General features: G+C 41.5%; 2 protein-coding genes across 2 annotated transcripts; both read left to right on the top strand.

The window, feature by feature from the left end:
- Window positions 1–22,397: 22,397 nt before the first annotated feature.
- Window positions 22,398–194,532, top strand: LOC131192086 (complement C3-like). The gene is made up of 40 exons (XM_058170905.1): window positions 22,398–22,468; window positions 28,788–28,986; window positions 36,398–36,560; window positions 48,522–48,592; window positions 49,236–49,315; window positions 53,384–53,466; window positions 59,863–59,953; window positions 61,541–61,643; window positions 70,917–71,037; window positions 78,344–78,459; window positions 78,852–78,998; window positions 80,957–81,166; window positions 81,290–81,484; window positions 81,708–81,869; window positions 81,971–82,100; window positions 83,206–83,280; window positions 94,310–94,510; window positions 95,186–95,297; window positions 96,427–96,512; window positions 96,617–96,756; window positions 100,275–100,487; window positions 106,422–106,485; window positions 106,794–106,880; window positions 108,656–108,859; window positions 117,754–117,829; window positions 133,167–133,329; window positions 134,489–134,584; window positions 139,257–139,407; window positions 144,850–145,013; window positions 149,836–149,994; window positions 156,183–156,333; window positions 170,563–170,617; window positions 173,254–173,341; window positions 176,322–176,411; window positions 178,465–178,570; window positions 181,528–181,617; window positions 183,714–183,797; window positions 187,130–187,213; window positions 190,846–190,981; window positions 194,294–194,532. Exons 1-40 carry the CDS (start codon window positions 22,398–22,400, stop codon window positions 194,433–194,435), a joined length of 4,959 nt encoding a protein of 1,652 aa, XP_058026888.1. The 3' UTR covers window positions 194,436–194,532.
- A 1,134-nt stretch (window positions 194,533–195,666) lies between these two features.
- LOC131190640 (A.superbus venom factor 1-like) lies at window positions 195,667–243,540 on the top strand. Its single transcript, XM_058167983.1, has 18 exons — window positions 195,667–195,895; window positions 196,623–196,740; window positions 202,549–202,741; window positions 204,239–204,317; window positions 209,015–209,109; window positions 211,158–211,308; window positions 214,717–214,880; window positions 216,289–216,447; window positions 220,393–220,403; window positions 221,404–221,491; window positions 221,943–222,017; window positions 234,938–235,026; window positions 235,846–235,862; window positions 236,669–236,758; window positions 239,513–239,596; window positions 240,400–240,483; window positions 242,034–242,166; window positions 243,399–243,540. The coding sequence occupies exons 1-18, from the start codon at window positions 195,667–195,669 to the stop codon at window positions 243,538–243,540; spliced, it is 2,001 nt and encodes a 666-aa protein (XP_058023966.1).
- Window positions 243,541–247,803: the final 4,263 nt, after the last annotated feature.

Below are 247,803 nucleotides of genomic sequence, written 5' to 3'. Positions count from 1 at the left end.
GGTGTGTCCTGTGACTGAGTGGGCATGGCCAACTCAATGTCACTCACCGCCATGCCCACTCAGTCACAACCCCCCCACCAAGCCACGCTCACAGAACCCAGTAGGGAGAAAAAAAATAATTTCTATTCTGCCTTTTCCCTTTCCCTCGCCACCTGTTCTCCCTTCACCTAGGCCACGGAGCCGCCACCTGCCGAAACAGGGTCGGGGAATGTACCATTCCCCAACTCTGGCCTTTCTCCGGAGCTGCCTCCCACTCACCGCCCGCTCGCTGCCTGCTCACCCTTCGCCTTTGGTCAGGGGCTGGGGCCCAGGGACGCCCCATTCCCTGAGGCCCCAGAGTCGCCCCCTGCTCGCCGCTTCCTCAACCGGGTCAGGGAATGCACCATTCCCCGACACCAGCCTTGTCCCGGAGCCGCCGCCCGCTCTTCCTTTGCCATGGAGCATATACTTACTTTCTTCCAGAGGCTGGCTGCCAGGAAAGGCAAACGTCCAAAAGATCCTGGAGTTGCTCTCCTTGAATATGCCACCTTGTTCCATGCGCTGGCTGCGCAAGCGCATACCCAACCTGCTGCTGATAAATAAATGAAATAAATGGTTTGCGCTCGCGCAGCCGGTGCATGGAACAAGCAGCAATGGCGGCGGCATATTCAAGGTGAGGAACTCCAGTAACTTTTGGACGCTTGCCTTTCCTGGCAGCCAGCCGCTGGAAGAAAGTAAGTATACTCTCCGTGGTGAAGGAAGAGCGGGTGGCGGCTCCGGGACAAGGCTGGTGTCGGGGAATGGTGCATTCCCCGACCTGGTTGAGACAGGCGGCGAGCAGGGGGTGGCTCCAGGGTCTCAGGGGAATGAGGTATCCCTGGGCCCTGACCAAAGGCGAAGGGCGAACAGGCGGCGAGCGGGTAGCAAGTGGGCGAAGGAAGAACGGGTGGTGGCTCCGGGGAAAGGACGGAGTCGGGGAATGGTGCATTCCCCGACCCGGTTGGGGAAGACGGCGGCTCCGAGGCCTCGGGGAATGGGCCCCGGCCCCTGACCTAAGGGCGAGCAGGTGGTGAGCTGCCTTCCTGGTGTCCTGGTGTCTAGCTTGCAAAGGCTGGACTGCGGGCCATGGAGTGGTTCGGGGGCATGGCCAGCCAGCGATTGCTACCAGATCGGCGAACCAGAACCAAACCCCGCTACCTACTTGCCCGATCCGGTCCGATCTGGTAGCATTTCATCCCTGGTTGAGGGAGAGAATTAGGTGGCACAGCTCAACACAATGCAGAATATAAATTTACTTACTTGTAATTTTATCCCAGTTACTAGAATAGATAGATCTCTGCATTTTGCTGAGTTTCCACCAAAGGCAATACTCAAAGTGCTTTTTCATTTTCTGCAAATTGCAAAGGCATGCACATATATAATTCTCCCATGCATAGTCCAGCACAATACTACTGAAAAAGAAAAAGAGCAAATCCAAGAAGAAACCAGCATGGTTGCACAAAGATCTCTCTGATAAGTTGAAAGACAAAAAGGACAAGTACAAAAAATGGAAAGAGGGACACTTAACTAAGGCAGAATATCAGCAGATAGCCAGAATCTGCAAAGTCAAAATCAGGAGAGCAAAGGCTCAGAATGAACAAAGGCTTGCAGCAAAAGTCAAAGATAATAAAGTTTCTTCTAACATATAAATAACAAGAAAAAAATCAAGGAAACAGTTGGTCCACTAAAGAAAGAAGGCAGCAAGGAAGCAACAGGCAGCAGAGAGAAAGCAGAGCTGCTTAGCTCATTCTTTCAATTGTTTTCACGCAAAACGAAACTATAGCCCAACCTACCAAAAACATGATCTTAAAAGACAGACTAGAAATAAAAAGTAAAATAAGCAAGAAAATGGTAAGAGAACATCTGTCTAATCTTGACAAATATAAATCACTGGGACCTGATGGATTACATCCCAATATTCTGAAAGAACTGACAGGTGTTATCGCAGAACCATTGTACCATAGTTTTCAAAAATCCTGGAGCATAGGGAAGTACTAGAGGACTGGAAAAGAGATGATGTGGTTCCCATCAATGATGTGATTCAAGTAATTTAAAAACCAGTTTTCCCTAATGACCGGCTGTGTAGGTGTTGTCAGGTTCCAAAAGAAAAAAAGAAAACAGAGAAAACAACCAAACAACCAAACAAACACAAACCTGATTTGTTACTGTCTGCTTTATTTCCCTTCTGGCATGCACTGACAATCACAAAAGGAATATCTTGTTAGGGTTATTTGCCCATGCTCCACCCACCTTTTAAACAATAAGCACTGCCCACTCACATACACGCACAACTCCCTCCCACATGATCCTGAAGTGAGAAGAAACCATCATCTGCCTGCTTTCAAGTCCAGCCTCCTTAGCCCTCAGTCCCAATGGAGTTCTTAAGGGAGGACTGGTCCTCAACGGAGTGGCTAGTCCTCAATGGAGATCCAGGACAGCCTGGGAGAGCGATGGCTGCCTCTCGAGTGCTGCCACACCGTCCTCGAGGACATCATCACCATGTGACCACCTCTCAGTTGTTCGGTGGCCGCACGGCCTCCTCCTGGCATGGCAGCCTCTTCTAGGTGTCTCTGCTGTAGCTCCGCTGCCCAGAAAGGTTAGATTCAGTATGGCGGTGGGGCTGGTGGCTTCCAATGGCTGGTTCTGGGGGGGCAGCTGGGCTGGCAGCTGGCTGGAGGCTTCAGGGCGGTGGCTCCCCACTGAATGGCAGCTTCAGGCCTGCCGGTACGCTGGAGCTGACAGATGTGGCTGGGGTGTGTGTGTCATATGACTGAGTGGGCATGGGAAACTCAACATCACACATGGCAAGGTTTGGCCTGCCTGCATCGCCCAACCTTGCCACAATGGAGCCATTACCTCACTCCAGCCAGTGAGGGCTGTGCTACTCCTTGCACCACTTCTTGTACTACCCTCCCAGAGCAAATCTCCATCCCCACCATCAGCCTTACCTTCTCGGACCAGGCAAGGCGTGGGGCCACCCAGTGGAGGGATCAGCCGTTTTGCCGAACTGCGTAAAAAGTTAACAATCACTTTGGCTGAACCGGTGCAAACCAGCTGAATCCCACCACTGGTTCCCATCTTCAAAAAAGGGGAAAAAACAGACCCTGGAAACTACAGACAAATCAGCCTAACGTCAATATCTGGGAAGATACTGGAAAAGATAATAAAAAAACAGATCTGCGAACATCTAGAATCTGTTTTTTTAAAACAGATCATGCCAAGCCAATCACATTTCATTCTTTGACAATATGACTAAAGTAGTAGAGCAGCAAAATTCTGTGGACATAATATGCTTAGATTTCAGTATAGCATTCAACAAAGTATTACAACCTACTTCTTCATAAACTAGAAAAATGTGGGATAGATAGCATCACCACCAAATGCATTTGTAACTGACTGATAAACCATACTCAACAAGTAGTCCTTAATGGTACTACATCTACATGGAGGGAGATAAGCAGTGGGGTACCACAAGGTTCTGTTTTAGGCTTCAATATCTTCATAGATGACTTAGATGAGGGAATAGAAGGGGAACTTATCAAATTTGCAGATGACACTAAGCTAGCAAGAATAGATAACACGCTAGAGGACAAGATCAGGATCCAAAAAGATCTTGACAGAGTTAAATAATGAGCCATATTCCTCATCCAAAAAAAGAAAGTTAATGTGGAGAAAAGCAAGGTTTACACTTAGACAACTCCCCCATCCCCAAAGTTACAAGTATAAATGAGGTAAAACCTGGCTCAAAAACAGTAACTGTGAGAGGGATCTTGGAGTGCTAGTTGACAATCACTTAAATATGAGCCAGCTGGTGACATTGTGCGACAGCAGCCAAAAAATTAATACAATCCTCGGTTATATAAACAGAGGTATAGAATCAAAATCACATAAGTATTAGAACCACTTTATAAAACCTTAGTTGGACCACACCTGGAATAATGCACCCAAATTTGTTCACTACTTTACAAACAAGTTAGCGAGACTTTAGAAAAAGTGCACTGAAGATCAGCTAGGATGATTAAAAGCCTAGAGATGAAAATATATAAAGAACGGTTGGAAGAACTGGGTATGCAGTGGTAAGATTCAGCAGGTTTGTATCGGTTCAGTAGAACTGGTAGCTAAATGTTTCTGGAGTTTGGCGAACTGGCTGAATAGCCTTCTTCCCCTGCCCCACCCCTCCCTATCTGCAACCCCCAAATTGCATCAATAAAGGGGGTTGGGTGGCTAAGTGAGGGGCAAGAAGCCCTGCCATGCCCGGCAAGGGGAGAAGAGACAGCAAGAGGAGCCCTGTCTTGCTCCACACGCCCCCAATGAAAGGCAGTGGTAGCCTGGCTGCTTCCCTTCCCCACTCTTTCCGGTGCTGGAAGCCAACTGTCAGCCATGTGTCCAGTCACCCATTCATCCCCCCATCTCTCTGTGTGTCTCTGGGCTCACCCAATGCCACAATTCACCATGCAGGTCGGGAGCTGCCCTGCCATCCTCCAGAGGTTTGAGATGCTGCTGAGGAAAGGTGCTGATGACCCCAATGGCCTCTCTCTCTTTCTCTCCTCCTTCCACTCTGGGAGAGTGAAGGCACAACTTGGGCAAAGGAGCGAGTCACTCTCTTACCCCAGCCTTGCCTTGCCTCCCACTTTCCCCTGCTCACATATGCACAGTCCTGGTGAGGGAGCCTGGGCATGGGAGGGGTACTCTGGAAAGAGGCAGAGTGGGCGGGTGGGTCAAACCAGAGGCCTTTAGGAGAAGCACACTGTTCGGGATTGGAAAAGAGTGGAAAAGGTGGGTGGGTGCTCTTGTGTTTCTTCTTCTTTCATTTTGTTGGGGCTGGAGGTGCTTGCTGCCTTGAGTCGCCCTCCTTGCTTTATCCAGTGACAGAGATGGCATCTTAGGGAGCCATGGTTCAATTACAGCATTCAGCACAGGATGGAATCCTCTTTCTTTGACCACCTTTCTTGGGGGAATCAAGAGCATCTGGGTGGTGGTGGGTAGGGCAAGCTCCGCAGTGTGGTGCTGGACTGGAGAAATGGGCAATGGAGCGGCCTGTACAAGGGAAGAAGGAGGTTGCTTTCCAGTGGTGGGATTCAAATAATTTAACAACCGGTTTGCCCAGGGTCAGGTTGGCCAACCCCATCCTCCAGTTCTGCTGCACATGCAGGATGAGCCTCCCGCAATGGCCAACCTGACCCTGGGCAAATTGGTTGTTAAATTATACCTCCCACCCCACTATCAGAGTGGATGCTAGGCACTGCAATAGGGAAATGGGAAATGGAGCGGCTGGCATGAGGGAAGGAGGAGGAGCAGGGAGAAGGAAGAGGGAAAGCGGCCTCCTCCTTCCCTCACGCCGATCACACTGGCCATGTGATTGCCCAAGGATCTGCTGATAGAGTTCTATAGCGGAATTATTGAGTTTGTCATTTATACCTCAGTAACTTCTGGCTTGCCACAGCAACCAAACAGGACAGGTACAACTTCAATGGATAGTTAGAATTGCAGAAAAAACAATTGCAACCAGCCTGCCTTGCATTGAGAAAGAGGGCTGAGAAAATATCTACAGACTTCTCACATCCTGGACCTGAACTGCTTCAACTTTTTCTTTTTGGACACTGCTATAGGGCATTGCATGCCAAAACAATTAGATACAAAGATAGTTTCCCCCTTCCTTCTCCCATGTCATCACTCTGCTAAACACATACCATATTTCTCGGAGTATAATATGTACTTCCCCCCAAAAAAGTGGGTGAAAATTTTGATACGTCTTATACAGCGAATGTTGCAGTAGGGGGAGGGGGAATGGTGCGGTGCTGATGAGCTGTTCTAGAATGGGCCACGTTGGCGGCAGCAAACAGTCCACAGCAGGCAGGCAACAGGTGGCAGAGAATGGGTTGCACCAAATAGGCCATGGCGGCAGGTGGTGGCAAACAGGCGGTGGCGAATGGGTAGCTGCAAATGGGCCACGGCATACAGGGCACATTGGCAGTGAACTGGCACCACCAAACAGGCTGCGCCAAACGGGCAGCGTTGGCAGTGAACGGTCATTAGCGAATGAGCATCAGCAAATGGCCATCAGTGAACCGGCTGTGCCAAACCAGCTGTGCTGAAGAGGCCATGACAATGGGTGGCTGCCACAGCAAACAGGCAGTGACAAACGGGCCACACCGAACAAGCAATGCTGAACAGACTGTGGTGGAGACAAACATGCTGCATTGAATCGGCTGCGCTGAACAGGTGGTGGTGTTGGCAAATGGGTCGTGCTGAACGGGTTGCAGCACTAAATGGGCTGTGGTGACAGCAAACCCTCTGTGGGGGCAGCAAATGGGCTGCACTGAACGGGCAGCGGTGGTGGCAAATGGGTCATGCCAAATGGGCCACAGCACCAAATGGGCTGCGGCAGCAGTGAACGGGCTGTGGGGGTGGCGGCAAATGTGTAGTGGTGAATGGGCCATGGTGGCGAATGGGTAGCAGTGAAGAATCTGTGTGAATGGGCCTAGCAATGGCAAACAGGCCATGGCAGTGGCGGTGAATGAGTGGTGGCAAACGGGCCAGATGAATACCGGATGGATGCTGGGAGACAGAGGCAAAAATTTTTTTCTTGTTTTCCTCCCCTAAAAAGATAGGTGCGGCAATTCCCACTACATTGTCTTACACCTAAAGATATTTACCCACGTAGTAGGCTGTATTGATATTATCCTTCTCATCTTGTCATCTTTCTCATCTTAAAAGTTGAGCTTGGCATTAAGGTTTGAATATCAGGGCAAACTTAAGTAAAGTGCAATGCATTGCCAAGGTAAAATGACAGAACATGGACTGTTGTTACATGAGCTTTTTAGCCATGAGAACTATGGGAATGGATTTTGTTGCTCAGATTGAACGTTAGAAATCTGAGCAGCAGCTTCCCAGTTTTTTCAGGTAATCAGTAGAGATTTCTCTAGAATTTCTGCAGAATTTTCTTATCATTTGATAAGTTCATGGTTCAAAGTCTTCTTGGCTTTAGAGTCCCATAGCAACTTGAAACTTTATTGCATTGATACAACACCACCTATGCAAATAACTACTCTGGCAATCAGTAAAAGTCAATAAAAGAAACTGGCTGGCTGTCAATTAATTTGCATAAAACTGTTAATTATCAAAGCATTTATTTATTTGTAATGATGATAGAACATGACAGAAGAAAAGTAAACATATGCACTCAATCCACGTAATTATATACAAAACTTCTACAAAGGTATGGCAGTGGCCTCATAACTGGATGTCCAATTCGGCTACCCAAGCGTGATTGCTTTGTGCGCTTTGTGTAGATCATCTAGGGAACCAGAGGATGCATGTTGTGGGCAATCTCGTACAATCTATTTAATTGCTTGCATATCAGCATCACAATAGCAACAAGGGGATATTAAAGCAAAAGGAAATGCCATTAATCTTGAAATCTGATCAAGCTTTGAAAATAGAATTAGTTTTTCCTCTAAAGTTCAGAGCCACATGCTCCTTTTTATTGTACATTCTTAGAGGAAAGGCTGTTGCCCACTGTCATGTCCCCAAAGTAAAGAGCAAAATGATCAAAGTTCTGTGCCTCTTAGTAACATTTATCAGCATGCCAAGTAAAGTGATCTTCTGCTCTGTGTCCACTTTGAGGTCACTCTTTCCCAATCTCAGTGAAGGTCAGAAAGGGGAGGTAAATGCTTAACACAATGTAAGCCGCCCTGAGTCTTCGGAGAAGGGCGGGACATAAATTCAAAATTAAAATTAAATTAAATTAAAATTAAAATGCTCCCAGAATGGTTCCCAGAATGGAGAGGAAAGGTGATGCTGTTGGTAGTGGAGTCTGTTGCAAGCTGGGTAAACAAGGCTGTCGTGTCCCACTCCTCCGCTGACGGCCGGGTCAGGGAAATCCGAATCAGGCTTGCCTCTGCAGCTCTGCCCAAAGTCCTAGCAAAGTCCTCAGAGCAGGCAGGAGACCAGAAAGTGACTTCAGCAAGATAAGTTCGACTTTGCCTGACTCAGAGACTGCCAGAAAGCAGATCCTTTATATAGGCCATGGGGTGTGGCTCCATGACTCAGCACTCATTAAGGCCTGCCCCTCCCTTCCTTCTGTTGCCTCCGCCTATCCAATCTTCTGATGCGAGGGTCACTCCAATCAGCTGTTGGTAATAAACCCTCCTCAGGCTCACATGCTGTGGAGGAGGGGGAGGGGTCTAGCTGCTCCGTTTGCCTGGGCATGTAGTCAGGGCTGGGGCCGGGAGGTGCTCCTTCTTCTGCAGTTTGTCTGGGCATGGAGCCAGGACTGGGGCCGGGAGGCATACATTCCTCCGTGTTCGGGAGCAGATAAGAAGGCCCCGGCTGCTCTGAGGGCGGGCAAGACACAACAAAGGCCAAGCCTTAACTCTCTCTTCATACACACTCCAGATGTGGCAGCCCTTTTTTTGAGGTGTGTGTGCACAAACGAAAGAGGCTAAACAGGTGATATTCTCTAGGATCTGCTGTTTTTGAGGACTTGGGAATGTTCAGATTTTTCAAAAGGACAGCAAAAACCTACAGACATCCATGAATCTCACTGAATGAGCATTTCTCATATATCACTGACTCTCATCCCATTCCAACTCATTGTGGAAATAAATAGGAGGGAAAAATCTGTCTGCTGACTTGTGTACATTGGAGCAAAAATAAAATAAGTATATTGAAGTAATATGCAGTCAGAGCAGAAGTGGCAGAGCAAGGGCCATTTTTTTGCCTTGCTCTGGTGTGGTCCGTAGAACGGCTGATCTATGGTCTCTGCTGATCCCATAGAAACACTCCTCCTATTTCCATATATCTGGGAAAGAAGAACGGACAATCCATTCCTTCCCTTGGGAAGAGGCTCCTCTGGGGGAAAAATGTTGCATCCTCCTGAAACACCCTTTGGCCAAAAGGGAAGCAGGGTTTTAGAGGCTGCCTGAGTTAGGGAATGATATCTGTTGGCAAAGGTATCCACATGAGGGGGGCAAGGGGGTCACATGCATCATGATATCAAGATGTAAACTCCACTCTACCTCTTCCATTGTCAGGTACAATATAAAAAAGGAATGTTTCTTTTGGTTCTTTAGCCAGGTGTAAAGGTAAAGCTTCCACCGCACATATGTGCTAGTCGTTCCCGACACTAGGGGGCGGTGCTCATCTCTGTTTCTAAGCCAAAGAGCCAGTGTTGTCTGGTCATGTGGCTGGCATGACTAAATGCCGAAGGCGCACTGTTACCTTCCCAGCAAAGGTGGTCCCTATTTTTCTACTTCCACTTTTTAGGTGCTTTTGAACTGCTAGGTTGGCAGAAGCTGGGACACGTAACGGGAGCTCACTCTGTTACTCAGCAGTATGGATTTGAACCGCTGAACTACTGACCTTCTGATCGACAAGCTCAGTGTCTTAGCCACTGAGCCACTGAGTACCCACCCAGTGTACCTCTGGCCAAAATAGCATCCAAGCCAGAAAACATCTTTGATTTATGCATAAGTAAAGGCTAAGTCTCCCATAGACATAAGGTGGAAAGACCCTTAGGAAGGGGAGAAATTTCTATTTAAATTCATCACTCAAAAAAAAAGATAGCGATGACCCGCATTCAGCTTCATATTTTCCAAGACTCTTATCTGCTTCTTCTCCTACTGTATCCTCACGACTCTTCTTCTGTTCAACCAACACAGGTGATATTTCTTTCCTCTTTAACCCTTTGGAGTCTTGCCCTCCAATAGCCCCTTTTTCTTCTTCTGAGATTGATGTTTCCACGTATGTTCCACCCATCTGAAGCCCGAAAGAAGTGCCCCGGGCATTGGCACGTCCCCTCTCCCCCATTCTCTTTATAGAGGCGAAACCGATGAGGATGTGGGGGAAGAAGATTGTTTGTACTTTATTGTTTGTTTTGTTTTTTGTTTTCTTATTGTTGTTTATATGGTAGTTTAATGTCGGGTGGTGGGGGCACAGAAAGGAAGATGCGGGATAGGATTAAAAATTTATATTTTAAATGGGAGTTATAAAATAATGTCATGGAATGTGAAGGTACAGGAATCAGATTAAAAGAAGAAGATTGGAGCTTAAGATTAAAAGGGATTTACCAGACATTTTATTTTTACAAGAAACTCATCAGAAATCTGAAGATTCAAATAGAATGTATATAAAAGGTATGCAAATATATGAAAAAGCATTTGGAACTTCAAAAGCTAGAGGAGTTGCAACACTGATATCAGATAGGGTGTACTTTGAAAAACATAAGGTAATTTTGGATGAAGATGGAAGATATGTAATAATTGTTGGAAATCTTAATGAGGAAAAAGTGACACTTGTTAATTTATATTTACGAATGAAAACAAAGAGAATTTCTTGAAAAATAACAAAATTTTGGAGAATGAAAGTGTAGGAAAGTAATTGTGGCTGGGGATTTTAATTTAATCAGAGATAAAATAGACAGTACTAATCCCACCCGCTGTGGAGGAGCAAATAAACTGGGGATTTTAAATATGTGGATGCTTCAAACGGCGTGGTTGATGTGTGAGAGAGGTTAAAGGAATTGAGAGAGTATACACTTTTTTCTAAGATATATAATACATATTCTAGAATTGATTATATTTTTCTTTCTAAAGATTTGTTGAATAATGTGGATAAGGTAGATGTGGGAATTTAAAGATTCTGATCATGCAGAAGTTATGGTGGACTTAGATTTTAATTTTGAGAAAAAGAAGCTATTGGAGATATGACGAAATTGTATAAAATGAAAAGGATAAAAATGGATACTTAAAAATTGGAGGAAAGTTGGAGATTAAATGATAACGGGAGGTTAAATTTGAAATTGTTTGGGATGCGATGAAAGCGGTGTTTAGAGGAGAGTATTAAATTATCAAGTAGGAAATATAAAAATTATAAAATTAAAATGGAAAGAGATAAAATAAGATTAAAGAATTGGAAAATCAATTTTGCTTACTAAAGAAAAAAAATTCTTCAGGAGCTTAATATGTTAAGAAATAAAATGATAGAAGAAGATACAGAGTTAGTAAAAGAAATTTGAGATTTTTAAATAGGAATTTTTGAATTTAGTAATAGAAATTCTAAATTATTGGCAAAGATGGCGAAAGATAAAAGAGAGAAGAGAGAAATTGGAGTTTTGATAGATGATAGAGGTATAAGATGTTATAAAAAATTAGAGAAATGTGAAGTGGTTAGAAACTTTTTTCAGAATCTATATTCAAAGAAACCAATTAATCGGGGAAAATTGCAGAGTTATTTAGAAAAGTATGTGGTGAAAATTGATCAAACATATAAGGAATTGATGGAAGAAGATATAACACAAGATGAGATTAATGGAATAATACAAAAATTAAAATTAGGGAAAGCTCCAGGTGAGGATGGATTACCTGTTGAGTTTTATAAAGAATTTAAAGAATTAATAATACCAAGACTGCAAAAATTATTCAATGGAATATTACATGGTGGGGAAGTACCTTCGTCATGGAATAGAACGGTGATATCCCTAATTCCTAAACCAGATAAAGATTTAGAAAGGATTGAGTCCTATCGGCCCATTTCTTTAATTAATCAGGATGCAAAGATATTTACTGCTATTATAAGTAATAGATTAAATAGATTTATAGATAGATATATAAGTTATAATCAAGTAGGCTTTGTGAAGGGTAGATACATGAGTGATATTGTTAGAAGAGTATTAAATATTATAGATGTAGCTGAATATAATGGTGATAAAATTGGTATAGTATCATTGGATATTTTAAAGCTTTTGATTCGGTTCAATGGGAAACAATTAAAGTAATTGTGGAGGCTTTAGGCTTTGGTAATAAGTTTATACATGTTATTTCAAAATTGTACCAAAAGAGCAGTGCAAGAGTGAAGGTGAATGGAATATTAACTGAAGAGATAAAATTAGAAGCTGGTACGAGACAAGGATGTCCCTGTCCCCAACATTATTTTTATTGGCTATGGAAATATTGACAAAATGATAGAAAAGATGAAGAATTAGAAGGATATAAGGGTATAAGATAAATTTGTATGGATGATACTTTAATTATTTTGAAAATGTAGAGAAAGATTTGAAAAGATATATAAGCATTTGATAGAATTTGAAGAAATGACAGGATTGAAAGTAAATTGGTCAAAGTCAGAACTATTGATGGATAGTAATGGTAATGAGTCTGGGAATATGCAAGAGCAATTTGGGATAAGGATTAAAACACATTGAAATATTTGGGTATAGTGCTTTCACTTAAGGTTAAAGAATTGAAAAACTTAATTATGATGTGGTGATTAACGAAATTGAGAAGAAGATAGATAAATATAAAATTTTAAAGTTGTCTTGGTTTGGTAGAATTGCAATGTGTAAGATGATGTTGCTGCCCAAGTTCAACTTTTATTCGAGATGCTACCACTAAATCTGACAGAGAAAGATATTGAAGGATATCAGAAAAACTGGATAAATTTTGCAATGGTGGCAAAAGACCCAGATTAGTGAAGAAAATGTGGTATCAAAATCAAAAGGAAGGTGGATTAGGAATCCCCAAATTATTTAATTATTATTGTGCGTATGGTATCCGGATAGTGGTAAAAATACTTAAAGGTGAAGATAATTATTGGAGAGATTTAGAGTTAAGGGATATAGAGAAATTTGGATCAAGGTGGTTTTTAGATAAAGCAAATTTAAAATGTGTAAGTAGAAGTTATTGGTTAAAGGGATTAAGTAAAATGTGGAACAAATTTGTTAAAATTTTAATTCCGGATATAATCTTTCTGGGGAGACAACTGAATTTGGCCGATTAAAAATAATATAAAACGAAGTGAAGTGATTAAAGAGGAAAATATAGAAATTATTAAAGATTGGATAAAAGTTATGGGAAATGAAAGGAGGAATAAAGAAATTATTGAAAAATTAGGGTTAAGTTGGTTTGAAAAAATACAGATAGAAAAATGGACAAAAAAACTAAAGGAAAATTATTCGATAAATAGATGTGAAACTGAATTTGAATATTTAGTATCTCGGATTATGAAAGATGAAATTGGGCTAAAGGGACTCGTTAGTAGGGTTTATAAGATTATAAATTCTGATGAAAAATTACAAAGAGTGATGAGGACAAATTGGGAAAAAGATCTTAATATTGAAATACCAGAATCAGATTGGAATGTGAATTGGAAGAGTAGAATTATGAGAACTTTATCTATAAGGATTAAAGAGCACAATTATAAAGTTGTTTGGAAATGGTATTTGACTCCAGTAAGATTGTCACAAATGGATAAAAACTAGTAAAAATGTTGGAGATGTGAGATGGAATTGGGGACTTATGAACATATGTGGTATAATTGTGATAAGGTTAAAAAGTTTTGGCAACAATTGGAGAAAATGATATTTGAAAGGATGGGGAAAGTAATAACATTGAGAGTGGAAACTATATTATTGTTGGTAATTAAGGAAATAGAATTAACAAAATATGAAAAAGAATTGATTAGAATTATGATTATAATAGGTAGAATTATAATAGCTAGATATTGGAAACTGGATGTGATTTTTAGAATAGAAGAGTGGAATTCTGAAATGTGGAAATTAGCTTTAAATGATAAAATGACATGTGATATTAAAATTAGAAGTGGTGTGTATAAAGAAGATATTTTCTGGAAGACTTGGAAACCATTTGTGGACTTTGCGCTTGGAACATTGGACGCTTCAGTACCTGTACCTCGAGAACGTGGATTTTGGCAATCATGAGGATATATCCGAAGACCCAAATCTTCCTTTTATGTATAGCACAAGGGTGTAATAATGTATTTTCTTTTTGTTTGTTTGTTGCAAAAAAAAAAAAAAAATTTAAAAAAAAAAAAAAAAAAGGAAGGGGAGAAATTTCTTTATATACAGTTCAAACATCTTGAGTTTGGAATGTTTTCTCTTATTGGCTGGCATAATTTGAGTAATAAGTTGTCTTAGAGAGCATGTTCATTAACTATGTATCCAGTGGTGGGTTACTACCGGTTCTCCCCAGTTCGGGTGATGCGGTAGTGGCAATGGAACTGGTTCCCTGCAACCGTCAACTGGACCCTCCCAACCACCCTTGCGCTATTCCTACCTATATTTGTTCATTTTAATTTTTAACCCAGCTGACAGGCGCAGCAGAGCGGATTGCTGTGCCTCGGCTGTTCTGACAATCAAAGTGCATGCACGAAGCGAACCTTTGGTAACACTGGTTGAAACCCAACACTGATGCTAACCATGTTAGCATGATCATTTAAATGAACTTCAAGTAATCTGGGGTCTGAGAATTTAGAAGTTAAGGAGAAAAATTTCATGAGGTTACTTAGAGTCCCTGAAGAGACAAACCAACTATCTATCAACACTAAAGTGTTCTCTATCTTATCAGAAGACAAACTAGGGACATCCTGCTAAGACAAACACACCCCTCTCCTCTCTTCAACTGGAGAGCAGAGAGTTTATCTTGCACTTCAGGAATATTACAAAGTATCAATGTATCCAACTGCAGTCACAGAATAACAGAATTGAAAGGGACTTTGGAGGTCTTCTAGTCCAATCACCTGCTCAGGGAGATGACCCTATACCATTCAAGACAAATGGCTGTCCAGTCTCTTCTTAAAAGCCTCCAGTGATGGAGTACCCACAACTTCTGAAGGAAAGCTGTACCACTGGTTGATTGTTCTACTGTCAGGAAATTTCTTCTTAGTTCTAGGTTGCTTCTCTCCTTGATTACTTTTCATCCATTGTTTCTTATTTTGTCTTCTGGTGTTTTGGAAAACAGGTTGACTCAGTGGTGAAATTCAAAAAATTTCCCTACCATGTGGCTTGGTGGGTGTGGTTTGGTGGTCATGTGATCGGATGGGCATGGCTTGGTGGTCATACGGCCAGGTGGGCGTGGCTGAACAACTTACTCATGCACAATGCAAAAACAGTTGGAGTTAACACAAAATGGCCCATGCAAAAGCAGGAGCCTCACAGACAATCATGCACAGCTGATTGTCTCACAGCTGGAAAAATGCTAAAAAAAAAACTAAAAAAAAAATTCCAACCATTGCCTGGCACAGCTGATTATTGCACAGTTGACAATCTGTGGAACTTTTTTTTTTACTTTTTTTACTTTTTTTTTTACCTTTTTACCTCTTTTTTTTACTTTTTTTTAACTTCAATTGGAACTTTTAAAAAAACTATTTAAAGCATTTTTTAGTACTGGTTTGGGCAAACAGGAAGTTAAAAATTGTTTAAAAAGTAAAAAAAGATCGCGCTGCACAGCTGATTGTCACACAGGCTGATTATCATTTGTTTTTACTTTTTAAAGCATTTTTTTTACTACTGAACCTGTAGCATTTCACCCTTGGATTGACCCCCTTTTCTTTATGGAAGCCCCTCAAATATTGGAACACTGCCATAATGTCACCCCTAGTCCTTCTTTCCACTAGACTAAACATACCCAATTCCTGCAACTGTTCTTCATATGTTTCAGTCTCCAGGCCCCTAATAATCTTTGTTGCTGTTCTCTGCACTCTTTCCTGAGTCTCTACATCTTTTTTATGGTAACCAAAACTGGATGCAGTATTTTTCAGAATATTCATGAACTGGCAGAGACATGTAACAAGGTCAGCCAATGAATAGACATAGCAACTGGATCAGCCAATGAGGTCTGTTTAGAAACAGAAACTTAAGCAAAAAGGCTGGGCTTGGCTCAGCTCTGAGTCTGTGCAAAATGCTGAAAATGAAACTAGTCTGGACTTGCCTGTCTGCTGAACTGAAACTAAGAACTTACTTACAATCTCTCCTCTCTACCATGTCGGAAGAATCAGCCATTGGTATTGTATATTTATTTTCATGTGTTCTACTGTATATAAAGAGAGGTTAATGAATCCTGCTGCATCAGTTATCTGTGTGTGCCTTCTGGATGTGATTTCTGCAACAAACTCTGACAGTATTGTCTTACTTACCGCTTTATAAAGTGGTACTAATACTTCATGTGACCATAATTCTATCCCTCTGTTAATACAACCTAGGATTGCATTGACTTTTTTGGCTGCTGCTGCACACTGCTGGCTCATATTTAAGCGATTATCCACTAGGGCTCCAAGATCCCGCTCATGGTTAGTACTATTGAGCCAGGTTTCATCTAAGCTGTATCTGTACATTTGGTTTTTCTTGCGAAAAGTTTGAAAGCCCATAAAAAAATGCAAGTAGAAAAATAGGGACCAATTTGGTGGGAAGGTAACAGTGCTCCACGCGCCTTCAGCATTTAGTCATGCTGGCCACATGATCACAGAGACGTCTTCGGACAGTACTGGCTCTTTGGCTTAGAAATGGAGATGAGTACCATCCACTAGAGCTGGAAATGACTGGCACGCATGTGAAGGGGAACCTTTACCTTTATTATCATATTTGGTGGACGTGTGTGAAAGCAAGAAAATATTGGACAAAAATATACACATGGCTGGAAAAGATGATTAAGCAGCATATAGATTTAAAGCCAGAAATATTTTTGTTAGGTATAATACCAGAAAGTTATGATTAAGGGGCTATATACTTAATGCTACATGTATTGACAGCAGCGAGAATTGTATTTGCACAATATTGGGAAATTGAGAACACCCCACCAGATAAAAATATAATTTGGAAAATATTGGACTGTGCAGAGATGGTTAGATTGACATTGAAAATAAAAGATAAAGGAGATACAGAGTACTATTCAATGTGGAATAGGTTTTATCAATAGTTAGAGATAAGAGGTAGATATTAGATGAAGAAAGATCATTGTTATGTGTAAGTAAAATATGAATATTGTCTATAAGTATGCTAGTATAATTAATATGATCATAAATAAGCTAATGTAATTATAATTATGGCTATAATTATTATATGTATAATCATTATCACTATCAGTATATCTGCTGCTTTTTCTTCTTCTGTAAAACAAAATGCATGGACAATACACTGTCTTCAAAATATTTATATATAAATAAAAAAACTTGACTTTAAAAAAAGAATATACTTTGCATCCAAATAAATGTTTGATTTCCCAGTTTTCTCTTCTCTCCAAGTCCAGTCTTTTCTTCCATTCACTTTTCCCCTCTGTGGGTGCAATTCTGTGCAAGTTTTGGGTGTTTTTTTAAAGGCTTTTAAATAGATTATTCAGGAGAGCCCCATTTCAGGAGAGCCCAATCTGGACTAGAGCCCCTGCATTTAGAGAGAGCGCTTACTCTTTTTCCTAGGCTGTAGAAGTGATGGAAACATTACTTTCAGATGGCATCATTTGGTTACTATGAAGTTTTATCCTTCAGGAAATAGACAGAATATAAGCTCAAGATCCATATGGATCTTGAGAGACTTGAACACAGCCCTATCTAACAAAATGAGATTCAACGTAGAGAAAAGTATGGTTTTCCCCTTAGGCAAGAAAAACCAAATGAACAAGCATAGATTAGGTGAAACCTGGCTGAATAGGAGTAACTGTGAGAGGGATCTCGGAGTTCTAGTAAACAATCACTTAAATATGAACCAACAGTGTGCTGCAGCAGCCAAAAAAAGCCAATGCAATCCTAGGCTGCATTAACAGAGGGATAGAATCAAAATCACATGATGTGTTACTACCATTTTATAACGTCTCGGGAAGGCCACACTTAGAATACTGCATCCAGCTTTGGTCACCACGGTATAAAATAGATGTAGAAACTCTGAAAAGAGTGCAATAAAAGAAGATGGGGTCAAATTATTTTCCAAAGTGCCAGAAGGCAAGACAAGAAGCAATGGATGGAAACTAATCCAGTAGAAAAACAACCTAGAACTAAGGAGAAATTTCCTGATAGTGAGAACAATCAACCTATGGAATGGCTTGCCTTCAGAGGTTGTGGGTGTTCCATCACTGGAGTCTTTTAAGAAGTGACTGGACATCCATTTGTCTGAAATGGAATAGAGTCTCCTGCTTGAGCAGGCTATTGGACTAAAATACCTCCAAGGTCCCTTCCAATTCTAATGATGATGATGGTGGTGGTGATGATATCTCTTTGGGGCCCAATACCTCCCCTTTTCCATTTCCTCACCTGCCTTTGCAGTTACACGCACATGTAGAGATCACAGAACACTTTCCATCCCTAAGCATATTTTTAGCAAGCTAGAGTAAACAGAGTAAATATGGTGCAATTGCTTTTCTTTGGAAATCCAGGCTCCAGTGTTGTCCATATATTCTGCCAAGAAGAGCTCTTACTGGAAACCACCTGATGAATTATATTCCCTGATTAACTCTTTACTGATGTGCAGTTTTAAATAAATAACATACAATAAAATGCTTCTTGACTGCAATAAGTGCAATTCATTTGACTTCCAATATAGGTTCTAATTAAACATATAATAAGACCATGCCAGAGAATACCTGCTTTTGTAACATGGGCATAATAATCCAGTGGTGAAATCCAAATTCTTTTACTACTGGTTCTGTGGGTGTGGCTTGGTGGGCATGGCAGGGGAAGGATACTGCAAAATCCCCATTCCCACCCCACTCTGGGGCCAGCCGGTATTTGCCAGTTCTCTGAACTAATCAAAATTTCCGCTACCGGTTCTCCAGAACCTGTCAGAACCTGGTGGATTTCACCCCTGGCATAATCCTACTGAGAACTGTATCATGTAAGACAAATATGTTTAAGGGGCTGAGGCATTTTTGGTAATTAGCACTGTTTTTTGTGTGGGAGGGTGGGCATGGATGTCCATGTGAGGGTTTACTTGGGAAAAATTCAAGACTATGCTTCACCTCACTATGACTTCACCTCACTATGAGGTGAAAAATGGGTTTGAACTATTGGATACTGCTGAGACGACGACTGATGAACTGTGGCAGGAAATTAAGTCAACCATTATTGGAACTGCAGAAAAATACATATCATGCAAGAAGCCGGAGAAAAGTGCAAGTGGCTCTCAGATGAAACTAGAAGAAGCAAGAAGATTGAATGCAGCTTTCCAGAAGACAGTAAGGAAGAACAATGAAGTTTACCGGATGAGCAATAAAAACAGCTTGAAGCAGACTATGAAGGGTCACACCAAGAATGCTTTTAGGCAAGTCAAAAAGATCAGAGGATCATTTATTGCTCAAAAAGGCATCATTAAAAACAAGTGAGAGAAAGAACTGTCTGACCAATAAGATATTGATAACAGATGACGAGAATATACAGAACCGCTGTATGCAGGTAGCAAAGGGGCCCAGTCTCAGGATGAGGAGGAAAGACAAGTAGAAATAGAACCGGCCATCCTTGAGGAAGAGATCATATGGACGATGAACCAACTCCCAAACAACAAGGCTCCAGGTGTTGACACTATCCCTGCAGAATTACTGAGACCTGTACCCCTGGAGTCATTAGAGACCTGTGTCAGAAAATCTGGGAAGCCAACACGTGGCCACAGGATTGGAAATGCCCGGTTTTCATCCCACTGCCAAAAAAAGGGTGACTCTCCCTTTGATTGCTGCAATTAACACACAATTGCTCTTGTTTCTCAAATCAGGAAGGTTCTGCTTGAAATATCTAGCATCAATCATTGAAAGGGTATTACTAGAGGTCCAAGCCAGCTTTTCAAGGAGCCGTGGTACCCAGGACCATATTGCAAATCTGCTCTGGATCATGGAAAATAACTTGGGAATATCAAAAAGTTCATTTTCATGTGTTTTACTGACTACAAGAAATCATTCAATTGATTCTTCTCAGTTGACCCTGAGAAGGTATGTAGAGTCCTACAAGACCTGGTAGCACATCAGGTCAAGTTGGTGCAATCACTGTATACAAATCAGGAAGCCAATATGCAAACACCATATGGAGACACCAATGTACAATGTAACAAGGTTGCATTCTCTCCCCTTTCTTATTCAAATTGTGTGCCAAAATGAACATGAGGAAACTAGATCTTGAAGGATAAAAAATTGGGGTAAAGATTGGAGGAAGAAACATCAACAATCTTTGATATGCTGACAACTGTCCTTTCAGAAACCAAAGAAGGCATGTAACTTCTGATAAAAAAAATCAAAGAAGAAAATAAGAATTTTGGTCTCTTCGTGAACATCAAATATACCAAGCTCATAACCACTGCAAGGAATGAAAATCTCAAAATAGAAATTGATGGTGAAGAGAAAGAATATGTGGAAAAATTGACTTTCCTAGGATCACAGACCACTCAAAGCAGTGAATGCAGCCCAGAAATAAAATGTTGGATTGCTGTTGTGTCTTGCTCGCTTTCCCCACAGCCGGGTCCCTCTTATCTCCTGCCGAACGCTGAGGAATGTCCTGGCATGCCTCCAGCCCCCAGCCCTGGCTCCATGCCTAGGCAAACGGAGCAACTAGACCCCTCCCCCTCCCCCACAGCATGTGAGCCTGAGGAATGTGAATTGCCAACAGCTGGAGCCTGGAGAGATCCTCACTTCAGGAGAATTGATATGCGGCGTCAGCAAAAGGAAGGGAGGGGCAGGCCTGGATAAGTGCTGAGTCATGGAGCCACACCCCATGGCCTATATAAAGGATCTGCTTTCTGGCATTCTCTGAGTCAGGCAAAGTCTACCTTGGATTGCTGAAGTCACTTCCTGGTCTCCTGCCTGCCTTGAGAACTCTGATAGGACTTTGGCAGAGCTGCAGAGGCATGCTTGATACGGACTTCCCCGTTCTGGCCGTCAGCGGAGGAGTGGGACACGACAATTGCACTGAGTCACATAGAAAAGATGAACATGAACCAAATATGGAAAAGCTAAGTCAGCCTGGCAACGAAATGTAGGTTAGTCCGCTCAATTGTGTTCCCTTTAGCTACCCATGCTTGGACCTCAAAAAAGCAAGACAGGTAGAAAATCAACTCATTTGAACTGTGGTGCTGGAGAAGGCTCCTGCATATTCCTTAGACAGCAAAGGTGACCAACAAGCAAGTACTGGAGAACATACCACCAGGCATGTCACTGCAAAGCAAAATCACAAAACCACATCTCACTTATTTTGGCCATGTTGCATGGAGGAATTTATTGGAGAAAGCAATTATGTTTTTAGAAAAGTTAGTGGTAAAAGGAAACCAGGCTGCCAAAGAACTTGGTGGCTGGACATCATCAAAGCTGACACCAGCTAGAGCAGGGGTGGGCAACTGTGGCCCTTTCGCAACCTGTGGACTTCAACTCCCAGAATTTCTGAGGCAGCCAAGCTGGCTCAGGAATTCTGGGAGTTGAAGTCCACAGGTCATACAGGGGCCATATTTGCCCACCCCTGAGCTAGAGCATAGAACAACTCAAAGATGTAGTACAAGATTGGAAGATGTGGAGAAACCTGGCTTATAGAATTGCCAAGAGTCGGACACAACAGATAGGATAACATTATCATCATTGTCACTCCTCTTTGTGTGGTGCCCTGCTAAAAGAACACTCTTCAAGGTATTGCTAGCCATAAAAGGGGTAAAAAGGTACTGTAGTAAAGTAGATTCTTTTATTGTTTGCTTGCTTATATTTATTTAGTCATTCATTCATTCATTCATTCATTCATACGTTTTTTTCACTTAGCATTGTCTGCTTCATGAAACACTCTAGGCTCTTTATATCTAAAAAAAAATTATTTCTAACATATTTGAACATATCATTAGAATCACATCAAAAATCATCATCAGAATCCCATATCACTAGCTTCCCAAGTAGATCACTTCCAAATATGTGTCATTTCCTGCTCCAAAAATTATGTGGAAATAACAGTAATGCCTTAATACAATTACTGTGATATGTTTAGGAACAGACATAGGGGCAAGAAGTTGTACCCCAAATTTGGATTACTTTAAAACCCCTTCCAAATATGTATATGACGGGGAAGGGGCAAAGTGAATTTGTGAATTCCAGATCACAAGATAAAGGAATATCAGTTACTTTTAACTGGGGTTACTATTTTATGAATTTTAAGGTTTTAAATTTAATTATTTTAAATTTTGGCCATTTATGGAATATGTTTTTTAAGTCTTTGTTTTAATTGTATATTGTACTGTTTTAATATTGGCTGTACACCGCCCTGAGTCCTTCGGGAGAAGGGCGGTATAAAAATCTAAATAAATAAATAAATAAATAAATAAATAAATAAATAAATAAATAAATAAATAAATAAATAAATAAATAAATAAATAAATAAATAAATAAATATTTGCAGATGTAATAGCAGAATATCTAAACTAAATTGCATAAAAACTGTTATTTAGCCATTGCATTGAAACCAGAGTGAGAAGACTATTAATCAAATGTGAGTTTTCGTTAATTTCCTCTGAAATGTCCTAGTTATTCAAGCTCCTCCTCCCCTTTGTGTACTGATTAAACATTCATCAATTGCAAAGGGGCTTGGCTTCAGAGCAGGCCCTCTGGATAAATACTGGAGCTGTCAGCACTTCTCTTGCCCCTCTGGACATGGAGTGGATGGCTCTCTATCTGGTGGCTGCTCTATTGATTGGTTTTCCAGGGTCTTCCCATGGGGGTCTGTAAGTATCATAGATATTTCAGCAGGGGGAATAAAGCAGTGCTGGGGAAGCCTTGTGGGCTTTCTCTTCCATGATGGTCTGTGCTAAACAGAACCATCACATCTAAGGCTGTGGTCCTTTGCAGGGTAATGAATTTCCTTGCAGGTGTTGCAAACACTTGTGGGCTTGACAATCTGTTCTAAGCAGAACTATCATGTCCAAAGTTATGGTGCTTTATAGAGTAATGAATTTACTTGCAGGTGTCTCCAAACACTTTGAAGCTTTTTCAGAAAGTCCAATATATCCCATGACAGGAGTAGAAGTATTATAATTATCTATAAGAGGAATAATTATCTATTATCTATAAGAGGAACTGACAGACCCTGAAGTTCTAAATTGAGGAATAACATTGCTTAACACAATGTAAGCCGCCCTGAGTCTTCGGAGAAGGGTGGGATATAAATTCAAATTAAAAAATTGTCCTTGGAGTAAAGATTCTCTGGACAAATATAAAGACCTCTTGTTCTCAATTATGGTTGGGGGCCCATCTAAATTATTACCATTGCTAAGCATACTATTTCTGAAGCATCAACAATTTCCAGAAAACAATAAAGTTGAATATCTAGAAAACGGTCATCCCACATTCTTCGTTTCTGATGTCTTCAACTAACCTTTTGCCATCATGGCTAAGACTTCAGTGACATAGAGACTGGCCTACCTGCTTGTTTTGAGAAAATATTTAATTTTTCTGTGCATATCTGTACTGGAAAACCAGATATGACTTTGCAGCAGGCATACAGTATGTGTATCTAAATGACATATGAGGGATAGCAGCAATGAGGCTGACTATATTTCTCTTGTCCCAGTATGGAGAATCAGCTACTGAAAAAGCAAAAGGCAGGAGAAGGAGGAGGCAGAGAAAGTGATTTGTCAGTATACATATAACAATGCTTATTGCAGAAAGAAAAGTAAATGTGCAATTCTGGTCCAGAAAGCAATGTTTAAGCCCTTTACCATAGGAGCCACTTCGTTTTCCCTTTAGGAAAGCAATTGGAAAGGCAGGATTTGTGTTGGAGGTATGTGTTCAAGTGGTATTGTAAATAGTGAGGTTTGTGATTTTGGACAAGCCCTCCTACCTTTCCCTTCAGAATGTGACCATTATGGGATAATTAAAACAATTAGTCCAGGGGTGAAATCTACTTACCTTCCCAACTGGTTCAGAAGTGCATGCGCCATGCATACGCATGTGCAGAGGGTAAAAAAGAGGTTACTTCCTGGTTAAAATCAGGAAGTAACGATGACTGGGCGGGTGGGTGGAGCCTCGTACCACCATTGCTACCGGTTTTCTGAACCATTGGCCACGATCGCTACCGGTTTGGCTGAACCGGTCCGAACCGGGAGCATTTCACCCCTGAATTAGTCCCTTTAATAATTTAAACAATACAACCAAAAGGTGAACAGAGGTAGATGCAAACATTTTATATTGACTCATCAGTATCTACATTACAATAACATAGTTAAACTCAGCCTCAAATATAACCTCTAGCAAGAGCACTAATTAAGCCTATAAAGTATGCAGGAAAGCAACCAATGACAAGCCTTATGCTCATGGGAGGTGTAGATTGACATAAAGCTGTTCCTGCATGCACAAGGAAGGCTTAATGGCAACCTCCTCAGCAAACTTCAGGAAACGAGAGTTCCTGTGGCACAGTACAACTTTAAACACAGAGTTTGAATCCACCTGGTGGCCAGTAGCTAGAAAGTGTCTTGCAATGGCTGAAGAAGGCATTTTATGGCCATGATTTGTTGTTGTTGTTGGATTACTCAAGACTGTCTGCACCCATTTCGGAAGATGTTCTTTTATTCTGAAAGCCAAACACCTATCATTTCTGCCAATGTAATTGTCTCCACAATTACAAACAAATTGGTAACACAATGAGTTTTGGCACTGATAGGTTGTGCTTGCTTATTTAGGGGCAGAGGTAGCCTCTGGGTTTGATGTAATATGTGAAGCTCAGCCATATTGAAAGTTGCTTCAATTTGTTCATAAAGTACAGATTACAGACTCAGCAATTTAACAATTGTACCAAAGTACAACTGTATCAACAGCTCCTGGTGCAGTCTGAACTTCCTAAATTGACATAGGAAGAACATTCTTTGTTTTGCCTTTGTAATGATGGTTCTAATGCTTGGTGTCCATTTCAAATCCTGGGAGATTATAGAACCCCAATCATGAAAGATTCTTCAGCTAATACTGGGCTCTCAAATATAGTAAGAGGCGTAGAATAGAAGGGCTCCTCCTAAAATCCCATCTCAACAGTTTTAAGCATGTTCAGCACCAGCTAGTTCTAGCTGCACTACAGGACCAGTTGTTCGAATTCCCATCTATATGTAGCCTCATCACTGTCTCAAATGAGACCATCGACTGTTGTTTCAACTGCAAACTTCAGTACAGGTAGCCAGTTCATTTAGTGACAGTTCAAAGTTACAACAACACTGAAAAAGTGACCTATGACCATTTTTCACACCTACAATCATTGTAGCAGATGGTTGAATTATAAATACACAGGAGTGTGTTTCATACAAACTTTCATATATTTTAGCTATACTGTGGTAGTGAATCTATGACACACGTGTAAAAGGGACACAGCACAACATTTTTGGGTCACACGCCAGCCTTCACCAACACCCAACAATTACTCTTCAAAGTGTTTTTCAGAGGTCAGTACTTGTGTGGGGAAGTCTCTGTCTCTCCATGCAAGAGGACCATGATCTCATACAGCCTCCGAAGCCTCAAAAATCACCGGACAAAGGGATGAGCTTTCAAAGAGTTTTGTGGGGCTGCAGAGGCTGCAGAAGAGCTTTCTCTGAAGCTGCCTCAAGAATGAAGGCCTCAGGCGACCCAGAGCAGCCTCAGGTAGGCCGCAGGGGTCTGTCAAAAGAAAGAGAAAGCTACCTGAAGAGAAGTGGCATGAGGCAGATCCTGGGGATCACATACATGATTGCACTGTAGTTGTTTAAAAAAGAAATATGTACATAAAGAATGGTTTCTTTTTAGTTGGGGACATGCATGTGTGTGCGTGTGTGTATGTCTGTGAGATAGAGAGATGTAAGAAGAGTCAAATTAGGCATTTCCTGAATTTTTCACATGGCAACAACAAAAGATTCACCACCATTGTCTAGCCAGGAAGGGGTGCTCTAGTTGCCCACATTTCACCAGAAAGGTCCCCCCGCCTTAACATGGCCTTTTCAGTAGCAGCTTCTTCACTTTAATACAGCTTGATCTTCAAGTTATTATTATTATTTTCTCTGTTGCCTTGCAAGTACAATGAGTGCTTCAGTACCAGAGATAAATTCTTTGTGTGTCTGTCTAATCACACTTGGCCAATAAAGTATTCAATTCAATTCAATTCAATTCAGCTCAACTCAATTAAAACACCTATCGTTCAGAAGGAAAGTGAAAACAATTGTTTCTTTTACAGCTTCTGGAATGGGGGCCCTTATTAGATGGTAATAATTTGCATGGATTTGAAAGGATTGATAAAGAAATACATAAATAAATGCAATTTCTAATACTGCTTGCATTAACCTCCCCACGCACTGGAGAATTATAATAGCAGGAGTCATGCACAAGTTTTTAATGCCAATTCCTGGCACACAGGCACAACATTTCTTTCTCAGAAATGAACCCAGCTTGAAATTGGCTGTGCCACTGTGGATTACTATCCTGCCTCTATTGCGTCTCTGCTCAATACCTTTACATCACCTGACTTTCCTATACCTGGGTATCATCTAAATAAGGCAACAGCCAATTCTGACAATGCACTCTGATATCATAGTGTAAGTGCAATCTTTATTATCTATTATGTCTATGTGGATATACATTCCTGCAAGAGTTATTCGTTACTGCAATCTCCATATACCCTATAGTTTGCAAAAGTAATCAGATAACTTTGAGAAGTCAATTAAATTACACTGCAGGCAATTTATATGAAACTGCACACTTAATCAGATTGCAAGGAGGAAACTCCAACAGGCCTCAGTTTCAAATTGGTCTGTTTAAATGTAAACAGAGCCAGAGCCAATAAAATGTGACTAAAGATAGCAAGATATGATAATAAAACATTTGTTAGCAATATATAATATTAGAGTGATTTGATTTACACAGCCTCAATCTCTCATTCACACAAGATAATGTGTTCATTAATCTGCCATCTAAAAATGGTTTTCTTTTCTCCATTGCTTTACTTTTGCTTTTGTAATAAATATGCCTTTGGTGTTAGTAACAAAACCTCCCATTTCTTTCCCTGCATGTTCTGTAAAGCCCTTCAATTGTTGACATTCCAGTATTACAAAATGGTATCACAATACCATTCTTTTTATGCAGCCATTACTTGGGGCTGACAAACTATACCATTTTTTTAGAACCAAAAGCTGCCCTTGGAAAATGCTGGATCAAGTGGGTAGGTATTGCTTTACCATCAGTTTGGCCAGTTTGCTTGGTGAGTAAAGTGCCAGCCTGGTAATCAGGAGACTATGAGTTCTAGCACTTCCTGAGGCAGGTAACTTTGGGCCAATCCCTTTCTCAGCCCAACTCACCTCACAGAGTGGGTTTTGTGGGAAAAACAGGAGGCAGCAAATTTATATATACTGCTCCTTTGAGTTGTACAAAACAAAGGCAGTGTCAGATCCCTGACGTGATACTGCCATTCACACGGAAAGCAACCTTTTTCCTGGCGCCTAAGCACCCTGCAATATTCTCACCGTTTGGAAATGAAATAAGGAGGAAGGGCCATATGGATTGTGTCAGTTGGTTGAAAGCGGAGGAAGACCATGGGAATGGATCCTTATCTGGCAGAATGGCCATTATAATAAACATCTTCACAGCTGTGGATTGGCTGAAATCCACATTCGAACTGGAGGGATAGATTCTAGAGCCATATTTCTAACTGTGCTATCAATAAAAAGTTCCTTTTGAAATACCATGTTTCAAGAGTCTATACTTTCTTGGGAAAAGAGGAGAGGCAGATTGTTACAGGTAGGATATAAATCTAATGATGATGAACCTGATGTAGGGTTCTCTGTGGAAGAGTGAATTGCAAACCCAAGTAAGCCCTCTATGTGCAGCAGCCAAAAACATATGAAGAAAACATATGAAGAACAGTTGCAGGATTTGGGTTTGGCTAGTTCAGAGCAGGGCTGTCAAACTCCCGGCCTGTAGGCTGGATGCATCACATGCTGGCCACACCCACACCTGGTTTAGCAAAAGGGGGAGAAGTCCAGATACATCATGTGATGCCACTGTGACAATGTGAATTTTACACCCCTGGTCTAGAGAAAAGAAGGACTAGGATAGCAGTATTCCAGTATCTGAGATGCTTCCACAAAGAGGAAGGGGTCAACTTATTTGCCAAAGCAACGGAGGGCAGGACAAAAAACAATGGATGGATACTAATCAAGGAGAGAAGCAATCTGGAATTAAGGAGAAACTTCCTAACAGTGAGAACAATTAACCAGTGGAACAGTTTGCCTTCAGAAGTTTTGTGTGCTTCATCACTGGAGGTTTTTAAGAAGAGACTGGACAATCACTTGTCTGGATTGATATAGGGTCTCCTGCTTGAGCCTGTGATTGGACTAGAAGACCTCTAAGGTCCCTTCCAGTTCTCTTCTGATTGATAGGGCTCTCTGTGGGAGAATGAACTGCAAACCCCTCTGTGTGCAGCAGCCCAGGCGCAGAAAACTACAAACCAGCTCTCAAAACAGTGTAAATTTCCACCTCGTTCTAGGCAAGGGTTGGAGGTTAAAGATGGGAATCACTAACTCCAAAAAGCAGGTTGATCTCACTTTGTCAAAATCTAGCCATTTTACAACCAAATTTCAGCAATGTAGTTTCAGGTGCCTGGATCTGCAGAGGGGGTTACTGGAGGACTGCATGCAGGCTACGGACTGCCTGATCTTGGATGAAGATATAATTCTATTTTTCAAATCTGAGGTCAAACTCTGTTCTTTCATAGAAAAGATTATCCTTTATGCTGCAAGGGGGCACTGCATTGTTCATTATAATGTGTTGGTTACATTACAATACCACACAGGTTACTGTTCCAGTAATGATCAGTCTCATTTTATAACTAAAAAAACCCAGCATCCCAAATATCTTTTAGGTGATATAAAGTTACAATAGATTTACTCGTTTTTCAACTGTGTTTGAAAGCTTTCTGGGTCACATCTTTAACCATTTATTTCTTCACTTTTCTAAAAGAAAAGATTATGAAGAAACTTCATCAAATTACACCCTTTTCCTAAGCAGACTAAAAGAAGATGTTCTTTTCTTCTTCTACAGCTACACCCTCATCACCCCTGATGTGTTGCGAACAGATACAGAAGAGCAAATTTTGGTGGAGGCCCATGGAGACAATTCTCCGAAACAGCTTAACATCTTGGTTCATGATTTTCCACGGAAGCAGAAAACCTTGTTCCAAAGAAGAGTAAATATGATTAGGAATCCAGCGGGAGGCATGCTTGTCACTCCAATTATAAAGGTGGGTGTACGGTGATGGTTGCAGTAGTGTTTATTGCAGTGTTGGCAAACCTTTTCAGCACTGAGTGTCAAAACAGGAGCACTGAAAACCAGAAGAGCAGTTCTGGTTTCCAGCGCTTCCCCACGCGTGAAGTCCAGCTGGCAGAAGAGCAACAGGCCACGGCTTGTGTGCCCGGAGAGATGGCTCTGCGTGCCACTTCCGGCATGCATGCCATAGGTTTGCCATCACGGGTCTATTGTATCCCTACAAAACAAAAAACAAACAAAAAAACCCCAACCCAAGCTAAAATACTGTCCAGTCTGGCTTGAGGGGAAGTCCTATGCACCTTAGTCAAACTTGACTAAATTGTCAGATATTGAGAGAAATTGAGCATATAATTTAAGGAGGAAAGCAAAATGAAATTTTGGGATAGATGTGTATTTATTTTACAGTTCTTATTGCCACAATTGCTGAAAGATTCTCCGCAGCATTTCACAGCAAACAAGTAAAATATAATAAATATTTAGGTCAAAATCAGTATCAAAACCAAAAATCAACCACTGGTCTGACTCTGCTAACTAATTGAGCCCAAAGAATGTCGAACAGCTGCTGGCATCTTTTCTCAGAAAACCTCTCAGAAAATTGAGGAAAAAATCTGTAAATTGGACCATAATCATACTAACGCAATTGCTAAATTTCTATACACAATGATTTCCATGAGTAAGCATATTAAATGTCCTAACCTTGCAGTGATGAAATTACAAATTTTTCTTGTTCTTGTTCCATTTTTATTTTATCTTGTTTTATTACATCTTGCTTAATTTCCTTTTTCCCCATTTTTGTATTAACTTTTAGTTTTATGTGATTGATACACTGCTTTTCATATATATTATTTGGTCATTGCTGCTATGTTTTTATCTTGCTGGTTAATGACTATATTTAAATAAATCTTATTTGATTTGACTGACTAGTTAAATAAGATTAGTGTATATTTTCATTTTTTTCCTGAATGAGTTTGCTTTTTTTCTGTTTTTCTGTTTTTTATTTTATTTTTATTTTAATACAAAACATTCCATCACTCATTAAACAGTGCGTCGTCTGGGTACAAATTTTTTGTGTCATAACAGTTAAAGCTTACTACCATATTCATTATTTATATCTACTCTTATTTTAATACTAGTACTTAATACTTAACATATCTATTATTATAACATTTCCCTTCTTAACTTATTTAACTTTATTATACATTACTTTCATATTTATTCTCTAACCATTGACAAAATAAATCCCATATATTATAATAATCAGTGTGTTAATCTATTCATTTTTGCACATTCCAATATTTTCTTAATCATGTTTTCATCTGCAGAAATTTCTTCACCTTTCCAATTCTGTGCAAATACAATTCTAGCCTCAGTTATTACATGAATAATCAAGTATACATTTTCTTTACTATATTTCCCTGGTAAAATCCTCAACAGGAATAGCTCAGGTTTTAAATCAATACGCTGTTGCATCATCTTCTCCAACCACATACAAATTCTTGTCCAGTATTCTTTTCCTTCTACACACATCCACCACATATGATAATATGATCTTGGTTTCTGATGGCATTTCCAACATTTAGTTGATTTATCTTTAAACATTTTTGCCAGTCTTTCAGGTGACAGATGCCATCTTTAAACATCTTATACAGATTCTCCTTGTATGCAGTAGACATGGTTAACTTATAATTTCTATCCCATAATTGCTGCCATTTATCTAATTCTATCGTATATCGTATAGCCCACGCTAGCATTGTTTCTTTAACTTGTTCTTCTTCTAGTTTAATACTCAATACATAACTATACAATTTTCTTATCACTCCCTCATCTGTTCCTGTAAATATCTTATCTAATTCTGTCAATTCCATATAAAAACCATATAATTTTGCATCTTTTTCGTATCTAGATTGTATTTGCAGTTGTGTATACCATACCATATCAATCCCCTGTTTTACCAAATCTTGTTTCATTTCAAGTTCTACCTTAAAACTTATAAAATAAACAGTGGTCTATGCATTTCAAAGTCACTGTCAGATCCCTAATGTGATATTGCCATTCAAATGGAGGGAGGGAGGAGCATGGGGATAAGCTGTATTTTTATAACCTTTTTCCTGGCGCCTAAGCGCCCTACAGTATTCTTGCCTTTCTTCGAATGTAATAAGGAGGTAGGGCCATGTGGATTGTTTCAGTTTGTTAAAAGCGGAAGAAGATTCTGGGAACAGCTCCTTATTTGTTTCTCAGGACGGCCATTACAATAACATCTTCACACCTGTGGATTGGCTGAATCCACATTTGGACTGGAGGGAGGAATTCTAAAGCTCTATTTCTAACTGTATAGTCTGGGAGGGAATTTAGAGCCTGCTTCACCTATCCTGCTATCACTTCTTCTCAATAAAAGGTTCCTTTTTTTTTTTTTTTGCAAATTTTTTTTTTATTTTTCCATAATAATTCCCACAATTTGACCAGTGTACAATACAATCACTTATCCAACAATCAGTCCTATACTCAAATTATACTCAATCAGGGCTGCTCGACTGCCACTCCCCCCTTTAATCCTTTCTTCCCTTCTCATCCTTCTTAAACTTCCCCCACCACCTTCTCCTCGCTTTCCTACTTCCCCTCCTCTTTCCCACTTCTCACTACCATCCTTTCTAACCCTCTATCTTCTCCTTCTTCTCCTCCTCCTATCCTTTCTTCTCCCTCCCTTCTTTCCTCCCTACCCTCCTACCTACCTACTTTCTTGCTTCTTTTCTCCTCTTTCCTTACGCTTTCCCTTCGGGAGTGTTTGCCGAGCAGTCCCGACATTACACCATTCCAACTTGTTTAATTCTACCATTATTCCTGTACAATGGCAACCAATCAATTTATAGTCTTCCCCTCCCCTCATTCCCCGAGACTTCCCAGAACAGAATACAGGGTATTGTAACTAACAAACATAACCTAAAATATAACATAAAACATATTCCATTTCACACCATCACACTATCAATTCCCTTCTTTCTTAAACTAATACATAATAATTCCTAACTTCACTCAAAAACTAATTGATATTTTTTAATCTGATACTTATTTTGAATATAATCAATCCACTTCCTCCATTCCAAAATATATTTTTCTTGTGTACAGTCTTTCAAGTAGGCAGAAATTTTTGCCATTTCTGCTAAATTTGATACTTTACTAATCCATTCTCCAATTGTAGGTAAGTCTTCTTTCTTCCAATATTGTGCAATCAATAATCTTGCAGCAGTTATTAAATTCAGAATCAGTTTTGTCTCTATAACAGTGCAATCTGAGATTATTCCTAATAAAGAGAACTGTGGAACAAACTTGATCTTCTTTTTCAAAATGTTCTGCATAATCCACCATATTTTAATCCAAAAGGCTTTAACTTTTTTGCAAGTCCACCATATATGATAATAGGTAGCATCCTCACAATCACATCTCCAACATTTTGCTTTCACATTTGGATACATACATGACAGTTTTTTAGGATCTAAATGCCATCTATAAAACATTTTATAAAATTTTCTCTTAAATTTTGTGCTTGTGAATTTAACATTCCTCACCCAAATTTTTCCCATGTTTCTAACATTATAGGTTGTTGAAAATTTTGTGCCCATTTTACCATACAATCTTTAACCAACTCCATTTCTGAATCAATTTCAACCAATACATTATATAATCTCTTTATATGCTGTTGACCTTGATCTTTTATTTGTTTTACCAGATTATCATCACTTTGCCTTATACCAATTTTCTGATCTATTTTCCATCTAGATTGCAATTGTCCATACTGGAACCATGTATAATTTCTTCCTTCATCCTCAATTTCTCCCTAGATTTTAACTGTAATTCCCCTTTTTCCATAGTCAAAAGCTCTTTGTAAGTGATAACTTCCATTTTTTGTAATATATTTATATTCTCTATCATATGTCTGGGGATGGTCCATATTGGTATCTTTCCATCTAACTTATATTGATATTTTTTCCAAATCCTCAACAACGCACTTCTGACCATATTATTCTTAAATGTCTTATCAATTTTCTTGTCATATATTACATATGCGCCATCCATATAACAAACCATAACCTTCTATATTCAAAATCCTTTCCTCTGTTAAATTAATCCAATCAGAAATTAAAGTTAAAACAACTGCATCATAGTACAATTTCAAGTTAGGCATTTTAAACCCCTCTTTCCCTAACGTCTTGCATTATTTTTAACTTTATCCTCGGTTTTTACCCTTCCATACAAATTTATTAATCCTTTTGCCATTCTTGTAAATTTGCATCTTTCTTCAAAATTGGAATCATTTGAAACAAAAATAAAAATCTAGGCAAAACATTCATTTTATAGCTGCCACTCTTCCCAACAATGATAATTGTAACTTCTTCCATTCTCCATTTCTTTAATTACTTTTCCCCACAATACCTCATAATTGTTTTATATAATTTTACATTCGATGCTGTAATGTATACTCCTAAGTATTTAACCTTTTAACTACTTCATATCCAGTTATTCTTTCTAATTCTTCCTCTGATGTGTATTCATATTTTTAATTATCATTTTGTCTTCTGTTGATTCACTTTAAACCCAGATACCTTACTATACTGATCAATTGTCTCCATCAAATATACAGCTGAATGTATTGGTTGAGATAAAGAAACAACCAAATCATCTGCAAACGCTCTTAATTTATAATCTTGATTTTTAATTCTAATTCCTTTTATTCGATCTAAACCACGTATCTTACTCAATAATATTTCCAAAGTTAGAATGAATAATAATGGTGACAAGGGACATCCTTGTCTAGTCCCTTTCTCAATCTTGAAAGATTCTGTTAATCCACCATTTACTATTATTTGAGCTGTTTGCTTTTGATATATAGCCTTAATTGCTTGAATAAAATAATCCCCAAATTGCATTTTTCCTATTACTTTAAACAAAAACTGCCAATCCAATCTATCAAAAGCTTTTTCGGCATCCAAAAAGAGGAATGCTGCTGAAACCTGGCTGTTTCCTTCCAAATATTCAAGTAAATTTACAATTTGTCTCATATTATATCTCATCTGTCTCCCCTTAATAAATCCTGATTGGTCATTATGAATTAATTGATTCATCAGTGGCATCAATCTATTCGCTAGTATCTTAGCAAATATCTTATAATCAGTATTTAAAAGCGATATTGGCCTATAATTCTCTGGTTTAACACCATCTCGATCTTTTTTAGGTATTAATGAGATAAAAGCTGTCCTCCTTCTCAATAAAAGGTTCCTTTTGAAATACTACATTTCAAGAGTCTTTACTTTCTTGGGAAAGGAGAAGAGGCAGGGCCTGACAGTCATTCTGTTTGGATTTTATGGTGGATTTTGCTGGCTAAATGATTTTGGTTGGTTATTGTAAGCTGTTTTCATGTAAACTTTAGATATTATACAATTATTATAATAAGGAGATATATTATTGGAATATATTAATGGAATATAATAGTTCATCTTGGTAAGTGTGTGTGTATGTGTGTGTGTGTATTTTGATAATTGAATAGTTGTCCAATGAAAAAGATTTGATGTGTTTGGATTTATGATCCTTCAGGAAGTGAGATGGTTGAACCAAGAAAGCTTATGTGGGGTAAACATTTCCTTCCTTTCCCTCCCACTTGTTTTGAGCTTGGAATTGGGTGATGTGTTTTCTTGGTGCATAAATTAGGAGGGAAAAGGCCAGAGAGAACAAGGTGGGGTTTGTGGGTGTACTGCAGTGGACAGATGTGGCTTATAACACAATGTAACAAGATGTGGCAAAGTGAGATCTCAGGGATATGTTCTGCATTCGTTTCTTTGATTGGGCTCCTTTAACTGGATGGTACATGGTCTTTCCATTGCCTTCTGCCAGGAAAAATCAGAATTTTTCTTAGTAGAAGCAAGCAGCAAGTTTTTCAGATTGAATACATCCAGGGGTTAAATCTAAATTTTTTTGCTACCTACTCTGTGGGTGTGGCTTGGTGGGTGGGTGTGTCCTGTGACTGAGTGGGCATGGCCAACTCAATGTCACTCACAGCCATGCCCACTCAGTCACAACCCCCCCACCAAGCCACGCCCACAGAACCCAGTAGGGAAAAAAAATAATTTCTATTCTGCCTTTTCCCTTTCCCTTGCCACCTGTTCTCCCTTCACCTAGGCCCTGGAGCCGCCACCTGCCTCAATGGGGTCGGGGAATGTACCATTCCCCAACTCCGGCCTTTCTCCGGAGCTGCCGCCCACTCACTGCCCGCTCGCCGCCTGCTTGCCCTTCGCCTTTGGTCAGGGGCCAGGGCCCAGGGACGCCCCATTCCCTGAGGCCCCAGAGTCGCCCCCTGCTCGCCGCTTCCTCAACCGAGTCAGGGAATGCACCATTCCCCGACACCAGCCTTGTCCCGGAGCCGCCGCCCGCTCTTCCTTTGCCATGGAGCATATACTTACTTTCTTCCAGTGGCTGGCTGCCAGGAAAGGCAAACGTCCAAAAGGTCCCGGAGTTGCTCTCCTTGAATATGCCGCCTTGTTCTATGCACTGGCTGCGCAAGCGCACACCCAACCTGCTGCTGATAAATAAATGAAATAAAGGGTGTGCGCTTGCGCAGCTGGTGCATGGAACAAGCAGCAATGGCGGTGGCATATTCAAGGTGAGGGACTCCAGTAACTTTTGGACGCTTTCCTTTCCTGGCAGCCAGCCGCTGGAAGAAAGTAAGTATGTGCTCCGTGGCGAAGGAAGAGCGGGTGGCAGCTCTGGGACAAGGCTGGTGTCGGGGAATGGTGCATTCCCCGACCCAGTTGAGGCAGGCAGCGAGCAGGGGGTGGCTCCGGGGTCTCAGGGGAATGAGGTATCCCTGGGCCCTGACCAAAGGCGAAGGGCAAACAGGTGGCGAGTGGGTAGCAAGTGGGCGAAGGAAGAGCGGGCAGTGACTCTGGGGAAAGGCTGGAGTCGGGGAATGGTGCATTCCCTGACCTGGTTGGGGAAGGCAGCGGCTCCGGGGCCTCGGGGAATGGGCCCCGGCCCCTGACCTAAGGGTGAGCAGGTGGAGCTGCCTTCCCGGTGTCCCGGTGTCCAGCTTGCGAAGGCTGGACTGCTGGCCGTGGAGTGGTTCGGGGGCATGGCCAGCCAGCGATTGCTACCGGATCGGCGAACCAGAACCAAACTCCGCTACCTACTTGCCCGATCCGGTCCGATCCGGTAGCATTTCACCCCTGAATACACCTATGTTTGGCATTCTGTGATCCACTTTTTCATTTTTGACTCAGTAGTCAAAATTTTTGGATCAATATTTTAGTGTTGTTGGCTAGGGCTAAGGAATGAGGCCTCAGGTGGCCCTTAGTGATTATTAAGTTTGAAGCTTCTGCTGTACTCATCTTCTCATCCAGATTCCTGCAAGAGAACTGAGTAAGGACTCCAGGCAAAATCATTACGTGGTTGTGCAAGTAACTGGTCCTGAAGTGAAACTGGAAAAGGTAGTTCTCCTTTCTTACCAGAGTGGCTTTGTGTTCATCCAGACAGATAAAGGCATCTATACACCAGGCTCTGCAGGTAAACTCTTTTTCTGCATCTATTTCTTCACTCCCCTGGGGTCCCACTGTAGTTATGTGATGAATAATGCTATAAACAAAACCATTCCTGGGGTTTGTCATTTATTCCAGATATTTCCAGAGAGTGGGGGAATGGAAGAATGTGTGTCTTGTGAGTGTTGGCATTGGTGATATTGAGAAATCAAGCTTAGATTTAAGGAACACATTGATAGATGATCCAGTGGAATGTAATCACAAATTAGGGCGGGAATGGAGAAGTCCAAGAAGATGTCACAGTGATTAATTGCAAGTTATAAAAAGGAGAAAGCCTTGAGGGTTATGTGAATTTAACTTTTAAAACAATATTCTTACTGTGTTTCTTTAAGAGAAGAAAACATGTAATCTTGAAAGTCTATTCTTTCCAGATAGGCTTTTTCTTTAGCTTTTCTTTGACGAACTAGGTCATGTTTTTGTCTAAGATCCAGGAGATCGAAACTGAAGTAATATAGAAACATTTATGCCATAATAAACCCATTAGCCTTTAAAGTGCCTGAGGATGCACTTTAGAAGGTTGGAAGAAATATCCATCTGGTTCAGTTCCAAGCCAGGAGAAAGGTACTGGAGACAAAATGGAGGCTGGAAGCTGCTTGGGAAAAGGGCCCATTTATTCATGGACCACATGGGTTATGGTTTTGGTGCACCTGACCACATGGAGTTGAGACTGGGTGGCTTTTATACCTTCAGTGGCTCCCAAAAGGACAGCTTTCAACCTATGAAGGTCTAGCAACCAGGGCAAAAGTGCTGGAAAGAAATTTACAGTATCCAATTTTCTATGCCAATTATTTTCAGATGTTTGATGTCACTTTCTGTGAGTTTGCAGTCAAGTCTGAAGCAAGCACAAGTGCCAAAATTCTTCACAGACATGGTTTTGCTTTAGTAAAAAACTACTGGCTGCCTATTTCCAAGGGTTGCTTCTTGAACCTGCCCTAGCTCTTAGTATAGTGCAGGGGTGTCAAACTTGATTTTATTGAGGGCTGCATCAAGGTTGCGTTTGACCACAGGGTGCCAGAGTGGGCATGGCCAGGCTGCGTGTGGCCAGCTCAATGTCATTCATGTTGGGGGCACCTGTGGTGGCCTGAGTGCTCTGCCAGTGAAAATAAGCTCCCAAGCTCCATTTTTGGCTGTGATGGCCTCCTGCAACCCTCTGCCAGTGAAAACAGAGCTCCGTTTTCACTGGCAGAGGCACCATGGGCCAATCCTTCACTGTTTCCAGGGTGGCCCCGCTGGCCAGATTTAAGCAGCCCATGGACCAGATTTGGCCCCCAGCCCTTGAGTTTGACACCCTTAGTTTAGTGCATCCAGGGTTTGTGAGGCCAAATTGAGGTTAGCCAGTGTGTCATCCAGGCTATTTAGTATTTTTCAAATTATACACAATGAGCCCCGGAATTCCTTCTAATAAGACCACCAGTGCAACTTACTCAGCCTTACTGGGCAACTGGGCAGCATCATTTGTGAGTCACAATCAGGGCTTGGGGTTTGGAGATCTCTTTTCTGCTACCTCTTCAGTGAAGGAATTGCCTGAGGGAGTATGCCCCCTCCCCCATCTAATTCAAAACTATTATGGGAGACTATATAATCAAGAGAAGATACCTGGTGGAAAGTTAAAACAATTTTTAGAGAAATTTGATTTACCTAAAATATCTGAACTATATAAAGAAAACTTAGAAGAAAGAATATCAATGATGGAATTTACAGAGGCAATTAAAAAACAAAAAAATGGGAAAACACCAGGCCCAGATGGACTACCAGCAGAACTATATAAATCATTCCAAGATGCGTTGAACAATGTAATCTTGGATTTATTCAATGAACTATTGGTGAAAAGGAAGATTCCAGACTCTTGAATGGAGGCTTATGTCACACTTATACCTAAAGAAGATACAGATTTACTCCAAGTCAAAAATAGACCGATCTCATTGCTGAATGTGGATTATAAGATTTTTGCTTCAATTATGGCGAACAGATAAAAAAACTTTTAAATGAAATGATTCATATGGACCAAAATGGGTTTTTACCTAAGATACAAATTAGAGACAATATGAGGATAATTTTGGAATACTTTGAAATATTATGAGAAAAAGAAATGGCGATGATGTTTCTAGATGCACAGAAAGCATTTGATAACATGAACTTGCAATTTATGATAGATCAATTACAGATGATGGAGTTTGGGAAGAGATTCATAAATATGATAAAAACAATTTATAAAAAGCAATCGGAAATAATAATAATAATAATAATAATAATAATAATAATAATAATAATAATAATATTTTGATGAACGGAGAGATGACAGAAAAAGTGAATATAAAGAAAGGCACAAGGCAAGCATGTCCATTCTCACCATTGTTATTTGTATTAACATTAGAAGTGTTAAATAGAAATATAAGAAGAAATGAAGAAATAAAAGGAATGAAAATTTATTTATTTATTTTATTTATTTTATTCAATTTCTATACCGCCCTTCTCCCGAAGGACTCAGGGCGGTGTACAGCCAAGTAAAAAATCACAATATCAATATTAAAAGAAATTAAAACAAGCATATTATAAAATGGCCAAATTTAAAACGAATTAAAATATTAAAATATAAATAACCCAATAAAATTTTAACCCAATAAAATTTTAAGCCAGTCCCGCTTGAATAAATAAGTGCGTTTTCAGCTCACGGCGAAAGGTCCGAAGATCAGGTACTTGACGTAAACCAGGGGGAAGCTCATTCCAGAGCGTGGGAGCTCCCACAGAGAAGGCCCTACTCCTGGGGGCCGCCAGCCGACATTGTTTGGCGGACGGCACCCTGAGAAGGCCCTCTCTGTGAGAGCGTACGGGTCGGTGGGAGGCAAACGGTAACAGCAGGCGGTCCCGTAAGTACCCGGGTCCTAAGCCATGGAGCGCTTTAAAGGTGGTGACCAAAATCTTAAAGCGCACCCGGAAGACCACAGGAAGCCAGTGCAGACTGCGAGGAGTGGTGTTACATGGGAGCAACGAGTTGCTCCCACTATTACCCGCAGCTGCATTCTGGACTAACTGCAGCCTCCGGTGCACTTCAAGGCAGCCCCATGTAGAGAGCATTGCAATAATCCAGGCGGAAGTTACGAGGGCATGAGTGACCGTGCATAAGGCATCCCGGTCAAGGAAGGCGCAACTGGCGCAAAGCGAACTTGGTGGAAGGCCCTCTTGGAGACGCCCGCCAAATGATCGTCAAACGACAGCCGCCCATCCAAGAGGACTCCCAAGTTGCGCACCCTCTCCGTTGGGGCCAATAACTGCTTCACAGCCAGCTGCAGCTGCAGCTGACTGAACAGTGCCGGCATCCACAGCCACTCCGTCTTGGAGGATTGAGCTTGAGTCTGTTTCTCCCCATCCAGACCCGTACGGCTTCCAAACACCGGGACAGCACTTCGACAGCTTCGTTGGGGTGGTCCGGGGTGGAAAAGTACAGCTGCGTATCGTCAGCGTACAGATGATAACTCACCCCAAAACCACTGATGACCTCGCCCAGCGGCTTCATATAGATGTTGAACAGGAGGGGCGATAGAATCGACCCCTGAGGCACCCCACAAGTGAGGCGCCTCGCGGTCGACCTCTGCCCCCCTGTCAACACCGTCTGCGACCGGTCGGAGAGATAGGAGGAGAACCACCGATAAACGGTGCCTCCCACTCCCAATCCCTCCAACCGGCGCAGCAGGATACCATGATCGATGGTATCGAAAGCCGCTGAGAGATCTAATAGGACCAAGGCAGAGGAACACCCCCTGTCCCTGGCCCTCCAGAGGTCATCCACCAACGCGACCAAAGCTGTCTCCGTGCTGTGACCGGACCGGAAGCCGGACTGGAACGGGTCTAGATAGACAGCTTCATCCAGGTACTGGGGAAGCTGCCACGCAACCACACTCTCTACAACCTTCGCCACAAAGCGAAGGTTGGAGACTGGACGATAGTTACCCAAAATAGCTGGGTCCAGGGAAGGCTTCTTGAGGAGGGGTCTCACCACCGCCTCTTTCAAGGCGGCAGGGAAAACCCCTTCCATCAACGAAGCATTTATAATTCCCTGGAGCCAGCCTCGTGTCACTTCCTGAGTAGCCAGCACCAGCCAGGAAGGACACGGGTCCAGTAAACATGTGGTCGCATGTAACCTTCCCAGCAACCTGTCCACGTCCTCGAGAGCCACAGACTCAAACTCATCCCAAACTACCTCAACAAGACGTGCCTCCTCCATCCCATCTGGACCATTGCAATTTTGGTCTAAACTATCCCGAAGCTGAACGATTTTATCGTATAGATAACCGTTAAACTCCTCAGCCCGTCCCTGCAGGGGGTCATCCCGCCCCTCCTGGCGAAGGAGGAACGGGTCACCGGAACAGGGCGGCTGGGCGATTATCTGCCGATGCAATGAGGAGGAAACGAGGAACGCCGTCTCCCTCATTGCCACTAGATAGGTCTTAGTAAAAGACCTCACTAGTGTCCGATCAGCCTCGGAACGGCTAGACCTCCAGGTGCTCTCTAGGCGTCTTCTCCGGCGTTTCATCTCCCTCAGCTCCTCAGAGAACCATGGAGCCAAGTGAGATCTACGCCGGGTCAGAGGCCGCAAAGGCACGACACGGTCCAAAGCCCCAGCCGCGGCCCGTTCCCAGGCCGCAACTAGTTCTTCAGTCGTGCCGTGGGCAAGATCCTCAGGAAACGGCCCAAGCTCCGTCTGGAACCTCTCCGGGTCCATCAGGCGCCTGGGACGGAACCAACGCATTGGAATTGCGTTTTCTTTCTTAAGAAAGAAGAATACAAATTACAAGCCTTTGCAGATGACTTAGTTTTTATATTGGAAGAACCTCAAATAACAGGCCCCAAACTTTTAGAACAAATAGAAGAATATGGAGAGGTTGCAGGACTAAAAATAAATAAAGACAAAGCAAAAATATTGGTTAAAAATATAACAGAAAAACAGAAAAGAGAATTGACGGAGAAACTAAATATTCAAATTGTGAACAAAATGAAATATTTAGAAATATATTTAACATGAAGTTGTGTAACAATAAAGGAAGATAACAAACTAAAGAAACAGATTTACAAACTAAAGAAACAGATTGAGGAAGATTTGGAGAAATGGAAAAATCTACAGTTATCATTAATGGGAAAGATAGCGAGAGTAAAGATGAACATATTGCACAATGCTATTGTGTCTATTTCAGACAATACTGATAAAAGTGGAAAAGACATATTTTGAACACCTTAAAAAAATAATAAAGAAATTTATATGGCAAGGGAAGAAAGCGAGAATCAACATACAAGATGCGAGAGTATGTGGAGGATTTTGGACTGCTGAATTGGGAACTATATGACCAGGCAGCAGCGTTGACTTGGATGAGAGAATGGATTAGATTAAGAAATACAAAACTCTTAACTTTGGAAGGACACAATTTACAATTGGGATGGCATGCCTTTTTATGGTATGGTAGAAGTAAGATGCATACTTATTTTCAAAGACATTATGTAAGAAATGCATTATTATTGGTGTGGGAGAAGGTCAGAGATAAATATTATTTGAAAATACCAACATGGTTATCAACAATGGAAGCTTTAATACATCCAGATATTATCAATATTAGAAATAATATTAGATATAAAGATATACTAACAGATAAGAAGGAATTGAAGGGAAAACAAGAAATAGAAGAACAAGGGATTGAGTTGGACTGGTATACTCATATGCAAATACGAACAAGGTGTGAAAAAGATGCTAAATTATATGGTTTTCATTTAGAAATGACAGCACTGGATAGGATACTCACAGGAATAGGTGATAAAATAATTTTAAAAATATATAATTACTTACTTAGCATTGATTTAGAAGAAGAAGAAGTAACAGAAACAATGATAGCTTGGGCAAAAAAATTTGGATATTCAATGGCAACAATTATGGGAAAGAAATTACAAATTAACAATGTCCACAGCATGTAAAGAGAATCAGTATAAAATGTTTTACAGGTGGCACATGCCATCTGAAAAACTGGCAAAAATGTTTAAAGATAAATCAGCTAAATGCTGGAAATGCCATCAGATACCAGGATCGTAATATCATATGTGGTGGACATGTCCAGAAGCAAAAAACTATTGGATTAAAATTAAAACATGGTTAGAAGAAATGATAGAACAACATATAGATTTAAAACCTGAACTGTTCCTATTGGGTATCCTACCAGAGAAATTTAGTAAAGAAAATATGTATTTGATTATACATATAATAACTGCAGCGAGGATAGTATTTACACAAAGATGGAAAGCAGAGAAAATCCCTACAGAGGGTGAAGCAATTAAGAAAATATTGGATTGTGCAGAACTGAATAGATTGACTTTGACAATCAAAGAAAGAGGAATCTGAATATTTTAAAATATGGGGACAATTTTACTATTGGTTAGAGAAGAACCAATTGCGGTGTGACAGCAGCCCTGCCCGAGCTGCTGGAGGTGATAGCCGGAGTGGCGGTTGATACCCCTAGACTTATGGTCATGGGGGATTTCAACCTGCCACCAACCGGCGAAGCATCTGTAGCAGCTCGGGAGTTCATGGTTTCCATGACAGCCTTGGACCTGACCCAATTAGTGGATGGGCCCACTCACATTGGGGGGAACACGCTGGACTTGATTTTCATCTCCAGACAATGGTTGAATGATCTGGAATTAGGGGACTTAGTTATTCAACCCTTAATAATAATAATAATAATAATGTTTTAATTTGTATACCGCCCTTCTCCCGAAGGACTCAGGGCGGTGAACAGGCAAATAAAATACAAACAGAAACATACACCATAATTAAAACAACCCTTAAAAAACTGATTCAAATTAGCCAGAAAATTTAAAATAACCTTACACCCCATAAAAATTACAGAATTTAAAACCCACAATTAAAATTTAAAATTTAGAATTTAAAATCAAGCCAGTCCAGCCAAATGGAATAAATAAGTTTTAAGTTTGCGGCGAAAAGTCTCGAGGCCAGGTAGTTGTCGAAGCCCGGGGGGGAAGCTCGTTCCACAGGGTAGGAGCCCCCACAGAGAAGGCCCTCCCCCTGGGGGCTGCCAGTTGACATTGTTTGGCTGACGGCACCCTGAGGTGTCCCTCTCTGTGGGAACGCACCGGACGCTGGGAGATAGAGGCCGGCAGTAGACGGTCCTGTAAGTAGCCCGGTCCTAAGCCATGGAGCGCTTTAAAGATGGTAACCAATACCTTGAAGCGCACCCGGAAAACAACAGGTAGCCAGTGCAGTCTGCGCAGGATAGGTGTTACGTGGGAGCTTCGAACCACTCCCTCAATAACCCGCGCAACCGCATTCTGGACTAGCTGAAGTCTCCGGGTGCTCTTCAAGGGGAGCCCCATGTAGAGAGCATTGCAGTAGTCCAGACGAGAGGTAACGAGAGCATGACTGACCGTGCATAGGGCATCCCGGTCCAGGAAGGGACGCAACTGGCGGATCAGGCAAACCTGATAAAAAGCTCTCCTGGAGACGGTCGTCAAATGATCTTCAAAGGACAACCGACCATCCAGGAGCACGCCCAAGTTGCGTACCTTCTCCATCGGGGCCAACGACTCGCCCCCGATAGACAGCCGCATCTGCAGCTGACTGTACCGAGGTGCCGGCATCCACAGCCACTCCGTCTTGGAGGGATTAAGTTTGAGCCTGTTCCTCCCCATCCAGACCTGTACGGCTTCCAAACACCGGGACAGCACTTCGACAGCTTCGCTGGGGTGGCCCGGGGTGGAAAAGTACAGCTGAGTATCATCAGCGTACAGTTGGTATCTCACCCCAAAGCCACTAATGATCTCACCCAGCGGCTTCATATAGATGTTGAACAGGAGGGGTGAGAGAATTGATCCCTGCGGCACCCCACACATGAGGCACCTCTGAGTCGATCTCTGCCCCCCTGTCAACACCGTCTGCGTCCGGTCAGCGAGGTAGGAGGAGAACCACCGATAAACGGTGCCTCCCACTCCCAAACCCTCCAACCGGCGCAGCAGGATACCATGGTCGATGGTATCAAAAGCCGCTGAGAAGTCTAATAGGACCAGGGCAGAGGAATAATCCTTATCCCTGGCCCTCCAGAGATCATCCACCAGCACGACCAAAGCTGTCTCCGTACTGTATCCGGGCTGGAAGCCGGACTGGAATGGGTCTAGATAGACAGCTTCATCCAGGTACTGGGGTAGCTGACATGCCACCACACTCTCTACAACCTTCGCCATAAAGCAAAGATTGGAGACTGGCCGATAATTCCCTAAAACAGCTGGGTCCAGGGAAGGCTTCTTGAGGAGAGGTCTCACCACCGCCTCTTGGTGAGCGGGAAAGACCCCCTCCCGCAAAGAAGCATTTGTAATCCTCCGGAGCCAGCCTCGTGTCACCTCCTGTGTAGCCAGTACCAACCAGGAGGGGCACAGATCCAGTAAACATGTGGTGGCATTCAGCCTACCCAACAACCTGTCCATGTCCTCGGGAGTCACAGGGTCAAAATCATCCCAAACCACCTCAACAAGACGGGTCTCGGAACTCTCGTCTGGATCTACCTTGTCATGGTCTGATCATTCTCTCCTTCGGCTGGATTTTCGAACCGCCAACCCACACCGCAGGGAGATCGAACCGATTTGGTGGTTCCGTCCCAGGCGCCTTATGGACCCAGAGAGTTTCTGATGGAGCTTGGGCCATTCCCTGAGGATCTGGCTCACGGCTCGGCTAAGGAACTTACCGCCGCCTGGGAACGGGCGGCGGTGGGGGCCTTAGATCGAGTCATGCCTTTGCGGCCTCTGACCCTGTGCCGATCTCGACCAGCCCCTTGGTACTCCGAGGGGCTGAGAGAGATGAAGCGCTGGAAAAGAGGCCTAGAGAGTAGTTGGAGAGCCAGCCGCTCCGAATCTGATCGAACACTAGTGAGGTCTCACATTCAGATCTATCTAGTGGCGATAAGAGCAGCGAAACGTGAATATTTTGCTGCCCTTATTGCATCAGCAGATAATTGCCCAGCCGCTCTATTTAGGGTGACCCGCTCCCTTCTTGTACAGGGAGCCGGGGAGGACCCCTTGCATGGACGTGCTGAGGACTTTGGATGTTATCTGCATGATAAAGTCGCTCAGATCCGGGACGGGCTGGACGCAGTATGGGTAGATCCGGACGGGCAGACGGAGGCAGATCTTGGAGATATCATCTGGGATGAGTTTGACACTGTGGCTCCTGAGGACATGGACAGGATACTGAGACGGCTGAACGCAATCACATGTTTATTGGACCTGTGTCCCTCCTGGTTGGTACTGGCCATGCAGGAGGTTACACGAGGTTGGCTCTGGGGAATTGTTAACGCTTCTTTGAGGGAGGGTGTCTTCCCCGCCACCTTGAAAGAGGCAGTGGTGAGGTCCCTTCTCAAGAAGCCTTCCCTGGACCCAACTGTTTTGGCAAACTACCATCCGATCGCCAACTTTTGCTTTGTGGCAAAGGTTGTTGAGAGTGTGGTGGCACATCAGCTTCCTCGGTACCTGGATGAAACTGTCTATCTGGACCCGTTCCAGTCCGGTTTCCAGCCTGGATACAGCACGGAGACGGCGTTGGTCGTGTTGGTGGATAATCTCTGGAGGGCCCGGGACAGGGGTTGTTCCTCTGCCCTGGTCCTATTAGACCTCTCAGCGGCTTTTGATACCATCGACCATGGTATCCTGCTGCGACGGCTGGAGGTGTTAGGAGTGGGGGACACCGTTTTTCGGTGGTTCTCCTCCTTCCTTTCTGACTGGATGCAGACGGTGTTGACGGGGGGGGGGGCAGAGATCGACCACGAGGCATCTCCTGTGTGGGGTGCTGCAGGGGTCGGTGCTCTCGCCTCTCCTGTTCAACATCTATATGAAGCCGCTGGGTGAGATCATCCGTGGTTTTGGGGTGAGTTGTCATCTGTACGCTGATGATATGCAGCTGTACATCTCCACCCCTAACCACCCCAACGAAGCCGTTGAAGTGATGTCCCAGTGCCTGGAGGCCGTGCGGGTCTGGATGGGGAAAAACAGGCTCCAACTCAACCCGTCCAAGACTGAGTGGCTGTGGATGCCGGCATCCCGGTATAATCAGTTGATTCCATCACTGACCATGGGGGGCGAGTTGTTGGCCCCCACGGGGAAGATCCGCAATCTTGGTGTCCTCCTGGATGCACGGCTGTTGTTAGAAGACCATATGACGGCCGTCACCAGAGGGGCTTTTTATCAGGTTCGCCTGATACGCCAGTTGCGTCCCTTCCTGGACCGGGATGCCCTGTGCACGGTCACTCATGCCCTCGTCACTTCCCGTCTGGACTACTGCAATGCTCTCTACATGGGACTCCCCTTGAAGGGTACCCGGAGGCTTCAACTGGTCCAGAATGTGGCTGCGCAGGTGATAGTGGGAGCAGCTCGAGGCTCCCATATAACACCTATCCTGCGCGGGCTGCACTGGCTTCCGGTTGTCTTCCAGGTGCAATTTAAGGTGTTAATGACCGTCTTTAAAGCGCTCCATGGCTCAGGACCGGGATACTTACGGGACCGCCTGCTGCCACCGGTGGCCTCCATTGACCAGTGCGCTCCCATAAAGAGGGTCTCCTCAGGGTGCTGTCGGCCAGACAATGTCGGCTGGCGACCCCCAGGGGGAGAGCTTTCTCTGTGGGGGCTCCTACCCTCTGGAATGAGCTTCCTCCGGGGTTATGATCACTCCCCGACCTCCGGACCTTCCGACGCGAGCTGAAGACTCTTTTATTTCATCGAGCAGGACTGGCCTAATAGTTTTTAATAGTTTTAATTAGTTTTTAATGGGTTTTAGCAAATTTTTACATTTTAGCCAATCTAAAATTAGTTTTTTAAAATTGCTCTTAACTTTTGTATTATTGCTTTTACTTGGCTGTAAGCTGCCCTGAGTCCTTCGGGAGAAGGGCGGTATAAAAGTTGAAATAATAAATAAATAAATAAAAGAAATATATATAGGGTAACATTGTAATGAAACATGGGAAGAAGAAAGAGGAGAGAGAAAATTGATAACTGTGTTAATAGTAAAGCAAGAAATGTGGGAGAAATGTTACAACAAATGAAATGTTGATATTATGAAAAGATTAACATTGGAGAACAAGAAGAAAACACAAAAGATGTACTCAGATGAAGCACTGAACAACTGATGATGTATTGTATGTTTGTTTGTTTATAAAATAAAACAAATTTAAAAAAAATTATTTCTCTTTTAGGAGAAATACTTTATCCTGCCTTTTTAAATATTTCTCAAAACATTTCATTCTTCTAGGAGGAGATTAGCTTCCCACAAGACTAATGAGCTGTTTTTCTAGAAACTGTCACATATCTGCTTTTTAGGATTTACACTATAGTGAGTCTGACAGACAACTGCTGTCATGGTTGAGATTTGGCTCACTTTGCAAATCCCGCTTACAACCAGACAAGAAGAATGAGGGGAGGGAACAGATTGGAATGCAGGGGAGGCATAATGTGGGGGGAAAGGAAGGCAAAGAGCACTGACTTGGAGCCTGAGAACCAAGGTCTTCTGCTGAGAAAGTCTGCTAGGCGGAGAGTCCATTAGCCAAATAAATTGAATTGAACTGACTGTACTGATTGGATGGAATAAAGGGGAACATTTAACTATGCTGTTTGTGCATGAAAACGTTAGTATTGGCTTTGCTACTTCTGTACCCATGTTGGCTCAGTAAATTATACTCTTGGTAATAAAAATGTTCCAGGAGTCTTTATTTGCTGCATGAATCATGTGAATGGTTGACAGCTACAAAATATCAGACAATTTATGACAATACTTTTTGTTGATGATGATGCAAGCACATCAATCAATCATTTTTTTATTATGGTCACAGACCAACATGATGCAAGCACATATCTTCTGAATACTGTCACAAATTACAGTTATTCTGTTTTTTCTTAGTGCTCTATCGTGTCTTTTCTATGGATCACAACATGCACAGGATGGACAAAACTGTGATTGTCGAGTTTCAGGTGAGAATCGTGCAATCCTGTGTAATTAGTATAGTCCCATGAACAAGGAGTGGTTGTTGATTCTTCTTTTCCATGTAATCATGGCAGGTAGACCCAACCACTTTACCAAGCTTTGGTTGGCCATCATTTTATATATGCATTTTTCCTAAAATGTTTAATTTTAAGCTCTGTGCTAAATAATAGTCTGTATCAAAGATTTGAAAAGTTTCACTATGAAACTGGAAAATAATGCCGAGGTTGAATGTATGTATTTGTGTGTGTGCATGTATATGGTGGGTATAGGAACTAGTTGTTTACTTCCTGTTTTGTCAGCAGTTTTCATCTGCACCATTATTATATTTACTTTGTATTTTTTATTTTTGCTAAAAAGGGCTTAGGGCGGCAAATGTTCTATTTTCAAAGCAACGTAGGCTGAACTATCGCTTCTGGGCTCTCAGTTGATGTCATCTTGGTGAAAATTCAAATAATAGTCTTCCACCTTATATCTCAGAACCCCACCTTCTGGGTTGCATTTGCTCTCTATATTGTATTATCATGTATAAAATCTAGTACTCCAGTTGGATTTTGATCATATATAATGCATAGGAAATACTGTGCAACATTTTGCATTCTTTCAACCCATATTTTATTTCCTTGCGCCCAGACTCCACAAGGCATTGTTGTCAGTTCTAATCCAGTTGACCCAAACTTGATCCGGCCGTATAATTTACCAGAGCTTGTAAGGTAATTTATTTATTTATTTATTTTGTCACAACAATATATATAAGCATCACAAAAAAAGATTATATAGTATATAAACATATATATGAGGTAATATAAGGAAGTATAAGCATATATATATAAGAAGAAAAAAGAAAAGAAAGAAACAAGCAAACAATACGACAGGAACAGTAGGCACGTTTGTGCGCTTATGCACGCCCCTTATAATCCTTTTAGGAATGGGGTGAGGTCAATAGTAGAAAGTTTTTGGTTAAAGCTTTTGGGATTATGGGAAGAGACCACAGAGTCAGGTAATGTGTTCCAAGCACTGATAACTCTGTTGCAGAAGTTATATTTTCTGCAATCTAGATTAAAGCGGTTAACATTAAGTTTGAATCTATTGGTTGCTCTTGTATTATTGCAATTGAAGCTGAAGTAGTCTTTAACAGGAAGGACATTACAATAGATGATTCTATGAGTTAAACTTAGGTCTTGTCGAACGTGACGGAGTTCTAAGTTTTCTAAGCCTAGGATTTCAAGTCTGGTGGGATAAGGTATTTTGTTGTTTTCAGAGGAGTGGAGAACTCTACTTGTAAAATATTTCTGGACACGTTCAATTGTATTGATGTCAGAAATGTGGTGTGGGTTCCAGACAGGTGAGTTGTATTCAAGAATTAGCCTAGCAAATGTTTTATATGCTCTGGTTAGTAGTTTAGTGTTTTTGGAAAAGAAGCTACGCAAAATTAGGTTTACAACTCTTAGAGCCTTTTTTGCTATGTAGTTGCAGTGGGCTTTAGCATTTAGGTCATTTGATATGAAAACTCCAAGGTCTTTGACGGGGTGGGGGTCATCTGTAAGGTAATGTCCATCAAGCATGTACTTAGTGTTTGGTAGATGTATTGTCGATGATGTTAAATAGTTTGACATCGTCAGCAAAGAGAATACAATTACTTGAGATATGGTCACAAAGATCATTTATGTATAGTATGAAGAGTGTTGGTCCAAGAACGCTACCTTGAGGAACGCCACTCTTGACAGGAACAGGATTTGATAAAGCATTGCCAATTTTAACCACTTGTTGTCTGTTAGACAGAAAAGCAGATATCCAATTGTGAAGGGGTCCTGAAATGCCATAGGATTTTAGTTTTAGGAGAAGTTTATCATGTACTACTGAGTCAAAAGCCTTGCAGAAGTCTATGTAGATTGCATCTATTGCTTTGCCTTGATCAAGATTTGTAGTCCATATGTTTTTACAGTGGAGAAGTTGTAAGTTACATGATAATTTTTTTCTGAAACCAAGTTGTTTATCAGAGAGTAGGTTGTTTATTTCTAAGTGGAAGGAAATGGATTGGTTGATGATTGATTCCATTACTTTGCAGGTGACGCAGCATAGAGAGATTGGTCTGTAATTTTCAACTAAGCTGGGGTCTCCTTTTTTGAAGATTGGAATGACTGTGGCTAGTGACCAAAGTTTGGGAAGGGAACTGGTCATGAAAGCTTTATCAAAGATTATGCTTAGGGGTTCTACTATATTAGTGGAAAGTTTTTTTAAGAAGTATGCACATAGTCCATCAGATCCAATGGATAGAGATGGTTTCAAGTTATGAAGAGCTTTTCCAACATTATCTTCTGTGAAATCTATATGCGTTAAGTCGTCATACTCATTGGTGGTACGATTTGGGAATGTCAGGTATGTGTCATCACTGTTAACAAAAACTGAGCCAAAGAATGTGTTAAAGAGGTTTGCTTTAACTGTTTCATCATTGCATTCATTGCCGTTAGAATCTTTTAGTGGTGGGATAGATCTTGAGTCTTTAAGTTTATTGTTCACAAAATTATAAAAGGCACGATTGGAATTTGTGCGCAGAAGGTCCTCTTCTTGCTTGGTGTGGTAATTTGTGCATTCGGTTTTTATTTGGTTACATATATTCCTGTAGCGGTTTTTGAAATTTGCTACATAGTCCTTTTTGTTTCTTCTCCAGAGGGATTTTTTTTTTGATTGAAGCTTTTTTTTTAATTGAAAAAGTTTTAAAATACAAACAAACATTTCCCTCCCTTTCCCCCCCCTCAAAACCCCCTTCCCCCCACCCTTCACCTCCCCCCGGCTTCCCGGGTCAATCACAAGGTATTATTACACATAAACCAAACATAGACTAAGATTTTCCCTTCTAATCCAATTAGCCTCATCCGAGTCTTTTCATTTCCTAACCTCCCCCATAACATTCTAAAATAATACATCCTAATTATTCAAAGGCAATCTGATGTCTCTTAATCTGATATCTATTTTGTAAATAATCAATCCATTTTTTCCATTCAATTAAATATCTTTCCTGTGTATTGTCTTTCAAAAAGGCTGAGATTTTTGCCATCTCAGCCAAGTTGATAACTTTCAATATCCATTCTTCTATTGTAGGTAATTCTTTTTTCTTCCAATATTGTCCAATCAGCAGCCTTGCTGCTGTTATTAAGTTCAAGATCAATTTAGTCTCAGTCAATTGAAGCTTTTTTATTGATATGGGTAGTTTGCTTTTCCTGATCTTGGTGGTCATTTGTGGTACGTATAGTTTAATGACTCTATTGATTTCAATTAGGAAAACTCTATAGTGGTCTATAATATATGTATGTATGTATGTATGTATGTATGTATGTATGTATGTATGTATGTATGTATTATATCAGGGGTGAAATCCAGCAGGTTCTGACAGGTTCTGGAGAACTGGTAGCAGAAATTTTGAGCAGTTCGGAGAACTGGCAAATACCATCTCTGGCTGGACCCAGAGTGGGGAGGGAATGGGGATTTTGCAGTACCCTTTCCCTGGAGTGGGGTGGGAGATTCCTTCCCTTGCCACGCCCACCAAGCCACACCCACCAAACCACACCATGCCCACCAAGGCATGCCCACAGTACTGGTAGTAAAAAAAATTTGGATTTCACCACTGTATTACATATATATATATATATATATATATATATATATATATATATATAGGTCTTTGGTTGTTCGGGTTTTCTCCCGTGTAAAATTAGAAGTGTCTTGGCGACGTTTCGACGAAGTCTCATTCGTCATCTTCAGGCTTCAGCTTCGTGCTTCCCAGAAGCACGGCTGAAGCCTGAAGATGACGAATGAGACTCAATATATATATATATATATATATATATATATATATATATATATATATATATATATATATATATGTTTTCTGAGGTTTTCTGATATATATATATATAGGTCTTTGGTTATTCGGTTTTCTCCGTGTAAAATTGGAAGTGTCTTGGCGGCGTTTCGAAGTCTCATTCGTCATCTTCAGGCTTCAGCCGTCATCTTCAGGCTTCAGCTTTGCTCCCAGAAGCAAGCTGAAGCCTGAAGATGACGAATGAGACTTCGTCAAACGCCGCCAAGACACTTCCAATTTTACGCGGAGAAAACTATATATATATATATATATATATATATATATATATATATATATATATATATATATATATATATATATATATATATATATATATATATATATATATATATATATATATATATATATTGGTCTTTAATATGGATATTGTCATAAGGTAACCTGTTTTGTAACCAAGCTGAAACTCTGATGGGGTGGGGGGAATTCAGCTATTAAAGACTGGTTAAAGATTAAGGCTGTATAGTATTTTCCCTTTTAGCCTGCTTCCCTGATCTATTACTAAAGTAAGAAAAAAATCCAGGTTTGATCATTTGAATTTGTCCATGACATTTCTATTTCATCTTGTTTTTTTGAAGAGCCCATAGCAATATTCATGTGGCTACAATATTATTTATATTGCAATTCTGTGAAATTGAGTGGACAAGATACAATCTTATCACCACCACTTAAGCTCAGTGAGCAAGAGGAAATTTGTTGCAGATGTAACATTCACATTTCAGCTTCCACATATTTGAATCTGAAGATTTCTGAAACTGGCATTTTCTTCGTCCTTTATACTTATTCTCCATAAACCTATTAATATCAGGAAGAAGACTTGTATTCTTTGTTCATATCATTATTGTCATAAATCAATTATAAAGTCAAAAGAAAGAAAAATCTCTCCGTTTTCCTTCTGTAGTTTTGGGACATGGAAGGCTGTGGCCAAATATGAGCGTTCCTCAGAGGGGAGCTATACCGCATATTTTGATGTCAGGGAATATGGTAAGAAGGATCATTTCTGTTCAACAAATCTACTTCCTGATCCTGGGTTTCTTCCCCTTCCATGTTGTTTCTAAAAAAACTAGTTCTATCATTTGTAGAAGTGGGAAATTATGAGAACCAATTTGGTCTATGTCAGAGTCTGTAGCTATCCATCCAGCACACAAGTAAATAATTCAGCAGGATTCATTTATAGAAGAAACTTCTTTGTATACAATAATATAAAAGAAGATGCATATATACAAAACCCATGCAGCTCTTGAAACATGGTAGAGAGAAGAAGTAGCAAGTGGAAGGACAAGAAGTGGAAGCAAGGAACAAATGACTGTACACAGAACAGTTAGGCTAAGCCACATCCAGGCTCACAACAAATCCTGTGCTTCAGCCACCAAACAGTTCCCATTGGCTGACTTGTTGTTATGGCTATTCCAGTACATAAATTCTTATACACTGACAGTCTAATGGTTAAGGTAGCAGTCTAGAACCCTGGAGACTGTTGAGTTCTAATCCCACCTTAGATATAAAAGCCAGCTTGGATGGCCTTGGCCAGTTAGAATGGAATGGAATGGAATGGAATGGAATAGAATGGAATAGAATAGAATAGAATAGAATAGAATAGAATAGAATAGCAGAGTTGGAAGGGACCTTGGAGGTCGTCTAGTCCAACCCTCTGCAGGAAACCCTACATCACTTCAAACAAAAGGTTATCCAACATCTTAAAAACTTCCAGTGTTTTCCAGCATTCACAACTTCTGGAGGCAAGTTGTTCCACTGATTAATTGTTCTAACTGTTAGGAAATTTCTCTTTAGTTTTAAGTTGCTTCTCTCCTTGATTAGTTTCCACCCATTGCTTCTTGTCTTACCCTCAAGTGCTTTGGAGAATAGCTTCACTCCCTCTTTTTTATGGCAGCACCTGAGATATTGGAACACTGCTATCATGTCTCCCCTAATCCTTCTTTTCATTAAACTAGACATACCCAGTTTCCTGCAACTGTTCTTCATATGTTTTAGTCTCCAGTCCCCTAATCATCTTTGTTGCTCTTCTCTGCACTCTTTCCAGAGTTTCAACATCTTTTTTACATCGTGGTGACCAAAACTGAATGCAATATTCCAAGTGTGGTCTTACCAAGGCAGTGATATTAACACTTCACGTGATCTTGATTCTATCCCTCTGTCCATGCAGCCTAGAACTGTGTTGGCTTTTCTGGCAGCTGCTGCACATTGCTGGCTCATATTTAAATGGTTGTCTACTAGGACTCCAAGATTTCTCTCACAGTTGAGAGAAAGGTACCATTGAGCAAGGTACCACATATACTGTACCTGTGCATTTTGGGGTTTTTTTGCCTAAATGTAGCACTTTTTTCTCCATTGAATTTCATTTTGATAGATAGCACCCAATGTTCAAGTCTGTCAAGATCCTTCTATATCTTGAGCCTATCTTCTGGAGTGCTGGCTATTCCTCCCAGCTTGGTGTCATCAGCAAATTTGATGAGTTACTCATCTATCCCCTTGTCCAAATCATTGATGAAGATGTTGAAGAGTACTGGGCCTAAAACAGAGCCTTGGGATACTCCATTGAATACTTCCCTCCATGTAGATGCAGTTCCATTGAGGGTTACATGTTGAGTGTGGTTGGTTAGCCAGTTATGAATCCATCATTCTCTCTCAGTCCAATCCACCTCACACGGTTGTTGTGGGGAAAATAGAATGAGAAAGGTATGTTGGATATGAGTTATCTGTAAGAATAATAAAGGCAAGATACAAATAAATAAATAAAATCAGAGGAAGGAGTATTAGATATGTTCACCACTTTGAGTTGTTTATCCATATATTTATTTATTTATTTATTTATTATTTAAATTTTTACACCGCCCTTCTCCCGAAGGACTCAGGGCGGTTCACAGCCAGGTAAAAATACACAATGATACAGTATAAATACAATTAAAATACAATTAAAAAACTTATTAAATTGGCCAAGATTAAAAAATTTAGGATAAAAACCCATTAAAAACCCATAAATTTAAAACTAACCCAGTCCAGCGCAGATGAATAAGTGAGTTTTAAGCTCGCGACGAAAGGTTCGGAGGCCCGGAAGTTGACGGAGTCCTGGGGGGAGTTCGTTCCAGAGGGCGGGAGCCCCCACAGAGAAGGCCCTTCCCCTGGGCGTCGCCAGACGACACTGTCGTGCCGATGGCACCCTGAGGAGTCCCTCTGTGAGAGCGCACGGGTCGGTGAGAGGTATTCGGTAACAGCAGGCGGTCCCGTAAATAGCCCGGCCCAATGCCATGGAGCGCTTTGAAGACGTTCACCAACACCTTGAAGCGCACCCGGAAGGCCACAGGTAGCCAGTGCAGCCTGCGCAGGATAGGTGTCACACGGGAGCCACGAGGGGCTCCCTCTATCACCCGCGCAGCTGCATTCTGGACTAACTGTAGCCTCCGGATGCCCCTCAAGGGGAGCCCCATGTAGAGAGCATTGCAGTAATCCAGACGAGACGTCACAAGGGCGTGAGTGACTGTGCACAAGGCATCCCGGTCTAGAAAGGGGCGCAACTGGCGCACCAGGCGAACCTGGTGGAAAACTCTCCTGGAGACGGCCGTCAGGTGGTCCTCAAAAGACAGCCGTTTATCCAGGAGAACGCCCAAGTTGCGCACCCTCTCCATCGGGGCCAATGACTCGCTCCCAACAGTCAGCCGTGGACTCAGCTGACTGTACCGGGATGCCGGCATCCACAGCCACTCCGTCTTGGAGGGATTGAGCTTGAGCCTGTTTCTCCCCATCCAGACCCGTACGGCTTCCAAACACTGGGACAGCACTTCGATAGCTTCATTGGGGTGGCCCGGTGTGGAAAAGTACAGCTGGGTGTCATCAGCGTACAGCTGGTACCTCACACCGAAGCCACTGATGATCTCACCCAGCGGCTTCATATAGATGTTGAACAGAAGGGGCGAGAGAATCGACCCCTGCGGCACCCCACAAGTGAGGCGCCACGGGGTCGACCTCTGCCCCCCCGTCAACACCGTCTGCGACCGGTCGGAGAGATAGGAGGAGAACCACCGATAAACGGTGCCTCCCACTCCCAATCCCTCCAACCGGCGCAGCAGGATACCATGGTCGATGGTATCGAAAGCCGCTGAGAGGTCTAATAGGACCAGGGCAGAGGAACAACCCCTATCCCTGGCCCTCCAGAGATCATCCACCAACGCGACCAAAGCCGTCTCAGTGCTGTAACCGGGCCGGAAGCCGGACTGGAACGGGTCTAGATAGACAGTTTCCTCCAGGTGCAGGGGAAACTGATATGCCACCATACTCTCTACAACCTTCGCCGCGAAGCGAAGGTTGGAGACCGGACGATAATTACCTAAAACAGCCGGGTCCAGGGAAGGCTTCTTGAGGAGGGGCCTCACCACCGCCTCTTTCAAGGCGGCCGGAAAGACTCCCTCCAACAAGGAAGCGCTCGTAATCCCCTGGAGCCAGCCTCGTGTCACCTCCTGAGTGGCCAGCACCAGCCAGGAGGGGCACGGGTCCAGTAAACACGTGGTGGCATTCAATCTACCCAGCAACCTGTCCATGTCCTCGGGAGCCACAGGGTCAAACTCATCCCAGACAATATCACCAAGACCGCCCTCAGACGCCCCGTCCGAATCGCCACAATTTTGGTCCAGACCGTCCCGAAGCTGAACGATTTTATCGTATAGATAACCGTTAAACTCCTCAGCACGTCCCTGCAACGGGTCATCCCGCTCCCCCTGGTGAAGGAGGGAGCGGGTCACCCGAAACAGGGCAGCTGGGCGGTTATCTGCCGACGCAATGAGGGAGGAGGCGTAGCAACGCCTCGCTTCCCTCAGTGCCACTAGGTAGGTCCTAGTATAGGATCTAACTAGTGTCCGATCAGCCTCTGAACGGCTGGACCTCCAAGAACTCTCTAGGCGTCTTCTCCGGCGTTTCATCCCCCTCAGCTCCTCGGAGAACCAAGGAGCCGGTTGGGATCTGCGCCGGGTCAGAGGCCGCAGAGGCACGACACGGTCTAAAGCCCCAGCCGCAGCCCGTTCCCAGGCTGCGGCTAGTTCCTCTGCCGTGCCGTGAGCCAGACCCTCAGGGAATGGCCCAAGCTCCGTCCGAAACCTCTCTGGGTCCATCAGGCGCCTGGGACGGTACCAACGTAGTGGTTCCGTCTCCCTGCGGTGTTGGGTAGCGGTCAGAAAGTCCAGGCGAAGGAGAGAGTGATCTGACCATGACAAAGGTTCTGTGACTATATCTCTCAAGTCCAGATCCTTCAACCACTGACCAGAGATGAAAATCAGGTCCAGTGTGCCTCCCCCGATGTGAGTAGGGCCATCCACTACTTGAGTCAGGTCCAGGGCCGTCATGGAGGCCATGAACTCCCGAGCTACTGTCGATGACGAGCCAGCAGATGGCAAGTTAAAGTCCCCCATGACTAAAAGTCTGGGGGTCTCCACTGCCACCCCGGCAAGCACCTCCAGAAGCTCGGGTAGGGCGGCTGTCACGCAGCAAGGAGCCAGGTACGCGACCAGCAAGCCCATCTGACACCTATGACCCCACCTCACAAGAGGATTCACACCCGGCAATCTGAGGTACAGTGGCCTCCTTCGGCTCTAGACTCTCTTTAATAACAACCGCCACCCCCCCACCCCCTCCCTGGGCCCCCCGCTGGTGGAATGCACGGAAACCCGGTGGGCACATCTCAACCAGGGCACGCCTTCAGTGCCCAACCAGGTCTCCATGCGCCTATAATATCCGTGGCACCCCCCTGAATCAGATCATGTATTAGGGGGGCCTTATTGGCCACGGACCGTGCGTTGCATAACATCAGACGAAGGCCCAGGCTCTGAGGGTCTTGACCATCCGGGGAACGGGAGAAGTCAGGGGGATCGGGGCACGCGATCGCCTGTATACATCGAACGCGTGACCCCCTAAACCGATGCGATCCCCCCCTTCCGCCATATCTGCCCCTCCCACTTACCGTGCAGATGGACTCACCCTCACACAAAGGAACACACATTTGTTGTTGTTAGTTGCGAAGTCGTGTCCAACCCATTGCGACCCCATGGACAATGTTCCTCCAGGCCTTCCTATCCTCTACCATCCTCTGGAGTCCATTTAGCTCACGCCTACTGCTTCAGTAACTCCATCCAGCCACCTCATTCTCTGTCGTCCCTTTCTTCTTTTGCCCTCAATCTTTCCCAGCATTAGACTCTTCTCCAGTGAGTCTTTCCTTCTCATTAGGTGACCAAAGTATTTCAGTTTCATTTTCAGGATCTGGCCTTCTAAAGAGCAGTCAGAGTTGATCTCCTCTAGGATTGACTTGTTTGTTCACCTTGCAGTCCAAGGGACTCGCAGGAGTCTTCTCCAGCACCAGAGTTCAAAGGCCTCAATTCTTTGGTGCTCAGCCTTTCTTATGGTCCAACTTTCACAGCCATACATTGCAACTGGAAAAACCATAGCCTTGACTATACGCACTTTTGTTGGCAGAGTGATGTCTCTGCTTTTTAGTACACTGTCTAGATTTGCCTTAGCTTTCCTCCCCAGGAGTAAGCGTCTTTTAATTTCTTGGCTGTAGTCCCCATCTGCGGTGATCTTGGAGCCCAGGAAAATAAAATCTGTCACTACCTCCATTTCTTCCCCATCTATCTGCCAGGAATTGAGAGGGCCAGATGCCATGATCTTAGTTTTCTTAATGTTGAGTTTCAAGCCAACTTTTGCACTCTTCTCCTTCACCCACATCAAGAGGCTTTTTAGTTCCTCTTCGCTTTCTGCCATTAGAGTGGTATTATCCATATATATATAAAAGCAAAAACAACTCACGCTGCGATCACGAAATCTCCAGAACCTACAAACTTGAAATGCAGGTGCTTGCTAAGAAAGGATTTTTCAAAATGACCGTCAGATCATTAATATTTCTTATATTATTATTAAAATGCTCTGATGCTTCTTAGTTAAACATTCTACGCCCCCACCCAACCTGAAAATAACCCTGGAAAGAACGGGGTAGGACAGGAGAGGCTTCTGTGGGGCAAGCCTGAGGGAGACAAGGGGATAGGATAGGAGAGGCTGCTGTGTGGCAACCCTGAGGGAGTTTAGGGGCTAGGACAGGAGAGGCTGCTGTGTGGCAAGCCTGAGGGAGACAAGGGGATAGGGTAGGGAAGGCTTCTGTGGGGCAAGGCTGAGGGAAAGGAGAGGCCGATCGTAACTACTCATTAATTTTCAAGCAGTAAGTGTCGATTTATCAAGCCCAATCACATAGTTTCACAGCGGAGCATGGGTATTCAGCTAGTAAAAATAATAAAGATGGGATATAAATAAATAATAAATAATAAATATTGAATAAAATCTGTCAGTGCTAGACTTCTAGTCTTTCATTTGTTTCTTTTTCTGTAGTGTTGCCAAGCTTTGAAGTCCATCTGCAACCAACAGAGAAATTTCTTTACATTGATGGCAATACAAATTTCCACGTGTCTATCACTGCAAGGTATGCTTATTTACAACTATGAGTAGTTAAAGAAATTTATTTTGGCACTGGGTAACATCTGCATAAAAGTGGTTTTTCTTAGGTTCGGGTACATTTTGGCCAACCTATCTGGCGGTAGATGCTAGTGGTAAAGCATTTTATATTGATTTTCTTTGTAAGCAATAGATTTGGTTAATTTTAAATTTTTATCCTTGCCGCTGTTAGAATGTGCAAAATCAAATCTTTTTTTTTATCAAGTTTTGTCTTAAACATTCCCAAGAGAAATGTTTCTGGATTCAGTTCAATTTGGAATTTTATTATCTCCTGTAACCATCCCTCTATCTTAACCCAGTACTTTTTCACTTCGGGGCGCATCCACCAGGCATGAAAGAAGGTACCTTGATGTTGTTTACATTTCCAGCACTTTGGACTGAAGGAAATCAACAACTGGCAGATGACCTGAACATGTTTTACTGCAGGTTTGAAAGGAAATTACAGCCACCTATCACCACAACTCCCATCTCAGACACACCAACAACAGCCAAGCCTCTTACAATTGACCTCATCCCATTGGGTTCACAACCCCTAGTGATCACAGAAAAGGAAGTGCAAGACCTATTTCACAGACAAAAGCCAGGAAGCTCCAGGCCCAGACAAGATAACTTCTTCCTTAAAAGTCTGTACTGACCGGTTGACCCCTATCTTCACCCCTATCTTCAATAAATCACTAGAGATGTGCTATGTTCCTTCTTGCTTCAAATGCTCTACCATCATCCCAGTGCCGAAGAACCCCACCATCAAGGAACTGAATGACTACAGAACAGTTGCTCTAACATCTGTAGTCATGAAAACCTTTGGAAGGCTAGTGCTGTCCCACTTGAAAACCATCACGGATCCACTGTTAGACCCCTTGCAATTTGCATACCGAACAAATAGATCAACAGATGATGCTGTTAATATGGCTCTGCACTAAATCCTACAACATCTTGAATCTCCAAAGATCTATGCAAGTCATTGGTATACAGAGAGAAGAGAAGTGGGGAGAGCACACAGCCTTGGAGGGCCCTGTGTTAATTGTACAGGTATCTGATGTGATTCTGCTTAGCTTCACCTGCTGCTTCCTGTTTGTTAGGAAGCTTGTGATCCACTTACAAATGTGTTCAGGTACCTATAGCTGGTTTAGCTTAATTAGAAGAATGTCTGGAATGATGGAATTGAATGCTGAACTAAAGTCTACAAAGAAATAAACATTTTGATTCTCATCCAAGAAGCTTCATCAGGCAGGGCGATATGGAAGGATAGGTACTGACAGTTGAGACTAGATGGTGGGGGGATGGAAGAATAGGTTCTGATAGGATAATGGTGATGGTGGAAATGGAAGGATTGTATTGTATTGTATTGTATTGTATTGTATTGTATTGTAAGCGTCATGGATGAGAAGTGAAATGTTTTCTTCTTCATCGTCAAGAAAAAAACAGTCCAGTTGCCTTTTGAATAAAAAAGCCCCTTTGAGACATCATCACTGATGTACCCCTCTTGTGTCAAAGAAGATCAGTAGGAAAAACAAAGATGTATAATTGGGCCTTTACTTTCATTATGTCATTACAGGTACTTGTATGGAAAGAAAGTGGAAGGTGTGGCCTTTGTCCTCTTTGGAGTGCAAATAGATGGTGATAAAAAGAGTATTCCAGAGTCACTCAAGAGAATTCCGGTAAAATGTAACAGGGATGTTTGCGTATTGGAGTGTGCCTGTGGGTTTGTGTGCCAGATTAGATAGAACAAACCACAAAATTAATTCCATAGAAGGCTAAAACTATCTTTACTGGGAGTCTATAGTAACAGAATCTTGTAAATCTGGTTGTGCTATAATTTTTTCTCCTTCTAATAATTTGGTGAATAAGGGAGTGTCTGCTTCAGTTTCTTCTGAGAAATCAGCTCTCCACAAATGAACTAGCAAATGTGTGGAAAAGCCTGATAATATCACTGGCTACAGAAGACCTCCTTCCCTTCCAGAAGAGAATCAACATCTGGCAGATGACCTGAATGTGTTCTACTGTAGGTTTGAGAGGAGACCACTGTCAACTATCGCTACCCTCTCGATCTCAAATACATCAACAACAGCTAAATCTGTTACATCCAACTCCATCCCTCTGGGCCCCCCACCTCTGGTGATCACATAAAAAGATGTGTGAGGTCTATTTCACAGACAGAAAAGTGGAAAAGCATCAGGGTAACTCCCTCTTGCTTGAAAGTCTGTGCTGATTAACTGGCCTACATCATCATTCACATCTTTAATAAACCACTGGAGATGTGGTAGATCCCTTCTTTCTTCAAACACTCTATTATCATCCCAGTGCCCAAGAAATCTCCATCAATGAGTTGAATGACTATGTCTTATTCGAGATAATCTTAAGTCTGCATATAGACTAGAGGTAGATCAACTGGCCATGTGATGAGGCCATAACAATCTGGAGCTGAAGACTCTTTAAACTCTAGAGATGATAGTAGATTTTAGAAGAAGGTCTCCTGTTCTACCACCTTTTACAATATTTGTCGTGTCCCACTCCTCTGCTGACGGCCGGGTCAGGGAAATCCGAATCAGGCTTGCCTCTGCAGCTCTGCCCAAAGTCCTAGCAAAGTCCTCAGAGCAGGCAGGAGACCAGTAAGTGACTTCAGCAAGATAAGTTCGACTTTGCCTGACTCAGAGACTGCCAGAAAGCAGATCCTTTATATAGGCCATGGGGTGTGGCTCCATGACTCAGCACTCATTAAGGCCTGCCCCTCCCTTCCTTCTGTTGCCTCCGCCTATCCAGTCTTCTGATGCGAGGGTCACTCCAATCAGCAGCTGTTGGAAGTAAACTTTCCTCAGGCTCACATGCTGTGGAGGAGGGGGAGGGGTCTAGCTGCTCCGTTTGCCTGGGCATGGAGCCAGGGCTGGGGCCGGGGGATGCTCCCTCCTCTGCAGCCTGCTTGGGCATGGAGCCAGGGCTGGGACCGGGAGGCATACATTCCTCCGTGTTCGGGAGCAGATAAGCAGACCCCGGCTGCGGTGAGAGCGGACAAGACACAACAATATTAGGCAACACAGTGTCAACTATAGAGACCTTCACGTTTCTAGGTACTGCTATCTCCAAGGACTTGAAATGGACATCTAACATTAGAATCATCCATAAAAAGGCATACCAAAGAATGTTCTTCCTGCATCAACTCAGAAAGTTCAGATTGCCCAAGGATTTGTAGAGGAGTTGAGTCTGTCATTTGTACCTCAATAACTATCTGGTTTGGCACAGCAACCAAACAAGACAAGTACAGACTTCAATGGGTAGTTAGGACTGCAGAAAAAACAATCACAACCAGCCTGCCTTCCATTGAGGATCTGTTTACTGCACAAACCAAAAAGAGGGCTGAGAAAATATCTACAGACCCCTCACATCCTGGACATAATCTATTTCAACTTCTCCCCTCAGGATGTTGCTATACAGCATTGCATGTCAAAAGAACTCGACATAAAGGTAGTTTTCCTCCCCATGCCATCACTCTCCTAAATACTTAATTCCAACAACACTGTCTCATTTCTCATCTTATCTTTTCATCTTTCCTACTCATCTTCTCCTATTGGTTTCTTATTATTTATCAATTGTTGTTTGTAATTTATGATTAACTATTGTCAAAGTATCAGATTAACAGAGTTGGAAGGGACCTTGTAGGTCATTGAGTCCAACCCCCCCCCCTGTCCAAGCAGGAGACCCTACATCATTTCTGACAGATGGCAGTCCAGTTTCTTCTTGAAAGCTTCCAGTGATGAAGCTCCCACAACTTCTGAAGGCAAGCTGTTCCATTGGTTCTTCTCCTTATTTCCTTGTTGAATCTCTCCTTTTTCACTTTCCATCCATTATTCCTTGTCTGGGCTTCAGGTACTTTGGAAAATAACTTGACATCCCCACCCCCACCCCCGTGGCAGCCCCTCAAATATTGGAACATTGCTAACATGTCTCTCCTGGTCCTTCTCTTCACTAGACTAGTCATGCCCAATTCCTGTAACTGTTCATCGTATGTTTTAGACTCCAGTCCCCTAATCATCCTGGTTGTTGTTTTCTGCACTCTTTCTAGAGTCTCAACATCTTTTCTATAGTGTGGTGACCAAATCTGGATGCAGCATTCTAGGTGTGGTCTTACTAAGGCTTTATAGAGAGGTAGTAATACCTCACTTGATTTCTTTAAAAAATAAATTTTATTAATTTTCTATTAAGTACATTCCTTAGTGCTTAATAAACATTGTGTTGTCAGGTTAATTTGCTTAACAATATAAATGCCATTCTCACTCTCTACCCCCTTTTTCCAATCACTGGTAAAATAAATTCCAAGTTTGATAATATTCTGTGTCTTCTTTCTGTTTGATTTTCCATTTCTGCACAGTCTAATATCTTCTTAATTATCTCTTCATTTTGAGGTGTTTCTTCCTTTTTCCAATATTGTGCGAAGCTAATCCTCTCTGGGGTTAAAACATGTAATACTAATAAAAACAGTTCAGGTTTAAAGTCTTCATGTTTCCCTATTATGTATTTTTGCATTTTTTTTTGTTTTACCACAAGTCCACCACATATGATAAAATGTGCCCATCTTTTGATTACATTTCCAACATTTGCTAGACCTATTTTTAAACATTTTAGCTAACCTCACAGGTGGTAAATGCCATCTATAAAACATTTTATATAAATTTTCTTTATAAGAAGTTGTCATTGTTAATCTGTAGTTCCTTTCCCATAAATTTTGCCATTTCTCTAATTCTATGTTATAGCCAACATTTTCCCTCCATTTGTGTCTTTTATTTGTTCATCCTTCATTTTTAAATTTAGCAAAAGGTTATATACCTTCTTAATTAATTTTTCATCAGCATTCAACAGTATCTTATCAAATGGTGTTTGTCCTTTATAAAAGACATACTTTTCCATATCTATGTCATAGCTAGATTGTATTTGCCATTGAGGCTACCATCAGTGGTGGGTTGCTCCCAGTTCAGTCCGGTTCTTGTGAAAGTAAAGCCGGTGGGAGGTTTCACCCACCCGCCCGGATGTTGTCATGGAAGATCTGCGCATGCGCAGAAGCATGCACATCTGCGCGCATGAAGCAAGCATGCGTGCGCAGTCCCGTTGCGAACTGGTAGTAAAGGTAAGTAGAACTGGCCACCATGATAATATAATGTCCTGTTCTTCAAGCTCTTACTTTGATTTTAATTTCCCTTCAGTGTCTAAAATGTCTTTATATGTCATGATTTTTTCAACATCACCAGATTTGGATATGTAAAGGCTTCCATCATTGAGAGCCATTCTGGAATTTTCAAGTATATTTTAGGCTTTATCTTTTCCCATATCAATATTAGTAAAATTTTTATATAGTGATTTTGAAAATACCTATGAACTTTATTTTTCTCATACCATAGGAAGGATTGCCATCCTAATTGTAAGTCATGTTCTTCCAAATATAACAGTCTCTTGTGTTTGAGAGTTATCCATTCTTTTAACCATGTTATCACACATGCTTGGTAATATAAAAATCAATTTGGTAGTCCAAACCCTCCATTTCCTTTAGATTCTTGTAGCATTTTCAATTTTATTCTTGCTTTTTTTCCTTGTCAAATTAAATTTCAGCATCAAAGAATCAAAGAATTTATTTTCAATTTTTATAGATACTGTTTGAAACAGGAAAAGCAGTTTTGGTAGGTTATTCATTTTTATCATGGCAATCCTTCCTAACATTGACAAATGTAATTTTTTACATTTTTCCAAATCTAATTTTATTTGCTTAAGTAGTTTTATATAATGGTTTTCTTTTATTGTTGCACATCTTGCTATTAAATATATTACCAAATATTTAATTTTCTTAACTATTTGAAAATCCACTTTTTCTGCCAGATTTTCTTTTCATTTTTGTGTGAGATTTTTAATTATAACTTTAGTTTTTTCTCTATTTTCAGTCCTGCTACCTCTCCAAACTCCTCTATCTCTTTTAACAGCTTTGGGATTGTCTCTAGCGGTTCTTCTACAATAAATACCAAATAATCTGCAAATGCTTGTCATTTATATCTTTCCTCTCTTATCTCCAGTCCCTTAATTTTTATATTTTGTCTGATGTTCCTGTTCAAAATTTCCAAAGTCAATATAAACAGTAGAGGTGATAGTGGACATATTTGTTTTGTCCCTTTTGTTATATTAAAACTCTCTGTATAGTCCCCATTTACAATTACCATAGGTATTTGTTTATGATATATTGTCTTAATTACATTTATAAATTCTTCTCCAAAGTCCATACAGTTGAGCTGATATTTCATAAATTGCCAACTCACATTGTCAAAGGCCTTCTGGGCATCTAAGAAGATTAGTGCCATTTGTTTTCCTGGATGTACTTCATAATATTCTAAATAATCCTTAAATTATGCTTTATTTGTCTTTTTGATAAAAAGCCATTTTGATCTGAGTGAGTAAATTCAGTCAAAAAAAAATTTCAGTCTCTCTGCTATTATTGATGCTAAATTTTTATAATCCACATTTAATAAGGATATTGGTCGATAGCTTTTTATCTGTATCAAATCTACATCTTCTTTTGGTATTAACACAATATTTGCTTCTATCCATGTGGATAAATCCATGTACCGTATATACTCGAGTATAAGCCGAGTTTTTCAGCACGTTTTTTGTGCTGAAAAGCGCCCCCTCGGCTTATACTCGAGTCTACGTCTCGATGTACTTCGGGAACCCCGCACAGGAGATGCCAAAGAGGCGGCGAGATCGTCCGGCGGGATTTGCCCAAGGCTGAGCAGTTCGCCGCGCGGACCCGAGCCAAGCCGGTCCCAGTCCAGCCCCTTCCTCTTGCAGCGAGTCCTTTCTACCGCAGGCAGCTAGCTCTCGTTAGTGCGCGTGCACGCGTACTTATTCCTATGTGGACACACACGCGCACACCCCCTCACGCACAATTACCCACGCCTCCTTTTCGCAGAACCAAAAATAGCCTCGCGTGCTTATTGCGCCCCCAGCCACCCACTCCCTACTCCATTCTCTTTCTCTTCCGAGCCTGCCAAGAGCATCTTGCGAGCGGGCAGGAAAGGCCTTTTTGTGTGTGTGCGTGTGTGTGCGCCTGTGTGCCCTAGTCCCTTCCTTCTCTTGGCGGCGCTGGAAGAGAGAGAGAGAGAAAGGAGGGCCGTTCCTCCCTTCTTTCATTCTTTCATTCTCTCTCTCTCTCTCTCTTTCTTTCTTTCTTCGCCTGGCCGAACTGCTTTTGACGGCGCTGCGCGGAGGTGCTTGGCCGTCTTTGGAGAGAGAGAGAAAGCCGGGTGAGGGGCGGCTACAAGCCGGTCCCGGGAAAGCGGGATGGTTCCCGTTCGCCCTGGCCTCCGTCCTCCGATCTCCTGCGCTGGGAGCGAGCGAGCGAGCGAGCGAGCGAGCGAGCGAACGGCTTCGGGCACCGCTGACTTTGGCCCTTTAGCAAGGAGGAAGGTGGGAGGGTTGGGGGGGGTGGGGGGGAGAGGGGCGTGCAAGAGGAGCGAGCGTGGAGGAAGAGGAGGAGGCGACGGCCCCGCCGGGACAGCGCGGCTTCTAAGACCAGCCCACGCTCCGAAGAGGGAAAGGGAGCGAGTGGGTGGGTGGCTGGGACGAGACCCCCACCACAAACACACACACACACGCCCCGTGAGACGTCTTGCTTGCATGTCACACACACGCACCGCCCGCTGGGGGAAAAAAAAAGGATGGATGGATGGATGGAAGGAAGGAAGGAAGGATGGATTGATGGATGGAGGCGACCGCTTTGAGCGCAACCCTTCTCCCGCAACTAAGGGGGTCAATGTTTTCCCAATCCTAGGGTGTGGGAAACAGTCATTCTTTCTTCCCCCCTAGTCTCTCCCGAGATCGCACTGCAGCGCCCATCATCCCCAGCCGGCAATCTGAGCTCGTGCCATCGATGTGGTCCTTGAACTTTCCCCTCCTTGTTTCTAACCCAGCCTAGGATGGCCGGCGTGGAGGGTGTGGTGGTGGTAAACGGCCAGGAGAAAGCTCGCTCTTTTCGAGAGGTCCTCTTGGAAGGCTGCCTTGGAAAGGGAAAGTGGGGAGGGGGCAGAGATTTCTCCCTCAAAGGTCCCCTTGGAAGGCTGGGTTGGAAAGGGAAAGTGGGGAGGGGGCAGAGATTTCTTCCTCTCGGGTCCCCTTGGAAGGCTGGGTTGGAAAGGGAAAGTGGGGAGGGGGCAGTGATTTCTTCCTCGGGTCCTTCTAGAGTCCTTGAGAAACTGATATCATACAAGGTTAATAAATTATACTCCTCCTCATTGATGAGTTTTTCATCCTGAAATTGATTGAAACATTGTACCATCATATGCTGCCATAGTATAGTGTTAACAACATCTGTAAAGATGATATATGAGCATGACACTAAGTTTTTTCTATATTTCCCCCTTTATTGAAAAACTTCCATCATGCTTCTTTCTGAAAACAAAGGTCATTATAATATACCTCATTATATATTTGATTTGATGATATTTCAGTTAATAAATACCATTTAAGGTGTTAAGCTTCTTTTCTTTTTCAGCAGCAAAGTGAATTACAACTTTAAAGAACTTTATTACTTTATATTCATTTATTTTAAGTATAGATTTTAGATTTTTAAACAAATATGTTTAGAGCTTTTATATCTTTCAAGTTATTCAAATTATCCCCTCAGCAGGTATATAATGGCATCCAATTCCAATATCATGTTGGGGCTTTTGAGCAAGGGAGGAGGAACGCGAGCACCGCCTTTCGCGCTGGCATTCCGGGATTTCCCTTTGTTTAGAGCTGGGAATCCTCCTTCCCCCTTTTGCACTTTTATTGTTTTTCGTTCAAATAAATATTCATGTTATTTTACTTGGCTCTATCTTTATTTTTTACATTGACCAGTAGCTGCCTCATTTCCCACCCTCGGCTTATACTCGAGTCAATAGTTTTTCCCAGTTTTTTTGTGGTAAAATTAGGTACCTCGGCTTATATTCGGGTCGGCTTATACTCGAGTATATACGGTAATTTAGCTTCTGATAGTAGTTCATTACAAACGTCTTTCAGTGGCAAGCTTAATATGTCTGCAAAACATTTATAAAATTCTGCTGGTAGCCCATCCAGGCCTGACATTTTATCATTTTTCTGTCCTTTTATCGCTTCTGTTAGCTTCCCCATTGTACTTTCCCATTTAGTATAGTTTTAAAGATTTCTGGGACTTTGGGTTAAGTTGGCTTCTTCTATATATTGTGTTATGTTTTTCCATAGGGTTATTTTCTGTATCATATAACTTTTCATAATAGTCTTTAACTATTCTTTTTATTGACTTACTTTGAAAATGTATGTATCCCTGATCATCTTGCAATTTATTTATCACCTTTTTCTCTTTTTCTTTTTTCAGTTTATACGCCAACCATCTTCCTGGTTTATTTGCTTTTTCAAAAAAGTTTTGTTTTGCCCTTTTGGTTTGTTGAACTATCTTGATTGTATCCCCTTGTTAATGCAATTTAGGATTACATTGACTTTTTTGGTTGCTGCCACACACTATTGGCTTATATTTAATTGGTTGTTCAGTAAGACTCCAAGATATCTCTCACAGTTACTGCTATTAAGCCTGGTTTCACCCAGTCTATATGTGTACTTTTGTTTTTTCTTGTTAAGTGTAAGACTTTACGGTTCTCTACAGTGAATTTAATTTTGTTAGATAGGGCCCAGTGTCATCTAGGGTGTTGGTTATCATCTAGGGTGTTGGTTATTTCTGACAGCTTAGTATTATCTGCAAATTTGGTAAGTTCCCCTTCTATTCCCACATCTAACTCATTTATGAAGATATTGAAGAGTACTGGGCCTAAAACAAAACCTTGTAGTACCCCACTGCTTACTTCCCTCCATGTAGATGTTGTACCATTAAGGACTACTTGTTGAGTATGGTTTGTCAGATAGCTACAAATCCATTTGATGGTGATGCTATCTATACCACTTTTTTCTAGCTTGCCAAGAGGTAAGCAAGAACTAGGCTGTGGTATACTTTGTTGAATGTTTTGCTGAAGTGTAAGTATACTATGTCCACAGTATTTTGCTGGTCTACTAATTTAGTCACTATGTTGAAGAATGAAATAAGATTGGTTTGCATGATCTGTTTTTAACAAACAGATAAGTGGTGGGTTTCTACCGATTTGCCCCAGTTCACGCGAACTGGTAGTGGCATGTGCAGAACTGCTGTGCATGTGCGGTCACAGTTCCAAACTGGAAGTAAAGGTAAGTGAAACACTGAACACCACTGTAACACACACTGACTTCTAGTTATTACTTTATTTGTTTCTAGATGCTGCCAGATCTGTTTTTTATTGTCTTTTTCAGTATCTTCCCAGGTATTGATGTTAGGCTAATTGTCCTGTAGTTTCTTGGGTCTGTTTCTCCCTCCCTTTTTTTTTTTTTTTTTTGAAGATAGGAACCACATCAGCTCTTTTCCAGTTCTCTGGTAGTTTCCTGGTGCTCCAGGACTTTTGAAAGTTGTGATGCAGTGGTTCTGAGATGACATCTGCCAGCTCCTTTAGAATTCTGGAATGTAATCTGTGAGGTCCCAGTGATTTGTATCCATGAAGATCAGACAGGTGTTCTCTTACCGTGGTTTTGCTTATTTTAATTTTTATTTCTAGTCTGTCTTTTATAATTATTTTTTTAGTAGGTTGGACTATAGTTTCTTTTTGTGTGAAGACTGCAAAAGAATGAGTTAAGCAGCTCTGCTTTCTCTCTGCTGTCTGTTACTTCCGTCTTCTCTCTTTAGTGGACTGACTGTTTCCTTGATTATTGTAACTATGATTTATGATCTATGACTTATTACTTGATATTTATTGATGTACACTGTGAGCTTATGCACTGGAGACAAATTCTTTGTGTGTCCAATCACACTTGGGCAATAAAGAATTCTATTCTATTATTTTTACTTATTTTTCATTTATTTTCAGATTATTGATGGAGATGGGGAAGCAACACTAGAAAGACATTATCTACGTTCTCGATTTAAAAATCTCAGTGATCTTGTTGGACATACTCTGTATGTATCTGTAACAGTGATAACAGATTCAGGTGAGCAGGGGTGGGAGAAGAGAAGGGTAAATTGTTTCTTTGAATACAAACATATCACACTTTTAAAAATTAACAGACTACAATTTTAAATACCAGGGACTGAAAATAACTAAATAAAAGAAAACAAACCATCACCAGAATACATCTTTGATTTGTGAATTGGCTTTTAAATCCTTCCTTTTCACAATGATTATTCACCTTTATATCACAAAATGGACAATATTATTGTGTATAAATGTCTCTTAATTGACACTAAATGTTTAGAAAAGTGAATCAAAATTTTCCAAATTAGATTAAAAGGGATGTTCTATCTAAAATGTGGCCCTGTATGAACTGTTTCTATTAGTTTTTTTCAACTAAAAATGTTTCTAATCATTTGGAATGTTAGGCCTAAATTTGGAATATTAATGTCCTTCTCTTCCTGTTTCTAATTGTTTCATTGTCTTCTTGAAACACCAATAAAACACTTAATTGTTATGGCAGGTGGTATAACAGATCTTACTCATTTCTGGGCAATGCTACCAGATATGTCAGTTTGTATCATTATATATTTTCCTCAAATTTTTGCTAAAAGTTGGAGTACGATATGAATAATATGTTATAATCCTTTCACAGTAAGGTAAAGGTTTCTTCCTCCATAAAGTTTTCCGTTTCATATTCTCAGTATTGTTTCCAAGCTCTTATTCTTATAGACGTTTTACTGCATTCTGGAACTCTTGAATTGTATCATATAAAGTTTTGACATGATTCTTTGGTATTTTCCTTTAGTTCAGAAATTATTGTTTCAGAGTCAGTCGGGGTATAAAGCAGGGGTGAAATACTCCCGGTTCGGACCGGATTGCCCAATCCGATAGCGATGGTGGCGGGTGGTTCGGAGAACTGGTAGCAAAAATCCCTGCCTCCCCCCGCCCCATCTGAGCCGCACGATCATCAGAGGGTTTTTTTCCCCCACTTTTAAAAGCATTTTTTCTTCTGCCGAAAAAAAGATTTTAAAAGTAAAAAAAAAAAACATCTCTGATGATCGCGCGGCTCAGTTGGATACTAGCCAAAAAACAGGGGGGGGAGTGTGTTTTTTCCTCCCAGCAAGCTCCCTGATGCCCGAAGCCTGCTGGGAGGAAAAACGCATTCCCCTTTCCCCATTTTTTGGTGTGGCTAGCAGGCTTCAGGTAGGCTGGGAGGAAAAACGGTGTGTGTGTGTGGGTCGTTTTTGAGAGAGAGAGAGAGAGAGAGAGAGAGAGAGAGAGAGTGTTAGGTTCGGGAAGTAATGAGGCTGGAGACCAGGGTAGTGACAACAGCTCTTTAATATAGGGTGAACCCAGCAACAGGCTGGGGAAAAACCTCTCCTTTTATACAGTTCTGCTGGAGGTCTCGACCAATCAGCAACGTGCTGATTTCCCGCTCAAATATTTAAAGGTACAACACTAATACATAACACTCCTCCCCTCCCAGAAAACACTTGCCTCTATTTACATAAATATTTACATGTTATTTTTCGACGTAGTCACGCAAATAACCTGGGCGTCTCCTAGTCCTTTCTGACCTGCGCGGTTCAGTTCTGGGTGGTGTTTTGAGCTGGTCGGAGGGGCTGTTTTCTCCTCCCAGCACTTTCTCTGGGCCAACGGGCTCCGGATTATTGGCCGACTCTTTTTCTTGGCCATCGGGCCTTGGATTACTTTTCAATTTCCTGCTGTTTCCTCGGGAACCTGATGGCGTCGCTGGAACTCTGGGATCTCAGCTAAGTCTTGCGCCTCCCCCGGGTCATTGTTGGCTGTGGAATCAAATTGGTATTGGTCATGATGTGTTTCATTTGGTTCAGTTTGGTCGGTTATTCGTCTCCTTAACTGATCTATGTGGCGCCTCCACAATCTGTTGTCGGGTAGCTCTACCACGTATGATTTTGGGCCAGTTACTTTAATTATTTGTCCTGTGAGCCAACTAGGGCCGTCCCCATAGTTTCGAGCCCACACCGGTCGCCTATGCTCATTTCCTGGTCTTTTCTAGTTTTCCTTGTAACCCTCTGGTGTGTAATGGGGATTCAAGCGGTCCAGTGGGCACCGGAGTTTCCGTCCCATTAGCAATTCGGCTGGGCTTTTCCGGTGGCCGTGCTTGGGGTTCTGTGCTGGATGGCTAGGAAAAGTCTATTTTTGTTTGCCAGTCACCTGGCTTTAGCCTGGACAATGCCTCCTTAGCGCTCCGGACGGAACGCTCTGCAAGGCCATTCGACGCAGGGTGGAAAGGCGCAGAGAGGGCATGTCGGATGCCTTCCTCTGCCAGGTATTCTTCAAACTGGGCTGCCGTGAATTGGGGCCCATTGTCGGACACCAGAGTGTCCGGCAACCCGTGAGTTGCGAATAGGTGGCGCGGGGTTGCGATTACTGCTTGGCCGTGGTGGATTTCATGAGTATGACCTCCAACCATTTAGAAAATGCATCCACAACTATTAGGAATGTTTGGCGTGAAACGGGCCAGCAAAATCAATGTGGATTCTTGACCAGGGCCCTTGGGGCTTTTCCCATTCTCTGACTGGGGCCGTTGGGGGTAGAGGTCTGGATTCTTGGCAAGCCTGACATTTCCCTACCCTCTCAGCAATCTCTGCGTCCATGAGTGGCCACCATACATAGCTTCTGGCTAACCCCTTCATCCTTACGATCCCTGGGTGACCCTCGTGGAGGAGGTCCAATACCTTTCCCCTTAACTTTTCAGGAATTATTACACGATCACCCCATAACAGACACCCCCCTTGAGCTGAGAGCTCATCTCGTTTTTGACAAATTCTTTGAACCGTTCGCCCGGCGCAGCGGCCACCTCTCTGTACCCAACCGAGTACAGTCCTTAACACAATGTCCCGGTATGATGCCGAGCCACTTCCTTAGATGTGACTGGGCCAGAGTCCAATGAGTCAATAAGTAGGATGGGTGTCCCTGGGTGGGGTCTTGATCGCCCCTGGTAGTGGGCATCGGCTTAACGTCTGCATGCCCACTTCTTTTCCTGGTCGATGTTGCAGCTTGTATGAATAAGCGGCTAAGAATATAGTCCATCGGGTCAATCGCGTGGCGAAAGTGCCACAGGCGTTGGCGATCGCCAGCCAGTATTCCTAGTAGCGGTCTGTGGTCAGTCACGATTTCAAAATTCCGCCCAAATACATACTCGTGGAATTTTTGACCCCTGACACAATGGCTAGTGCTTCTTTGTCTAACTGGCTGTAGTTCCTCTCTGGGGAGGACATCGTTCTCGAATAGAACGCTATAGGGGCTTCTGTACCGTTTGGAAGTCTATGGCTGAGTACAGCCCCCACCCCATAAGGGGAAGCATCGCAAACCAACACTAGGGGTAATGAGTCGTGATATTGGATGAGCAGGCTATCACTTGAGAGCAGGTTCTTTACTGCTTCAAAAGCCCTATTTTCTGACTTTCCCCAAGCCCAAACAGTATTTTTCCCTAAGAGCCTATGCAGCGGTTCCATAGCGGTTGCTTTGTTCTTTAAAAGACCGCGTAAAATTAACCAATCCAGGAATGCCTGCAGCTCTGCTTTGTTTTTGGGCGCTGGAGCCTTCTAATTGCCTTAACCTTGCTCTCAGTAGGGTGAATTCCTTTCTTGTCTATCCGGTAGCCCAAGAAATCGACGGATTCGACCCCGATCTGGCATTTGTTTGTCTTGACTTTTAACCCGGCTGTCCGGAAAATGCTCAAGACCTTTCTTAACCGCTCCCCCAGTTCCTCCATGTTTTCCCCTGAAATTAGGACATCATCGAAGTAAGGAACTACCCCTGGGAGCCCCTGCAGTAGTCGTTCCATCAGGTTTTGGAACAGCCCTGGTGCCACACTGACCCCAAATTGTAATCGGGTGCACTTGAAGGCACCCCTGTGCGTCTGTCGTTTGGGCTTGGCTGTGCGGGCGTCTACTGGCAGTTGTTGGTAGGCTTGGGCCAAGTCTAACTTTGCAAAGACTTGCCCTTGCCCCAAGAGTGCAATAAGTGTTGCACCACGGAACCGGGTGGCGCTTTTCTGTAAGGCTTTGTTAAGCGTCGCCTTGTAGTCAGCGCAAATTCTAATTGACCCGTCCGGTTTTATGGGGGTGACGATTGGCGTCTCCCACTTTGCGTGATCGACTGGCACCAAGATCCCTTGATTAATGAGCTTATCCAGCTCCTTATCAATTTTGGTTTTAGGGCAAAGGACTCTCCTCGCCTTAAGCCTAATGGGGGCTACCTGGGGTCTAAGTTGAAGGAAATAGGGGTCCCTTGTACTTGCCCAGGCAGTCCTTGAAGACATCTTGAACTCGTTAAAGAGAATGTCTTTCAGGTTACAGTCACTTCTGTAGATGCCAGTCACTCCCATGCCCAGGGCACGAAACCAGTCTAGTCCCAACAGACTGGGCAGAGTTCCTTCGACGATCGTGATGGGCAGGGTCTTTTATGTGGACCATACTCGACTCGGACGGAGGTGGTCCCTCGAACAGGGATGCGATTTCCTGGTAGTCGTGCACTCGTAGCCGTTGTGCTTGCAGGTGGCGCTTGACGGACGGCAGCGACTCGCCAGAGTGTCCCAGGACATGATGGTGATCGCTGATCCCGTGTCTACTTCAAGCCTGCACCGTACTCCCTCTATCTTGGGCTTTGTGAAGATCTTCTTTTCCACTTTGGTTGGTAGCGGCCTATAATGACAGTCGTTTGGTTAGACTTCGCCTTTCTTGTTTGAACCAATCGCGGGCCGCCTTTCCGGTTCAGCGTTTGATTGGCCGATTTGAATTTTCGGCGGAAGGTTGGGCGCTCTGCAGACCTGAGCTAAGTGCCCTTTCTTCCCACACCGCCGGCATGTTGCGTCTTTAAACCTGCAGCGTTGGCGCTGGTGCTGCCCTCCGCAGCTTCCGCTTTTCGTCACGGTCCTCAATGTCGCGTTTCTCGGTCCGGCAGACCCTTCCTCATCCTCGCCCTCACCGTCGGATTCGGACTGAATCTCCTCCTGGTGTACTGGCGTTGGCTTTGCGCTTCGCCTTGGATTGAAGAGGCTTTTGCAGGGTCTCTGCTGCTTTAGTAGACATTTCGTGTGCTCTGGCCGTCCAGGCGTTGGCTAGTGTCAGGTTGCTCTTGGCTAGCAGCCGTCGCCGTGGCGGATGTCCTTGACCCCTCGGATGAGTTGCTCGAGTAGCACCTCGTCTAGGTCTCGGTATCCGCAGTCCTTGGGCGCTCTTCTTAAAGCGGCCATGTAGTCACCGATGGACTCGCCCTCCATCTGTCTCGTTCTCCAATTCAAACCGCTGCGTATTTGGGCGGCGTCGGTGCGAAATGGTTCTTCAGCAAAGTCTGCAGAGTCGGCCACGATACCGATTGTATCGGCGTTGGCTCTGCCAGGGCTTCCGCAATCTCGATGACCTCCGGCCCACAATGGCTTAAGTAAGCCCGTTTGCGGTTATCAGGGATCCCTGTAGTTCGTTGGCTTCTAAGCTTTCAAACGGGTCATATACGTTCCCCATTTCTCCTTGACCGGGTTGTACGGTGCGGGTGGCGTGTTTGCCATTTCCGCGTTTCTGCCCTGAGTTTGCTGGGTTCGGAACTATCGCACTTCAGCTCGGTTCTGGTTCTCCTTAGCCTCGATATCCCATCCTCGTCGCCAATGTTAGGTTCGGGAAGTAATGAGGCTGGAGACCAGGGTAGTGACAACAGCTCTTTAATATAGGGTGAACCCAGCAACAGGCTGGGGAAAAACCTCTCCTTTTATACAGTTCTGCTGGAGGTCTCGACCAATCAGCAACGTGCTGATTTCCCGCTCAAATATTTAAAGGTACAACACTAATACATAACAGAGAGAAAGAAAGGAGGGAGGGAGGGAGGGAGGGAAAGAAGGAAGGAAGGAAGGAAGGAGGAGAGGAAGGAAGGAGTACAAACCTGGCACTAGACGCAGCTTCAGAGGATAATCCAGGGCTGGAAGGGACCAGAAGGTCATCTAGTCCAGGGGTCTCCAACCTTGGTCACTTTAAGACTTGTGGACTTCAACTCCCAGAATTCCTCAGCCAGCTTTGCTGAAGCCCACAAGTCTTAAAGTGGCCAAGGTTGGAGACTTCTGATCTAGTTCAACCCTGCTCCAGCATGACATTGTTAGTAAGTTTCTGTCTTTTGATCCCCCAGTCACATAGCCATGCCTACCCAGTCACATGACCCCCCTCACCAAGCCACGCCCACCAAGCCATGCCCACAGAACCGGTAGCAATATTTGTTAGATTTCACCCCTGGTATAAAGCTATTTTCTTTATTTTTTTTCATCTTTAACAAATGATAAAACATGTACATATTTAGCATTAGATCTCTGCCTTTTCTTTATAACACAAATCTATATCACCAATTCTCTATATCACAAATCAATTTATAAATCAACTCTATATAAATTTGCATTTGTTCATCTCTTTGAAGTGCTTTAAAATCTCTGGAAAATATTGAACTTCTATGAGGGACATAATTGGAGAAAGTTACAGTGCTAATATTTCACATCATTTTTGTCAAATTTCAATTTCAATTTTGTCAATTTTCTTCAAGGAGTTTTGAATCTATAGTCTTGTGTGGAATTACATCCAGGCTTTGTTTCTGAAGCATATAAGTCTAAGTGCTATTGCTATTTTAAGGGAAACAGTATGTCCAGTCTCAAAGCCACAAAATAAAACAATATATTAATAAATCCCCACTCCACACCTTCTGAATTTTTAATATGCCAATTTTATTTATAAATGATGGTTTGCCACATTATTTTCTCTAACTTCTTAAGACCATTTACATGACAGGATAATAAAACTTACAATTAGCACATAATACGTTGCAACATTGTTTTATAGAAAAATAAAGGGATACAAAGATAGTGGCACATCTGGGAAAACCCGAATCTGAAAATTTCCAGGTTTCCCCACCCAATAAAAAGTTCTAGTTCCATCCCAGCACCCACATGTCCATCACATGGCCCAATTAGGCACTATTCCAACTGGAGAGGCCTCCCAGTCACCTGACTCCAGGTACCAGGCAGACGTCCTTGACTCTTTGAGCAAGAAATGTTATTTTGACTATATATCTCCCATACTCCATATAATCCCCCCTCCCATTTTCCCGCAATAGAATATGTGGCAGGCCTGAAGGCCCAATGAAAAAGATGGCTTCCAGGCCTGACAGATAGAAGACATTGAGAGACAATTTGCAAACTGTGGAAGTACTGGGTTTATTAGGTTTGAAACTAATAGTGCTTCAAAATCTTTGCATGATTTTTTTTTTGCATGTCTCAGTTTTACTTCCTATTTTAAGTTGCATTCCTTCTTTTTGTTTTGCAGGCAGTGATATGGTAGTAACTGAGCAAAGCGGCATTCATATTGTGACATCTCCCTATCAGATCTACTTTACAAAAACCCCCAAATATTTCAAGCCAGGAATGCCATACGAACTGACGGTAATAAAAACTGAAGTCTCCTATTTTGTCAAAGAACCACCTTAACAATATCCTCCTCCACCTTACTGGGCTTCTGAAGAGCTGTCCAGACTTGGTTATTCGAGATGCATATGGAGGCTTCAGTTTACCTCAGGGTTGACTCTGCCACTCTAGAATGATCAATTGATTGGTATTTGTACATTGGATGTTTCCTGTAATGTATCTGCATAGAACATACAGTATAAATTACCAAAAAAAGCTTTAGTAAATCAATTTCTAAGCCGCTGGAGTAACTTTGAGTGACTTGGGCAGCCATATAAATCTTTTAAATAAATAATAGTTAAATAAACTGATTTAAATTCAGAGGAAGCTGCCATGTTCCATGCTGAATCATCTCTTCTGGATTATTTTAGGTGTATGTTACCAACCCTGACAGCTCACCAGCTGCCGATGTACCAGTAGTATCAGAGGCCCTTCATTCTGAGGGAACCACTTTGAGCGATGGGACTGCTAAGCTCATCCTGAACACACCACTGAACATTCAAAGCCTACCGATCACTGTAAGTCACTCTGACATTCTGTTAAATCCCATTCAATATGCCGATGAGAGGGAATGTCGTGAGGAGGTGGATTCCCAGCAGGGAGAAGAGCATTGCAGAGGAATAAGAGACAACTCAGACTGGATTTTTTTGTGAGAGAAATAGGGTGAAGACAGCCTTCCTAATAGTTCTCAGAGTATTTTATAGATACAGATAGTAGACTCCTCAGTCTGCCAAGATTTTGTCTATAAGTTTGAAAGCAATAAAGAACTCAATTTGGGAAAAGTGTTATTCTTGATTTTGGGCCTGACATCTATGTTGGAACTTAGGGCCATCACAGTCTGGTGTGCAAATTGTGCACCATCCAATGGAATGACCTGAAGAGACAATTGTCAATTGCCAGTTACAAAGAAATTGAAGGAGATACAGTGTCAGTAACATAAGCTCACCCTCTTTGCCCATACACAGTCAGACTCTGAGAGCAGAGGCAGACCTAGCAGGCCTATGCATTGTGGAATTCTGCACAATGGCACCTTGGATGCCAGCAGCAGCTCTGCTGTTGCTCAAAAGGGAACAAGTGATGCAATCTTCATCTGTTTGCTGTGATGCAAACTCTATTTTTATTGCACTTTTGCAGGATAGTCCACATAGCTATGAAAGGCAAATCAAGAAATATATGCTGTGAAACCCTTATGCACATTGTGTCTTAGCTAGGAATGGAAATGAATACATTATGTATGCCTGTTAGTGTTAAAATGGAAAAAGGTACAGAATCCTGATAAAACATCACTCTCATTAATACAGGACTCATATTAGACAGACAAAAGTGCATATTTGTCAGAAGAACCATCATGAAGCAAAAGTCACACCTAGCTTAACCACAAGACAGCACAGCAGGAAATTTACTTAGATAGAAACTTAGATAAACTTTACAAGATACCTGTCACTAGTGAGTAACAGGAAACAAGATATTTAGCTTCTGTAGAACAGCAGCAAGGGGGGCTGCAGGGGCAACAAGGGGGACAGCAGAGATAGGGGGCTGTTGGTATTACAACCAATCATGACTTGATAAGTGTATGTATAACCATATATAGAAAAATGTTTTTTCCTGTGTTTCCTGTTTCCTTTTGAAGTATAAAAGAAAGTGCATCAGAACTCATTAATGTTCAGTATTGCCATCGCCTATGCTTGCCACTGAACATGCGCATTAAACCTGTTCTGTTCATCCAGGAATTCTCTGTGTATTCCTAAATTCCATAACAGCGTAAGGGAGATCATTGTATATAGGTTGATATCTGTATATTTGGGTCTATTGCTGTTGAGTTGAGTGTAATATAATAACAATCTTTCTTCATCTTTTTTTCTTTTTTTACAAGGATCACCTGTAAAAGTCAGCTGATCATGGTATATTGTATGGTCTGGTGATATCTATAAAAAGAAAGGAAGGTGGGGAAATAAATGGCCTCGGGCAGCTCCTAATGCCCTGGGTAAAGTTTGTTTTTTAAGGGAAAACAAATAGAAAACATACCCCGTGGATAAATGCCACTGAAAATAAAGTGATTTCTTCTCTTTTCTCAGTATTAAGAAGTAGCGATGCTCTTTCACAGGAACAATGATTTTTGCAAGTCCCTGATTTGGTTTAGCATTAAACATCCCATTTGCTTTTTGTAGCCAGTTCATCATCCCATCTGACCCTCAGGCTGCAATTCTCTTTGCAATTGTTTTATTCAATAGCTCTGCCCACTCCCCAAATCCCAATTAGAATACACTCATAGTAGCTCTTTTTTTATCTTAAAGATGCAGATCAAATAACAGGATCTCAGATTTTTTTTTTATGAAAACAGGATGCCAGCCAGTTCCTTGCTAGCCATTACTGTATTCTTTCAGCAGTCTTCATGTGGACATCACTAAATGCCAGCCTTAAAAGGAGTCATAGTAGCTTTCTAATTAGGTTACTGCTTCATATGTACCCTGTGTAGGTTAGAACCAACCATGGAGACCTCCCAAGAGAACGCCAGGCAACAAAGTCCATGACAGCCACAGCCTACCAAACCCAGGGAGGATCTGGAAATTATCTTCATGTAGCCATTACATCTACAGAGATTAAGCCAAGAGATAACTTACCTATACAATTCCATGTGAGGGGCAATGCAAATTCCCTGGACCAGATCCAATATTTCACATACCTCGTAAGTATTATAGACCTGGAGGAAATCCAAGGGCTGCATTTCAATTCATATTGTAGTCTTGAAGCCACTGGCTTAATCTATCATTTCTAACTTTTCCATTAATCAGTATTTGTTCACCCTCAGATATTGACTAAGGGGAAGATTTTCAAGGTTGGCAGGCAACCCAAGGGAGCTGGGCAGAATCTGGTAACCATGACGCTGCGTATCACTCCAGATCTCATCCCTTCCTTCCGGTTTGTGGCTTACTACGTAGTGGGAAACAGTGAAATTGTGGCTGATTCTGTCTGGGTGGATGTGAAGGATACCTGCATGGGAACGGTAAGTCAAACTTCCCAGTAGCTTTCTTAGCAGTCATGGGAAACACCTTATTGTAGCTGCATCAGAAGTGCATAAATCAGATGTGCTTATTTTAAAGCATTTTCATGATATGTTCCCCAAACATTTATTTCTCTTCAGATAGAGAAAGCCAACTATTTTTCCTTGAACTGGCAATTTTGCTGTCTGTTAGAGATTTGAGCTGTTCTTTGCTTTGTATAAACAGTTGGTTGTGAAAGGAGCATCTTCCAGAGACAATCGAATACAAAAGCCAGGAGCTGCAATGAAAATCAAATTGGAAGGGGATCCAGGTGCTCGGGTCGGTCTTGTGGCTGTGGACAAAGCAGTATATGTTCTCAATGATAAATATAAGATTAGCCAAGCTAAGGTAAGGCCAGACACTTCTTAAGCTACAAACACTCAGCTTTCAAGGGCTTTCTGACTTAACAGTACTGAACAAGAACATTTTTTTTCTGTGATCTGCACTAGATATGGGACACAATAGAAAAGAATGACTTTGGCTGTACAGCTGGCAGCGGCCAGAATAATCTGGGTGTGTTTGAAGATGCTGGACTGACTCTGACAACCAGCACTAAGCTCATCACCAAACAAAGATCAGGTATTTTGGGGATGGATGCTAATGTCTGGGAGATGGCAGAGATTTTCCCATCCATGTAGAAGCCAAGAGAAGAGCATTTTCTCCATCAAATACTACTGGCATCATATGGGAATCAATTCACAAGGCCCAAAGCAAATAGTCAAGGCTCACTGCAGAGTCACTTGGTTGAGATGGGCAGTTTAGGAAAGAAAGAAAGAAAGAAAGAAAGAAAGAAAGAAAGAAAGAAAGAAAGAAAGAAAGAAAGAAAGAAAGAAAACATTGTTATCAGCGTGCGCTGGAGGAATTAGTAGAAGAAACTCCAGCAGACAAAAAGATTCATTCATATTTATACATTTCAGAAAGAAGGAAAAAATGATAGTCATACATATGCCTAAGTAATACATGATATAAGCATAAACATCCATAATTAACAAACCTCATGTTACTTCTACACTTACTATGTTCAAGAAGGAATTAATATATTAATAAAAGACACATATCAATTCGGTTGCCATTGAAATCTTGGTCAGGCTTACAGAGAACCAGGCACTTCAAGGTTGCCTTTTTCATGTGTCAATTAGCACACATTCATTTTACATTTCTCTTTTGCTAAAATGTCCCACTCCTCTAAGGATTCCTCACATTTGAAAAGTATGTTTCAGCATCTGAAGCACAGAATATTGGCCACTGAGTTCTTGAATTGCATACAATGGTTCCAACATCTTCTACCAAATGATAATTCAAATTGTAGGACAAATTCCAGATCACTGTTTCTAAGGATGATTTTAGAGGAGGGAATTATAATGCAGGATTTCTACTTTATTCCTATGATTTTAAGAGGGACCTAACTTACTAAACTTTCTTCCTTACTGCAGCTTCCCAGCACTAAAGTGAACTTTCTATGAGCTGCTTTGGATCTATTAAATATAGATCCAAATAACACATAATTAAGGCTTCAGACTGCATTCCCAATCTATTTTAAATGGGAGAAAGTCCCATAGAAGGCAACAGAACTCCTTTACTGTAAAACGATTGTAAAATTAATCTTCACAGGAATTAGTGCTGAACGTTATCTTCTTACTTTAAAGAATAATTGTTCCTACCTCTTCTCCCCTGCCTTGTTCAGATGCAAAGTGTCCTCAGCCTGCAAATCGGAGGCGTCGCAGCTCTGTTTTGCTGCTTGACAGCAAGGCAAGCAAAGGTATGTGACAAATAATGAAGTCTCTGTTTACTCTGAGGTAAAAAAATAAAACTGCAGTCCATTTGCATTTATTGAATCAGTCAGGAAATGCATAAAGGAATAGAAGATTATCAATCTTTCATTTGTTTCTCAAGCAAAAGGGTAGAAAATTAATAACCTCTATTAAATAGAATCATTCTTAACTTTTTTTTAATTTTGTCATATCAGTATATATCGGCATTAACATGAAATGAAATAGCTATATAATATATAAGCATATATATGAGCATAAGTATGTAATAACTATATTAATTGGGCACTTTTGTGCTCTTATGCACGCCCCGTACAGTCCTCTTAGGAATGGGGTGAGGTCAATGGTAGATAGTTTTTGGTTAAAGATTTTGGGATTTTGAGAAGAGACCGCAGAGTCAGATAGTGTGTTCCAAGTGTTAATGGAACCAATGCGTTGGTTCCGTCCCAGGCGCCTGATGGACCCGGAGAGGTTCCAGACGGAGCTTGGGCCGTTTCCTGAGGATCTTGCCCACGGCACGACTGAAGAACTAGTTGCGGCCTGGGAACGGGCTGCGGCTGGGGCTTTGGACGGTGTCGTGCCTTTGCGGCCTCTGACCCGGCGTAGATCTCAATTGGCTCCTTGGTTTTCTAAGGAGCTGAGGGAGATGAAACGCCGGAGAAGACGCCTAGAGAGCACCTGGAGGTCTAGCCGTTCCGAGGCTGATCAGACACTAGTGAGGTCTTTTACTAAGACCTATCTAGTGGCAATGAGGGAGATGAAACGTTCCTACGTTTCCACCCTCATTGCATCGGCAGATAACCGCCCAGCCACCCTGTTCCGGGTGACCCGCTCCCTCCTTCGTCAGGAGGGGCGGGAGGACCCCTTACAGGGATGGGCTGAGGAGTTTAACGGTTATCTATACGATAAAATCGTTCAGCTTCGGGATAGTTTAGACCAAAATTGCGATGATCCAGATGGGATGGCGGAGGCACGTCTTGTTGAGGTTGTTTGGGATGAGTTTGAGTCTGTGACTCTCGAGGACATGGACAGGTTGCTGGGAAGGTTACATGCAACCACATGTTTACTGGACCTGTGTCCTTCCTGGCTGGTGCTAGCTACTCAGGAAGTGACACGAGGCTGGCTCCAGGGAATTATAAATGCTTCATTGTTGGAAGGGGTTTTCCCCGCCGCCTTGAAAGAGGCGGTGGTGAGACCCCTCCTCAAGAAGCCTTCCCTGGACCCAGCTATTTTGGGTAATTATTGTCCAGTCTCCAACCTTCGCTTTGTGGCGAAGGCTGTAGAGAGTGTGGTTGCATGGCAGCTTTCCCAGTACCTGGAGGAAGCTGTCTATCTAGACCTGTTCCAGTCCGGCTTCCGGTCCGGTCACAGTACGGAGACAGCTTTGGTCGCGTTGGTGGATGACCTCTGGAGGGCCAGGGACAGGGGTTGTTCCTCTGCCCTAGTCCTATTAGATCTCTCAGCGGCTTTCGATACCATCGACCATGGTATCCTGCTGCACTGGTTGGAGGGGTTGGGAGTGGGAGGCACCGTTTATCGGTGGTTCTCCTCCTATCTCTCCGACCGGTCGCAGACGGTGTTGACAGGGGGGAGAGGTTGACCGCGAGGCGCCTCACTTGTGGGGTACCTCAGGGGTCGATTCTATCGCCCCTCCTGTTCAACATCTACATGAAGCCGCTGGGCGAGGTCATCAGTGGTTTCGGGGTAAGTTATCATCTGTACGCTGACGATACGCAGCTGTACTTTTCCACCCCGGACCACCCCAACGAAGCTGTCGAAGTGCTGTCCCGGTGTCTGGAAGCCGTATGGGTCTGGATGGGGAGAAACAGACTCAGGCTCAATCCCTCCAAGATGGAGTGGCTGTGGATGCCGGCACCCCAGTTCAGTCAGCTGCAGCCGCAGCTGGCTGTGGGGGACGAGTTATTGGCCCCAACGGAGAGGGTACGCAACTTGGGTGTCCTCTTGGATGGGCGGCTGTCGTTTGACGATCATTTGGCGGGCGTCTCCAAGAGGGCCTTGGAGTATGCTTGGTCCGCCAGTTGCGCCCCTACCTTGACCGGGATGCCTTATGCACGGTCACTCATGCCCTCGTCACTTCCCGCCTGGATTATTGCAATGCTCTCTACATGGGGCTGCCCTTGAAGTGCACCCGGAGGCTGCAGTTAGTCCAGAATGCAGCCGCGCGGGTAATAGTGGGAGCAACTCGTTGCTCCCATGTAACACCACTCCTGCGTAGTCTGCACTGGCTTCCTGTGGTCTTCCGGGTGCGCTTTAAGATTTTGGTTACCACCTTTAAAGCGCTCCATGGCTTAGGACCCGGGTACTTATGGGACCGCCTGCTGTTACTGTTATGTATTCATGTTTGTGCCTTTAAATATTTGAGCGGGAAATCAGCACGTTGCTGATTGGACGAAGCCTCCAGCAGAACTGTATAAAAGGAGAGGTTTTTCCCCCAGCATGTTGCTGGGTTCACCATATATTAAAGAGCTGTTGTCACTACCCTGGTCTCCAGCCTCGTTACTTCCAGAACTTAACACTGGCGACGAGGATGGGATTTCGAGGCTAAGGAGAACCAGAACCGAGCTGAAGCACGATAGACCCGAACCCAGCAAACACAGGGCAGAAAAGCGGAGATGGCCAGTTACACTCCGCCCGCACCGTTTGACCCGGCTAAAGAGAAATGGGGAACGTATATGACCCGTTTCGAAAGCTTTCTAGAAGCCAACGAACTGCAAGGAGTTCCAGATAACCGGAAAAGGGCTTATTTCTTAAGTCACTGCGGTCCGGAGGTCATTGATATCGCGGAAGCCCTGGCAGAGCCAACGCCGCTACAATCAGTGTCGTGGCCAACTCTACAGACCTTACTAAAAACCACTTCGCGCGCCGTCCAAATACGTGGCGGTTTGAATTCGGAGGCGAAGACAGATGGAGGCGAATCCATCGGTGACTACATGGCCGCCCTAAGAAAAGCGTCCAAGGACTGCGGATACCGCGACCTAGACGAGGTGCTCCTCGAGCAACTCATCCGAGGGGTCAGAGACATCCGTTTGCGGCGGCGGCTGCTAGCAAAAGCAACCCTGCGCTGGCCACGCTCTGGGCGAAGCCAGAGCACATGAAATGTCCACCAAGCGGCGGAGACACTGCAAAAGCCTCCCACCAAAGGCAGCGAAGACAACCCCAGTGCACCAGGAGGAGGTTCAGACCGAATCCGACGGTGAAGATGAGGAAGGGTCTGCAGAACCGAGAAACGCGACAAAGGGGACCGAGACGAATGCGGAAGCTGCGGTGGTCAACACCAGCGCCAACGCTGCAAGTTTAAGGCGCGACATGTCGGCGGTGCGGAAGAAAGGGCACCTAGCTCAAGTTTGTCGAGCGGCCCAACCTTCCCGCCGAAAATTCAAATCGGCCAATCAGGCGCGGAATCGGCAAGGCGACCCGCGATTGGCTCAAACAAAAAGCGGATTCAAACCAAACGACTGTGGTCATAGGCGCGCCTCAACCCGAGTGGAGAAGAAGATCTTCACCAGACCAAAATAGAGAGTACGGTGCCGGCTCGAAGTAGACACGGGATCAGCGATCACCATCATGTCCTGGGACACTTTGGCGAAGTCACTGCCGTCAGTCGCGGCGCCACCTGCAACACAACGGCTACGAGTCCACGACTACCAAGGGAATCGCATCCCTGTTCGAGGGACCACCTCCGTCCGAGTCGAGTACGGACCACATAAGAAGACCCTGCCCATCACGATCGTCGAAGGGACTCTGCCCAGTCTGTTGGGACTAGACTGGTTTCGCGCCCTGGGCATGGGAGTGACTGGCATCTACCGAAGTGACTGTAACCTGAAAGACATTCTCTTTAACGAGTTCGAAGATGTCTTCAAGGACTGCCTGGGCAAGTACAAGGGAACCCCTATTTCCTTCAACTTAGACCCCCAGGTAGCTCCCATTAGGCTTAAGGCGAGGAGAGTCCCTTTTGCCCTAAAACCAAAATCGATAAGGAGCTAGATAAGCTCATAAATCAGGGGATTTTGGTGCCAGTCGATCACGCAAAGTGGGAGACGCCAATCGTCACCCGATAAAACCAGACGGGTCAATTAGAATTTGCGCTGACTACAAGGCGATGCTTAACAAAGCCTTACAGAAAAGCGCTTACCCGGTTCCCGTGGTGCAACACTTACTGCACTCTTTGGGGCGAGGGCAAGTCTTTGCAAAGTTAGACTTGGCCCAAGCCTACCAACAACTGCCGTGACGCCCGCCAAGCCCAAACGATTGTAACGCACAGGGGGGCCTTCAAGTGCACCCGATTGCAATTTGGGGTGAGTGTGGCACCAGGGCTGTTCCAAAACCTAATGGAACAACTTCTGCAAGGACTCCCAGGGGTAGTTCCCTACTTCGATGATGTCCTGATTTCAGGGGAAAACATAGAGGAATTGGGGGAGCGTTTAAGAAAGGTTTTGGGCATTTTCCGGACAGCCGGATTAAAAGTCAAGGTAAACAAATGCCAGATAGGGGTCGAATCCGTCGAGTTCTTGGGCTACCGGATAGACAAGAAAGGAATTCACCCTACTGAGAGCAAGGTCAAGGCAATTAGAGAGGCTCCAGCGCCCAAAAACAAAGCAGAGCTGCAGGCATTCCTGGGGTTAGTGAATTTTTACGGTCTTTGAAAGACCAAAGCGACCGTTGCCGAACCGCTGCATAGACTGTTAGGGAAAAATACTGTTTGGTCTTGGGGAAAGTCGGAAAACAGGGCTTTTGAGGCAGTAAAGAACCTGCTCTCAAGTGATAGCCTGCTCATCCAATACCACAACTCATTGCCCCTAGTACTGGTTTTTATGCCTCCCTTACGGGTGGGGGCTGTACTCAGCCATAGACTTCCAAACGGCACAGAAGCCCCTATAGCTTTTTACTCTAGAACGATGTCCTCCCCAGAGAGGAACTACAGCCAATTAGATAAAGAAGCACTAGCCATTGTGTCAGGGTGAAAAATTCCACGAATATGTTTTGGGCGGATTTTGAAATCGTGACTGACCACAGACCGCTACTAGGATACTGGCTGGCGATCGCCCAACGCCTGTGGCACTTTCGCCACACTTGACCCGTTGGACTATTTTCTTAGCCGCTTATTCGCATAAGCTGCAGCATCGACCAGGAAAAGAAGTGGGGCATGCAGGCGCGTTAAGCAGATGCCCACTACCAGGGGCCATCGAAGACCCCTCGCCGGGCGCCCGTCCTGCTTATTGACTCTTTGGACTCTGGCCCAGTCACATCTAAGGAAGTGGCTCGGGCATCATACCGGGACATTATGTTAAGGACTGTACTCGGTTGGGTACAAGAGGGTGGCCGCTGCGCGGGCTTAACGCTATAAGGAGTTTGTTAAAAAACGGGATGAGCTCTCGGCTCAAGGGGGGTGCCTGTTATGGGGTGATCGTGTGGTAATCCCCGATAAATTAAGGGGAAAGGTACTGGACCTCCTCCACGAGGGCCACCCAGGGATCGTCAGGATGAAGGGCTAGCGAAGCTATGTTTGGTGGCCACTCATGGACTCAGAGATTGCTGAGAGGGTAGGAAATGCCAGGCTTGCCAAGAGTCAGACCCCTACCCCCAACAGCCCCAGTCAGGGAATGGGAAAAACCCCAAGGGCCCTGGTCAAGAATCCATATTGATTTTGCTGGCCCTTTCCATGGCCAAACTTTCCTAGTGGTTGTCGACGCATTCTCTAAATGGTTGGAGATCATACTTATGAAATCCACTACGGCCGAGGCAGTAATCGCAGCCCTCGCCACTTATTCAACCCACGGGTTGCCTGACACTCTGGTGTCCGACAGCGGGCCGCAATTCACGGCAGCCCAGTTGAAGAATACTTGGCAGAGGAGGCATCCGACATGCCCTCTCTGCGCCTTTCCACCCTGCGTCGAATGGCCTTGCAGAGCGTTCCGTCCGGAGCGCTAAGGAGGCATTGTCCAGGCTCAAGCCAGGTGACTGGCAAACAAAAATAGACTTCTTTCTAGCCGTTCAGCACAGAACCCCAAGCACTGCTACAGGCAGAAGCCCAGCCGAACTATTGATGGGAGAAACTCCGGTGCCCACTTGACCGTTTGAGTCCCCATTACACACCAGAGGGTTACAAGGGGAATAGACAAAACAAGGAATTGGGCATAGGCGACCAGTGTGGGCCCGCAACTATGGGGACGGCCCAAGTTGGCTCGCAGGGCAAATAATAAAAGCAACCGCCCAAAGTCATACTTGGTGATTACAAGACAACCGAGTATGGGCGCCACATAGATCAGATAAGGAGACGAATAACTGAACAACCTAAGCCACAGGAAATAAATTATGACCCTCCTTATTTGAACCCACAGCTGACCATGACCGGGAGGCGCAAGACTTAGCTGAGGTCCCGGAGGTCCAGCGGCGCCATCAGGTTCCAGAGGGAAGCGACAGGAAAATGACAAAAAGTAATCCAGGGCGGATGGCCAAGAAAAAGAATCTGTAAATAATCCAGGGCCCGATGGCTTAGAGAAAGAGCTGGGAGGAGAAAACAGACCCTCCGAACAGCTCAAAACTCACCAGGACTGAACCGCGCAGGTCTGAAAGAACTAGGAGATGCCCAGGTTATTTGCGTGACTACGTTGAAAAATAACATGTAAATAAAATGTAAATAGAGGCAAAGTGTTTTCTGGGAGGGAGGTGTATGTATTCATGTTTGTGCCTTTAAATATTTGAGCGGGAAATCAGCACGTTGCTGATTGGACGAAGCCTCCAGCAGAACTGTATAAAAGGAGAGGTTTTTCCCCCAGCATGTTGCTGGGTTCACCATATATTAAAGAGCTGTTGTCACTACCCTGGTCTCCAGCCTCGTTACTTCCAGAACTTAACAGTTACCTTTTGCCTCCCACCGACCCATACGCTCTCACAGAGAGGGCCTTCTCAGGGTGCCGTCCGCCGAAGAATGTCGGCTGGCGGCCCCCAGGGGTAGGGCCTTCTCTGTAGCTCACTCTGGGCAGCTTCCCCCTGGTTTACGTCAAGTGCCTGATCTTCGGACTTTTCGCCGTGAGCTGAAAACGCACTTATTTATTCAAGCGGGACTGTCCTAAAATTTTATTGGGGTTATTTATATTTTAATATTTTAAACTGTTTTAAATTTGGCCACCTTATAATATGTTTGTTTTAATTTCTTTTAATATTTATACTGTGATTTTTACTTGGCTGTACACCGCCCTGAGTCCTTCGGGAGAAGGGCGGTATAAAAATTGAATAAAATAAAAATAAATAAATAAAAATTAATGACTCTGTTACAGAAATCATATTTTCTGCAATCAAGTTTGAAGCAGTTAACATTAAGTTTAAATGTATTGTTTGCTCTTGTATTGTTGCGATTGGAGCTGAAGTAGTTTTCAACAGGAAGGACATTGCAATAGATGTTTCTATGCATTAAGCACAGGTCCTGTTGGAGGCGGCGGAGTTCTAAGTTTTCTAAACCTAGGATTTCAAGTCTGGTGGCATAAAGTATTTTGTTGTTTTCAGAGGAATGGAGAACTCTTCTTGTAAAATATTTCTGGACACATTCAATTGTGTTTATATCAGAAATGTGGTATCGGTTCCAGACAGGCGAGCTGTATTCAAGAATTGGTCTAGCAATTGGTTGAGGGTTTATTTATTTATTTATTTTATTTATTTATTAATTAAATTTCTAGACTGCCCTTCTCCCGAAGGACTCAGGGCGGTGTACAGCCTTATTAAAATACATAGATAGACAATAAATTTAAAATAATTTTAAAATGAAATATTTAACCGGCCAATTTAACTAAAAATAACAAAACCAATTAAAATCAGTACAAAATTTAAAATTTAAAATTTAAAAAACTAAAAAATCTAATCCAGTCCTGCGCACCTGAATAAGTGTGTTTTAAGTTCACGACGGAAGGTTCTAAGGTCCGAGAGTTGGCGAAGTCCTGGGGGGAGCTCGTTCCAGAGGGCGGGAGCCCCTGCAGAGAAGGCCCTTCCCCTGGGTGTCGCCAGACGACACTGCCTAGCTGACGGCACCCTGAGGAGTCCCTCTCTGTGAGAGCACACGGGTCGGTGAGAGGTATTCGGTAGCAGAAGGCGGTCCCGTAAATAGCCCGGCCCTATGCCATGGAGCGCTTTAAAGGTGATCACCAACACCTTGAAGCGCACCCGGAAGGCCACAGGTAGCCAGTGCAGTCTGCGCAGGATAGGTGTCACCCGGGAGCCATGAGGGGCTCCTTCTATCACCCGCGCAGCCGCATTCTGGACTAACTGCAGTCTCCGGATGCCCTTCAAGGGGAGCCCCATGTAGAGAGCATTGCAGTAGTCTAGGCGAGACGTCACGAGGGCGTGAGTGACCGTGCATAGGGCATCCCGGTCTAGAAAGGGGCGCAACTGGCGCACCAGGCGAACCTGGTAAAAAGCTCTCCTGGAGACGGCCGTCAAATGATCTTCAAAGGACAGCCGTTCATCCAGGAGGACGCCCAAGTTGCGCACCCTTTCCATCGGGGCCAATGACTCGCCCCCAACAGTTATGTACAACAGGTGGTTGGAGGATGGTTGATTGAGTAATGGATGGTTGATCATTGGATGGTTAGAGGTTTTGAAGTTGGAGGTTGGTTGGTTGAACGTTGGTTGGTTGAGGGTTCTGTACGACGGATGTTTTGAAGTTTAGTGAGATGGATGGATGGATGCTTTGATTGTCAGATGGATGGATGCCTTGATTGATGGATGGTTGGGTGTTTTGATTGAAGTGAGGTTGGGTGATGGTTTATCAATAACTTTGAGTGCTTGACTTCTGAGTGCAATGTGGGGAATACTTAAATGGCCCAATAGTTTAATGTAGAATCTACAGTAACTGGTTCCAGCCAAAGAGATTACATTTGATAGACAAAAATTTTAAGCATTGATCGCAGCACTGATCAAGAATTGTTCTTGAGGAGGAGGAAGTAAGCAATGGCGGGGAACTACAAGCAGCCCCCAAACCAGGAACATCTGTGGGGATGCCTGCTATCAACATGGCAGTTCCAACTGAACAGCCAAAGCTCCGCCCCTTTTATATCTATGGGGCTTCAACCATCCCCCTCCTAAAGACATCCATGCCCCAAAACCTTTTTTGTAACTTACAAATTACCAGGTCCACGAAAAACAACAACAGAACACCTAGAACTGATGTCCTTTATTTCAGGAGAAAGCTAAGAATAAATGTGTTTAACTGTATAGTAAGCTTAAAACACAAATTGTGGATTTATAAATGTAACTAAAAAAAACACATTCAAAATTTAAAAAATTCTGTTTCCCCTGTACTGGTGATATAATTATTTGCTTAATTTCAAAAAATAATAAATAGTACAAAGTAAAATAAAGTTGCTATTCCTAGAGAGATCAGTAAACCTCCTATTTAGTGACCAAAGAAATGTTCTACAGGCAGGTGTTGAACTGTTGAACTTCAGAGAGCGTTCCGTCCACAGAAGCCTTGGGGGTAAACACTGAAAGCCTCCAAATTATTATTATTACTTTTGCCTGTTATGAGAATGGGAGAATTCTGTTGAAGAATAATTATATTAATTGTTTTTAATTTTAATTACATTGAAATACAAACTTAGTGAAACAAATTGGGTTTCTCCTTGGTTTACCCAGTAGTTTTTAGGAACGTGCCCCTCCCCCCCTCCCTGCATGCCATCCAAAGGCCATGGGGAGCTCTAAGCCTGGAAGATGTTGCCTAGGGTCAGTGCAGAACAACCAGCGCCATGAGAAGCTGGCCATGCCCCTCAGCTAGAAATGAGTTGGTGGCTGGACTGGGGCCATCATCTTCCTCAAGCAGACCCCAATTCCTTCCCCTGCCCAAGGCCCTAAACAAGGCACATACTCAGGATTTGTCATTTGGACTTCTCCATATGCAAGGTTGCAGGATGGCTTGGTTGAAAGAAGGAGGATAACTAGAGAAAAGGGCCTTTACGTGATTTAAAGCCCATGTTTCTTCCAGGAGCTGGTGATGGCTTACTCAAGCCTCCTGGTAGTACCTAGAATGCTCTATTTAAGAGTTCGAGATCCATTGCAACATTTGACTGATTTTCAAAAACAGAACATAAGTTTGAATGTTTTGGCAAAACTGCAGATGCAGTAATAAGTCATAAAGCAATCTTATAAAAATGACAGTCCCTAATAACTCGTCTGGATTACTGCAATGCTCTCTACATGGGGCTCACCTTGAAGGGCATCCGGAGGCTGCAGTTAGTCCAGAATGCGGCTGCGCGGGTGATAGAGGGAGCCCCTCGTGGCTCCCGTGTGACATCTATCCTGCGCAGACTGCACTGGCTACCTGTGGCCTTCCGGGTGCGCTTCAAGGTTTTGGTAACCACCTTTAAAGCGCTCCATGGCATAGGGCCGGGTTACTTACGGGACCGCCTACTGCTACCGAATACCTCTCACCGACCCGTGCGCTCTCACAGAGAGGGACTCCTCAGGGTGCCGTCAGCGAGGCAGTGTCGTCTGGTGACACCCAGGGGAAGGGCCTTCTCTGTGGGGGCTCCCACCCTCTGGAACGAACTCCCCCCAGGACTTCGTCAACTTCCGGACCTCCGAACCTTCCGTCGCGAGCTTAAAACACATTTATTCATCTGCGCAGGACTGGATTAGATTTTAAATTTATTGGTTTTAAATGGGTTTTATTATTTATACTGCTTTTAATAATTCGGCCTTGTAGAATAAGTTTTTTAATTGTTATTTTAATTTGTATTTATATGTTTTTTATTTGCCTGTGAACCGCCCTGAGTCCTTCAGGAGATAGGGCGGTATATAAATGTGATTAATAAATAAATAAAATAAATAAATAAATAAACTACAGTAGTGAAAAGTCAAAGGATGTTCAGCTGTTCCAACTGTCTGGGACAAGATAAACAACTAACTCATTTGATTAATTTATGTAGATATTCATTGTCTCTTGTTTCCCTTTTTGCCTATTACTATGAGAAATAGGATTGTCTAATGTTTCACAAATTTTGCATATTTTAGCAGCACAGTTTCAGGATCAAGACTTGCGTAAATGCTGTGAAGATGGCATGCATGAGAACCCCATGGGGTACAGTTGTGAAAAGCGTGCAAAATATATCCAGGAGGGAGATGCCTGTAAGGCCGCCTTCCTTGAATGCTGTCACTACATCAAAGGGATCCGAGATGAAAACAAACGGGAGAGTGAGTTGTTTTTGGCAAGAAGTAAGTAGCAGGTTCTGGGTTTTTTTGAAAGAAAGGAACATTTAATTCACCAATACCTGGAAAACGTGTCACATAATAGCATTACCAAGGTTGAAAACCCATTTGGAGTATATTGTTATTATTAGGTGTTTATATGTCATTGTTGCTAATTTATAGCTGAGCTTTAGTGCAAAATACTAGAGGGAGAGGATTAGAAACATATGACCTTGATTTTCCTTGCCCTGATAGATAATTGTTTTTCTAGTTTTTGTTTTCCCTGTCTGACTGAAAATTCATTATTTCTTAATTTCATTTTATGCATACATGTTAATCTAATAGAGAACATAAAATAAGGATGGAAGAAATAGGTGGCTACGGAAACAATGATTAATTCTCATCATGTCCTTGATACTACATCTAATACTTCATGTGATGGAAACAGTACCTGTTGCCCTGCAGAGTGCCTCATTCTGAATAGCTTGAGATTTCAAGAAAGAAATGTCACACCATTGTGCCGGTTTGCATGCTCAATACTTTCTGGTAGAATAGCAAGTGAGGGAAAGTATACTTTGATTAAACAAAATACAGAGATACCTACTATTTTGCTATTTTTGAAAATAAGTATCTAGTTAACTGTGGCTTAATAAAGTATTTAAAAAAAACAGTACCTTATACCAACTTACTTCTTTTTTCCAGGTGATTTTGAAGATGAATTCTTTGGAGATGAAAACATCATCTCAAGGACTGAATTTCCTGAGAGTTGGTTGTGGCAAACAGAGTCCCTGCCCGAGCAGCCCAACAGTCAAGGGTATTGGAGTTCTGCTGTTTATATTATCCCACTTTTCAGTTGAAAGGAAAATTTAACGATTGCAAAATTTATACAGGGATGGGAAAGATGGTGTCTCTTCCAAGAGGAAAGGATCAGAAAAGGTTCTGCATGAAACCTGTGGTTTATTTTTCACCTCCTTTAGAAGAGAAAAGTTTTTGCTCATTTCTGTTCTTTATTATGGTCAATGATCCTAATTCCATTTTTAAAAAAGGTAGAAATGATGATTAATTATAGTTGCTTTTGCAAACAATAGTTTGCCACTTTCAAAGAAATTGATATTGGTCATTTGTAGTGAAACTGAATGATTACAACAATTCTCCATGAGATAAAGGAAGTATGACCATGAGTCACCTTGAATTGATTTCAAAGTTAGGAATAAGTAGTTGGGGATTATTTATTTTTTTATTTATCCATCAGCAATCAAACAGCATTGTCACATTGGGATTTCATAATAAAATACTCATTTTGAAAACAATCTACTGTAATATTTTCAATATTACGGTAGATTGTTTTCAAAATGAGTATTTTATTATGAAATCCCACTGTCGGAAACATAGAATTTAATGGAGGAAATAGCTGGTGACAGCTTCCATCTGGAACGCATTTGTATTTCCCATTGATTCTTGGATCTTTTTGGAAGTAAGGACGCTGTCAGTTTTGAAAGGCAATTTTCTTTTTGCTTCTTAACTGCCACATATTTTAGCTGAGGAAGTTGGGAGGGGGTTGTTGTTGAAGCGGTAGAAAGTTAGTCATAACAACGTTCCGTATTCAAGGACATCCAGCGTCTGATGGAGACTGCTTGAAGATTGTATCCAATTGAGTGTGAAGAGTTGATTGGACAATGTGATGAGCTTGTGGGTGTGGGGCAGGGCTCTGAACTATCAACTGGGTGTGGGAAACCTGGAAGCTTTCAGTTTCAGGTTTTCCCAGTTGTGCAAACATGACATCTCTAATAAATTGGAACTTTGAGGAACTTCAAGCCTCAGAGCTTATTTCATTGGGGGTGTTTATGATTGGTAGCTGTAAGAGTTGTCTACCTGATACTAGTTTAAAAATGCACACTATAATAGTTCTGCAAATCATGTGACACATTTCATTTTGTCCCTAGAATTTCAAGCAAGATACTGTCTTTTTATCTGAAGGAGTCCATCACAACCTGGGAGGTGCTAGCTGTGAGCATTTCACCCACCAAAGGTAAAGAATTATGAATGATAAACAGTTGGCAGGTGTGAAAAGCACCTAAGAATTGAAGTAGAATTAATGTTTTTGGGGGACTTTGCCATTGGCCTTACTTGCAGGGATCTGTGTGGCTGAACCTTATGAAATAACAGTCATGAAAGACTTCTTCATTGATCTTCGAGTGCCGTATTCAGTAGTGAGGAATGAGCAGGTGGAGATTCGAGCTGTTCTGTACAACTACGCTGATGAGGATATTTATGTAAGTTTTGGGACTGTGACAAGAGTGTAGATTTAGAAATTAGGAAATGTGTATGATTGTGCTGCTCTTTGACAGGCAAATTTATTTTATAATTATTATTATTATTTTCATTAAACATGAAACTCAGCCAACTGAACATTTAAAGATGTATCACAAACATTATTGACTGGCACTGATGGTTGATACAGGTTGCTGCCAGTATCCTAGGTATTGACCAAGTATCGTCTTAAAATATACAATGTTTTAAAATATACGATGTTGAAAACCAAAGCATACAATTTATTGATATTGCTGTATAGGGAAATCACAAAGTTGGAAAAAAAGAACTGAAAAAAATCACAAATATTGCAACCTGACCATCGAAACTATGTGATTATGGATGAAACATATAACAGTGATACCCATTGTCATTGGGGCACTTGGTACCATGTCCAAGAACTTTATAAAATACATCAAGAAATCGCAGCTTCCTGCAATAACACCAGCGGAACGGCAAAAAACTCTGCTACTTGGAACATTCTACATTTTAAGAAGATACTTGGTTGATACTTAGGATGCTGGTAACAACCTGTATCAACCATTAGTGCCAGTCAATGGTATTTGTGATTCATTTTTAAATTTTCAGTTGACTGAGTTTCATGTTTAATAAAAAAAATAAGGGTAACATTATTTTAAATCTGTGCAAATATCATTACTGCCTGGCAAATAATTCTGATATTGTGAGCCCTGTGAGGGTTTTTAATAATAATAATAATAATAATAATATTTTAATTTGTATACCGCCCTTCTCCCGAAGGACTCAGGGCGGTGCACAGCCAGAATAAAATACACAAACTACACATACAATACTAAGAACAACCCTTAAAAAACTTATTTGAATGGCCACATTGAAATAAAATATCTCCCTATAAAATTTACAGAAATTTAAAACGCATAAAATCGATTTAAAATTTTAAAAAATTCAAGCCAGTCCAGCAAGACAAAATAAATAAGTTTTAAGTTCGCGGCAAAAGGTCCTGAGGTCAGGTAATTGTCAAAGTCCAGGGGGAAGTTCGTTCCACAGGGTAGGAGCCCCCACAGAGAAGGCCCTCCCCCTGGGGGCCGCCAATCAATATTGCTTGACTGACGGCACCCTAAGGAGTCCCTCTCTGTGAGAACGCACCGGTCGTTGGGAGACAGACGATGGCAGTAGACGGTCCCGTAAGTATCCCGGTCCTAAGCCATGGAGCGCTTTAAAGGAAGTAACCAACACCTTGAAGCGCACCCGGAAGACAACAGGCAGCCAGTGCAGTCTGCGCAGGATAGGTGTTACATGGGAGCTCCGAACCGCTCCCTCAATAACGCGCGCAGCCGTATTCTGGAGTAACTAGAGTTGCCAGGTGCTCTTCAAGGGGATCCCCATGTAGAGAGCATTGCAATAGTCCAAGCGAGAGGTAACGAGAGCATGAGTGACCGTGCATAGGGCATCCCGGTCCAGGAAGGGACGCAACTGGTGGATCAGGTGAACCTGATAAAAAGCTCTCCTGGAGATGGTCGTCAAATGGTCTTCGAAAGACAACCGCCCATCCAGGAGCACGCCCAAGTTGCGCACCCTTTCCATCGGGGCCAATGACTCACCCCCAACAGACAGCCGCAACTGCAGCTGACTGTATCGGGGTGCCGGCATCCACAGCCACTCAGTCTTGGAGGGATTAAGCTTGAGCCTGTTCCTCCCCATCCAGACCCGTATGGCTTCCAAACACCGGGACAGTACTTCGATAGCTTCGTTGGGGTGGCCTGGGGTGGAAAAGTACAGCTGGGTGTTGTCAGCATACAGTTGGTATCTCACCCCAAAACCACTGATGATCTCACCCAGCGGCTTCATATAGATGTTGAACAGGAGAGGTGAAAGAATCGATCCCTGCGGCACCCCACAAATGAGGCGCCTTGGAGTCGATCTCTGCCCCCCTGTCAACACCGTCTGCGTCCGGTCAGCGAGGTAGGAGGAGAACCACCGATAAACGGTGCCTCCCACTCCCAAACCCTCCAACCGGCGCAGCAGGATACCATGGTTGATGGTATCGAAAGCCGCTGAGAGGTCTAATAGGACCAGGGCAGAGGAATAACCCTTATCCCTGGCCCTCCAGAGATCATCCACCAACGCGACCAAAGCTGTCTCCGTACTGTATCCGGGCCAAAAGCCGGACTGGAACGGGTCTAGATAGACAGTTTCATCCAGGTACTGGGGTAGCTGACATGCCACCACACTCTCTACAACCTTCGCCGTAAAGCGAAGATTGGAGACTGGACGATAATTTCCTAAAACAGCTGGGTCCAGGGAAGGCTTCTTGAGGAGAGGTCTCACCACCGCGTCTTTCAAGGCAGCAGGAAAGACCCCCTCCCGCAAAGAAGCATTTGTAATCCCCTGGAGCCAGCCTCGTGTCACCTCCTGTGTGGCAGCACCAACCAGGAGGGGCACGGGTCCAGTAAACATGTGGTGGCATTCAGCCTTCCCAGCAACCTGTCCATGTCCTCGGGAGTCACAGGGTCAAAACTATCCCAAACGGTCTCAACAAGACAGGTCTCGAAACTCTCGCCTGGATCTACCCAATTTTGATCCAATCCGTCCCGAAGCTGAACGATTTTATCGTATAGATAACCGTTAAACTCCTCAGCACGCCCTTGTAATGGGTCCTCCCGCCCCTCCTGTTGAAGTAGAGAGCGGGTCACCCGAAACAGGGGGGCCGGGCGGTTATCTGCCGATGCAATGAGGGAGGAAACGTAGGAACGCTTCGCATCCCTCAAAGCCACTAGGTAGGTCCTACTATAGGACTAACTAGTGTCCGGTCAGACTCAGTCAGACTCAGAACGGCTGGATCTCCAGGCACTCTCTAGGTGTCTTCTCCGGCGTTTCATCTCCCTCAGCTCCTCAGAAAACCAAGGAGCTGGTTGAGACCGGCGCCGGGTCAGAGGCCGCAAAGGCACGACACGATCCAAAGCTTCAACCGCAGCCTGTTCCCAGGCCATGACTGGCTCTTCAGTCGTGCCGCAGGCCAGATTCTCGGGAAATGGCCCAAACTCCATCAGGAACCTCTCCGGGTCCATCAGGCGCCTGGGACGGAACCAGCGTATTGGTTAGAGGACCCTTTTAGAGGACCCTTCCTCATATCAAACTTTAAGAAACACTGGTTTAGATCATCATCTCTGCTCCATTTGTGTTTTTTATTGAGGAGTGCACTTATGGGGCTCAGGTATTTGGGTGGCCTTATTTACAAACATACTGAATTATCCAGATAGTCTTATTTTCTACCAGCCTATGAAGTTGGGAAGGGAAGGATAAATTGCATGATATGATATGATATGGTATGTGTATGTATGCTCTTTGTGTCTTTCCTTCCATGTATCACAATGATTTGCTGGTGCAGGAACAGATTTAGTGGGGAATGTGTTTGTGTCATCTGTGGGAAAAGCTGGATTTTAAATGATTCTTATGGCCAAAGCTGTCTTGTGGCTCATCTGCTTTTCTTCATCTCCACCAGGTGCGAGTGGAACTGTTACACAACCCAGCCTTCTGCAGTGCTTCCACAGAAACACAAAGATACCAAGAGCAGGTCCCGATTAAAGCCCTGTCTTCCAGGGCAGTACCATTTGTGATCATCCCATTACAGCAAGGATTGCATGATATCGAGGTCAAAGCAAGTGTCCGGGGACAGGAGTTGCATGATGGTGTGAGGAAGAAACTGAAAGTTGTAGTAAGTAACAAGTGGGGTTACATTATGGCTCTTGGAGAGAGAGAGATCTCTGCAGATAAAGACTATTTACCCTAATTCTATTAATAAGTGCACTCTTTATCTTCCCCCATTGCAACAGAAAGGCATTTTGGTCTCAAAACTTTACTTGTAACTGCACAAAATGGCATAGCTACCATTTTTGTTATCTATCTTGGACTGTATAGTTGTTCTGATTGTCCTTTGAAAACTTCTAGAATCTTCCCATAGGAAAATTTGATTGATTTGAAAATGGCAGAATGGGAGCAGGTTCACTGCTTGGGAAGTTCTTTAAATATTTTTTTATTTTTTTTAAAAAAATTAAGTAAATATTCTCACTGTTGCAGTTGGGCAATAGACTTATTTTGGTCCAATCTTTCTCCCACCCCCACCCCCAATCCCTCCCCCAGCTGCAATAAAAACAATCCCTGCCACATGAAACAATTACCCTTTACACTTCAGTGATGTGATTTGGTGGATGGGTGGGTGTGAGACTTGGCCAAGGAGATAAAATTGTCCACAATAACAGAACAACAGCAATATTTCCAAAAAGAAAAAAAAGTATGGTGGGTTACTAGCCAGATAATCCAGGAGTTTCCTTAGCTAGTCTGCCCTCCTGTTCTTGGGATAACGCACCATGGTATTGCCAGAGTAGGCGTGTATTTTTCCTCTTATCCATGGATTGCAATGGAATGACAATGTTCTCTTAGCCCATAAAATACTTGCCCACCACAAAATCTACAAAATTTAATAACACTATTAAATTCTGAAGTAAAGTCTTACCCTTAGGAAAGAAAAACCAAAAATACACATATAGAGTGGGCGAAATCAGGCTTAATAGCAGTATCTGTGAGAGAGATCTTGGAGTCTTAGTGGACAACCAACTAAATATGAGCCAGCAGTATGCGGCGGCAGCCAAAAAAAGCCAATGCAATCCTAAATTGCACTAACAGAGAGATACAATCAAGATCAAGTGAGGTACTAATACCACTCTATAAAGCCTTAGTAAGACCACATCTAGAGTAGCTCATCCAGTTATGGTCACTGCACTATAGAAAAGATGTTGAGACTCTTGAAAAGGTGCAGAGAAGAGTAACCAGGATGATTAGAGGACTGGAGGCTAAAATATATGATTTATATTTTATATTTTATGTACACTGAGAGCATATGCACCAAGACAAATTCCTTGTGTGTCCAGCCACACTTGGCCAATAAAAATTCTATTCTATTCTATTCTATTCTATTCTATTCTATTCTATTCTATTCTATTCTATTCTATTCTGTTCTGTTCTGTTCTGTTCTGTTCTGTTCTGTTCTGTTCTGTTCTATACAAGGAACAGTTACAAGAACTGGGCATGGCTAGTCTAGTGAAGAGAAGGACCAGGGGAGACATGATAGCAGTGTTCCAATATTTGAGGGGCTGCCACAGAGAGGAGGGGATCAACCTGTTTTCCAACGCACCTGAAGGCCAGACAAGGAATAATGGATGGAAACTAACCAAGGAGAGATTCAATCTGGAAATAAGGAGAAATTTTCTGACAGTGAGAACAATCAACTAATGGAACAACTTGCCTTCAGAAGTTGTGGGAACTTCATCACTGGAGGTTTTCAAGAAGAGACTGGACTGCCATCTGTCAAAAATGTTGTAGGGTCTGCTTGGGCAGGGGGTTGGACTAGATGACCTATCTGGTCCCTTCCAACTTTGTTAATCTGTATAAACCAGCCATTTCAAAACCACAGCAATAGAAGCCATTCAAATACATCTCTGCACAGCAACCCAACCTGGGGCCTTATGGCTAGGTCTCGGCAATGAGAACAAGGTTAACAACAGTGTGTGGACTGGGCACTTTTCAGTTTGACTTTTCATAATGAAGTTTGGGAATAGAAGATTGGAAATCCATGGTTACAAACAGATGTGAAAATAATTGCCAACCACTAGGAAGTGAGTGCAGATGATTCCCTTCAAAAATAATTCATACTGAAGACTGAGTGTAATAAAAATGCAATATCAAGTAACTGCCATTAGTATTGCAAGTAGTGATCTGCTAGTTTCTGGTACTTGTAATCTGTTATTTGACTACAAGAAGTAAAATGTCCAATCAGTAAACACTATCTAATAAAACTATAATGTGAATATTCGACCCTAAGAATATTACTATAGGATAACAGCACTATTTAATATCCAGGATGCAAAATAGTATAAAAAGTTACATATGCATAAACTGATGCTGCCATAGGATTTTGTATTTCCTATAAATATAGTAAGTAATAATGTTGATATTTAATATTAATTAATTATTAATATTTAATAATAATAATAATATACAAATAAAAGGAGAATAGTAGAAAATCAGAACCTATAGGAGATAAGCAATCTGAGCTGTAAAGCTGAGTTAAATGTGTTATCAGCTTGAAGTCATTGTATTTCCAGTCCCTCTTTCAGAGAATTCAGAATGATAGAGTTGTAAGGATCTTGGAGGTCACCTAGTCGACCCCCCTAATCAAGCAGGAGACCCTATAACATTCCACACAAATGTCTGCCCAATCACATCTTTAAAACGTCCAGGGATGGTGCATCCACTGCTCTATAGTGGCATTTTAGGGAAGAAGTTTAAACAGTTTATGTCCAGGATGAGAGGGGGTCTGTAGATATTTTCTCAGCCCTCCTTCTGCTTCATGCAATATCAACCAATCCATTACCCTCCACCTAGAAACAAACAACCTACTCTCTAATAAACAATTTGGTTTCAGAAAAAATTTATTATGCAATTTACAACTTCTTCACTGCAAAAACATATGGACTACTAATCTTGATCAAGGCAAAGCAATAGATGCAATTTATATAGACTTCTGTAAAGCTGTTGACTCAGTGGTACATGAAAAACTTCTCCTAAAACTAAAATCCTATGGCATCTCAGGATCTCTTCACAATTGGATAACAGCTTTCCTGTCAAACAGACAACAAGTGGTCAAAATTGACAATGCTCTATCAAATCCTGTTCCTGTCAAAAGTGGCGTTCCCCAAGGCAGTGTTCTTGGACCAACATTCTTCATATAATATATTAATGATCTCTGTGACCATATTACAAGTAATTGTGTTTTCTTTGCTGACGATGTCAAACTATTTAACACCACCAACAATACAGCTACCCTTCAAAAAGACTTTGACTTTGTGTCTGAATGGTCTAACTCCAAATCCAGTTGTCTGAATGGCAACTCCAAATCTCAACCAGCAAATGCTCTGTCTTACACATTGGAAAAAAGAATCTAAACACTAAGTACAAGCTTGATGGACATTACCTTACAGATGACCCCCACCCTGTTAAAGACCTTGGAGTTTTCATATCCAATGATCTAAGTGCCAAAGCCCACTGCAACTACATCACAAAAAAGGCTTTAAGAGTTGTAAACCTAATCTTGCATAGCTTCATCTATTACAATGTCCTTCCTGTCAAAGACTACTTCAGCTTCAATAGCAACATTCACGAGATTTAAGTTTAATGTTAACCGCTCCAATCTTGATTGCAGAAAATATGACTTCAGTAACAGAGTTGTTAATACTTGGAATGCACTACCTGACTCTCTGGTCTCTTCCCAAAATCCCCAAAGCTTAAACCAAAAACTGTCTACTATTGACCTCACCCCATTCCTAAGGGGTCTGTAAGGGGCGTGCATAAGAGCACAAGCGTGCCTACCATTCCTGTCCTATTGTTTCCTTTTGTTATATCCAATATATAATATTATAATATATAATATACACTACTAACCAGAGCATACAAAACATTTGCCAGACCTATTCTTGAATACAGCTCATCCGTCTGGAACCCATACCACATCTCTGACATTAATACAATCGAACGCGTCCAGAAATATTTTACTAGAAGAGTTCTTTGCTCCTCCAAAAACAACAAAATACCTTATGCCACCAGACTTGAAATCCTGGGATTAGAAAACTTAGAACTCCGCCGACTCCGACATGACCTGTGTTTAACACACAGAATCATCTGTTGCAATATCCTTCCTGTAAAAGACTACTTCAGCTTCAATCGCAATAATACAAGAGCAAACAATAGATCGAAACTTAATGTCAACCGCTTCAAACTTGATTGCAGAAAATATGACTTCTGTAACAGAGTTTTTAACACTTGGAACTCATTACCAGACTCTGTAGTCTCTACTCAAAATCCCAAAAACGTCAACCAAAAACTGTCTACTATTGATCTCACCCCATTCCTAAGAAGACTGTAAGGGGCGTGCATAAGAACACAAAAGTGCCTACCGTTCCTGTCCTATTGTTCCCTTTCATTATATCAAATTAACATAGTTGTTGCATACTTTTGCTTATATATATGTTTTTCTTTTATGATGTGGTGGTGTTTTATGTTGATGTTTGTGTATACTGTTGTGACAAAATGAAATAAAAAAAATTAATATAGTTATTACATACTTATGCTTATATATATGCTTATATATTGTATAGTTATTTCATGCTTATGCTTATATATAATGTGTGACAAAACAAAGAAATAAAATAAAATAAAAAATAAAATAAAATACAGATCCTCAATGAAAGGAAGGCTGGTTGTGATTGTTTTTTTCTGCTGTCCTATCTGTTGAAGTCTGTCCTGTCCTGTTTGGTTGCTGTGCCGAACCAGGTAGTCATTGAGATATAAATGACAGACTCAATAATTCCTTTGTAGAACTGTATCAGCAGACCTTGGGCAATCTGAGTTTTCTGAGTTGATGTAGTAAGAACATTTATTTCATAATAAATCCTCAGGGTGCCGTCCACCAAACAATGTTGGCTGGTGGCCCCCAGGGGAAGGGCCTTCTCTGTGGGGGCTCCCACCCTCTGGAATGAACTTCCCCCAGGACTCCGTCAACTACCTGACCTTCGGACCTTTCGCCACGAGTTGAAGACTTATCTATTTATTCGCGCAGGACTGGCTTAGAAATTTTTAGCAGTTTTTAATATTCTGATGTAAATTATTTGGGTTTTTTATGGTTTTAAATAGTTTTTAATTTGGCCTGATATTGAATAAGATTTTTAATAATTGTTTTTATTATGTACATTATTCCTGTTTTATTTTGGCTGTGAACCGCCCTGAGTCCTTCGGGAGAAGGGCGGTATAAAAATCTAAAAAATAAAATAAATAAAAATAAAATAATATTTATTTATTTATTTATTTAGAATTTATATCCCGCCCTTCTCCGAAGACTCAGGGCGGCTTACATTGTGTTAAGCAATAGTCTCATCCATTTGTATATTATATACAAAGTCAACTTTTATTGCCCCCAACAATCTGGGTCCTCATTTTACCTACCTTATAAAGGATGGAAGGCTGAGTCAACCTTGTGGGTTGACCTGAGTCAACCTGAGTCAGCCTGGTGGGACTTGAACTTGCAGTAATTGCAAGCAGCTGTGTTAATAACAGACTGCATTAGTCTGTAGAGCCACCAGAGGCCCTAAACTAAGTTTATTATCTAAACTTCATCTGATATGTGGACTATCACTCTGTGAGAATCAGGCTACACAGACAACATACAGCAGCTGTTACTGGGGAGGAAGAAAGCATGGAAGGCAGTACAGTAAGAACATCTTGAGTGACCAAGACATTCTTGTTCCCCGCCATCCGTAATGAAGCTCAGGGCTTACAGGATAAATATAAATTAATCCTTAATAGAGGGCCATATTGATTTCTCAGTAGAAGATATGAAGCTGACCTAAGACTTTTCCTATTGTGCATCCGAGCACCAATTCTATTACTGAATATTTTACTACATTTCTAAGAGATGCTACAGGGGAGTCTTTGTATTTTGTAATTGCTCTTATGATGTCCTTGTTGCTTTTGTGTGTGATACTTTTATTTGCAATGAGATTCCCATAAGAGATTGTTCTGGTATCTTTTTCTGTAACAGCCTGAAGGGATACGGAAAGATATTGTGACTGTTATTGAACTGGACCCACGTGCAAAAGGAATCGGTGAGTAACTCTCATTCTTACTCATTAATTCCCATTATACCTTTTACTAAGTCCTGCAGATGGCAAAGTCCTTTCACCCACATGCTTTATTGTTTCTAGGGAAAGGAGAGGATCTTTTTATCACGACAGTTTAAAATAAAAGTTATTTTACTTTTCAAAAGTTATGTTCCTTCCTATTAAGTGCCTATTAAGGTAATTGTATTGAATGCCATTTACAGTTGATTATTAGAAACAATGCAGAAGAGGAACCTAATGTGGAAATAACTTGTATTTTTTCCCCTGTAATTTTCTTCATTTTCATTTTTCAGGTGGAACACAGGAACAATTGGTCAAAGCCAATAAATTAGATGACAAGGTGCCTGACACAGAAATAGAAACCAGGATTAGTGTTCAAGGTAATAATTAGTTATTTGAAATCCAGGCTTCTACATCTGTTAAACAGAGAAAATAAAATAGTCACAAGCCCAATTCTTGCTAAAATTCACTGGTGCTGGAGATGGACTCCTGGATAAGACAATATCTCCCTGTCCTTCCATTCATGAATAGATGGAAATGTAGATCTGAGCCTTCCTTATAGGGTTCACAAGTACAATGGATCTGTCCAGGGGTGAAATGCTCCCGGTTCAGACAGGTTCAGCCGAACCGGCAGCGATGGCGGCTTGAGGCTCCACCCACCCACCCAGTCATCATTACTTCCTGGTTTTAACCAGCAAGTAACCAGTTTTTTACCCTCTGCGTATGTGCAGAAGGGTTTGTGCATGCACAGAGAGTTGGCATACGCACATGATGTGCACACAGGGCACATGCACTTCCGAACCGGTAAGGAAGATAAGTAGATTTCACCCCTGGATCTGTCCCACTTCCAGCAGTTAAGCTTATTACTTTTACCCATCTGATGAAATCAGACCAAGTGGGTGTGCTCCAGGTCCTGTTGTTTAAACCAGCAGTCACCAACTGGTGGTCCATGAGAAAATTTTGGTGGCCCGCAGAAAAATTATTTGCATTTTTTCTATTGCACTAAATCAGGGGTCCTCAAACTACAGCCCCAGAGATGGATACGTGCAATGAACGCTTGTGTTGTTGCAAAGAGTCTCCCCCTTTGGGGTCTTTTTGTGTGGGTTGGAGGGGGGCAGAAATTCTGACCTGGGGTCTGCTTCAGCCTCCTGGTGTGGGGCTTTGGGCAAAGGCTGGGGGAACGTGCCGCTGGTGGCAAGGAGCCAGAGGGGCTCGTTCCAGTGGGCCGGCATCATGGCCTGGGACTGGCTGATCATCTCAGCCCGCTGAGCCTCCAGGCACCAGTACCTGGCCTTGCACATCCACAGTGCTTGGAAAGCCTATGTATGCTCATAGTCCTCAGTGAGGTGCTTCTGCTGAGCCTCCTTCTTGGTCAGATCCAATTTGAGCTGAGCTATTTTGCCAACTCTTTCTCATGGGGGCTGCTTAGCTCCAACAACTGCTTTCTGTTGGGGCCCTAAGGAGTGCAGGCAGGGAGTGCAGGCAGGGAGGCTGGGAGGGGAGGGGTGAGTAGAGGCTGGTGAGGCGCCCATCGATGTGAGTGACATTGAGTTGGCCACTCCCACCCAGTCACATGACCACCTGGCCACGCCCACCCAGCAGGTCATTAGGCAGATCATATTAGTGGTTCATAGGATTTAAAATTATGAATTTATTGGTTCCTGAGGTCTGAAAGGTTGGGGACCCCTGGTTTAAACAGTGTAATCTTGTGAAACCTAAGAAGCGTTCTTTCTTTATTGCAGTGCCTGCAGTCTGGAATAACATCCTCCCCCAGATCCATGCAGGTGTAACACTACTGACATTTAAAAAATCATTTAAGAAATTGGTGGTTTTTCTTGTGGAGCCCCTGTAAAAATTTGGTTTTCTACCAGTATTGAGTTAATCTTCTGGTCAGCTATGTTTTTTTCTATACATTTTATTTCTCCTTTTTAATGGTAAGCCATCCTGAATTGCTAAGGAGAACAGAAATCTCAAAACTGAATTAAATAAATTAGTTAATAAAGCTTCTAATTAGTTCTAATTACCTCAGGCTCAATGTTCTAAAGAATAGTAGAGTTGGAAGCCAAATTAGATGAATCATTTTGTCATAAAGATATTGAAGCTTAAAGCAAACTACCCAGCTTCTACAGATGTTTGACAATTTTTTTAAGTTCAGGTGACCTTGTGGCTGAGACTATTGAAAACTCAATTGATGGAAGTAAACTCAGCCATCTCATTATCACTCCTTATGGCTGTGGGGAACAAAATATGATCCGCATGACTGCACCAGTTATTGCCACCTACTACCTGGACACAACAGAGCAGTGGGAGACTCTCGACATAAATCGCAGACCTGAAGCTGTCAAACAAATCATGACTGGTAAGGGCAAGTTGTCTCCAGATTTGTTTTCTTCACAGGATGGAAATGTGAGATTCATTCATTCCTAAAATGAACAAATGTAATACCCACAGAAGTCAAGAACCCAAGTGTTCTTAAATGTATGGCAGGGTTCTTATTATTTTTTCACAAGGTAGGTTTCTGCTAGCGTAGCTAAGGATATCACTTCTTTAGTCTGGAGTAGTCATAGTAACTGCTGAGAAATATTTAAATATGGACCCATGGAATTATCACAATATTCTATCAAAGGAAAGACATTTTCATCTCTTTTGTAATGAGTTTAGAAGTATTGTTCTGCTGTCAAATGCTTGTTTTTCAGGCATAGAGGACAGCAGTCTTCAGCTCCTTTTGTTGTTCTTGTGAAGGTTGCTTGCTTTCAGAATCTCATCACCTGATCCGATAGCGATGGTGGCTGGCGGTTCGGAGAAGCGGTAGCAAAAATCCCTGGCCCCGCCCCCTGCCTCTGCTGAGCCGAGCCATCATCAGAGGGTTTTTTTTTTTACTTTTAAAAGCAGGTTTTTTTTTCAGCCGAAAATATGCCTTTAAAAGTAAAAAAAAAAGCCTTTGATGATCCCACGGCTCGGCTTGGATCATCAGAACCTTTTAAACTCTTTTTTTTAAACAAGCTCTTCAGCCGAAGAGGTTGTAAAAAAAAGGTTTTAAAAGGCTCCTCTGGCGATCCCAGCCGAAGAACAATTATTTTAACTTCCTGGTTGGCTCTGTTGGCAACGGAGGTGATCTTTTTGGTCACCAACCTCTGGATCGTGTTGGACTGCTAAGACAGCGACAATCAGCTGCCCAGCGGTTCGAAATTCCCCCTCTTCGGGCGAAGAAGAGGAGGTGAGCAAAAGAAGCAGAGGTAGAGCTTCCCTAGAGCTCCTGGAAGACACCAGGGGGCTCGAAGGGTTAAGCCCCCTCAGAACTTCAAAGTGCTCCAGATCTGAGGCTTTTCTTCCTGCTTCGGCAGACCTAATTGCCACGACCGACTGCCAGGACCAATTTTATCTTAAAGAAGAAAATACCGGACTGAACAGAAACAGGAGAGCTCTAATTATAAAAGCAAGTAATTAATCAATTCCCTGTTATTTTTTTTTTAAGTTTTGGATTTGACTTCAAAGCGAAAATGGCGGTTGTTCTTTAATGAGCTACGCAGTTGAAAACGAAAGTGTTACAATTCTCACTGTCTGCTGTTTATTGCTGAAGGCCAGCTGGAGATTTTTTAAAACATTGTAATGAGAAGGGAGAAGAGATACTGAGACTGTTTTTTTAAAAAAAAAGTCTTAGAAGATTTATACGTAACATTAAGTTAAAGAGAAATTTTAAGAGATGGCAGCAAAACAATTAACGTCAACTGTTACAAAAACCCCAGGAACATCAACACTGGGAGTCTCTCCAGCACATACAGCAGATACAAAATCACTAAATTTGGAAGCACTTCAGGATAATCTGAAAGATTTTATGAAAGAATCTCTTAACGATGCTATGAATTGGCAAACTTCCCAGATAGAAGATAAGTTTAAATTAATTACAGAAGAAATGTCAGAGATGAAAAAACAGATGTTAGAAATTCAAATTGGAAATAAAGAAGTCAAAGAAGGTTTGGTGTCAGCAGTATAGGGTCTGGCATCAAATGTGATTTTACTGGAGCAGGAAGTAGAAGAAATAAAGAAAGTTAATTTAAAATTGGAAAATAAGATTGAGGCAGTTCAAAGTAAAATGGATAAAGTTGATGATGAAATTGTTTTGGTACAATATAGAGCTATGGCACTTGCTTTACGAATACGTGGCCTAAAAGAATGTAAACATGAGAATTTGAAGCAAATTTTTTCTGAGGCCTTTGCAGAGATTTTGGCAGTTCGGCCAGCAGATGTGGCTTTTCATATTGATAAAATTTATCGTGTGAATTCCTGGATAGCAAGACAAAGAAATCTTCCGAGAGACATTGTTATTTATTTTACTACTAGAACAGTGAGAAATGAGATTTTACAAGCTTCTTTTAAAGGAGACAAGATTCAAGCGGCTGGCCAAGATATTTTAATACTAAAGGAAATTCCCCCAAAAATGTTGAGAGGTAGGAAGGAGTTTGCTTTTTTGGTGAATGAACTTAAAAAACGTCAGATTGAGTATAGATGGGACATCCCAACTGGTATAATAGTTTACTATGAAGGGAAAGCACATCGTCTTAATACAGTCAGTAAACCACGAGAGTTTTATGCTTATGTGCTTAAAGCTGGAAGTCCACCATCTCCGGATGGTAGGAGAAAGGAAGGCGAAATTAAAGAAAAAGAAGTGATAGTAATGGAAGAAGACCTTTTACAAGCGTTGGATGTGTCTAAGATGGGATCAGAGATTCCAAAAGAGCCGAGGATGACAAGAGTGGCTGTCAAACGCAAGGAACAAGAAGAAAAGGCTCAACAGGCTCAATCTGCCATTACAAAGACGGAAACAGTGGGAGGAGCAAGGCCCAAAGAAAGATATGATTTGCGGCTGGTGCTTCAAAAGTTTCCGATTACTGATAATGGCAATTAGACTTTTATCTTGGAATGTTAATGGATTAAACTCACCACAAAAGAGAAGAAAGATATTTCATTATTTGAAGCAATTTAAAAATGACATTGTATGTTTACAAGAAACACATATTAGAACATTAGATCAGAAATATTTGATAAATTCAAAATTGGGAATACATTTTGTTGCATCTGCTACAGAAAAGAAGAATGGACTAGTTGTTTATATAAAGAGTAATTTATCTGCAACATTAATTGAGGCGGATAATCAAGGAAGATATATTGCTATTGAACTTTTATTGGAGGAGAGAAAAATACTTTTAATAGGAGTTTATGCACCAAATCAACAACAAGAAAAATTTTATAAGTTTTTACATAAAAGAATAACATCTTGGGATTATAAAATTTATATATTAATGGGTGATTGGAATGGAGTGATGGATATCCAGAAAGATAAAAGAAGTCTTAGAAATATTTCCAATCGTGTAAAACTGCCAAAGGCCTTCTTTGATTTGATGGAAGATTTAGAATTGAGAGATGTATGGCGAGAACGCAATGAAAAAGAGAGAGATTTTACATTTTTTTCTGACAGACATCAATCTTTTTCTAGGATCGATTTTATTTTAATTACTAATGATTTGTTTTTCAGAGTGAAGAAGACAAAAATTTGTTCTAGAACTTTGTCTGATCATAGTTTGGATTGAGCTAGATTGGGAAAAAGAGGCCAGGAGGTCGTGGAGGATGAATGAGAACTTGTTTAAATATGAACAAAATGTAAATGAATGTAAAACTCTAATGAAGGAATTTTTTTCTTTAAACATGGATAAAGGGACACCTATAGAGATAGTTTGGGACACCAGCAAAGCTTATATGAGGGGAATTTTGTTAGAGATGAATAATAAATATAGAAATAGACTGCACAAAAGGCGAAAAGAATTAGAAGAGGAAATTAAAAGGAAGGAGCAGTTATTGGTATGTAATCCAGGAGATAGTAAAATAAAAGAGTCAATAAATATATTAAGAGGTCAATTTAATATGCTAATGGCAGATCAGGTAGCAACTAATTTACAATATGCAAAACACAATTTGTTTAATAATTCTAATAAACCTGGAAGGTGGTTAGCATATTTATTAAGAAAGAAACAGAAATGACGTATAATTGATAAAATAGAATATAGAGGTAAGGAAGTATATCAGCAAAATTTGATTAAAAAGCTTTTTTAGAATATTATACTAAGTTATATTTTAGAGATGTGATTAATGATAAAGATATAGATAGATATTTACAGGACCACAGTATCTTAGAAATTACAGTAGATCAAAGGGAAGAGTTGAATCAATTAATTTCTTCAGAGGAAATAGTGTTTGCAATTAAGCAGCTTAAAGCGAATAAAGCACCAGGTACAGATGGTTTGACAACTACTTATTATAAAAATTTACAAAATGAGATGATTGTACCACTTAAGGAGTTATTTAATAGAATACAAAGGGGAGGAGAAGCTCCTCCTTCATGGAGGACAGCTTTTATCTCATTAATACCTAAAGAAGATCGAGATGGTATTAAACCAGAGAATTATAGGCCAATATCGCTTTTAAATACTGATTATAAGATATTTGCTAAGATATTAGCGAATAGATTGATGCCACTGATGACTCAATTAATTCATAATGATCAAACAGGATTTATTAAGGGGAGACAGATGAGATATAATATGAGACAAATTGTAAATTTACTTGAATATTTGGAAAGAAACAGCCAGGTCTCAGCAGCATTTTTCTTTTTGGATGCGGAAAAAGCTTTTGATAGATTGGATTGGCAGTTTTTGTTTAAAGTAATAGAAAAAATGCAATTTGGGGATTATTTTATTCAAGCAATTAAGGCTATATATCAAAAGCAAACAGCTCAAATAATAGTAAATGGTGGATTAACAGAATCTTTCAAGATTGAGAAAGGGACTAGACAAGGATGTCCCTTGTCACCATTATTATTCATTCTAACTTTGGAAATATTATTGAGTAAGATACGTGGTTTAGATCGAATAAAAGGAATTAGAATTAAAAATCAAGATTATAAATTAAGAGCGTTTGCAGATGATCTGGTTGTTTCTTATCTCAACCAATACATTCAGCTGTATATCTGATGGAGACAATTGATCAGTATAGTAAGGTATCTGGGTTTAAAGTGAATCAACAGAAGACAAAAATGATAATTAAAAATATGAATACACATCAGAGGGAAGAACTAGAAAGAATAACTGGATATGAAGTAGTTAAAAAGGTTAAATACTTAGGAGTATATATTACAGCATCGAATGTAAAATTATATAAAAATAATTATGAGGTATTGTGGGGAAAAGTAATTAAAGAAATGGAGAAATGGAAGAAGTTACAATTATCATTGTTGGGAAGAGTGGCTGCTATAAAAATGAATGTTTTGCCTAGATTTTTATTTTTGTTTCAAATGATTCCAATATTGAAGAAAGATGCAAATTTACAAGAATGGCAAAAAGGGATTAATAATTTTGTATGGAAGGATAAAAAACCGAGGATAAAGTTAAAAATAATACAAGATGATAGGGAAAGAGGGGGTTTAAAAATGCCTAACTTGAAATTGTACTATGATGCAGTTGTTTTAGCTTTAATTTCTGATTGGATTAATTTAACAGAGGAAAGGATTTTGAATATAGAAGGTTATGGTTTGTTATATGGATGGCATGCATATGTAATATATGACAAGAAAATTGATAAGACATTTAAGAATAATATGGTCAGAAGTGCTTTGTTGAGGGTTTGGAAAAAATATCAATATAAGTTAGATGGAAAGATACCAATATGGACCATCCCCAGACATATGATAGAGAATATAAATATATTACAAAAAATGGAGGTTATCACTTACAAAGAGCTTTTGACTATGGAAAAAGGGGAATTACAGTTAAAATCTAGGGAGAAATTGAGGGATGAAGGGAGAAATTATATATGGTTCCAGTATGGACAATTGCAATCTAGATGGAAAATAGATCAGAAAATTGGTATAAGGCAAAGTGATGATAATTTGGTAAAACAAATAAAAGATCAAGGTCAACAGCATATAAAGAGATTATATAATGTATTGGTTGAAATTGATTCAGAAATGGAGTTGGTTAAAGATTGTATGGTAAAATGGGCACAAAATTTTCAACAACCTATAATGTTAGAAACATGGGGAAAAATTTGGGTGAGGAATGTTAAATTCACGCAAGCACAAAATTTAAGAGAAAATTTTTATAAAATTTTATTTATTTATTTTATTTATTTGATTTTTATACCGCCCTTCTCCCGAAGGACTCAGGGCGGTGTACAGGCAAGATAAAACAATACAATATACAGATTAAAATACCATTTAAAAAACTTATTTAAATTAGCCTAAAATTAAAAAATTTCCATACTAAAAACCCCGTTTAAAAATTGATAAAAGATAAAATTCAATTTAAGACAGCCCCGCGCAAATAAAAAGATGCGTCTTCAGTTCGCGACGGAATGTCCGAAGGTCAGGTATTTGGCGTAAACCCGGGGGAAGTTCGTTCCAGAGTGTGGGAGCCCCCACAGAGAAGGACCTTCCCCTGGGGGCCGCCAGCCGACATTGCTTGGCGGACGGCACCCTGAGAAGTCCCTCTCTGTGAGAGCGTACGGGTCGGTGGGAGGCATGTGGTAACAGCAGGCGGTCTCGTAAGTACCCAGGCCCTAAGCCATGGAGCACTTTAAAGGTCGTAACCAGCACCTTAAAGCGCACTCGAAAGGCCACAGGCAGCCAGTGTAGTCTGCGCAGGAGCGGTGTTATATGGGAGCTACGCGGAGCTCCCTCTATCACCCGCACAGCTGCATTCTGGACTAACTGAAGCCTCCGAGTGCACTTCAAGGGGAGCCCCATGTAGAGAGCATTACAATAATCCAGGCGAGAGGTAACGAGTGCATGAGTGACCGTGCACAAGGCATCCCAATCAAGGAAGGGGCGCAACTGCCGAACCAGGCGAACCTGGTGGAAGGCCCCCCTGGAGACGGCCGTCAAATGATCTTCAAACGACAGCCGTTCATCCAGGAGGACACCTAAGTTGCGCACCCTATCCTTTGGGGCCAATAACTCGCCTCCAACAGTCAGCCGCGGCTGCAGCTGACTGAATCGGGGTGCCGGCATCCACAGCCACTCCGTCTTGGAGGGATTAAGCTAAAATGTTTTATAGATGGCATTTAGATCCTAAAAAACTTTCATGTATGTATCCAAATGTGAAAGCAAAATGTTGGAGATGTGATTGTGAGGATGCTACCTTTTATCATATATGGTGGACTTGCAAAAAAGTTAAAGCCTTTTGGATTAAAATATGGTGGATTATGCAGAACATTTTGAAAAAGAAGATCAAGTTTGTTCCACAGTTCTTTTTATTAGGAATAATTCCAGATTGCACTGTTATAGAGACAAAACTGATTTTGAACTTAATAACTGCTGCAAGACTATTGATTGCACAATATTGGAAGAAAGAAGACTTACCTACAATTGGAGAATGGATTAGTAAAGTATCAAATTTAGCAGAAATGGCAAAAATTTCTGCCTACTTGAAAGACTGTACACAAGAAAAATATATTTTGGAATGGAGGAAGTGGATTGATTATATTCAAAATAAGTATCAGATTAAAAAATATCGATTAGTTTTTGAGTGAAGTTAGGAATTGTTATGTATTAGTTTAAGAAAGAAGGGAATTGATAGTGTGATGGTGTGAAATGGAATATGTTTTATGTTATATTTTAGATTATGTTTGTTAGTTACAATACCCTGTATTCTGTTCTGGGAAGTCTCGGGGGGGGGGGGAAATGTGGGGGGGAAGGGGAAGACTATAAATTGATTGGTTGCCATTGTACAGGAATAATGGTAGAATTAAATAAGTTGGAATGGTGTAAAGTCGGGACTGCTCGGTAACCACTCCCGAAGGGAAAGGGTAAGGAAAGAGGAGTAAAGAAGGAAGAAAGTAGGTAGGCAGGTGGGTAGGTAGGAAAGAAGGAGGAGAAGAAAGGATAGGAGAAGAAGAAGAAGGAGAAGATAGAGGTTAGAAAGGATGGTAGTGAGAAGTGGGAAAGAGGTGGGGAAGTAGGAAAGCGAGGAGAAGGATGGTGGGGAAAGTTGAAGAAGGATGAGAAGGAAGAAAGGATTAAGGAGGAGTGGCGGTCGAGCAGCCCTGATTGAGTATAATTTGAGTATAGGATTGATTGTTGGATAAGTGATTGTATTGTACACTGGTCAAATTGTGGGAATTATTATGGAAAATAAAAAATCCCCCCCCCCCAAAAACACAATTATTTTAAGAGGTTCTGGGCTGTGATGAGGGAACTTCAGCTGGGATCGTCAGAGGAGCTTTTAAAATCTTTTTTTCCTCTGGCAATCCCAGATGAGTTGCCTAATCATCACAGGCTTTTAAAATCATTTTTAACAGCCTCTTACAATAGCCCCCACCCATGCCCAACCAATCCCCCCTCCCTACTTACCTAATTACTGCTACTTTCGGGCTGGCAAAGCCATGCTTTACATCAGTTGCGTCAGCTAGCAACAGAATCTGCCTGCCTGCAATCCATTTCCTCAGTGAGCAACTCAATCTGCCTGGGTTGCTGGCTGAGGAACTCTGGGAATTGAATTCCACAAACCTTAAAGTTACTAAGGTTGGAGACCCCTGATCTAAAAAATATAAATAAAATAAAATAATAAAATAAAATATTTGTGCAGCTTTTTGAGATTTGGTGTGTTTCTGTAGTGTTTCACTTTAACTACACAAACACACAAAATCTCACAAAGCTGTATGTGGCATTTTGTGTGTGTATGAGAGAGAGTCAGCTGTGTTGTGTTGTGTGTGTGTAAAGTGTGAAAGTTGGTTTTTGAGCTTTTTGTGGCTGTGTGAGGTTCCTGCTTGTTGCAGGGGCCATTTTGGATGAAGTGCAGCTGCTTTTACATTGTGTGCGAGTCAGTTGTGTTTTGTGGTGTGTATGTATGTAATAAGAGGTTTTTGGTACCTCTTATTGTTTTGTATACTTTGTTTATTATTTTTATTATTTATTGTTATTGGCCACGCCCACCCAGTCATCTGACCACCAAGCCACGCCCACCAATTAAGCCACACCCACAGAACCTGTAGGGAAAACTTTTAGATTTCACCCCTGGTGGGATGGTTTTACACTGAGACCAGAACACAAATCAAAACAATTGTGCAAAGGAAAAGCAGCTCCAATGAGACACACAGCAAAGAAAGAAGAGCATAAAACTGTTTTGGATGCCAGTCTGGATGCGAATGTGATTTTGTATGGCTGGAGCTAAATTTCACAGCTCTTTCTATCTTGTCCCTTTTCAGGTTATGCCCAGCAGTTGGTGTACAAGAAAGCAGACCATTCCTATGCAGCATTTACAAACCGTGCATCTAGTACTTGGTATGGACAAAAATATAGCCATTACTTTCAGATCATGGAAAGGCTTTCCTCTAACTTCCTTTAGAAATGTTCATACATTTTCATTTTCTAACTTCTGCTGGTGCATCTGAATCTCTTTGTATTTTTTTTTTCTTCATTCCTTTCTACTTACCTTTCCCTTCTTCCTAGAAGCTCCTTCCCTGGCTGTGCTTCAGTCCTTGACAAAATCCTCTCTTCTGATGATGGCTTGCCCATATATTATGTCTTCCTCTTTTTCCTCTTGTCTTCTCGTGTCTAGCATTTAAAATCAATCAGTTCTATTTTTTTCCCTTAAGAGAAGAATGGAAATTTGCTCCTGCTACAATAGAATAGAATAGAATAGAATAGAATAGAATAGAATAGAATAGAATAGAATAGAATAGAATAGAACAGGAAGGGACCTTGGAGATCTTCTAATCCAGCCCCCTGCTCAATCAGGAGACTCTATACTATTTCAGACAAATGACTGTCCAGTCTCTTTTTAAAAACCACCAGTGATGAAGCACCCACAACTTCTGAAGGCAAGCTGTTCCACTGGTTAGTTGTCCTCACTGTTAGGAAGTTTCTCCTTAGTTCCAGGTTGCTTCTCTCCTTGATTAGTTTCCATCCATTGTTCTTTTCCTGCCCTCTGGTGCTTTGGAAAATAAGTTGACCCCCTCCTCTTTGTGGCAGTCTCTCAAATAGTGGAATAACCACTATCATGTCCCCCCATGTTTCTCTAGACTAGCCAAACCCAAATCCTGCAACCATTCTTCATATGCTTTAGTCTCCAGGTCTTTAATCATCTTAGTTGCTCTTCTTTGCACTTGTTTGATATTCCATTCGTTGCAGAGTTTGTTTCCCAGTTGATAGCAATAACAATAGTTGTTAAGGGTAATTTGGGTTCACAACCAAGATTGTGGACTGTTGAGCAGAGTACCCTACACATGAAAATGACTGAGACTGGTTGTATACAATAACAGTCACTTGCAGACAAACTGGGGTTTGATATTCCTTTACTTTTAGGGAAAAGGCAAAGTCATAGTCCAAAAACAATTCCAGGTCATACACATATAAAGTCAGTCAGTCGGTCAGTCTTCTTACCAAAGTAGACTTGTAAAACAAACAAGGTCTTCTTTCAGTTTGGTTCAGTTCAATACACAACAGTCATATCTTGAGGAATCAGTAACTAGCCATGATCAAACAATGATCATAAAGCTCTAATACAGTTGCAGCATGTCATTAGGTTACAATGCTGTAGCGTCTCTGAAGATTCCCCAAACAAGCCATAATTTAGTAGTCCTTTTATACATTGGCTACAGAGCTCAACCAATCAGGATGCTTGCATGATGCAGCACAGCCTTAAAGCAATATCATGCCTTTCTACAAACATACATAGTTAGTTTATATATTGCCTGGCAAACTAGTTAGGCAAATAATACTTTTCTGACAATAGTACTTAGCGCTTGCAGAGTTAGCATATTGCCCCTAACAATTTGGGTCCTCATTTTACCCATCTCAGAATGATGGAAGGCTGAGTCAACCTTGAACCTGGTGAGATTTGAACTGCCAAATTGCAGTCAGCAGAAGTAGCCTGCAGTACTGCACTCTAAGCATTGTGCCACCTTGGCTCATCATATATCATGATATCAGAGTAGTTAAAGTTTCCCATTACTATTATGGTATTGTAAGGTCCAGCCTCTCCCCCTTATTCAAGAAAGTAAAGACTTCTGAAACTTGGCATTTCAAAAGGAATCTTTTATTGAAAAGGGGTGATAGCAAGACGAATTCAAAGCAGCCTCTGAGATCCCCCAGGGCATACAATTAGAAGAGAGTGAAGAGAACACAGTTGTTTTTAATATGATCGCAAAGGTCATTCATGTAAAGTATGAAGAGTGTTGGACCTAAAACACTGCCTTGTGGAACACCACTATTAACAGGTACAGGATTTGATAGAGCGTTTCCTATTTTGACCACTTGTCTGTTTGACAGGAAGGCAGCTATCCATTATTTAGGAGTCCAGAAATGCCATAGGATTTTAGTTTTAGAAGTAATTTGTTGTGTACCATCGAATCAAAAGCTTTAGAGAAGTCTATGTAAACTGCATCTATTGCTTTGCCCTGATCAAGTTGTGTAGTCCATATGTTTTTGCAATGTAGTAGTTGTAGATTACAGGATAATTTTTTTCGGAAACCAAATTGTTTGATAGAAAGTAGGTTGTTTGTCTCTAAGTGGAGGGTAATGGATTGGTTGATGGTTGATTCCATCTTTGCAGGTGACGCAACATAAAGAGATTGGTCTGTAATTTTCAACTAGGCTAGGGTCTCCCTTTTTGAAGATAAGTATGGCTTGTGACCATTGGTAGGGCAAGGTGCTGGTACTGAAAGATTTTTAAAAAATTATGCTTAGAGGTTCTGTAATTGCAGTGGAAAGCTTTTTAAAGAAGTATGCACATAGTCCATCAAGTCCAATAGATAGAGATGGTTTTAGATTGTGTAGTGCCTTTTCAACATTGTCTTCTGTAAAATCAATATGTATAAGATCACCATAATCATTGTAATTGTCTGTAGTATGGCTGGGAAATATTGGTTGTGTGTTGTTGTTGTTTACAAAGACTGAGCTGAAGAACGTGTTAAACAGATTGCCTTTAATGGGTTTGTCAATACAGTCTTTGCTGTTTGGTCCTTTTAGAGGTGGGATGGATCTCGAGACTTTAAGTTTGTTGTTTAAAAAATTATAGAAGGCACGGATGGATTTTGTGCGTAGAAGGTTTTCTTCTTGCTTGGTGTGATAATTGGTACATTCAGTCTTTATTGGCATAAATTTATTGGTTTTTGAAATTAGTTACATAGTTTTGTTTTTTCGCCAAAGAGATTTTTTTCTGGATTGTAATTTCCTTATTGATATTGGTAGTTTATTTTTTCTGGTTTTGTGGGATATTAGTGGCACATAAAGTTTAATGATTCTTTTGACTTCAAGCAAGAAAATGTTGTAATGGTCTTCAGCAGTATTACAGCCAGAGAATAGAATTTGCCAATCAAGATTTTATTTATTTATTTATTTATTTATTTATTTATATTTATTTATTTATTTATTTATTTATTTTGTCACAACAGTATATATAAACATAAGCATGAAAATAACTATATAATATATAAGCATATAAGTATGTAATAACTATATTAATTGAATATAATGAAAGGAAACAATAGGACAGGAATGGTAGGCACATTTGTGCTCTTATGCACACCCCTTACAGACCTCTTAGGAATGGGGTGAGGTCAATAGTAGACAGTTTTTGGTTAAAGCTTTGGGGATTTTGAGAAGAGACCAAAGAGTCAGGTAGTGTATTCCAAGTATTAATAACTCTGTTACAGAAGTCATATTTTCTGCAATCAAGATTGAAGCGGTTAACGTTAAGTTTAAATCGATTTATTCCGCGAGCCTCGGAACAGCTGATAGGCTCGGCGGCAGGCTCGGCGGTTTTCCTCAGCGTCTCCCCGGGGCGGTGGCTGTTTGGCGGTAGGCCCAGCGGCTTGGCGGCTCCCCTGGTGGCTCTTCTGATGTTTCTCGGTGGCGGCTCTGCCCTGACTCGGCGGCTCTCCCCCGGCGACTCTGCCCTTGGCGTTTTTGGCTACGGTCTGCCTGGGCCTGCGGGAAGATCGGCGGCCCAGTGACGGCCCAATGGCGGCTCTGCGGTCCTACGGCGGCCCTGCGGTGGCTCAGTGGCCCCCTCGGCGGCCCGGCAGCTCCCTCGGCGTCTCCCCACCTTCCTTGGGGCGGTGGCCGTGGCCGTGGCGGGCGCTGCGGGCCTTTGGGTCTGGCGGCGGTGGCGGCGGCGGCCCCCCCAGGGGCTAGGGGCCTTTTTTTCCAACAGTGCTGGATGGGACTTGGCCGGACTTCTCTCCCTTGGAGCCTGGCGTCTTCCTCGGCTTATCCTTCGGACTTCTGTCGGGGCCTTGCTGGGCCTCTGGCTGGGGTGATGACCACGGCGACCGCGCTTGGCTTCCGGGTATCGGCGGCGATGGCAGCGACGGCGGGCAGTCCCCCCACTCCCAGGGACTGAGGGTTTTCGATCAATGCCTGAGAATGGTCTTTCCATCAATGCCAGGGAGGAGGAGAGACGAGAAGATCGATCGCTGAGTGGTAGTGGTGGAGGGCCAGATGTTGCCATCTGGAGGGTTTCGCCCCTCGGAGGAGGACTCGGAGGTGTGGCTGGCCCTCTTTTAGACCCTCGGCAGCTCGGCCTTGGACTGTTCAATCAGGCCTGGAGCAACTGGGTATGGAGTCCCTGACATCAAGGCCCATATTGACTTTAACACCAATTGACTGACTTGATGGAGAATGGCTAGTCATCTGTACCTGGGGCAAGTGGGACCGTTTGGGTTTGAGGGCAGAATAACGGCCCCATGGAGCCCTGGAAGTCCACGGTTCATCTCGCCAGCCAGGGAGCCTAACCTTGCTATAATAACCGCGCTACAATAACACCTTGACATTTTGACCGGCCTGGATGGACTGCTGACCTTATGTACTTTTATTTACTTATGCGAAGATTTTCAACCGCAGACCTTCTTGCCCTGCGAGACTCCCCTCTCTCGCAGGTTTGGCCCTCCACATTATCGAGGGCATATCTTGAGGACGGGTTTTGGAACCCCGAGAGATGGCATGCGAAATCTAGGAGGCTTAGGGGATTTTTAATGAACTCTTTTAGTCGTTTTTTATCGGGGGATTTTAAGGGGAATTTTAGGGGGGGGAGGGAAAGGGTGGGTGTTGGGGGTAGCCCGCCGAGGGTGGGGCCAGTCACTGCGCGTGTTTGCGGCGGAGGGTTAATAGGTCCGAAGGTTTAGGGGGAGGGTGATGTTCCAGATGACAATTGTGGTTCCATCTGTGTGGTTAGTGGGAGAGGCAGATATGGCGGAGGGCCAGACGAGACCTGGGAGCACGTGTTCGATGTTTGAAGGCGATCACGTGCTCCGGCCCCTCAGTTCCTACCCGTTCCTCAGGAGGCCATGACCCTCAGAGCTTGGATCTTCGGTTGATGTTATGTAATGCCCGGTCCGTGGCTAATATAGCTCCCCTGATCTGCGATCTTATTCAGAAGTCCGCGGACCTTATGGGCATTACGGAGACCTGGTTGGGCCCGGAGGGGGGGGGTGCCCCTTGTTGAGTTGTGCCCTCCAGGTTTCCGAGCATTTCATCAACCGAGGACCCAAGGTAGGGGTGGGGGGGTGGCGGTTGTTATTAAGGAAGATCTAGAGCCGAGGAGGCCACTGTTCCTCAGATTGCGGCTGTGAATCCCTCTATGTGAGGTGGGGCCATAGGAATCAGTTGGGCTTGTTGATCGCGTACCTGGCTCCTTGCTGCGTGACCACAGCCCTGCCCGAGCTGTTGGAGGTACTGGCTGCTGTGGCGGTTGAGACCCCAGACTTATAGTCATGGGGATTTCAACTGCCATCAGTTGCCTTGCCATCGACGGCAGCCGGGGAGTTCCAGGCTTCCATGACGGCCTTGGACCTGATTCGAGTAAATGATGGCCCTACGCACATGGGGGGAGGCATGCTGGAACTGATTTATATCTCTGGACAGTGGTTAAATGATCTGGTATTAGATGATTTAGTAACAGAACCAATGTCATGGTCGGATCATTTCTCCTTCGCCTAGACTTCGAACCGCCATTCACCACCGCAGGGAGACGGAACCTATACGGTGGTTCCGTCCCAGGCGCCTGATGGACCCTGAGAGGTTCCAGACGGAGCTTGGGGCATTCCCTGAGGTTCTGGCCCACGGCACGACTGAGGAACTGGTCGTGGCCTGGGGGCAGGCGGCCGGGGCCCTGGACCGTGTCGCGCCTTTGCGGCCTCTGACCCGGCGAGATCTCGTCCGCCCTTGGTTCTCCGAGGGGCTGAGGAGATGAAACGCCGGAGAAGACGCCTAGAGAGCACCTGGAGGTCCAGTCGCTCCGGCTGATCGTACACTAGTTAGGACCTATTCTAGGACCTACCTAGTGGCAATGAGGGAAGCGAGGCGCTCCTACGCCTCCACCCTCATTGCGTCGGCAGATAACCGCCCGGCCGCCCTGTTTCGGGTGACCCGCTCTCTCCTACATCAGGAGGTGCGGGATGACCCTTGCAGGACGAGCCGAGGAGTTTAGTGGTTATCTATACGATAAAATCGCTCAGCTGAGGGACGGTCTGGACCGAATTTGGGATGATCCAAGCGAGGAGAGGAGGCACGTCTTGTTGAGCACATTTGGGATGAGTTTGACCCTGTGGCTCCGGAGGACGTGGACAGGTTGTTGGGGAGGCTTCACGGCACGACATGTTTACTGGACCCGTGTCCTTCCTGGCTGGTACTGGCCACTCAGGCGGTGACACGAGGCTGGCTCCAGAGGATTATCAACGCTTCTTTGTTGGACGGGGTTTTCCCTGCCGCCTTGAAAGAGGCGGTGGTGAGACCCCTCCTTAAGAAGCCCTCTTTGGACCCAGCTATTTTGGGTAATTATCGTCCAGTCTCCAACCTTCGCTTTGTTGCGAAGGTTGTAGGGGGGGCCGTGGCGCGGCAGCTGCCCCAACACCTGGATGAAGATGTCTATCTAGACCCGTTCCAGTCCGGCTTCCGACCCGGATACAGCACGGAGACAGCTTTGGTCGCATTGGTGGATGATCTCTGGAGGGCCAGGGACAGGGGATATTCCTCTGCCCTGGTCCTATTAGACCTCTCAGCGGCGTTCGATACCATCGATCATGGTATCCTGCTGCGCCGGTTGGGGGGATTGGGAGTGGGAGGCACCGTATATCGGTGGTTCTCCTCCTATCTCTCTGACCGGTCGCAGACGGTGTTGACAGGGGGGCAGAGGTCGACCGCGAGGGGCCTCACTTGTGGGGTCCCACAGGGTCGATTCTCTCGCCTGCTGTTCAACATCTACATGAAGCCGTTGGGTGAGATCATCAGTGGTTTCGGGTGAGATACCAGCAGTACGCTGACGACACCCAGCTGTACTTTTCCACCCGGACCACCCCAATGAAGTTGTCGAAGTGCTGTCCCGGTGTTTGGAAGCTGTACGGGTCTGGATGGGGAGAAACAGGCTCAAGCTTAATCCCTCCAAGACGGAGTGGCTGTGGATGCTGGCACCCCGATTCAGTCAGCTGCAGCCGCGGCTGGCTGTTGGAGGCGAGTTACTGGCCCCAAAGGATAGGGTGCGCAACTTGGGGGTCCTCCTGGATGATCGGCTGTCGTTTGAAGACCATTTGACGGCCGTCTCCAGGAGGGCCTTCCACCAGGTTCGCCTGGTTCGGCAGTTGCGCCCCTTCCTTGATCGGGATGCCTTATGCACAGTCACTCATGCGCTCGTTACCTCTCGCTTGGATTACTGTAATGCTCTCTACATGGGGCTCCCTTGAAGTGCGCTCAGAGGCTTCAGTTAGTCAGAATGCAGCTGCGCGGGTTATAGAGGAGCTACGCGTAGCTCCCATGTAACACCGCCTCCTGCGCAGACTGCACTGGCTGCCTGTGGCCTTCGGGTGCACTTTAAGGTGTTGGTTATGACCTTTAAATCGCTCCATGGCTTAGGACCTGGGTACTTACGGGACCGCCTGCTGTTACCACATGCCTCCCACCGACCCGTACGCTCCCATAGAGAGGGACTTCTCAGGGTGCCGTCCGCCAGACAATGTCGGCTGGCGGCCCCAGGGAAGGGCCTTCTCTGTGGGGCTCCACACTCTGGAACGAGCTTCCCGGGTTTCGCCAAATACCCGACCTTCGGACATTTCGTCGCGAACTCAAGACTCATCTTTTTATCCGCGCGGGGCTGGCTTAAAATGGGATTTTATTGTTTAAATTTATTAATTTTAAACGGGGTTTTTTAGTATGGTAAATTTTAATCATTGGGCTAATTTAAAATAAGTTTTTTAAATCGTATTTTAAATTTGTATATTGTATTGTTGGTTTTATTATGCCTGTACACCGCCCTGAGTCCTTCGGGAGAAGGGCGGTATAAAAATCAAATAAAATAAATAATAAATAAATAAATAATTAATTTTGTCTGCTACTTTTTAAATTCTCTGATCTTCCCACCTGGTCTTCCAGGGGCTTACTCAGCTGGTAGGGGAAGTTTTTCTCCTCAATCTTTCCTGGGAAAGTTTCACTCTCCAATCTTTCCTGGGAAACAGAATTGGCTAGGCAATTTAGGATGTCAATTAATTATACTGAAAAAGTTAAGTTTTAAAAGTTTGCGGCTAAAACAGTCTGTTTTCTGTTTTCTTCCGGTTGGAGGGTTTTTAGAAAAAGCCTGCTTTTGCAGTTTTCAGGAACAGCCGAAACTCTCCTTTGTTTAGAAGACAATTAGCTGTTTACTGTAGCTACGTGGGAGGGTTTTTTACACTGATGGTAGATTTAAATCTAAGTGAGTTGAATGGAGCTTTTTAAAGGTAGCCTTAAAGGAAAGGAGCGTTTTAAGGTAGCGCCGGTGGGAGGATTTTTTACAATGATGGTAGATTTAAATCTGAGTGAGTTGAATGGAGCGTTTCCAAGAAGTTTTGTCTTGGAGTTGGGGATGAAGCACTGTTCTGATTATATGCTGGGAAAACAATCTGATGATCTGGCAATCTCTCTCACACACTGGGGATTTTTCTCACATACGTTACTGAGATCTTTCATATGCTGGGGATATCTCTCACACGCTGAGGATTTTTCTATCACGTTGGAGTCTCTCTGGGAAGATGATCTCTCTCACTCTCTTTAAAAAGTACCTCTTTAAAAGTATCCCTTTAAAAAGTATTTCTGGGCGGCTCCTTGGATTGGAGTAAGGTGGCCGTCTTTCTCCGTGCTCTAACTTTCTCTCTTTCAGCCTCTTTGCGCTCTCTGTGCTTGCTCTATGTGGGAGCTCTCTACGCTCTCTCTCTCAATCTTTTTTTTAAAAAAAACTTCCTTTCTTTTGTGATTTTTTGATTTTTTTGAGGCCTGGAGAATAGCGACAGCGATGACGGTAAGGTGGGGGTGGCGGTGGGGTGGCGGCGGCAGCGGCAGCGGCAGCGGCGGGTGAAGGGGGATTTTACTACCCGATGATCCTTACCTCATCTTCCCCAATGTTTTCAGTTCTTTTCTTTCTTAAAGGTTGCTTGGGTGAAAAATAAGTCCTTTTGCAAGCAGCTTCAAACAGAATCCTCAACACCACGGCTGAGAGTTCATTGTCTATGAGATCATAGTTGGCTTTTTTAAAGTTATAACAGTGACTCTGGACAAGCCACTCTTCCCCTCTCCCTCCTAGCTAGCAGCAACCTAGTGATATTTGGCTTACAAAATCAAGCAAGCAACTATTTTATTTATTTATTTATTTATTTCATTTTGTCACAACAGTACACACAAACATCGACATAAAAAAACACACCATAAAAGAAATATATATATATATATAAGTAAAAGTATGCAACAGCTATATTAATTTGATATAATGAAGGGAACAATAGGACAGGAACGGTAGTGTCAGCCTCCACTCCAAGCTTCTCTCTATCTGTCTTCTATGTGTGCAATTTGTTTTCAGTAGCTAGAGTGCAGCTACTGAGTACAGGTAGGCACTTTTGTGCTCTTATGCACGCCCCTTATAGTCCTCTTAGGAATGGGGTGAGGTCAATAGTAGACAGTTTTTGGTTGAAGATTTTGGGATTTTGAGTAGAGACTATGGAGTCAGGTAATGAATTCCAAGCGTTAACAACTCTGTTACAGAAGTCATATTTTCTGCAATCAAGTTTGAAGCAGTTGACATTAAGTTTGAATCTATTGTTTGCTATTGTATTATTGCAATTGAAGCTGAAGTAGTCTTTTACAGGAAGGATATTGCAATAGATGATTTTGTGGGTTAAACACAGGTCATGTCGAAGTCGGCGGAGTTCTAAGTTTTCTAATCCCAGGATTTCAAGTCTGGTGGTATAAGGTATTTTGTTGTTTTCGGAGGAGCGAAGAACTCTTCTAGTAAAATATTTCTGGAAGCGTTCGATTGTATTAATGTCAGAGATATGGTATGGGTTCCAGACGGATGAGCTGTATTCAAGAATAGGTCTGGCAAATGTTTTGTATGCTCTAGTTAGTCGTGTAGAGTTTTTGGAAAAGAAACTGCGTAAAATTAGGTTTACAACTCTTAGAGCCTTTTTTGCTATGTAGTTGCAGTGGGCTTTGGCATTTAGGTCATTTGATATGAAAAATCCAAGATCTTTGACAGGGTGGGGGTCATCAGTAAGGTAATGACCATCAAGCTTGTACTTGTTGATAGGGTTCTTTTTTCCAATATGTAAGACTGAGTAATTGCTGGTTGAGATTTGGAGTTGCCAAGTTTTAGACCAATCAGAAACAAAGTCAAGGTCTTCTTGAAGGGTAGAAGTATTGTTAGTGGTATTAAATAGTTCGACATCGTCAGCAAAGAGAACACAATAACTTGAGATAAGGTCACAGAGATCATTTATGTATAGTATGAAGAGCGTTGGTCCAAGAACACTACCTTGAGGAACACCACTTTTGACAGGAACAGGATTTGATAGAGCGTTGCCAATTTTGACCACTTGTTGTCTGTTTGATAGGAAGGCATTTATCCAATTGTGAAGAGGTCCCGAAATGCCGTAGGATTTTAGTTTTAGGAGAAGTTTATCATGTACTACTGAATCAAAAGCTTTGCAGAAGTCTATGTAGATTGCATCTATTGCTTTTCCTTGATCAAGGTTGGTAGTCCATATGTTTTTGCAGTGGAGATGTTGTAAGTTATAAGACATTTTTTTTCTGAAACCAATTTTTTTTTTATTCAAAAAGTTTTACAGAAAATTTCCCCTTCCTCCCCTCCCTCCCCTCCTTCACAACCCCCCCCCCGGCTTCCCGGAACGAGCACAAGGTATAGTTAAAAATAAAACAAACATATGCTAAAAAATTTTCATCCCAACTTAATTATACTCCTACAATTCTCATCAGTTCCTAACTTCCCCCGAAAACAATCAAGAATAATACATCATAATCATTCAAAAGCAGTCTAATAACTCTTAGTCTGATATCTACTTTGAATATAGTCAATCCATTTTTTCCATTCCTTTAAGTATCTTTCTTGCATATTGTCTTTCAAAAAGGCTGATATTTTCGCCATCTCAGCCAAATTGGCAACTTTCAATATCCATTCTTCTATTGTAGGTACTTCTTTTTTCTTCCAATACTGTCCTATTAGTAATCTTGCTGCTGTTATTAGATTTAAATCAATTTAGTCTCAATTACTGTACAGTCCGTAATAATTCCCAACAGGAAAAATTGCGGCAGGAACTTTCTTCTTTTTCAAAACATTTTGTAAAATCCACCCAATTTTTATCCAAAAGACCTTTATATCCTTACAAGTCCACCAAATATGAAAATATGTAGCGTCATCACAATTATATCTCCAACATTTTGCTTGCATATCTGGATACATACACGATAATTTCTTAGGATCTAAATGCCATCTATAAAACATTTTATAAAAATTTTCCCTCAAATTCTGTGCCTGCATGAATTTAACATTTCTAACCCAAATTTTTCCCAAGTTTCCAATTTTTTTTTAAATTTTTTTTTACATTTATACCCCGCCCTTCTCCGAAGACTCAGGGCGGCTTACAATGTATAAGGCAATAGTCTCATTCTATTTGTATATTTTTTACAAAGTCAACTTATTGCCCCCCCAACAATCTGGGTCCTCATTTTACCTACCTTATAAAGGGTGGAAGGCTGAGTCAACCTGAGTCAATAATATTGGCTCCTGAAAATTTTGTGCCCACTTTATCATACAGTCCTTTACCAAGTCCCTTTCAGAATCTATTTCAAGTAACACATTATACAATCTCTTTATATGCTCCTGAGACTGATTTCTAATTTGCTTTACCAAATTTCCCTCGTTCTGCTCTATACCAATTTTTTGATCTTCCTTCCATCTAGCACATAGTTGCTCATATTGAAACCAAGTATAATTTTTCCCTTCTTCTTTTAGTACGTGCAAAGATTTTAATTGTAAATTACCTCTTTCAGTATACAAAAGATCTTTATATGTAATCATTTCCTGATTCTGTTCTATATTTATATTCTCTATTGTATGTCTAGGACTTGCCCACATAGGAACCTTATAATTTAGTTTATAAGAGTATTTTTTCCAAACACATGAAGAGCAGTTCTTAACACATGATTTTTAAAGGCCTTATCCACTTTTTTGTCATAAATTAAATATGCATGCCATCCATATAGCAAGTCATAACCTTCTATATTCAGAATTCTTTCCTCCGTTAAATTAAACCAATCACTTATTGCAGAGAGAGCAGCTGCTTCATAGTATAATTTAAAATTGGACATTTTTAAACCTCCCCTTTCCCGAGAATCTTGAATTATTTTCATTTTAACCCTAGCTTTTTTACCTTCCCATATAAATTTGTTAATTCCCATCTGCCATTCCTCAAGATTCTTATCTTTCTTAATTATTGGTATCATCTGAAAGAGGAATAAAAATCTAGGTAAAACATTCATTTTAATAGCAGCTATTCTCCCCAGCAATGATAATTGCAATTTTTTCCAAACAATCAATTCCTTCTGAACTTTTTCCAATAAAACCTCATAGTTATTCTTATACAATTTCACATTTGACGATGTAATATAAACCCCTAAATATTTAACCTTCTTTACAATTTCAAATCCTGTTATTTCCTCTAATTTTTCTTTCTGTTGTCTGGCCATATTTTTTATTATCACTTTTGTCTTTTTCTGATTTACCTTAAACCCTGAAACCTTCCCATATCAATCAATTATTTCCAACAAAGATATACTAGAATTTATAGGGTTTGTTAAAGTAATCACCAGGTCATCTGCAAAAGCTCTCAGTTTATATTCATGTTGTCTAACTTTAATTCCCTCTATCTCCTTTACTTCTCGTATTTTATCCAGTAATGGTTCTAGAGTTAAAATAAACAATAATGGTGATAAAGGACATCCCTGTCTTGTTCCTTTCACAATCTTAAAAGATTCTGTTAAGCTACCATTAATTATAATCTCTGCTGTTTGCTCTCCATAAATTGCCCTAATTATTCTTGTAAAACCATCTCCAAATTGCATCTTTTCTATTAATTTAAATAAAAAATCCCAATGCAATCGATCAAAAGCTTTCTCTGCATCAAGAAAAATAAATGCTGCTGGAATAAAATTTTTCTTTTCTAAATACTCCAGTAAATTAACAATCTGCCTAACATTATTCCTCATCTGCCTCCCTTTTATAAATCCAGATTGATCATTGTGAATTCTTCACTGCAAAATCAACATTAATCTGTTAGCTATTATTTTAACAAAAATCTTATTATTTAAAAGTGAGATTGGCCTGTAATTCCCAGGTTTAGAACAATCCTGTTCCTCTTTTGGTATCAATGAAATAAAAAGCTGAGGCAACAAAATGTTTACCTAACTTTGAATTTATTAAGTACTTTTGATCTGATAATTTAATATGTATTTCTTGTAAGCAAATCACATCATTTCTAAATTGTTTCAAATAATGAAATATTTTTCTTCTCTTCTGAGCTGAATTCAAACCATTGACATTCCAGGTCAAAATTTTATTTGCCATTACTGGCCTGCTGAAGCTTTTGAGCGATCAGCTGAAGATCGTCCTCCCGTATCTTCGGCCTTGCTCCTCCCACCGCTTCTGTAGCAGAATCCTGAACTTTACTTTGAGTTTGTTGCTCCTTTTCTTTACACTTAAGGGCTCCCCTCGTCAGTCTGTGTTCTTGTGGTTGTTCCTCAGATGGTAACATCACTGGGATCACCTCAGCTTCCACACCCATTTGAGTCTCTTGAATTCTTTTTTCTATTATTTCTATTTCAAGTTTCAGCACGGTAGAAAGAAAATCTTTGGCCTTAAGCACTGTATCAATACGATATCTTTTTCCTTGATAATACACTGTCAAACCAACTGGAACCTCCCATCTAAATTGAATCTGGTATTTCTTAAGTTCTTGTGTAAAAAATGTAAAGTCCTTTCTATCCCTTAACATCTTGGGAGGAATCTCTTTCAAAACCTTTAGCTCCTGTTCTCCTATTTTCAAATTTTTCTGAAATGCAACTTGCAAAATTTGATTTCTCACTGTCCTTTTCAGAAAATAAACCACAATGTCTCTAGGAAGTTTCTTCTGCCTGGCAATCCAGGAATTAACTCTATAAATTTTGTCAATTTGATAAGCAACCTCTTGCGGATCAAGTTCAATAAGTTCAGCCAGAGCTTCTGATAAAAAATTTTTTAGATCTTCCCCTTTCTCCTCATGCAGGCCCCTAATTCTCAGAGCTCCTTCCATCATTCTATACTGCATCACCACCACTTGATCTTCATTTTTGTCCAATTTGATTTGCATTCCCCCCATTCAATTTTCTATTTGCTGATTTGACTGAGCAATTTCTTGCACCTCCTCCTCCGCCACCTTCAGTCTTTTTGCCAAACCTTGGAAAGCCATCAGAATATCTTTTCTTATTTTTTTCTTATTCTCTTTTATTTCTTCTCTTATTTTCTCATTATTGTCCATCATCTCCTTAAACCTTTCTTCAAACACTTTCCCTTGCTCTTTAATCAAATCTTCCAAAGCTGGTTCAGAACCTCTTCTACCACCAGTCTTAGGTGGTTTAGTAGCCATTTCAATTTTTAAAAATCACAAAATTTAAGTCTAGAAACTTCTCTTTTCCCCTTTAAGTATAGGAGAGCTCACTTCATTACAATCCACAAGTAACGTTTCTTAGCTTCTTAGTTACACAGCCTGTTTACAGTTCCATTTCTTCACTTTCACTTCCTTTCAGACGCCATCTTAAACAGTCAGTTAAAACAAAGGGAAAAAAAGTTTCTCTTTTTAAAAGGTAGAAGTCAGGAAATCAAAAATACTTGCAATCCAGTAGTTGTTCACTCGTGCTTGTTCCGTCTGCTTATAGAAATCCACAAAGAAAAAGCAATTAGCAGAGATGGACACTTTCTTCTTTTCCTGCTTTTGCAGGAGTGCACTGAAAATCGGAGCTTGGCAGGGTTATTTATGGGACTCGACCCTCCAGGGCTCTGCTTAAAAAAACAAAGCCCCTGGGGAGATCTACTACTCCCCCGCTGCTCTTATCTCTCCCTTTCATCCAGGAAGGGAAATTAAAGCCGGCTTTTCCTGGCTTTTACGATGTTCAGTGTGGAGCGCCTTAATCAGCGAAGAATGTGGCGCCACCAGAAGCCTGAAACCAAATTGTTTATTTGAGAGAAAGTTTAAAGAAGGTTTAAAGAGAACTACTGGTACTTGTATTAAGATCTTCATCGAAATGGTTGGTTAATGCATTATCTTCTTTACAGGCTGACAGCATATGTTGTAAAAGTCTTTGCCTTGGCTGCCAAAATTGTACCAGACATTAGCCATGGAATCATTTGTGGAGGTGTGAGGTGGCTGATTCTGAACAGGCAACAACCAGATGGAGTGTTCAAAGAAAATGCCCCTATACTTTCTGGAACAATGCAGGTATGGTTTCCTTCCTTTCTTCTTTCCTTGCTCCCTTCCAATAAATCCAAGGATTTTAAAGTTCTTAACTGAAAAAGACCCAAGCTCAGGTATTAGAGAAAAGATTGTACTGTATAAGATAGTTTGTTGCTAGTTCCTACTCTAATGACATGGGTTATTAAAATTCAGATAGGACATGAGGATAGCAATAGCACTTAGACTTATAAACCACTTCACAATGCTTTCCAGCCCTCTCTGAGTGGTTTACAGAGTCAGCACATTGCCCCAACAATCCAGGACCTTGGAAGGATGGAAGGCTGAGTCATCCTTGAGCCGGTGAGACTCTAACTGCCTAACTGCTGACAGCAAGCAGTCAGCAGAAGTAGCCTGCAATACTGCATTCTATCAACTGTGCCACCACAGCTCTACCATTACCATTACCAAAGTTAGCCTTGGTAAGATTTGGCTTAATGAGAGAATAGATCTCATGGAGGAATTTGAAGATAAAATCTGCTTCAAAGACAAAAAAACAACAACAACAACAACCAAAAAAAAACATACAGCAGAGAAAAACAACAACATAGTTGTTGAGTGCTCTGTGTGGCTCGGATTCTGTTCTTTTCCTGTGAGATCATCAGTTCAGTCTAATCCTTGACCTCTTTGCCTGCCTTCCACTCCTCTTTTTACAAAAGGCTGGAATTCTGATGTCTACAAACTATTACTTGGTTTTTGTTTTTAAAATAGTGTCAACTAGTCAGATTCAGAGCATGAAGCCTTGAAATTTCCAGGCTATGCCTGGCTTAAAGTAAATAATTAAAAGTTTCATTAAAAAGACTCATTTCTTATTCTTCTATAGATTGACAGAGTATTCATTTCCTAGAGTTTGCTATCCCTTGTTCTTACCCATGTAAGAACAATGTAACATTGTTAGGGTAATTTAGAGCTACAACATGGCTACTCAAAGTCAAATGGTTTCCTCAAACTTCAGCTCTTCAACAACACTGCATCTTGAGTGGACAAACATGGATGGCCACTATATAGAAGCCAAGAGATACAAAAAACCCTTAACTCTGCTGCTCTCCCATGTATCTCCTATGTATAATTGCAGAGTAGTATTTATTTATTAGCATTACTTTTGTCTTTTTGTCCCCCCCCCACCTCTTCCCCTGTTTTCTTCTAGGGAGGACTTAAAGGTGCTGAACCAGAAGCATCTTTAACAGCTTTCATTCTGATTGCATTATTGGAATCCAGATCAATCTGCAATGAACATATCAATGTACGTGATGTTGTGATAGGAAGTGGTATGAGGGGGCCAAAATATGATCACATCCCTTAGGGGTTTTTCGATCATAGTATTCCATTCACAACTTCTTGGACCCAGTACTAGAAGCCTTCAGGCTCTCCAAATAGCCTAACCAGCATTGCTATAGTTTATACTTTATTAATTTCAAATCAAATGAAACTAAGATAAATAATCAATTCAGTAAGGATACTGTTAGAAAATTACACATATACTTTCAAGCCAGAAAGGTATTTAGATCAGTTAGGTAAAGGTAAAGGTTCCCCTTGCACATATGTGCTAGTCGTTCCTGACTCTAGGAGGCAGTACTCATCTCCGTTTCAAAGCCAAAGCCAGCCAAAGCCAAAGCCAGCACTGTCCGAAGACCTCTCTGTGGTCATGTGGCTGGACACGGAACGCTGTTACCTTCCCACCAAAGGTAGTCCCTATTTTTCTACTTGCATTTTTTAAGTGCTTTTGAACTGCTAGGTTGGCAGAAACTGGGACAAGTAACGGGAGCTCATCCCATTATGCAGCACTAGGGATTCAAACCAGTTGACTGCCGACCTTTTGATCGACAAACTCAGCATCTTAGCCACTGAGCCACCACGTCCCTGTCCTAGATCACTTAATAACCTTTAAATATCAAAGAGCCTTTCCACTGCTGCAGTGTAATTTTTATCACCATCATTCCTCAAATTTAGAGGAAGATTTTAAAAGATCTATGCAGAAATGGTTTCTGCAAGTGGATCATGCAGTATTGCAGCTTTTACGGTGGAACCCTATTTAATGAATTTATGTTCAACATCTCTTCCTGTATAAAAACCTTAAAATGACACATATGATGGCTAAATTAGCATTATTAGCATGTGAAACATAGAAGCAGAAAATGGCAGCACATATTTATTTTAATAATAATAATAATAATAATAATAATAATAATAATATTTTAATTTGTATACCGCCCTTCTCCCGAAGGACTCAGGGCGGTGAACAGGCAGGTAAAATACAAATATACACACTAATTAAAACAACCCTTAAAAAACTGATTAAATTAGCCCAAATATTAAAATAACTTACACCCCTATAAAATTATAAAATTTAAAAAACCCATCGAATTAATTAAAATCTAAAGATAAAAAAATCAAGCTAGTCCAGCCATACGAAATAAATAGGTTTTAAGTTCGCGGCGAAAGGTCCTAAGGTCAGGTAGTAGTTGAAGTCCAAGGGGAAGTTCGTTCCACAGGGTTGGAGCCCTCACAGAGAAGGCCCTCCCCCTGGGGGCCGCCAGTCGACACTGTTTGGCTGACGGCACCCTGAGGAGTCCCTCTCTGTGGGAGCGCACCGGACGATGGGAGATAGAGGCCGGCAGTAGACGGTCCCGTAGATAGCCCGGTCCTAAGCCATGGAGCGCTTTAAAGGTGGTAACCAATACCTTAAAGCGCACCCGGAAAACAACAGGTAGCCAGTGCAGTCTGCGCAGGATAGGTGTTATATGGGAGCTCCGAACAGCTCCCTCAATAACCCGCGCAGCCGCATTCTGGACTAGCTGAAGTCTCCGGGTGCTCTTCAAGGGGAGCCCCATGTAGAGAGCATTGCAGTAGTCCAGGCGAGAAGTAACGAGAGCATGAGTGACCGTGCATAAGGCATCCCGGTCCAGGAAGGGACGCAACTGGCGGATCAGGCGAACCTGATAAAAAGCTCTCCTGGAGACGGTCGCCAAATGATCTTCAAAGGACAACCGACCATCCAGGAGCACGCCCAAGTTGCGTACCTTCTCCATCGGGGCCAGTGACTCACCCCCGACAGACAGCCGCATCTGCAGCTGACTGTACCGAGGTGCCGGCATCCACAGCCACTCCGTCTTGGAGGGATTAAGTTTGAGCCTGTTCCTCCCCATCCAGACCCGTACGGCTTCCAAACACCGGGACAGCACTTCGACCGCTTCACTGGGGTGGCCCGGGGTGGAAAAGTACAGCTGAGTGTCATCAGCGTACAGTTGATATCTCACCCCAAAGCCACTGATGATCTCACCCAGCGGCTTCATATAGATGTTGAACAGGAGGGGTGAGAGAATCGACCCCTGCGGCACCCCACACATGAGGCACCTTGGAGTCGATCTCTGCCCCCCTGTCAACACCGTCTGTGTCCGGTCAGAGAGGTAGGAGGAGAACCACCGATAAACGGTGCCTCCCACTCCCAACCCCTCCAACCGGCGCAGCAGGATACCATGGTCGATGGTATCAAAAGCCGCTGAGAGGTCTAATAGGACCAGGGCAGAGGGATAACCTTTATCCCTGGCCCTCCAGAGATCATCCACCAGTGCGACCAAAGCTGTCTCCGTACTGTATCCGGGCCGGAAGCCGGACTGGAACGGGTCTAGATAGACAGCTTCATCCAGGTACTGGGGTAGCTGACATGCCACCACATTCTCTACAACCTTCGCCGTGAAGCGAAGATTGGAGACTGGCCGGTAATTCCCTAAAACAGCTGGGTCCAGGGAAGGCTTCTTGAGGAGGGGTCTCACCACCGCCTCTTTCAAGGCAGCGGGAAAGACACCCTCCCGCAAAGAAGCATTTGCAATCCCCCGGAGCCAGCCTCGTGTCACCTCCTGAGTAGCCAGAACTAACCAGGAGGGGCACGGATCCAGTAAACATGTGGTGGCATTCAGCCTACCCAGCAACCTGTCCATGTCCTCGGGAGTCACAGGATCAAAATCATCCCAAACCACCTCCACAAGACGGGTCTCGGAACCCTCGCCTGGATCTACCCAATTTTGATCCAATCCGTCCCGAAGCTGAACGATTTTATCGTATAGATAACCGTTAAACTCCTCGGCATGCCCTTGTAGGGGATCCTCCCGCCTCTCCTGTTGGAGGAGAGAGCGGGTCACCCGAAACAGGGCGGCCGGGCGGTTATCTGCCAACGCAATGAGGGAGGAAACGTAGAAACGTTTCACATCCCTCAGTGCCACTAGGTAGGTCCTACTATAGGACCTAACTAGTGTCCGGTCAGCCTCAGAACGGCTGGATCTCCAGACACTCTCTAGGCGTCTTCTCCGGCGTTTCATCTCCCTCAGCTCCTCGGAGAACCAAGGAGCTGGTTGAGACCGACGCCGGGTCAGAGGCCGCAAAGGCACGACACGGTCCAAAGCTCCAGCTCCTGTTCCCAGGCCGCAACTAGTTCTTCAGTCGTGTCGTGGGCCAGGTGCTCGGGAAATGGCCCAAGCTCCGTCAGGAACCTCTCCGGGTCCATCAGGCGCCTGGGACGGAACCAACGCATTGGTTCCGTCTCCCTGTTGTGGTGGGTAGCGGTCAGAAAGTCTAAGCGAAGGAGAAAATGATCTGACCATGACAAAGGTTCGACAACTAAATCATTTAAAATCAGATCATTCAACCACTGGCCAGAGATGAAAATCAAGTCTAGGGTGCCTCCCCCGACGTGGGTAGGGCCGTCAATTAATTGAATCAGGTCCATGGCCGTCATGGAAGCCATGAACTCCTGAGCTGCCGAGGATGCTGCGCCGGCTGATGGCAAATTGAAATCCCCCATGACTAACAGTCTAGGGGTTTCAACTGCCAGCCCGGCCAGCAACTCCAACAGCTCGGGCAGGGCTGTTGTCACGCAGCAAGGAGCCAGGTACGTGATCAACAAGCCCACCTGAGTCCTACGACCCCACTTCACGTAGAGGGATTCACACCCAGCTATCTGAGGCACAGTGGTCTCCCTCGGCTCAAGACTCTCCTTAATAATAACCGCCACCCCGCCACCCCTACCCTGGGCCCTCGGCTGATGGAATGCTCGGAAACCTGGTGGGCACATCTCCACTAGGGGGACCCCCCCTTCAGTGCCCAACCAGGTCTCGGTAATGCCCATAACGTCCGCGGTCCCTTCCTGAATAAGATCTGAAATCAGGGGGGCTTTATTAACCGCGGACCTGGCATTGCATAACATCAGCCGAAGGCCCAGGTCCCGAGCACTCTGGCCACTCGGGTCACGGGAAAATCCTGGGGGGCCGGAGCGCACAATCGCTCGTAAACAGCGAGGGCGAGCCCCCGAAACCTGATGTGCCCCCCCCTTCCGTCATATCTGCCTCTCCCACTTACCGTAGTAATAGCTTGACCCTGATAAATAAATGATTTTATTTATTTATTATTTATTGAATACATTTATATGGCTGTCCAACTCAGAAGTAGTTGACCCTGGCCAGTTTACAAGATTTAAAAATCTACCCCATCCATAATTTATCTGCTCCCCTCACTCCCAACCCATGGCAGCAGCAGCACAATCAAATCAACCATTTGATTGGCTTCATTTCCATTTGTGGTCCGCAGGTCCAATGACAAAACTGTTAGATTGGGCAATTGAAGGAAACCCGAGACCAGGCTTGTGACAACAGTTCTTTTATTTAGAGTAAGACTTCAGAAAACAATACAGGCAGGATGCTCTCTTATACACACCTGGATCAGTTGACAACCAATAGGATTTAAATGTTTTCCCGCTGAAATTCCCCTCCAATGGGAACATACACAACAAAAACCATGTTTTTAGGGCCTTTCGGAAAAGCAACAGAGTGGGGACCAATCAGACCTCAGGGTAATGGTGTTCCATAGAGATGCCTAAAACATTCCTAATGGATCTCTTCTCTTCCCTCTCCCCACACTTCCAGAGTCTAGAAAGCAGCATCAACAAGGCGACAGATTATTTACTCAAAAGGTATGAGAAACTGCAGAGGCCTTATGCTACGGCCCTCACAGCCTATGCTTTGGCTGCTGCAGACCGTCTGAATGACAGCAGGGTGCTCATGGCAGCATCAACAGGTACATATATAGCTTTGTTTTAAGAAGAAACCAGATGTGGTTGGGCTTTGAAAACAGATGATTCCACTAAGACAGGGGTCTCCAACCTTGGTCCCTTTAAGACATGTGGACTTCAACTTCTAGAGTCAGCCAGCCAGCAAAGCTGGCTGAGGAACTTTGGGAGTTGAAGTCCACTAGTCTTAAAGGGACCAAGGTTGGAGACCCCTGCACTAAGAAGCAGAATGAAGTAATCCTAGGAGTACAAATAACGATGAACAGATTTTTAGATATTGCAGTGACAAAAATAAAACCAAGAGCCACATGCAAATGGGCACCTCTTTAGTTGCTTTCTCAAGAAGAAGAAATCAATAATAATAGATGCAAATTCTTTTTTCCACGCAGGCTACCAGTTGTACAGGTTTATTGTTGAATTGATCTTCCAAAATTTGTCCCCTGCTGAACGCTTTATCGAATATGTACTTCTAAGTATATAGCCTGTAAATGTATTTGCACCTATCATGTTTTCAGTTTACCAAAGGAGACTAGAGAAAAAAATGGAAAGAAGTTGCTGGTTTTTATTATGAATATTTATTATTTTAAAATATTTTGCTCTGATCTTTATCAATATATTTGCAATTTAAATATATGCAATTTATTTACCTAGTAAATATTTATATTTATATTGCATTTTTAGTGATTTTCATAGTCATAGCTTGTTTGATGATTTTCTGTGTAGTTATTTCTCTTGCATTGAATGTAACAGATAATAAACCACCACTTAATATTTTGGGATTAACTCCTAACAAATTTTTACTTATATTGAAATGTTAAACAGGATCTTAGAACATAGAATAATAGAGTTGGAAGTACTGTGGAGTCCAATCCCCTGCTCCGGCAGGAGAGACTCTATCAAATTACCATTTCAGATAAGTGATTGCCTGGTTTCTTTTTGAAAGCCTCTGAAAGCAAGCTATTCCATCCTTAGTTCTAAGGAGAACCTAGAAATTTCTCCTTAGTTCTAGCTTGCTTCTCCCCTTGATTAGTTTCCATCCTTTGTTTCTTGTCTTGCCTTTTGGTGCTTTGGAAAATAGTTTGATACCCTGTCTTTGTAAGAGTGTCCAGTGCCTCACTCTTGTGGCGCTTCTTCTGGCCCTTGTTGGTGGTAGGGGTGTCTCGGTCGCTTGGGGAGACACACAACCTGCTCTCCGCCACTGGCACTGGCACAGACACTGGCCTGGCTGCAACCAACACTGGCCTCACTAACACGAGGGTTGGAGGGATGGGAATGGAATCTGGGAGGATGGGACATTGGAAAGGGGGATGGGCCAGCAGCACCCAGCCACGGCTTTAAGTGGTTCAGGGCAGTGGGAAAAGGGAGCTGGCCTCGCCAAACCTTGCATACCCACCCCATGGATCAGGCTCGGAGAAAGCCCTTGCCAAAGACGCTCGCCCATCAGCCAATTTCTTCCTCTCTCTGTATGTCTCTCTTTTGCTCTCGGTCTCTCTGTGTATCTCTCTCTTCTTTCTCTCTCGGAAAGCCGCAGCTGGAGCAAGCCAGCAAGCTCTCCTTGGGGAGCTTCACTATTCCTTTTATTTCTTCTTTTTGGAAATCCCGGCTGGCTGAGGAACGATCGCCAGCCACAGCAGAGGCTTCCCTTCTGGTGACCCTCCTCCTCCCCATCCTTCTCGTCTCGTGACCCTCTGGCTGGCTGTGGTGGGGCCGGGAGGGTGCGCACACATGGGGAGACATTCCTCAAGTGAGCGCCAAAGTACACAAAGACGCATGCGGGGCGGCCAGCCACTCACCTAAGGAGGGTCTCCCCATACGTACGCACCCTCCCAGCCCTCCACAACCAGCCAGGAGGTCATGAGAAGAGAAGGAGGGGGAGGAGGAGGGTCACCGGAGCCTTAGTGCAGGAACGAAGTGGCCCTGTACCTCCCGTCACACCACATTTGCGCCTAAGGCAGCCTTCACTTCCTGCCGCTTCGGGCTGGAGCTCATGCCCTCCGTGGTTGACCAAAGAGCTGCTGTGGGGGACGACGACATGGCAAGGTGATGGCTGGAGCCTTAGTGCAGGAGAGAAGCCGCATCCTGTTGCGTCCTGTTAAGACCCTCGTTTTTTGTTTTTTGTTTGTTTACATTTATACCCCGCCCTTCTCCGAAGACTCAGGGCGGCTTACAGTGTATAAGGCAATAGTCTCATTCTATTTGTATATTTTTACAAAGTCAACTTATTGCCCCCCCAACAATCTGGGTCGTTAAGCTGTGTACTTTGGTGCTTGCTTAAGGAGGGTCTGCTGTGCTTTGGCGCTTGCTTGAGGAGGGTCTCCCTATGTGTGCGCATCCTCCTGACCCCACCACAGCTAGCCAGGGGGTCACGTGAGGAGGAGGGGGGGGGAGGACGGTCACCTGAAGGGAAGCCTCCGCCATGGCTGGTGATCATTCCTCAGCCAGCCCAGATTTCCAAGAAGAAGAAATAAAAGGAGTAGCAAAAAGCCCCAAGGAGGTTTGCTGGCTTGGCCCAGCCGTGCCTTTCCAAGAGACAGAGAGACAGAGACAGAGAGAGAGAGACAGAGGGACAGAGAGAGAAATACAGAGGGAGGGAGGGAGAGAGACACACACACACACACACAGAGTGATACACAGAGAGAGGGGGAGAGAGGGGGAGAGAGGGGGAGAGATAGGGAAAGCGGGGAGAGAGATACAGAGGGAGAAAGAAACATACAGAGAGGGGAGAGATAGAAGAGAGGAAGAGAGAGATAAAGAGGGGGGAGAGAAGGAAAGATAGGGAGAGGGACAGAGAGAGACACAGAGTGATACACAGAGAGAGGGAGAGAAAGGGGGGAAGATAGGGAGAGGAGGAGAGAGAGATACAGAGGGAGATACAGAGGGAGAAAGAGACACATAGAGAGTGGGTAGAGAAGAGGAGAGAGAAAGAGAGGAGAGAAGGGAAGATAGGGAGAGGGACAGGGAGAGAGAGATACAGAGAGATACAGAAAGAGGGGGGAGAGAAATACAGAGAGAGGGGAGAGGGGAAGATAGGAGGAGGGGGAGAGAGAAGGGGAGAAAGAGGGAGAAAGAGATACACAGAGAGAGAGATACAGAGAGAGATATAGAGAGAGATACAGAGTGTGGAGAGAGATGAAGAGGAGCAGAGAGATACAGAGAAAGATACAGAGGGGGGGAGAGAGACATAGAGAGAGAAAAGGGTGGATAGGCATGGTCATGTGACTGGGCGGGAATGAGTGACATCTAGTTGGCCACGCCCACCCAGGTTTTGTGGCTTCTGGTGGTTTTTTTTTCTGTGGGAAACAGATTCAAATGGCTCTTTGAGTGTTTAAGGTTGCAGACCCCTGGACTAGACATACCATTCTTGCTATTTTAGCCTCCAGCTCCTTAATCATTCTTAGCACTTGATGGGATTCCTCTAGGACAGTGATGGCTAACCTTTTTTTCCTTGCATGCCAAAAGCGTGCACGTGTGCCCGACGGCACATTTGTATGTGCCCATACCCATAATACAATGTGCGCATGACACCCCGCTGTGCATGCATGCGCCACCCCCTGCGCGCAATCCCCCTGCCTCTGTAGGATTTACCTCCATCTGCTCCTGTGAGGCAGTTCCTATTCCTGTTGGATGTATATAGTTATATTCTCGATGGCTTGTAAAGTATTGCAGAGACCCGAAAATCAGGTGGCTGGCGGGAGGTACGCACACAGAGCTCAGCTGGGGCAAGGGCTTGCGTGCTGGCAGAGAAGCCTACGGGTGCTATCTGTGGCATGCATGCCATAGGTTCGCCATCATGGTTCTAGGAAATTGCCAAGTTATAGGCAAATCTGGAAAGTAAAAAAACATCCAGAAGGTGGCTGTGGCAAACCATTTCTGTATTTTCACCAGAAAATCTATAACACTGTTTCTACATAATTACCCAGAGAGTAGTTCAGCTTTAGAAAATGTTTACTGTTTTAGTTTCCAAATTCTCTACTGTAGGAGGAAAGCTTGTTAGTCTATGATGGCAACATATCAAGGGACTGTTTTCATTAAACTTTGATTAAAAGGCACAAACTTTCATGAGCTACAGCTCGTTTCATGAGGTGCATGGAGTGGCTAAATGGATTTAAAGAGCTGGAATGGGAGAAGGGAGAGGAAGACAGGTGATTATACAGATGCAGGTGACGTTTGAGACATGCTTTGTTTTGTTTGTTTGTTTATAATATTTATATGGCCATCCTTCAATGAAATGGTACTCTGGGCAGTTCACCACAATAATAAAACCCAAAACAACAGCAAAAAGGAACACTTGGCACTTCAACCAACATTCTCTGGTCCACTAAGAAGTAGAATCCCTTGGGTCCTCCTGCAGTGCCTGGGAGGAAAGCCAAGCCTTTTCAGCTTTCCGAAAGGCTAGAAGGATGGGGGCCTGCCAGATGCCATGGGATGAGCATTCTGCAGTGCAGGCACTGCTATGGAAAAGATACTCTTTCTAGGTCCTGCTAGATGGCGATATTTAAGGGAAGGGAGATGGAGCAGGGCAACCCTATCCAATCTGGTGGAATGGCAGATACTCTCAGGGAGAGGCAGTCCTCTAAATAACTTGGCTGTGCGCCGTGTATGTTTTAAAGGTGATAACCATCACCTTGTATTGCATACAGAAAGAAAATGGACCCAGTGCAATTCACATGACAAACTATGTGATATGGGCAAAGCAAGGGGCACCTGAAATTGCAACACCACTGAATTCTGGGTGACCTTCCAGGACAGAGCACATTGAGGTAGTCCGGCTGGGAAGTGACCTAGGCAGGAGTGACCATGAGTAAGGCCTCCCAATCCAGGAATGGGCACGATTACTGCACAAGATGGATCTATGCAAAGGCCCCTCTAGTCACAGCTGCCACCTGCTCTTCAAGCAGGAGCCACATATTGAGGAGGGTCCCCAAATTGTACACAATCTCTGTCCAGGAAAGTACTACCCCACTCAGAGATAGCATTAATAAACCTAGGAGAAACAGAAACCAATTATTTCCCATCTAGACACTCACAGCCCCCAAGCAATGAGTCAGTACCAGAACAGCACCATCTGCCCAGCCAGGGGTGGATGTAAGAGAGAGAGAGAGAGAGAGAGAGAGAGAGAGAGAGAGAGAGAGAGAGAGAGAGACTAATTGTAGAGAGTAAGCAAGGTGACCTTGATGGAGATATGCCAATATCAGTATAAGTAATCTTAGCCTTTCTGTTGAATTGATTCTTCATCTGGTTAACTTAGTAAATCTGACCACAACTAGGTATCATCAGCAATTCCATGCCATTGAGTAACTCACATGCAGCATCTGCTTTCTTGAAGAATGGGAGGCTTAATCAATTGTTAAGTTTCCCAATCTTTTCACTCTAACCAAAAGTCACCTTCAGGGTAAGTAACCAATATTTTAAACGGTTTGGTTTAATTTTGTTTCTGTGCTTTTTTTAAGGAAGGAATCGTTGGGAAGTAAATAATGCTCACACCCATAACATTGAAGGCACTTCCTATGCCTTGTTGGCCCTGCTGAAAATGAAGAAATTTGAGGAGGCCGGTCCTGTAGTCCAATGGCTGATAGATCAGAAATATTATGGGGGAACATTTGGACAAACCCAAGTGAGCCTTTGATTTATTGTCTGAATACACAAATTACAATCTTCTGAACGCTGTTCTACTTTAGGCTTCTTAAAACAAAACAAACATCTGAATTGTTGCATGTTTCACCTGAAGAAGAGAAGGTAAAGTCGTGACATGATAGCAGTCTTCTAATATTTGAAGTGCTGTCATGGGGAAGAGGTTGTGGATTTATTCTTCATAGTGCCTAAGGCAACCGTCCTATTGGCATGTACAGCAAAAGAAACTCCTGGGACATTTTTCATTTTACCTATGTCATACAGCAGGCAGCTTGCCACATACTCCTCTATGTCCTTCTTTATTTTTGGCCACCAAAACTGCCTTTTCACTAGATCGAGAGTCTTCACAAACCCAAAATGCCCTGCTGCCCTTGCGTTGTGGTTCTGCTGTAGAATTAGAACGCTTTGGCTAGCTGGGATGTAGATTTTGCTCCATTTCCATGCCAACCCCTCTCTTAATGCCAGCTGGTGTCTGTGATGCTGGAACCAATCTTCAGCCCCCGGGGACTCCCTTAGGGTTTTACCAGGTCTGTGGCTGAGTATTGAGGGGTTGCTCTCTGCTGTCTTGTAACCAAACTGGTTGGATAGGATAATGGAATTGACTACTTCCTCTTGGGCACTGTTGTACTGTGGCATCCGGGAGAGACCATCCACCAAAGAATTCTCTCCTCCCCAGTAGGTATCAGAGGGTGAAGTTGAAACGATTGAAATATTGAGCCTACTGGACCTGCTTAGGAAATAGCTTCTGTGGGGTCTTCAATGCTTCTATGTTCTTGTGGTCTCTCCACACTTTGAAGGGGATTTTACTGCCCTCCAAGAACTGCCTCCAGATTAGGAGACCCCACTGGACCATATAGGCTTCCTTCTCCCAGATGGCCCAGCGCCTCTTGGTCTTGGAAAGTTTATAGGATGTGTAGGTGCAGGGTTGCAACTCTCCCTTGGCATTTTTCTGGAGTAGGACCAGAAAATTACTGGCACCTGCCTGTATCCCAAATGGTTCATCTGGGTTGGAGTGTTTCAGAACCAGCTTGTTGTGACCCAGGTTCCCGGACTCGGACTCTTGGACGAGGATGATTCAGAAAGTGAGGAGGAGGAGCTGGCAAGGCCTGCTTCCCCTGGGCCCTCTCCCTCCCTGGCACCCACCCAGGAGGAGGAGGAGGGGTGGCAAGGCCTGATTCCCCCAGGCCTTCTTCTGATTCGGCAATGCCCCAAGAACAATCTTGGCTTGATGCAAGACTGCGCAGACGTGACCGGCGTGTGCAGCAGAGGAGGTGTTGGGACAAAGTCAAAGAATGATGAGTCACGGAGTGACACCCACGGGGGCTATAAAGCAGGAGGCGGAACTTCCTGGCTTTTTGTCTTGGACAAAGTAGTGAATTTGCGCGGGCAAACTGTTTCAATGGAAAAAGAATATATTTGTGAGTAACTCTGGCCTTATCTATAATTTCCTAGTTATCTCCAGAGACTTGGCAGGCGCGTGGGTAGACGTGGCCAGAACATCTCTGTGCCAGAGGAATTCAGCCAAATGTAAATAAATTTGAAAAGAAGGCCTTTGACTGACTCTTTGTTAGGAGTATTGGGAGAGGGAAACAGAACACAGCTCTATAGCAAAGAAGCACATTCTTGAATGTGGCTTGGCCTTTGAGCAATCAATGCAGAGGCTGCTCAGGCTTGGGTTTCACACCTTTCCCTGTCTTAAGCAAGTTAGTGATTGGCAAGGCTATCAGGGTAAACATGGGGATGAATACGTGATAGAAGTTTGCAAAACCGAGAAAGCTCTGCAGCTTCCTCCTGGTTCAAGAGGCCTCCCACTCCAATATTGCCTTCACCTTGCCAGGGTCCCTCTCCACTCCCTCCTTTGAAATTCAATATCCCAAGTAGTCTAAGCTGGTTTTATGAAAGTCGTATTTGGATAGCTTTGCGTAGAGCTGGGCCTTTTGCAATTTTCTGAGTACAGCCCTGACCATGTGCTCCTCTGGGGTCTTGGTGTAAATTAATCAGGGGTGAGTTTCAAATTTTTTTACTACCGGTTCTATGGGCGTGGCTTGGTGGCCATTGCAGGGGAAGGATACTGTAAAATCTCCATTCCCACCCCACTCCAGGGGAAGGTTACTGCAAAATCCACATTTCCTCCCCATCAGCTGGGACTTGGGAGGCAGAGAATAAATGGGGGTGGGGCCAGTCAGAACTATTACTACTGGTTCTCCAAACTACTCAAAATTTCCGCTACTGGTTTTCCAGAACTGGTCAGAACTGTCTGAAACCCACCTCTGAAATTAATATATTGTTCAGGTACACCAATCCCTTTGTACAGGTGCTCATGCAGACCTTCGCTGATTAACATGATCGGCACTCTCTGCAGGCCAAACAGCATCACCCTGAACTGGTTGCAGCCCAAGGGGCAAGTAAATGCCATCTTCCACTCATCTCCATCCTTGATCCTCACTCTGTAATATATCTTCCTAAGGTCTAATTTTGTGAAGATCTTCCCCTTCGCTAGGTATCCTAGCATGTCCCCCATTAGCGGGAGGGGGTACATGTTCTCTATGCTGATACAGTTCACACCTCTACTGTATAGTCCATCCACAGTCTAAGGAACCCATCATTCTTTTCCTTAAACAATACTGGAGCCATCATCCTTGATTTTGCCAGCTGAATAAAACTCCTAGCTAAATTCTTGTCTATAAGTGCTCAGAAATCCTCCATCTCCTTGGGTGTCATTGAATATTTTCAGCTTGGGCAGTTTGGTTCCTGCCACAATCTTGATTGCACAGTGTGTGGGGCAGTGAGAGGGGAATGTGTCTGATTCCCTTTCTCTAAAGACATCTACTAGGTCATGGTATTCCTCTGGAATCAGTGATTCCTGCTCACCACTTCCCTTTAGTATATTCATAGTTTCTGCTTTCACTTTTTTGGCCGCAGGCCCATGGCTCATTGTCACCATTTCCACTAGCTCCTGTTGGTCTGTCACTCTCCTTTGTACCCACCATTGGGTTTCATCCCAATCTATTTACAGGCTCCACTTTTTCCACCACGCCAAACCTAGGACCATGGGCTTGGTCATTCCTGGGGCCACAATGAATTGGACAATCTCTAGGTAGAGCTCAACCTTGTTCTTTAGCAACTTGGAGAGGCAAGTCACTGGCACCCCACCTGTTATCAAGCCATCTAGTTGGAGAAAAGCCATGGGACACTTCAGTTTCCTCAGCCTCATCCCTAACCTCTCTACCACTTGGAAGGCTGATCAGACATCTGGTGCATCCTGAGTCCAATAGGACTGTGATACCCCCCTTTACTCCTGAGGAGAGCACCAGCTTCATGGGGCAATGGGGCACTTACCATCGGGTTGTCTTCCCCTTTTGCTGTTGATCTCATAGAAGATGGGATCATTTTTGACAGGGGTTAGAGTTCCCTCCTCCTCAGTAGATTGAGGGGTCAACTCTACAATCTGCTGTCCCACCACATCTTTTTTTTTTTGTTTCACGGGGGGCTCCAGGGCAGAGGAATGGATGCCAGTCTTGGCACAAGGCACTCTGCTGCCCTGCACCTCCTTTTTTTCCTCTGTGGGTTAGTTATTTCTTGGGCATCCATGAGGTTGACTCTACTGCACAGTGTGCTCGTGGTACTTCATCAGCTCGATCTCCATCTTTGTGGCCACTCCACCATGCTTGCAGGTTATGTGGCATCCGCCCCCCCCAGGGTAGGTAGTTGTGATATAGCTCCTTACTCAGTCTGTCTCAAAACTAATAGTGCTCAGGCCAATCCCTCAGGAGGCTAGCCATGCAGGTTAAGCATTTTATTTTGGGAAACAGTCTGCACTGTTCAAAAATCTTCAGTGTCTGACCTTGGAGTTGTGAGATTTTCTCAGGCTGCAAACGGCTCATGTAAATTCCTTTTCTCCCTCCCAGCTCCCACATTCCAATCATACCTATCCCCCCTCCCTTAGCTTCTTTGTCAAGTTGCAAGTGGAAAGAAGTGCCTTGCAAATCAACCTTGACAACTCAGCCGTTAGAACAAGGCATTGAATAGCTGCTATAGGACTTGCCTGATAGACTGAAAGAAACTACAGGTTTCATTTCAGCCATCTGTAAGCTTTTTTAGCACAAAATATCCAAAGGAGAAAATGTTTTGTGCTGAGAAAAGATCAGGGTGTATGCTTACATGGTGGATAGAGAATTGTTTATCTCTAATTGGTTAGCAGACAAGTGCAAGAATCTTTTGATGTGCAGGACAAAGAATAACTTTTGAAAGGAATTTTTTACCTGAAGATTATCTAGGGTTTATGTCCTTATCCATGCTGAAATTAAGGGAAGAAAGGGAAATCTCATCCATAGACTTCCTATTGTCCTAGATCAGGGCTGTCAAACTCCCGGCCTCTGGGCCGGATGCATCAGGTGCTGGCCGCACTCACGCCTGGTTTAGTGAAGGGAGAAAAAGTCCCGATATGTCGCGTCATGCCACTGTGATGACATGAGTTTGACACTCCTGCCCTAGATCATTTAGTTCTACAGATAAAGGGCTCTTTAAAGATGCATGTACTGTATGTGTATATAAGTCAACCCTCCTCTGTTTGTTTACTTGTTCAGTTGTAGCCCATCTTCTCATTTATGATCAAATGATCTAACATTTGTAAAAATTGTAAAAATTAGAAAGATAGTTTGAGTATTTATTGCAACAAGTCTCGTCACCATGCTCTTCCCTAAGTGTTAAATATTTATTTCTCTGGTAAAATATATCACTGAATTTTTAGTTCCTTTGTGAGATACTCCACGACAAACAATCATATTTTTTTTCTCCCATTACAGGCAACAGTTGTGGGGTTTCAAGCTCTTGCTGAATATGAGATTCAGATGTCTACCCAAGAGAAGTTAAATTTAGATATTGTTATTAAACTGCCAGAACGAAAAATACCTATAAGGTACAGAATTGATGATAGCAATGCTGTCCGAGCCCAGACGACAGAGGTACAGTATTTCAGCAAGTATATTTATTACTCCTTTCATTGGAAATAATTATTTTGGAGCTTCAAGTTAAAATGCATCTTTGTTCAAGAACTGGGGAAAACTATACAGAATTTAGTGAAACAAAAAAGAAAACCTAAATCAGTTCTCCCTATTGGAATTGTGGTGGTTGGAGATTAGCCCATGTTCAAGCATCAGATCAGGGGAGACTGGCTTAAGACAACTAGCTTCTTTGTCAACATACAATGTAGTTTTAAATTACTTCCCTTTCCTCACACAAAGCTGCAAAAGGCTGTATTTAAGACAATATTGCAAAATTGTGCCTGTACTTCCAAGAACTATTCCTAGGAAAGAGATTTTAATGACTGAGGGACTTAGAGCACTTCGCAACACCTTCACTTAGTACATGAAGATAAAGTCATTAAAACTATTATTATTTGCTATTTCTGATATTGCAGAAGCAATTTAGAGCCAATGTAGATGTATGATACAAATATTTTATATATAAAATATGTTTATATATAAATCTGGTACAACCAAGTAGAATGAAATATTTGTGAAACAGCATCTGAGGGAAAAGCACATGTAGGCAGGAATTATTACCAATATACCAATAGTAATAGAGGCCTTGGGTGCAATCCCACAACAACTGGAGCACCACTTAATCACCTGAGGCATTGATCAATCACTGTCTATTGCAAAAGGCAGCTTTACTCGGAACAGCTTACATCCTGTGACGATTCCTTTAACACCATCAAAGAACAAAATCTGTCTATCCCTGGTCCTTGGAAATGACTCACCAGGTGGATAGAAATGCCAAATCCACTATAAATATCTGGCTGATTGTGCCAGATATTTAAATATCTGGTACTATAAATATCTGGCTGATTATTGCGAACAAGCAATAATAATGACGAAGCGACCCGACATTTTGTATATCCAGTTATATGCACCAAGACAAATTCCTTGTGTGTCCAATCACACTTGGCCAATAAAAAAAAAATTCTATTATGCATTATTTTTCTTTGGACCGACTGTGAATGTAAAGTCAAGAATTATCATGGTTCATCACACAGTCAGACAGATATTAATATCAGAACAGTCATTAACTGATGTGGGTGTTAAATGAATCTTGCCCAATTTTATGACTTTTTTGCCCCTGTCATGAAGCAAATAACCATGGTCAATAAGTGAATCATGCAGCTGTTAAGCAAATTCAGCTTACCCTGTTGCCTTTGTTTGTCTGAAACCCCTTGGGAAGGTTACAAAAGGCAAATTACATGACTCTAGTGATACTGCAACGTCATAACTGCAAGGATCGGTCCTAAATCACCTTTTTCAGTGCTATCACTTTGAATGGTTGCTAAATAAGCAGTCATAAATCAAGGACTAATTCTACCTGAAACTAATGGTGAGGCCTTGATGCTACAGGATACTTATTGAATTAAGTGTCAATGAGTGAGACAGTCAAGTATATAGAAAAATGAGATAAATAAAATAAAAATGCAACTGCCCAACTACAGGTAGTCTTCAGCCTTCGACCAGGGGTGAAATCCAGCAGGTTCTGACAGGTTCTGGAGAACCAGTAGTTGAAATTTTGAACAGTTCGGAGAACCAGCAAATACCACCTCTGGCTGGCCCCAGAGTGGGAAGGGAATGGGGATTTTGCAGTATCCTTCCCCTGCTACGTCCACCAAGCCATGCCCACAGAACTGGTAGTAAAAAAAATTGGATTTCACCACTGCCTTCAACCATTGTTTTAATGATGTTTGAAAGTTATTATGGCCTCAGAAAAAGTGAATTATGACCCATCCTCAAAGTTGCAACCATTGCCCTACCCCCACAGTGAGAATGATTGCAGCTTGGGTGCTTGGCAACTGCTTGCATTTATGGTGGCTATAGCATCTTGCATCTTACATTGACATGATCATGATTCGCAACCTTCCCACCAAGTGTCTTCAGATTTGAACATTTTTTTATTAATTTAACAGAATATAAAATACAAAGGAAATGACAATAATGGGAAACTAAGGGAAGAAAAAGGGAGAAGGAAAAAGTGTGGGGTAAAAGGGAAACAAGAAAAAATAAAGGCCTTGACGTCTGGCTCTCTTTAGCAAAGTAGAAGATAATAGTACATAGCTTCAACTTTTTACCTCCACCCAATAATATATACTAACCATTTTTATAACCACAAACATGTAATCAGCAAAACCAAAATCAAAGTTTCATTCTTTCCAAGGCAAGCACAAAATCTAGAAGCGATTTCCAAATGGAAACAAAATTAGACATGTTCTTTTCGTTGAATAAAACAATCAATTTAATCGTCGCAACTTTTTTCTGTTTTCTGTGAGGAATAATATATATTTCTGTTTGTGCCTATTAATCTTTATAAACTATTATCATTTATATTAACACAATTTACCATTCAAATTCTTTAACTTTAAAGGGGAAAGAACCTTTTTAAAGCATCATTTAAAAACACTAGACTTTTCTTTAAAAATATTTCTAACCATTCATTCTTTCAAATTTACTTTCAATAGTATTTTACAAACTGTATTGTATATAAAAACAGAAGAAAAAAATTCAAACCCACTTTATAAACAGAAAACTACACTGCTTTCTTTCAATTATGTATATCAGACTTGTAAAAATCCATCCTAACTCCAATTAACTCATTAATTTAAGTCACTCCCTCCAGCTTATCCTCATAGAATAAAATATTTTTCTTCTCTGGAATGTCTATCAAGTATCTTTTTCTCAAGAAATACTCAGTATTGTTAGCATCCATGAAAAAAATGTCCCAAACTTGTCCTCTTGAAATCTGCTTGAAACTCTCTTGTTTTAGTTGCACTGAGAGGGTTGTATGCAAGCTATCATCGTAATAAAAATTGGTGCCAGGTTGGTATTCAAAAGTTGCTGTTAAGTCCTTTACATTGTCAGATATTTGTGAAATTGCATCAGTGCTTTGATAATTTTCTACACATAATTGCCCATCTAACTTTATATCTGTAGAATGTAGTGGGTCTATAAAATGAATAATTTTCTGTAGAGAATTTTCAAAAACCTTCCTAAAAATAAACTCAAATTTGGCCATCTTCTTACCTCCTTCTAATGGTCAAAGAATATATTTTTATTTATTTATTTCCCCCCCCCCCCCGGTCAATCAGAATTCATAAAGATCGGGGAATATCAGCCACCCACAACAAAGTTATCCAAGGCTACAGATTATTTAAAAATAGTAAAATAAAACCACACTTTCCATCCTTATGTTTGTTCATCAAAATTAAAGAGAAATGATACTTTACGCTTCCTTATTTTAGCTTGCCTCCAACAACCGTCTCCCTTTTGGTTTAACAATATAGTCTCAAAAATGGCACAGTGCTTCAAAAAGGGGTAACAGGTTGTGACTGAAGAGACCCTCTTTTAGCTAATACAGATAAAAATCCCATAAATTGGTTAAGAAATGAAGCAACTTATTGTCCATTTGAAAAATAAATTGCAAAACAGCTGCTTTTTCAAAAAATAAGTGATTGCAGGCCGGTTCCAACTCCCCCCCCCGCCCCCAGCTCACCAGATGCTCCAAAGCACAGCTCCTGAAACTATTTGCAAACTGCTGCTGTATGGAGGATCTTGTGGGGTGATTCTAGGACTCTCTCTAATCCAGGAGAGTCATATTAACTAAAGCCATATGAACTCCTTCTGTTACTAAGTCGAAAAAAGGGGACTTATTCATGTGAACAGGGCTGTCATTTGACATGTCCAGAGAGCCTTCTCTCTCTTGATTGTTGTTTTTCAACCCAGCAGGCCAGAGGTGGGTTTCAGCAGGTTCTGACAGGTTCTAGAGAACCGGTAGCGGAAATTTTGAGTAGTTTGGAAAACCGGTAAATACCATCTCTGACTGGCCCCACCCCCATCTATTCTCCGCCTCCCGAGTCCCAGCTGATCGGGAGGAAATGGGGATTTTGCAGTAACCTTCCCTGCCACACCCACCAAGCCATGCCACGCCCACCAAGACACACCCACAGAACCGCTAGTAAAAAATTTTGAAACCCACCACTGCAGCAGGCACCTGCAAAGCAAAGTCAGTTGAGGAAACTAGATTCACTTAATGGCTGCAGTGATTTACTTAACAACCATTGTAAAAAGGGTCATAATATTGGGTCCAGTCACATGATGACTCGCTTAATGAATGCATCACTTAAGGTCAAAATTCTGGTCCAACTGTGGCTGTACATCAAGAACTACTTGTATTACCTTCTCTATATCAATGGCTCTTAAAGTCTTTTCCCTTCATTAGGAATTCTTGATTTAAGAAACATTCACACTTCTCTCAGTTACAGCTGGATCTGCTCTGCTTTTTCTTCCAGCTATCACCAATGGCCTCTTAGAGACCATTATTTCTAAATAACCAATACCCTTTTATTGGAAGCTTTACCCTCCGCTTTGTTGGGAGAAGAGGGAATTTTAATCTTTTCTCCATTGAAAGTTTACTATACAAATATAATGTAATTATCAAATGGCACCGTTCATGATTTATATATAATATTTATTTGTACCTTCCTGTTGCGGAAAATTAAATCCATTTATTCTACTACATTATATTACTATGAATGTACACATACATAGAAATTGTAGTCTATAGACAACACAGTTGCTTTCAGAGACACTTGATTAGAGATGCATTACATGGCAAGGGATAAAAAAGAATCATTACGATAAAATTCCAGAATGGTTATCTACAATGGAGGTGCAAATTTATCTGAATGTTCTGGACATCGACAAAATTAAAAGATATAAGGATTTATTAAATAGTCAAAGTGAATTGAAATCACAGCAAGAATTAAAAGAACAGAGTACAGACATTGATTGGTGGCCTTACATGCAAATACAATCAAGATATAAGACAGATTTAATATAATACGGATTCCAAAAAGAAACACATGAATTAGATAAAAATTTTCAAGGTACAGAAGATAAATTGATAAAAAAAATTATAATTACTTATTAAGATATAAAATGGAAGAGGAGGTTGACAAAGAAAATATGATAATCTGGGCAAAAAAATTCAGATGTAACACTGAATTAGATAAACGGGAGAAATTATGGAATAAACATTATAAACTGACAATGTCTGTACCCTATAAAGAAAATATGTATCAAATGTTCTATAGGTGGCATTTGCCACCAGCACTATTGGCTGAGATGTTTCCCAATACCTCATCAATGTATTGGAAATGCAAACAACAAAGGGGCATGTAGTGTCACATGTGGTGGACATGCTCCAAAGCAAAACAGTATTGGAGTAAAATTAGATTACAATTAGAAGAGATAACCAAACAGCATATTGATGAAAACGGAAACATTTTTATTAGAAATACTCCCAGGATCTTATGAAAAAAAATACAATATTTAATTATCCGTATTATCTCAGCAGCAAGAATAATATACACATGGAATTGGAAAAACAATAACATACTGACCGAAGATAATTTCATTAGAAAAGTTTGGGAATGTGCAGAAATGGATAAATTTACAAAGGAGATACAAGAAAAAGAGGAAACAGAATATTATATAGTGTGGGAGAAATGGTACGAATGGCTAGATGAGAGAGAAAAAAGGCAAGGAAAGATCAAATAACGAAGATATAGAAGTAGAAATGTAACAACAAATAAGAGCAAATGGAAAAAATGCAGTTTGTAGAAATGAAATTGTGTACACTGTTATTTATAAGTATATAGGTAAATAAATTAATATTAGACCTTTATATATAAAAGATACATACATACATAAAGGAGAAAAAATGGATAAGTAAGAAATGTTTAACCATTGTGAAACTGTTGAAAAGAAACTATTGTTTAAAGAGTCTTTTTTGTTTTTTCAAAAAAATGTTTAATAAAAATTATTAAAAGAAAAAAAAAAGAAATTGTAAAGATTGGTGCACAATAATTTGGTTAGTTTTAAATTCATTGTGTCTTCAGAAAGTAGAAGGAAAGGAGTTTTCTTTATGATTTGATTTTGTTGATACCTTGCTAATATAGTGTTGTTTCTTTATCCAAATATTTGATTGGGTCTTATATTTTGAAATCTATTCAACCTCTAGCTCATATCAGGCTACAACAAATACAATCCAGTAAGATCAAAATAGCCAAGGAACTGCAGTTGATGTCATTCTAACCCTGGTTGCTTTTCAGACCAAACTTTATGAAAACTTCACTGTGTCAGCATCAGGTGATGGAAAAGCAACAATGACAATTTTGACGGTCTATAATGCACAATTGCAGGAAGATGCAAATATTTGCAACAATTTCCATCTTGATGTTTCTGTTGAAAATGTCCAATTGGGTAAGTTTGGCTTCCTAGAAATAGTAGATTGTAATGAAGTTTTTTGGGGGGGAGAATTAAAATATTAGTGTTCACAATATCAGAATCTCAATGTGGAACAAGCTTTCTTTGCTATTTATTCATTAAAAAGTCTCTCATTTGTTAGAAAATAATATTATTAACCATACTTAGTTGAGATCCAGTACTTGCAATCAACAAACCAGTTGGGATTTGGCCCGATGGTCAGATAGCCATAGGCCAGAAGGCCTCCTGTTGTCCACTAAGTCTCCCCCATTTTCTTAACACTTAACTAGTTGCACCAACTCTTAAGACTTGAGGTAAAAGATGCCAAAAAAGAAAAACGACTTAATGGTATTCTTAATTTTAGAAACTCCAAAAAGAGAGATTAATTTCAGAGATTTTTTACTGCTTTTAATTCATGTTATGGATTTGCAACAGGATTCAATTTTTTACTGGTTTTATATTTGTGTTGGCACTATTACATGTTTATCACATTTTTCCTTTGCAGAACCCACATTTATTTATTAGATTTATATGCCTCTTATCTTGCAGTTCAAGGCAAGTCTCACTAGGTTAATATTTTTATTGCTTGCTATGGTATTCTTACAATACCTTAATATAATAGTTCAGTACAACACTTGTTTTACTGCTGGTACTCTTATTAAGCTTGGATACTGCCCAATTTGTATGCAGATTGCTGATTTACAGGGACAGATTGCTTGTCTAGAGTTAGCTTGTCAGCTCTTCAGACTGAAATTAGTGGCCGACTCAGCCAGTGTGTTCTATTCAGTTGCCCTTCTCTCAGCCCTTTCTTCCATTGGTGGGTTGCTACCGGTTCGCACCCGTTAGCGCGAAACGTTGGCAGAAATTTGGCCAAGGTCGCTGAATGGTTAGCAATGGCTGGCTGGCCAAGCTCTTGAACTGGTCTCCCAGTCACTGCTTATTCACCCTGGCCGCCATGTCCATCACCACCATGTCCATCATGCATGCATGTTCTTCCAGAGTTCGTCCAAGTCTTGTCCTTCTCAGCTTCGTATCACAGAGCAAATATGCACATTCTTTGGAAGAACTTTCAATATTAAGGAAAAATCAACAACACAGAGGCATAACCTCAAACTGACAGGAGGGAAGTTCAAAAATAATGTTAGAAAGTTTTACTTCAAGATTAGTGGAAGTTTGGAATCAACTTCCAGCAGAGATAGTAGGTCAGTCATCAGTAACTGATTTTAAGCATGCTTGAGATAACACACATCCATACAATAAAATGTAAAAATAGAATTAAATAATAATAGTAAAGATAGTACCAATTGTAATAGGCTCCTTGGGCAATGGTACTCCACTTGAACACCTTTGGCATTGACAAATTTACCGTCAGTCAATTGCAAAAGGTGGTTTTGTTCAGAACACCTTCCATCCTTTGATGACTTCTGTAGTACCATCAGAAATCCAAATCTGCCTATCCCAAGTCTTTGGAAAGGACTTGATAGATGGACGATGCCAAATCCAGTCTAAACATCTGGCTGACTATGTGATGAACCACAACAACACCCAATGAAACATTACCTTGACATGGTTGTGGGACTTGTGTGCTCTGAGGAAGATGAGAACTATGCCAGAGGTTCATCCATAGTGGACAGTTCTTATCAAAAGAGTCAGAAAAAGAATGTAATAACATAACTCATAACAAATATGGTGAGATGTAAATAACAAGGACCATACTAGATGTTGGAGGATATTCTGGATGTTCAGACTAGCATTTACATTTTCACATTTTTTGCACAAAAAATTGATGTTTTTATAGATTAAGTCCAACAAGAAGAGGATATTTGATACAAATGCACCAGTTTTTGGAAAGAACAACATCTAGAATAAAAAAAATAATAGAACAGAGGCTAGCAGATCAATGTTGATATAGAACATAAAATAAAGTATTCTCAGAAGCAGAATTGGAAAAACTGCAAAGGTACACACAGAGCAAAGAAATCAAAGCCTTGCCAGAAATAACTTAGATTGTAGAAGCAAATCAGGGGGAGTTGGCAGTAGAGGAATCCAGCAGAAATATAGAACTGATTTCATTTGGAAATCAGGTTCCCTCTTCTCTGCCTCAGAAGAAACAAAGCATCATAACTAAAGTAGAAGAATTGAAACAAAGAATAACAGCATAATCTAGAACAGCAAAAAAGTGTTGAAGCTTGTTCCAAAGAAACAGCTAGCATAACATTAAAAAATGCCAATACTGCAATATCAAATATAAGCACCAGCTCAATGCAAGAAACAAACTAATGTACAGCACAGGAACAGTTATAACTGGCTATCTGGGATGCCAAATCAACAAAGAAAAAAAAAGCCAAACAGTGTGCCATCAAAATGGAAAATAAAAATGGAAAATAAGATCAGCAAGCTGACAGTAGATGCAAGAAAGCTAGAATAAATGAAAGAAAAAAAAGCTGAAGAAGACCAAAGAATATCTAATCAAGAACTACCACTTAGAAACAAGGAAGATCAAGGAAGTATGGGAAATAATAAAGCAGCAAGTAACAATTGTAGCCAAGAAGATCAGCAGATACGAAGATCAAATTGCTAATTATAGGCAGAACCTCCAATTTTAATCTAATAAGAAACATTTCTACCAGTCCATCAGTGGAGAGACTGCAGTGGATCAGTCAGCACCTGAAAAGGAAGAAACAGTGGGATAACCCACAGAAATACAACAAGGGCACAACTTGGTTAACATCAAGAGAAGAATCTTCCAAGGAGACTTACTATCACCAGTACTATTTGTTATTGCACTGATTCCTCTGTCAACAATACTGAATAACTCAGGCCATGGCTATCAACTATCAAAAACATCTGCCAGACTATCCCACTTCCTTTACATAGACGATTTGAAGCTGCATGAAAAACACCATCTGAAATAGAAATGCTGCTCAACGTTGTCCATATATTCAGCCAAGATATTGCAATGGAGTTTGGGCTGGACAAATGTGCCATATTTACCATGAAAAGGGGGAAAATAGTGAAAACTGACAGAATCAAAATGCCCTATGGAAATAATATCAACATTAAGGTTAGAAAGGAATACATCAACATATTGAAGAAGGTCTTAAAATACAAACTCAGTGGAGGAAATACCATCAAAGCGATCAATACCTGGACAATTCCAGTCATTTGATACACACCTCACCCTCATTCTACAGATATTCACTACTATTGCAAACATACAGGAGTGTGCAATACTTAAACTTACCTATCACTAGATATTCGCTGTGAGATGATCATTGACCCATGAACAGTTACACTTCCTCCATGAATTACTCTGCAAACAAACAACCCACAAAAGCATATGCTACTTGTTAAGTTCGGGAAGTAACGAGGCTGGAGACCAGGGTAGTGACAACAGCTCTTTAATATAGGGTGAACCCAGCAACAGGCTGGGGCAAAAACCTCTCCTTTTATACAGTTCTGCTGGAGGCTTCGTCCAATCAGCAACGTGCTGATTTCCCGCTCAAATATTTAAAGGCACAACTGTTAATACATAACACTCCTCCCCTCCCAGAAAACACTTGGTCTTATTTACATATTTATTCACATGTTATTTTTCGACGTAGTCACGCAAATAACCTGGGCGTCTCCTAGTTCTTTCTGACCTGCGCGGTTCAGTTCTGGGTGGTGTTTTGAGCTGGTCGGAGGGGCTGTTTTCTCCTCCCAGCTCTTTCTCTAGGCCATCGGGCTCTGGATTATTGGCCGACTCTTTTTCTTGGCCATCCGGCCTTGGATTAATTTTGGAATTTTCCTTGCTGTTTCCCTCGGGGACCTGATGGCGTCGCTGGAACTCTGGGACCTCAGCTAAGTCTTGCGCCTCCCCCGGGTCATTGTCGGCTGTGGATTCAAAGTGGTATTGGTCATTACCTGTCTCTGTTGGTTTGGTTTGGTCAGTTATTCGTTTCCTTAACTGATCTATGTGGCGCCGCCACATTCGGTTGTCTGGTAGCTCTACCACGTACGATTTTGGCCCTGTTACTTTTGTTACTTGTCCTGTGGCCCAACTCGGGGCGTCCCCATAGTTTCGGGCCCACACCGGTCGCCTATGCTCATTTCCTTGTTTTTCTAGCTCCCCTTGTAACCCTCGGGTGTGTAATGGGGGTTCAAACGGTCAAGTGGGCACCGGAGTTTTCGTCCCATTAGCAATTCGGCTGGGCTTTTTCCCGTGGCTGTGCTTGGGGTTCTGTGCTGGACGGCTAGGAAAAAGTCTATTTTTGTTTGCCAGTCACCTGGCTTGAGCCTGGACAATGCCTCCTTAGCGCTCCGGACGGAACGCTCTGCAAGGCCATTCGACGCAGGGTGGAAAGGTGCAGAGAGGGCATGTCGGATGCCTTCCTCTGCCAGGTACTCTTCAAACTGGGCTGCCGTGAATTGGGGCCCATTGTCGGACACCAGAGTGTCCGGCAACCCGTGAGTTGCGAATAGGTGGCGCAGGGTTGCGATTACTGCTTCGGCTGTGGTGGACTTCATAAGTATGATCTCTAACCATTTGGAAAATGCGTCCACCACCACTAGGAACGTTTGGCCGTGAAAGGGGCCAGCAAAGTCAATGTGGATTCTTGACCAAGGCCCTTGGGGCTTTTCCCATTCTCTGACTGGGGCTGTTGGGGTAGCGGTCTGGACTCTTGGCAAGCTTGGCATTTCCTACCCTCTCAGCAATCTCTGCCCATGAGTGGCCACCATACATAGCTTCTAGCTAACCCCTTCATCCTTACGATGCCTGGGTGACCTCGTGGAGGAGGTCCAATACCTTGCCCCTTAACTTAACAGGAATTATTACACGATCACCCCATAACAGGCACCCCTTGAGCCGAGAGCTCATCACGTTTCTTAACAAATTCTTTGAACTGCTCGCCGGCGCAGCGGCCACCCTCTCTGTACCCAACCGAGTACAGTCCTTAACACAATGTCCCGGTATGATGCCCGAGCCACTTCCTTTGATGTGACTGGGCCAGAGTCCAACGAGTCAATAAGGAGGATGGGTGTCCCGGAGTGGGGTCTTGATCGCCCCTGGCAGTGGGCATCGGCTCAATGCGCCTGCATGCCCCACTTCTTTCCCGGTCGATGCTGCAGCTTGTATGAGTAAGCGGCTAAAAATATAGTCCATCGAGTCAAGCGTGGCGAAAGTGCCACAGGCGTTGGCGGTCGCCAGCCAGTAATCCCAGTAACGGTCTGTGGTCAGTCACGATTTCAAAATTCCGCCCAAAGACATACTCATGGAATTTTTGACCCCTGATACAATGGCTAATGCTTCTTTGTCTAATTGGCTGTAGTTCCTCTCTGGGAGGACATCGCTCTAGAGTAGAACGCTATAGGGGCTTCTGTGCCGCTTTGAAGTCTATGGCTGAGTACAGCCCCACCCCATAAGGGGACGATCGCAAACCAGCACTAGGGGTAGTGAGTCGTGATATTGGATGAGCAGGCTATCACTTGAGAGCAGGTTCTTTACTGCTTCAAAAGCCCTATTTTCTGACTTTCCCAAGACCAAACAGTATTTTTCCTAAGAGCCTATGCAGCGGTTCCAACGGTTGCTTTGTTCTTTAAAAGACCGCGAAAATTAACCAATCCCAGGAATGCCTGCAGCTCTGCTTTGTTTTTGGGCGCTGGAGCCTTCCTAATTGCCTTAACCTTGCTCTCAGTAGGGTGAATTCTTTCTTGTCTATCCGGTAGCCCAAGAAATCGACCGATTCGACCCCTATCTGACATTTATTTGTCTTGACTTTTAATCCGCTGTCCGGAAAATGCTCAAGACCTTTCTTAACCGCCTCCCCAATTCCTCCATGTTTTCCCTGAAATTAGGACATCATCAAGTAGGGAACTACCCTGGGAGCCCTTGCAGTAGTCGTTCCATCAGGTTTTGGAACAGCCCTGGTGCCACACTAACCCCAAATTGCAATCGGTGCACTTGAATGCCCCCTGTGCGCCACAATCGCTTGGGCTTCGCTGTGCGGGCGTCTACTGGCAGTTGTTGGTAGGCTTGGGCCAAGTCTAACTTTGCAAAGACTTGCCCTTGCCCCAAAGAGTGCAATAAATGTTGCACCACGGAACCGGCACGCGCTTTTCTGTAAGGCTTTGTTAAGCGCCGCCTTGTAGTCAGCGCAAATTCTAATTGACCCGTCCGATTTGATGGGGTGACGATTGGCGTCTCCCACTTTGCGTGATCGACTGGCACCAAAACCCCTGATTTATGAGCTTGTCCAGCTCCTTATCAATTTTGGTTTTAGGGCAAAGGACTCTCCTCGCCTTAAGCCTAATGGGGCTACCTGGGGTCTAAGTTGAAGGAAATAGGGGTCCCTTGTACTTGCCCAGGCAGTCCTTGAAGACATCTTGAACTCGTTAAAGAGAATGTCTTTCAAATTGCAGTCACTTCTGTAGATGCCAGTCACTCCCATGCCCAGGGCACGAAACCAGTCTAGTCCCAACAGACTGGGCAGAGTTCCTTCGACGATCGTGATGGGCAGGGTCTTTTGTGAGGGCCGTACTCGACTCGGACGGAGGTGGTCCTCGAACAGGGATGCGATTCCCCTGGTAGTCGTGCACTGTAGCCGCTGTGCTTGCAGATGGCGCCGCGACGGACGGCAGCGACTTCGCCAGGGTGTCCCAGGACATGATGGTGATCGCTGATCCCGTGTCCACTTCAAGCCTGCACCGTACTCCCTCGATCTTGGGCTTTGTGAAAATCTTCTTTCCACTTTGGTTGAGGCGCGCCTATAATGACAGTCGTTTGGTTAGACTTCGCGCCTTTCTTGTTTGAACCAATCGCGGGCCGCCTTTCCGGTTCCGCGCTTTGATTGGCCGATTTGAATTTTCGGCGGAAGGTTGGGCCGCCTGCAAACCTGAGCTAAGTGTCCTTTCTTCCCACACCGCCGGCATGTTGCGTCTTTAAACCTGCAGCGTTGGCGCTGATGCTGCCCTCCGCAGCTTCCGTGACTCGCCACGGTCCTCAGTGTCGCGCTTTCGGTCCGCAGACCCTTCTCATCCTCGCCTCACCTTCGGATTCGGACTGAATCTCCTCCTGGTGTACTGGCGCTGGCTTTGCGCCGCCTTGGATTGAAGAGGCTTTTGCAGAGTCTCTGCTGCTTTAGTAGACATTTCGTGTGCTCTGGCCTCGCCCAGAGCGGTGGCTAGTGTCAGGTTGCTCCTGGCTAGCAGTCGCCGCCAGAGGCGGATGTCCTGACCTCGGATGAGTTGCTCGAGTAGCACTTCGCCTAAGTCTCGTATCCGCAGTCCTTGGACGCCTTCTTAAAGCGGCCATGTAGTCACCGATGGACTCGCCTCCATCTGTCTACGCTCTCCGAATTCAAACCGCTGCACGTATTTGGACGGCGCCGGTGCGAAATGGTTCTTCAGCAAAGTCTGCAGAGTCGGCCATGATACCGATTGTATCGGCGTTGGCTCTGCCAGGGCTTCCGCAATCTCGACCTCCGGCCCGCAATGGCTTAGGAAGTAAGCCCGCTTGCGGTTATCAGGGATCCTGTAGTTCGTTGGCTTCTAGAAAGCTTTCAAACGGGTCATATATGTTCCCCATTTCTCCTTGCCCGGGTTGTACGGTGCGGGTGGCGTGTTTGCCATTTCCGCGTTTCTGCCCTGAGTTTGCTGGGTTCGGGACTAGCGTGCTTCAGCTCGGTTCTGGTTCTCCTTAGCCTCGAAATCCCACCTTCGTCGCCAATGTTAAGTTCGGGAAGTAACGAGGCTGGAGACCAGGGTAGTGACAACAGCTCTTTAATATAGGGTGAACCCAGCAACAGGCTGGGGCAAAAACCTCTCCTTTTATACAGTTCTGCTGGAGGCTTCGTCCAATCAGCAACGTGCTGATTTCCCGCTCAAATATTTAAAGGCACAACTGTTAATACATAACACTACTAACCAACTATCAACCACCCACAAGCATGGAAATTGGCCTTCCAAAATGAATGCAAAAATGCTCTGATTCATGATCACCAATGCCCACAACTGCCTGGAAAAATACCAATCTCCACTGGACAAGAACTGACAGACACCTTAGAATGATACACAGGCATGCCAACAAAATACAAACCCAAAAGCTCAACTCACTACAAGGGAAACTCAGTACCATCACTCCAAAACCACAAGATGACAACTTAGAGCTATGGATCAGAAATCTATCCAGCAGACCTTTATCTGACAATGAAAATACTGTCTTCACACATGGCCTCAATTTCAACCACAAAGATGCTGACCCATTGAATAACTCACCAATCTTGAATCCATTTCAAAAACACACCACCTAGACCAAGAAACACAAGAAGACATCAGACAAAGAATCATCCCCAATGTGCAATGCAACAGACAAAATGAAACACTCAGCCAAAAGAAGAAGAGAGCACTAAAGACACCTATTGTTATTCTTTTGGCAGACAAAGGCAGACTGACAGTACTAATGGACAAATCTGACTACATCAGCAAAGCTGAAAACCATCTCTTGACAAATAAATAAATAAATAAATGACACCAACACCTACCAAATAATCCACAACAATCCAATGAACAGCTGCAGAACAAAATAAAAGATATCCTAAGAAAAATTGGAAACAAAAAAACAGCTAGCAGCACCAGAGAGAAAGCATATGCAAGCACAAGACTCCTCCATTCCCAGGTTCTACAGACTTCCCAAAATACACAAGAATGGGATCCCTTTACATCTAATTTTTATTTTTATTTATTTATTTATTTATTTGTCATAACAGTATATATAAGCATAAGCATGAAATAACTATACTATATATAAGCATATATATAATCATAAGTATGTAATAACTATATGAAATTGGATACAATCAAAGGGAACATTAGGACAGGAACGGTAGGCACATTGGTGCTCTTATGCATGCCCCTTACAGACCTCTTGGGAATGGGGTGAGGTCAATAGTAGAAAGTTTTTGGTGAAGCTTTGGGGATTTTGGGAAGAGACCACAGAGTCTGGTAGTGTGTTCCAAGCATTAACAACTCTGTTTCTGAAGTCATATTTTCTGCAATCAAGATTGGAGTGGTTCACATTAAGCTTAAATCTATTGTGTGCTCGTGTATTGTTGTGATTGAAACTGAAATAGTCTTCAATAGAAGGACGTTATAACAGATGATTCTATGAGTTAAGCTCAGGTCATGTCGAAGGCAGTGGAGTTCTAAATTTTCTAAACCCAGGATTTCAAGTCTGGTGGCATAAGTTATTTTGTTGTAATCAGAGGAGTGGAGAACTCTTCTTGTAAAATATTTCTGGACACGCTCAATTGTATTAATGTCCAAAATGAGCTATGGGTTCCAGACAAGCGAGCTGTATTCAAGAATTGGTCTAGCAAATGTTTTATAAGCTCTGGTTAGTAGTATAGTGTTTCTGGAGAAGAAGCTATGCAAGATTAAGTTTATAACTCTTAAAGCCTTTTTTGCGATGTAGTTGCAGTGGGCTTTGGCACTTAGATCATTTGATATGAAAACTCCAAGGTCTTTAACAGGGTGGGGGTCATCTATAAGGTAATGTCCATCGAGCTTGTATTTAGTGTTCAGGTTCTTTTTTCCAATGTGTAAGACAAAGCACTTGTTGGTTGAGATTTGGAGTTTTATTTATTTATTTTATTTATTTAATTAAACTTTTATACCGCCCTTCTCCCGAAGGACTCAGGGTGGTGTACAGCCTACATTAAAACAATTAATATACACACTAAAATAACAATTAAAAAAATTATTCAATAAAGGCCGAAATTAAAACCGTCCAATTGACCATATAAAATACCCAAGAAAATATTAAAATTTAAAAATTTAAAATTTAAAAATTTAAAAATCAGGCCAGTCCCGCTTGGATAAATAAATAAGTTTTCAGTTCCCGGCGAAAGGTCCGAAGGTCAGGCAATTGGCGTAAACCGGGGGGAAGTTCGTTCCAGAGAGTAGGTGCTCCCACAGAGAAGGCCCTTCCCCTGGGGGCCGCCAGCCGACACTGCTTGGCGGACAGCACCCTGAGAAGACCCTCTCTGTGAGAGCGCACGGGTCGGTGGGAGGCATGTGGTAACAGCAGGCGGTCCCGTAAGTACCCGGGCCCTAAGCCATGGAGCGCTTTAAAGGTGGTAACCAAAACCTTGAAGCGCACCCGGAAGACCACAGGTAGCCAGTGCAGACTGCGCAGGAGTGGTGTTACTCGGGAGCAAAGTGGTGCTCCCTCAATCACCCGCGCAGCTGCATTCTGGACTAGCTGGAGTCTCCGAGTGCACTTCAGGGGTAGCTCCATGTAGAGAGCATTGCAATAATCCAGACGAGAAGTGACGAGAGCATGAGTGACCGTGCATAAGGCATCCCAGTCAAGAAAGGGACGCAACTGGCGGACCAGGCGAACCTGGTAAAAAGCTCTCCTGGAGACGGCTGCCAAATGATCTTCAAACGACAGCCGTCCATCCAGGAGAACGCCCAAGTTGCGCACCCTTTCCGTTGGGGCCAATGACTCGCCCCCAACAGTCAGCCACAACTGCAGCTGACTGTACCGGGGTGCCGGCATCCACAGCCACTCCGTCTTGGATGGATTGAGTCTGAGTCTGTTTCTCCCCATCCAGTCCCGTATGGCTTCCAGGCAATGGGACAGCACTTCGACAGCTTCGTTGGGGTGGCCCGGGGTGGAAAAGTACAGCTGAGTATCATCAGCGTACAGTTAATAACTCACCCCAAAGCCACTGATGACCTCGCACAATGGCTTCATGTAGATGTTGAACAGGAGAGGTGAGAGAATCGACCCCTGAGGCACCCCACAAGTGAGGAGCCTCGCGGCCGATCTCTGCCTCCCTGTCAACACCGTCTGCGACCGGTCGGAGAGGTAGGAGGAGAACCACCGATAAACGGTGCCTCCCACTCCCAACCCCCCCCAACCGGCGCAGCAGGATACCATGGTCGATGATATCAAAAGCCGATGAGAGATCTAACAGGACCAGGGCAGAGGAGCAACCCCTATCCCTGGCCCTCCAGAGGTCATCCACCAACACAACCAAAGCTGTCTCCGTGCTATACCCGGACCGGAAGCCGGACTGGAACGGGTCTAGATAGACAGCTTCCTCCAGGTACTGGGGGAACTGCCACGCCACCACACTCTCTACAACCTTCGCCACAAAGCGAAGGTTGGAGACTGGACGGTAGTTACCCAAAATAGCTGGGTCCAGGGAAGGCTTCTTGAGGAGGGGTCTCACCACCACCTCTTTCAAGGCGGCGGGAAAGATCCCCTCCATCAGAGAAGCATTTATAATTCCCCGGAGCCAGCCTCGTGTCACCTCCTGAGTGGCCAGCACCAGCCAGGAGGGGCACGGGTCCAGTAAACATGTAGTGGCATGCAGCCTCCCCAGCAACCTGTCCACGTCCTCGAGAGCCACAGAATCAAACTCATCCCAAACAACATCAACAAGACGCGCCTCAGTCATCTCATCCGGATCATCGCAATCTTGGTCCAAGCTATCCCGGAGCTGAGCGATTTTATCGTAGTTGCCAAGTTTTTGACCATTCCGACACAAAGTCAAAGTCTTTTTGAAGGGTAGCTGTATTGTTGGTAATGTTAAATAGTTTAACATCGTCAGCGAAGAGAACACAAATGCTTATATATGGTCACAGAGATCATTAATGTATAATATGAAGAGTTTGGGTCCAAGAACACTGCCTTGAACGCTACCAACTTACAAACTAGCAAAAACCCTACAGAGGAAATTCAGACACCTTGTCAACGCCTCAACCACTCAATAAACTCCTCAGAACAATTTCTCCAATGCATCAAACATGCCAAGATCAACAAGGAAGAAATCATGGTCTCCTTCGACGTCACTGCTGTCTTCACCTCGATTGACATCAACCTGGCTAAACAAACCATGCACCGCCTACTCACTAAACACCATATCCACAAATATGATGCCACTACAGAACACTCCATGTCCACAGAAACTATCATGAAAGTCCTGGATGTATGGCACAACACATACCATCACCAATCTCTTTCCATTTATGACTTATTTATTTATTTATTAATCGTATTTATATACCGCCCTATCTCCCGAAGGACTCAGGGCGGTTCACAGGCATTTAAAAACATATAAATATAAATACAGAATAAAAACAATTAAGAAACTTATTTGAAAGCCCGTTAATTAAAATATACAAATAGAACCCAATTAAAACCCATGAATTTAAAACCTAGCTCAGTCCTGCACAATTAAATAAATATGTTTTAAGCTATATGTATGACTATAACTTGTTGCTGGCAATCCTTATGATTTATATTCATATATTGACCATCAATTGTGTTGTAAATGTTGTACCTTGATGAACGTATCTTTTCTTTTATGTACACTGAGAACATATGCACCAAGACAAATTCCTTGTGTGTCCAATCACACTTGGCCAATAAAAAATTCTATTCTAAAAAAAAAAAAAGTTCAATGGAAAAATCTATAAGCAAGTACAAGGTACCTCAATGGGATTGCCCATATCAGCAATCCCTAAATATCAGCCTAATAGCAGAAGCAGTCATGCAATGACTCGAATCCATAGCTTTATCCACCATCCAATCAAAATTCTGGACATACTATGTCAATGACACCTTCATCATCATCAAACACTCCCAAATTGAAGAAACACACCACCTGCTCAATAACCTAATCCCTAGGATAAATTCACACACAAAGAGGAAACAGATAACAGACTCCCATTCCCATTTCTCGAGACTAGACAATGGAGAACTGGAAGCCCATGTCTACTGCAAATCCACACACACAGACCAGATCCTTAGCTTTGCAAGCAACCACCCCACTGCACACAAAAGAAGCTGGGTCCAGATTCTCTTCAGAAGGACCAGGATACACTGCAGCACCACAACACTAAGAAAAGAGGAAGAGAAACGGCTGCTTGACATCTTTCTCCATAACAGCTATCAAAAAAACTTTGTATTCTGACACACAACACCCAAACCACAACACATTACACAGCCAATCACCACACAAAAACTAACTCCACCATACACAAAAGGGGTGTCAGAAATGACAGTCATAATTCTCCAACTTCTAGGATTAGCAATAGCCCACAAACCCATAGCCACACTGCGCCAGGTATTATCCAGAACCAAAGAGAACATACAGAAGGATGAAAAAAGCAATGTAATCTGCAAAATCAATGGTAACAATTGCAACCAATTCTATGTACAACAAACATCACATCAATTAAAAACCAGGATCCACAAACACTGGCTGGCAGTCAAATGCCACGATCCCAAATCCTTAATGACACGAAACAGCACCAGTTCAATTTGAACAACACAAAAATCATCAGCCATGCTACCACTCTCCATGCTCATGAGTCCATCGAAGCCTGGCACTCCACAAACAATTCCATCAACAGACACACTGACCTACAACCAGCCCACAAACCCCTCAGAATCCAAATCAACTGCACAGTTAACCAGAGACAGCACCATCTCTCAACCAACCCACTCAAGCCCCCCAACCAACATTTCACCTCCCAATGACCCTCCACCTGATGTAACCTTCCATCACAAGACTCCTACTGAAGATTCACACCTGATCCATCACAAGACCCTCACTTGACACCCCCACAACTGACCTACCACAGGACCGACTGACCACATGAAGCCCTTATAAACAGAAGAACACTGACATCCCCTAAACTCTGCTGAAGAAGTTACTTAACCTGATAACAAAATGTCTGGAAACCAACCCACAAGCTCTGAAAATAACCCTTCACCCTCATAAATCTGGTTCTTGCAAAATTATGATGAGAGTCATTTTATACCCAACTTGAAAGTTCCTAAGTCATAGACTTTAAAACAGGGGTGTCAAACTGGTGGCCCACGGGCCGGATGCGTCACGCACAGGCTATGTCTACCCCAGCTCCACAAGTAGGACAAATGTCACGAAACATCACGTGACAGCAATGTGATGTGGTGAATTCAAAACATGTGCTTTAGAATCTATGCAACCAGTTCCTCAGTGACTGAAATTGGGTCTGGATTTAATTTATTATTCTTTGGTTAAACATTTCCTATTCATTTGATTTCTTTCAAGAATTCTTTCAAAAACCAATCAATTATGGAAATAGAGGATAAAAGTGAATAGATTAATTTAACCAAACCCTTCATCTTTAAAAAACTAGGAATTTTTATAGAGTCTGATTTCCTCCCCTTTCTTTTGCAATTTTTAGACTTCAAACAGGCAAAGGGAGCCAAGGGAGCCCTCAAGCTCAAAATCTGCACTAGGTAAGAATGCTGAATGTTAAAGAAAACTTTGGATTGTAACAGGATATTTAGAGTACCGTATATACTCGAGTATAAGCCGAGTTTTTCAGCACGTTTTTTGTGCTGAAAAGCGGCCCCCTCGGCTTATACTCGAGTCTACGTCTTCGGGAACCCCGCACAGGAGGGGGTACCGAACGGACTCCCATGGAAAGGCTGGGACACACCAAGCGCGCCAAGAACGGCTTCCTGTCCTCTCCTCGCGGAGGCGGCACGGGTTCGCGAGCGGGAGGAGCAGCCGGCACCGCCCGCACCTGGCAACCGCAGGCAGCTGGCAGCGCTGCCCGGCGCTACGGGAGGGACGGGGAGCGGGCCCGCCGAGGTCTCGCGGGATTTGTCGCCCCCAGGCCGGCCCCCATTCCCGTGTCTGGTGGGCGGGACGCAAGGAAGAGGAAGCACGAGCAGACCACGACCAGACCGCCAGCGAGCACTGCGGACAGCGCAAACTTGGCGGGCTGCTGCTGCTGCTGCTGCTGCTGCCACCGCCGCCACCGCCACCGCCACCGCCACGGAGCGAGCCCGACTCCTCCTGCCCGAATCGCGCCGTGCGAGTGCTGATGGGGAGCTGCCGAGTCCGGCCTGAGCTTGGCGGCTGCTAGAGCGCGAGGCCCGGGAGGCTGAGCTCGCACAGCATGGGTAAGGCGGGAGAGGAAGGAGCCTTCGCTCCATTACTCCGATGGAATGACCTTTTCTTCTGGCCTTTGGGGTGGCTCTCGCGGCGGCGAGCTCGCGCGGTCGGGGAAACCCTCCCTCCCTCAGCCGAGAAGGCTGGCGGCTCCCCCGCCCCGCCCTCTCACTGCACCGCCAGGGCTTCCCCGCGCCAATGCACAGCCTGGCGGGAGTTACTGCGGCTCACCCGGCTCCCGCCCCAACTGGTGGTGTCGGGGCAGCCGCCGCCGCTTTCTAGCAAAAAGGTCGCTCGCCCAAAACTCCTCGCCTTCTCCTGGGAAGGGCTGGATGGCTAGCCGGGAAGGGTTGAATAAGCCAACCTCCCTCCCTCCCTCCCTCCTCTCCCCCGCAAGCGAAAGAGCGTTTTCCCGTTTCGTCGCTTGGGAGGGAGGAGGAACACGAGCACCGCCTTTCGCGCTGGCATTCCGGGATTTCCCTTTGTTTAGAGCTGGGAATCCTCCTTCCTCAGCGGCCTTTCCCTGCCCCAGTCCTCAGAGCTCTCTCTCCGGATCGCTCTTCTAGTTGACCCTATACTTTAGGCTGGAACAAGCGGTTTGAGAACTGGGTTATTGCTTTACTATCTTCTCTTGCTTTTTCATGCTCGGGCAACCCTGGGCTTTCCTCGAGTCTCATTTCCCACCCTAGGCTTATACTCGAGTCAATAGTTTTTCCCAGTTTTTTGTGGTAAAATTTGGTACCTCGGCTTATATTCGGGTCGGCTTATACTCGAGTATATACGGTAATAACTTGAAGAGGCAATGTTGTTACTTTTCAAGAAAATAGTTATACTTTTCCCAGCTTTACACTTTACCTCTGCTTGTATATTGATCTGTTTTCTGTGCACCATCCCAATTTGTAACATTTTGTTGTTGGTGGATGAAACAAAGAGCAGGATTTAAATCACTGCAGGTACTTCATACTGATTTAGGAATGTAGAAATTGCAATATGCTACAGCAAGATGGCCAGTACATGAATGGGAAACCTCCAGGGGGCTCTAGACTCAGAAGTTGAGAAAAATAACCCAGGAGAAGGTAATGGCAAATACATTCCATGTTGATGGGAAAATTCCACAAATTTGTTCATGAATCCATCAGATGTTGAGCTGGACTCAAGAGAACTATAGAGTGAGACAAATAGAATAGAATAGAATAGAATAGAATAGAATAGAATTTTTTATTAGCCAAGTGTGATTGGACACACAAGGAATTTGTCTTGGTGCATATGCTCTCAGTATACATAAAGAAAAGATACGTTCATCAAGGTACAACATTTACAACACAATTGATGATCAATATATCAATATAAATCATAAGGATTGCCAGCAACAAGTTATAGTCATACAGTCATAAGTGGAAAGAGATTGGTGATGGGAACTATGAAACGATTAATAGTAGTGCAGATTCAGTAAATAGTCTGACAGTGTTGAGGGAATTATTTGTTTAGCAGAGTGATGGCCTTCGGGAAAAAACTGTTCTTGTGTCTAGTTGTTCTGGTGTGCAGTGCTCTATAGCGTCGTTTTGAGGGTAGGAGTTGAAACAGTTTATGTCCAGGATGCGAGGGATCTGCAAATATTTTCACGGCCCTCTTCTTGATTCGTGCAGTATACACGAAATGATAGGCCTTCAGTTTGGTTTTGCCATTTAAAGAACAAAAATACATTCCATTTTATGCCTTAATGGTCATTATTCAGTTTTCACCCAAATTCATAACCCTTGCAAAAACTTCCATGAAAATTGTTATGAGAGTTAGAAGCACACACATTGCAGTGGCTCAAGTCCCAGCCTATAAGACTGGTTGATAGCTGGATTTCTCCCCTTCAAGGTGAATCATTTTTTAAAAACACAGCACTGCCCTCATAGCAATGAAGAGGAAACTGTTTCTGATCTAGGAAATCCTTCATTGGTCATTTTTTCCATATTCTTGATTTTAGGTATCTGAGAGAAGTTGATTCTACAATGACAATAATTGATGTTTCTATGCTGACTGGTTTTCTCCCTGATGCTGAAGACCTTACAAGGGTAGGCAAGCTTTGCATGGGGCTTGAAATGGATGTTTCTATAGTTCTGAAGATGCTGATTTAGAAAATGTGTTACAGTTAATCATTTGCCTATATGGTTAAAACTGCAGAGAGAATGAATGAATCTTCATTACCAGTAAATGAATCAATAAGATGCTGAAATTTATTTCTATGACACGTAAAAAGTGTCTTTTACGTGTCTTTTAATAAAATCAGAAAAGTACATCTTTGTGAATCTAGTCAGTTATTTTAATTTACTTGAAAATTACTCAGATGTTGCATGATTCAGTGGGCAATATATATATTTGGATATAATGTAATGCTGGAACAATGGGAGAATATGTGGATGAAAGGTATAAAATTTACACTAAATTATAATCTTAAAGAAATTTTTTATATGATATCATTGGTATATAACACCAGATAAGTTGTCCAGAATGTATAAAGGTATTTCAAGTGAATGTTGGAAATTTAAATGTAAAGAGGGACCTTTTATCACTTATGGTAGACATGTGATAAAGCAAAGAAATATTGGAGTAGGATTCATATTCTAATACAGAAAATTCTTAAAGTGAATATAAAGATAAAACCAGAAATTTTTCTTCTGGGTCTAATGGAAAAAGATTTGGAAGTTTTTTTTTTAACGTTGATGTTGTTATACGGCAGCAAGATTACCTTACACACAAAAATAGAAGGACACCTTGATTCCTACAATGGATCAATGATTGCAAAAGCTGATGGAGTTAGCAGAGATGGTCAAACTGACTGTTTTGATTAAAGAAAAAATAAGCTGCTCAAAAAAATAAAGGGAACACAAAAATAAGACATCCTACTGGAGATCTGAATGAATGAAATATTCTTATTAAATACTGTACTTTGTTCATTACATAGTTGAATGTGCTGACAACACAATCACACAAAAATTATCAATGGAAATCAAATTGAGCAACCCATGGAGGTCTGGATTTGGAGTTATGCTCAAAATTACAGTGGAAAACAACACTGCAGGCTGATCCAGCTTTGATGTAATGTCCTTAAAACAAGTTGAAATGAGGCTCAGTAGTGCGTTTGGCTTCCACGTGCCTGTATGACCTCCCTACAATGCCTGGACATGCTCCTGATGAGGTGGCGGATGGTCTCCTGAGGGATCTCCTCCCACACCTGGACTAAAGCATCCCCCAACTCCTGGACAGTCTGTGGTGCAATGTGGCGTTGGTGGATGGAGTGAGACATGATGTCCCAGATGTGCTCAATTGGATTCAGGTCTGCGGAATGGGCGGGCCAGTCCATAGCATCAATGCCTTCGTCTTGCAGAAACTGCTGACACACTCCAGCCACATGAGGTCTAGCATTGTCTTGCATTAAGAGGAACCCAGGGCCAACCGCACCAGCATATGATCTCACAAGGGGTCTGAGGATCTCATCCCGGTACCTAATGGCAGTCAGGCTACCTCTGGCAAGCACATGGAGGGCTGTGCGGCCCCCTAAAGAAATACCATCCCACACTATTACTGACCCACTGCCAAACCGGTCATGCTGGAGATGTTGCAGGCAGCAGAATGTTCTCCACGGCATCTCCAGACTCTATCACCTCTGTCACATGTGCTCAGTATGAATCTGCTTTCATCTGTGAAGAGCACAGGGCACCAGTGGCGAAGTTGCCAATCTTGGTGTTCTCTGGCAAATGCCAAACGTCCTGCATGGTGTTGGGCTGTAAGCACAACCCCCACCTGTGGACGTCGGGCCCTCATACCACCCTCATGGAGTCTGTTTCTGACCATTTGAGCAGCCACATGCACATTTGTGGCCCGCTGGAGGTCATTTTGCAGGGCTCTGGCAGTGCTCCTCCTGTCCCTCCTTGCACAAAGGCGGAGGTAGCGGTCCTGCTGCTGGGTTGTTGCCCTCCTACTGCCTCCTCCATGTCTCCTGATGTACTGGCCTGTCTCTTGGTAGCGCCTCCATGCTCTGGACACTACGCTGACAGACACAGCAAACCTTCTTGCTACAGCTCACATTGATGTGCCATCCTGGATGAGCTGCACTACCTGAGCCACTTGTGTGGGTTGTAGACTCCGTCTCATGCTACCAGTAGAGTGATAGCACCGCCAGCATTCAAAAGTGACCAAACCATCAGCCAGAAAGCATAGGAACTGAGAAGTGGTCTGTGGTCACCACCTGCAGAACCACTCCTTTATTGGGGATGTCTTGCTAACTGCCTATGCTTTCCACCTGTTGTCTATTCCATGTGCACAACACCATGTGGAATTGAATGTCAATCAGTGTGGACAGTTTAATTTCACAGAAGTGTGATTGACTTGGAGTGACATTGTATTGTTTAAATGTTCCCTTTATTTTTTTGCACAGTGTATAATTACTTTTGCTTCTACTTGGAAACCACTTCTGGACTTTGTGCTGTGGTAGAAAAAAATGAAATTTTAATTTTGGGTTTTACTGATTAATAGGTTTGTTGTTATAAAAATGGCTAATTTATATTATTAAGTAAAAGTAAAAAAGCTGAGGTTTGATGTTATTATCATTACTACATCAAAGGGAGTCGGAAGTCAATATCTTTTCTTTCTTTTTTCCCCTTGCCTCACACTTTTCCCTTCTCTTTTCATCCTCTGTTTTCCTACTATTTTCTTTTGTACTGCAAAAGTTTATTATAAAATAATAAAAAAAGGAAAAAGGAAATTATTCAGATGTTGACTACAAGCAATGATTTCCATACTGACCCAGAATTTGATTGTGGGAAGAATTTGACTAGAAGAAGGATATGTGGAGTTTCTTTGACAAATTAATTATATTAAAACTCTTTTTGGTTGTCTCTATGTCTCTCAGGGAACCTTGAAAATAATTTCAGATTTTGCTATAAATGTAACACAATGCCAATACAAATAGCTTCAATCATCTGCATTCCATGTATTTGAATCATCTGCAACTACTGAAGTAAATACCATCCTTTCTTTCCTTTCATTGTTTAGCTTTCTAAAGGAGTTGACAGATATATCTCCAAGTTTGAAATTGACAATAAAATGGCTCAGAAAGGAACTGTTATAATTTACTTAGACAAGGTAAATACGTACAGAATGAATTTCTTTGGGTAGTTGCATGGTTGGTTATTTGGTTTGCTTGGCAAAAAAGTGTGTTATACTGAAAAAGATAAGGTGTATATTCAGCAAAATAAACCTACATAATCCATTGTTAACTGCAACAGATCATATATCTAGTAAGAAAGAGATATAATCATATCTTGCAATATGCGATACTTATATTCCAAGACTGCATGTCTGCTATATTTATCCATAATTGGATAAATGTAGTACTGCCTCCTGTCTGTTTGCCATGACTGCAATAAATTACAAGCCACCAGCCCTCGAGCCAGTAAACATATACTGGCCTAAATTATGCTACCAGTCCATATTCTGCCACAATAATGAAGATGGTGAATAGCATTGTCCTTGGTAGATTCCTTCCCTTCCACTAAGCATCATCTGTTATTGGGAGAACATCACTCCTCCTAGCACAGGGCAGGGTGGGGCAGGCTTAAACAAATGCTTAGAACAGCATATCTTGCCATCTGTCAAGTGGCCTGACTTATAAATGGCAGACAGGTATAAGAGGGAAGCATGGGGTGAGCAAGTACACCCCATCCATTTTGAAATCTCAAGCCCACCCTGATATATGTTGGTTCAGCTATTTGGGAACACAACTCTAATACTTTCCTGAAAAATATAAATATGGTTAATGAATAGTTTATCTCACCAGTTAAAGGCATGGAGGGGACTGCAGGTTGAAATAGGAAGGTGTAATTGATAATGAGAGAGCTACATCCCTGACTAATGCAGCAATAGGATGATGGTGCCCAAATAATGATGGTATCCAAGCAAAAGGCCAAAGTTTCAAGTTCTGACCTTGAGGTCTGCAGCACCCAAAGTAACTAGGGAACAGCCAAGGAGAACTAGCATGCTAGAACTGGCTATCAGAGTTGTGGGATTATTATCATGATTTCTAGCAGTTATCCCGATAAAACATCTTGCATTGATAATTAGATATTTTCTCCACTTGCATTAACCTCAGTATAAGCACACCTTGGCCAGAACTTATTTTCTGATATACTTGTAAATTGTAAATTGTTCCTGCATGTGGCTCACAGTTTCTGGTTAAGACAGACTAAAGGGATCTTTCCTTGAACCCACGCCGAAACAGTATTTTCCCCTTCATGCACTGCTCAAGGGGATCTTCAACTTCAGCCTTTAGCACCTATTCCTTTGGAGGGGGGAGGGTCTAGTGACTGTAGTGATTTAATAGAGGGGTAATAGGGGCAGGATGGGAACTGGCAATGGGCTTAGCCAATTTTGTGCCAGTGTAGTTTCCTGCTGGCTCAAAACAGGGAAACAGCACTGTATCTGGGCACTGGGTTTGAGTTTACTTTATTGATTAGCCCTTGGGCCATATCAAAGAGCAGAGTTCCAGACACAAATTATTACTAAAATCTGATAAAAACAATTTAAAATGGAATTGGAATAGAATACGATTTAAAATGAAATTGAAATAAAATACAATAATTTAATATATAGATAAATAAAATATGATAAAATTATATTTCAGTGTCACCCCTACAATCTACCCCAATCAGTCCCACATATGCTGATCTCAAGTGAACCATTTTGCTTAAGTACTGTGCTGTGTTAAATGTTATTTTCATATTCTGGCCACACATAAGGCAAGTTGTTTCGATATGCGGATCCCAATGGTTCATTCATTTGGTATATAGACCAAGGTACCTGTCTCTCACCCTCTTATACGGGGCACTGGGGAAATAGTCTAGGTCACCTAAATGTTCTTTGGAGACATGACAGAATAGTGTGTTCATATTCTAATTTTTGACCAGTATTTTCTGAGGCACAGTTTCAACCTGCTATTCCTCTCATCTTTTCCATTGTTTACTCCTTATTCTGGGAAACCTGGACAGATTTGCAGAATTTAGTTCTTCAATCACTGGGTCAAACCTAAGGAACCTGGAATAAGCAGTTTTCTTGAGGTTATTCGAATGGAATTTGGGTGTGTGTGGAATCTCCATGGATAAACTAGCACTCACAAAATTATCTTTTCTCTCCATCCCAGGTCTCCCACTTGGAGGAGGAATGCCTGCAATTTAAGATTCTCAAGCATTTTGAAGTTGGCTTCATTCAACCAGGATCAGTCAAGGTGTACAGCTACTACAATCTAGGTAATGGCAGTTGTATTGAACACACCTCCCTCTTCCTAATTTCCCTACAACAACCACTCTGTGAAGTGAGTCAGGTTGTGAGAGAATGACTTGGCCAAGGTCGTCCAGTTGGCTTTTATGACTAAGATGGGACTTTACTCATGGTCTCCCCCTTTCTAGCCTGGTGCGTTTACCCTTAGACCACACTGGTCTTTCCAAAGGAACTCAATGGTATTGGAGCTTGGAAAAACTAGGCAAAAAGCCCAACAACAATTGATAGCATATAAAACATTCTTGATTTTCCAAAAATCTCTTTATAACAATTTTATAAAAGCTGAAGAATGAATCATTTGGGAATATTGAAGCTATATTAAAGGTAGTGACACAGAGGTCAGTCCAATGCTTTGGCAGCCTTCTGGTCTGAGCTTCCTTTGGTTGCCTCCTGAGGGGCAGAGAACAAAGCCAGTGACACCAAGACCAAGTTTTTCTCTGCTCTAGTGGGCAACGGGATGCTCATCTTTACGGGGAAATGTGGTACTGAGCTTATCATGGCTGAGAAAGAGTTTTGCCATTCTAATTAGTATTTTGAAAGTTCATTATCATTTTTATTTCTAAATAGCATTTTCACTGCCGTCTTTAACCGTGAAATGTGCAAAATCATGAAAATACTTCAGAGAAAATTACCTGTGAAATCTGTAGCTAGTAGGCAAAATTGCAAAAAAGTCTGTTTGGAAACCATACCCTCAAATGCATACACATTTCTGAAATGTTAAAAGAATACAAAATAACTATGTAAAAAAATCTCCAGTCCAACTAATCAGACCTGACATATTTGCCAAGATAGAAATGATGAGAAACCAGAACCGACAGACACCCATGACCAGTTCTAATTCCCTTTTATTGGCAGCACAAATCAATGAATTCTGCTTTAATTTCAGGAAAGGATGTGCCCATCCAAGACATTCTGCTATGCAAAGCATTTGCACTCATTTTGCATATAGATGCAGCCCTAAGATCGCTTGCTGTGTCAAAGGGCTCAGGCAGGTTACCTAACTTGCCTGGAAGGTCAATTTGTCCCCATTTTGATCTCACTCTCACTAGGTCTTGTTAACTGCAGTGAAAATATGAGATTAATGGCCTGTAGTCTCACTTATAGGGCACTTGTAATCTTTGCCTACCAACACACATGGGATGCTGCAACCTTTCAAAGTTAACAATGGTGCTAAAATAATTTTGTGGCTGATCCTTCAATGACTGTTGTAGTATCTGAGGGTCATGTGATCACATTTTGCAACCTTCTGACAAGCGAAGTCAATGGGGAAACTAGATTCATTTAACAACTATGTCACTAACTTAACACTACAATTATTCACTTAACAACAGTAACAAGAAAGATTGTAAAATGGGGCAAAACTCACTTTTGAGTTTCACTTAGCAACATAAATTGTGGTTGTAAATCGAGGATTACATATATTGGCCTACAGTTTCAATTATAAGGCATCTATAGGCTTCGCTTACTGACAGCCATGGTACAATGATGCTAAAAGAGTAATCTTGTATCTAATCCTTCAGTTTATAACTATTGTAGGATCCTTCAGTCATGTGATGGCCATTTACATCATTTGCAACCAGCATGTTTGCTTGGAATAGCAGAATTAATATGGTAGGGTTTGAAAGGTGGAAGTAAAATTGTATGTCACAATCATGTTATTTTTCACTCTGTGACTGCATCCCTCTGCTTAACGATCAAGGGGATGTAAGGTCATAAATTCAGTTGCAGTCTCAGGATTTTCTGCTTAGCAATCAAATTGCTTGTCCCGATTGTGATTACTAAATGAAAACAATAATGCTATATTTTAGTATTGGTACTGCTAATACCAGAGCCAGGGTATATTATATATAATATTGCACAGAAGCTCCCTAAAGTTGGAGAGTTTAATACTAGAAAAAATTGGTTTTATAACAGACTATAAGAATCATAACTATAGGTAGTCAACTCCAAAAACATCCCATTTGAAAAACTGGATTCAGATTGACAACCATATAGTTTGCTTAATCACCATGTGATTCAACTATTTAGTGACTCATTTAACAACCATAATTAAAATGGTTATAAAACCAAGTTTGGTCATGTGAAGACTCAACATATGACAGCAATGATTTATGATCAGAATTCAGGCCTCAATTGTGGTTATAAGTTGAGGACTACCTATATTTTATGCTATGGAAAATGGCACATACAAGGAGGCATCAGAGGGGGCTAAAATGAGAAATGTAAACATTATATTGTCACACCAGAAGCCCCACACATTTTGTATGTTAATTGTGGCATTGCATGCATGCCCAAAACTTGCAATCCAATACTATTTGACAAAAGGAGCAGAATTCTACAGATGTCCATGTTCCTAACTCCATTAGACAATGGGATATCCTCTCTTATCTCTCTTATTGCATTGTAGGGCTCTGTGCTTCTCAGGTAAATGCATAGCAAAACTCAATCAGCCAATCAACACTCTTAATAAGTTTCCATTGCACTGTCAAGTGACACGTGTCCCAAATTGGAAATCTCCTTGAGAAAAATGGGTTATTCTTTGTCTTTCTAAGTAATTAAATCTATGATCATCATAAATTTCTTTTTTTTTTCCCCGAGCCAGCAAGCAATTTTTTTATTCTCCCCCCCTTTTTTATTATTTTATTTTACACAATCTGACAAACACACAACATATAACATATAAATATTTCCTATTTCTAAACAGCGTTTCTTAATGGTCTTCTTTTGCTTTTATACCTTTTCCCTCTATCACATTTATTATTTTATTTTTTTTCTTATCCCCTTTTCTTTATTTACATTAAATTATCGAAAAGTAGCTTTACTTTTCTAGATTCTTATGTATTTATTATTTACATATTGTACATTCCTAATACATCATAAATTTCTTCCTGTGACATATGGACATAACTTTTAATTCTTCCATTAGATGAACAATGTACCAAGTTCTACCATCCAGATAAAGGAACAGGCCTTCTCAATAAGATATGTGATGGTACCATTTGCCGATGTGCAGAAGGTAAGTTGGGACTTACCAAGCTGGCAAACTGGAAGATAGGCTCAAAATCCAGATGGATCTCAATAGACTTGAACACTGTGTCTTATCTAACAAAATGAAATTCAGTATAGAGAAAAGTTAAGGTTTTATATTTAGGCAAGAAAAACCAAGTACACAGGTATAGTATAGGTGTAGTATAAATCAGGGGTCTCCAACTTTGGCAACTTTAAGACTTGTGGACTTCAACTCCCAGAATTCCTCAGCCAGCAAAGCTCTGGGAGTTGAAGTCCGCAAGTCTTAAAGTTGCCAAGGTTGGAGACACCTGGTATAAGTGGTGCCTGATTCAATAGTATAGTTTTCATGTCAAACGATCTAAGTGCCAAAGCCCACTGCAACTACATCGCCAAAAAGGCTTTAAGAGTTGTAAACTTAATCTTGCATAGCTTCTTCTCCAGAAAGATTACACTACTAACCAGAGTATACAAAACATTTGCTAGACCAATTCTCGAATACAGCTCACCTGTCTGGAACCCACACCTCATTTTGGACATTAATACAATTGAGCATGTCCAAAAATATTTTACAAGAAGAGTTCTCCACTCCTCTGATCACAACAAAATACCTTATGCCACCAGACTTGAAATCCTGGGTTTAGAAAATTTAGAACTCCGCCGCCTTTGGCATGACCTGAGTATAACTTATAAAATCATCTGCTACAATGTCCTTCCTGTCGAAGACTACTTCAGCTTCAATCTCAACAATACACGAGCACACAATAGATTTAAACTTAATGTGAACCGCTCCAATCTTGATTGTAAAAAATATGATTTCTGTAACAGAGTTGTTAATGCCTGGAATGCACTACCTGACTCTGTGGTCTCTTCCCAAAATCCCCAAAGCTTTAACCAAAGACTATCTACTATTGACCTCACCCCATTCCTAAGAGGTCTGTAAGGGGCGTGCATAAAAGCACCAGCGTGCCTACCGTTCCTGTCCTAATGTTCCCTTCGATTGTATCCAGTTCGTATGGTTATTTCATGCTTATACTTATATATACTGTTGTGTTTGACAAATAAATAAATAAACAAACAAACAAACAAACTGCGACAAGGATCTTGGAGTCCTAGTGGACAATCACTTAAATATGAGCCAGCAGTGTGCTGCAGCTACCAAAAAAGCCAACACAGTCCTAGTCTACATTAACAGAGGGATAGAATCAAGATCATGTGAAGTGTTAGTACTACTGTGTAATGCCTTAGTAAGACCACACTTAGAATACTGCATCCAATTTAGGTCACCACAATATAAAAAAGATGTTGAACCTCTGAAAAGAATGCAGAGAAGATCAACAAAAATTATTAGCTGGAGGCTAAAACATATGAAGAATTGTTGCAGGAATTAAATAGTCTATCTAGTGAAAAGAAGGATTGGGGTGACATGATAGCAATGTTCCAATATCTAAGGGTCTGTCACAAAGAAGAGAGGCTCAGCCTATTCTCCAAAGCACTTGAAGGTAAGACAAGAAGCAATGGATGGAAAGTAATCAAGGAGAGAAGCAACCTGGAATTAAGGAGAAATTTCCTAACATTTAGAATTAATCAGTGGAATGACTTGCCTCCAGAAAATGGTTGCTCCAACACTGAAGGTTTTTAAAAAGAGATTGGACAATGTCTGAAATGGTATAGGGTTTCCTGCCTGAACAGGGGGTTGGACCTCCAAGTTCCCTCCCAACTCTATTATTCTGTTATTACTGAATTATTATTTCAGAACATAATAAACTTTATGTCAAAGGTGTTAGAGTTGCCTTTGAAAAACCCAGTGTTTTCTTTGCTCCTTAAATATAGTACAAATCTTATCTGATTTTCTCTTCAGAAAAAAATAAGACAACAAGCATTTGAAATGCCACATTATCAAGTAATTATGTAATTAGCTCTAGATAGTAGAGTCTTGCATTTAAATTAGTGTTACTTTTTTCTGATTATCAAACACAGATGACTTCTAAAAATGAGATGTTACCTGCTCTCTGCTGGCTACTTTTTGCCCTATGTCTTTTAAATCAGAACATGTATCCTCAACAGTCAGTCCAACATTCTGTCTTCTCTTTTCTCCCCTTGAAGAAACCTGTTCCTTGCTCAAACAGCAGAAGGATATTAATTTGAGGTTCCGAATTGGAAAAGCCTGCGATCCAAGTGTGGATTATGGTATTTATATTGTAGAATCTTATTAATAAGGTAGTGGTGTCTTTCATTGTTAATGGTCTACATCTAATTAACAAAACGTCATGATTTGGAGCAGCCATTTTGAATTTATTCATAAAATGGATTTTTTTACCCTCAGAATACACAACTTCATCCTGCAGTGATATTTTTCTAGTTAACATGGTGATACCTGTGTCAAGGTTTCAAGTAATACACCCATAGCAAACAGGACTCTGAGGCAAGCAGTTTCTTCAATGAACAAGTTTACTGGATATATCATATTGGCCCAGACTGGTGAAAACCAACTCTAAAGGTCCCCACAGTTTTCACTTAATTAAAACTAAAGGTTTCTCCCCTTTTCCCAAGCAATCAATCACATGGTCCAATCAAAGTGCTGTCCTGTTGCTTGGAAACTATACTCCTCCTCTCTTCAGCCATCTGTGGGAATGTCCTTGGTTCTCAGGAGAAACTATTTTGTTTTCGCTACAAAACCTCAACTATCTCTATTCCCCTCTCCTTATCCCTCATCACCATTGTGGCAACAATGAAGCCTCCAAGATAGTCTCAGTCAGACTAGTTTCAGAGTTTGTTGCTGTGTTATTGATCTTCCAGTGTAGCATAATGATTCATGGCTCCTAAAAATAGATCTGTATCAATGAGTAAGCAGAGCCCAAACACTGAGATTCAGAGAACATTTCCATGCTGCACACACTCACTGTTTTCACTCTCAATTCTTCAAAAAGCAACATGAAGCCAAAGTGCAGTAATCTGCATGGACCCAACTTCAAAACCCAGAGCTTAAACACTACATTGCTGTGAAGTGGAGTGAGGAAAAAGTTTTCACAAAAGGGGGAAAGGACTTCTTGGAAGCTTAGACCTGCGAGGTAGCCCAGACAGGAAGAGCAACCAGGCACATCAGCAGAATCTTTAGCATAAGGTTACATTAAACAGATTCATGCAAACTGAAAGTATTTCTCCCATCCTCTTTTTCTATTCTCTGGAAAACTAGGGAGGGTCTCCTCTGAAATACTTCCTATGTTTTTCCCACACCCACAAAATGAGCTGCCTCTCATCAAACCATTGCCTAGGTAGGCTGCATGCCTTCTTCTTGTCTCCCAAGGTCATTCCAACAAACCTGTAATGGTATCTGGGTATCTTGTAATGGTGCCTTGGGAGATGGCTAGACAAGGGGCAGCTTAGCCTACACAAAAGGAATTCAAGTGCAGCAAATTCCCAAAAGACCCTCTCTAGTTTGTTGGGCTGTAAAAGGGACAGGAAAGTAATGAGGCTTCCAGTTGACGTCATGGCAAGAATGGCTGTAAAATAGCGGGTGTTGTGTCTTTGGCTCCCGAGCCTGGCCTCTTGGCAAAGAGTGACTCAGAGAGTGAGGGGGAAGAGCCGAAAGGGCTTCCCTCTGCAGGACCTTCCTCTCTGGCTCCACTCCAGGTTCCAGAGGCAGGCCAGGTGGAGGAGATGACGAGGCCTTTTTCTCCCACACTTTCCGCCTCCCAGGCAACGCCTCAAGACCCAGCTGCTGACAATCATTCCTGGTTAAATCCCAGGCATTGCAGAAAGGAGAGGCGGGAACAACAAAAGAAGGGGTGGGGCAGGCCTAGAGAGTGCTGAGTCATGGAGCCACATCCCACAGGGTATAAAAGCAGGAGGAGCTGCTCTATAGCTTCTTGTGATGGACAAAAACTGACTCTTGGAAACTTTGGCTGTAATATTTCGAGACTAAGAATTTGGCTTCTGGATTTCTGTTTATTTCTGAACTCTTACGCTGGCTTCTGAGGAGATAAGAGAACTTGGCAGGCAATCGCAGGTTCGTTTCCAGAACTGATATCTGTCGTAGGAATAAATTGCTGGCAGATATAGTCAGCTCACGTGTCTTCTTGTTTGTGGTTGGTGGGGGGGGGGACAGAACAGTGGGCTCTCCCGAGCCTTGCAAAATCCAGCCAGTAACCGCAGTTGGGAGACCCTACAGGGTCATAGCCACTTTGTAGGGGTGGTAAAGAAAGGAGAGGCACTTTGCTGACCAAAAGGAACTCACAATTTCCTTGTTAGGTCCAAGGTTAAGCAAGCTCTCCCAAACAGCAGCAGGGATGGCAGCCATTTTTGGCAGTCACAAAGCTGGAACAATCAGGATTGTAAGATTTGTGCTGGAGCAGATCATGGACAGAGCATTGAAACTGGGTGAGATAATTACCAACTTTTACTCTAAAGACCTGATTTAAGTACAAGAATTTTAAAAGAGAACTTCCAAACCTAAGAAAGTGGCAATTAAATACACAGAGAGAGAAAAAGTAAAAAAAACTGAAAATCAAGAGGTGAAAGAAGCCCAAGGGAAGCTTTAAATCACAGAAAGCCTGAAAAAAGCTTTAACAATTTGAAAAGTGATTTTTGGGAGAAACTGTTTTGCTTATTTGTATCTCTAAACCCCCTGAATTTATTGGATAATCAGCTGTTTTTGACAGATTTGTTTAAGGTTGGATTTGGGAACAAGAGAGCCATCTATTGGAAGAGGAGAAATACTACAGCACTATAGTTGCAGTATACTTAGTGAAAGTGAACTCAATACACACAAAGTCTAATACACAGAATAGAAGTAACAACATCTGAAAGATGGCCTGACCTTGACTTTATGTTAGAAGACGATTTGGATAATCTGAGAAAACTTAATGAGTTTTTTTCCCCTTCTGAAGATTTCTAAAAGGAACTAACTTGCAAATAACTAAATTTCATTAAAATTGGCTATTGGATTATGGATCTGAAAGATTGGAGGAATCTAGTGGATTAATTTGGATTTGGACTACTAATGTTATTTGACAGAACATTCTATGAGACAAAAGAAGAAAGGTGATAGAAGAAAAGAGAAAAGAAGGAAAGTTAAATAAGACTTTAAAATTTGGGCAATTGGGAAGATATATATAATTGGAAAATTATAAGGTTGTAAATCACTAAAGAATTTTAAAGACTGCATTTTGGAGGTATAATTTTGGGTTTGATGAAATTTTATTAAGCAGGAGTTTTTAAATATTGAGATGTTGGAACTATAGAAATATACTGAGTAATTTTTTATTAAATTGTTATAAAATGGATTTACAGGGAATGATAGAAGCACATGAAGAAATATTCTTGCTGTTAAAAAGTGTGTGAATTTTTAAAGAACAATAAGGAGTCAAGGGGATTATCTAAAGACACAGAAATGAATGTAGAAGTCACTCAAACAATTGGGGGAAAAAGAGCAAACACCTGTGCCTCACTGATTATGCCACTCATGGTGAAAAATAATCAGCTGTCTTAATGAGTATTGTTTCTGTCTTTGTTCTTAAAAGTCTACAAAACCAAACTGCTTCGAATAGAAGAAAAAGATGGCAATGATATCTATGTCATGGATGTTTTAGAAATTATTAAAAGAGGTAAGAAATTTTCCCTAAAACAAACATTTTCTTTAAATCTGAAAGTTCATTTGAACCCTATTTGAAAGTTTACATTAGTCTATTTAATTTGATTTAATTTAATTTATTCAGTTTAAGTGCCACCTCATTCTTAGTTGATTCTGGGCAATATGGAATAAAATCAAACAAAATAATAAATGCAATATGGTAAAATTACTAACTTAATAGAAAAAAAGAATAAAGATCAAAAACAGATGCTGAATCCAGTTGATCCATATCCCCAAACGTGTCAGATAGAAGCCCAATCACCCCAAGGGCTTGAAGCCAACTCTTGAAGCTTTCTAGAGAAGGCCAGCAGGGTGGGAGTTACTGAGATATTTTTATTTTATTTATTTATTTTATTTTATTAAATTTTTATACCGCCCTTCTCCCGAAGGACTCAGGGCGGTGTACAGCCAGAATAAAAACAAAATATATACAATTTAAAACAACATTTAAAAAGAGCAAATTTTAAAGGCTGATTATTAAAATTTAGATTTAAAAATTTAAAAATATTAAGAATACCCAATTAAAATTCAACACTAATTATGCCAGTCCCGCTTTAATAAATAAATATGTTTTGAGCTCATGACGGAAGGTCCGAAGATCAGACACTTGACGCAGGCCAGGGGGAAGTTCGTTCCAGAGTGTCACTGCCCCCACAGAGAAGGCCCTACTCCTGGGGGCCGCCAGCCGACACTGTTTGGCAGACGGCACCCTGAGGAGACCCTCTCTGTGAGAGCGTACGGGTCGGTGGGAGGCAAAGGGTAACAGCAGGCGGTCTCGTAAGTACCCGGGTCCTAAGCCATGGAGCGCTTTAAAGATAGTTACCAAAATCTTGAAGCGCACCCGAAAGACCACAGGAAGCCAGTGCAAGCTACGGAGCAGCGATGTCACGTAGGAGCCACGAGCGGCTCCCGTTACTACTCGCGCAGCCGCATTCTGGACTAACTGCAGCCTCCGGGTGCACTTCAAGGGCAGCCCCATGTAGAGAGCATTGCAATAATCCAGCCTAGACGTAACCAGAGCGTGAGTGACAGTGCATAAGGCATCCCGGTCAAGGAAGGGACGCAACTGGCGAACCAAGCGAACTTGGTAAAAGGCCCTCCTGGCGACGGCCGCCAGGTGTTCATCAAAAGACAGCCGTCCATCCAGGAGGACGCCCAAGTTGCGAACCACCTCCTTTGGGGCCACTAACTGCTTCAACAGCCAGCTGGGGATGCAGCTGACTGTACCGGGATGCCGGCATCCACAGCCACTCCGTCTTGGAGGGATTGAGCTTGAGTCTGTTTCTCCCCATCCAGACCCGTACAGCTTCCAGGCACCGGGACAGCACTTCGACCGCTTCGTTGGAGTGGTCCGGGGTGGAAAAGTACAGCTGAGTATCATCAGCTTACAGATGATAGCTCACCCCGAAACCACTGATGACCTCACCCAGTGGCTTCATATAGATGTTGAACAGGGTAGGTGAGAGAATCGACCCCTGAGGCACCCCACAAGTGAGACGCCTCAAGGACGACCTCTGCCCCCCTGTCAACACCGTCTGCGACCAGTCAGAGAGATAGGAGGAGAACCACCGATAAACGGTGCCCCCCACTCCCAATCCCTCCAACCGATGCAGCAGGATACCATGGTCGATGGTATCAAAAGCCGCTGAGAGATCTAATAGGACCAAGTCAGAGGAGCAACCCCTGTCCCTGTCCCTCCAGAGGTCATCCACCAACGCGACCAAAGCCATCTCCGTGCTATAACCGGGTCGGAAGCCGGACTGGAATGGGTCTAGATAGACAGCTTCCTCCAGGTGCCGGGGGAGCTGCCATGCAACCACACTCTCTACAACCTTCGCCAAAAAGTGAAGATTGGAGACTGGACGATAATTTCCCAAAATAGCTGGGTCCAGGGAAGGCTTCTTGAGGAGTGGTCTCACCACCGCCTCTTTCAAGGCGGCGGGGAAAACCCCTTCCATCAAAGAAGCATTTATAATCCCCTGGAGCCAGCCTCGTGTCACTTCCTGAGCAGCCAGCACTAACCAGGAAGGGCACGGGTCCAGTAAACATGTAGTTGCATGTAACCTCCCCAGCAACCTGTCCATGTCCTCGGGAGCCACAGAATCAAACTCATCCCAAATAACCTCAACAAGACGTGTCTCCGTCATCTCAGCTGGATCCTCGCAATCTTGGTCCAAACTATCCCGGAGCTGAACGATTTTATCGTATAGATAACCGTTAAACTCCTCAGCTCGTCCCTGTAAGGGGTCATCCCGTCCCTCTTGATGGAGGAGGGAACGGGTCACCCGAAACAGGGCGGCCGGGCGGTTATCTGCCGATGCAATGAGGGTGGAACGAGAACGCCGCCTCCCTCATTGCCACTAGGTAGGTCCTAGTAAAGGACCTCACTAGTGTCCGATCAGCCTCGGAACAGCTAGACCTCCAAGTACTCTCTAGGCGTCTTCTCCGGCGTTTCATCTCTCTCAGCTCCTCGGCTGGGGGGATAACTTCACCTACCTGCTGAATTTTCATCTCTATGATCAGAATCTCAGTGTTTCCCAGAATTTTCTTTGAGTAAGAATGCTGTAGTTCTGTCAAAAAGTAAAAGAGGGCAGCCATTAAAAACCTCAAGTGTCAGTAGGACATATTTTATTGCACAGAAGCTCACATTTCTATGGAACAGTAAAGTATTTCCCATTGGCAGTCAGATAGACGTTCTCTCAAAATGTGTATGAATTAATATTTCCCAAAAAAATTTGTAACACTTTAGGATTCATCATCCTCACAAATGGGTTTCAGTAATTCCTTCAAACTTCCCTTATTCATGAATTATCAAAAGAAATAATGGGATTTCGGTCTGCTTTCTTAAAACAAAGTCTCCCTTTTAATGCTTCTTGTTACAATAAGGATGCAGAAATAGATGCAGGTCTGGTGATTCTTTTGCTTGTAAGAAGAGCATGCCCTTAAATTGATCTCTTCACTCTTTTTCTGTGTTTTAAAGAGAGGAAACCTCTTATTCCTCATCATTGTTATCATTGTTATTCAAACTCACCACAAGGTTTTTCTAAACAGAATGTTTCTGTTTTAGATAAGGATTCAGGATTTTGTCTGTGAGGATGCGGAACTAGGGATGAGTTACATCAGAAAAAGAGGGAGGAGCCATTTTTATCATTTTACCAGTGTTCTGTATCCTGATCAATCTGTTCCAGTGAATCAGAAGATCCTCCAACCAATGTGGGAAGGATCTGTTGTAGAGGGGCTGCCAATGGCCGTCCTTCCCTCTTTAAAAATGGCCTTCTTTTCACTTCTGTTGATAGGAATCTTCCCTGGATGATCTGCAGGCAGATGAGGTTAGCCTGAAAAATGCTCTAGTACTGAGATATGCTTTTTCAGGGTCAGGTGCTGCAGTATCTGTGTTGCGTATAATTGGCCTCTCTGAGGAAAAAGGTAGAGCTGAGAAGATGGTTTGTTTGCCCCAGGGTGATAAATATGGACCAATAGCAGATGAAGAAAGGGCCAATGGACCCACTCAGCTATTCCCTCTTCTCTGGTTACTTAACATTACTTGCCAATGTAAGACTATAACACTTTCGAAATATTTATTCAGATTCTATCTAATTTCTGCAGGTACTGATCGAAATCCACAAGCAAAGGCCCGCCAGTATGTAAGTCAAAGGAAATGTCAGGAGGCTCTGAATTTGAAGCTGGACAACGATTATTTGATCTGGGGTCTCAGCAGTGACCTGTGGCATATAAAAGATGAGTACGTATTTCACTATTTTTTTTAATTGTCTAAAATTTTATAGACTTTGTTTTTCTGCTATCAAATCCATAGAACCTAACAATATATTTACAGTACCATAGAATGTTGTGTTACATCTTTGAAAGCAGCCCTAATCTGAATCTATTATGATGATAATGATGCTACTGGTTCAGATGAGTCCAGCTTTTGGCAATTTTATAGTTCAGGTCCCAAAAGTGCTTTTTCAAAAGGCAACTGGACTTTTCAAAACCTTTTGAAAAAGCACCTTTGGGACAATCATGACCTGGATGACTGAGAATCTCCATAGACATTTAGCTAATGGTACAGGTCTCTCCTTATCTTAAGATCTCGCATTATTTATTTGAGTTTTTCTATGGTCTGGCTAGTGTCAGCTTTGATAGTGTTCAGCCACCATGTTCTTTGATGCCCTGGTTTCCTAAAAGGAAAACTAATGCTAACTGTTCCAAACAAAATTGCTTTCTCTAGTGAATTCCCCCGCATGGCATACCAAAGTAAGTGAGATGCACTTTTGTGATTTTTACCTTCTAGTGACATTTCTGGTGTCATGGGCTCCAGTACTCATGTTTGCTGTCCAAGGAGTACTAACGAGCTTTCTCTAGCACCAGAGCTCAAACAAGATATTTTCTTCCTGTGATGCTTTTTTAAGGCCCAGCTTTCACAACCATAACTAGTTTCAGGGAATATAATAGAGGGAACTAATTGCCAGTCTGATGTCTTTGCTTTTCCATATTTGGCTCATGTTCATCATTGCTGTGCAACCCGGGGCAACCCAATGTTTTATTTCTGGGCTGCATTCACAGCTTTGAGCTACTTGCGATCCTAGGAAAGTGAATTTTTCATACATTCGATCTCTTCCCCAACAATTTCTATTTTGATATTTCCCTTCCTTACAGTAGTCATGAGCTTGGTCTTTTTGATATTCAGGAAGAGACCAAAATTCTTACTTCTTCGATTTTATTGAATAAATAACAGAATAAGAGTTGGAAGGGACTTTGAAGTCTTTTAGTCCCTATACCATTCTAGATAAATAGCAATCCAAGCTCTTCTTAAAACCCTCCGGTGATGGAGCATCCCCGAATTCTGAAGGCAAAACATTCCACTGATTAATTGTTCTCACTGTCAGGAAATTTCTCCTTAGTTTAGGTTGCTTCTCTCCTTGATTAGTTTACATCCATTGCTGCTTTTCCTGCCTTCCTGTGCTTTGGAAAATAGGCCGGCCCTCTCTTTTTTGTGGCAGCCCCTCAAATATTGGAATACTGCTATCATGTCATCTCAGTCCTTCTTTTCACCAGACTAGACATACCCAATTCTTGCAACTGTTCTTCATATGTTTTAGCCTCTAGTCCCCTAATCATCTTTGTTGTTCTTTTCTGCGCTCTTATCTTTTTTATATTGTGGTGACCAAAATTGAATGAAGTCATTATAAAGTGGCACTTCATGTGATCTTGATTCTATCCTTCTGTTAATGCAGCCTAGAATTGCAGTGGCCTTTTTGGTGGCTGCAGCGCATGTAAATGATCTTTCGATATTCCCAATATTTTTTTCCATGATCCAGAGCAGATTTGCAATATGGTCATGGGTACCACAACCCCTTGAGAAGCTGGCTTGGATCTCTGGTAATTCTCTTTCAATGATAGATGCTAGGTATTGTTGCATTATTTTAAGCAGAACCTTCCTGATTTAAGAAATGAGAGCAATTGTATGATAATTGGAGCAATCAAAGGGGGAGTCACCTTTTCTTTTTTTTTTTGGCAGTGAAAACTGGGCATTTCCAATCTTGTGGCCATGTGTTGGTTCCCCAGATTTTATGGCACAGGTCTCTAATCACTGGGAGTTCAGGTGTAAGGGTCTGACTCTCCTCTTCATTCAAGAGAGCAAAACTCTTGAAACAATTAAAATTTCAAAAGGAATATATTATTGAAAGAAAAGGGATTGTAAGACAAAGGAAGCAGGATCTGAGGTTTTCTGCATAATTCAGTTAGGATAAAGCATTAGAAACCCCTCCCCTCAGTTCGGTGTTGAATAAGCCAATCCACAGGTGCAAAGTTGTTTTGATAATCTCAGGCTGAGAAGGTGATAAGAAATTGTTCCTGGGCATCTCTTGTTGGAGGCTTCGGAACTCAGACAAAATAGATGGCCCTCTCCCCCCCTTACATTCCCAAGAAGGTAAATTGAAGTACAGGATATATAAGATAAAAGTAAAGGTTCCCCTCGCACATACGTGCTAGTCGTTGCCAACTCTAGGGGGTGGTGCTCATCTCCGTTTCAAAGCCGAAGAGCCAGTGCAGTCCGAAGATGTCTCCGTCGTCATGTGGCCGGCATGACTCAACACCAAAGGCGCACGGAACGCTGTTACCTTCCCACCAAAGGTGGTCCCTATTTTTTCTACTTGCATTTTTACGTACTTTCGAAACTGCTAGGTTGGCAGAAGCTGGGACAGGTAACGGGAGCTCACCCCGTTACACGGCAGCACTAGGGATTTGAACCACTGAGCTGGTGACCTTTCGATCAACAAGCTCAACGTCCTAGCCGCTGAGCGTGTATATACAGGATATATAGGCATCAGGAAAAAGGTTATAAACTGAGGAATGCACCCAGCCCCCCTCCTGACAAGAATGGCAGTGTCCTGATAGGGATCTATGGGACCTGACAACAAATCTCAGTAATTCTGGAGGGATAGTGTCAACACCTGGAGTCTTGTTGTTTGGGAGTTGGTTCATCGTCCATATGATCTCTTACTCAAGGATAGCCGGTTCTATTTCTATGTCTTGCCTCCTCATCCTGAGACTGGGCCCCTTTGCTACCTGCATACAGCTGTTCTGTATATTCTCGTCATCTGTTCTCGATATCTTATTGGTCAGACAGTTTTTTCCCTCACTTGTTTTTAATGATGCCTTTTTGAGCAATAAATGATCCTCTGATCTTTTTGACTTGCCTAAAAGCATTCTTGGTGTGACCCTTCATAGTCTGCATAGTCAAGCTGTTTTCATCGCTCATCCGGTAAACTTCTTTGTTCTTTCTTACTGTCTTCTGGAAAGCTGCATTCAGTCTTCCTGCTTCTTCCCATTTGCCTGCTGCTTTGGTTGCTTTTCTTTGCTCAGCTATTTTGATGGTTTCAAGAGCCACCTGCACTTTTTCTCTGGCTTCTTGTGTGGTATTTTCTGCAAGGATGAAATGATTAAAATGTATAAATAGGTTCAATCCAAGCCTAGCACATTGCTCCAACAGGAGACAGTCAAACTAACTTCCTTGCAGAGCTAAATTTTAAGCTATCCTGTTTCCTCTTTCCAGAATTTCCTATCTCATTACAAAGAACACCTGGATTGAGAGATGGCCAAATGAAGAAGAATGTCAGGATGAAGAATTCCAGAATATATGTGAAGACATTGCCCAGTTGTCTGACCAATTAAGTATTTTTGGATGCCCCAATTAATGTTTAGAAAAATCAATGATAGGAAGAAAATTCTCAGAAGACAGATTTTTGAGTAATACATATATGTTACTTTGTCTCTGAATTTTTTAGTTTTCTGTCATTTGCTGTGCTATTTGCCTTTAAATTGTTTATTCATAAAATAAACAATTGATTTCTTATTTGGTGTCCTGTTGATTATTAATAAGCAATGATGTTTCAGGATTACTTTTTTTTCTTCTTCTTCTGATCCATCTAATAACTGAAGTTCTCTGAGAAGATTATAACGTACTGTTTTAGTGATGGATGGATGGATGAGTTGGTGGGTGAATATTAACTGGGATTGGTGAGGTTGGGGGGAAAAAATAGATGGCACAGCTTAACACTATGCAGAATAGAAATTTACTTCTTTGTAATTTTATCCCAGTAACTAGAATAGATAGATGTCTGCATTTTGCTGAGCTTCTACCAAAGGCCTCTGTGGCTCAGACTGGTAAGACAGTCTGTTATTAACAGCAGCTGCTTGCAATTACTGCAGGTTCAAGCCCCACCAGGCCCAAGGTTGACTCAGCCTTCCATCCTTTATAAGGTAGGTAAAATGAGGACCCAGATTGTTGGGGGCAATAAGTTGACTTTGTATGTAATATAAAAATGGATGAAGACTATTGCTTGACATGTGGCGGCACCAGCCCTTTGGAATGAGCTTCCTCCAGGATTACGACAACTCCCTGACCTCCGGACCTTCAGACGTGAACTGAAGACTCTATTATTTCAGCGTGCGGGACTAGCCTAAGAACAAAATGTTTTAGCTAAATTTTAATGGGGGCTTTATTGGTTTTTACTGTTTTAGTGATCAGGCTATGATAATATTTAGTTTTAATCTGGGTTTTAAGGTTTATTTATTATATTGTTTTTATATTGTTTTAATATGCCTGTGAACCGCCCTGAGTCCTACGGGAGATGGTGCGGTATATAAGTTTGATAAATAAATAAAAATAAATAAATAAATAGTGTAAGCCGCCCTGAGTCTTCAGAGAAGGGCGGGATATAAATGCAAATAAAAAATAAAAAAAGGCAATATTCAAAGTGCTTTTTCATTTCCTGCCAATTGCAAAGGCATGCACATATAATTCTTCCATGCATATAGCTTTCCATCCACATTGAATTCCCACATCCACCAATTCCAGAAGGCACTCCAACCCATAGACCCATTCCACTCATAACTGAGGAAGAAGTCATCAATGCTGTGGACAGAATGAAGAATTCAAAGGCCCCTGGACCTGACAATCTGCCCACTGACTTCTGGAAACTAAAGGAAGTGCGAGGCACAGGGATACCTTGGCTGACTGAGTTCTTCAATGCTGTAATAAACATTGAGCATCTACCAACTGATTGGTCAACAAGTGTAACAGTTCCCATCTTCAAGAACAAGGGTGACCCAGTTAACTGTGCCAATGCACCTTCTATCTCACACTATGTGCCAGGTTTGCTACTTAATTATTTTATTACTTAGTTAATTGTGTTATTGCTTAGTTAATTGTTATACTGCTATCTTTAGTGTTAAGTATTGGGAATGGGGTAATGTTCCTTTAAGGCTGCTCCGGCTGCCATAAGGGAAAGGGAGGAGCTTAATCCTGAAATGAAACCCATGGATTCAAATTCCAAGAAGTGGCCTAATACCAACAGATTCTGCATACCAGGCTAGTGAAAACCATCGGAAGAAGAACACCACGTGATACCTGAGGAGAAATGAATTGGACCTGGCTGTTTGACTTTGGAGGGAGGAGGGATGTGTGAGGGATATGTATGTATATGTATAAGACACTCCTACTATTCAGAACTTGCTTTACTTCCGTGCAATCAGTTTATTCTCAGTAAAAGATACCTTTCTCTATAAATCATGGAGTTGGGGTTTTTCTTTCTTGAGGAGGCACGCCTGACATTAAGCAAGTTCATAATCATTATCAGCCATCCAGGAACATGCCAGGGCGGGGGGGGGGCTGAAAAGATAACACTAGAAAAGGATGTCAGACCTTGAATGCGAAGTGCAAGAGATGGGGGCTGCTGGTGCATCGCACGCATCTCAGGCTGAATGAGATACAGCAGACTGGCTGGAGAAGCTGCAATTAAAGGAACGACGTGAGAAACCAAAATAGTAGGAGTTGGCAGATTACCAGAACCGGGAGAAGTTCCCTCTGGCATTACAACAAGAAAACATAAGGGGACTTTCTGCCTGGCAGCAGGAAGAGAAAATAAAAGAGGATCTACAAATCACAGAAGCCATAAGACTTTATAAAGACGCCATCCTGAGACGATTGGCTCATGAAAGGTATGAAATCAAGATCACGTGAAGTGTTAATACCACTTTATAATGCCTTGGTAAGGCCACACTTGGAATATTGCATTCAGTTTTGGTCGCCACGATGTAAAAAGAATGTTGAGACTAGAAAGAGTGCAGAGAACACCAACAAAGGTGATTAGGGGACTGGAGGCTAAAACATATGAAGAACAGTTGCAAGAACTCGGTATGCCTAGTTTAATGAAAAGAAGTACTAGGGGAGACATGATAGCAGTGTTCCAATATCTCAGGGGTTGCCACAAAGAAGAGGAAGTCAAACTATTCTCCAAAGCACCTGAGGGTAGAACAAGAAGCAATGGATGGAAACTAATCAAGGAGAGAAGCAACTTAGAACTAAGGAGAAATTTCCTGACAGTTAGAACAATTAATCAGTGGAACAACTTGCCTGCAGAAGTTGTGAATGTCCAACACTGGAAATTTTTAAGAAAATATTGGATAACCATTTGTCTGAAATGGTGTATAGTTTCCTGCCTGGGCAGGGGGTTGGACTAGAAGACGTCCAAGATCCCTTCCAACTCTGTTATTATTATTATTAGATATCCTGCCAAGAAAATCTCTTACTGTAAACCACCTGATGAATTTCCTGATTAACTCTTTACTGATGTGCAAATGTAATTTATAAAATGCTTCTTAACTGTCTTGTTAGACAGCAAGACATTTTGTCCAGTAATAACTGCAGCTCATTTGACTTCCAATGTACACTCTAATTAAATGAATAGAATAGAATAGAATAGAATAGAATAGAATAGAATAGAATAGAATAGAATAGAATAGAATAGAATAGAATAGAATAGAATAGAATTTTTATTGGCCAAGTGTGATTGGACACACAAGGAATTTGTCTTGGTGCATATGCTCTCAGTGTACATAAAAGAAAAGATACGTTCATCAAGGTACAACATTTACAACACAATTGATGGTCAATATATCAATATAAATCATAAGGATTGCCAGCAACAAGTTATAGTCATACAGTCATAAGTGGAAAGAGATTGGTGATGGGAACTATGAAACGATTAATAGTAGTGCAGATTCAGTAAATAGTCTGACAGTGTTGAGGGAATTATTTGTTTAGCAGAGTGATGGCCTTTGGGAAAAAACTGTTCTTGTGTCTAGTTGTTCTGGTGTGCAGTACTCTATAGCGTCGTTTTGAGGGTAGGAGTTGAAACAGTTTATGTCCAGGATGCGAGTGATCTGCAAATATTTTCACGGCCCTCTTCTTGATTCGTGCAGTATACAGGTCCTCAATGGAAGGCAGGTTGGTAGCAATTATTTTTCCTACAGTTCTAATTATCCTCTGAAGTCTGTGTTTTTCTTGTTGGGTTGCAGAACCGAACCAGACAGTTATAGAGATGCAAATGACAGACTCAATAATTCCTCTGTAGAATTGGATCAGCAGCTCCTTGGGCAGTTTGAGCTTACTGAATTGGCGCAGAAAGAACATTCTTTGTTGTCCTTTTTTAATGATGTTTTTGATGTTAGCTGTCCATTTGAGATCTTGCGATATGATAGAACCTAGAAATTTGAAGGTTTCTACTGTTGATACTGTGTTGTCAAGTATTGTGAGAGGTGGAAGTATGGAAGGGTTTCTCCTAAAGTCTACCACCATTTCTACGGTTTTGAGTGTGTTCAGTTCCAGATTGTTTTGGTTACACCACAAGGCTAGTCGTTCGACCTCTCGTCTATATGCAGATTCGTCATTGTCTCGAATGAGACCAATCACTGTTGTGTCATCTGCGAACTTCAGTAGCTTAATAGATGGATCATTGGAGATGCAGTCATTGGTATACAGAGAGAAGAGAAGTGGGGAGAGCACACAGCCTTGGGGGGCCCCTGTACTAATTGTACAGGTATTTGATGTGATCTTGCTTAGTTTCACCTGCTGCTTCCTGTTTGTTAGGAAGCTTGTGATCCACTTACAAGTCTGTTCCGGTACCTGTAGCTGGTTTAGCTTAGTTAGAAGAATGTCTGGAATGATGGTATTGAATGCTGAACTAAAGTCTACAAAAAGGACCCTTGCATAGGTCTTTGGAGACTCAAGATGTTGTACGATGTAGTGCAGAGCCATATTAACAGCATCATCTGTTGATCTATTTGCTCGGTATGCAAATTGCAAGGGGTCTAACAGCGGATCCGTGATGGTTTTCAGGTAGGAAAGCACTAGCCTTTCAAAGGTTTTCATGACTACAGATGTTAAAGCAACTGGTCTGTAGTCTTCTATTTGCCTTTTCTCTCTTGGTTCAACATGATAGTTAAAAAGTACCAAATCATAAGCTAAAGTAATATTTGCAAATGTAATAGAATATGAAAAACAAATTGAACAAAAATGCTTTTTAACTTTTTCATGTTGAACGAAGAGAGAAAAGACAAATAATCCATTGTGAGCTTTAAGGATATCATTAATTTCTTTGGAAATTCTCAAGATCTTCCTTTATACTGATTAAACATTCAGCAATTGCAAATGGGCTTGGCTTCAAAGCAGGCTCTCTGGATAAATACTGGAGCTGTCAGCACTTCTCTTGCCCCTCTGGATTACCATGGAGGGGATGGCTCTCTATCTGGTGGCTGCTCTATTGATTGGTTTTCCAGGGTCTTCCCATGGGGGTCTGTAAGTATCATAGATATTTCAACAGGGGGAATAAAGCAGTGCTGGGGAAGCCTTGTGGGCTTTCTCTTCCTTGATGGTCTGTGCTAAACAGAACCATCACATCCAAGGCTGTGGTCCTTTGCAGGGTAATGAATTTCCCTGCAGGTGGTCCCAAATACTTTGGAGTTTTTTTAAAAAGTCCAATATATCCCATGACAAGAATAGAAGTATTATAATAATCAATAAGGGGAACTGACAGGCCCTGAAGTTCTAAGCTGAGAAATTGTCCTTGGAGTGAAGATTTTCTGGACAAATATAAAGACCTCTTGTTCTCAGTTATGGCTGGGGGGTGGCATCTAAATTATTACCATTGCTAAGCATACTATTTCTGAAGCATCAACAATTTCCAGAAAACAATAAAGTTGAATATCTAGAAAACGGTCATCCCACATTCTTCGTTTCTGATGTCTTCGACTAACCTTTTGCCATCATGGCTAAGACTTCAGTGACATAGAGACTGGCCTACCTGCTTGTTTTGAGAAAATATTTAATTTTCTATGCTTATCTACACTGGAAAACCAGATATGATTTTGCAGCAGGCATACAGGATGTGTAACTAAATGACATATGAGTGATAGCAGCCATGAGGCTGACTATATTTCTCTGGTCCCAGTATGGAGAATCAGCTACTGAAAAAGCAAAAGACAGGAGGAGGAGGCAGAGAAGGTGATTTGCCAGTATGCATATAATAACTCTTGTTGCAGGAAAGAAAGGTAAGCGGTCAGTTCTGGTCCCATTTGGGACTGCAAACAAACTCTCTGTAGATGTAAACCCAAAGCAGGGACATCCAAGAGAGAGGAACTAATCTCAACACTATGCTAGATGGGGATTTTTGTTAGGGACTTGACGGGGAAGCCAAATCAATTTATTGCTTCTAAAGGAATAGAAACCTAAACACTATAGCTATGAATAGGAGACAATGTTTAAGACCTTTAACATAGGGACCATTTCCTTTTCACTTTGGGAAGGCAGTTGGAAGGGCAGGATTTGTGTTTGGGGGGAGGGTGTTCAAGTGGTATCGTAAAAAGCGAGGCTTGTGGTTCTCCTACCTTTCCCTCCAGAGTATAATCCTCAATGGCTTGTTCCTTGTTAGGGTTTCAGTAAGCAGAAACTCAGGAAGGATCTTTTTGGGTTTGTTTGTTTAACAATAACAGGGACTTTATCTTCTCCTTGAGAAAAACTACACTAGATGTATAAAATCCGTGGTCAGGTTTTTTTTATTTTTTATTTTGTCACAACCTTATATACAGGAACATTTATTGAAAGGAAACAATAGGACAAGAACGGTAGGCACTTTTGTGCACTTATGCACACCCCTTATAGTCCTCTTAGAATGGGGTGAGGTCAATAGTAGACAGTTTTTGGTTGAAGCTTTGGGGATTTTGGGAAGAGACCACAGAGTCAGGTAGTGTATTCCAAGCATTAACAACACTGTTACTGAAATCATATTTTCTGCAATCAAGATTGAAGTGGTTAACATTAAGTTTGAATCTATTGTTTGCTCTTGTATTATTGCTATTGAAGCTGAAGTAGTCTTTAAAGGCGAAACTGTTACAAGTTCATAAAAAAGAATGTTAAATCCTAATTGTTCATACTCAATTGCTGCTCTTTGGATTGATATGAAGAATATAATGTAATAATTACAACTGTCAGCCCATTACAATAACACAAACAACAGCTGTGCAGACAATCCCTGAGTTACAGCAGGTCAATCAGCAATGGTTCAAAGGTACAAAAGACTCACAGAAAGTATTTTCCATCCTGAAGTTATGTATGTTGTGGTATCTATGGTTTTTTTGCCCCTAAGACTGGACTGGAACTGACCGCAGAGGCATTGCAGCATGTGTCCCTACCTATTTCTCCCCATCCTGTGCTGCTGGTTTCCCAGAGATACTGGGCCTGCTTTGCTTGCCCACTGAGTTCCACACACCCCTGCCCATCACTGATTGCTTACATACCTGTCAAAGATCTCCAGAGCTCAGGATGTTAGGGTAGAAAAGGAGGACAAGCCATTCCATTGCTGGGTCAGGAACATAAAAACAGAAAAACAGCTGTCTTTTTCTGAGATGCTATCATGGCCCCCTCAGAGCCCAGTTCAGGGGAGGACAGTCCTGTAATCAGGACCATCTGATGGAGATGTCATGTCTGCCTTAGCATGTTTGGAGAGGCCAGGGGCTGAGGACAATACTGCCCTTGGACCTGCAGGCATTGGGGAGGTGGTTGACTGAACAGAGAGCTGCCTGCCCTCACAGACACAGAGGAGGATTGGCTGCTGACAGGCAGTGGTGCTGGTAGGCAGCAAATCTCCTTTGAGGAGGAACAGCTACCTCCTCCACTCAATTGAAGGGCATAGACAGTGGAGCATAGGCAAGCTCAGAGAAGGGCTACAAGGCTACTTGAGAGAAGATCATCCCACCTCTCCTCACAAGGAACACCTGGAGTAGATTGACTTAAGGAGCAGCAGTGGGGAGTTACTCTTTGCCAGAAATAGTTGTTTTGACTTACATTCTCCCAGCTTTGACTCATATGCCTTGCCTTGCCTTGCCTTGCCTTGCCTTGCCTCGCCTCGCCTCGCCTCGCCTCGCCTTGCCTCGCCTCCTGCCTCGCTTCACCTCCTGCTTTGCCCCCTATCCTGCCCTGCCAACTACTTTTTGCCTTTTGCTTTGCCTCGCCTTGAGAATTGCCTTCTACCTTTTGTCTTGTACCGTGAGCTTACCTTGAGGACTACCTTGAAGCTGGGTTATGCCCAACCTTGGATGAAGGCACAATTCTATTTTTCTTCTTCAAATCTGAGATCAAACTCTGTTCTTTCATAGAAAAGGTTGTCTTTCTTTAAGATGCAAGTGGACCCTGCATTGTTCATTATAATGTGATCACATTACAATACCACCCAGTTTACTGTAATGGTCACTCCCATTTTATAACCCAAAAACAGCACCCCAAATCTCTTTTAAATGAAATAAAGATAAAGATTTACTAATTTTTTAACTGTGTTTGGAAGCTTTCTAAGTCACAAAAGAGTAGTTTTTCTAAACATTTATTTCTTCACTTTTTAAAAAGAAGAGATTATGGAGATGTCTCACTTTTCCTAAGCAGACTAACTCAGGAGGTGTTCTTTTCTTCTTCTACAGCTACACCCTCATCACTCCTGGTGTTTTGCGAACAGACACAGAAGAGCAAATTTTGGTGGAGGCCCATGGAGACAATAATCCGAAACAGCTTAACATCTTGGTTCATGATTTTCCACGAAAGCAGAAAGCCTTGTTCCACGGAAGAGTCGATATGGATCCAGCAGGAGGCATGCTTGTCACTCCAACTATAAAGGTGGGTAATGATTGAAGTACAGTCTATTGTATCCCTGAAAAAAAAAAAACCTAAAATCCTGTCCAGTCTGGCTTTAAGGGAAGTCCTATACACCTCAATCAAACATGACTAGATTGAAAGAAATTGAGCATATACTGTAATTCTAGGGAGGAGTTATGGGATATGAATAACTCTATACATATTTAGTTACAGTTCTTTTTGCTGAAAGACTCTGGCCAGCATTTCACAGCAAACAAAAATATTTAGATCAAAATCGGTATCAAAACAAAAAATTAACCATAGAAAGAAACAGCAGTTGCTGTCTCTCAGAATCTTATGATCACCTTTTGGGACCTTCTGACAAGCAAAGTCAATGAGGAAGAATTTCATCACAATTTTTTCTTGTTCTTTTTGTGTTTGTTCCATTTCTATTTTATCTACTTTTATTGCCTCTTGCTCAATTTTTCCTTTTTTCCCATTGTTTAAATCTTAACTTTTAGATTTATCTGACATTTCCCATTCAGTATTTGATCATTGCTGCTATGTTTTTATCTCTCTGGTTAATGACTATACTTAAATAAATCTGATTTGATTTGAGTGACACTAGTTAAATAAGATTAATCTACATTTTCATTTTTTTCCTGAATGAGTATGCTTTTACCTTGTTCCTATTTTGATTTTTTTAAAGACGTAATAATATTTAATGAAATAAGTTATGTTCAAATCTTAGACAGAGTCTCACTAAATAAGCCCTGCAAAGTTCAGAGAAGCTTTTGCCAACTGGGTGCCATCTGCAGGCATTAAACTGCAGACTGTGCCAGCCCGTCTTAATGGGAGTTATAGTGTCAGAAGGCAGAGGTTGCCCAGTAATTCTCAGACACACTTATCAAAGAAATGTTCTTCACTGCAATGCAAATTGGGGACTTGTGGATACTCTAAAAGTCATAGCATCTAACTTTTGTATAATTTCAGGGGCATTGTTTACCTGTCAGTAAAGGCCAGGAAGAATTAATTTGATTCCCTAGCTCTAGAGTGTCAATCTCTCAGCCTACGGGTCGCATGAGATCACTCAATTTTTTTTCTGTTTGCAATAGTTCTTATGCATTAAAAATAACAAACCATAAAATAAACAGTGGTCTGTGCGTATCAAAGTCTCTCTATTCTGGTTTTACAGAGGATTTTGTTGGCTAAATTATTTTGGCTGGTTATTGTGAGCTGTTTTCATGTAAACTTTACACATCATATAATTATGAGAATGAAATATATTATTGGATTTTACACACACACACGCACAGACTGGGATAAAACAGCATTCTACTTATGAACAGGTTATGTTTTGAAAGTTCATAAGTCCAAACAAACGTATGTATGCTGTGTATTGTAAATTAACCTTCTCCTGACTTCCAGATTTGATGGTCAGATTTGTTCATCTTGGGAGGGGGGATATTTGGATAAATCGAATAATTACCCAATGAAAAATGAGAAAGGGAAAAGAGAACATCTCTTGTATAATTGTAGAGCTACAAATGTGAAGCCCAGAAGGTAATTTTGATGTGTCAGGTTCATGATTCTCCAGGAAGTGAAATGGTAGAACCTGGTAAATTGACTTGGGGTGAGGGTTCTCTGACTCTCCCTCCCACTTGTTTTGAGTTTAGAATTTGGTGCTGACTTTCTTGGTGTGGAGATTAGGAGGGAAAAGCAGCATCTATAGTAAGGCCAGGGAGAAGAAGGTGAGGTTTGTAGGTTTACTCCAGTGGACAAAGACACCAAATGTGTCTTGTAATAGCAGAGGCAAAGTGAGATCTCAGGAATATATTCTGCATTAGGTTCATTGACTGGGTTGCTTTAACTGGACACTACATGGTCTTTCCATTGCCTTCTGCCAGGAAAGATCAAAAACTGTCTTAGTAGAAGCAAGCAACACATTTTTAAGATAAGTCAATGTTTGGCATTCTGTGATCCACTTTGTTTTCATTTTTGACTCAGTAGTCAAAATTTTTGGATCAATATTTTAGTGTTGTTGGCTAGGGCTAAGGAATGAGGCCTCAGATGGCCTTTAGTAATGATTACGTTTGAAGCAGGGGTGAAATGCTCCTGGTTCGCACCGGCTCCCCCGATTAGGTAGCGATGGCAGCTGCTAGTTCGGAGGACCGGTAGCAAAAATCCCTGGCCCTGCCCCCCCCCCCCCCGCCTCTGCTGAGCCGCACCATCAGCAGAGGTTTTTTTTTTTACTTTTAAAAGTTTTTCTTCAGCCGAAACATGCCTTTAAAAGTAAAAAAAAAAAACCTCTGATGATCGCGGGGCTGAGCAGAGATCAAAACCCTTTAAAAGTTTTTTTTAAAAAACCCTCTTCAGCCGAAGGGGGGGAAAAAAAAAAGAAAAAAACCCCCAGGATTTAAAAGCCTCCTCTGGCGATCCCAGAGGAGTTTCCTGATCCTCACAGGCTTTTAAACTCACTTTTTAACAGCCCCCACTTACAAAAGCCCCAACCCATGCCCAGCCAATTCCCCCTCCTCACTAACCTATAATTACTGCTCCTTTCCGGCATGCTTTCTTCAGCTACTGAAGAAAAAAAAACTTGCTTTGACTTCCTGCTTTGCTAGCTGAGGAACTCTGGGATTTGAAGTCAAAATAAAATAAAATAAAATAAAATAAAATAAAATAAAATAAAATAATAAAATAAAATAAAATAAAATAAAATAAAATAAAATAAAATAAAATAAAATAAAATGAAATAAAATAAAATAAAATAAAATAAAATAAAATAAATAAAATAAAATAAAATAAAATAAAATAAAATAAAATAAAATAATAAAATAAAATAATAAAATAAAATAAAATAAAATAAAATAAAATAAAATAAAATAAAATAAAATATTTGTGCAGCTTTCTGAGATTAATAAACTGCCAATGGAATGCCGTCAGAAAGTGATAGAAGTTTCTCAGCTTGTGCATTTATGTTGTGGAGTGTCACCATCCAGTGAACTGCAACCCCTTCCAATGCCAGGGTAATGCTTCTCACTTTGGCACCCTCAATAGAAATCTCCTGCCCGGTCAGAACATGGGCCAGGAAGAATCCCAACTGCTGGGACTCTTCATCAAACGTCATGCCAAGAGATGCGGCTTTCCAGGGCTTTGCTTTCATCTGGCTACCATGGTGTCTATTGTTGATGCTCATTCCCAATCTTTCTCCTCTTGGGTCTGTCAGATCTCACTGGTAGCAGCCATGGCGTGTGTCTCACATGCCTTCAGGATTTGGAAGGCATTCATCATGAACCATATGACTTGATTCATCATTAAGTTGGCATGATCGGGTTCTCTGCCTTCCTCCTCCTCAAGCTCTTCCAGCTGTGATTGCATTTCTCATTGCCGTCCGTCTCAGCTACCTTGAGCAATTGTCACCCCTTTGATTCTTCCTTCCCAGTCTTCCTTCTTCCCTACTCCAATGGACCACCTGAGTCTGGATGAGTCTCCCAGGCTCCCGACCTCCTCTGTCCACTTGGAGAGGTCCAGGCTGGGGGAAAGGTCTGGATGATGTTTTCCCCCACTACTCAGCTTCCTCCTGGTTGCTGCTATGGGCTGATATTGTGTGCACAATCCCCATGATAGGGCAATGTGCCTCTCTGGGTTGACCAACTCTGCAGATTCTGCCTAATGTAAGGACCTGCCCCAGCTGGTCCCTCAGGAATAAGACTCTTGAATCCATTACATTGAATTAAAACAACTTTTGCTAAGGGAATGTGGCTGCAGTAAAGTCAGGCGGAATCTGAAAACTGCATAAAGCAAAAGCTATTCTTCTGTTTCCACAAACCCGCACCCTTGACCAGTCCACTGGCAGCCAATGTGATGCCATAAGATTGTTTTGAGAATATTGAGGTGCTAGGCAGAGAGATTCACTCTCAGGACACGATGGCCTTGAAATCTGGCTGGGAGGAAGTCCACTCCGATTCCAAAGACAACCCCCCTCTCTAATTCCCAAGCAGTTATAGCAAAAGCATGCAAAAATGCCAGCAAGCCCCCGCCCCCAGTGCCCCCCCGCCCCCCCTTCCAACAGAATGGTAGGACACGGTGGACCTGACACAAGAACTGAATTAAGGACTTCTCATTCTCTTAACTCTTACCCTGCATTTCTTCCAAACCTCTTGCTCCTGTGCACTCTTAAACTGATTCAATGCCCTATTTCTCTTGATATGAGTCCTTGGTTAGTTGAATTTCTTTTCCCTTTCAGAGTTGAAGAAGAAATGAGATTTTAATATTGATTATTTCCCATCATAACAATAACATTGCCCAGCCTAGACTCATGCACAGCTTCTACTCATATTGTGCCATAATCAGTGGTGGGATTCAGCCAGTTCGCACCACTTCGGGAGAACCGGTTGTTAAATTTCTGAGCAGTTTGGCAAACTGGCTGTTGAAAGAAATCATTAGGGCAGAGAACCGGTTGTTAAATTACTTGAATCCCACCACTGGCCATAATGTAATACTGTGATGACTCTGGACTTCCCCTTTCACTCTTCCCCTGTCCCTCTCTCCTAGCTAGCAGCAACCTAGCCACATTTGGCTTACAAAATCAATCAAGCAACTACTTGTATTAAGATCTTCATAGAAGTGGTTAGTTAATACATTGTCTTCTTTACAGGCTAACAGCATATGTTGTAAAAGTCTTTGCCATGGCTACCAAAGTTGCAAAAGACATTAGCCATGAAATCATTTGTGGAGGTGTGAGGTGGCTGATTGAGAGCAGGCAACAACCAGATGGAGTGTTCAAAGAAAATGCCCCTGTAATCCATGGAGAAATGCTGGTATGTTTTCCTTCCTTCCTTCCTTCCTTCCTTCCTTCCTTCCTTCCTTCCTTCCTTCCTTCCTTCCTTCCTTTCATTCTTCCTCCCTTCCTCCCTTTCTTCCTTCCTTTCTTCCTTCCTTCCTTCCTTTCTATTGGCCAGTCAAGAGTTGTACAGGAATTCAAACAGGACATGAGGGCGAATATTATTATTCATATCTCTACAATGAAAACTATTTATAACACTAGGTAATAAAGAAAACTACAAAAGTTTTGTAGCTTTTCAGAGATTATTTAACAATCTGTGAAATATAAATATATAAAAAACAGGATTGGGATATCACCAGTAGGAGAGAAAGAAAAGACAAAAAGGGTAGCCTTGGTAACATTTGACTTAATGAGAGAATAGATTTGATGGAGGAATTTGAAGGTGAAATCTGCTTCAAAGACAAGAAAGCCTGGAGAAAAAACAACATATGAACAATAGCAGATGAGACTTTACTGAAGAAATTTAGGAGCAAATCTATGCCCGGGTACAAGAAGGTCCATTCAACATTCCTGAGTACATATCTTCATGTCTCCATCTGTAACATAGTCTCTCTGTAGATGAGATAACATTGGTCTTCCTAATAGCCAGCTGAAGATGCTGTACACAGGCAATATAGGGCATGTTGACTTGCACGGGGGAGCCTCAGAATATGAAGCCTTGAAATTGTCTAGGCCAGGGTTGTCAAACTCAATTTCATTGAGGGCTACATCAGGTTTATGTTTGACCTCAGGGGACTGGGGTGTATGGCTAGGGTGGGCGTGGCCAGTCTGAAGTCACTCGTGTCAGGGGCACCTGTGGGTGCTCTGCCAGCAAAAACAGGCTCCCAAGCTCCGTTTTCAGCTGTGACGGCCTCCTGCAACCCTCTGCCAGTGAAAATGGAGCCCTCATGAACTCCATTTTCACCGGCAGAGGCACTGCGGGCCAGTCCTTTGCTGTTTCCAGAGCGGCTGTGTGGGCCGGATCTAAGTATCCCACGGGCCAGATCTGGCCCCAGGCCTTGAGTTTAACACCCCTGGTCTACGCCATGCCCTACTTGAAGCAAATAATTTTTAAAAATCATTAAAAGAACTAATTTCTTGTTCTTTTAGAAACCGTCTAGCAGAAAATTCAATTCCCAGAGTGTGCTGCCCCTTGTTCTTATTTTCTCTCCTCATGTAATGTTCTTAGGATAGGTTATAGTTCCCATATGGCTTCCCAAAATTAAATGGTTTCCTCAAATTCCAACTCTTCAACACTGCATCTTCAAGATGGCCACTAGATGGCAGCCAAAACCTTAATTTTTTTCTACTCCGTGTACTTGCTATGTATTACAGAGAAGTATTTATTCATTAGCATAGTTTTTGTGTTTATTATTATTATTATTATTATTATTATTATTATTATTATTATTATTATTATTATTATTATTATTATTATTATTATTATTATTATTATTATCTCTCCCCCATCCCCCATTTTCTTCTAGGGAGGAATTCAAGTGCTGACCCAGAAGTATCTTTAACAGCATTCGTTCTGGTTGTGTTGTTGGAATCCAAATCAATCTGCAATGAATATATCCATGTATGTGATGTTGTGATGGGAAATGGTATGAGGGTGTTGTGTCTATGCCCCCCGAGCCAGGGCCCCTGTCAGAAAGTGACTCAGAAAGTGAGGGGGAAGGGCCAGCAGGACTTACCTTTGGAGCACCGGCTTCCCTGGCTCAGCTCCAGGAGCCAGAGGCAGGCCAGGTGGAGGAGATAATGAGGCCTCCATCCCCTGATTCTTCCCCCCCCAGGCCACGCCTCCAGACCCGGCTGATGGCAATCAGGCCTAGCTGGACTCTAGGTTTTGTAGGCAGGAGAGGCGGGAACAACAGAAGCAGGGGTGGGGCAGGCCTAGAAAGTGTTGAGTCACAGAGCCACAGAGCCACAGACTATAAAAGCAGCCCTGGCTGTTCTTCTGCTCCATGACGAGCAAAAATTGAGCTGAACTCTTTGACTCTTTGAAAATTGAGCTGTACTCTTTGACTCTTGAAAAATTGACCTGAACATTCGTCCTGGACTGCTGACCTCCTGGTTGCCTTGCAACCCCAAGATAAAAGGAAGACTTTAGCAGGCAGCTGCAGATTCCCTGTCAGGACTGATAGCAGCCGTGAACTCAATTACTGGCTCGTTTAGCCAGCCCGCGTGGCTGAGGCCAGGAGGGGACAGAAAAGAGGGGGTCAAAATAAGATCACATCTCTTAATATAGTATTCCATTTTCTCACCTTCTTGACCCCAGGTTCAGTATTAGAAGCCTTCAGGATCTCAAAGTAGCCTAAACAGCATTGCTGTAGTTTATACTTTATTAATTTCAATTCAAATGAAACCAAAATAAATAATCAATTCAATAAGGGTACTTCAATTAGGAAATTACACATATACTTTCAAGCCAACAAGGTATTTAGACCAGTTAATGACCTTTAAATATCAAAGAGCCTTCTCACTGCTGCAGTGTAATTTTTATCACCAGCGTTCCTCAAAGGCAGATTTATCTATGCAGGTGGATCTTACAGTATTGGAGGTTTTTCAGAAATTTTCTACTGGAACTTCTATTTAAGACTTTCCTAATAAATGTATCCATAGCATTTCTTCCTGCATTTAACCTTAAAATAACCTTAAAGTAACACATATTATGGCTAAAATTGCATATTAGCATGTAAAACATACCAGCAAGAATTGGGCAGCACATTTTAAAAATTTATTTATTAATTAACAGAACAACAGAGTTGGGAAGGGAGATCTTCTAGTCCAACTCCCTCTCAAGCAGGAAACCCCACACCATTTCAGACAAATGATTGTCCAATCTCTTCTTAAAAATTTCCATTGTTGGAGCACCCACAACTTCTGAATCATGTTTGTTCAATTATTTATTGGACAAATGTATATGACAAATGTATATGATCAGGGGTGGGATTTAGCCGGTTCGGACTAGTTCGGGCAAACCAGATGTTAATTTTAATCTGGTTCGTTGAACTGGTTGTTCCAAGGACTGGCTGACACACACACACCCCGCCCCTCCCAGGAGTCTCCATGCGGCCCATTTTGGATGCCAGGTAAGTGCAGGGTGCATGTGGAGGCTCTGGGAGGGTGAAAAACGGGCCTACCAGAAGTACCAGAAGTCTAGAAACAGGCCCATTTCCAGCCTCCAGCATCCGGAGAGGCCATTTTCCTCCTCCTGGAGGCTCGAAGAAAGCCTCCGGAGCCTGGGGAGGGTGAAAACAGCCCCCACACCATGGTGCAGGAGGCCAAACAGGCCACTCCCCCATGGCCACGCTCACCCAACAACCAGGCAGTGAACTGGCTGCTGAAATTTTTCAATCCCACCCCTGTATATGACTCTGGGCAGCTTACAACGTTTAAAAATCCGCCACATAACAAACCCATAAACCCCTCCCCAAATCAAATCAACCACTTGATTGGCTCCACCTCCATTTGTGGTCCCCAGGTGCACTGACAAATCCATGTTTTTAAGGCCTTTTGAAAAAGCAACAGAGTGGAGCCAATCATACCTCAAGGAAATGGTGTTCTACAGAGATGCCTAAAACATTCCTAATGGATCTCTTCTCTTCCCTCTCCCCACACTTCCAGAGTCTAGAAAGCAGCATAAAGAATGCTACAGATTATTTACTCAAAAAGTACGAGAAACTGCAAAGGCCTTACACTATAGCCCTCACAGCCTATGCTTTGACTGCTGCAGAGCGTCTGGATGATGACAGGGTACTCAGGGCGGCATCGACAGGTACATATATTTTAAGAACAAGAAACCAGTTTTGAAAATAGGCAATTCCAGTAAGAAGCACAATGAAGGATTAGCTGGGAATACAAATCACGATAGACAGATTTTTAGATATTGCAGCCAGTTAGAAATCCATCTGGTGGTGATGCTATCTCTCCCACATTTTGCCAGTTTACCAAGAAGTAAATTGTCATCTACTTTGTTAAATGCCTTGCTGAAGTCCAAGTATAATTATGTCCACAGCATTTTGCTGGTCTACTAATTTAGTCACTTTGTCAAGGAATGAAATAAGATTGGATGGGGATGATTTGTTTTTAACAAACCTGTGCTGGCTACTAGTCATAACTTTATTTGTTTCAGATGTTCACAGATCTGTTTTTTGATTATTTTTTCCCAGTATCTTCCCAGATATTGAAGATAGGCTGATTGCTCTGTAGTTTCCTAAGGTCTGTCCCCCCAACCTCGCTTTTTTTTAAAAAAAAAAAAGATGGGAACCACATTAGCTCTTTTCCAATCCTCTGGTAGTTCCCATCCTGTGCTCCAGGATTTTTTAAAAGATACGGTACAGTGGTTCTGAGACAGCATCTTCAGAACTCTGGGATGTAATCAATCAAGTCCCAGTGATTTATATTCATTAAGGCCAGATAGCTTTTCTCTTACAATTTTCTTGCTTATTTTAGTTTTTATTTCTAGTCTGTCTTTTACAATATTTTTAGTAGGTTTGGCTATACTTTCTTTTTGTGTAAAGACTGATGCAAAGAATGAGTTAAGCAGCTCTCTTTTCTCTCTGCTGCTTGTTATTTCCTTGCTGTCTTCTCTCTTTAGTGGACTGACTTTTCCTTGAGGTTTTTCTTATTATATGTTGAAAGAAACTTTTTTTTAAAATTATCGGGGAGAAATTATGGACTACAAATTATAAACTAACAATGTCTGTACCCTATAAAGAAAACATGTATAAAATGTTTTATAGGTGGAACCTGCCACCAGCTAGATTGGCAGACATGTTCTCCAATACTTCATCACTATGTTGGAAATGTAAACAAAAAAAAGGGAACATATTATCATATGTGGTGGTCCTGTCATAAAGCGAAACAATATTGGCAAAAAATTAAATTACAAATAGAAGAAATTATAAATTAACATATAGAAATGAGGCCAGAAATATTTTTACTGGGAATAATTCCAGGGTCATATGAAAAAGAAATACAGTATTTAATGATCCACATAGTTACAGCAGCACAAATAGTCTACACACAGAACTGGAAAAATAACAATATACCATCTGAAGACAATGTAATTAGAAAAATCATGGAATGTGTAGAAATGGATAAGCTTACAAAGGAGATACAAGAAAAAGAGGAAACAGAATATCATTTAGTATGGGAGAGATGGTATAAATGGTTGAAGGAAAAGTGGGGGGAGTGCAAGGAAAGATTAAATAATGGATAAACTAGGAGCAGAAATAGAAGAACAAATAGGAAGAAACAGAAATTGTGGAAAGGAAATTGGGTATACGTGTATATAAGTATATATATGTAAATAAAATAATTAGAATAATATAATACATTTTAGTGATATATATATTATATATTAGAAATATATGTATAAAAGATATATTAGGATAAGAGAGAGAAAATGTATAAGTATTGATCACCGATGTGAAACTGTTGGAAAGAAGAAAGTGTCAATATTTCTTTTTTTGTTTGTTTGTTTTTTAAAATATGTTTTATAAAAATTATTTTTTTAAAAAAAAGAAACTTCTTTTAAAATTATCTTTTACTTTTGTGGCAAGTTTTTGTTCATTCTGAGCCTTTGCTTTCCTGACTTCATCTTTGCAGATTCGGGCAATCTGCAGATACTCTCCCTTAGTTTTGTGTCCCTCTTTCCATTTTTTGTACTTGTCCTTTTTATCTTTCAATTTGTCAGAGAGATCTTTGTGCAACCATGCTGGTTTCTTTTTGGATTCCTTGTTTTTCTTTTTCAATGAAAAAGTTGGATTGGGCTTTTATGATCATATTTTTCTGATTTTTCTGATGCTTCTTGAGTTCTTAACCCTATCCAATCTGGTGGAATGGTAGATATCCTCAGGCAGATACCCTCAGGGAGAGGCAGCTCTCCAAATAACTTGGCCATGTGCCATGTATGCATACAGAAAGAAAGTGGACCCAGTGCAATTCACATAGCAAAACAATATGAAAAAAACTGAAAAAAGCTTCAGTTCTTGGGGAGAATAGAAAAGAGAGTGAGAGAGTGGTGGGGAAATGGCAACACCTGATTCTCTCTCCCTCCCTCTCTATTTTGGCTGGCTCAAGCAGTCACAGCTGTTTGTTGGCGCTCTTGTCTCCCAGCTTAATCCCGCACAGCAAAAAGAGAGTGAGAGAGACCAAGGAAGACTGAGATATCAAGGGCTGTGGAGGAAGGAGCTAGCAGCTTAATCCCTTCCCCGAAGCCCTGCCATGCTTGCCTGAAAATCAGGTGTCACCATTTCCCCATTGATCTCTTGCTCTCTTGCTCTCTTTTCTCATCTGACCGTAGCCTGGATCCTAGGCACTCTCTATTACTTGTGGCAGGACAGCAAGCCTCATTTGGCTGTGTCCAGCTGGTCTCCCAGTAGCAGCGGTGCTGGCGGAATTAAGAGTGGGCAGAGAGGCAACCAGCTAGTGACAGGATGCAGGGCTAGCAAGTGGAGCCAGGGTGAGGCTTCCCGGGCGGCTGGAATGTGGGGCAGTTGGCTCCATTGGCTGCCATCTCTGCAAAAATGACAGCCCCAGCACAGCGGGGCTGACAAGAGAGAGAGAAGAAAGAAAGGAAGGAAAAAAGGGAGAGAGAGGGAGAAGAAAGAAAAAGAAAGGAAGGAAGGAAGGGAGAGAGAGAGAGAGAAAGAGAAGAAAGAAAGAGTGACATGAGTGGCATCATGTTGGCCCACCTGCCAAGCCATGCCCACAGAACCGGTGGCAAAAAAAAAAAATTTACCCCTGCCTAGGAGAAACAGAAACCAATTCTTCCCCATCTAGACACTCACAGGCCCCAAGCAATGAGTCAGTACCAGAACAGCACCATCTGCCCAGCCAGGGGTGGATGTAAGAGAGAGAGAGAGACTAACTGTAGAGAGTAAGCAAGGTGACCTTGATGGAGATATGTCAATATTGGTATAAGTAATTTTAGCCTTTCTGTCGAATTGATTCTTCATCTGATCTACCTGATAAAGCTGACTATAACTGGGTATCATCAGCAACTCCATGCCATTGAGTAACCTCACCCAACAAGTCATATCTGCTTTCTTGAAAAATGGGAGACTTAATCAATTGTTAATTTTCCCAATCTTTCCACTTCAACCAAAAGTCACCTTCAAGGTAAGTAACCAATATTTTCATCTGTTTGGCTTAATTCTGTTTCTGTGCTGTTTTTTAGAAAAGAATCGTTGGGAAGAATATAATGCTCACACCCACAACATTGAAGGCACTTCTTATGCCTTGTTGGCCCTGCTGAAAATGAAGAAATTTGATCAAACTGGTCCCATAGTCAGATGGCTGACAGATCAGAAATTTTATGGGGGAACATATGGACAAACCCAAGTGAGCTTTTGCTTTATTGTCAGATTATAATCTTCTGAGATCTATTCTACTTTAGGCTGCTTAAAACAAAACAATAGTCTGAATTGTTGAATGTTTCACCTAAAGATAGAAGGCAAAGTCGAGACATCATAGCCTTTCATAGCATAGTCTTTTAATATTTGAAGTGCTGTCACGGGGAAGAGGTTGTGGATTTATTCTCTATAGTGCCTAAGGATAAGACAAGAAACAGTGAATGGAAGCTTTACAGAGAGGAACCTCCAAAAAAAAGAATAAGGGGGACTTCTCTGACTATGAATGCTATTAAGCAGTGGATGTAATGGTCCATCAGGAGGCTTGCAAGCAAAAATTGGACAACCATTTGCTGGGTGTGTTGTCAAGTTTGTTGCCTGGGTATTAGGTTGGTCTTGAATATGTAATTGTACTAATAGTAAATCTACCATTGATTCTATTTCAAATAAAATAAATAAATAAAAATGACATAATGCTTAGCCTTCAAAGATGATTTCATGAAGACAATGTCAAGGGAAAGTTTTTTAATATATGTTTGACATCTTAGTGCTGATTTTCTATACGCGAAGAGTTTTCAGACTGAGATGCAACGATCCCCACTCAGCTGGTAGAACAAGGACTTTAGGTCTTGACGAACTGATAAATAGAATAGAAAGAAACTACAGATTTCACTTCAGTTATCTGTAAGCTTTTTTGGCACAAAATTTCCATAGAAGAGGATGCTTTGTGTTGAGAAAATAACATTTGTGTTTTGCTTGCTTGTTTGTTTGTTTGTTTATTAAGTTTATTTGCTGTCCATCTCACCATGAGGCTGTATAGGGTGGTTTTCAACAATAACATGAAAAAATGTATCTCTAGGGAAAATATAGTAGAGAAAATGTAGTAGAGAAATGTATTCTCTATTTCCCATATGTGGGTACAACGTGGATAGAGATTTGTTTATCTCTATTTGGTTAGCAGACAAGTGCATGAATTTTTTGATATGCAGATCAAAGAATCACTTTTGAAAGTAATTTTTACCTGAACATTATCTAGAGTTTATATCCGTCATCCATGCTGAAATTAAGGGAACCAAGGGAAATCTCATCCATAGACTTCCTATTGTCCTAGGATCTAGATGATTTAGTTCTACAGATAAAAGGCTCTTTAAAGATGTATGTAAGTCAACCCTCCTCTGTTTGTTTACTCGTTCAGTCTGTAGCCCATCTTCTCATTTATGATCAAATGATCAAGCAGACAATTGTAAAAAAAACATTTATTTCTCTGGTAAAATATAGATTATATAGATTTAATATATAGATTAAATTATATAGATTTAATTATATAGAATATAGATTTTCAGTTCCTTTGTGAGATACTCCAAGACAAACAATCTTAATTTTTCCTTCTCCCATTACAGGCAACAATTATGGTGTTTCAAGGTCTTGCTGAATATGAGATTCAGATGCCTACGCATAAGGACTTAAACTTAGATATTGTTATTAGGCTGCCAGAGCGAAAAATACCTATAAACTACAGAGTTGATGCTACCAATGCTGCCCGAGCCCAGACAGCAGAGGTACAGTATTTCAGCAAGTATATTTATTACTCCTTTCATTGGAAATAATTATTTTGGAGTTTCAAGTTCAAATGTATCTTTTTTCAAGAATTGGGAAAAACTATACAGAATTTAGTGAAACAAGAAAGAAAACCTAAATCATTTCTTCCTATTGGAATTGTGGTGGTTGGAAATTAGCCCATGTTCACGCATCAGATCAGGGGAGACTGGCTTAAGACTACTAGCTTCTTTGTCAACATACAATGTAGCTTTAAATGGCTTCCCTTTCCTCACACAAAGCTGCAAAAGGCTGTATTTAAGACAATATTGCAAAATTGTGTCTGTACTTTCAAGAACTATTCCATCTGTGATAAAGAGATTTGAATGGCTCTGGGAGACTTCTGGAGCACTTCATGACTTGGGAAATTAAGATAATGTCATTAAAACAATTTTGTTGCTATTTCTGATGTTGCTGAAGGAATTTGGAATCAAAGTAGATATATGATACCAATAGTTATATGTTTAAATATGGATCTGAAATAAACGAGCGGAAATAAATGTTTCTGAAATAGTATTTGAGGGAAGAGTACATTAAGGAACATAAACCATGACAGGCACTGTTTCATCCTTTCATACACCTTTTTTTTTTTTGCTGCTTACATGGAGTAGAGTACAACTCTACTCCAGTTCATGACTGTAAAAACAGTTTGGAACCATAGAAAATATAACTCAGATGGAAAAAACTCTCATAATCTGCATCTAAACTTTGTGCACCAATCTGACCTGCTGATGTGATCTGAATCTTTGAAGGCCTAGCCAGATTTATGTTTAAGGTGGCTTGATGAAAAGAGCTTCTGATTATCCCAATCTTAGCTTTTCTATTTAACAAAAGAACTGTTCCATTGCCAGAATTAGGCTTGTCATGGAGCAGTGTTGATGCTTTTAAGTGGCAGAATTTAAGAAACAAGACTCAAGAACCAGCCTATATCACATCCACACTATAAAGTAAAAAACAGATTTAGGTTAGTAAGAAACCATGTAGACTTTCTATCAGTAAATTATAATAGCAGACAACTAATAGGATGCTTTTAATTTTAACTTTAATCCATTAACAATTTTTCTTTCACATATGTATTGTATGACAGGTCAATTTGGTTGCAAATAGATATAAATTTTGGACCTGCTTTGCAAGGAGAAAGCTATTATTGCTGCAAAAGAGTTCAATGTTCAACTAGGGGAGATAATATATGTATTTGTCCTTTTTTAATTCACATTTTTCAATGTTTTTGTTTAGTTTTGTTCTGTCTCTGTTCAATTATTTTATTTTGGATTTTAATATTTTGAATAAAATAACATTATTTAAAACAAGAAACAAATTTAGGTTTGTACCATCAACAATAGTTCTCCAAGGAATTCTGGAGAGGACTTAAGTACATTTCTATTATATACGATATATTGAGAGACAATTAGATGTAGTGGCAAAGGTGCTTGCTTGGAAACAAGAGATTGCAAGTTCTAATCCTACTTTAGTCAGGGAAGCGGGCAGAATGATTTTACACCAGTCATTCTCTCTCAGCCCAACCCACTACATAGGGTGGTTATTGTGGAGAAAAAAGGAGGCAGGATACTTAGATATGTTCAATGACTTGAGTTATATACACTACGAAAGGGATAAGAATATAATAATAATACTCCAGATTTAACAATTGTTGATAAGAAAAACAAAAAAGTCTTGATAGTGGATATGGTAGCAACTGGAGACAGCAGAAGAGAAGGGAAAGGACTGAAGAAAATCACAAAATACAAACACCTGCAAATAGAAATAGAAAACAGAACAACTGTGGCAAAGATAGTACTAAAAGTAATAAGACACTTTGGATGCAATCCCTAAACATCTGGAATCCTTTATCACTATGAATGTACATCAATACAGAAATTGCTAAGATTAATGCACAATAATTTGGTTAGTGTCTTCAGAAAGTAGAAGCAAATCAGTTTTCTTTATAATTTGATTTGTTGATACCTTGCTAATATACTGTTGTTTCTTCATCTAAATATTTGATTGGGTCTTTTTATATTTTGAAATCTATTCCACCTCTAGCTCTTATCAGGTTACAACAAAGTCAATAAAATACTAGCACTAATAACAAGCAAAATCAAAATAGCCAAGGAACTGCAGTTGAAGGTCATGCTAATCCTGGTTGCTTTTCAGACCAAACTCAATGAAGACTTTGTTGTGTCAGCATCAAGTGATGGAAAAGCAACAATGACCATTGTGACAATTTATAACTCAGAGTTACAGGAGGATGCAAATGTTTGCAACAAATTCTTTCTGTTGAAAACATCCACTTGAGTAAGTTTGACTGGTGGCCTTTGGCTTGCTAGAAATAGATTCTAATGAAATGTATTGGGGGAAAGATTAAAGTGTTTCTATTCATCATGTCAGGAACCCAATAAGGAACAAGCTTTCTCTACTATTTATTCATAAAAAGTTTCTCATTTGATAGAAAATAACATTATCAATTTCATATTTACTTGAACTCTAGTTCTTAAAGTCAACAAAATAATTTATTTCATTTTGCCCTGAACAAGCAGGCATTGAGAGCACTGAAGGACAGGTTTTGATGTTGAAATATGTAGATTGGAAAGGAATTGAAGTTGTAGGCAACAGACATGCTACCATCATTTATATTTCATTGGAGGCACAGAGAAAAATCCTATTAGCTCATGTCTAGCAAAGAAGAGGATATTAGATCCTTATTGCCAATATAATTCCTAATTAACCCCAAACTAACAGCAACTGCAGTCCATGAGAGGCTTGCAAAACCAACTAGAATTTGGACAGATGGTCAAATAGCCATAGGCTAGAAGGCCTCCTGTTGCCCACCAAGTCTCCACTGTTCTCCTATCACATAGCTAGTTGTCTAAGAGCCATGTTAGGGTGAAAGGTGCCAAAGAGAAAATGATTTAATGCCATTCTTAATTTTAGAAACTCCAGAAAGAGATTAAATGAAGAATGATTTTTAGGTGCTCTTAATTCATGTTGATTGGTTTGAAGCAGGATCCAAATTTTTACTGGTTTTATATCTGTGCACCATATTGAGGCACTTTGCAATATATAATTCATGATATTGTTTATTACATGTTTATCCCATATTTCCTTTGTAGAACCCCAATTTATTTGTCTAATTTATATGCCACTAATCATGCAGTTTGAGGCATCTCTCAGCGGCTTAATGCTTTTACTACCTGTTGTGGTATTCTTACAATACTTCAATACAATAAGTTAGGAAAAACAGAATAGAATAGAATAGAATAGAATAGAATAGAATAGAATAGAATAGAATAGAATTTTATTGGCCAAGTGTGATTGGACACACAAGGAATTTGTCTTGGTGCATATGCTCTCAGTGTACATAAAAGAAAAGATACGTTCATCAAGGTACAACATTTACAACACAATTGATGGTCAATATATCAATATAAATCATAAGGATTGCCAGCAACAAGTTATAGTCATACAGTCATAAGTGGAAAGAGATTGGTGATGGGAACTATGAAACGATTAATAGTAGTGCAGATTCAGTAATTTATGCACACATACACACACACACACAGAGATACACATACAAAACATATAACAGCAGATTGTGTAAAAATAACTAAATTTGGTTCTTGCAAAATGAAGAATAAGTTACACTCAGCTGGAAAATTTCTAGTTTTAGAATCAACACAACTAATTCTTCAGTTATTGAAAACTAGGTTTGTTATTCTTCATTTAAATATTTCTTATTCACATGATTTCTTTCAAGAAGGAACCAATTGTAAATATAGAGGGTAAAATGATTAGATTAATTGATTTCCATTTCCAGATATTACAGCCAGAAAATCAAACTTTTCAGCTTTAAAAAAACTGCTAGAATTTGTGCAGAGTCTGATTTCCCCCCTTTTTTTTGTAATTTTTAGACTTCAAACAGGCAAGGGGAGCCAAGGGAGCCCTCAAGCTTAAAATCTGCACTAGGTAAGAATGCTGAATGTTAAAGAAAACATTCAGTTACATGGATTGTAACTGAATATTTAGAGTAATAACCTGAAGAAGTATTTGTGTTACTTTTCAAGAAAATAGTTATACTTTTCCGAGCTTTACACTTTACCTCTGCTTGTATATCGATCTGTTTTCTGTGCACCATCCCAATTTGTAACATTTTGTTGTTGGTGGATGAAACAAAGAGCAGGATTTAAGTCACTGCAGGTCCTTCAGACTGATTTAGGGATGTAGAAATTGCAATATGCTATAGCAAGATGGCTAGTACATGAATGGGAAACCTCCAGGGGGCTCTAGACTCAGAAGTTGAGAAAAATAACCCAGGAGAAGGTAATGGCAAATACATTCCATGTTGATAGGAAAATTCCACAAACTTGTTCATGAATCCATCAGATGTTGAGCTAGACTCAAGAGAACTATAGAGTGAGACAAACGATAGGCCTTCACTTTGGTTTTGCCATTTAAAGAACAAAAATACATTCCATTTTATGCCTTAATGCTTCTTATTCAGTTTTCAGCCAAATTCATGAACCTTGCAAAAATTTCCATGAAAATTGTTATGGGAGTTAGAAGCAGATCAGGGCCGGGTTTCAAAACCCGTCACTACCGGTTCACTCGTGAGCACATGCACGCTCACTCGCGTGACACTTCTGCGCATACGCAGAAGCATCCAGGCAGGTAGGCTGAGCCTCCCGCCACCACCGCTACTGGTTCGCCCGACCCAGGGCAAATCTGTAGCAACCCACCACTGGAGCAGATACATTGCGGTGGCTCAAGTGCCAGCCTATAAGACATGACGATAGCTGGATTTCTCCCCTTCAAGATGAATCATTTTTTAAAAACACAGCACTGCCCTCATAGCAATGAAGAGGAAACTGTTTCTGAACTAGGAAATCCTCCATTGGTCATTTTTTTCACATTCTTGATTTTAGGTATCTGGGAGAAGTTGATTCTACAATGACAATAATTGATGTTTCTATGCTGACTGGTTTTCTCCCTGATGCTGAGGATCTTACAAGGGTAGGCAAGCTTTGCATGGGGCTTGAAATGGCTGTTTCTATAGTTCAATGAAGATGCTGAATTAGAGAATGTATTATAATTAATCATTTGCCTATATAATTAAAACTGCAGAGAGAATGAATGGAACTTCACTACCAGTCAATAAGATGTTGAATTTTATTTCTATGATGCATAAAAGGCATAATATTTTAATAAAATCAGAAAAGTGCATCTCTTCTAGTGATTCTGGAATTTCTCTGACAAATTAATAATATTACAACCATTTTTTTTGGTTGTCTTCAAGTCTCTCAGGTGTATATCCAAGGAACCTGAAAATACTTTCAGATTTGGCTATAAATGTAATTCAGTGCCAGTATAAATGGCTTCAGTCATCTACAATTCCACATACTTGAATCATCTGCAACTCCTGAAATCAATGTTATCTTCTCTTTTCTTTCCTTTCATTATTTAGCTTTCTAAAGGAGTAGATAGATACATCTCCAAGTATGAAGTTGACAATAATATGGCTCATATTATATTAGACAAGGTAAATACTTATGGAATTAATTTCTTTGAGTAGTTGCTTGGTTGATTATTTGGTTTGCTAGGCAAACTCTGGAGTGTTATATTGAAAAAGATAGGATGGTATATTCAGCAAAATAAACCTACATAATCCATCATTAACTACAACAGATCATATATCTAGTAAGAAAGAGATATAATCATATCTTGTAATATGGGACACATTACATTTAAAGACTGCATTTCTGCTATATTTAAGAATAATTGGATAAATGTAATTCTGCCTCCTATCTGTTTGCCATGATTGCAATAAAGTACAAGCCACCAGCCCTTGAGCTTATGTTTACTAGCTCATATACTTTACATATACTGGCTAAATTATTCTAACTGTCCATATTCTGCCACAATAATAAGGATGGTGAATAGCATTGTCCTCGATAGATTCCTTCCCTTCCACTAAGCATCATCAAATTGTGTCAAATTGCTGACTCATATTTAAGTGATCGTCCACTGGGACTCCAAGATTCCTCTCACAGTTACTATTTTTGAGTCAGGTTTCATCTAATGTATATTTATACCTTTGGTTTTTCCTGCCTAAATGTAAAACTATGCTAAGTGTGCTTTTCTCCACATTAAAATTCATTTTGTTGTATCGGGCCCATTGTTCAAGTCTATCAAGTTCTTTTTGGATCCTGAGTTTGACTTTTAGGATGTTGGCTATTCCTGCCACCTAAGACGGAACGTTGTGGTACCCCACTGTTTACATACCTTCATCTAGATGTAGTATCATTAATGACTACTCATTGAGTACGGTTTGTCAACCAGTTACAAACCGGGTCAACAAGTAGTTACTAACAAGAAGTAGATTGTGATCTACTTTATTGAATGCCTTACTGTAATCTAAGTATAATATCTCCATAGCATTTCATTGGTTTTCTTATTTAATCACTTTGCCAAAGAATGAAATAAAATTGGTTTAGCATAATCTGCTAGGTCCCAGTGATTTATATTCATCAAGATCAGACAGGAATTCTCTTACCATTTTCTTGCTTATTTTAATTTTTATTTCTCATCAGTGTGTTACAGTTATGTTTTTGGTAGGTTGGGCTATAATTTCTTTTTGTGTGAAGACTGATGCAAAGAATGAGTTAAGCAGCTCTGCTTTCTCTCTGCTCCTTGTTATTTCCTTGTCATCTTCTCTCTTTAGTGGACCCACTGTTTCCTTGATTTTCTTTCTTGTTATGTATACGTTGGAACTTTTTTTTATTATGTTTGACTTTTGTTGTAAGTCTGTTCATTCTGAGCCTCTGCTTTCTTGACTTCATCTTTGCAGATTTGGGCTATCTGCTGATATTCTGCCTTAGTTATATGTCCCTCTTTCTATTTTTGGGACTTGTCCTTTTTGTCTTTCAGTTTATCAGATAGATCTTTGTGCAACCATGCTGGTTTCTTCTTGGATTTCTTGTTTTTCTTTTTCAGTGGTATTGTGTTGGACTGGGCTTTTATGATCATATTTTTCAATTTCCCACACTTCTTGAGTTGTTTTCCCCTTTAGGATCTTCATCCATGGAATCTTTCCTAGGATTTCTCTGAGTTTGTTAAAATCAGCTCTTTAAAGTTTAAGACACTGGTTGGATTATGTTCTAATGTTTGTGTTTGCATTATATTGAATTCCAGTATGACATGGTCACTCACATCCAAAGTTCTGACAACTTCAACTCCCTCTATTGCTTCTTCTCTATTAGTAAGAATTAGGTCCAGTATAGCTTTTCCTCTAGTTTCCTCTACCTTTTGGATGACAAAGTTGTCACCTAGGTTGCTTAGGAATGTTTGATCTCCCACTTGTTGCAGAGTTTATCTCCCAGTTGATATTAGGGTAGTTAAAGTCTCCTGTTACTACCATGGGATGCTTCCTACATATATTTGTTAACTGGTTGGCAAAAAGTCCATCTAGTTCTTTTGATTGGTTGGGTTGTCTGTAGTATACACCTATGTCAATGTCACTCTTTTTTCATTTTATATTGACCCATATACATTCTAGGAGGTTTTTATCTTTGATCATTTGCTTTTCTGTAGCTATGTAGTGATCTCTTTACATGTCGTACAACTCCACCTCCTCTTTTTGTAGATCTGTTCCTTTTGAACAATTTGTTTCCATCCATCAATGCATTCTAGTCATGAGTTTCACCCCACCAAATTTTTGTAATTGCAACTATATCATACCTACATATGGGTACTATTGCTTCTAGTTCACCCTGTTTGGTTCTTTTAAGAATTAAAAAAATAGTAAAAGTAGATTTTGTCTCAGTATACATTTGAAGAAAAAAGAAACAAAGTTTTAAAATGTTTCATTTTGGTAGTTCATTTAAAGATATGGGAGATTTTGCTACAGTTTTTCAAAAGAAAAAAAATTAATTTTTTAAAAATGTAATAGTTCATTTAAAGTTTTCAAAATTAAAAAGTTTCAAAGTTCAAAATTTGAAATTTGAAAATTCCTTTTGTTGTTCTTGGGAGGTATTGTGCCTTGTTTCTCTTTTCTGTTCTAGGTAATTATCCTTATTTTTTATCATTTTATTCTACAGATTTCAGTGCCTTTTTTTACCTTATTTATTTTACTCTTCTTACTATTAGAATAGAATAGAATAGAATAGAATAGAATAGAATAGAATAGAATAGAATAGAATAGAATAGAATAGAATAGAATAGAATAGAATAGAATTTATTGGCCAAGTGTGGTTGGACACACAAGGAATGTGTCTTGGTGCATATGCTCTCAGTGTACATAAAAGAAAAGATACCTTCATCAAGGTACAACATTTAACATTTACAACACAAATGATGGTCATAGGGTATAATTTAACAGTTAGTGATAAGCAACAAAAGTTACAGTCATACAGTTATAAGTGGAAAGAGACTGGTGATGGGAACAATGAGATTAATAGTAGTGTAGATTTAGTAAATAGTTTGACAGTGTTGAGGGAATTATTTGTTTAGCAGAGTGATGGCCTTCGGGAAAAAACTGTTCTTGTGTCTAGTTGTTCTGGTGTGCAGTGTTCTATAGCGTCGTTTTGAGGGTAGGAGTTGAAACAGTTTATGTCCAGGATGTGAGGGATCTGTAAATATTTTCACAGCCCTCTTCTTTTTTTTTTTTATTAAAAAAGTTTTACAAAATTTTAACAAATATCTCCCCTCCTTCCCCCTCCCCCCTCCCCCAAACTCCCCCTCCACCCCTCCACCCTTTCCCCCTTCCCCACCCCCCCAGATTTTCCAGAGCAAAATACAGGGTATAACAAACATCTAACAATCATAAGCTAAACTTATATTAACTATCCATAAATTCTCATCCTCCCCTAGGACCTTAACTCTCCTTTTACATAAAGAGAAATATAAATATAATTCATGCAGTCTGTTCATTCAAAAACTATTTGATATTTCTTGGTCTGGTATTTATTTTGAATATAGTCAATCCATCTTCTCCATTCCACTATGTATCTTTCTTGTGAACAGTCTTTCAAATATGCTGAAATTTTTGCCATCTCTGCTAAATTTGCAACTTTTAATATCCATTCTTCAATCGTAGGCAAATGTTCCTTCTTCCAATATTGCGCTAAAAATAGTCTGGCTGCTGATATTAAATTTAAAATCAATTTACTCTCTATTATTGTACAATCCGAAATTATACCCAGTAAAAACAATTGTGGAGTAAATTTTATCTTCTTTTTCAAAATATTTTGCATAACCCACCAAATTCTTATCCAAAACTTTGTCTTCCTGAAACTATTGTATGCGACCTATCCCTTAACACCACACTTCGATTCTTACTATGCTACAGAGCCCCTAACTACGACATTACTCATGCAAATATGTTAACCTCACTGCTAACATGGGCTACCTCTTGCCCATATCCTCTCATCTTCCTGGGTGACCTAAATCTACTTCTTATTAACTGGATAACTAATGAATGTACAACTGATCCAATCCATACTACACTATACAATGCTGTTACAAACCTAGGTCTTGAACAACTTGTAACTAACAATACAAGACTCAACAATTGCCTTGACCTCATCTTCTGCAACAACACAAACTCAATTTATGGACTACAAATTAAAGAACCCTTTTCCAACAGCGACCACTGCACGATTGACTTTCGTCTCAATATACGTCCTTACATAAATTGTCACAACAATAGCATTCCTAACTACAACTTCAAAAAAGCCAACTATGACCTTATAAACAACGATCTCTCATCTCTGGACTGGCAAAATCTGTTCGTAACCTGTATAACTGCTGAAGACCACTATAGAGTTTTCCTACTTGAAATCAATAGAGTCATTAAACTATACGTACCACAAACGACCACCAAGATCAGGAAAAGCAAATTACCCATATCAATAAAAAAGCTTCAATCAAAAAAAAATCCCTCTGGAGAAGAAACAAAAAAGGCTATGTAGCAAATTTCAAAAACTGCTACAAAAATATATGCAACCAAATAAAAACTGAATGCACAAATTACCACACCAAGCAAGAAGAGGACCTTCTGCGCACAAATTCCACTCGTGCCTTTTATAATTTTGTGAACAATAAACTTAAAGACTCAAGATCCATGCCACCACTAAAAGATTCTAACGGCAAAGAATGCAATGACGAAACAGTTAAAGCAAACCTCTTCAACATATTCTTTGGCTCAGTTTTTGTTAACAGCGATGACACATATCCGACATTCCCAAATCGTACCAGCAATGAGTACAACAACTTCTTAACACATATAGATTTCACAGAAGATAATGTTGGAAAAGCTCTTCATAACTTGAAACCATCCCTATCTATTGGACCCGATGGACTATGTGCATACTTCTTAAAAAAACTTTCCACTAATATAGCAGAACCCCTAAGCATAATCTTTGATAAAGCTTTCACTACCAGTTCCCTTCCCAAACTTTGGTCACTAGCCACAGTCTTCAAAAAAGGAGACCCCAGCTTAGTTGAAAATTACAGACCAATCTCTCTGTGCTGCGTCACCTGCAAAGTTATGGAATCAATCAACAACCAATCCATTACCTCACACTTAGAAACTAACAACCTACTCTCCAACAAACAATTTGGTTTCAGGAAAAAATTATCATGTAACTTACAATTTCTCCACTGTAAAAACATATGGATTACAAATCTTGATCAAGGCAAAACAATAGATGCAATCTACATAGACTTCTGCAAAGCTTTTGACTCAGTAGTACACGATAAACTTCTCCTAAAACTAAAATCCTACGGCATTTCAGGACCCCTTCACAAATGGATATCTGCTTTTCTGTCCAACAGACAACAAGTGGTCAAAATTGGCAATGCTCTATCAAATCCTGTTCCTGTCAAGAGTGGCGTTCCTCAAGGCAGCGTCCTTGGACCAACACTCTTCATACTATACATAAATGATCTTTGTGACCATATCTCAAGTAATTGTGTTCTCTTTGCTGACGATGTCAAACTATTTAACACCACCGACAATACATCTACCATTCAAAAAGACCTTGATCATCTAACGCTTGGTCTAAAACTTGGCAACTCCAAATCTCAATCAGCAAATGCTCAGTCTTACATATTGGAAAAAAGAACCCAAACATTAAGTACATGCTTGATGGACATTACCTTACAAATGACCCCCACCCTGTTAAAGACCTTGGAGTTTTCATGTCAAATGATCTAAGTGCCAAAGCCCACTGCAACTACATAGCAAAAAAGGCTCTAAGAGTTGTAAACCTAATCTTGCATAGCTTCTTTTCCAAAAACACTATACTACTAACCAGAGCATATAAAACATTTGCTAGGCCAATCCTTGAATACAGCTCGCCTGTCTGGAACCCATACCACATTTCTGACATCAATACAGAAATATTTTACAAGAAGAGTTCTCCACTCCTCTGAAAACAACAAAATACCTTATGCCACCAGACTTGAAATCCTAGGCTTAGAAAACTTAGAACTCCGTCGCCTTCGACAAGACCTAAGTTTAACTCATAGAATCATCTACTGTAATGTCCTTCCTGTTAAAGACTACTTCAGCTTTAATTGCAATAATACAAGAGCAACCAATAGATTAAACTTAATGTTAACCGCTTTAATCTAGATTGCAGAAAATATGACTTCTGTAACAGAATCATCAGTGCTTGGAACACTTTACCTGACTCTGTGGTCTCTTCCCATAATCCCAAAAGCTTTAACCAAAAACTTTCTACTATTGACCTCACCCCATTCCTAAGAGGACCATAAGGGGCATGCATAAGAGCACAAATGTGCCTACCGTTCCTGTCCTATTGTTTTTCTTTTTTTCTTATATATATATATATATATGCTTATACCTCCTTATATTTCCTCATATATATGTTTATATACTATATAATCTTTTGTGTGATGCTTATATGTATTGTTATGACAAATAAAATAAATAAAAAAATAAATAAAATGGTTCACCACCATTTTACAAGTCCACCATATGTGATAATAAGTAGCATCATCACAGTCACATCTCCAACATTTAGCTTGCAAATTCGGATACATACAGGCTAGTTTTTTAGGATCTAGATGCCATCTATAAAACATTTTGTAGAAATTTTCTCTTAAATTTTGTGCTTGTGTAAATTTAACATTGCTCACCCAAATTTTCTCCCAAGTTTCCATCATTATAGGTTCCTGTATATTTTGTGCCCATTTTATCATACAGTCCTTAACTAGTTCCATTTCTGAATCTATTTCTAACAATGCATTATACAATCTTTTAATATGCGATTGACTTTGGTCTCTAATCTGTTTTACCAAATTTTCCTCGTTTTGCATGATGCCAATTTTCTGGTCCTCTTTCCATCTAGCTTGCAGCTGTACATACTGAAACCAAGTATGACTTATCCTTTCTTCTTTCATTATATTTAGAGATTTCAATTGTAATTTACCCTTCTCCATAAAGAGAAGCTCTTTATAAGTAATCACCTCCTGTTTTTGTTCTGTACTTATATTCTCTATTGCATGCCTGGGACTTGCCCATATAGGTATTTTGTAGTTTAACTTATATTGATACTTTTTCCAAACCCGCAACAGATAATTTCTAAGTATATGAGCTTTAAAAACTTTATCCACTTTTTTATCATACAGTAAGTAAGCATGCCATCCATATAACAAATCATAACCCTCTATATTCAATATTCTTTCTTCTGTTAAGTTAAACCAATCACTAATTAGTCATAGGGCAGCTGCTTCATAATATAATCTTAAATTAGGTATTTTAAGATCCCCTCTTTCATGTGTATCCTGTATTATTTTCAGTTTTATTCTCGATCTTTACCAACCCATATAAATTTATTAATTCCATTCTGCCATTCCTTCAAATTTGCATCTTTTTTAAGTATTGGTATCATTTGAAACAAAAATAAAAACCTGGGCAAAACATTCATTTTTATTACTGCTATTCTTCCCAATAAAGATAACTGCAACTTTTTCCAATTCTCCATTTCCTTCTGCACTTTTGCCATAAGACTTCATAATTATTTTTATATAATTTCACATTTGAAGCTGCAATATACACTCCTAGGTATTTAACCTTTTTTACTATTTCAAATCCCGTTATTCTCTCTAATTCTGTTTTTTGCTGTATAGTCATATTTTTAGTTATTATTTTTGTCTTTTGTTGATTTACTTTAAATCCAGATACCTTTCCATATTTATTAATTATATCCATCAAGTGAATCACCAATTGTATTGCTTGGGATAAAATAACAACCAGGTCATCTGCAAATGCCCTTAGTCTATAATCTTGATGTCTAATTTTAATTCCCTTTATTTTATTTGACCCACGTATTTTATTCAGTAAAGGTTCTAACGTTAAAGTAAACAATAGTGGCGACAAAGGGCATCCCTGCCTTGTCCCTTTTTCAATTTTAAAAGCTTCTGTTAAACTACCATTAACTATTATTTGTGCTCTTTGTCCCTGATATATTGCCCTAATTGTTTGTGCAAAACATTCCCCAAACTGCATCTTTTCTATTATTTTAAATAAAAAATCCCAATTCAATCTATCAAATGCCTTCTCTGCATCCAAGAAAAAGAGACCTGGTTGTTTCTCTCCAGATATTCCAATAAATTCACAATTTGTCTAACATTATTTCTCATTTGACTTCCTCTTATAAAGCATGATTGATCACTGTGAATCTTTTGTTGTATAACTAACATTAATCTATTTGCTAGTATTTTAGCAAAAATCTTGTAATCAGTATTCAAAAGTGATATTGGCCTATAATTTTCTGGTTTAGTACAATCTTGATCTTCCTTTGGTATCAGTGAAATAAAAGCGGATCTCCAGGATGGAGGTACATCTCTTCCAAGTTGAATTTTATTAAATAACTCCTTAAGCGGATCCACCATTTCAAGCTGTAGATTTTTATGGTAAACAGCAGTTAGTCCATCTGTTCCTGGAGCTTTACCTGTTTTTAACTGCTTAATAGCTAAGATAATTTCTTCAGAGGTTATAGATTGATTTAATCCTTCCCTTTGTTCTGGCGTAAATTCAGAAATATTCTCTTCCTGTAAATATCTTCTATATCTTCCTGTAAAGATATAGATATTTATCTATATCTATATCTATATCTTGAATTGAGTCGCTAGCATATAATTTTGTATAAAATTTTTAAAAAGCTTTTTAAATCATATTCTGTTGATATATTCTTTACCTTTGTATTCTATCTTTCCAATAATATTTCTGTTTTTTTCTTATTGCATATGCTAGCCATCTACCTGGTTTGTTGGCATTACAAAATGTATTATGCTTAACATATTGTAGATTAATTGCTACCTGGTCTGCTATCAGCATATTAAATTGCCCTTGTAATATGTTTATTGTCTCTTTAACTTTTTTATCTTCTGGATTAAGTATGAGTAATTGTTCTTTCTTTTTTATTTCCTCTTCTAAATCCCTACGCTTCTTCTGCTGTTTAAGTCTATATTTATTATTCATATATATTAAAGTTCCCCTCATATATGCTTTACTTGCATCCCAAACTGTTTCTATCGGTGTACCCTTATTCATATTCATAACAAAAAAATCATATTCATTTGTCTTTTACATTCCTTTACATTTTCTTCATATCTAAACAAATTTTCATTTAATCTCCAGGATCTCCTAACTCCCTTTTCCTGATCAAAGTCAAAGTTCTTGAACATGTCTTCGTCTTCTTTACCCTGAAAAGAAAATCAGTAGAAATTAGTATAAAATCAATCCTAGAAAAGGATTGATGTCTGTTAGAAAAAAAAGTGAAGTATTTTTCTTCAGCATTCCATTCTCGCCAAATATCTCTCAGCTCTAGATCTTCCATCATATCAAAAAAAGCTTTAGGCAATTTTGTGTGACTTGAAATATTTCGAGAAGTACGTTTTTCATTTTTTCGCCTATCCAATACTCCATTCCAATCTCCCATTAATATAAATGATTTATAATTCCACTGTATTATTTTGGTATGTAAAAATTTATAGAAATTTTCTTGCTGCTGATTAGGTGCATATATTCCAATTAGAAGTGTTCTCTTCCCCTCTATTAAAAGTTCAATTGCAATGTATCTTCCTTGAGCATCTGCCTCAACTAATTTAGCTATTAGTTCTTTCTTTAGGTATATAACTATACTATTCTTCTTCTCTAATATGTGTTTCCTGCAGGCAAATTACGTCATTTTTAAATTGTTTCAAATAATGAAATATCTTTTTTCTTTTTTGTGGTGAATTTAGACCATTAACGTTCCAAGTTAAGAATCTAGTTGCCATTCTTGGCACCTTGAAGCTTTTGGAGCATCGGCTGGAAGTCTTCCTGCATTTTTCTCTTCGGCCTGGCCCCTCCCACAGCTTCTGTACCTGTAGATGGTTTAGCTTAGTTAGAAGAGTGTCTGGAATGATGGTATTGAATGCTGAACTAAAGTCTACAAAGAGGACCCTTGCATTATATTTAGACTTATTTTTCTTTTTCTTTTCTTTCATTTTTGAGCTCCTACCTTATTATTTATTTGTTTAAAATTTGCCTTATTTGATTAATCTTTATTAATCCTATTCTTTCCTGATTTCTAACATTCCACCGCTATCCTTATTATTTGCCTATTTATACATCTTTATACATTTTCTGTTTTGTATCCTGTATTTATTTTTATTCTCTATTGGTGTCTTCAATTTTAATTTATTGTCTTAACTTCCATCATTTGCTGCTCTGGCGCTTGTCGCTTTTTCCGCCAGCTCCTTTCTGTCCTTCTGTGGTCAGGTCTTTTTGGTCTTGTCTCTACTCTGATCAATACCGCTTGGCCAGCCGTTCAGTTCTCCAGTCAGCTAATCTCACTGGGGAGGGAGGTTGATCCAGTCCTCCACAACTCCTCCACCTGGGGCAGGTCATTGAGGAGGGCTGCCAGAATGGAAGGATGCTTGGAGGGGGGGCTGCAGTAATCGGGCTGCCTCTAGGTTGCTGGCTCTGAGTCGGGCTTCCTCTTTGAGTGGGCTGCCTAGGTTGGAATCTGGGTCTAGGGATTTAGTGTGACCCACCTGTTCGCTGCCTCCAGCAGCTTCTTTTCTTGTCCGCCTTGCCGCTAGCTGTTTGCTGTTCTCAGCTGCCTCTTTTTTCAGCGTTGACTAGCTCCTGAGGGGGAATCTATTGTTGTCTGTCACCATCTGCCTCGGATTTTCAGCGTGCAGCTGTTCGTTAACTGCGCCAATATTTTACTGGTGTTTTCCTCCTTCCCCACCCCAACTTCTTGTTTTCCCTTTTCCTATCTACCTTCCTTATCTATTTTTCTGCTCCTTTTTTCTCCCCTCCCCTCCCCTTCCCCCCCGTCCTCTTCTCCTTTCCTGCTTAATTTAATAACTTTTCTCCCCAAAATTAGATGCTGTTTTCTTTGCTGCTTCCATCTTGAATATATTATGATTGATAGAATTACATAGAGAGCACAATAAACATAATATTATGATTATGATTAGTGTGATCTCTATGTAATTCTAGCAATCATTCCAATGAAAACATCTTGCATTGATAATCAGAGATTTTCTCCACATTTAACCTCAGTATAAACACAACATGGCCAGGACTTATTTTCTGATATACCTGTAAATTGTTCCTGCATGTGGCTCACATTTTCTGGTTAAGACAGCCGGAATGGATCTTTCCTTGAACCCATGCTGAAACAGTATTTTCCCCTTCATGCAATCACTGCTCAAGGGGATCTTCAATTCATGTGAAATTAGCCTTCAGCACCTATTCCCTTGGAGGGGGGGAGGGTCCAGTGACTGTAGTGATTTAATAGAGGGGTAACAGGGGCAGGATGGGAATTGGCAATGGGCTTAGCCAATTTTGTGCCAGTGTGGTTTCCTGCTGGCTCAAAACAGGGAAGACAGCACTGTATCTGGGCACTGGGTTTGAGTTTACTTTATTGATTAGCCCTTGGGCCATATCAAAGAGCAGAGTTCCAGACACAATTATTATTAAAATCTGATTAAAAACAATTTAAAATGGAATTGGAATAGAATACGATTTAAAATGAAATTGGAATAAAATACAATAATTTAATATATAGATAAATAAAATATGATAAAATTATATTTCAGTGTCACCCCTACAATCTACCCCAATCAGTCCCACATATGCTGATCTCAACTGAACATTCATTCAACCAGGATCAGTCAAGGTGTACAGCTACTACAATCTAGGTAATGGCAGTTGTATTGAACACACCTCCCTCGTCCTAATTTCCCCACAACAACCACTCTGTGAAGTGAGTCAGGTTGTGAGAGAATGACTTGGCCAAGGTCGTCCAGTAGGCTTTTATGACTAAGGTGGGACTTTACTCATGGTCTCCCCCTTTCTAGCCTGGTGCGTTTACCCTTAGACCACACTGGTCTTTCCAAAGGAACTCAGTGGTATTGGAGCTTGGAAAAACTAGGCAAAAAGCCCAACAACAATTGATAGCATATAAAACATTCTTGATTTTCCAAAAATCTCTTTATAACAATTTTATAAAAGCTGAAGAATGAATCATTTGGGAATATTGAAGCTATATTAAAGGTAGTGACACAGAGGTCAGTCCAATGCTTTGGCAGCCTTCTGGTCTGAGCTTCCTTTGGTTGCCTCCTGAGGGGCAGAGAACAAAGCCAGTGACACCAAGACCAAGTTTTTCTCTGCTCTGGTGGGCAACGGGATGCTCATCTTTAGGGGAGAAATGTGGTACTGAGCTTATCATGGCTGAGAAAGAGTTTTGCCATTCTAATTAGTATTTTGAAAGTTCATTATCATTTTTATTTCTGAATAGCATTTTTAGTGCACTCTTTAACCATGAAATGTGCAAAATTCATGAAAATACTTCAGAGAAAATTACCTGTGAAACCTGTATCTAGTAGGCAAAATTGCAAAAAAGTCTGTTTGGAAACCATACCCACAAATGCATACACATTTCTGAAATGTTAAAAGAATACAAAATAACTATGTAAAAAAATCTCCAGTCCAACCAATCAGTCCTGACATATTTGCCAAGATGGAAATGATGAGAAACCAGAACCGACAGACACCCATGACCAGTTCTAATTCCCTTTTGTTGGCAGCACAGATCAATGAATTCTGATTTAATTTCAGGAAAGGATGTGCCCATCCAAGACATTCTGCTATGCAAAGCATTTGCACTCATTTTGCATATAGATGCAGCCCTAAGATTGCTTGCTATGTCAAAGGGCTCAGGCAGGCTACCTAACTTGCCTGGAAGGTCAATGTATCCCCATTTTGATCTCACTCTCACTAGATCTTGTTAACTGCAGTGAAAATATGAGATTATTGGCCTGTAGTCTCACTTATAAGGCACTTGTAATCTTTGCCTACCAACACACATGGGATGCTGCAACCTTTCAAAGTTAACAATGGTGCTAAAAATAATTTTGCGACTAATCCTTCAGATTGCAACTATTGCCCTCAATGATGTGATTGCCATTTGCATACTTCACAACTACATGCATGTTTGCTTGGAACTAGTACGATTGATATGGTATTGTTTTCAAAGTGGAAGTAAAATTGTAAGTTACAATCATGTTATTTTTCATTCTGCGACTGCATCTCTTTGCTTAATGACCAAGGCAAGAAAGGTCATAAGTCAAGTTGCAGTCACAGGATTTTCTGCTTAGCAATCAAGTTGCTGGTCCCAGTTGCGGTCACTAAGTGAGGACTACCTTAATAATACTCCGTATTGGTATTAGTATTGCTAATACCAGAGCCATGGTATTATATTTAATGTTGCCCAGACGCTCCGTAAAATTAAAGCCTTTAATTCTACAAGGCATTGGTTTTTATAGAAAACAGTAAGAATCATGAGTGTAGGTAGTTCTTCAGCAAAAAAAGGGCAAAAATCTACCATATGAATAGCTGGATTCAAACTTACAACCGCATGACTTGCTTAAAGACCATGTAATTCACTTAATTAAATAATTGACTTAACAAGTAATATAAAAATGGTTATACAATGGAGTCCAGTCATATGAAGACTCAACATGAAAGCAACAATTTAAGATCAACATTCAGGGCTCAATTCTAGTCATGAATCAAGAAATATTTGTAGTCTATTTTATACTATCAAAAAGTGAGGATGCATCAAGAAGAGTTAGAATGACAAAAGTAAGCATTGTGCTGTCACACCACAATCCCTTCCTTATGTTAAGTGGGGCATCAGATGCATGCCCAAAACATGCAACACATTGCCATTTTCATCTTTTTTGACAAAAGGAGCAGAATTCTACAGATGTCCATGTTCCAACTTCCTACTCCATTAGATAATGGGATATCCTCTCTTATTTATCTTATTGCATTGTAGGGCTCTGTGCTTCTCAGGTAAATGCTTAACAAAACTCAATCAGCCAATCAACACTCTTGATAAGTTTCCATTGCACTGTCAGGTTAGACATGCCTCAAATTTGACATCTCCCTGGGAATGATAGATTGCTTTTTTTCTAAATACAGGTACTCCTCGACTTATGAACACAATTGAACCCGAAATTTATCTTGCTATGTGAGACTTTTATTAAGTTAATTTTGCCCCATTTGACAACCTTTTTTGCCACAGTTGTTAAGTGAATCACTGTAGTTGTTAAGTTAGTAACACAGTTACTAACAGTTACTAAGGGAATCTGGCTTCCACTTTGATTTTGCTTGTGAAAAGGTCTCCAAAGGTGATCACATGACTCAAGGACGCTGCAACCATCATAAATATGAATTAGTTGTCAAGCATCTGAATGTAAATCACATGACCATGGGGATTTTGCAGTGGTCATAAGCAGTGGTGAAATCCACTGACCTTCACTACTGGTTCGGGAATGGGAGCGTGCATACTCCCTCCTGTGCGTGCCTCTTCTGCACATGCGCAGATGGTAAAAAATGGGATGTAATGATGTCCCGGCGGGTGGGCAGAGCCTCCTGCCACCACCGCTACCAGTTCAACGAACTGGATAGAACTGGGGGTATTTCACTGCTGGTCATAAGTGTGAAAAATGGTCATAAGTCACTTTTTCAGTGCTGTTACAACTTTGAACAGTCACTAAACAAATGACTGTAAGTTGAGGACTAACTGTAATTAAATCTATAATCACTATAGTTTTCTTGATGTGACGTATGGACATAACTTTTAATTCTTCCTTTAGATGAAAAATGTACCAAGTTCTACCATCCAGATAAAGGAACAGGACTTCTCAATAAGATATGTCATGGTAGCATTTGCCAATGTGCAGAAGGTAAGTTGGGAGAAACAAAGTAAATGTAGTCTGTGAGCACCAAAATGGAAGAGTTGGGGAAGAGTTAGTATGGAATCTATGGCAAATATAAATTTAATTCAAATTTAATCAATGATAATTTTTCTCAATCTGAATCTATTTGGAAACTTTGGACTCTGTGCTCTATAAAATTATATGAGGATCTTAGTAGTTGCAATACTTCATAAAACAATTACTAAGGAGTTTACATGTGATTGAAGATTCATTGTTTCCACACATTTCTGTTTATTTATGCGCTGCCCCCTTTTTAAATCTAATGTATGACCAAAGCAATTAATACCAAGGAAATAAAGTTAAACAAAAATGTATCCATACAATATGAATATTTAACAAATATCATTCTCCTGTGGGACGTGCCCCTCTCTGATGACTGTGGCCAATTTCCTTCCGTTTGCCTGTTACTCATTCCCCTGAGAGTCAGTCAGCAGTTGGACAAGTAACTGCAGAAGATGAGAAGTTGGTACATTTTTCTCTTCATCAACTGAGAGCATGTGTCTTTTGGTTCCCCGCTTCCCAGTTGATCTGTCCCTCTTTCTCACATACACACAGGAGGAGATGAAGAGAAAAACAGATTAGAAACGGGCAGACAAGCTTAGTTTCTCTGCTATGCACCACTGTGGTGAACAAAAATGAAGCTTAGACAATCTGGGTGAAGTAGAAGGTTGTCAGAACATTATGTGTAAATTCAGGTTTAAGTCCTACTCATCTACAAATCTATTGATTTTAGACTACTTCATGTATCATTGTCATAAAAATAATATAGAAAGTGGGGATATGATTTGATATTATATAGAGTAAAAGAATTTGCAATCTGAAACTAATCTGCAATCAACCACCAATAAATGGTGAAGCCGTTAATAAGTCCCCATATGAGTGATGATAACTTCCAGATAATTTATTTATAGACTTCTACTTGAAATGCAATTTATGTGACATCCCATCAATGATTTATTCATACTTGAAAAAGGAGGTACCAAAGATTGCTAGTTCAGAGTTCATCACAATTACTGAATTTTTATTTCAGAGCATAATAAATCTTACATCAGAACTGCCATATTTGCTTTTGAAAGACCCAGGGTTGCCTATGCTTCTTAAATACAGCACAATTCTTATCTGATTTTCTCTTCAGAGAAAATAAGAAAGTGCATTTGATAAAGTAGACCACAACCTACGTATTTGATAAGATAGAAAAATGTGGTTTAGACAGCATCACCATCAGATGGATTTGTAACTGACTGACAAACCACACTCAACATATGGTCCTTAATGGGACTGCATTTAAATGTAGGGAAGTGTGAAGTGGGTACCCCAAGGTTCTGTCTTAGGCCTAGTATACTTCAATAGCTTCATCAATGATTTAGATGAGGGGATAGATGGGGAACTCATCAAGCTGGCAGGAATAGCCAACACTCCAGAAAACAGGCTTAAGATACAGAAGGAACTTGACAGATTTAAATGTTGGGCACTATCTAACAAAATGAAATTCAATGGTGAAAAGTGTAAGGGTCTACATTTAGGCAAGAAACACAAAATATACATATACAGTATAGGTGATAGCTAGATGAATAGTAGATATCTAATAGAATAGCAGTCCTAGCGGACAACCTCTTAAATATAAGCCAGCAGTGTGCCGCAGCTGCCAAAAAAGCCAACATAGACCTAGGCTGCATTAACAGACGGATAGAATCAAGATTATGTGAAGTGTTAATACCACTTTAAAATGCCTTGGTAAGACCACACATGGAATACTGTATCCTGTTTTGGTCACCATGATGTAAAAAAGATGTTGAGATGTAGAAAGAGTACAGAGAAAAGCAACAAAGATGATTAGCGGACTGGAGGCTAAAACATATAAAGAACGGTTGCTGGAATTGGGTATGTCTAGTTTAATGAAAAGGGGAACTAGGAGTGACATAATAGCAATGCTCCAGTATTTAAAGGGGCAGCCACAAAGAAGAGGGGGGTCAACCTATTCTCCAAAGCATCTGAAGGTAAGACAAGAAGCAATGGATGGAAACTAACCAAACAGATAATCAACCTAGAATTAATGAGAAATTTTCTATAAGGAGAACAATTAACCAGTGGAACGACTTCCCTCGAGAAGTTATGAGTGCTCCAACAATGGAAGTTTTTAAGAAGAGGTTGGATAACCATTTAGCAATAGCAATAGCACTTAGACTTACATGCCACTTTACAGCCCTCTCTAAGTGGTTTACAGAGTCAGAGTAAAGAACCCCCAACAATTTGGGTTCTTATTTTATCCACCTCGGAAGGATAAAAGACTAAGTCAACCTTGAGCCTGGTGAGATTTGAACTGCTAAATTGCAGGCAGCCAGCAGGCAGCAGAAGTATCCTGCAGTACTGTGCTCTAACCACTGCACCATAGTGGCTCATTTGTCTGAAATGGTACAGAATTTCCTGCCTGAGCAGGGGGTTGGACTAGATCTCTAAGGTTCCTTACAACTCTATCTGTTATTCTGTTATTTGAAATATCACATTATCAAATAACTAGGTTTGTAGATTAGCCCTAGATATATGGTGCCACATTTAAATTAGTGTTACTTGTTTCTGATTATCAAACACAGATGACTTCCAAAAATGAGATGTTACCTATTCTGTGCTGGCTACTTTTTGCCCTAGCCATGTCTTTTAAATCAGAACATGTATCCTCAACAATCAATCCAACATTCTGTTTTCTCTTTTCTCCCCTTGAAGAAACCTGTTCCTTGCTCAACCAGCAGGAAAAGATTGATCTTCAGTTACGAATTGAAAAAGCCTGCAAGGAAAATGTGGATTATGGTATTTATATTGTAGAATCTCATTAATAAGGTAGTGGTGTCTTTCATTGTTAACAGTATACTTCTAACTATCACGAAGTCATGATCTGAAGCAACCATTTTGATTTTATTCATAGTATTCATGGATTTTTTATCCTTGGAATGCTTAGCTACTGCTACACACCTTTATCCTATAGTGATTTTTTTTAGTAACCATGGTGCTGCTTGTTGGTGTGTTATTGATCCTCCGGTATAGCATAACAATTAAGGGCTCCTAGAAATAGATCTGGATAAATGAATAAGCAGAGCCAAAACACCAGGATTCAGATAACATTCCACACTCCACACTCTCATTGTTTTCACTCTCAATCCTTCAAAAAAGTAATGTTAGTCTGTCTGGCCATATTTCCTGTCTGGACTACCTCTCAAGGCTGACAATACTATCACACTCACAAAACCACAACATGCAAGAGAAAATACACAATTTGCTTCCATGTACCCCACAGTGGAGCTAGTACTTAGTGGCTTCACCTGGAGGATTCTAGACTGCCACAAAGATCCAGCCTGGGGAATTGCCCATAGTCTAGGTGGAAACGTTAACAGTACCTGTCCCAAAGGTGCTTTTCCAAAAGGCAATTGGACTTTCTTGGTAAGAAAGGAAATCCAGTTTCCTTTTGGAAAAGCATCTTTGGGACAATCATGACCTGGGTGATTGGGAATCTCCATAGACAATTAGCAGCACCTGTGCCTCACTGATTATGCCACTCATGGTGAAAAATAATCAGCTGTTTTAATAAGTATTGTTTCTGTCTTTGTTCTCATAAGTCTACAAAACCAAGCTGCTTCGAATAGAAGAAAAAGATGGTAATGATATCTATGTCATGGAGGTTTTAGAAGTTATTAAAAGAGGTAAGAATTTTCCCGTAAATGTATCACATATTAAATAGTGGAAACATTTTCACAAAATCTGAAAGTTTATTTGATCCCCATTTGAAAGTTCACATTAGTGTATTTAACTTGATTTAATATATTCATTTTAATTGTCCCCCAATCTAAAGCGACTCTGGGCAATGTACAATACAATCAAACAAAATTGAAAATGCAATATATTGAAATTATTTATGGAATAGGACAAATGAATAAAGGACAGGAACACAGGCTGAATCCAGCTGATAACATCCACACTCCCAAATGTATCTGACAGGAACCCCAATCATTCTAACCCAAAGTCTTGAAGCCAGCTCTTGAAGGCTTTCTAAAAGGCCAACAGGATGGGGATCACCCAGATACCAGGGAGAACTTTACTTACTGACTGAATTTTCATCTGTATGATCAGAACTTCAACGTTCGCTAGAATTTTCCTTGAGAAATAATGTCATAGTTGTCTCAAAAGGAAAAAAGAGGGCAGCCATTAAAAACCTAGTGTTTCAAGTGCTAATAGGACATATTTCAGTGATGGGATTCAGCCAGTTCGCACCACTTCGGGAGAACCGGTTGTTAACTTTCTGAGCAGTTTGCTGAACTGGTTGTTGGAAGAAATCATTAGGGCAGAGAACCGGGTGTTAAATTATTTGAATCCCACCACTGACATATATTATTGTATAGAAGCTGAAATTTCTAAAGAAAAGTGAAGTGTTTGCTACAGGTAATCAGATAGAAATTGTCTCAAAAAGAGCATTTGAATATAGGTAGTCCTCTACTTACAACCCTTCTTTTAGCAACTATTCAAAGTTGGGGTGGTATATAAGTCTTAGTGTTACTGTGCTACTAAGTACTAAGTGCTAAGAGGAGGATGGCTTTAAACTGATCTCTTCTCTTTTTTCTGTGCAAGTATCTTATTCCACTTCATTATTACTATTATTCAAACTCACAATAGGGTTTTTCTAAAGAGAATGTTTCTGTTTTAAATAAATATTCAGTATTTTGTCTGAGGGAAGGAGGAACTAGGTCAAGTACCATGAGAAGAAAGAAGAGGGGACATTTTTATCATTCTACCAATTTTCTGTATCCTGACCAATCTGCTCCAGTGAGTCAGAAGATCTTCCAAACAAGTGGGGGAAGGATCTGTTGTAGGAGAGTTACCATTAGCCTCCCTTCCCTTTGCAAAAAAGTCCCCCCTTTCAGTTTTGTTCATAGAAATCTTCTCTGAATCATCCTCAGCTCCAGTACTGAGGTAGGGAACTGGTTTTTCAGTGTCAGGTGCTGCAGTATCTGTGTTGCATATAATGGGCCTCTCTAAGGAAAAAGGTAGAACTGAGAAGATGGTTTATTTACCCCAGGTCAATAAATATGGACCAATAGCAGTTGAAAAAAGAACCAATTCACCCATTAAATACAGCTGCTTCCTCTTTGCCAGTTGCTTGCCATTGGCTATGTGATACATACAGTATATGTATTAAACCAATGAAAGACCATAACCCTATTGAAATATTTATTCAGATCCTATCTAATTTCTGCAGGCACTGGCCGAAATCCACAAGCAAAGGCCCACCAGTATCTAAGTCAAAGGAAATGCCAGGAGGCTCTTAATCTGAAACTGGACAATGATTATTTGATCTGTTTCAGCAGTGACCTGTGGCCCATGAAAGATAAGTATGTATTCTACTATTTTTTTAAAAAAATCTAAAATTTTATAGACTGCTTTTCTGCTATCAAATCCATAAAACTCTTAACAATATAACTACAGCGCCATAGAATGTTGTGTTACAACTTTGAAAGCAACCATGATCTGAATCTTTTAATATCAAAATTGTCATTCTTCCTCAATTTTATTGGATGCCACGGAAGAGTTCTATAGGTTAGATGTGACACTGTGGGGAAGACTTCTCTATAATTATAATTATAATTTATCTAAGATTTTTAGATTCCTTCATGTATGGATAGCACCATCTGCCCAACTAAATCTCTCTGGGAATATCTAAAGCTTGCCTGGAGGGGTCTTTTCTATCACAACCTCAAGTTTCCCAGTGCCTCCAGATCTGGCCAGCAAGAATCTGCACATGATGGCAGCAGAAAGTGAAAATTGTCTGTATCTATTTGGTACTGTCTAAATTTTTGCAGCCCAGACCAACTAATCCAATCCTTTCATTTTGTGCTGAATTATCTCCACCATTATTTTTACAGTACAGACAGCTTAATAGGGGAAGGGTTGCATCTGTCTACTGTATATACTCAACATCATTAAATTAATCATCCTATGTTTAGGAACATGCACCTTTTATTTTAGGTATTTTTGGAAACATTAAGGTTGATACTCATTTACCTGAAGAAGATCAAAATACTGCTTCAGTGGTTTCACTTTCCAAAGCAACATAAGGATGTTCTCATTTTTATCTAATACTTCTTAAAATCTTCCTGAATTTATGATTGTCTTAACTATCACAAGTCTGATGCATCTGTTATTCTTCTTGCCTTTGAGTGTTTATAGCTGCAGGCCATTGGAGGGGGTTTTCATTCCATTTGGGTCCCACAAATATAATTTCTACGATCTACATCTCAACTGAACTGCTTAAAGTCTAGAACTGGGAATAAGAAATCTATGAGACAAAACTGATTTATCATTGAATTCATTCATTATTGTTGCAATCAGCAGCCATTTGAATTTTCTAGAATTCAGTTGTTTTAGGATTCAGATTTTATGGAAAAAGAAGTTTCCTCTCTCACCCTAAAATCGAAATTGAAATTAAAATGTCATATTCATAGGATGACATGATTAAAAACTATATTGGATTCAGTCCAAGCCCAGCACATTACTCCAACAGGAGACAATTGAACTGATTTTCTTGCAGGACTAAGTTTTAAATTATCCTGTTTCCTCTTTCCAGTATTTCCTACCTCATTACAAAGAACACCTGGATTGAGAGATGGCCAAGTGAAGACGAATGTCAGGATCAAGAATTCCAGAATTTGTGTGATGACTTTGCTCAGTTGTCCAACACACTGACTATATTTGGCTGCCCTAATTAAGGTACAGAAGAATCAATGATAGGAAGGAAATTCTCAGAAGACAGATTTCTGAGCCAATACATATATGTTACTTTGCCTCTTGATCTTTTAGTTTTATGTCATTTTGCTCTGCTATTTTCCCTTAAATTGTTTATACATAAAATAAATAATTGATTTCTTACTTTGGTGTGTTCTTGATTATTAATAAACAATGATGCTTCATAATTGCTTTTTTTCTTCTGATCCAATATTTGAAGTGCTCTGAGCAGATTATGGAGTAATGTTTTAGTGATGGATGAATGAGTTGGTGGGTCAATATTAACAGGCCCTATATACACTTCTTGAAGATAGATCTGTATTCTGTATCCAAAGAAACAGACTGAAATGTGTTACTTTGAAGACAGAGGTTTCAATTTTATATGCTTAGACTTAAACACTGATCTCAGAGCATTTAATATTTAATATTTATTAATGACAAAACATTCTTTGACTGCATTCACAGAAAACATTGCATTACATTAGAATGGGTTTTATCGGGTGACTAAGCCTGCTAGACTTGCCATCTGTCAAAATATGCCTCTTCCCCAACTCCAACCTTGAGGATAGTAACTAATAGATGTAGTAACTAATAGATGTTCTCTCATTGGCTCTTGACAGAGGAAAGGAAGGGAAGAAAGAGGGAGGGTGTATCCATCAATCCCTGTTCTGTATACAGTTCCCTTTGTATATGATAAATAAGAATAGCACATCGATTTAGGGAAAGTTTAAAATTGCCAGTGGTGGCAGCAAAGTTTGTGCCAGTATAGTCCCCAAACTCAGTAAGGATTACAATATAGCATTCTGGGAGCTGATGTAGTTGTTTGCACTGCTGAAGAGAATCTTTAGATATTATAACATTTTTATTGATGTTTTCCTCTGAACTGCCTCGAATTCTGATGAGGGAAGGCAGCACATTCTCAACCACAGGGGATGGACTTTAAATACTCTTCAAAATAAAGTTATGGAGATAAACCCTATAAAGAAATTTGCTACACATTTCCAACAGATGTGATCTGATTGTTGTAAAACTATGAAATAGAGATGTTCCATGGCCCTTAAACATAGGTGATAAGAATCAAGCTTGAACTACAAAGAATGCAAGAATAATAAATCAAGAAATTAAAGGCATAAAAGCACAAGCAGAGTCAGTATGGGCCATGTACCTCCTGGTTGATAGGATGTGGGCAAGAATATGTTGGCTTACAGGGTAGATTATAGATCATAACTTACAGAGAATAGCATGAATAGACTTTAGATAAAAGTGGGCTTTGGTGGCATTTGTGCCAAAACTGAGGCGTGCTTTTAAGTTTCTAAAGAAAGTGCGCACATCTTAAAGTCATGTGAAAAAGTAAGTATACCGTCTTTGAGTTCTATGGTTTTACATATCAAGATATAATAAAAATCATCCGTCCTTGGCAGTTCTTAAAAGTAGGTAAAGACAAGCTCAGATAAACAACACATGACATATTATACCATGTCATTTATTTTACAAAAAGAAAGCCAAACCAGAGAAGCCATGTGTGAAAAACTAAGCACACATTATGACTCAATAGCTTATAGAACACCTTCAGCAGCAATACTTTGAAGTAATAATTTTCAGTATGATTTTATCAATCTCTCACATTGTTGTGGAGGAATTTTGCCCCACTATTCTTTATAACATTGCTTTGGTTCATTGATGTTTGTGAGCATTTGTTTATTCACAGCACTCTTGACTGAATCATTGCAATACCCTGATTCTTTTTTTTCAGCCATTCTGTTGTAGATTTGCCGGTATGCTTGGGATCATAGTCCTGCTGCATGACCCAATGTCGACTATGCTTTAGTTGTTAGACAGATGGCTTCACATTTGACTCTAGAATATTTGTTAATCAGGAGTTTATGGCCAAGTCGATGATTGCAAGATGCCCAGGTCTTGTAGCTGCAACCTTCATTACCATGCTTGACACTTGGTATGAGATGTTTGTGCTGATATGCTGTGTTTGGTTTTCACCAAATGTAGCCCTATGCCTTTCGGACAAACATCTCCACTTTGGTCTTTTATCCAAAGGGCAGTGTTCAAGAATTCTTGTGATTTGTTCAATGTAACTTTGCAAACCTGAGCCATTCTGCCATGTTCTTTTTAGAGAGAAGACGCTTTCTCCTGGCAACCCTTCCAAATAACCCATAATTGTTCAATCTTCTTCTAATTGTAGTCATGAAGTTTAACATACTGATTCCTGTGGAGTCTGAGATGTAACTCTTGGATTTTTTTGCATTTTTTCTGAGCATTGCATGGTCTGACCGTGGGGTGAAATTGCTGGGACGTCCATTCCTGGAAAGATTGGCAACTGTCTTGAATGTTTTCCATTTGTGAATAATCTTCCTCACTGTAGAATGATGGACTTAAATTGTTTGAAAATGGCCTTATGACCTTTCCCAGATTGAGGGGCTGCAAACATTGCTTCTCTAAGATCATTGCTGATGTCTTTCCCCTTTGACATTGTGTTAACACATATCTCAATGCTGGAGAGCAGCAAACTCCTAAAACTTCAATTTCAACACCTGCTGATGATAAATTAATCAAGAGCACTTGATTAGTAGCATCTGGCTGCTACTCATCACTGCAGGCTTTTAAGAAGAGACTGGTCTTGGTATAGAGTCTCCTGTTTGAGCAAGGACTTGGACTAGAAGACCTCTAAGATGGTTTTTACTATATCCTGATACGTAAATCCATAGAATTCAAAGAGGATGTACTTTCTTTTTCATATCACAGTATTTCCATCAGAAATTTTAAAGACATTCCAGGGCGTGGGGAAGATACATATGCCTGCATTTTCCTGTGGCTGGAGCACACACAAAAATAGACATTCAATGGGAAAATCTCTTCCTGCATAAAATGACTTTTGTAATAAATGGAACCTCTGAAAGGTCTACTGCTTTGCCTTAATCTGGTACCCTTAAAAAATACTGGGATTGTAATTTCCACAACTATCAGACAATTGTTTTTTAATTTTAAGGCACACACAGGAAGAGAGAGTGATGAATGAGACCTAATGAGATATAAAATTAAGATTTTATCTCATTGATTTAATTTTGGTCCCATAGATGACAATACTATTTGTTTCAATTCTAAGTTGAGGAAAGCTTACAGATATAAGCATCTTATCAAGAGAAAATGAAGCTGAAAACTAAGAAGTGATGATGAAAAAGTATTGAGAAGATGCCTGTTCTGATTCTAAACAACTTATACTGGAACAATCAAAATGTATCATTGAGTAAGTTGGGAATCTTAGTGTTTCTAGACACTCCTATCTCACATAAGGTCGAAGAAACAGTTGCAGTGGAAGAGAGATGATATTAATGTCTGAGGAGAATATTAGATCAAAAACGCCTTGTGATAAATCTGGTGTGGATTTAGGAACAAAGAATTGTTTACTGGCAATGCATATAGTTATTGCCATTTACCAGAAATTTCTGCCAGCTAATACTGTGAGACAATTAAAACATTTCATGGAACAGAACTGAAACTTAGTGGATTTCCTAAGAAAAGGATACAAACAATGCTAGCTCAGCAGGACATAATCACCCAACACTCCAAAGACTTTGTTCATCAGCTTCACTCCCCCAGTACATGATTTGTGCTTTTATTAAGAACTAGCTGATAACCCAGCATTGCCCAGGTATTTATTTATCGCCAGCTCCCTCCTCTCTGTGTGTATCTCCGTCTCTCTTTTCTCTCTCCCCCACTTTCTATCTCCCACATCTCTGTATCTCTTTCTCTCTGTGTATGTGTGTGTCTCTCTCTCCTCCTCTCTGTATCTCTCTCTCTGTGTCTCCCCCCTCTCTCTCCCCCTCTCTCTCTGTATGTCTCTCTCTGCCCCTTCTCTGTATCTCTGTTCAAATATGTCTCTCTCTCCCCCTCTCTTTCTCCCCCTCTCTGTATTTCTCTCTCTGTATCTCTCTCTCCCCCCTCTGATTCTGATATGAGGCATTAGGCAGGCTATGAGACACTCTCGCAGTGCCTTGTACAGCACAGTAAACTTTAGCGCACTTCTCAATGGGGGAGATGGGGTCCCCTCCCTTCTTCTGGAGCGACAATGTAATCCTATCCCACTTGCCCTTAGCAACAGGACATGGCTTACAGTTCTGAGGCTGAAGCAGCAGGAGGGCTGCCTTTAGCGCAAATGTGGCATGAAGGCAAGTACAGGGTTGCTTCACTCCTGCACTAAGGCTCTGGTCATCACCTTGCCATGTCCACCCCCC

Source organism: Ahaetulla prasina, chromosome 2 (assembly GCF_028640845.1).
Source record: "Ahaetulla prasina isolate Xishuangbanna chromosome 2, ASM2864084v1, whole genome shotgun sequence".
Lineage (NCBI taxonomy): Eukaryota > Metazoa > Chordata > Lepidosauria > Squamata > Colubridae > Ahaetulla > Ahaetulla prasina.
The sequence above is the reverse complement of the archived record's forward strand: the minus strand, read 5'-3'. Positions and strand labels throughout refer to the sequence as shown.

Bases quoted from the DNA above. Each gene is read 5' to 3' on its own strand.
- LOC131192086 (XM_058170905.1), top strand. From the start codon at position 22,398: ATGGAGTGGATGGCTCTCTATCTGGTGGCTGCTCTATTGATTGGTTTT. The intron at 36,561-48,521 runs GTAAACTCTTTT...GTTTTTTCTTAG, and splicing joins CTATACACCAGGCTCTGCAG to TGCTCTATCGTGTCTTTTCT. The intron at 145,014-149,835 runs GTGAGCCTTTGA...CTCCCATTACAG, and splicing joins GAACATTTGGACAAACCCAA to GCAACAGTTGTGGGGTTTCA.
- LOC131190640 (XM_058167983.1), top strand. From the start codon at position 195,667: ATGAAGAATTCAAAGGCCCCTGGACCTGACAATCTGCCCACTGACTTC. The intron at 202,742-204,238 runs GTGGGTAATGAT...GTATAATTGTAG, and splicing joins TTGTCACTCCAACTATAAAG to AGCTACAAATGTGAAGCCCA. The intron at 236,759-239,512 runs GTAAGTTGGGAG...CTCCCCTTGAAG, and splicing joins CATTTGCCAATGTGCAGAAG to AAACCTGTTCCTTGCTCAAC.